The sequence below is a fragment of the Hibiscus syriacus genome, unplaced genomic scaffold, assembly GCF_006381635.1.
Source record: "Hibiscus syriacus cultivar Baekdansim isolate YM2019G1 unplaced genomic scaffold, ASM638163v2 tig00110013_pilon, whole genome shotgun sequence".
In the NCBI taxonomy this organism is placed as follows: domain Eukaryota; kingdom Viridiplantae; phylum Streptophyta; class Magnoliopsida; order Malvales; family Malvaceae; genus Hibiscus; species Hibiscus syriacus.
The window spans coordinates 3512066-3739946 of record NW_024062563.1 but is presented as its reverse complement, the minus strand read 5'-3'; the positions used below and the strand labels follow the sequence as shown (position 1 = coordinate 3739946).

The 227881-nt window shown below is 33.2% G+C and overlaps 13 protein-coding genes, 1 long non-coding RNA gene and 5 pseudogenes across 15 annotated transcripts; 8 read left to right on the top strand and 11 right to left on the bottom strand.

The window, feature by feature from the left end:
• Positions 1–12232: 12232 nt before the first annotated feature.
• LOC120212559 (WD repeat-containing protein 44-like) lies at positions 12233–13907 on the bottom strand. The gene is made up of 6 exons (XM_039210832.1): positions 13729–13907; positions 13487–13644; positions 13330–13381; positions 13137–13216; positions 12956–13049; positions 12233–12819 (listed from the first exon to the last, which is right to left on the bottom strand). Exons 1-6 carry the CDS (start codon positions 13844–13846, stop codon positions 12284–12286), a joined length of 1038 nt encoding a protein of 345 aa, XP_039066763.1. The 5' UTR covers positions 13847–13907; the 3' UTR covers positions 12233–12283.
• Positions 13860–14747, bottom strand: LOC120212605 (uncharacterized WD repeat-containing protein C18H10.05-like). Its single transcript, XM_039210858.1, has 2 exons — positions 14533–14747; positions 13860–14499 (listed from the first exon to the last, which is right to left on the bottom strand). Exons 1-2 carry the CDS (start codon positions 14655–14657, stop codon positions 13860–13862), a joined length of 765 nt encoding a protein of 254 aa, XP_039066789.1. The 5' UTR covers positions 14658–14747.
• Positions 14748–45219: 30472 nt separating this feature from the next.
• On the top strand, positions 45220–47956 carry LOC120212558. Of its 2 annotated transcripts, none has more exons than XR_005524710.1 (5): positions 45220–45394; positions 46072–46137; positions 46241–46630; positions 46777–47387; positions 47468–47956. It is a non-coding gene; the product is annotated as an uncharacterized LOC120212558 (long non-coding RNA). The 2 variants fall into 2 exon arrangements; XR_005524709.1 differs by having other exon boundaries at positions 45222–45394; positions 46069–46137.
• Positions 47957–48588: 632 nt separating this feature from the next.
• LOC120212604 lies at positions 48589–49358 on the top strand (annotated as a pseudogene).
• A 2087-nt stretch (positions 49359–51445) lies between these two features.
• On the bottom strand, positions 51446–51898 carry LOC120212603 (egg cell-secreted protein 1.4-like). The gene has a single exon (XM_039210857.1). It carries the CDS (start codon positions 51896–51898, stop codon positions 51446–51448), a length of 453 nt encoding a protein of 150 aa, XP_039066788.1.
• A 4910-nt stretch (positions 51899–56808) lies between these two features.
• On the top strand, positions 56809–63293 carry LOC120212557 (annotated as a pseudogene).
• An 8066-nt stretch (positions 63294–71359) lies between these two features.
• Positions 71360–79698, top strand: LOC120212602 (annotated as a pseudogene).
• Positions 79699–80101: 403 nt separating this feature from the next.
• Positions 80102–82601, bottom strand: LOC120212556 (exosome complex component RRP4 homolog). The gene is made up of 7 exons (XM_039210830.1): positions 82447–82601; positions 82253–82354; positions 82111–82156; positions 81896–81985; positions 81422–81487; positions 81260–81328; positions 80102–80678 (listed from the first exon to the last, which is right to left on the bottom strand). The coding sequence occupies exons 1-7, from the start codon at positions 82599–82601 to the stop codon at positions 80241–80243; spliced, it is 966 nt and encodes a 321-aa protein (XP_039066761.1). The 3' UTR covers positions 80102–80240.
• An 8293-nt stretch (positions 82602–90894) lies between these two features.
• On the bottom strand, positions 90895–92517 carry LOC120212601 (annotated as a pseudogene).
• A 467-nt stretch (positions 92518–92984) lies between these two features.
• Positions 92985–94591, top strand: LOC120212600 (glucan endo-1,3-beta-glucosidase 8-like). The gene is made up of 2 exons (XM_039210856.1): positions 92985–93345; positions 93418–94591. The coding sequence occupies exons 1-2, from the start codon at positions 93008–93010 to the stop codon at positions 94589–94591; spliced, it is 1512 nt and encodes a 503-aa protein (XP_039066787.1). The 5' UTR covers positions 92985–93007.
• A 3629-nt stretch (positions 94592–98220) lies between these two features.
• On the bottom strand, positions 98221–112365 carry LOC120212599 (annotated as a pseudogene).
• A 1088-nt stretch (positions 112366–113453) lies between these two features.
• On the top strand, positions 113454–114823 carry LOC120212598 (DNA-directed RNA polymerase II subunit 4-like; the record flags this gene model as incomplete). The annotated part of the gene is made up of 4 exons (XM_039210855.1): positions 113454–113617; positions 114229–114306; positions 114606–114639; positions 114734–114823. Coding segments are annotated over 4 exons (351 nt in total), but the record flags the coding sequence as incomplete, so codon positions are not given.
• Positions 114824–134837: 20014 nt separating this feature from the next.
• LOC120212343 (17.5 kDa class I heat shock protein-like) lies at positions 134838–135360 on the top strand. Its single transcript, XM_039210688.1, has one exon. It carries the CDS (start codon positions 134913–134915, stop codon positions 135333–135335), a length of 423 nt encoding a protein of 140 aa, XP_039066619.1. The 5' UTR covers positions 134838–134912; the 3' UTR covers positions 135336–135360.
• Positions 135361–136133: 773 nt separating this feature from the next.
• Positions 136134–136797, bottom strand: LOC120212346. Its single transcript, XM_039210692.1, has one exon. It carries the CDS (start codon positions 136732–136734, stop codon positions 136150–136152), a length of 585 nt encoding a protein of 194 aa, XP_039066623.1. The 5' UTR covers positions 136735–136797; the 3' UTR covers positions 136134–136149.
• Positions 136798–153689: 16892 nt separating this feature from the next.
• LOC120212330 lies at positions 153690–155235 on the bottom strand. Its single transcript, XM_039210680.1, has one exon. It carries the CDS (start codon positions 154889–154891, stop codon positions 153719–153721), a length of 1173 nt encoding a protein of 390 aa, XP_039066611.1. The 5' UTR covers positions 154892–155235; the 3' UTR covers positions 153690–153718.
• Positions 155236–162064: 6829 nt separating this feature from the next.
• LOC120212555 (acyl-coenzyme A oxidase, peroxisomal-like) lies at positions 162065–165151 on the top strand. The gene is made up of 7 exons (XM_039210829.1): positions 162065–162582; positions 162926–163041; positions 163167–164047; positions 164182–164361; positions 164443–164609; positions 164703–164826; positions 164904–165151. The coding sequence occupies exons 1-7, from the start codon at positions 162137–162139 to the stop codon at positions 165060–165062; spliced, it is 2073 nt and encodes a 690-aa protein (XP_039066760.1). The 5' UTR covers positions 162065–162136; the 3' UTR covers positions 165063–165151.
• An 8051-nt stretch (positions 165152–173202) lies between these two features.
• On the bottom strand, positions 173203–177013 carry LOC120212313 (phosphopantothenoylcysteine decarboxylase subunit VHS3-like). The gene is made up of 3 exons (XM_039210670.1): positions 176760–177013; positions 176153–176307; positions 173203–173867 (listed from the first exon to the last, which is right to left on the bottom strand). Exons 2-3 carry the CDS (start codon positions 176249–176251, stop codon positions 173418–173420), a joined length of 549 nt encoding a protein of 182 aa, XP_039066601.1. The 5' UTR covers positions 176252–176307; positions 176760–177013; the 3' UTR covers positions 173203–173417.
• An 18919-nt stretch (positions 177014–195932) lies between these two features.
• On the bottom strand, positions 195933–200396 carry LOC120212554 (alanine--glyoxylate aminotransferase 2 homolog 1, mitochondrial-like). The gene is made up of 9 exons (XM_039210828.1): positions 200051–200396; positions 199726–199956; positions 199167–199337; positions 197839–197982; positions 197565–197744; positions 197197–197422; positions 196784–196897; positions 196438–196524; positions 195933–196148 (listed from the first exon to the last, which is right to left on the bottom strand). Exons 1-9 carry the CDS (start codon positions 200327–200329, stop codon positions 196105–196107), a joined length of 1476 nt encoding a protein of 491 aa, XP_039066759.1. The 5' UTR covers positions 200330–200396; the 3' UTR covers positions 195933–196104.
• Positions 200397–206689: 6293 nt separating this feature from the next.
• LOC120212440 (E3 ubiquitin-protein ligase RKP-like) lies at positions 206690–210364 on the bottom strand. The gene is made up of 6 exons (XM_039210738.1): positions 210164–210364; positions 209928–210059; positions 208199–208398; positions 207366–207570; positions 207060–207232; positions 206690–206804 (listed from the first exon to the last, which is right to left on the bottom strand). The coding sequence occupies exons 1-6, from the start codon at positions 210299–210301 to the stop codon at positions 206690–206692; spliced, it is 963 nt and encodes a 320-aa protein (XP_039066669.1). The 5' UTR covers positions 210302–210364.
• Between the last annotated feature and the right edge of the window lie 17517 nt (positions 210365–227881).

The following is a 227881-nucleotide window of genomic DNA, read 5'->3' as shown; positions in this document are numbered from 1 at the left end:
TCGAAAAATATTTATTCTGTGATGATAATGTTATATAAATTAAATACAAAATGTAATGAAATTAACCCAAATGATTAGCTTAGCTTAATAATTGAGTGTTTTACGTTTAATGAAAGGCATGGGTTCAAATTAACGTTGAGAGCAATAATGATTTTTTTTTCATTTTATCCCCATCTATTTGATTGAATAAAATTATTAAAAAAATACATCTTACAAAGAAAGAAAAGAAAGAGGGATTCTCAAACCTAGAGGTGTTATTTTTTTCGAATTAACCGACCGAACCGAATTAGTTCGGTTAATTCGGTCTGTCACCGAATTAGTTCGGTCGGTTAACGATTAAGAAAATTTTTAGAATTCGATTAACGGTTAATTCGGTTCGAAATCGGTTAATTAACCGAAATTAAATTTTAAATATTATATAAATATGGGCTCATCCCAAACCATTTAAAATTCAATTAATAATTTAAGATCCAATAACTTTTAAACTTAAATCAATATTAATTAATTAAAAATTTTATATAAAATTTTATTTTATAATTATATATTATTTAAATTAATTGTAAACTATTTTTTGAATTAAAAAATATTTAATTTTTATATAAATTAGAAAATTTTAAAAAATTTCGGTTAATTCGAAAATTAACCGAAAATTTATTCGTTTCGGTTAATATTTTCAAAAAAAGTTCGGTTGATTAACGATTAAAGAAAAAAAGTTGATTAATTCAGTTAATGGTAATTCGGTTCGGTCGGCCACCGAATTAACCAAATGAACACCTCAACTCAACCCTAAATGTTATGGAGAGAGTAGGAGGAGCATAATGAGGGAGTCCATAGTTAGAGAAAGAGGGCTTTCAGTTTCATGGGTCACAACATTCTTAGTCATCGAGACATCGAAGGGAGTGTTCTAGTTGCTCCAGAGCATGAATGGTTGCAGGTGTTTGGATCACTTCTTGAGGGATTACCCAGACTCCAACAGTATCACTTCGGCACCATCTCACTGATCAGCCCCAACAATTGATGATGTCATTTTGTATTAGTTCTATCTATCTATATAAATCAGTAATTTTATATTTAAATTATGTTATGACTTTATTCTAGTTTATTTTATTGGAGTAAGATAAAAATATTGTTTGCATGCACGCCTAATAAGAAATTAACAAGGACACCTTACGTTTAGAATAATTTTGGCAGAATGTCAAAAAATGTATTTCTTGGACAAAATAACCACTTTGGTTTTTATCTTTTTAAGAATATTTTAGTTTTAACATTTCATCTTGGAGCAAAAAGACATCTCTGTAGATGAAAATAGTTAGTTAATAAACTATTAACGCTATAAAATAGAGATATTTTTCCCAAAAATGAAACGAGTCTAAAAAATAATATGAGCAAAAGTGACAATCTAGTTAAATGTTAGGGTTGTCTTAATGATAAGTGCTTAATTTAGTTAATATTTTACTTTTAAATTACTCCTTAATCATTGGTTTTTATGGTTTATTTGTTCTTTTTGATTCATTTTCTTTGTAGGACGTCAAATTATGGAAATTACACTAAAAGAAAAGAATTCTGTAGTTTTTTTTTATTTTCGGAATCAAAGTTGGATTAGTGGACATGAATTCGGTTATGAAACATCCGACGATGCGATGATGTTAGCACCTCCTAGAAGATCCAGTCAGCGTTTCTAGAAGCACGAATGAATTGGCAGCACGTTTCTGGAATTCGAATTTGGATTAAACTCAAGTTTTAGGATAATATTTTAAACATTATATTTTATCTTTATTTTAGGTATTTTAGTTTAAATAGATTTTAGTATTTTAATTAAGTTTTAGGATATTATTTTTATATTTTATCTTTGTTTTAGGTATTTTAGTTTAAATAGGTTTTAGTATTTTAATTAGGATTTATAATATTATTTTAAATATTTTTTTTTGTTTTAGGTATTTTAGTTTAAATAGTTTTAAGTGTTTTAATTAGGATTTAAGATGTTTTAGCTTGTTTTTAGGAATTTGAAGGCTATAAATACCCTCTCAGGGTAAGCCTAGAAACATATATCTCTCGTCTGAGAATAAAATCTTCTTTTTCTCTCTAGCTTTCTCTCTATTTTGCGCCTACTTCTTTATTTTCTTTTAGAATTTCATTTTTCAATTATGCTGAGTATGACATTGGTCAGGCTCAACTAATTTTCTTTCAAGACCCGAGAACACACTTAGCAAAATTGTTTGCTAAAGAGGAAACTGAGATCGGAATAAGTTATTGTTGACGTGAATCTTGTAAGCTGGCGTGAATCTTGAAGTAAAAATCTGTTTCGATGATCCGAGGAATTTGAGGTAAAGCTGAAGTCTGGGGTTGCTTTCACAATAAGTTTTCTTTGTCCCAATTTAGTTATTTTATTTATTTATTTATTTAATTTTTATTTCATTATACTTTTTTAAATAATTCAAAACCCCTTTTTATTTATTACTATTACTATTTATTATTTTATTATTTCCCTTTTTATTTATTATTATCTATTTTATTTTCTTAAATCTTTTCAATTTTACCTGGAACTCTATCTCTTCCTAAAATCAAGAAATAATTTTACTAAATCACAAAAACCATAGTCAATGTGGATCGACCCTACTTCTCTATACTACCTTTTCCTGTCTATTTAAGAAGCCCAAATTATTTTGATAGCAAAATGACAGTTATCACTTAAATTAAAAAATAATAGACCAAATACTTTAAGAAAATATAGATTAAAATGACTATTTCATTAAACGTATTTTGACACTATGACATTAATTTTATACCCTGAGACACTAGAAGAGTTAAAATGATTTCTTATCCTAAAATATTAAAGAATATAAGAATCTCTAAAAATAACTAATGAATCATTGATTTCATGTCATATGTTGCGAAACATATAAGTTTATAATTTATATGTATAAGAATAGTATTTTAAGAAATTACCTGAAACTAAGACTTTAATCCTCTTAGTTTGGAAGGTCCAAAATTTGGATGAGATATTTGGAATTTTTAAAGTTTAAGGATCATTTTTTGTCTTTGTAGTGGATTCAATTTATCATCTTTTGTGTCTATGATATTTTTGTATCAATTTAGTCTTCAAAATTATTTAATTCCATCATCCTACCCTACACCCCAACTTAAAACACTAATTCCTAATTCGTAATCCTTAAACCCTAATCCATAACTTAAAACCCCAAACATTAGTAATTATTTTAAGCATTGATGCAATTGAGCAACTTGAAGAGTTAAATTAATGCGAAAATACCATAGGAGTAAAAATGATAAATTAGATTTATTACATGGACAAAAGTAACTCTTAAGTTGGATTTTAATGATTAAAAGCTAATAAAATGACAAAAGATATGGTTTGATAAATGTCTTTTAAAAAAATAATATTTGAGTGTCACCTGTCATGTTATCATCTATTGTTATATGTCATATCAGTATTATAATAGTCAATGATAATTTTTCTTGGTCAATGGTCTATATTATTTTTATAAAAGTATGAGGGTCTCGTGAATCACTAAGTCAATTACTCTCTTTTAAGATGAACAAAACTCTATTTAGTTAAAAAAAATTAATCACAAATTATTTAAACCGAGTTATTTGAGTCAAATCAAATTAGATATTTAGATTTCAAGTTTAAATTTAAAAGTTTGAAAAATATTAATATTAAAATTACTTTTTTTTATCTTTCGCTAAGTAATTTAATAGTTTTAATCTCTAATTTCTTTATTTTTTTTTCAATTCTTCCTCCATTTTAAGTTTATTTTTATCATAATTGATCACAACCAACCATTATGTGATATGCGTGTAACTTTAATTCTTAACAATAAAATTTCAATTTTTTTAATTTAGTCTATCAACTTTGTATTTTATTCAATTTGATCATTGGATTACATTTCTTTGCAAACTCTTTCTTCCCATGAATTTTTTGACTTCAATATACTCTCATCAACACGTTGTCATCAAATCTCTTGTTTTGTAAAATAACATTGTCAATATAAAGCATAGCTTTAGATGTTAATTGATTTATTAAATAATATTATAAATCTTACTTACACATACAAAGGAGACTATAAATGAATATATATATATATATATATATATATATATATATCATTTAAATTAATATAATAATATTATAGATATTATAAGTAAATTTAAACGAACACTAAAAAAAACTATATTCAATTTATCTAATTTTTATAAACCCAACTAAAAAATTGAATAAATAATAAAATAATACCGAATTAATCAGTATATGGAACTGAGCTAATGGCAGCAAGTCCTTCTGCATTGCTTTCTGGGTCTTTAATTTCTTCGCAACTCTTTGTTCAGATTTTTTTTATCAGATTTGTAAAATTTAGCTCAAATTTTATTGAATTTTCTATATCAAGTTTAGGGTTTAAATATTTGAAGATTGTGTTATTAGACTTGGGGCCTTTTTCAATTTTATTATTAGATTTATGGTTTAAATATCAACCTGAAAAAAATTACAAATAAGTTCAATGAAGTCGCTATGAAAACTCCTATACGATAATAAAAAACTGAAAACAACACTTTAAAATCAGTTTAATTAATATTACTATATTAAAAAATAAACAAGAAAGGATTTCTTGCACAATCAATATTTAAATATGATTCTCCAATGAGAAAATAGATTGATAGATTAAATTCTATCAAGGGTATACATTAACTCGAGTGACATTATCTCTACTGAAATAAATTCCATTTTCTCTCAACGACCACATGCAAGAGTTATGGTACTTTCTACATAATTTTTCGCCCCTTTTGGCATCAACAGCGTCGAAACTTTGTCTCTTGCGACCCACCCACCGTGCGTTACAGAAGAGAAGGGTTGTATGAAAAAAGTTTGTCTTAGTGTCCCACGTGTAATCTTGCGTTCACTATTTGTCTTTCACCGATGTTTTTGTTCTTGGACTTACAGCTCAGGAGCAAATTGGACTCATTCGGTGGTGAATTAAGTAAAGGTAAATCGTTTGTGATGTGAATATGAATGTTTATGAATCAATCACTCTTGGTAAATGGAAGATCCACAAATAAAAAACGCAAGCATCAATGGAAGGTCAATGCTTTTAAGATTACCCATGATATGTTGGTATAAGATATGTTTTATTATTACCGTATAAGATATGTTGGTATTTATATTTCAATTTGAATCTTAGATAGTTATTTTTAGGTTAAAATTTTACTTGATAAAGTTTGAGTTTAAATTAGTGAGTGACGGAATTAAAAATCGACAGAATTTATGGGATCAAATTTAACCAGTAATATTAATAAAAAATAATAATAATTTCTTTTTCCATCAATCAATAAGGATCAATCCCGAGGGCAAAGTACATTAGGATTGGTTCAAAAGCATTAATCTTGAAGTATTTTCATATTCCTTGCAATGTAACTAATCTTATTGTTTTATATATAAGTTAAAATAAAATCAAATAAACAACATAAACATTAGATATTAATTAAACTCAAAATAAATTTAAATGCCATCAAAAGAAATAACATATTCTATTCTTATAAGAAAAAAATTCATAAGCAACAATTTCTATTTTACTAATAAAAAAATAAAATTATATTTTTAATGTATAAAATATAAATCTAATCTCAATTATTAGGAAAAAAATCCAAAAATATTATGAAAATTCATTTTAAAAAGTAACATTGAAAATATATCACAAAATTTTAAGATGATATTTGAGTTATTAATAATATTATAAATTTTACTTCCACATACAAATAAAATTATAAAAGAATATATATAGTATATAATTAACAAAAATATTTAAATTAATATCGTAATATTATAAATACTACAATTAAATTAAATATAAAAGTCAAATTAATATATTAAATTTGATATGATTTTAGAAAACTCAACTAAAAAGAAATGAATAGATTCGGCTCGTTCACCATATGTAAAAACAAATGTCTTGGTGTTCCACATATAATCCTGCCCCTTCACCATATGTCTTTCACCGATTCTTTTGTTCTTGGATTTGTAGTTCATGAATAGATTCGGCTAGTTGGATGACAAATTAAGTAAAAGTTGGGTGACAAATTAAGTAAAAGTTGGGTGACAAATTAAGTAAAAAACAAATCATTTGTGATGTGGATATGAAAATTTATGAACCAATCACTCTCTGAAAATGGAAGATACAAAATAGGAATGGCAATGGGGCGGGTTCGGGGTACCCGTCCCCGAACCCGAAATAAATCCCCATCCCCAACCCCGACCCGATCTCCATCGGATTTTTTATCAGGCACCCCGTCGGGGATTTTGTTTTGCCCCGTCTTCGAACCCGACCCAAAATATTATACTCAAACCCGAATCCGAAAATATTATATATATAATTAATATAAAATATATAAAATATTATATATATATATATATATATATATATATATATATATATAATCAGGGTGGGCGGGGATACCTTGCCCCGTCCTCGACCCAAAAAAATCTCCGAAAAAATCCCTGATACCTGACCCGATATCATTCAAAACCGACCCGACCTGAACTTGATCAGATTTCGGGTTTATCTGTCGGGTTCGGGTTATTCTGCCATCCCTAATACACAAGAAAAATGCAAGCATCTATAAAAGGGCAATGCTTTTTTTTTTAAATAGAATACTTTGAATTATAAATAATAACAAAGTATACCACCTCAAGTACCTCGTTAAAAAACCTCCTTAACCCTAAATGAAGAAAAAAGAATGAAACTTGAGGTGAAAAAAATTTCCAACAAGAATAGCTCTTACATCAAATAAAATAAACCCCAAACCACAACCCCACTCAAACAAACACCTATGCATTCGAAGCAACATAAGATATTTATAACAAAATGAACAGCAGATATTGATCGATCAAACACCTCAGCGGTAGAATTAATCCGAACTGCAGCAGAGCTCAAAAACCCAGCCCTGAAAGAAGAAAGAATGACCTCGACAGCAACGGCAATGGGCAACTAGATCATCCCTAGCCCATGATCCCGCACTCTCCTTCGGGACAATGAGGCTTGATTGGCGGCAAATATTGGACTGTCATGCGTCGCCCTGGATAGCAATGAATAGCATACGACCCTAGTCCCATGTTAACAGAATTGACAGCTAAAAACAGAAGCAAACATGTACGAACACTACTCGGCAGCCGACTTTGATCTAGAGAACCTGTTTCAGAAACTACAGTTCCAAAACTCATATTCTTCGGCTTAAAACCTATGAAAAATACCAATTGACATTCAGGATAGCAGTAGGGGACTACAATGCTAACTACCTTCCTCCAGGAAAACTAGAAAACAGAAATCAAAACCAAATATAATGAAGCAGAGACCCATAAAGGATAAACAGACAGCTGCAGCCGACAACAATAAAATTGCCAACCTAATACAATAATCTTGACACCACCACCCTTCGACTAAGCCTCATAATCAACCACCACTAAAAATAATGGACTCCGGACTTCGAACAAAATCTTGAGCATAAGGGATCAGCACCGGCCTAAGTAATTAGCCCAAACCCCGATCTGAATCAAGGCAACATTAAAAATCTGATCAACCGAAAAAGAACATCCATTAAACCTTAATTTGTTTCTGCACAACCATATTCTCCAAATCAGACTAAAGAAACCAAGATACCATAATTCACGGACTTTCCTACTGATATTCTGAGAGAACCAGACCTCTAATAACTCTTTAACATTCATAGGAAAAATAATGTTCAATTTCCACAAACTGCACCATCGCTGCCAGACTTGACATACAACATCACAATGACACAAAACATGGTTGAATCTTAGATAGTTATTTTTAGGTTAAAATTTTACTTAAAATAGTTTTTGTTTAAATCAGTTAACAACAAAATTAAAAATTAACAGGATTTATCGGATCAAATCTAACCAATAATAAAACAGTCATTCCTATTCCCATCGATCAAAAAGGATCGATCATGAGGGAAAAGTACATTAAGATTGATTCAAAAGCATTAATCTTAAAGTATTTTCAAAATCCTTAACTAATCTTATTGTTTTATATATAAGTGAAATTAAGATCAAACAAACAACATAAACATTTGATATTAATTAAACTCAAATCAAATTTATATACCATCAAAAGAAATAACAGATTCTATTATTATAAGAAAAAATTCATAAATAACATCATCCATTTTACTAATAAAACAAATAAAATTAACTTTTTAATGTATAAAATATAAATCTAATCTCAATTTTAGGAGAGAAAACCTTAAATGCTAAGAAAAATCGTTTTAAAAAAACATTGAAAAATTATCACAAAATCCTAGATGATATTTAAGTTATTAATAATATTATAAAATTTACTTCCACATGTAAATTAAATTATAAAAAAATGAATATCATAATATTATAAATATTATAATTAAATTAAACATACACTCTTTTTTTATTAATCTGAAGTAAGTATAACTTAGTATCTAATCAAATATAACTTTCGATCATTTGACATTGAACGCTCACACCCTAACGTTTTTACGCTTGAAGTTAGGATCTCAAAGAATAACAACAATTATTTATCATTGAGCTCACTCGGTTTATACAAATATCCATCAAATAAATATATTAAATTTGATCTAATTTTCGAAAACTAAACTCCGAAGAGTTGAATAAAATTTAAATAATAAAATAATATTCATTAATTAAGGACCTTATTTGACTGCTCATTGTCAATCATGGACCCTCACTTTCCCGCCGGCGAGCTATCGCCAAGACACCAACTACAATCCAATGTCCACGCCCCCTGCAAAGGCTCTCATACAATTAAAATTAAATTATCAGTATTATCATTTAGTTTTAATTTTGTTCAATTTTTATTATTGACTTTGAGAAAGTTATAATTAAGTTATTTATATTATCGATTTATTAAATTTTAGTTACTTATTTATCGATTGTTACATTTTGTTATTAAACCGTTAATTCATGTAAGTTTTGTGATGTAATACGTTAGCAAAAGGATAAAATTTTAATTTGACCCCTAAGTTTTAGATAAAAGATCATTAACCTTAAACTTTATATGAAATATCATTGGCCTTAAATTTTGTATGCAATGTTAATTTGATCTTTGAATTCGACCAAAATTTTAAACTCTCGGTCAGTACCCACCACCTTCATCGTCAGTCACCATCAGTTGTCGCTGACCTTTGAACCCTAATATTTCTAGTCCACTCTTTTTTGACCTTATAAATATGAACATAATCTTCATTTTGTTGAAAAACACTCATACTTAACAAATTTAACCTAAACCCCTTCTATTCCTTTTAAAATTAAATCATCAAAATAAAGTTAGACCAAATTAGCTCACGCAGTTGTCAATGAAACTGGTGTTTTTTCTATCAGATTTCAGCTACAGAGGTGGTTTGGGGTATTCATCTCCTGTTTTTCTTTCTTTGACTCTTCCTACTGAATATGATTATCGAGGCTTCATGAATTCATAGCATTATCATGGGTTTGTTGTATAGAGTTTGATAAATGAAAATTTTATTAACCGTGATCCGAGATGTTTGTTGATAGTTATGTATATTAGGTGCGTCAGAGGACAATATTATGGAACTCTTCTCAAAAGCATATAGGACGGCTCATTCAATTGTTTTTATTGATGACATACATGGTTTTCAGAACCGGATCGGTTAGCGAACCGGTCATGCTACCGGTTCACTGGTTCAACCGGTCGAATCGGTCTGACCGGTCGAAAGAACCGGACGACGTCATAATTATTTAAAAAATTAAATAAAAATACCAAAAATATTTAATAAAAAATAATTTTTTATATTACAAGTCATATTCAAAGCAAGTCATAACATATATAAGTTAAAAACCATAAAATCAAGTGAAACAAAATGATTTAAATTAACTACAACATAATATTTAAGGTAAAACATATTAAATAATAAATATAATTATATAACTATAATTAAAAAATAAATTTGGGGTTAAAAAAATCATAACAAAATGATATTGTTTGGTTTATTTTTTTTAAAAAAACAATCCCACATAGCTAAGAAACATAGAAGAGCATCCCAAAAGTCTAAAGAGTAAAAATATGAGAACAAAACAATCTCACATTGCTAAAAAACATAGAAGCGCATCACAACTAACTTCTATAAATAATAGAGGTAATTTTACATTCAAAATCATGGAGCCTTTTGGTGAGCATTGAGTAAACCATTCTTTCACTTCAATCAAGCTCGAATTTTAGACTTCAATCGAGTTTCTAATTTTTTTTTGAGTTCAAGTTTCAATATTATATTTCGAGTTTGAGTTGAACTTGATAATTTTTAGCTTGTGAGTTTGAGTTGAGTTGAACTTACTTTTAAAGTTTTCAAGTTCGAGTCGAGCTCAGCAATACTCGAGTTCGACTTGGCTCGTTTAACAAATGACGTTATTTGGTTTATTTAAAAAAAAAAACAAAAATCTCGGTTTTTCCAGGTTTTTTCTGGTTTTTTCCCGTTTTTCCGATTTTCAGCCGGTCCGGTTCGAACGGTTCAACGGTTCTGGTCGGTTCACTAATAGCGGTTCAATCGGTTTAGATTGAACCGGACTAAGCAATGGTTCCCGATTGAACCGGCCGGTCCGGTCCAGTTTTCAAAACAGAGATGACATATGTGATGAATCTTATATATTTGTAATACAAAGGATATTAGAAATAAAAATGATTTTTAATTATCAAATAAATACATAAAGTAATATAGAAAATTAGGATCGATCCAGAGAGATTAAAGAAGTTTGATAATACCGTTTCTCCCGGATTGAATCAATTGCAAAAAATAAATGAGGGAATTTTAAAATTAATGAAAACAAACAAATAATAAAAAAAATAATGAGAAAATAAATAAAGTAGAAAAATTCAATAGAGATTATGTAGCTTCAGGTTTTGCTTAGCCTCAATTTCGATCGATCATCAAAATAAAATTTTCCCTTTGTGATATACGTCTGTTACAATCAATATGATCCAACTCCTGCGGCTAACTCTTCTCTCCGGTTAACCGAAATTTCCAAGTCTATATCCGAAATCCAATTCTTGTTGGTCTAGTCACGTTTATCGCCGTTAGATTACTAGATCTAAAATAGCTTTAAGTTCTAGAAAAGCCTGACTCGAGTTATAGCGTCTCACTGAGAATCGAACTCGATCTTGATTCCTCTTAACGAATCGCCACTAAGTTTATTCACAGAAAGTCGAATTACTACTAACTGGTACGACTTCCAAACTTCAAGCAAAACATTATTCAAATCAACATGCACCTTTTGAATTGAATATGTAATTCTTACTATTAGAATTGGATTTCGCAAAAACCTTTGGCTAAGTGAGAGTTTAAAAAACATAAAGAAAATAATGAAAGAAAAAAAAGAAAAAGAAAAATGGAGATAAAAGAAAAACATGACTTCAATAATGAACCAAGAAAAAAATAAATTTCAATATGTTTTTCAAATGTTGAACAAAATAAAAGATAATGATATAATCAAACTAAAATTCTACCGATAGTTTTAAGTAAATAATTAATTCTTAAAAACATAATAATAATAATAATAATAATAAAATAATCAAACTAAAAATCTTAGATTTTAAAGATTTATCACAAAAGATAAAAATAAATATTTTAAGTTTTGTAATTCTGGTTGAATTATGCTTATCTTTTGGATAACCTTGTCTCATGCCAATTCCAAATTAAATATTCAAAATAATTCTGCTTGTCTTCTGAAAAATATTGACTGGACTGGCTAATTTTTGGGCTAATTAATCCGATGAAGCTCTTGTCCAAAATAAACTCAAAACAAAGATAAATCAGTAATATACAGTTGAAAATAAAGAGTAAATAACAAGAAATATATACAATATTAAATTCTCATCAATAAATTTGATATTAAATTATTGTTAAAGTATTTATTTTATATTTTAACAGTAGTTTAGGGATAAAATTACATATTAATATTTTTATTAATGTTGTCACGTCAATTAATTTAACAGAATGACGGTAAAGTGATAATTTTGTTATAAATCGATAGTGTTAGCTACTAATATGTTACTTATGAAAATTCAATGGGAGAGAACAAAAATTTATTCAAACAGACTATTTGTATAGTTTTACCCTGTTAGGTTTTGGGAAAATTTAATTTTTGTATTTTTCACAAAGGAAAATCGTTTGACACCTTCACCGAAATGTGAGTGGTAATAGGTTGAATACCAACCAGGAAAAATTTACAAATAAGTTGAATGAAGTCGACCTCCTATAGAGTAGCAGGCAATCCATAGTTCTGGATCGTCCTGATTGTTCCATTCCGACTGCCTGAAACTATAACGAGCCCCCATGTTTCCGGTAGGGACGTGTGATACTCGCTGTTTTGACGGAGTTGCTGGTGATTATATGCATATAATTCATCTTCCGCAAATGATGTATCCCATAACGGAAGCTTTTCTTCGGGCCATGTTGCAGAGCCCTTGAAGGAGCTGTCAATGGAGAACCAGTTACCAAGAAAGAATCGTTGCGTATCTCTGATTCGAGAAGCACTCTCTATCCGATCCTCTCTTGGATAGCAGTCCAAGTGACTCCGATCCAACCGCTGGCCTAACCAAGGTATTGCAACGGACACATCTTCACAGAAGAAGTGCTCGCAAGACGAAACAGATTTCGTGTGTTTCGATGTTCGGGGGCACATGTCATTGTAGTTCCAGACGTAAACATGACAGTCTTCTCCAACCGAAATTATATGTCTCCCTGTCGACGTGAAAGATGCCGACATCTGACTTCCGGACTTCGGTAATCCTGCACCATTTAAGGAAAATATTTAATCAAATGAACTACCATAGCCTATTCAAAGTGCAGATGGAAGAACAGAGCAAACACAAACTGCAGGAACCATATAAACTGAATTCCGAGTTATCGAATACAGAAAGGTTACCTTTAAATTTACGAACAATATCTACGCCGTCAAGTATTCGGAGTTTGGAATCTTTTGACGCTACCATAACTTTGTGAGGTTCATCCTGGGAGAACTGCAAGATGGAACCAAAATCATAAGTAATGAATGAAAATATTACTGCAAACAACATATACTAGCATCTAGAACTTCAGTGCAAAACCTGAATATTTGTTATCTTGTTGCCCAAAGTTTTCTTTCTGCCGGGAATTTGAACCTCGGCCTCCAAATTAATGTTGTCGCCTATAGCACGGGGGAACACAAAATCGAAAATAATCAGGTCGAATGAAAAGGAAAGGCAAACAACTAAATTAAATCAGAAGAATCAAACTTGGAACATGGAAGAAATATATTACCTGATACCTCATAAAAATGGCAAGTGCCTCTAATGGAACCGACAATAAATTCCTGCTAGAACGAAGGGGAATGGAACGATTTCGGTCGATAAAAGTGATGAAATCGAAAACAACTATTTTAGCAGAAGAATATTGATTCAAGTGTTTAGAACCAAACCTTTCCGTCTGGCCGGTAACATATAGCAGTTATAATGCTGCGTACATCGACCCAGTGAACAACTCTTTTCTCCAACACTCCCCAAATCCTAACTTTTGCATCTATAGAGCCACTAATGAAGTAATTGTTATCGATTGGATTGAACTGGATACAAGTGACTGTTTGCATACAAAGAACATGGTCAGACCATGACAAAACACATTCCAAAGTAACGAAATAGGATCTAGTCATTTCGTAGTTACCATAATTGTTATGATGAAAAACATTTAGACATCGATCGCAGCCAACTTTCCATAGACGAACCGTCTTATCCATGGAAGAAGAAACAAGGAACTGCAACCAAAAAATCGATTCAGGCATATGAAAAACATGTCTAAAACCGAGTTGCTAAGTTTCTGCATTTACTCACATTTGAATTGGACCATGCAACATCTAAAACATCGTTGGAATGGCCATGAAACTCATGAATTGGCGACTCCTTGATCCAAAAAATCTCATCAGGAATAACAACTTGAGTGTGGGCCGACTTTTCTCTGCCGAAACCCATAGATCTACCTAAACCGCGCTCCGCCATCAAAGGTTTACTAAAGGCATCAATAGATGTTACACACCATATTCGGACTACCCCGTCTTCGCCACAGGTAGCCAAATATTGACCGTCGGGGCTAAACTTCATAGTCCATATGTAGCCCCTGTGAGCCTGTATTTCTTGTCCCATATAAAGCTCTGAAAACTCCATGCATCCTTTCTTGTTGGACTGAACCATCATTCTGTTCGTTTTATGCACTTTTAAGCTTGGTTCAATTACGTTAGATGAACGCCTGCCTTCTCCTTTCTGCATGCTTGAAAAGTATTTCCACCATTTCTTGAACTTCTTCGAATTAACTTCACCATTTTCAGATTCATCAAAGTGTTGTTGAGTTTCCATTACCTTCTGTTCTTGCTCTGATTCATCAACCAACAAATTGGCTTCACAACTCATTTCCCTATCGCAGCCAGCAATGGTTTCTTCGTCGTTCCCGATAGGCGAAAATGAAGAATTCGAGACGGCATCACTGCATTCTGTGATCCTCTCCAAACCTTTCATCCTTGAAGACTTGGAAAGATGAACAAGATCAATTCCATGAAGAAATCTTTGGCGTCGTTCCTCAACACTCCGAGGTTCATCCATCCAAATTCCATACTCTAATTTCCCACACTCTGATCCTACTTTGGCTAAAACCGGCCCTCGACAGACAAGATATCCGAAGAATCGAAGAACTCATCAATCTTACCCTCTTCAGATCTCAGCATGACTTGTAACTAAGACCAGCTTTACACATCAAAACCAAGTCTTTCAATACATTCCTCTAAACAATCCCAAGAACACTTCCCTAGAACCCTTTAGATTGCCTTAGAATCAGAGTTTTTACTCAATTGATTATGTAAACCAAAGGGCTTGAAGCCAAACTGGAAATAATCAACTAGTTAAAAACAAAGATCAATGCTTGAATGGTTTCAAAACTTGTACCTTGGGTTCAGTGCACACATCAAAACTCGATTTTTCAGCCTTAAAGAACACTGAAAGCTAAACCTGGAAAAGCTTTTCTTCAAGGGACTCGCTTCGACGAATATGAGAAGAAAGGGAAAAAACCCAGAAATCCAAAACCAAAATGGCTTATAGGGAGAGAGTGTTGTTCGCCATTTGGGACCTCGAGATTTAGAATTTTTGGACACGCACGAGCGACAAGAAGAAGCGGCGCAGCCCGGTAAACGATAGAACCTACACTTGTGCTTTCTGCAATTTCTCTCCTATTTGTGTTGGTAATGATGGTGATGATTATATCTACTGATATCTGTAAAAATCAACAAGTTAGCCAATATTAATGGCGCAACTAAATAGGTGAAAATCGATTAAAATCCCACAAAGATCAAATGACCGGCTTTTCTACATGAAAAAAATATGGAAACTCTAGGAGAATTGGAAATGCAATACTAAAGGTAATTAAACCATTCTTAGTACCCACCCCATCACAGCAAAATTCTGAAGGTGGGAAAGAAAACTGACAATTATGCTTTTTAGTACTGAGAAGAAGAGAAAAAAGTTTTTTTAAATAAAAAGAAAGCTTTTAAATTTAAAGCTGTAGTACAGTTGGTTCTGTTATCTTGATTAATTAGGATGAAAATTTTGAGAGCAGCTCAGCAACAAAAACAATAGTAATAGGCTCAACAACAGCAGCTCAGCTCATTTAAGAGCAAAGGGGTCCCCCCAAAAAAATGGCTAAAATAATAATAACTATATAATTACAGAGTCTAGGGGAGCCTACTACTGAGCTACCAAAGAAACCTCAACTGGTTTAAACAGATTGGCTGGTTTCATTTTCAGCTAACCAAAAAGAACACACTCATAAACCAGATTATGTTTTCTCTTGGGTTTGGTGTTTGAAGCTGATTATGTTTAGTAAATGTTTGACAAAAGTGGCAATTGGCAAACGTGATGAAAGAGTGTAGCTTTGTTTAATCTCTTGTTTATCTGTTTCTGGTTTTTGAGTGGTGGTGCAAAATCCCGGGTTTTGGGGGTTGTTGCTGGAAAATAACGCAAACGAGATAATCATCCAATGAAAAGAAAAAAAGGGGGAACTCAACTCGGATTCTGGGTTTTGAATTTGATGAACTAGTCTCGATAATTTATCTTTGAGAACTAAAACGTCACGGGACCGACATTGTTCATGAACTCCGATAAAAATTACGGCATTGTACGGTGTGACATTGATGAAAATAAATGGGAAGAGAAGAGAGATGATACGGGGGAGGGGCATGAATGAAGATGAGCAGCGGGCCAAAAAGCTGATGCTTTTTTTTTTTTTGCTGAGAAGCTTCCAAAAGCAAGTGTCATTGTCTGGTAATGGCAAATGGGGCTGGGTTGAAACCACACCATTTTCAATATTTCATCTCTCTTTGGTGTTTTCAACCTCGTGATTTTGATTTGGACTTTTGGATTATGTTATTGCCATTGCCACTTTGATAATAAGGGTGCGTTTGGTTCACGGAATGTAAGATTACCAGTGGGAATAAAAGATTACCAGGGAATAAGATTACTGGGAATGTTGTATTTTGTGTTTGGTTGGTTTAGGAGGAATGTAAGATTACCGTGTTTGGTTAAAGGAATAAAAGATTATTGGAATGTATATTTGACCAAATTGTCCTTATTATATATTTGTATAATATTACAAATTGTAAAATATTTATATATTTTCTTTAAAAAATTAAATTCATAATATTTATATAATTTTTTTACAAAATTAAAAATATAAAAAATGTTTAATGAAAGGGTAAAAAAAATTTAACCCCTAAACTTCATATAAAATTTTAATTATAGATTTTTTTTGTAAATCTAAAATAATTTAAGGATAAATTTGTAATTTAACCTTCGTAGAATTTTTATTATTCAATGACAGAAGAATGATATTTTTGAAAAAAAAAATAAAAATTTAAGGGCATTTTAGTCCAAAACGCCGGTAATGTTACAATACCTAAGGGAAGGGAGGTAATGACATTCCCAGTAATATACCCCAAAAAATCTACTATTGGTAATAAAACATTACCGGGAATGAGATTCCCGGCCAACCAAACACCCCCTAAAAGATCATGCTGCCCCGATGAAAAGGGTTTGGATAATAATATAAAGGTGTGTTTGGTTCACGGAATGTAAGATTATCAGTGGGAATAGGATTACTGGAAATGTTGTATTTTGTGTTTTGTTGGTTTAACAGGAATGTAAGATTACCGTGTTTGGTTAAAGGAATAAAAGATTATCGGAATGTATATTTGACCAAATTATCCTTATTATATTTTTATTTTTTAACAAGTTAGAAAATATTTATATATTTTCTTTAAAAAATTTAAATTCATAAAAATTATATATATTCTTTTTTACAAAATTGAAAATATAAAAAAGTTTAATGAAAGGGTAAAATTTTATTTTTAACCCCTGAACTTCATATAAAATTTTAATTATAGATTTTTTTTTGTAAATCTAAAATAGTTTAAGGATAAATTTATAATTTAATCTTTGTAGAATTTTTATTTTTCAATGACATAATAAGGATATTTTTGAAAGAAAAAAAAAATTAAGATCATTTTAGTCCAAAACGTTGGTAATCCAACAATACCTAAGGAAAGGGAGGTAATGACATTCCTGGTAATATACCCAAAAAAATCTACTATTGTTAATAAAACATTACCGAGAATGAGATTCCCGACCAATCAAACATGAGAATTTGGATTCCTTTCCCATGAAAATGTGAATTTCATTCTCATAAGAATCTCACATTCCTTAATTCAAACACTAACGGGAGAAGAAAATGAAGATTTTATTTTCTATTTCTACATCAACATTGGTACAAGAATATACTGTCATACTTCTATCAATCCTGTGATAGCAATCATACAATCTCAAATTAAAAAATTCAAAGAATAATAATAATCTCATAATTATTAACGGGCTTAATTATTAGATTTCTTTATTAACTACTCAGTTATAAGAGGGTTTTTTTTGTCCAAACCACATTCTAGCACTGTCAAATAAATAATCATCTTATCCGTTTTCTCTTTCAATTAATTGCGGTAAAGCTTTAATTTTGAGGACACTACACGAAATGATTTGGCTAACAAATTTTCTCTCCAATAATAGGATGAACAGCAAACATGACCTATTTAGTGACGAATTGTAGGACAAGGGGAGAAAGAAAACAAAGCTATTTTTTTAAATATCAAATGATAGATTTGAACACCCAAGTTTTGCTTGGTTTATCTCTATTTCATTGTCACCTCAAGCTTTGTGCCAGGAGACTTGGAGAGAGAATGAGAATTCCCAAAAGCTAATCGCCAGATTCAAGACACAGAAACAATCATTTTCATGCTATTGACTTCTCTCTTCAAGATTACTTATATTTTCTATAGCATGTTCTTTTTAAATTATTTTTGCGATATAATTATGCCAAATTTATTGTTATTGGAATCATATTTTATGAATTATGAACGCTTAAAAAAAACAAGATATGTATATTATTTTTAATTAACGATAGTCTAATATGTTAATCATTTTTATCAAATTATATATTATCAAGTTAATATGTTTCTGAAAACCTAAAAGTAGGCTGCATTATTCTAAATTATATTCATCTGTATGAGAAAAAAACAAGATATGTTGCTCTAAAATCATGTGGCTTGCCAAATGCCATCGGAAATATAATGACAAACACGAAGTTGCCAAATTTCTGACCAAATGCAATGGGCAACAAACAAAACTCTCAATTATTTTTGGTGTTGCCTCTCACGTCTTTAATGTGTCCTATTTTCTTTGCTTAATAAATAAATATTTTTTGTGGATACAAACATGAATAAATGAAAAACAAATGTTGTAAGACAGAGAGAAGAAGAAACCTTGGACAACAATGGCTTAACTCACGAGTGCAGAGGAGAGAATCCCCGGTATGAAAGTCTTGATGTACGAAAGGAGAGACAACTACTGTGTGTGTGTGTGTGTTTGCCAATCAAAACATATAAATATATATAATCATTTAATTAAGTAATTAAATAATGAAGCCAATACTAGCCACCTAATGTTTGATTAGACCCTAGTTGTTAGGGCCATATCTCCCCCTCGACCTTCTCTCGATTTCCTCTCATTTAAAGCCAAAAGATGCATGCTTTCCATTCTTTTCGTTAGGTAAACTACACTGGTGATATGTATAGTTTTAGATCTGTCTTATTTTAGTCACTAATTTTGAAAAAGTTACGTTATGATCATTTTTTATTTCTATATTTGTTATTTTGGACACTAGACCATTAATTCCATTTAGTATATTGAAATTATATGTTAGTAAAAAGAGAAAATAACCTCAGTGACCAAAAATATCTTATAATAAATGAATTTAACCAACTTTTTTTGGATTTGCCAAAATGACCAACAAATTCGCAATGCGATCTCAAATTCGCAACACGAATTCCAATTTCGCAACTCAGTTTCCAAATTCGCAACGCGATAGTCAAATTCGCAATATAGAAGTCAAATTCGCAACGCGAAAGTCAAATGTTTTTACGCGAAACATAATATTAATTTCGCAACACAAATATAAACAGTATTATCGCAAATCATCTCTAACCTATAACCCGAAAGCACAACTCAGACCCATTTTCATCTCTCACTCTCTACGGTGACATCCGTCCCCATCTCTGACGAAATATGTTCCCATTTCCGACGAAATCCGTCTATCTCCATCTCTCAGAGCAACCCTCACAACCATTCACGGTCAGAAATGGAAAATCAACCACCGAGGGTTAGTTTTTTTAATTATTTTTATTTTGAAAATTTTGTATTATTATTAGATTAACCATTTCACTGAGATTACTAAATTCATTTAGTTGCTGCCAATGCTGATAAACTGTTTAGTCTTTAACCCTGTGAAGTTAATATTTGTCTTTGTTTTGTCTTTTTGTTAAAGTAACCCTAAATTGCAATACCAAATTCGCAACGCGAAAATGAAAATCGCAACGCGAAACTAAAATCGCGTTGCGAATTTAAGTTTCAGAAACTTCTTTTATTCTGCAAATTGAAACTTGAATGAATTGCATTACTTCAACCAAAAAACAAAGACAAATACTAACTTCACAGTGTTGCTAATTTAAGTTTCAAGAATAAACTACTACTCTTTATGTTGTCCTTGAACCTGCACTAAACCTATATGTTGTCTTTTTAAATGTTTATATAAGTGCTTACTTCTGAAATGTTATCTGATGCATTTTGTGAACTATGATGAAATAATGAATTGGGTGAATAACGTGCTAGTTTGAAACATATTTGGCTTTGTTTTCACTGTTTAATATCATGTCTGTTTATAGTGTATAATTTGTAGTTTTTGGTATATCTAACTTGGTATGCTTATTGTTTTTGTAGAAATTTTTTTCGGCTGCATTGACCTTAAGGAATAAATTAAGCCTAGCCACTAAAATTGCGTCAACGCTTACACCTCTACAAAGAAAATTGTTTGAGGATACTTGCTTCGGACCATGGCTGAAAGTGCAACATACGGGTGGAGATGCTATGTTGACACATTTGTTTCTTCAGACCATGACTAACGATCTACCTAAGGGGGTACAACGTGGTGATAAGGAGATATGGTTTCATTTTCCTCCGGCACCGGCGTATACTTGTTTTGGGCGGGAGGAGTTTTGCTTAATCACCGGTCTACGCTTCGGACACGATGATGTAGGTCGGTACACTAGTCATACCGCCCGCCCATCATGGTTATATATGGTTTTTCCTGAGCTTGCAAAGTCGAAGCCGAGTATACACGTCGACGACTTGAAGAGATTACTTGATAAAGATGATTTTACTCGGATTGATGACCTTGATGTTGTCCGAGTATGCCATTTATTACTTTTGCATGCCGACTTTTTAGGTAAAGAGGGCAGACAACCAATCTCCGAGGACCTAATATTATTGGTAGATGACCTAAATGCATGGAACATGTTTCCGTGGGGTTCATATCTATGGAAAGTTACATGGAAGAAGTTGTCGTCTGCCTTTGAGGACCGAAAAAGTTTACGGGACAATGGTTTTAAATACACTTTGACATGCTTTACTTGGGCCTTTAAGGTAAGAATTTCTATATTATAATGTTTCCAAAATTATAATTAATTATTTAACAATTACTAATGTTTGTGTATTATATTGTTTGTAGATTTGGATATTTGAGGCTTTCCCCAGTATACAGACATATGCGATAAAAAGATCAAATGATATTCCTAGGGCTATTACCTGGAAGAGGATCCGCATGTTGGATTGAGAAGAGTTACTCCCATAAACGACGATGAATGACGTAAGTTTACACACAAATAATACCGTATAAACAAGTTATTACTAGTACAAGTTTAACTTTGTTTGAGCTTTTATATTGTTAGGTGACCAACTATCCATTACAGAGGCTGACACCCACAGAGGCTGAGCTTGCCATTGATTGGTGGCAAGCTAGTAAGCAATTTTTTGATGGGACGGATGATGAGCACCCCCACCTCGAGAGCCATCATATGATCGGGCCGATTCTACAGCTTGACACCCGGAGCCATCACCTTATCGAGCCTTTTCTCCACCTCCACCATCACCTATTCCATCACATCATCGAGCCTCTTCTCCACCATCACCTCATGACAGGCGACCGGCAAAGAGGCCACGACATTTATCTCCCTGTTCTCCATCTCCACAGGATGAGTTAGGGGAATTACCTCATGAGGTCGGTGCTTTGCGTCATGAGGTCGGTACTTTACGTGAAGATAATGGTGTATGGCGTGATGAGGTTCGATCTTTACGTGGTGAGGTGGATTTTTTACGCAATGACAATGGTGCGCTACGCGGTAAGGTGTCTACCTTACGTGATGAGGTTACCGCTCTACTCGAGATTGTTTTATTGTTACAGAATGAGGTTAATACTCTATGCAATGAGATAAATTTATTTAATACTATACTAAAAATGCAAATAACTTTTTTTCGGTATTATTTATTTATTTATTTACTGATTTATATATTAATTTATTTTCAGCAGACCGATAAGGTAGATACTTTATGTTGGGTTTTTCTTGCACGACGGGGTTCACGCATCAGACGTCGTGCACGTGCCATTACGTCTCCGTTCACCCCACTAGTGCCAAGACTCTATAAGAATAAACCCGATGCACCTATCATCATTCAAGAGGCGTCTCCTATCGTTCAAGAGGCCCCTCTCATCATCGAAGAAGCCCCCCCATCATTCAAGAGGCCCCTGTCATCGTTCAAGTGGTCCCGCCCGCCGTTCAAGAGCCCGATTCACATGGCGTCATATATCGACATATTGATAAACCCCCTCTCGTGCCCGATATGATGGATGCGAGTTGGCTTTCGTATGTGTTACCGGCCAGTATCATTCCTCAGGAGGAGAGGGAAAAACTACCAGAAATAATTACAGATAATACCCTTTGGGCTAAGACCGCAGTTGATTTTTATCTATATGAGCGGAGCAAGGGGTGTTATTCTGACCTATGCCAAATCGACGATGCATATCATTTGTTTCTTGATCGGTCTTGGTGGTGTATTTTATTAGGGGTTGAAGATAATGGCTATCTCGAAGGGGTGATAAGTCTTATATTCTTCTTATATTGCATTTTGATTAAATTTTTTTAAATTTATTAATAAATTCACTAAAATATGTATTTTTTTATAAAACAACATATTGATGCATGGGTGTCACGTCTTCTAATAATAAGAAAATTGAAGAAAATAAAAAGTACCTGATGGACTATTATGCCGACGTCTTTTCACGTAGCTCACTTGAAGGATCAGAGAGATGCTTCATATAAGTTGGCTAATGGAAAAGCTAAACTTTATCCTACGTGGTGAGAGGTCGATAAGGTTAGTATTTATTTTTTTTGAATATTTTAAAGGTTTTCATAAATTTTATTTGATGTGCGCAATTATTTATGATTACAGGTGTTTATCCATATTTTGGAACGTCGTCATTAGCTTCTTGTAGAGCTTCAGCTCCCATCCCTGAAGACAATGGCATATGATAGCATGTTGAATTACATACCATTGTCTTATTTGAGAGATATTATAACAAAGGGATGGAGCGATCATTTGGCTAAATACTTGAATGCGCTTGATTATTGGACAAATTCTGGAAACAAGAAGCCAAAGAAGTTCAAAATTACAATGATCAGAGACGAGACTGCGCCACAACAAACATAGGGAGCCAGAGGGGATTGTGGTCCTCTCGTATGCTTGTGCTTGGAACGTTTGACGACAGGAAGTATACAATATCTACCTCCCACAGATAGAGATAGAGCTGCAGTAGGCTTGTGGTTTCGGCATTATATGGCCAGATCGATATATGCGAGACGCTGCCTACCTGCATCCGCGTGCTGAAAGTTGTACATAAACAATTGGTAAGTTTGAGCAAGTGTTGTTATATGTACTCTTTAATTGGTTTGAAAATATTTGGTTAAGTACATAGAATTCAGTAATTTGTTGTTTGTTGGTTTTAGATGTATAGAAAGTGTTGTTTGAGCAAATGTTTGGTTTCTGCAGGTTAATCCTAAAGTGGGCTGCGTGAAATGTATTTGTGCATAAACAACAGTCTCGGGTACACTTTTTTTTCTTTGTTTAATTGAATTTTATATTGAAAGTTGATTTGTTGATGAGGAAATAAGATTTGTTTTTTGATTAATTGATTTGTAAAAGATGATTTGTAAAAGTTGATTTGTTTAATTTGATTTGTAAATAAGAATTATTTTTTGCTTGTTTAATTGATTTATAAAAGTTGATTTGTTGTTTCTAAAAAATTCAAGCTCATTATGTTTGAAGGAAAAAAAGACTTGTTGAAGGTACAAATTCGCAACGCGAAAGTCAATTTCGCAACGTAATTTTCGGTTTACGAATTTGACTTTCGCAACGCTTATTCTGCGTTGCGAATTTGACTTTCGCGTTACGAATTTAACTTTCGCATTGATCGCAATATACAACATCAAACACATTCCAAGCTATAAATACAAGCTAAGGACACTTAAAGAAGCAAGAGAAAAACTATCCAAAAAATTAAACACAAGAGAAAATCCCAACATGATAACAACTGAACAGATCATATCAATGTTGTAAATTTTGATTTCCTTTTGCTTGGCACCATATGAGATTTGGATTTTGATTTCCTTTTGCTTGGCACCATATGAGCTTTGGATTTTGATGAGCATCGGAAGCATTTCAGACTTATGATTTGGGTGGTACTCAGAAGTATTTCGGACTTATTATTTTTGTTATTATTACAAGTTGTAGCCCTCAATTATCAGGATTTTTAGTTGACATTTGTTGCATTTCTCGTATACCACCCAGATCATACGCCCGAAACGTTTATGACTCTTTAAAGTTGACCAAAAAATATGATGGTTGGGATTTCTCTCGCGTTTAAAGTTGAAAAAAAACAATGGAAATTAGAAATAATCAATTATAATATGCATATTGGCTTGGGCTAATATTTATAGTGGAGCCGAAATTTATATTGAAATTCAAACTCAAATTGAAATTTAAATTCAAACTCCAATTACATATGAAATGAATTTGAAATGCAGTGTTAAATTGAACATGGATATTGCATAATTGATTCATACTGTTCAAGTAACATGCTTTATGAACCATCAAGCTAAATGACAATATTGATTGAGTTCAAAGCTGAGTTGTGAGTTGATGGGGTTGTCACACTTGTCACATGGTTGGAATAAAGTACTCACATGGAAGAGATAGATTGTTTTGTTATACACAGCCCATCTCATCTGAATGAAAATATACATATAATATAATCAAACCAAAACATACATACACAACAAATTTATACATAACAATGTTCAAATAATGTACCCACAAAAACGAAATTAATCCGATGAAAAAGGGTTATTTCTAACGAATTTCGGAACATTATTTTTCCAAATAATATACCTATAACAATGTTCAAATAATGTACCCACAACAATGTTTAATTGATTTATTGTTTAATTTTAAATCTGTATTATGTTGAAGGTAAAAAGACCTGTTGAAGGTAAATTCGCAACGCGAAAGTCAAATTCGCTACGCGATAGTCAAATTCGCAACGCGAAAGTCAAATTCGGTTTGCGAATTTGACAATCGCGTTGCGAATTTGACTATCGCAACGCTTATTTCGTGTTGCGAATTTGACTTTCGCATTGCGAATTTGACTTTCGTGTTGATCGCAACATACAACATCAAGGTATATATAACATCAAACACATTCCAAGCTATAAATACAAGCTAAGGACACTTGAAGAAGCAAGAGAACAACTATCCAAGCAATCAAACACAAGAGAAAATCCCAACATGATAACAACTGAACAGATCATAGCAATGTTCAAACTCAAGTTACTAATGAATGTCTAACTGAAAATGTATGCATTCACACATAAAATACACATAATACAATGTTTGCATTTAAAAATCACCTAAGTTAATAAGTCCCAAAAGGTGAAGCCGGTTGTGATTGGGATTTTGATTTTGATTGCGATTTTGATTTCCTTTTGCTTGGCACCATATGAGCTTTGGATTTTGATGAGGATCCATTTTTTGGTAGAGGAAAAGATGATTATGATGGCACTGGTGATCCACAGGTCAACCTTGTATGACCACTTTCCTTGCACCGACTACATGTCGATATCCTCTTCTCTTCACCCTTAGACTGTATACGATCGTGATTTTTTGGTCGGCCTGGTAGCCTGCTGTCCATGACTGGTGGCAAAACAGTTTGTAAGTCATCTAGTATGTCCCACTCAGAAAGATGTGGACATGGGTAAATCTCGGCATAAGTCTGTCGATATACTTCTTTAGTGTAGCAATCTATAGCGAATGCGCTTGAATCATCTTGGTTTAGATGAAGAGCAACTTTTATAACACGACCACACGGATAACCAGATGTTTGCCATTTCTTACAACTACGTGTCTTTGCATTTAGATCGACAAGCCCATTTAAGTTATTATCCAATACTTCAAACAAAGTGTTTGAACATGGTTCAACTCTCCAGGACATTGACTTCACAACACGTTTCGTTATCTTTTTTTCAGTCCATGGTGTAACACAATGTTCCAATGTTCTTGTAAATTTAAATAAATAATACTTAGTAAAATATATGATAAGTTACGAATTTAAAGAAATAATACATGTATGGCTTCTTTTCTTGTAGTACCACTGTTGAATAGAGGCTCAAAAAAACTCCATTAACATAGTAATGGGTAATTTCCGGGAATGACGACTTAGAGCGTTGATTGATTCTGCACTATTAGACGTCATGAAACCATATCTTGCTCCAAGTTGATGTACTCTTGACCATTTTTCAAACCCGACATCTTCTAGTGTTTGAGGACATTGAGGCAAAACACGTCTTAAACAATTTATATGTTTATTAAAATCAACTTCCCGATAAGCTTTTACAGCCTTCCAGTATGTCCATTTGTGATTTTTTATACCAACAGACCTTGATTTTAGATTTCTGTACAAATGAACACCACAAAGTCCATGAAAAGCATCTGGGAAACACCTTCTAACAGCGTTGTCAATTGAGTTTTCCCTATCGGATATGATTGTCAGATTGCTAATAGGACCTATGCAATCCCTAAGATGCCCCATAAACCATATCCCTGAATCAGAGGTTTCAGATTTGCCAACCCGTAAGTTATTGGCAGTATCCCATTGTTAGCATCCATGGCTACTGCTAATAAGTTTACTCCAAGGTATTGACCTTTCAAATGTGCTCTGTCAACTATAATAATTGGGCGCATGCAAGTAACAAACAAACGAATCTACAAAATCATATACACAAGAAATATAATCATTTAAATGTGAAATGCATGCAACTAACAAAAAACGAGTCAACAAAATTATAATGATTTACTAACCGCAGCACCAATGGCGATAAACAACAACTCAAAGCGTCCATCTCTATCTGTTTTGATATTCAGCTTTAAATTGTGACAATAAGCCGACAGTTGGGCAAACGATGCTTCTGGAGACCCCCTCAACAATTCCAAGGCATAACATTTGGCTCTCCAAGCTTGAGAATATGAGATACTAATCTTGAACCGAGCATTCATGTCAGTCATAATTTCATGTCCCCGATATACCCTTCCATTCAAAAACATTAACTCAGCCAGAAAACCACCCAACACCTTTTTTTTCCTGTCTATGGTGAGGAAAAACTTGGGTTCTTGAACATGTATGTTTATCAATAAAAGTCCTAACTTGAAACATTTTGCAATCTTTTATCCTCTTTGCAATCATACACCACGTACAGTTTTTGTCAATCATACACCTTGTTTCGAAATGATATTTGCTTGATTTGTTAACTCTTAGTTGATAGCCATCTTCCACACATTTCGTATACAAAGCTATCTTCAAGTCTTCATTTGTATCAAAACAATCATCTTTCTTGATACGAATAACTTTTGTGTAGCAATCAACTGATATCTTTACCAACTCTTCTTCCGATATCTGAAGTAATTCTGGCATATTCCAGTTATACTCCTGTGGCATTTTCTTCTTTTTCCTTTCTTCGGGGACTTCTTCTTCTTCTTCTTCAGGGTTATATGAATTATATAATGGATGTTCAACATGTTCATTCACAGTCGTAACTTTCTCCTCATTATCATCAACAACATCTTCCTCGGCAGCGGCTGTTTCATCATCAAAATTCGGGTATTGACCAATATCAAAATCATTACATACAGGGTCTGTTTCTTCTTCCATCACATCATCAAAATCCGAGTATTGACCAAGATCAAAGTCCGGGTATTGACCAAGATCAAATTTCGAATATTGAGTAGTACTCACAATTTTTTCTGTTGGCTCATAATCGTCTAACTGGTCAATACGAAAACCGGAATTTGGTGCTGAAAGTTGATTGAGATTTGGATTAGGAAAAGGTTGTGGGTTTTGAGATTGTGATTGATATTGTGTTTGGTATTGGAAATATGGTGAAACAAAATTTGCTTGGTGATGAAATTGTGGTGGAACCATTAAATTTTGGGTTGAAGAACTTAGTTGATTACTACCCGCTACTGACCCAACTTCACTACTTCTAGGTTCAACAATATACAATGTAACATCATCTTCTTGCGAAACACTAATGTAAGCAATGAATCGTTCAACATATTCATTGTCGGTTAACAAATAAACTTTACATTTTCTCTGATAAGATAGTCTAAATCCAATTAGAGGCTCTAAATTCAATTTCTTTGCAACATGTAACATTAGAGTTTCATAAGTTAACTTTTTTAATGACAGTTTTAGTTGAAGATTCATGGGTAAAGGCACATATTGTAAAACACCATGAACATTCTCCCATGACCCTCCAAAACACAAATCTATCCAAACATGATCAACATTAGATGATTTCATTCTACAAATTGTAAATTAATTTACTAAACAAACGAGCTATAAACTAGATATCATCACTAACTTAGAGAAAAACATACCTTTATTAAGTTGATAGTTGATATTTTGAGAGAGAAATCATTGAAAAATTATATAGAAATAAAATTATGTAAAAAAAATAGAGATGGGGAAGGATGTCGTTGGATATAGGAACGGATGTCGCCGGAGAGAGTGATAGATGGAGATGAAATGAGTTGTGATTTAGGGATTTAGGTTATGCGTTACTGCTGCTGCGTTGTTATATACCCAAAACATTTATGTTACGAAACTAAAACCTGTTGCGAAATTAAATTCACGTTGCGAATTTGAAATTCAATTGCGAATTTGAAATTCATTTGCGAATTTGACTTTCGCGTTGCGAATTTGGAAAATCGCAATGCGATTTACATATTCGCGTTGCGAAATTGGAAACTGGGTTGCGAAATTGGAATTCGCGTTGCGAATTTGTTGGTCATTTTGGCAAATCCAAAAAAAGTTGGTTAAATTCATATATTATAAGGCATTTTTTGTCACTGAGGTTATTTTCTCTAGTAAAAATGGTTAACTTTTAACTTGCCCCCAAAATTTTAGTCAAAATATGATTTTAACTCTAAACTTGAGATAAAATACTAATCAAACCTCTTAAAATTTAAATAAAATATCAATTTGATATATGAATCCAATCAGAGTACTCGTAATCAACCACCACTCATCACCCACATCGATCACTGTAAGTTGCATGTAATTTACAATTTAAACCTTAAACTCTAAATCTGAAATCCCTAAACCTTCAATCACAAATCATAAACTCTTAAGCATTACACCTTAAACACTAAATCATAACCACAAGCATTAAACACTAAACCTTAAGCCTCAAATATTAAACCTAACCCCTAAACCTCAAACCATAACCTCTAAGCCCTAAGTCTATAAACCTTTAATTTTGAACCCTAAGTAGCAAACCCTAGAGTTTAAACTCTAACCCTCAAACATTTAAATCTTAGACTATACGCCACAAATCCTAAATCCTAAATATTAAACCTAAACTCTTAAACCACAAACCATAAATTATAAATTCAAAATCTTGAACACTAAATCTTAAAACCTCATAATTTAAACCATAAAGCATACACCCTAAGCACTAAATCCTAAAATACCAAACAACAAATTCCAAACAGTAAACCATAAACAACAAACTATATAAACTAAACCTTAAACCATAAATCATATACCTTAAACCCTAAAGCATAATCCTAAACCTTTTAAACCTTGAATTCTAACAATATAAAAACCCAAACCCCATACCCAAAATCCTAAAACCTAAAGTTTAAAACATAAATCATAAACCCAAAGCCCTAAATTCAAATATTAAACCCTAAACTCAAATCGATAAACTATAAACTATAAACTATAAACCATAAATCCATAAACCTCAATGTCATATACCATAAACCCTAAACCCTAAACCCTAAATCAAACTTTAAAACATAAATCATAACCCTAAATCTTAAATCAAACCTTAAAACATAAATCATAACCCTAAACCATAAAACCTAAATCTTAAACCATGAAGTCAAAACTGCAAAATCTAAAATTTGTAATTTTTTCATTTTCAACTTTGCATTTGAGAGCAAATTATAATTTTACCCTTATTAATGTATGGACTCCAATCAATTATGTATTTATATTTTTTTTAGTAAATTAATATTAACATCTTTAAAAAATAATTATTAATTTAATAATTTTAATAATTAATAAAAGTAAATTTATATGGTTTATATTTAAAAATAAATAAATTTTATATTTTAATAATATTTTATTTATAAAATATTATTAATGAGTTATCTTAAAATATTTTTTTATATTTTTATTATAGTTTAAGTGATATATTTTATATATCATAGTATTAATAAATGTAAATATAATTTAAATTTTATATTCTTAATTTACAACATAATGTCTATAATATACATTTTATCTTTTCAAACTCACTTTTTTTACAATAATCTCAAACACTTAAATTTTAAAGTACACTTTTAAAAATTCTTTTCTATTACACTTTTAAAAATTCTTTTCTATTACACTTTTAAAAGTTATTTTTTTTTAAAAAAAAAATCCTACCAAATTGGCCCAAAGGAAAAAAAAAACTAATATATGATGTATAGAAAACGGCATAACCAGAAAGAAGAAAAAGGAAGAAAACGGCAGCTTAGATATTTTTTTATTAAACCTTTTAAATATATGAAAAAAATGGCACGTATTAATTTTTAATGAATAAAATAGGTTTAAGGGTCATCTCTGTCCCTCTAGACCTATTTTATAATTTTCGCCCCTATCGTATTTTCGCATCAATTTAACCTTTAAAGTTGTTTAATTGCATAATTCTATATCTTACCTCTAACTTAGAACCCTAAATTATAAACCCTAATGTAGGGTTTAAGGTTTAAGATTTATAATATAGGGTTTTAGTTAGAGGTGGATATATAATGATGCAATTGAGCAAATTCGATGGCTAAATTGATGTGAAAATACGATAGAGATGAAAATGATAACTTGAGTTTACTATAGGGGGAAAAGTTACCATTTTGTCAATAAAATATATTTAATCATAATAAGTTAGATGTTAGATTATTTCAAAGACTTAAATAGAAGGAAAATATAATTATTCTCAAAATTAATAGATGATTATATTAAATATTTAACATTTATTTTTATTAAAAAAATATTTTAAAAGTTAAAAGAAACAATAAAAGGAAAATATAATTATCATTCGTGGAAGTTATTCTAAAGAATAAACTTTCTTATATGTTTTGAAAGGTCTAATATGTACTTTCAATCCATGTACTCTTCTTATTTTCAAACTTTTGTCCATCTACTTTTAATTTTATGAATTTAATATCCTTAATTGTCTGTTTTAAAAATTGAAGTCCAATCGATAATACTGTTAAACTTATAAATTGAATATATTCTAACAATTGGACTATATATTTTTAAATCAAACCTTTGAATATTAAAATTTAACTTAACCATATTAAAAAATATTGTTATCAACTGGGCGTCAATTTTCAAATCAAATGAGTAAAGGGATTAAACTCATGAAAAAAAAAGTAGAGAGAATAAAATTTATAAGTTCATAGAATACAAGAGTTGGGGGTATAATTAAACCTAACTGAAAATATATATTATGATTATACATATATTAGAATGTAGTTTATTTTATAATATAATTTGAAAATGATTAAAAATGATTTGTATTAATTGATTTTTGTTATTTTTAATCGAAAATAATCAAATAAAAAGGAATATTAAATAAATAAATATGCCAATGCGTAATTAAAAATATTAAATTTATTTTTATTTAAAATTTAATTAATAAATAATCCTCAAATATTAGAAAATTTTCACCAATCCTCAAGAGAGTTGGTGAACGTTTTTCAAACTATAAGAATATATAATTTTTTTATCAAACCAATGATTTTTAAATAAAAATTAGACACCTATGAAATTTCACACATGTCAAGAAAGGATCTCCCGAGTCTAGAAATATTTGAACGACAGCAAAAAGACACAAGGTTTTATATTTGATTGTTTAAATATTAGCTCTCTCCTCCCCTTCTTCAACTAAAGGCTAATTTAGCATTATTTAATATAAGTTGTTGATTTATAAAATATTATATTTTTTAAATACAACGATAATTTAATGATTAAGAATATGCGTGATTTTTTGTTTTAGCCTGCGGTTGAGAGATGTCACTAATCCATTTGATTAAGAAGTTTAATTATGATTAGAAGGAAAGGTGACATCCTCTCGAGATACGAATGTCACTGCCTTAATTACTTGTTAATAATAAATTAAAATATGTAATTAAAGCCAAAGCAGTAGGAGCATGTGATCATATATTTAGCTTACCTAATTTATGATTTTCTTTTAACATTAATGCACAACTGCACCATTGTTTTTTTTTAATGAAAACTCATCTTAATTAGATTATTCTCATACTTGTCAGAGATATAATCAGATTAAAATACTGAAAATAATGACAATACCCCAATTAAAATCTATAGAGTACATCAACTTTTGCCTTCTCTTTTCACTTGTATATCAACTTAATGGGGGATGATCTAAATTAAAAATACTTGTAAGTGAATGAAGTATCATCTAGTGAAAAGCAAGTGAACATTAACGAACATTCAATGTGCAACTTATGGTCCTTTAAGAGCACTTGTTAACAGGGTTAACAAGGCTATCATCAGTGGCGAGTACATGGAGTTCCTCTGAATCAGAAGCTGAAAGGCTGTACCCTTCAATCTCCTCCACCCTTCTCAGCCAAATAACGGCGTTGTTCACGGCCATCCCAAGAAGAACACGAGCACAAAATTCTAAGAAGAAAGTAACTTCAACTTTAGTAAACAGGGTTACGAATTGCTCTATGTCCGGCTTGTTATATGCAACAATGTTTCATTTTCTTAGTTTTTTCAACAACAAAAGGTTGATTTTTGTTTTCTCTCAAAATCAAATATTTCTCTCTCTAAGAAATCCCCAAAATCTTTCAAGGATTTCTCATCGATCGGTCATAACAATCCTTCAAAACCAAACACCCAATCAGAAAGAAAAACAAAAAGGTGAGAACGAAAGAAATGATAGACATGCAACAAAGAGTTTGGTGTTGGGAGAGGTTCTGCAACAAAGAAGGTGAGAAATAGAAAGGTTTTCTCTACCAAACAATCGTTGTTCGTGTTTGGGAGTCCAAAGGGCTCTCCGGCGGTCAACTGTCCAAGTGAGTTTTCCGTCACCTACATTGACGACAATAAACGTTTAGGGATAGTTTTATTATAAATTGATAACATTAGTGATCAATTTATTACGTTTGAAACTTCAATGAAAAAAATGAAAACTTATATAAACATTAGTGATCATTTGTGTAGTTTATCCGAGAAAAATTGAACTTTGATCTTTAAAGATGTAAATATCCCTCTTTATCCCTTTGATTTTTAAGGTTAATTTTAGATTCATTGACTATCGACAAAGACGATTGACGGTCGTTGAAATGATAGATAATCCGATGACTGATCACAATTAACAGTGGTTTAAATAAGGGTTGGTTTAGGTAAAGTGAGAGAAAAAGATAGGAAAAAGAACAGAGAAAAATGAAAAAAATAAGAAAAATGACTTTTATAAGAATCCAAAACAATTTTATTTTGATGATTTTCGTATGGATCCAAGACAGTATCATTTTGGTTTATATTAACATGTCATCACACCATTTGTGATTTAACTATCACATGAAAAAAAAAAAAAAGAATGTAGTGATCAAATTGAAAGTTTTTAAAGTTTAGAAACCAAAAAAAGAGTGAGTTAAAGGTTAAGTGATGGAATTTATAGTTTCGCCATCTTTTTCTTTAAAACATTTGATTTCCTTAAAAAACATTTGATTTCCTTAAAAAAGTGGCATCTTTTACTTCCATGGCCTCACTCTCTCTTATTACCTTGCATCCGATTTGCTTCAATTTCTCTGTGTTTGTCCACCTTTTGCTCATCAAAACAAAACAACTCTAGGACCCTATCAGTATCAGCTCACACCATTGCTCCACATTTCCATAATCTGTTACTCTCTGTGGAGCTACATCATTGTTTGCTTCTGCCATGGTTCAAGAACCACCAAAGTTTTCAGAATCCACCCAAAATCTCAATACACTGGTCATTTCCTAGGGTTCTTGCCTAAACATATCCCCATTCCGGCTTCTGTTCCTTCAAGGAAACATAATGAGCTTGGCTTACAAACTTGGATATCACCATGAAGATCATAAACTGCAAAAATAGGTGATTATGACTTTTCTTTTTCTGGGTTTCATTTTCAATGTTGTTATTGGAAATGAATACAAGTTGATGGCGTTCAAAGGCTCAAAGGAGAAATGGTTGTTTTGGAGTGTGTATCTGATGTAGAAATATAGAAAACTAATAGAATTCAACTTCTGTTTTTCCTTTTTTTTTTCTCTTTCGTTGGTTTATTTTATCACTTACAATATTAAAAGAATTATAGTATCAAAAAATACTTTAATAATTCAAATAATCGTTATTAATTAAATACTAAATCTAATCTCATTGGGAATTTGCATTTGTACTTTTTTTTATTCAAATTAGTAAATATGTGTGTAGGCATAAATATTTGTATGATAAACATAATATACCAATGAATTTCCTCGAGGTATAATGATTAAAAATGTGGATTAACTTAAACAGGAATGTGAAAAAAGCAACAAATTGGTCTAATTATATTATTAAAACAAATGCAAATTAACAGCTTGAAAGCCTCATTATTCAAGCTTCCTTTGGATTCCTCTTCAAATTTTTATTTTATTTCTCAAATAATGAGCCAATCTAGCACACCTGTCTCCAAATAATTTCGCCTTCAATTCAAATATATATATAATTATAAGTTAAATAAATTATATTTTAAAAATATTACTAAAACGACACGATTCAAACTTAAACTATGCAAAGAAATGAATAATGAAGATCTGAAAATGAGACAATTCAAACTTAAATTATGCAAAGAAATCCTCCATTGGGAAATGATTCATTGCCCAAATTGTTAAGATTCATTAATTAAATGGATTATCCTACTATCATCTTTAACTTGAAGATTTGAAACATTAACTTGGTAAAAAGAATCAGTTGTTGAAGTCTATAAATAGAGAATATAAATCCTCCATTAAATATATGAACTTAAGAGCATGAACTCTATAGGAGTTGTTTTTATTTCCTTCTAGTAGGAAGTGTTTGTTGTCTTCAGAAGGAAGGTGTTTGAAAGCAAGCCCTTGTACAAGTCTGTTTAGAAGTGTCTGTCCTTGACACAAAATATCCTAAATGACCGAAATACCTTAAATAATCTAAATTACCTAAATACTCTTTTGTGTGTATACTTATCAAAATACCCCTAAAGTTAAGTGGAATGATTTTGAGGGTCAAAATTTAAGAAAATGATTAAGACAAAGTTAATTGCATCACATATCCTTAAAGTATGACCCTCATTTTAAATTGGTCCCTAAACTTTTAAATGTTCAAATTTCATCCCTAACCAATGATTATCATTCCAAATTAGTAATCAAACTTTCAAACATTTAATTTCATTCCCAAACTGTAACAATCATTCTAAATTAGTCCCCAAACTTTTTTAACATTTTAATTATGTCCCAAACTATACATATATACTAATCACATTCATGGTTAATAAAAATTGTTAGGCCAAGTTATATTATTGTGTTTGAAAAAACAAAACAAAATGTAGGTTAAATTATGGTTGAAACTAATTCCATATTTGGATGAATTTGGGGATGAAATTGGAATATGTAAAAGTTTATGGACCGATTTAGAAAAAGAGTCATAGTTTATGGATAAAATTAAAAATTTCAAAAGTTTAAGAACTAATTTAGAATGAGATTCATAGTTTGGAGATGAAATTGAAATATTCAAAAGTTTATATATCAATTTAAAATGAGGGTCACAGTTTTGGGACATATGATACAATTAACTCATTACGACATCTCTAAAGACTTTTAATGGAACTGAAAACTCTAAGTGATCGATATTAATGAAAATGCTTCGAGTGCTTAAAGCTAGGATGACATAAATGATTAATTTGTCCTCATGTGAAAGAAAAAGAATGATAATTTCTCACAACTTAAATAATTATTCGGAAAATCTGACTAATGATCATAAGTTAATAAAAACAATAATACCCTTAAGCATAATGCTTTAAGAAAGAACGAGTCATGGTTGAAAATAATGTATCGTGACTTGTGGGGGAAAGACTTGTGTCTTATTGTTGAGAGAATGTTTGATTATGCAGTTAAGCAATATTGATTGGCCTTAACGAAAATTGTTGATATGTATGTCCTATGAACTTTTACGTATGTGTGTGATCTTATGTGATTGTAAATTACTCGAATATCCGCTATTAGATAGTCTGATTGTTTAGTAATACTAACAATCATTTCTCATGTTTACGTTTGGTGGAGCAAATGTTTGATTGCTTAGTGCATTCGGGTGTCACCTCTATCAATGATACCTGATTGCTTAATGACAGTGAATATTATTGTCATTGTTTACCTGATTACTATACGACACCAAGTGATGTTATTGTTATTTATATTTTCATTATGAATGATCTGATGTCAGGTGACACCGATTGTTATATTAATTGTTATTTAATGCTATGTGAAACCGGATAACCTGTTAATAATTGTAACGTTCTAAAATATGTATTAGTAGTTCGGGTCAACTCGAGTGAGAGTTTAAATAAACCCATTAGCCTGATATGAAAGTTTAGCCCAAATAAGTATTGGATTGGGTTTGGTTTGAGCCCAATTGTTATGAAAAGGAGTAATTTTTAGTTATAAACAAAACTAGAGGAGCAAAGAAGCAGTTTCACCATTTTTATTTTCAAAAGCTAAAAACCCTTAATTGTTGATGATATCACGTTGTCTCCTCTTTTTTCTTCTTCTCCTTTTTCTTCTTCTCCTTTTTCTTCTTCCTTCTCCCTCACCTCCTCATTCTTCCTCTTTAAGAACCAAGCAAAGGTTAGAACTTGATATTCAACAATTCTTTCCATTGAAGGTAAGAATCGTAACTAACACCTTTAGAGCATCCATATGAGACCACAAGATCAAGTCTCGATCATAGGGTCCAAAAATGGGTTTTGTGGGGGTTTAAGGAATCTAAGTGATTCAATTCTTTTTTCAGAGAGTTAAAGCCTTAGAAAGTGTTCTTGAACCCTTCTAAACATTTAAATCAAGCTAGTAACATTTGTGGTTGATTCTTATATAGTGAGAGAGGTTGGAGAAAGCTCCAAAGCTACATGAAAGGAAAAGCTAACACTTGGTTGAGCTTGGTGTTTTCCAGCAGCTTAGGAATCCCAGGTAATTCACTTTTAACTCAACTCTACCACAATGTAGATCACTAGGTAAGTTTGTTAATTTGCATGAGTCATGAAGCATGTTCATGTAGAATCAATATTTGAGTGTTTTCAACATGTTATAGCTTTATTATGACCCTCATTATCAGACATAACACTCTAATAACTTCTGGAAACTTCAGTAGGACGTTTAGGATTGTTGGAGAGACATTTTTATGCTCAAAACATGGTATTTCTAGGCGCGAGTATCGGCACTGGAAGAACAATATTGATATTGTTCTTCATATGCTAAAAATAATGGGATTTTGAGATAGAAGTATCGATACTCCTTCAATGGGTATCGATAATGTGGGTAGGGTATCAATACTTGCATAGTGCTATCGATATCGGGTTCACTTAGCATATTCTAATAGTCATTTTTGGTATCGATACTCAATAGAGTACTGATACCAAGGTAGAGTATCGATACTTAGGCATTTTTTCAAAACATCGAAGCCAAAATTTGTATCGATGCTCAAGAAAGTATCGATACCACAAACCAAGAGTATCGATACTCTAGTTTTTGTTATCAGCCTTCAATAAGTCAGTAGTATCGATACCTAGATATCAGTATCAATACCCAGAGGTCAGTATCAATACCGAGGGGCTTAGTATCGGTACCCATGAACGGTTTTGGGTAAGAAACCTAAAGGTTTAAGGTATAGATTTGAGAGACCCAAATAACACTAGAACACCATGAAATAAAACTACAAGTGAGATCAGTAATAAACTCAGAACAGTTAGAAACAATAACACCAAGACTCGATGAAGTAAGTTCGTCTGGTGTACTTTTCCGATGCAGTTCCAAATCTCACCCCAGATACCCGAAGGTATTCAGGAAGGCTAAAGGGGTGTGTGAGCTCCAAGATGCAGATCCCTCAGCCACACCATGATGCCTACCTCTACATGATAGATCGATATTCCCATGTCTTTATACATGTGCCACTAGCATGCACATTTAGGGAAAGTAAATTATTAGTCAGGCACTGAGCTCGTAAGCTCAGTGTTCGAAATGTGTTTTTGTGTGTAGGTTCTTAGGAGGCTGACCTAGGAAAGTTATCGTCACCAAATATTCTAGCACAACCGAGGCACTATAGTAGGTCTTGATTTTTATTAGAGGACATGTACTATTGTAGACTCATCTTGTAGTCAGATGTAACACTATTTTGATTTTAAACTCAGTGTATTTATTCTGGAAGATTTAGGAGCTCCCCATATTTTGTAAACTTTGAATTAGTACATTTTTTTATATTTTACTTGGGATGGATTTTATATGATATTTTACCGTTGTTTTAAAATAAAAATTTGGGTTAACCACTCTAGTGGTCTCGTATGACATCACAATCCGCTGATCTTCAGGTCGGACTAGATTGGGATGTCACAATAATGATATGATTATCAGTCAAAGTCCAAGAGATAATGACTAAATTTTGAATGATGACCCTATTATGTAAATTATAAATGAATGTTGGTATGAATACTACCCTTATTGAAAATGATACATGTCTAGACTCATTCGTTTTTATATATATTATCTAGCATGTTTATATTTATAAATTGCATAAAGTATGGTAGAATAAAAGTGTGATATTGCACTTGTAAAGCTCAATATTTAAATATTTTTGTTCGCAAGTTAGTAGATTCAAGTTCATATTGAGAAGCACCGTTATTGAAGGGATTTCAGCACATCCATATATAATATTCGATTAGTTTAGAAGATATGTGTATTCATATAACCCTTATTTGTATTTGGTAGTTCACTTTAATGTTATTTTGATTTATAATATGGTTTACATCATATACGATAGAGTTTCGATTTTGAATAATCATTTTACAATTGTTATCATTTTGATATCAAATTTCAAGTATGTAAATGACTATTGGAAACATGAAAAATTTTAAATTGGTTGATCACTTTAATATCCCAAAGTGACATATTAGGGTCGTATGTATATAGCGGACTAAGTTTGGGATGTTACGTGGATATTACCGTTGATAACAATACAAGAAATCAATCGTTTCTTCAATTTGAGATCAATGGCGATGTAGATCTAGACAATGTTCTTGATATGATGTGATTGTAAACTATTGAAGTTCATTGATGTAACACCCTAATTCAATCCGACCCAAATTTCAAATGATTATAGGGGAGCTCCCAACAATATTCTCTGAAATACATAAGTATAAAAATAGAGTTTACGACTCAAAAATTAAATATTTAGGGTCTAGACAGTACATGCTCTTTACAATATTTGAGACGTGCTCTTATGAAAGCTCGAGCATGGAAGTCCTGAATCCAATGATGAACTCCTTAATTGGAAACTAAGAACCTATACATGGAAACACATTCCATACATTGAGCTCACAAGCTCAATGCCACACAAAATAACCAAACTATACTAAATGCATCCAACATATGAGCATGTTACAAGTAGAGCTATGAACATTTGTATACACTAATGCAACAACCAATTAAGCATCATGGCGTAGCCCAGGGTCACTTAGAATCACAAGACTCACAACCTTATTTACTTAATAAATAACCTTAGGCGAGACCTGTATCATAAAGCATCAGTGTCTCTCTATACCTTGAGCTAGGTCCTGATCACATAGCATCGGTACCTTGCTCAGCTAGTCTATTCCTCTAGACATCCATGTAACTTAACGTTAGCACAACACACAACTAATAGTTTAAAGTGTACAAGCATTGGATTGGATATATCTGTATAATCCTCAACTCAACTATACCAACATCGTACACAAGTAACTCGGGTGTCCTCAATGTTTCTTGAGCATCAAGTAATGCATAAGTCTTATGGAATCTTACCTCATTAAGATCTTATGTTATCACACAATTAAATTAGGTGTTCCACTTGTAAGCTTTTTAGAAGATCTCTCACACCAAACCCCCTTGGTTTCGTCACTCTAACCACAACTAGGTTTATAGCCTGGACAATCATGATGGTACCAATACTCCTCTTTGGGTATCGATACTCCCCTCATTTGGTATCGATACTTCCCTAAGTATCGGTACCAAAAATGCATTTGATGTTTTAGAAATTATCTAAGATTCGATATTCCCCTTCGAGAATCGATACTCCCCCTCTTAGGTATTTATACTCCCTTGAGCACTGATACCAAAATTACTTTCGATTTTCTGATCAAGACCCCGAGTATCGACTAGGCCTCAAGTATCCATACTACTTGAGTAGTATTGATACTCCTTGATGGGGTATTAATACTCTCCTCACAAATCCCTTTGATTTTTTCCTTTACACGGGCCGATTGTATCGTTACTGTTCTTACAGTATTGATACCCTCTACCCAGAAAACTTTGTTTCACTTGTTTAAAAAAACTCCAAATTCATTCCTAAAGTGTACCCAAGGTCCCCGAATAGCGTTTAAAGCTTATTTAGTACTTAAGGAACATGAAAGGTTATTAGTTTATACATGAATAACAACAAATCTCCATTTCCATACTTTAAACCCCCTCAAGTGCACACAAATGGCTCAATCACACATACAAACACCAAAACTACACATGATGATCTACAAATAGTAAATAAAGGTTATAAGTGTGTTACCTTATACCTATAGGTTGATGGAATGACTCAAGGCTCACCCAATCACTTCTTCTCTTTGGGCTTTCACCAACTTATCTCACTAGAATAATCCATAGAAATGAGTTATTAACTCATCTAGAAGCTTGAGAAAGATTAAAACATGATTTCTAAACATTAAGACATGCTAGAATCACTCTAAGGCTCTTAAAACTCAAAACCCCCACTGAACCTCTTCCATGGCTTCTATAACCATTTGTGGAAATGGATGGAGGGCTTAAAATGAAGCACTAAGAGAAGAGATTACCCAACTTACATTCTTGATTTCAGCAAGGAAATATTTTCCTACAAAGTTATCACCTTGCCTTAAGATGAAGAAGAGAAAAGAATGAGTTTTGAAGAGATGAAGAAGACAAGGCTGAAGGGGACATGTTACAACATGTGACATAGCGACATGTTACAACGTGTGACATAATCTCATTTAATGGGATTCAACATTTACAAAACTTTTGGTCCTCCTTACAATAACCCAATTCAAAAATACTCCCCTTTTGCACTATAATGGGCTCAACTCAAGCCCAACCAAACCATACTTGGATAAAGGCTTCTCATAGATTTATTGGGTTTGAAAAATTCTACCTCGGGATAGCCTGAACTCCCAACCCGGAAATTGGGACGTTACAGTTGACCATGGTTCCAATGTCAGGTACTGGCCAATGAGAATCTAAGGACTACCAGAGAAGACCTTGATGTAATATTTCATGTTTCCGCATGCCCATTCTTTAGCTAGTGGTAGAAAAATCATTTTTATGTATATTTTGCTCTTTCTTTTAACTTTTACTCCCACAATTGTCTGAAAATTATAGCAGTGATTATTCTATATATTATGAAAGAAAATAAGTACAACAATTAGAACAATGAATTATTCTAAAACTTAAAATATATTCTCCCACAAGATAACCATGAAGAACATGATCAATTGATTCCATAACATGTCAGAAAATAAACCAAGGAGGCATCTGTGATATTTTTCTGACATCGATGCTGATTTATATTCAATCTATCAAAGAAAAGCCTCGGAATCTTAATTCCACCATTAGGTGTGCGGTAAGGTGCTCAAGTTTAGTAAGCCTTCAGCTCGATCGCCAAATACCTGGATCAAGCGAAAAGCCTTGAAATCCTTTCCAACTTTACATTACTCAGATGACTTGAACTACTGTTACTAAAAAAATAAGGAATAAAATTACTATTTAGTTAAACGTTATTAATCTTTTTATCTTAAAATAAATATTAGGGATTTTTTTTGACATCATACCTTAATAGTAGTTGATCAATTCTTTTTGTCACGTGGAATTTGAGAGTCCAACTTTAAGGAGTAATATACAAGGATCCCATGAACATATAATACACATTCATTTTGGCGATGTACATAGAAGACCAGTGAGCTACCCTAACTGCAAATAACCCCCCTGCATTTCCATCAGCATTCGAAGCTACCCTTCCAAAATTAACCCTGCCCCAGAAATTTATGCTTGATTATGATTTTGATGTGTCCATGCATTTCACATGTTTTCATACATTAGATTCTGCTAAAACCAGAAATACTTCTGACTAAGAGAAAGATCAGACTGAAAAATCATAACTCATACAAGCCACTTACTCTGTCTGTTTAAAACAGTAACAGATTCAAAAATATTTTGAAAATATACACATATGTTAACAACACAAAATTGTTGATTATGACCAACACAAATAAAATTTCAAAACATACACTATCAGTAAAATAGGTAACTAACCAAATTGACCCGTCATTGTCTGAGAATAAATTTTAAACCATTTAAAATTAGATATGAGTATTATATATTCAAAACGAATTTATTTAATTTTTAATTTTTCTATATATTTAAAAATTATATATATATATATATATATATATATATATATTTATATTTGAATGTGTTTAACATAAACTTTAAATATAAAAACTTCAATAAAACAAAGAATCAAAATGATATAGATAAATTTAACAAAAACATATTTTCATTTATATGTCCATAAAAAATAATCCAATAAATTTTAAAGTAGTGGCCCATGATATGGTGTGCCACTAAACAAAAGAAAGTCCCTTTTTTGCCTTTTTTTTTTCTTTCTTTATTTCCTGATATATGTGCAAGAAATATCTCTTGACAAGGTAGCATTGCCATAACAACACACATTAATAATATGTAATAATGTATGTATAGTAGCCAGGCTTGATTGATTATTATATCCTCATTGTCTTCCACAATTTAAAATAAATGAGTTCGGGTATTTTAGGTGCTAACCGACCACCAATTGCTTTTCCAGCTTTCATTGGTAAATGCAAATAGATGTGATTTACTGGTGGGGACATGTTAGCACATGCAAGTTTATGAGGTCTAAAGGGTAACATTATGATCCATTTTTAAGGTCAGATTTTTATGACTATTGTCCAAATTGCATAATCAGGAACTGCAAGATGTACCGAAATCTATAAATAGCATATACAAGAGTTAATCGAGTAATATAGTTCAAATTTAGGGATCTAAATGAATCGAGTTTAAATGATTAAGGTTGTGTTCGTGTTCATTTGTTTTTTAAATGTGTTTATATTCTTCATTTAGTGTTGGTGAATATGTTCAAAAATGGTAAAATTACACATATAGTCCTTAAACTCCTTACATTTCAGAGTTTGAAATCCAACATTTATCATGTATTTAATTTAGTTCCTATTTTCACAAATATTTAAAATATAAAAGAAATAAAAAGAACAGTAGAACCGGATAAACGAGCCAATAAATCAATTAATAAACAGTTTACTTGTGAACATAAACAACTTAAATACCCTATATTTACATTTGTTTGTTTATTAAATGAATATAAAAATTTTGTTTGCACTTATTTATTTAACTTATAAACTAACATTATAAATAGTTCACGAACAAATTTATCAAAAGCTATGCTCGTTTAGCTCCCTACTCAAATTACATGAATTTATAAATAAATTTTTAAGTTCCATTGATTTGATTCGAAAAAATTTACATGCATAATATTTTTGCGATGATCAAGAATGTATAGAAGAGACTACACCAACAAAAATGATAATGCAATAATTGTAGAGAAAACACCTGTGATAGGCACAACATAAAAGTCTCACCATTAGGAAGATGCATAACTTCACATAAATTAATACATTAAAGTAGAAAATCAAGTTTATTTAACGTTTACAAATATCCATTGACATAATTACCAACAACCAGTTGATCTAGTTGGATGAGATATTATGTCCCTTAAGCAGTTTAAGGGTTTGAATTTTGGCGTTTGTAAATGGAGCAAACTGGGTTCTTATGATCACGTTCGCCTCTGTAATACCGATCTGGATTAATCGGTCAATAGATCGGATACCATTGATTAATTCAAAAAATCAATGATTTGAACGTAATCTAAACGCGTTGAAAATAATTAAGAATTCGATAGGTTGAAATTGTATTGGAAATAAAAGTTGAGTTTGAGGTTTCCACGTCTGATTTTTATATCATTAAATCAGTAAAATTATTATTTGGATGGACTAAAAATTACTTAAGCAGATATTTTTAATTAAATGATTTTTTTTATTAATATGAGGGATTATAAAGTTCTATTTATTTAATTTTTTAATTATGACAATATAAATATCATATAGATGCAGTTACTCGAATATAAATTTTTTAAATGAATAATATTTTTTAACTACCGAGAACATTTATAAATTCAAACTTTTGAAAGATAATTGAATAGGAAGAAAATATGACATTCTTAAAAGATTTGTATCAACAATTTTTGGCGTATCGTATGGCTTGAAAATTTAAATTAAATCGCAAATACTTCATCTTTACTAAATTATCATAAAAAGGATAAATAACCTATTAAATTGTATTTTCTTATATTTTAATATTCATTTTTATTTAATTAACGTGTTAATAAGATACTAATTTAACTAAAAATTAAAATTATTTACGAAATTATATACTATTAAAAATAGTAAACTATCCGACATCTGCAAATTCATATATATTTCTAAATATTTATTCACATTTTTCTAACACGTGTTTTCTAGAAAATTCTTTTAAGAATATCTTATTGAATAAAAAGGGAAGGATGTCAGCTGGCAGGCAAAGCCAGGTCAGCTATTTTCTTTACTCGGTGGTTCGAATGATTTCCTGGCTCCCTCCTTTAAATTTCAAATTTCTTTTCAATTTCCCCGAATTTCATTTGCATTTCAAGACCTCCTCGACAATCTCTCTATACAAATACCCCTTTCTTTCCTTTCTCTTATCCTCTAGTCAAAGCTTTCGCCAGCCACGAACAGTGACGAAAGTAGATCAAAGCGTCACCACCGCTTCTTCGCTCTTCCTTATTCGGGTAAATATGTTGTGTGTGCTTTGATTTCACTTCAAATGTTGCCGATTTGTGGATTCTTTTTTATGTTTCGACGGTCATGGAACTGAGATATAGGGTTCTAGAAGTTAATGGACTGTTGTTGAGAGTTGAGACTTAGCTGATCTGCGTTGCTCTCTTCGCGATCTTTACTTTGCTCGATCTGCTTCAATAGGTTCTTCGGTTAATATATAGATCTTGTGAGAAATGAATTTTTCTTTTTTTTCCAGCTTTATTTAAATTTGATCTTCTTTCAACTTGTTCTGATTAATGCATTCATTGTGAATACTTGATGCTTTTCGAAAACTTCTTTTTGAGATTAAGGATAGGCTCTTATCCTGATCTTTATTTACTTGTGCGATTAATTCAAATTGTTTTGTATCGGTTTATAGTGTAGCTTAATTAGATTCTGAAAACCATGCTGAGAATTGACTAAATTGGTTGACCCATTGCGGCAGCAAAGTTTTGGATTTCGAGTAGCTAAGATATTATGTATTTGAAGAAATGAATGTTGACTGAAATGTTTCCTTCTTTCACTAAGAGGAACTAGAACTTAATTCCTCTTACGATTTTAATTTGGTTGCTTAGATTAATTGAGAGGGATATGGAGTTCAGACTGACATGATTTTTATGTACTCATGTTTAGATTCTGTTTGTAGTAGTAAAATATGGCGGATGCTGAGGACATTCAACCCCTCGTCTGTGATAATGGAACTGGAATGGTGAAGGTTAGTTGTTTTTTGGATCTGAGTTATATTCTCCATTGTTATTTATTTGTTATGAAATATGCATTACTTTTTGTGGTTGATCTGACATTGTTTAACCATACAGGCGGGTTTTGCTGGTGATGATGCCCCTAGGCAGTTTTTCCCAGTATTGTTGGTCGACCCCGACATACTGGCGTTATGGTTGGGATGGGTCAGAAGGATGCCTATGTAGGAGATGAGCACAATCCAAAAGAGGTATCCTTACTTTGAAATATCCAATTGAGCATGGTATTGTCAGCAACTGGGATGATATGGAAAAGATCTGGCATCATACATTCTACAATGAGCTCCGTGTTGCTCCCGAGGAGCACCCTGTGCTGCTCACTGAGGCACCTCTCAACCCCAAGGCCAACAGAAAAAGATGACTCAAATTATGTTTGAGACCTTTAATGTACCTGCCATGTATGTTGCCATCCAGGCTGTTCTCTATTGTATGCCAGTGGTCGTACAACAGGTTTGTTAAAATACAGACCACTTGGACTTTTCATATTTTCGCGACCTGTTAGGAAGATGGTAAATTAAGATTGCTTTGGGTATTGTTGGTCGTATAATCATTCCTGATCAAGCTTATAACACTGAATTATCACCCTATTGGAACAGGTATTGTGTTGGATTCTGGTGATGGTGTCTCTCACACTGTACCAATCTATGAAGGTTATGCCCTTCCACATGCCATCCTCCGTCTAGACCTTGCTGGTCGTGATCTCACTGATTCTTTGATGAAGATTCTTACTGAGAGAGGTTACATGTTCACCACCACTGCTGAACGGGAAATTGTCCGTGACATGAAGGAGAAGCTAGCTTATGTTGCCCTGGACTATGAGCAGGAACTGGAGACAGCCAAGAGCAGCTCTTCTGTTGAGAAGAACTATGAGTTGCCTGATGGACAAGTGATTCTATTGGAGCCGAGAGATTCCGTTGTCCAGAAGTCCTCTTCCAGCCATCACTCATTGGGATGAAGCTGCTGGAATCCATGAAACTACCTACAACTCTATTATGAAGTGTGATGTTGATATCAGGAAGGATCTTTACGGTAACATCGTGCTCAGTGGTGGTTCAACCATGTTCCTGGTATTGCAGACCGTATGAGCAAGGAGATCACTGCCCTTGCACCAAGCAGCATGAAGATTAAGGTGGTTGCGCCGCCTGAGAGAAAGTACAGTGTCTGGATCGGAGGATCTATCTTGGCATCTCTCAGCACCTTCCAACAGGTGGAGTATATTTAAAGTATTTTACTCCTTTTTAACGCTCATTGCCCAAGACTGACTTTCTCGCATTACTGTTGCATCAGATTGGATTTCCAAGGGTGAGTACGATGAATCTGGCCCATCCATTGTCCACAGGAAGTGCTTCTAAGTTTTCCAAGTGCTTTTATGGTAAGTTACATTTTCAATTAGTTGCCTTCTTTTGTGTTAAGTGAGAAAGTGTGAAGGATGGTGTACCTTGAGTTTATATTATACAAGTCATCCCTATTCATCATAAGTTATTACGACCTGTGATGCCTGCCGGTGTTACTGTGGAAGATCGCCATCTAGATATGGTGATGGACAGACAATTGATGAGGATAATGACTGTGATGCTGTTTCTTAGTTTTTTTTGTTTAATTTTACTGTTCATTCCCCTCCCCCCAAAATGAGAACATCAATGGGGTGAGTTGTTTGGGTTAGATTAAGAGATTGTTGGGGAAGAACATTAATGTTAATAGCTATTGTACCGAACGAGCAAAATTTAAATTAGTGTCAGTTTGCGGTCATAAAACAGTCATGGGATTTATTTTGGATACCGGGTTTTGGAATATTTCCGTTAAAATGTTTAGGATTTGATTTGAATTGACGCTAGCCCTTGAAATGATCTGATGATTTCCATATTCTATATCTTTAGGATTTAGGTGTCGACGATCAATCACGGTCTGATATGGGAGTGCATTGCTATCATCATTATACGATTTCCACATCATCAAATGAGTAACTACACACTCGTCAAGATAAAATTATGGGCTTGACTCTAGTAAGGATTGATATTCGATTCGAATGTGATGGATTTTAGTCATTATGATTGGGTTTTTTTTAAATGCGTTTTGAAAAATTCTTACTCAGTCCGAAAATAATATAATATAATTAAAGATATTTGATATAGCATCTCTCATTTTATATATATTATCTAATAAATGAATGTCCCTTGTTCCCATATGTAATGGGGTAAGGGGAGGTAAGATAGTAGGCTGTCTCCAACATTAGGTTGAGATCAGTAGGTTGAGATCAGTTTTCGTAGGAGACCTTCAAATTATGAAATGGTCTGAACTAAGCTCTTTGAATAAATCTCTGTACTAAAGGTTATTCTTCTAAAAATAAATTTAAGAGATTTATCATCATTTTAAATTACTTAACAAATTATTATTATGTCACGGTTACCATGCCTTCTTTAAAAGAAGTAAGTTTACAGTGGTACAGTTTTACACCATGGGTTCCCAATGATACTCCTGCAATCATTCATTCAGACTTCAGATCCAAACCCTCTCCACCATCACATAACCCTGGAGATCCCAGCGCCACTCATTTCTCAAACCCCACGGCCTTACCCCCTTCCCCTCCCTCCCTCTCATCTGGCCACCAATGGCGGGACTACGTGCCAACACACCACCCAAACGATCCCCAAAGAAAAACTGCTCTCCAAGCCTTAAACACCATAATCCAACTCCACTTCGAGAAGACCCTCGAAAGAAACGAGCCATCGACCTCCAAAAGAAAGAACTCCACAAGCTTTTCCAGCTCTTCTTCCTCTTCTTAGCCCTCGTCTTCATGGCTCAAGCTCAGTCGAATCGTCTCCAATGCGCCATTGCTGGGCACCCATCACTCTGCTCTCTCTTTCGCATCTTATCTTCTATGTCTCGGTGGCTCAGACTCTGAGGTGTATCAATGGGTTCAAGTACCAGAGACGGTGCCACAAGCTGACGCTGGGGTTGGCTACTGATAAGCTGAGGGGGAAAGATTAGGATCAACAATGGGGAGTTCGTGATGGGTTCGGGGAAGAAGGTGAGTTCCAGATTCATTACCAGGAACCGCCAGAAACTTACTTTGCCAAGTTCAAGAGAAAACTGGGCGCTGCATTTTGGTTTCCTCATCTTGATCTATGCTTTCATGGTTTCTTCTTCGGTTGTGTTGCTTGTTTCTAGGGTTGGGTGAACCATTTCTATTTTCCAGTATTGTTTAATAGGAAGATTTTATAAATTTATGTGTATCTTTGGTTCTCGAGGCTCAATATTAATTAAAAATAGGGGGAAAACTTGAAGAATGGTGGTTCCGATTCCATTGTTGACTGATTTATGCTTTTGATAAAAAGCTTCAATTTTTAATGATGAAGGTAATTTGGGTTTTGTTGGCTTCCTCGCCCAAACAAGACGTTGGAAAAAAAAATTTCTGGTATATAGCTCTCGTCAAATTATTTCCTGAATTAGGATGTTTCCTACTGTCTCCAAATAAATACGTATGATAATTCATGCGATTTTATTTTATTTTTTGTTGAAGACGAATGGTAATCTATGGTCTTCAACTTTGCAGAGCAAAAAAAAAAAGGAGAATTAGATGAAGACGCGAGATAATCTTGGAATCTTCTTCAAATTACTATTTAAAATACTTTAGTCTGTAAAATAATTGTTTGAGTGGACTATATGAAGAATTTTTTTAAACACATTATCTCAGCCATTTGCCCGGGTTTTGTTAGCACCATGCATTCCTTTAGTTTTGGGGTGTTGAACGTTAGAAAAAGGGGATTTACTGAGGACAGAGAGAGGGGAAAGGGGAAGTTTAATTTGTTTTCTTATTAATATAAAATTTATTTGTATAAAAATATTATATAATTTTAATATAATTTCTTATTACAACTTTTGAAGGTCGTTTAATTTGTACACCAGGCGACAAGCGAGAAAATTTTGAATATGAGGGGTATAAATTAACTAATTATGTTGTAGGCACCCATTGAATTGATTTTCTAACGTTTGTTTTCATTTTTAGGGTAAAGTACACAAATGGGGGGGTGTTATTTTACTAAATTGATAAACTATTAAAAGTTATAAAATGGTTTCTAATTATTATTAAAAGTTATAGAATGGTCACTCAATTATTTAAATGTTTCAAATTCGTCTTCTTTGTTAAAAAATTGATGGTAGATTGAGCTAGATGTTAACATGTTAACTAGAATATAATATAAAATTTTATCGCATAATCTCAAACGAATATCATATTTCAATCAGTATGTTAACGTCCAACTTAAACAACCATCAATTTTTAACAAAAAAAAAAGAGTTTGGAGCATTGAATAATCAAGTGATCATTTTATAACTTTTAATAGTCAAAGGACTAAACAAAGCAATGCCATATAATAGAAGGATTATTTTGTAATTTTTTATAGTCTAATGACTCAATAAAGCATCATCCAATAGTCGGGGGATCATTTGTGTATTTTACTCTTTTTTAATAGTGTAAAATGATTACAAAATAATCCAATAAGAATTTTCTGCATGTACAAAAACTCAAACTCAATACTTTATTTTAAGTGATATCAATTTGTAGAATTTTTTTTAACTACTGATAATACACACCTAAATATACGAACACATAATCTTTAAAGAAAATAACACTTTATTAAACATTAATATCACTTGGTTGTTTTTTTTCAAATTCTAAAACAAGGCCTCGCCCCCCATTAGTTCATAAAAAATTTGAACGCGAATGATTTTTCGACTATTTTTAGAGTCGTCAATTATGAAAAACTATAATACTTAAATAATCTTTTAAAGACAGAGTATTCTTTTTTTTTTTTATTCTTTAGTCACTACTGTTAAAAAATAATAAAAAAACTGGGTTTTATTTGCAACAAAGAACACATGCATAACTTCCGGAAAAAGAAATAGAATTCTCTTATCCGAGGCTGGTGTAAACTATTACGAGTTCTTTGTGAGTAATTTCTTGCATCTTTCACCCCCGTTCTCTGTTTTCTTAATAAGATCAATTGGTGTTGGGTTTTGATTCTTAGTTTATTTTGTTATCTGTCTAAATTAGTTGCAGGAATCCAGATTTACAGAGCTGTGTAGGCAGCATGAAGAACATCTTGAGCTCAAATAGCAGCTGAGACATTGTTTTTGTCAATATCCACAATGATGTAAACACGAGAGCTAAGAATTTTTTATATTGCGTAAATAGATCCTAATCATGTATATGATTGAGCAATATTTTAACTTCAGTTCGATGTATTCAAACAAACTTTATTACACTCAAACCGTTGCATCAAGAAAATACGTAAAAACTCGGAACATTCCAAATGCCGATTCTTTAACTGCAGCCACTGGACTAACGGGGGAGGCAGCAAGAGTTGGTGCAGCAGCAGGTCCAGGACAGGATGCATCACAGTAGCCTCTGAGAATGTTTCTTTCCTCGTATGTGAAACCAAGGGATGTGAGCATGGCAGGCCAACAATTACGGGTGACAATCTCGATCGAACGACAACATTGGGAGTCGATATCAGTGTGACCATTAACCAAGAACAGAATAATCTCATCGGTGCACGATTTCAGCTCATTTAGTGCGGTCCAGCACTCGGCAAAGCCTCGATTATCATCGAGTATGTGGCCTGGTTTGCCGGAGCTGGAGAGTTGCCTTGCGGATGTTACACTAGCCAAAACGCAGGAAACAAGGACCATGCGATGAAACGATTCTCTGAATGCCATTATATGTCTTTTTTCAAGTAAATAGTTGAGAAAACGTTGTTTCAAGTAAATAGTTGAATTAGAAAACGTTGAGTGAAGAAAGTGAGACTGTGTGGGAGGTTATTTATAGGAGAAACCACGGAAGACGAGAGGACAAAAACTAAATATGCGATTATTGTCTTAATCAGAGGATTAATTAAGGGAAAGATGATGGTTTCTGTATAAATCAGTAACTGCAAAGCACAAGCCAGGTGAATGAATTTGATAGGACATAAAAATTGAATCCTCCACATTCACTGATTAATTTTGTTTAACCAGTATAAATGTGGTACTAGTGTTTTTTTAATCAATTTGGTACCTATATTTGTGAAACATTACGCATTTGGTACCTATATGGTATCTGTATTATCTTTCCAACCAAATTAGTATATATTTTTATCAAGCATTACATATTTGATACCGTTATTTATTAAATCGATGTCAAATGTCCAAAAATATTATGTGGATTCTATATTACAATTTGTTATAATTTAAAACAAATTAAATAATTTATTATTTATTATTTTTAAGTCCTTTAATATGGATCATTTTGTAAAAATTATAAATTCAAGTGTCAAATGGTAGAATTAAATATTTATTATCCACTTATTGGTTGGTTGGTAACAAGTGGTCTAATTGATCTCGTATCCTTAACGTGAATCAGTTGAAACCGGATTTAATATATATTGTAAAAAATTTTTAGTTCTCCTAAAAATCAATAAGATTTTTTTTCTTTCAATTAACATATACATTATAATCTTCGATTTTATATTAAAAGAATAAAATTTAAGTCAAATACTTCTATTATCAATTTATATTTATTAATCGTTTACATTAATATATTTAACATTCAAACTTTTTCATTCTTATAATATTTCTTTATGCTCCTAATGATGTTATTTAGTGAGGGTATCATCTTGTTCATCATTGTCATTTGAACAATAGTATATATTTTACTTGTAAATAGTTGGAAATATTAAATAGTACGCGGAATCGAAATGTTAGCGTTGATTGAAAAATAAAAATTAAATAACTTAAAAGTAAAATTATAACGATGGATATAATCCTCGAAAACAGATACGTCTCCTAAAGTTAATACAATCTTTTAGAATTTATATACCAAAAAATTGAAGTGAAAATTGATTACGAGGTAAAGATCTCGAGTATTTATTTTGGACGGGTGTAAGGGGATATTTTTGGAGGAGCCATGCAATAAATAATAATCCATTAGAAGGCTCAATTATTACGAACTTTAATTGTAGAGGTATTTATCATTCAGTGCATTCCAGCACTCGGCAAAGCCTCGATTATCGTCGAGCCTTGCCGCTAGTGTGCCGGTGCTGGAGAGTTGCCTTGCGGCTGGCACTAGCCAATAGGCAACAAACAGGACCAAAGATGAACAAAGCACTGAGGGCCATTAGATTTTTCTCAAGTAAGTTGAATAACACAAGATGAATGAAGAAGGTAAGATGGTGGTTTGTTTACAGGAGAAATCGAGGGAGAGAGAAGACTAGATGTGATTAATGTCATTAATAAGATATATGATTTCTTAATCACGGGATTATTAAAGGGAAGATGATGGATCTTTATAAACCAGTAACTGCAACTACTATACTTGCATGAAAACTATGTCAGGTGGATGAATCTGATTGCAAAATATCGAATTTTTAGATTCTCTGATTAATAGTATCGATTAAACTCAACTTCATGCTAAATCCATAATTTATGTTGAAGATGGAATTTCAAATTGATTTTTTTTATTTTAATTTATGATTAAGAATATTTTTATTTGAGTTGTTGCTTAGCTCAATTTTAACGGAAATTTGGCAGTCCAATTTTATATGAATTTTGTAAAATGAATTTTTTGCACTTTTATCATTTTTTTATTCATAAAAATTACAGTATTTAAATAAGTAGTTATCAACAATTAGTTGGTCGTGTATAATAAGATACTAAATCTCTCAAGTAAGATTAGAGATTTGAATCATGACGTTATGAATGAATAAAATTAGATTGAGATGGTTACCTTCATAATAGGTATTTACAATACATGAACTAAATTAACCGATCACTATATTATAAACCAAAGATTATATCAATACTTAGTAGTTGATAGGGGAGTGTTTGCTTGTATCATGGGCTTCGACTGTCAAAGCTCTTACTCGAATTTCTTGATGGTGATAGTTGCCGATCAAGTCATGTGAACTATAGTTCTAAATGATGCGAGTATCAAGGTTTATGTTATTACTTATGGCATTTGATTAACAATCTAATTAAATTGACCTCATGTTATTATCGAGAACAATACTACTAACATCTTTTGTTGTTATTATTCATCACGATGATATTTTCTTGAAAATATTTCATTTATTGAAACACGACGAGACTGTTAAATGATCATTCTCATATTTAAATCTAAATTATTCAATACTTTACCAATATCGTTGCCCACACTCTTTCATTACACCTCCATTAGTCGTTTGACTTTATATTTAATTTACGATAGTCCTAGTTGTATTTCTAATGTTATTTCCAATAATCTCATTTTCATTGAAGCAATATAAATTAATATGATTACAAGAAAATATTACATTTTTTAAATTTTAAATTTGAAATTATTTTAATTAAACCCATTTTAACTCATGAAATTATAGATTACAATAATGATAATATTAAATAAATTAATATTGAATAGATATTCTACTGAATTTTAAATTTTAAGATTATTAAATAAAATATATTGTTTTGATTGTTTGTATAGTTCACCCAAACCCATAAAAGATGAAATTCCCCCAAATCCTATGAATAAAAAAATAGTCCTTTTACCGTACACAGTTAATTTTAAAGGAGGTGGCGTCATGTCTTTACCCAACGCTGTTAATTCAATGAGCTGTCCATCCGCTGTTCCGGATTATACCCATCTCTAATTCGAACACGAAAAATTATCCGTCCAGTTTAGTTGGTGTTCTGTAGAGCATAAACTTTTAATCTCGGTAGATAATTCATAATTATCGGAGATCTTCCACGAAAGTTACTCTCAACCTAACGTTAGAAACAATCTATTATTATATCTCTTCCTTATCTCATTACATATGAAAATTAGGACGAGTAATTTTTTTTTCCTTTTTAATTCGAACACGAGAAAGAGAGATTCTGTGGTTTACAATTCACTTTCCCATCTGCTCAGTCACTATCGCCAGCTGTACAGTCCTTTTATATAAATAAAAAAAACCTGGAAGGTAAGTAAATCTGTGTGGACCCAGTTTAGTTGAATTAGGGAAAAAGAAAGCTTCGTCTACGTGGCACCCCTTCTAATGATTATCAAACATTTATTTTTTTATCATCTACGTGTCATGTGATTAAGAAAGATGATGTTCGTTGGTGAAATTAGAAAGGAGACCCCCCTCCTTCCCTTCCCTTGTAATTCACCCTTCAAATAAGGCGCTCTACAAATTTCCACGTCACTTATTCAAAAAGAAACGCTTTACAAAATAATATCCACCGAGAGTCTATTAGCAGCAGCAGGGTGGGTGAGGCCATGAGTATCACATTACCTACCCTTGTACTGTACACGTATACCCCCTATCTAACATTGATTTCACTTGTACGTCTTTTTTTTCATAACAATTAATTACTTATTCTAATTTTATATCTATTAGATATGAAGATGATTAAGGTCTTCTAAATAATAACTTTTTTAAGGATGACATGTCTCGTTAAAAATTTCTTTTATCCAACATCAAAATGTTAGTCATACATCAATTTATTAGTTTAAATAAATCATAAATCGTTCAATACCTACGAAAAAATAATCATGACAAGTCAAATTAAAAACAATGAAGACAAAGCATAAGAGTCCATTTAACCAAACAATCAACAAGAACAGTGCAAGAACACTAAATTAGAGAAATATAAAAACCATGAAAGGACTTAAAACAATCTTTGACCCGATGAAGATCAATGTCGGTAGATATATACTATTCGCCGCGAAATAGCTTATTAACTAAGACAACACAATCAGATTCAAAATGAAAATTAACTCTAAGGTGAATATTGTAATATTTATTTAATTATCACAATTATTTAATAATAAAAATTGATATTATTACGTACATGATATTTAAATTTGAGATTTCAAAAAGACATCAACAAATCTTTTAGCCTCAAAAATTAATTTAAATATGGGTTTTGATGTTTTAAATAAAATAAAATAATTAATGATTAACATGATTTATGATGTCATTTTTAATACTTTTTAAATATTAATAGCAAACCAAAGAACAGTTAAAAGATGGTAAAGTCAGCCAAAAAAACACCTCAGCCAGCAGTCAGAGTTTGAAACAGCTAAACACTTCCACAGTCAAAAACAACTAACAGTAAAAAGGAATTTCCCAATCCAAATGATTAAACTTTAAACCCCTTTTATGATCTGTAAATAACAATAAAAATAAACTTTATATTTTATGATTATATATATTTTTATATACTAACAAATATTAAATGTAATAGTAAAATACAATATATCTTAAAAAAGTTAATTTAGGTTGAAACTCAAAACCCCAAAGCTGCCACAGAAAGAAAACACCCACAAAGACACAAGAGAGCAGTCTTTTTATTAGTACAGTGAATAAATAAAATTAATATTTTTACAAAAACATTTTCTTTGATTTATTGTGGGAATAAATAAACAAGTTTTCGTTTATTTCCACCACCACCAGCTGCGGTGGGGGCAGCTCCTATCGCACCATCAATTTATGAACCCCACCACCACCACCACCACCACCACCTTTCTTAATGCTAGCCTTTTTCTCTCTGTATTTTTTTTTATTTCTTTATTAGTTTTCATGTTTAATTTTTTAAATCTCTAATTATGTTTTAATACTCTTTTTCCATCTTTATAATTCACTCTCTTAAAGTGCCATTTTAGATTCAGACCAAACGAGGCATGTTACAGAACAGACTTGGCTTGCTTGTCAATCCCAAAACGCGCACTCCTTCTCTCCCTTGTTCTTTCCCCTTTTCCATTTGATTATATATTTTTAGATTAGTATTCTTCCATCAAAGGCTACACTTTTGCATTCCAACGGCGGTTGTGTTTTCATGTGATCATTCGGTGAAGAAAGAGGCCGAGTTTTACTGAGTTGGGCTGTTCTTTTTTTTTTCGTAGTGAGTTATGGACACCGGAGGTCGACTAATTGCTGGTTCTCATAACAGAAATGAGTTTGTTTTGATCAATGCCGATGAAAATTCCAGGGTAAGACACACGGAATCTGAAAAAAAAGCTTTATTAGCTATAGAGGAATATCCGTTTGCTTATTTCTCTATATCTTAAAATTTATAAAAAAAGTTTTTTTTAACATAATCTGGGTGTGTTTTGGTTGGTAATGTGAAAAGCTTGAGATTTTCCGATCTATGTTTCACTAGGAATGTAAGAATTAGGGTTTTGGGAGCTAGATTTACAAAATTTCCCACTTTTCCTCACCATTTTGAGCCAAATCTCTAAATCTTTCGATTTATTTTTGGGTTTTTAGAGGAAGATGAAAACAATGCTTCAGTCCTTTTAGTGTTGTTTGGTCAATAGACATTTCCTTCAAAACGGTCAATATGTGTTGTTTTTAGCTGCATGGTTTGTGATTAGTTGTCGTGGCTAAGATATCTCTTTTGCATTTGGGATTTGTTAACCACTTTTGTTTAGATTCTGGGAATTTGGCACAATATGGAAGAAAGTATAAGATTCTGATTCAGGTGTAATTTTTTATCACGCTAAATTGCTGAATTCTTCTGAAATTTCCAAGTCTTCTGGAAATTGACAAATGGATGATGTGATCTCTGCATTTGTTGGAAATATTGATGTTTTGTTTAGATTCTGGGAATTTGGCACAATATGGAAGAGTATAAGATTCTGATTCAGGTGTAATTTTTTATCACGCTAAATTGCTGAATTCTTCTGAAATTTCCAAGTCTTCTGGAAATTGACAAATGGATGATGTGTGATCTCTGCATTTGTTGGAAATATTGATGTAAATCCATCAATGGAGTAGCTTTATAGCAATTTTAATTTGGTAGCTTTAATTTTTAAGTCATTAAAGCATCATGAAATTCATGACAACAGTTTTACAGTGCTGTGAAAATAGAACTTTCATGGGGATTAAAGTTTTCTATCTTTCTATCTGGATTTGGGGTTGTTATTTTTTTGACTGGGCACTGATGGCACTCTTTATGGTTGTGGTTCTTTTCAGATAAAGTCCGTGAAAGAATTGAGTGGGCAAACATGTCAAATATGTGGGGATGAAATCGAGATTACAGTCGATGGAGAACCCTTTGTTGCCTGCAATGAATGTGCGTTCCCCGTCTGCACACCCTGCTATGTATGAAGAAGAGGGGAAATCAAGCTTGCCCTCAGTGCAAAACCGATACAAACGAATCAAAGGTGATGATTATTACTGCAATTCGTTGTTACATTAGCAGCCAAAATGTATTACAATTGTCCTTTAACTAAACTAGTGATTGAACCGCAGGCAGTCCTAGGGTTGAAGGTGATGAGGAAGAAGATGACATAGATGATCTGGACAATGAGTTTGACTACGATACTTCAGATCCTCAACAAGTTGGTGGGGCAATGCTCGGTGGACGGCTTAACTCTGGCCGTGGTTCTTACTCTAATTCCTCGGGAATTCCGGCACACTTGGAATTGGATTCTTCTCCTCTTAGCTCACAAATCCTCTCTGACCTATGGTGAGGAGGTGAGTAGTCCTCCTCTATTTTGTATGTATTTATAACGAGTTCCTAGTTTCACATGCACTGTTTTTACACTATTTGACAACAATACTTGTGTTCTAACAAAGTATTTATTGTATAAGGGTTTGGATATTTCTGCTGATCATGCTCTCATTGTACCTCCTTTTATTGGCCATGGAAATGGAGTTCATCCAATGCCTTATGCTGATCCATCCGTACCTTGTAAACTCATTATCCTTCGTTTATAACAATTTTTAACTGCTTCTCTATAGTCTTGAACCTTAGTGTTTCTTTTGCTGCAGTGCAACCTAGACCAATGGTTCCTAAAAGATATAGCAGTATACGGGTATGGAAGTGTCGCATGGAAGGATCGGATGGAGGAGTGGGAAAAAGCAGAATGACAAACTTCAGGTAGTTAAGCATGGAGGAGGGAATGATGGTGGAAAGTTTGATGGAGAGGAGTTAGATGATGCTGATTTGCCAATGTAAGAGATTTTTTTGTTATTAGTGTTTATGAAGTATACACATCAATGGATTTTTTAGGGTATTTCTTTTTCAGAATTCTTAATCTTGAGGTCGTGGGATCGAGTCCCACGGAGGGCATTTCATAATTCGGAGGTCTCTTACGGAAGCTGCTCTCAACCTGGTGTTGGGGGTAGCCCTCTTACCCCATACATATGGGAAAAAGGGACAGTTTTTTTCTTTTTCAGAATTCTTCCCAGTGGCAGCTTTTTCTTGCATATGTACAGTATTGGATTAATTTTTTCTCTTTTCAGGATGGATGAAGGCAGGCAACCTCTTTCGAGGAAGCTACCCATTTCTTCAAGCAAGATAAACCCATACAGAATGATTATCATTCTCCGTCTTGTGATTCTTGGTCTATTTTTTCATTATAGACTTCTACATCCAGTCAGCTTATGGCTTGTGGTTGACATCTGTAATATGTGAAATATGGTTTGCTGTTTCGTGGATTCTGGATCAATTCCCAAAATGGTTCCCTATAGAGCGTGAGACATACCTTGATCGATTACTCTGAGGTTGTGGTGTTGCCCGTGGCTTACTATGGTTGATGTTTTACGATATCATTTGACATGAATTCAGATTTCTATTTCAGTCTCAAAATTTCTTAATGCTATTCTGAATGTGATGCCACTTTCCTTGCTAATTTTACCTGCATGTGTACAGGTACGAGAAAGAAGGGAGACCATCATTAGCTAGTGTAGACGTCTTTGTGAGTACAGTGGATCCAATGAGGAACCTCCACTGATCACAGCGAACACTTCTGTCAATCCTTGCGGTTGATTATCCTGTTTGATAAAGTTGCATGCTATGTATCCGATGATGGTGCTGCCATGCTCACATTTGAAGCACTCTCTGAGACGTCTGAATTTGCTAGGAAATGGGTTCCTTTCTGTAAAAAATTCAATATTGAACCCCGTGCTCCAGAGTGGTATTTTCTTTGAAGAGGACTACCTAAAAGACAAAATTCATCCAGCCTTTGTCAGAGAAAGGCGAGCTATGAAGGTGAGAGACTTATTTTCATTCAACACGTCATCTTTTGAGTTCTTTCATATTTTAAGTTATAATTCAGCTTTGGTTTCAAATCAGTCTAAGTTGAATTAAGAAATTACAAACTTTGCATTGAAAGCATGGACTAAATTTATTTGAGTACATTATTTGATTTGCAGAGAGAGTATGAAGAATTTAAGGTTAGGATAAATGGATTGGTTTCGACAGCACAGAAGGTTCCCGAGGATGGCTGGACAATGCAGGATGGAACTCCTGGCCGGGAAACAATGTTTCGTGATCATCCTGGCATGATTCAGGTGAGATTCTGCATTTTATAGTGATTGTGATGCACAAGAATTGAATGATAAGGAGCTTTCACAGAAACACTTTAGGATTTTTTCTGTCCTTGATGAAATCATTTTTTGTTACAGCATCATACAATTTTTTTTCTTGTTTCTAGTGGACATGCATGTGGCCATACGTTAGACTTGTTGTGATGATTTTTGATTGGGAGAATGGGTTTATTTTAGTTCTCATGTGTTTGGTTTCTATATCTTGAGACAATTTGTAGGACTTCGAGCTGTATTCAATTTTTCATTCGAATTGATGTACTAAGTTTCACCTGTAACTAATTTTTTTGACAGGTTTTCCTCGGTCATAATGGTGTTCGGATGTGGAAGGAAATGAATTACCTCGCCTAGTCTACGTATCTCGTGAAAAGAGGCCAGGCTTTGAACACCATAAAAAGGCTGGGGCAATGAATGCTTTGGTGGGGCACAAGTTCTTTGTATTTCTGTTTCAGTTTTTCCATTTAATTTAACAATATGGTTTCAAGCTCATGGACTTCCATTATTTTTATTGAAGATACGAGTATCGGCAGTCCTCTCAAATGCTCCATATCTTCTGAACGTTGACTGTGATCATTATATTAACAATACAAAGCACTTAGAGAAGCCATGTGTTTCATGATGGACCCAACGTCTGGGAAGAAAGTTTGTTACGTGCAGTTTCCTCAAAGATTTGATGGAATTGATAGACATGATAGATACTCGAATAGGAATGTTGTGTTCTTCGATGTAAGTGTTTCATTTTCCCTATAAATTATATGTTTCTTTATTTTGGGTATCTTTCAAAACTTAATATTTTTTGAAAACAGATCAACATGAAAGGGTTAGATGGCATACAAGGACCAATTTATGTTGGGACAGGTTGTGTTTTCCGTAGGCAAGCACTATACGGTTTTGATGCTCCAGTTACCAAGAAACCTCCTGGCAAGACCTGCAATTGTTTGCCGAAATGGTGCTGTTTCTTGTGCTGTTGTTCAAGGAAGAAAAAACCAAACAGCGGAAGGAGAAGCCAAAGAAGTTTAAGCCGAGGGAAGCTTCGAAGCAGATACTGCTCTTGAAAACATTGAAGGGGGAATTATAGGTATGTTTCACTTAAGAGAGGCCAACTGAAAGTTCCTTATTCTATATATGACCTACAATGTACTTTCATTACATTTTTCTAAACTAGAGCCTGTTTTTCTACTATCAGAGTCGAATACTCAGAAGTCACAGACACATCAGAAATGAAAATGGAAAAGAAGTTCGGCCAGTCCCCTGTTTTCGTGGCTTCCACTCTTCTGGAGAATGGCGGGCTTCCTCAGAATGCAAGCCCTGCATCATTACTGAGTGAAGCTATTCAAGTCATAAGCTGTGGTTATGAAGATAAAACTGAATGGGGGAAGGAAGTAAGTGAAACCTTGAAATAAATCCAAGTTCTTAATCTAGGCAAGTTGTAATTTTATTTACATCCGGTAATCCTAAAAATTTCAACTTGCAACAGGTCGGCTGGATATATGGCTCGGACTGAGGATATCCTAACTGGATTCAAGATGCACTGTCATGGTGGCGATCTGTGTATTGCATACCCAAACGCCCCGCTTTCAAGGGTTCCGCTCCTATTAACCTCTCAGATCGTCTACACCAAGTTCTACGTTGGGCTCTCGGATCTGTTGAAATTTTCTTAAGCAACATTGTCCCATTTGGTATGGATATGGGGTGGTTGAAATGGTTGGAACGGTTTTCCTACATAAACTCAGTTGTATATCCGTGGACATCCATTCCCTTACTTGTTTACTGTACCCTTCCGTCGATCTGTCTGCTTACTGGACAGTTTATTGTCCCCGAGGTAAAAATCCCACCTTTTCTTGTTTTATGCTCCACACTAAATTTGGCATTTGGAGAGAAAAATGATTCTATTGATTTATTTTTTGAGTTTTTGATATTGAAAACATGGCTACTGTTTGGAACCTGCTTCACTTTCAGATTAGCAACTACGCCAGTCTTGTATTTATGCTTCTCTTCATATCAATTGCCGTGACCGGTATCCTCGAGATGAAGTGGGGTGGAGTTGGAATTGATGACTGGTGGAGAAATGAGCAGTTCTGGGTAATCGGAGGTGTTTCATCACATCTTTTCCCTCTTTCAGGGTTTACTAAGGTTCTCGCTGGTGTCAGCACAAGCTTCACAGTGACCTCTAAGGCAGATGACGGTGAATTTTCGGAGCTTTATATCGTTAAGTGGACGGCCTTGTGATCCCTCCCACAACCTTATTGATCATAAACATAATCGGTGTCGTGGTTGGGATCTCGGCCATCAATAACGGGTATGATTCATGGGGTCCGCTATTCGGTAGACTATTTTTCGCCTTCTGGGTTATCATCCACCTCACCCGTTCCTCAAAGGCTTGCTTGGAAACAAGACAGGATGCCAACCATCATATTGGTGTGGTCTATTCTGCTGGCCTCAATCTTGACTCTTATGTGGGTTAGAATAAACCCATTTGTCTCGAAAGATGGCCCTGTATTAGAACTTTGCGGTCTGAACTGCGACGACGACAAACAACACGAATAAAGCAGTATCAACAGAGGTCGAGGTCTTGAGTTTATGATCTCTTACAGCAAGCTGAAAATTTGAGGCAAGGGGGGTGTAGATATAGGCTGACATAAATGTTATTTTGTTTTCTACAGAGTTGTTTTTTTCTATTAATTCTTTTATTATATATTCATGGGTTTTAATTTTAAATTGATTTTTATGGGGAATTTGGTGGAGTCCCAACAATTTATTACCAGCTTAAAAATATTCTAATGTTGCGAGTTTGCCCAATGTAAGCTCATGAACTAAAGTTGATGAATATATGTATCCAGTCTTAACAGCTTTCTTTATACATCAAACTGTTCACAACAGGCCTTACTTCACATTCATTTCTATTTCTTTGGTTTCTTTGTTCACATCAATTTTTTATTCTTCTCAAGTTGACGGATTTTTGAGGTTTGTACTATCAACTTTGCTCTGAAATATCCTGCAAATGAAAAGAGACTTTGGAATTAGTTCTGATGCTTAACTCGTACCTTTCGTATTTTCTGTTGAAATATTTTCGAAATATAATATTCAAGTTGTAAGCAGTTTTATATCATTTAAGTAAGGTATGATGCAGAAAATCTCTGTTGGAAGACTCATCTACCAAAGTTAGGTATGTCATGAGTTGGTCGGTCCAGATTGATCGAAGCGAAGGCTTAAAACTGGGGAGGGGGAAAAAGTTGTGAATAATTGGAAACTTGACTAGTGTATTAAAATTGATGCCTCATGATCTTTACTTGTACCACCAACAAATCAGATGTAGTGCACCACAAATTTTAAGGTTTTTATTTCATTTTTATGATTGCTACAACATATGTGGAACATTACTGAAGTTGGTCTCCAACTTTATCAATTTGGAAGAAGCAACCAAACATGTATGCAGAGATAAAAGTGTGAATAGTAATAAATACTTGGAAGTTCTTCCACCCTAGAAATCAAGATAATGTTAGTTAAACTACAATTCACATTTGGAAAAGTTTTAATCCCCAAGTTAGGGTGATTTTAGTGTCCGGAAACCTATTGAATTTGAGGTTGATAAGTTTATTTTATTTACGGGTCTTTGTAGAGAAAAGGTGTATGTATGAGAGCTTGTTCCAAATTAATTATTCTTGTATTCATTGAATTTTTTTCTTACGACATTATATATTAGGATTAAATGACATGCATAAGTTCGATATATTCTTGCTCTTAATAATAATATTAGAAAATGCATGTCCATTAAAATTACTTGAAATTCTTTTCTTAAGGTTAAAAGAAAAACAAGAATGCTTGATTTGATACATAATGATGTAATGTCACATGCATAGTACCCTACATGATAGGAGTATTGGAGAAAATATTTCATTTTGAACAAAAACTAAATCTACTTTAAGGCTTAAACATCGATGGATATGGTGAATTATCAAACAAGATCTTAGTATTTTTGGGTTTAGATGTCTTCTAATAAATCGGCAGATTGTTAACTTTCTAATTAAAGTGTTGCTCTACACACTATATTTAACGCATCAAAATTCAGAATCATGCCAAAACCATAAAGATATTATGACACACCCATGCTTTTATGGTTGGAAATTGCTACCAACACTTAAATTCGACCAAAGCACAAGGCACATCAGGTTCCATAGTGCCAATGATAGAATCAAAGGTGTAAACAATAATTATCATCATCAGCTTACATTTAGATCATTGTGTATGTATGTAGAAACAGAGTTGACAAAATAGACCCCTACCATCCATCCACATTTTAAACTGTAAGGTATGACTCATAATATACCGGTAAAGAGGGCAGGGGATGGAGCGGAGTGAGCGTACATCAACTGTCCTTACAAAGAAAGTCTCGTAGTGGGGGTTACGATTATGTGGGTTGGGGGCGGGGTAGCCCCGCGGTTTGGTACATGGATAATTTTGTAATTATATACCAGAGTTTACTATTATAAATAGAGATGTAATCTAAACCTATGAGACATTGAATAAAATTTCTAGCGCCGCTTAGGCACCGAGGACGTAAGCACATTGCCGAACCTCGTTAAAATTCTTGTATTCTTTCGTTTACTGTTCCAGATTCTTCAACATAAACTAATCCTACAATTGTTTTGAATGCAGCAATTCATACAAATGGGGTTGCTGCAGCAATTCATACAAATGGGGTTGCTGCAGCAATTCATGGACTTTGTTAACTGATGATACGTAATGAATAAAGCCTCTGATATTAGGGTGGAAAACACATTTACCAGCAACCATCTCATGTGCATTGCCCGTTGAGCTTTACCTGCTGCTTCTATGGAATCAATCGTAGATAGACGCAGCCGGCACTGTTTCTGTTCAAAATATGAAAGCGTTGACAAGGAAAACATTTTGCCCAAAATACCACTTGGGATAAGCAAAGCAAATCCTTCTTTACTCAAATAAATTGTAAATTTTCGTTGATCAAAAGAATGAACTGGGAAATCTGTCAAGTTAAAAATGATTAGCCTAAGAAAGCTTTAGAATACAAAATAAGAGTCACTGGTCACTGATTAGCATCTGAAGTCCTACCTTGTATGCAATTATGGTCAAACACCACAAGATATACAACATGGATAATCATCGCACACTTGCAAATGTCGGTCTAAACAGTTTCCTCAAAGTTCAAAGTGCACAAACAGATTACTGGCAGTAAAAACTGAGAGCAACGCCCATCGATGGCCCTATATTTCCAGTCTATAGAACACCTAATTGGTTTAAATTTTGTCCTCAACTTCTGAGATAGGAAACTTGGATGTAATTTGAACAAAGTTTATGGGTTAAATGTTGAAAAATGAAGTTAAAATATCAAAAATTTATTAATGTTAACTAAATAACTATTTTTGTCCTTATTATTTTTAGAGTATTTTGATCATACTATTTTTTAAGATTAAATTATAATATTTAGATAATAGCTATTTATCACTCTATTGTTAACTTTCTAACGGCAACGTTAACCTTCTAACGGAATTGTGATGTGGATTAAATAAATATTTTTTAATCATAAAAAGCATATAAAAAATAAAATACCCTAAATATAAAAAACAAATTTAATTCCCCAAATAAAATATTTTCCAATCCCACGACCGAAGATCACTCTGACGGCCTTCCACGAGGGCTAACCACGCTAGTAACCACCACTTCTCGCTAGTAACCACCACTTCTCGGGATGATAATTATCCCGGCAGCAGACAAAACGACTATGACATTTTCATGGGGATGATAACATTAACTTAACCTTTACCCAAAACCCTTCTTCTCTTCCTCAAACCAAGCTTTACCACTACTCCATTTTCACCCACTACAATTTTCCACTACATTGGGTTTATGTAAAAGTGGAATACTTAAAAAGAAGGTAAACTATTCCAAAGTCACTGATGTTGAGGTTAGTTTCTATTTTCATTGTTAAAGTAAAAAATACAAAATAATCACATTAATTTATAATAAAACAATCATCAATCATTAGCAATTGTCACTCAAATCATGAATGTCCATGTGACATATTTAGATGACTGAATTGATATATTTGGTCAGATTAATTTCTTGTTTATCGTCCCTTTGACTCTCTTTAAAAAATAAATACCTAACTTAAAAACTTATTTTGGAAGAAAGTAGAGATTGACGAGGGAGAGAAAGTAGGAAAAAGGAAAAAAGTGACCCAATGTGTGCACTGTTGATCCAAATCAATGATAATAACTAATCATTATAAATAATTTTAATATCCTAAAATTAGAGTTGATGGTCGAGTTTACGACCGAATCATGGTATAATGTCCTATTTCTAGAAAAAATTTTAAATTAAAATAATTTTAGAATATTATAAAAAATAAATTAATTAAAAAAATTGGATTGAAAGTTTTTTTTTTTAATTAAGTGGGTTTTGGTAAAGTTGGATCTTATAGTGATTTAACTAATAAAATCTTTTAAACTAAAAAGATACTAATAAAATAAAATCTTATAGTGACTTTAACTAATATAATATAATAAGAATATTATATTTAGAGAGATAAGATATTAATTCATACTAAAAGGAAAAAAAATATACTCGTAGAGTTTATAATGATAACGTGGCAAAACTCAAGTAATAATGTAATGAAAAAAAATTCATCAGATATTACTCTCGAAGAATTAATTGTTGCATTCAGCGATTGCTACAGTGATCTTGTTGGTCGTCATGTGTTCTAAACGACCTATTTAATCGTCATGCAGGCCGTACGACCTTGTAGGTCGCCATACAGACGTGCGACCTTGTAGGTCGCCATGCAAGTCGTGCGACCTCGTGCCTGATTATTACGTGAGTTTTTAAAGGTGTTATCCACTTTTGTTGGTTATTATTTATATTCATTTGGGTTAATGTCGTCTAGATCAAGACAATATGTAAATAAGTAGATGTGGCCTCGTAGGACTGTGTCGGTTGTATTATTCTTTTTTTCTTTTTTGTGTTATTCCATAATGGAAATTTTGGATCGCAAGACTTTGCCAGGGAAAACTCACGTAATAATAAATTGAAAAAAAATTCATGTAATAATATTATTAATCTAATAATTTGATATTTAATGATTTAGTATAATTAATAATAATAATTTATTATAAATATTTAATGATTTATATTTGATACTAATGATTACTATGATTAATAGTAATAAATTTATAAGATTTGATAATGATTTGATAATAATGATGTTTTATAATGATTTCTACTAATTTATAATATTTTGATTTTTTAAATACCAAACAAATTATTAATTAATTATTATAAATTTTAAGATTATATTCGATTCAATTTTGCTCCTTACTCAAATGAATTTTTTTACTAAAGATTTGAAATTTAATCGAGTAAAAAACTCAATTTAAACTTAGTACCGATACTGCCATGGAAACAGCCGTACTACTAATGATTTATTATTAATATTTTAATGATTTATATTAATGATTTAGTAATTATTAATAATAATGATTTATTATTAATATTTAATTATTTGATACTAATGATTTAGTAATGATTACTATAATGAAATTATAATAATTTCTAATAATGATTACTAATGGATGTCAGTGGTAATGAAAAATGAATACAATAATGTGGAACAACTTTGCAGTGTGTTTCTTGGGAAAATGCCAGTAACACCAGAGTGTAAAGGGTGGCGTGTGAAGTTGTCATGATTGAAGAATCAATTTCAGCTCTAACGAATTAATACGAAACAAGAAATTATATAGCAACACGAGCATATATATTGCAGTTGATTGGGGGAATTTTGATGTCGGATAAATCCGGTAATCTAGTTCACACTCAGTATCTTCTATTTTAAGAAATTTGTGAATATAGGCGATATAGTTGGGGATCAACGATATTGGCGTTCTTGTATCGTCAGATATGCAAGGCGTCATTAGTCGTGAATAATAATACATCAGAAATCGGTAGATGTCTGATGTTACTACAATCATGGGCTTGGCATAGACTTCCGTTTTTAACACACGTCATATTTTGCTTTGATTGATATACAGATGGAGACATAAAATAGAAGGCATAGGGTTGGTGCACAACAATATTAAGAGTTAGACTGAAGATCGACATTAAGGGCAAAAAGGAGGTATTTATAATATAGTATATTATTATATTAATTTAACTATATTATTTGATTTAAATCAATTTATTGTTATTTAATTTTACAGCTTAATTGAAGACCATACGTAGATGCAGAAATTATGGTGTGTGTATCGCACGATGTTTTTATGGGTGTCAATATTGGTATGCTATTACACCATTGATTAATTTTTCTTTTGTTGAGATCCATTTGCGGATAGAGTGCTGAGGCAATTTGGCTTCCACCAACCTATTCCGCGGAGTCCATGGGATCATGAACACCTTCATCGGATAGATGGTCACCATCAGGTGAATTGGGTTGTGACGCATGACGACCTCCACAATTAGATGGTCGTCGTAAAGAAAAGGTGAGTTGGGTTGAAAGAATGCAAACTACATTAATGCTTGGAACAATAGGACTTCATTCTTGCCAACTCTTGATCTCATTCAAGATGATGACTTTAATTTTGAGACTTCAGCTTACTTTGATTATTATTGTGATAATGGAAAGCCGTTCTTGACAACAATGGTAGAAAGGCGGTAGTTTTTGAAATTTAAAAAAAAATTTGGTAAAGTTGAATACTCTCTACCGAGTGGGACTGAGAGTTCATCTCAACAACCTGAAGCGGAAATAACCCATGTGGATAATAGCGCACTACAACCGTTCGACGATGCGAGATCGTTGCATCATGCATTTGATAATTCTATATCCCGACCTATGTACCATAGTTTGTGCAGCCTCATGCACCCATCTACTTTTCCATGTTTGAGTCGACGTATGACTTTGAAAAAATGACATCTATAATGTCAAATACCAGTATTTTTCAGTCAACGTTTTCAAGTAGGATGAAAGAGCAAACTGGTGGAATGACAGAGCATAGTGGTTAGAATATGTTTACAACACCAGTTGAAATGCCGCCAATGAATGAGAATGATGGGTACCATACTCCTGAGCAACCGCAACGACCACAACGCATTAGACGTCCGCCCCAACATTATCATTCAACAACACCCCGACATCGACAACAATTATAAACTCAATTGCTATTTATTTAGAATTAAAAATTTAAATTAGTATCAAATCATTAAATATTAATAATAAATCATTATTAGTAATCATTATTAGTAATTATTATAATTTCATTATTAGTAATCATTACTAAATCATTAATATCAAATCATTAAATATTAATAATAAATAATTATTAGTAATCATTACTAAATCATACCATTACTAAATCATTAAATATTAATAATAAATCATTATTAGTAATCGTTATTAAATCATTAAATATCAAATAATTAAATATTAATAATAAATCGTTATTAGTATTGGTACTATTTTGAGGTTCTGTTTCCATGGTATCGGTACTGCCTTAGCAATATCGATACTACTTAGTTTAAATTGAGTTTTTTTACTCGATTAAATTTCAAAGCCTTTAGTAAAAAAATTAAATATCAAATCATTAAATATTAATAAAAATGAACTTAAATATTATTAAAAAAACATAAATTTGATTTAATAATTATTAGTTATAAAACATAAATTCAACTTAAATTCGATAATTCAAAATTTTTAATGACGGGTACTAAATGAAACAATTACTAAACTTTAGGTATGATTTTGAAAAGATTAAAAATTTAAGTACTAAAATGAATCAAAACTGATAGTTTATATACTAAATACGTAATTTACCCTAAATACAAATACAAATCAAATTACTAATTTGCATCACATATATTATATTAATAATATATTTATTTATCTAATAAGAGCATAGACAATAATCATCATTTTTTAAAACAAAATTTTAAAATTTAAATTAAATTATTGAATTTTAAGTCGATCAAATTATAATTTCTCTATCAACAATTGATTGATCTAGTGGGATGAAATATTAGATCCCTTAAATAGTATCAAGAGTTTGAGTCTTAGTATTTATGAAAGGAGAAAACTTAATTGAGAGAGTCGTCTCATAATAGATCTATTTAAAATTCGATCCGATATAATCGATTAACACATCAGATAAAATGATTAAAAAAATTACCTATAATTTCTCTAGTTAATCAAGTGGGTCATGCCCCTATTTGCCTCTAGGTTCACGCCTCTTTGAAATCAACTAGCAACAAACATGAGTAATACTTGAATTAAGCCTACAACATGGGTTATTATTAGTTAAAATATTAGAGTTTAATATTTTTAATCCAATAAACACAAAGAATGTTATAAATGGATAATGTGAAAACATTGTAATGCACTAAGCGACTCATTTATACAGTCAAAGATCCAATTCATCATTGTGGGATGGGATCACATGCATGAATAAGGTCACTCGACATACTTGGCGACCTTTATTGTGGGATATGCAACAACGCACACAGGACACTCGAACGGCTTGGCGACCTCCTTAGTCGCCCGGAGCACCTGGAGACCAATGTTCTTCCTAACAAACACCATATCTCAACAATTAATTCTCCAATAACATTATCTTACGATTTTTTCCACACCATTATCTCACGAATTTAGCCATGATAACGTTGTACATCTTATCGTATATTAAGACATGCATACTGAGAAAAAATAATTGTCCCAATATGACAACATATAATAATATCTACAGTATAGACGACAAAGTACTACTATATAAAGTCTTATAAATGACTCCCTAGCTCAAACCATCTCTGATCCGAAACACCCAAAGCCACAATGTCATCCACAGATCAGTTGAAGCTGTCAGCTGCTACTGCTAACTCCACGAACGATGACTCTGAATCACAGACGAAAATGTTAAGTTCCAGTATTGAACGTGGCGGTTGGGTCACCTTCTTCTTTATTTTAGGTTTCTCTCTCTTTCTCTCAATCTCCTTCAGACATGTCTTGAACCATATAATGAAAATATTTTAGGGTTGTGTGTTTCAACGGCAACTTTGACAGGACTGATGATAGTTGGTTGGGGATGGCTGAGGACTTTGATTGTGTATTTGTATTGGGAAATAACCGAGTACGAGTAATTTCTCTATAACCATATTAGTGAGAATGCGAAATAAAAGCGGAAAAATAATACCCGAAATTGATAACGGAGTTCAGCCAATTTTGCTTACATCTCTGGACTGTTGCATATCTTTTACTAAGAGAGAAAATTTACAGGTGTTTACAAAACACTCACTACTCACAATAAAGCTCTCTAGTATTGGGAGAAAGAAAATGATTTTGGGATGGTTTTGAAGCTAAATGAGCTAGGGTATTTATAGTTGAAGCTTAAGGACTTAATCTTGTAAATACCCTAAAGTCTAAGGATTAATTATGATTATCCCATTATTATTTTTCAAAAAACATCTAACAAACTTTGAAAAACTATTTTTAAAAGAAACATTTACCAAACTTTGAAAACCATTTTCAAAAAAACATTTACCAAACTTTGAAAATCATTTTTTCAAAGTTGGTTGCCAAACTTTGAACTTAACTTTTAACAATACTTTCAACAATCTCCCACTTAAAGACTGATTTTAATATGTCTTCACACCTTGATCAATGCAACGACATTTCTGATCCTGTTATTCTAGCATGCCAACTGAAGTTGAACACAACTTCAGTTTGTTAGTGGTCACCATCTTTGTCAACATGTCTGCTGGATTTTGAGCTCCACTAATCTTTTCAAGCTTCAAAATCCCATCTTCCAGAAGAGACCAGATAAAATGATATCTCAATTGTATGTGCTTTGTCCTGTAATGAAAAGACGGATTCTTTGCTAAATGAATAACACTTTGACTGTCACAATACAAGACATTGTTTTCTTGTTTCTTACCTAACTCTTCCAAGAAACTTTGGAGCCAAACCATCTCCTTGATGGCTGCGACATATTCTGCTTCAGTTGTGGAGAGAGCAACTATCTTCTATAGTTGAGAAACCCAACTCACTGTAGTACCTCCCAGAGTATAAACATACTATGTAGTGCTCCTTCTGATGTCAACATTTTCGGCTAAGTCAGAATCTACATAGACTGTCAGTATCATATCTCCACCTTTGAAATAAAGTGATTTGTTTGTGGTACCTTGCAAATATCTGAGGATCCATTTGACTGCTTCCTAGTGTACCTTACCTGGATTATTCATGTACCTGCTAACAACTCCCACTGCATGAGCAATATCTGGTCTGGTACAAACCATGGCATACATCAAACTTCTTACTAAGGCATACGTCACCTTCATCATGTGTGCACGTTATTCCTCCGTCTTTGGTGACTGTTCTTTGGAGAGTCTGAAATGAATGCCTAAAGGTGTACTTACTGGTTTAGCATCTTGCATGTTGAACCTGGAGAGTACTTTGTTGATATACTCAGCCTGTGATAACATCAAAGTCCCCGACTTTGTGTCTCTCTTGATCCTCATCCCAAGAATCAGCTTTGTTGCGCCCAGATCTTTTATTGCAAATTGCTTCGACAATTTTTGCTTCAAGTTTATAATCTCTTGCATGTCTGAACCTGCAACGAGCATGTCATCAACGTACAACAATAAAATAATGAAGCTATTATCGAACCTCTTAATGTAGCAACAATAATCTTCTTGGCATCTGGTAAAACCACTAGTATTCATGAAGTTGTCGAACTTCTTGTACCACTGTCTAGGAGCTTGTTTTAAACCAAACAAGCTCTTCTTCAACCTGTATACCGGGTTTTTCTTGTCTGCCTTTATGAAGTCTTTTGGCTGCATCATATAGATTTCTTCCTCCAAATCACCATGAAGGAAAGTTGTCTTTACATCTAACTGCTCAAGATGTAAATTATCTGCAGCTACAATTTTCAACACCAGTCTTATTGTAGACAATTTTACAACTGGAGAGAAAATTTCATTGTAGTCAATACCTTCTTTTTGCTGAAAGCCTTTGACAACCAATCTTGCTTTGTAGCGTTTGCTCCCATCGTGCTCTTCTTTTATCTTGTAAATCCACTTGTTATGAAGTGCTTTCTTTCCTGGTGGTAATTTAGCTAATTCCCATGTCTGATTTGACATAAGCAAGTCCATCTCATCTTTCATGAAAAACTCCCACTTGACTGAATCCTCTACTTGCATTGCTTCATCATAGCACTCTGGTTCACCATTGTCAGTCAGCAACAAGTAGTGCAAAGAAGGCGAATAACGCTGGGTTGGTTTAGGAATTCTGGAGGAGCGTCCCAGTTCTAGTGTGCGTGGTTCTTCTTGAACTGCTTCAGGATTGATCTGAACATAATTTCTAGAAATCTCCTTAAACTCAGCAAATTCCTTTATTTCAGCTTTGGTATTGGAGCTACTTGATTCTATGGTTGCCTTGTCTTTGTACATCATATTCTCATTGAAAATGACATATTTTCTTCTGATGATCTTCTGATTTTCATAGTCCCAAAATCGGTAACCGAACTCATCACCGCCATAACCAACAAAGGCACATTTTTTGGACTTAGCATCAAGTTTACTTCTTTCAGCAGAGTCTATGTGTACATAAGAAATACAACCAAACACTCTTAAGTGTGAAAGGTTTATTTCTTTATTGCTACAAACTTCCTCTGGTATTCTGCCATCCAAAGGAACTGAGGGCTCACGGTTGATCAGGTAAGCTGCAGTGTTGATAGCTTCAGCCCATAGAAATTTAGGAAATCCGACATGTATCCTCATGCTTTTGGCACGTTCATTCAGAGTTCTGTTAATGCGCTCTGCTACGCCATTCTGTTGTGGTGTCATGGGAACTGTTGTCTCCATCTTGATCCCATTGTTTGCGCATAAATCTCTGAATCTTCTATTTTTGTACTCTCCTCCATTGTCAGACCTCAACCGCTGGACTTTCAAACCAGTCTCATTTTCCACCATGGCCTTCCATTTTCTAAAGGTACCAAAGACTTTTGATTTCTTTTTCAGAAAATAAACCCACACCTTCCTTGTAGAATCATCGATAAATGTGACATAATATAATGAGCCTGCAAGAGATGGAATTGGAGATGGTCCCCATACGTCAGTATGAACCAACTCTAACTTTTCTGCCTTGGATGTCTTGCCAATCTTTTCAAAAATAACTTTATTTTGTTTGCCAAAGATACAATCCTCGCATAGTCCGACATCTATACTCTTTAGATCCGACAGCTTCCCTTTTGACAAAAGTGTCTTCATCCCTTCGCTCATATGGCCAAGCCTTTGGTGCCATATGTTTGATTTTCCATCAGCATCTGCTACTGTAATGATATTCTCTAAATTTGAGGTTACATTGAGAGTACCAGTCTTCTTACCACGAGCAATGACGAGTGCTCCTTTGGTAATCTTCCATTCACAGCCTGAAAAGGTTGTGCTATATCCTTCTCCATCAAGCTGTCCTACAGAAATCAAATTTCTTTTGAGGCTAGGAATATGTCTTACTCCTTTCAGCGTCCAGGTGGTATGATTTGGCAACTTTAATCGGATGTCTCCTTTTCCGACCATCTTCAAGGTTTCATCACCAGCTAGATGAACCTTCCCAAAATCACCACTGACATAGTTCTATATGATTTCTCGGCATGGGGTGGAGTGGAAAGATGCTCCTGAATCCAAGATCCACGATTCAATTGGACTGTTGACGCTTAGAATCATGGCATCACTTGTATCCTCTGTCACGTTGGCAGATTCCTGTGCGCTGATATTTTTCTTCGGTGCTCGACAATCCTTTTTAAAGTGACATTTCTTGCCGCAGTTGTAACATGTAAAATCTTTATTTCCCGTTCTTGATTTTCCCGTTCTGGATTTGGATCTGCCACGATTTGAATTTCTTTCTGAAGTTCTCCCTCTGGACTCCGTGTGCAAGGCTGAGGAGGTTGATGCTTCACCCGATTCTCTCCGTCGAATTTCTTCACTCAATACCAGATCCCGAACATTGTCGAATTTTAATTTGTTGTTTCCCAATGAGCTGCTGATTGCTGTAACAGTAGCATTCCAACTGTCTGGTAGAGAAGATAAGAGAATTAAAGCTTGAACTTCATCATCGAATTCAATTTCCACGGAACTCAACTGGGTTGTGATTGTGTTGAGTTCATTTAGGTGTTGAGCCACCGATGCCCCTTCCGCTATTCGCAAATTGAACAATCGCCTCATCAAATGAACTTTGTTTGAGGCCGATGACTTCTCATACATACTAGAGAGAGTCTTCATAAGACCCGCCGTTGTCTTTTCCTTTGTTATGTTGAAAGCAACATTGCGGGATAACGTCAGTCGGATAACTCCGAGAGCTTGTCTGTCGAGAAGAGCCCAGTCTTCATTCTTCATGACCTCTGGTTGTTTTCCCGAGAGAGGTTGATATAGATTTTTCTGGTACAGAAAATCTTCAATTTGCATTTTCCAAAAGCCAAAGTCCGCACCATCAAACTTTTCAATTTTCACATTCCCTTCGTCTGTAACCATCGCTCCCACTCAAATCTGGCTTCTTTGGATCGTTCTGATAATTTTCGCGAATCACCGTGTATTAGAACACCTCCGTCGATAAATTCGTATCGCCGACAAAATTTTACTATTCACAAAATTCACTATTCACAAAATTTACTATTCACAAAATTCACTATTTATGTGAATAGTAATGAATAGTAACCTCGTAAAAATTGACAAAATTTATAATCAAAAGCTCTAATACCAGTTATTGGAAAATAACTGAGTACGAATAATTTCCCTATAACCAGATTAGTGAGAATGCGAAATAAAAGCAGAAAAATAATACCCGAAATTGATAACGGAGTTTAGGCAATTTTGCTTACGTCTCCGGACTGCTGCAGATCTATTACTAAGAGAGAAAATTTACATGTGTTTATAAAACACTCATTACTTATAAGAAAACTCTCTAGTATTGGGAGAAAGAAAATGATTTTGGGATGATTTTGAAGCTAAATGAGCTAGGGTATTTATAGTTGAAGCTTAAGGACTTAATCTTGTAAATACCCTAAAGTCTAGGGATTAATTATGATTATCCTATTATCATTTTTCAATAAACATCTACTAAACTTTGAAAAACTATTTTTCAAAGAAACATTTATCAAACTTTGAAAACTATTTTCAAAAAATCATTTATCAAACTTTGAAAATCATTGCCAAACTTTGAATTTTAACTTTTAATGATACTTTCAACAATTTGATGGAGGAGCTCAACCTCTAGAGCATTGACGCCACTCAGGTAGCCAATGTGGTCGACGGTTCCATCAATTTTATCTCAATTATTGGAGCTGTCTTGGCGGACTCTTTCCTCGGTTCTTTCCATGTGGTTTCAATCTCTTCACTCTTCTCTTTACTGGTATAATACACACATCCTTCTCTTATTTCCCAGATCAGTAAAAAAGTTCGGATTTTAATGTCCATGTGAACCTTTCCAGGGAATAATTGTTATAACCTTAACATCAACGCTTAGCCATTTGAGACCACACTGTGAAACCGGTTCAAGCTTGTGCCATGGTCCATCGAAGCTCCAATTAGCTGTTGTATATTTTGGTATTACCTTGGCATCAATAGGCCTGGGGGTGGTTCGTTTCATATTAGCAACACTAGGAGCAAATCAATTCGATAATCCACAAGATCAGGCAAGTTTCTTCAACTGGTTTTTCTTTACATTCTATGCAGCATGTGTTGTGAGTTCTATAGGAATCGTCTATGTTGAGGATAATATTAGTTGGGGACTGGGATTTGGAATTTGTGCGGTGTTTAATTTTCTGGGTTTGATAATTTTCTTGGCGGGAAATCGTTTCTACCGCCATGATAAGGCTGGAGGAAGCCCTTACACGAGCTTGGCTCGTGTGATTGTTGCTGCAGTTCGAAAGAGGAAAGTCTTGATTTCGTCTGAAAGCAAGGATTATCACCATGAGATTAATGATGGAGATAATAAATCCATTGATACAATGCCGAAACGGAGCTTCGGGTATCAATACATATATACTGCCTCATTATCGTTAATCGCAATGAATACAAATATAAATTGCAGTCGTCAACTCAACGTTTCTTATGTTCTTTCTTCTCGTGATGACAAGTCTGAATGCTTCTCAGAAGTTTGTCTCTGAATCCTTTTACGACATTTCGTTTTAATAAAAATTATTGGAAATTTTATTTTACGTTTCTTTTTAATTAAACCTGACACATTTTATGTTTATAATTTTTTAAAAATTTTATTTTAAAAATACTTAAAATTACCTTTTAAAAATATTTAATTTTTAAAATCTTTGATTTTTTTCCAGTCGTCACCGGCCACCACCGCCATCGAACAATCACCCACTTGTCGTTAGACCACCATTGTTGGTCATCCTCTTGGCATTAATCCCCTAAAACTTTAAATTTAAATCCCTAAATATTCCTATATTTCAAACACTCAAACCACTAATTATAATCCCTTCTTGTCACCTGGCACCACCCGCATTGTCAGACACTCACCCGTTGAGTTAGACCACCATTATTGGTCGTCGAATCAATCCTTAAACGTAAATCTTTAAATCTCCCTATATTCAAAATACTCAAACCACTAATCCTAATACCTTGCCGTCGCTCACCATCATTATTGTCAAACATTCATCCGTTCATTGTTAGATCACTAATGTGGACCATTTTTTTTATCTTCACCTCAATTCCTAAATTTCTAAATTTTCTTAAATCCTCAATATTTAATTTTTGAATTTCTAATCCTTTCTTATCATTGGTCGCCGTTACTATCATCGAACCTCAATTCACTTTTTATCAAATTTCACAGTTGATCAACATTTTGTCGTTACCAAAATTTCCTAAATCTTTAAACTTAATTAAAAAAAAGTAAGGTTTTAGAAAATTTGGAGTGTTTTGTGTAAAATAAGAAAATTTAGGATTTTTCAAAAAAGAATAAAAAAATTTAAAAATTACACCATTAATTAACTAATTTCCATCTTATTTTTAAACGATTATCAACAATTAACACTTTTTTTTTATTAAATTAAAGTGATTATAAAGTAGTAAATACTCTAAATACTCTCAATAATTTGACAATGAACGCTCATCCACATATGTTATAATCGTTGGTGTTCAAACCCAAAACTTTTAGAAATAACAATCATTCCTTTAACCACTAACACTTAAAATAGTAACAAAGGAAACATTGCGCATCTATGTTGACATTTAAAATTAACAAATGATATAGTTTGATCAATTATTATTGTTATTATCATTATTTGAATAGTTTGATAATTTATTTCTTAATTGTGTAATAGAATTATTTGCTTACCGAAAAAAAAACATTAATTGCATGTAGGTTCTTGAACCATGGCGCTATGAAAACAGAAGGAGACGTTAATCCAGATGGATCGATAGCCAAGCCATGGAGATTATGCTCTGTTCAACAGGTTGAAGACTTGAAAACTCTCATCAGAATTTTCCCATTATGGGCGAGCACTGTATTTTTAGCTATCCCTATTGCAATTCAGAACAACATGACAGTTCTCCAAGCTTTGGCAATGGATCGTCACCTCGGCTCCGATTTCAAGATCCCCGTCGGTTCAATTACCATCGTAGTTTTAATTTCCTCGGCCACCTTCGTCGCCCTGTTGGACCGGTTCCTTTACCCCAATTGGAAGAACCTGACCGGCCGATCATTAACACCCATACAAAAGATCGGAACTGGCCACGTTTTCAACATCCTAAGCATGGCAATCTCCGCCGTGATGGAGTCGAAGAGGCTGAAAACAGCCCACGAAAACCACCTCCAAGGCCAGCAGGGAGGAACCGCCGCCGTGGTGCCAATGCTTGCCTTATGGCTGTTTCCGCAACTCATCGGAGTTGGCATCGGAGAAGCTTTTCATTTCCCGGGGAACGTTTCGTTGTACTATCAAGAATTCCCGGTTTCCATGAAAAGCATGGCGACTTCCATGATTTCCATTGTCATCCGCGTCGCTTTCTACGTCAGCGCGACGATGGTTGATCTGACAAGGAGCGTCACCGGATGATATAAACGAGGGAAGATTAGACAATGTTTACTGGACTTTCGTGGTGTTGGGGTTACTTAATTTTGGTTATTTCTTACTTTGTGCCAAGTATTACAGGTATCAAAATCTTCAATAATAAGGGTTTATTGAATATAAAAGTATGATTTTGAATAAAATTATATAATATGATTATAGAATTAAGATTACAAAAATATTATATAAATTTTGTCAAAATTTATAAAATGTAACATGCGTCACATTTCAAATAGTTATCGGATTTTTAAATGTATATAACAAAATTGATCTTAAAATAATAATAGAAGAAACATACACACCAACTTTGATAAAGAAAAGAATTTTAGACATTTTAAATAAACAAAAAATATAGACAAATCACTTATTTTTCAATTAAGTCTTTTGAGTATTTAAACTGATTTTATTTTCAGATAACGTGATTTTTAACCACAATTAATCACCTTCAAAAACAATGGCCCAAGTATATAAACCTCTAAAATGCATGGTAATTTTGCAATCTCAGGTGAAAACCATTAAAATTCCATAGAAAATTATAATGATTCTAAACGGGAACAATTTCACACCAGGCTCATCATTTCCCTTACATTAGAACAGATTAGCGATATTACCTTGAACAAGAACTGTTTCCAACCAAATATCACATCATCTTCTCCGCTTTCCCATCAAGCTTCTACGCTCGGCTTCCCTTTCAGCAACCAGAACATGAAACTCTGATCCTATCATGTCATGTATATCGATTTTCAGTGAGCTGCTCAACTCAACGGTCTCCATGATCAAATCTGCATCCATACTGAAGCCTAAAGTAGACAATACACGGACAGCATTCGCAATTCTGCATATGTTCTGCCGCATCTCTAGAGGGGTATGAGTTTGGTTTTTTTCTTCAAGAACCATGGATTGTTCAGAACTATTTGCTTGATCCACTACCATACCGTCTCTGGTTTCAACATGTTCACCAACCCATATGAATCCATTGCGCCCAAGTATCAAGTCAATTCCAAACTGTTCAAGGTGATGGAAATGCGATTTGCTTTTCTTCACTAGGTAAGGATCAATTATGAGCAATTGGCCCTTCTCAAGCTGTACGTGTGAATTACAACAGGAACAGCTTTAATATCATAGAAATGCAGGGCAATTGAGTATTGTATTAAAAAAACCGATTAAAGAAACAAAATTTATGGCAAGGCTTATGAAATGCAAAGATTGCATCTGTATGAAAGGATTCACAGATATACAACCACCTTTTATTATGTCTTGAGACCTTATTTCGCAAAAAAAAAAAATAATAAGTTCCTAATAACCTAAATACTTCTCCCCTTTTTTTACAGCATGCCTCATGGAATTATCCCACCCAATTTCATGACCAAGTTCAAGCATTTGGATACATTGCACCATAAAGATTTGCCTTGCAGAACTATAATCATTGGAGTAAGAAAGTTACAACTTCGCTGAATATAAAGAGGGAAAGAAAAAGGAGGACAATTAAATCACTACTCCTTCAATATATTCCGATTCATATTTTTTCATTTACTGTGACATAAAAGAGCTTATAATCTCATTCTTTTGTCATATATAGCTTGTTTTGGAGACAAAGACGCAAAATTTTTATAAAAAGCAAGACCAAAGCAGAAGGAATAAACAGAGACTTCCTAAGTTGATACCTTTCCATACTTTTGACTTCTTGCTTGGAGTTGTAAGCTGCCATCATGCTGGAAATTACGAACCTCAGCCTGAGAGTGAAAGAATGTTTATCATTTTATTCTATCTGTAGTCACCTACAAACTTTATAAACAATAAACAAACTAGTTGACCGCTGGACTTACACAGACAACATCATTCTCTTCAAAGATACCGCGCATGTTTAGTTCATCCAAAGCAGTTCGCCGCCTCTAACAAAAAGAATCAATAGTGAAATTTAAAACAATAACAATTGTAACCAGTGGAAGCAAAATCTTATAACAGAACTCCGGGTTAGTCAGCATATCACATAAAAAAGCAGCCATCATTAACATTTCCCCTCTCACAGGACACAGGGTTAACATATAACTGTTGGACTCTGTGGCATATGTCAGTCATGAGAGCCAACCTATGAATGTTCTGAAACATCAAAAAAATGATGGAAGGCCGACTAAAACAGTTATGCTAATCTAGGGATATATAAGGATTACTGAACACTTAATTAAGCATCCATTTCAGCACAGATTCTCACTGCTTTCAACTGAATAGTTTAAGAGATCCATCCAAGTCTTAGTTTTGCTTCGAAGGGTAGTACAAGTTACCATCGGCATACAAGTTACCTGAATGCCATCAGGCATGTTCATCGAGGAAAGCATTAAAATGGCATCTTGGCTGAAATTGATTTCCAATCTCCACCTCTTTTGAGCAACCTAAAAAACCCAAAAGAAAGCTACACAAATTTTATAAAACTGCCAAATTGATTAAGTTTGTTTCCAAGGTATGTGTGCGTATCTGGAAATGGTGAAAGTATTTTTCTTCCATTTTAAGACATTACCTCAACTACACGTCCCACTACAATATCCCCAACCTCTGGCTTGTACCTAAAAGATTTAACATTTAAAATTAATCAAATTCCCCATAAAGAAAAAAAGAGAGAAAACTGCATTTGGATTGAAGAGTAAGTTTTTTTAGAATACCTAGCGCGTAAGCCGCGAACATAGACCAGTTTGTTGATGCGCTCCACCACGCCACACACAGTTGCCACCAATTCGCCATTGAGGTCCGTTGTTCCATGTCCCCTTCAAAAATTTCAGAAAAAAAAGAGAGTTAAATCTATTTGTATATAAAATCAAGATACAGCTTAACTGAGTAGTTTTGGGTGTTGGGGTACTTCAGAAAAGCGTCTTCGTAGTTGACGGGAATCGTATCGGCGACGGTAACGGAAGCGTCTGAATTGGCCTTCGAAGAGAGAGACTGGAGCTTTTCGAATGCTCTTTGAAGTCGTATTCGTTGCGTTTGGCTCAACGGAAGCTGTAATCCTCTCATTTTTTGACCTGCAAATCACCAAAAGCTTGGTTTTGGAGTTTCCGAAACTCTGGCGGTAAAACATAAGAACCCTAGACTGCATTAAGTATTGGGTAAACTACACATTTAGTACCTAAACTATTAGTTTTGATCTATTTTAATGCAGAAACTTTCGATTTATTTAAAACCATGCATACCGTTTAGTTTCATTCCATTTTAGTACCAGCCACTAAAACTTAACGCCTTTAGTACTCAAACTATTAGTTTTCATCCGTTTTAATACCTAAACTTTCAAAAAAATTAAACAAAAATTAACGTTAGATTTTGAATGGATACTAAAATGAAACAAAAACTAAAGTTTTTAACAACAGGTTCTAAAATGAAACAAAAATTAAACTTTAGATATATTTTTTTTAAAAAATTAAATGTTTAGGTACCAAAATGGACCAAAACTAATAGTTTAGGTATTAAAATGTAATTTATCCTTAAGTATTTTTTTCTTGGGTAAACCACATAAACGGTCATTTAAGTATGAGCAAATTTCTTTTTTAGTATTGAGGTTTCAAAAATAATGGTTTAGTCACTGAAGTTTTAAAATAATGGTTTGGTTACTAAAGTTATCATTTTATACAAACCGATCACTCGATCATTAACCTCATTACTAGGTAGCAGACCGTTGATGTGACATGTTGAGTTGATTGACCTGGCATTGCTTGATTATGCCACATAGTAGCTTGATTGATGTTTAGGTCCTATATGAAAAAAACACCATTGAATCTTACATAAACTCTAGTTTAAAAAAAAGATAAAGTAAACAAGTGGTTTCCTAATTATAGAATGATGTTGAGTTGAGTCTTTAAACTATTAAAAGTTATAAAATGATTACTTAATTATAGATCATTGCTTTGTTGAGTCCCTGACTATTAAAAGTTATAAAATGGTAATTTAATTATTCATATATTCCAAACTCATCATTTTCTGTTAAAAGTTGTCGACAGTCTGAGCTGAACGTTAAACTATTGACTGTGATATGATAAAATTTAATCCTAAAATCTCAAACGACTGTCATATTTCAGTTAACTGTTAACGTTCAGCTAAGACTATCATCAATATTTTAATGAAAAGTGATGAGTTTGGAACATATGAATAGCCGGGTGACCATTTTATAATTTTTAATAGTCGAGAGGCTTAATAAAATAATATTCTATAATCGGAAATCATTTTATAAATTTTAATAGTGAGTATTCAACAAAGCAACACCCTATAGTTGAATAACCATTTATATATTTTGCCAAAAAAATATATATATTAATACTCCATAATAAGTGCTACATTTACATACTACATACTACATGCTACATTCTATTTTATTAGTTTAAAATACTAACATAATATACTAAATCCTACATAGTTAAGCATATAATAATAATAATCCAATACAATACTAAATTTTCAAAAACAAATCTTTAACAAAAATAATAATCACCACAGTATTTCTTAAAAGATATATAAAGGAAATACCAAATTATACTGTGTAAAACTCTTTTAGTTTTACATCTTTTTAAGATCATTAGATGAGAGAAATTAAAGGTTGAGATTAACACTAGAAAATGAGAGTGTATTCATTGAAAAAAAAAAGGAGTTAATCTTAGATATGACAAATTTGACTTGAACCTTATTACCCGAACCAATTTACCCAATCCAATACTCGATATTAACCCGAATATGATGATCAAATTTGATCCAAAACTCGAATCATACCCGACCCAAACCATACCCGATCCAAAATTTAACTGACCCAATATGGACTCATATCCAATCTGACCCGAATCGAAAACAATGTGAACTAAAATTAATTCGAACCGAAAGCAAACTAAACAGAAAATAACCCAAACCAAAATAACCCGAACTGAATTTAACACGAATCGAAAAGCAACCTGAACCAAATTTATTTCGATCCAAAATTAATCTGAATCGAAAGCAATTTGAACTGAAAATCTATATATACTTGATTAGACTTATAATCAAATTAAGTCTAAACGGTAAGATTAACAAAAGAATACATTTTTTTACAAGAACATATCAATAATTCTACGTATACTTGATTAGACTTATAACCAATTCAGTCCAAATTGACATGATCTAAATGTTGACCCAAATCGAAAATCAATCGATCTGATATTAACATGACTCGAAATCTAATCGATCATTTATTAACCCGACTAAAAAATCAATCGATCCGAAAAAAACCGATCTGATAGTCACCCGACCTAAAAGTTGACCCACATGAAAATTGACTTAACTCGCTACCCAACCCAACCCAACCCAATTTACCATACATCCGAATTAAATTTGAACCAGACCCGATTCGACCTGAATAAAATTAAATCGAATATAATCTAAACTCGAAATGACCCGACCTAAAATGACTCAACCCAAACCCGATTCGAATGACATGATTGCCACATCGAGCTAATTTCAGTCTTTGATTTCCCTCAATCCAACAATCCTAAAAAAAGGTGCAAAACTCATAAGAATTTTACACAATGCAAGTGTAACATCCCAAATTATGGGTTAGTGACCAAATTGTAAAGTTTCAGAATTTGATGACTAAAGTAGAAGAATGAAATAGTTCAATGATTATTGGATATATATGATGAAGGTTATTTAGTAATTCTAAAGGAAATAAAGGGTAAAATGGTCATTTGATCATTTAAGGAATTAAAAATGGAATTATATATACGTGGAAAGGGAGAGAATTCTCCAGAGTTCTCTTCTCCTTTCTTCTTCTTCTTCACGTGGAAGCCAAGAGCCAAAGGTAAGTTTCTTTGTTTATAAATGAATTGTTGATTTTAAGGTTGGGTTTTGATTATTAGATGATAACTAAGCTTAAGGAAAGCTTAAATCATCTTAAAAACAAAGGATGGTAGAATTAGGAGAGATTAAAGATTTTGAGTTTTTGAATGAAATCTTGAAATAAAGTTGATAAGTTGAATTTTAAGTTGAATTTGACTTGTCAATAGTTAAATTAAGAGATTTGGAGTAATAGAATTGGATTTGAAACATATTGCAGAATTGATGTAATTATTGAATTACATATGGAAGATAGGATTTTGAGGTTTAAGATGAAATAAATGAATATAGATTGGTTTAAGTATGTGTACTAGAGTTAAGAATGAAAAAATGGATGATATATAGAGTGTTTGAGAGGAAATGAAGTAATTTTCATGCTGAAAAATGATTTCTGGGTTAGGGGGAATCGGTACCCATTCAAAGGGGTACTGATACCCTCTCAAACGACAGAATTCCAGAATGTCAAGGGGGAACCGATACCCCCACAGGAGGGAACCGATTCCCCCTAAAGGAAAATTGTAAATATTGGTTTAATAAGTTCGTTTAAGTTTCTAGTATCAAATTATAAGGTATATGTATCTAATAATTGTCTTAAAATGTATAATTATATAGATTCAGAGCCTAAACGAGTTCCGGAATCATTGACAAGTAATATCGATAAAAAGGGAAGATAAGAGATTGGAATGGACTAGTGAGGCCAGGTGAGTGCAATTTCATTGTACTTATGTTATCGAATAAGCATTGGCTTGTAATGAGCCAGTGACGGAGTTACTATAGTAATAAGTAACTCTTAAAATGTTATTTGATTTGTGAATTTTATGTATGCATGAGTATATGTGACATGATTTATATGATTCATATGATATGTGATACTGAACTACATGAATATATGAGAATATTATATCAACTGTGTGATATGTTGGACATGTTATTTTATGTGATACGTGTTTACATGATCACAAGACATGAGTTATATGAAAGAGAAAGTATATTTGATATGTGAAAGTGAATCCTATGTTTATATGAATATGAACTCATATGAGAATGGATATGAACTACGTGATTACATGTATATGTGAAGGAAACCATGATCTTATATGAATATATGATATGGTTACATGAATATGTAAAAGGATATAAAAGATAATGCCCATGTTATGTGTCATGAGAGCTAGGGGTATAGTTGGCATGCCAAGAGTCGAGGGTCTATGTGGTCCTTCGGGACATATATGTATTCTTTAGAATATGTGTGAAGTCTGGTGAGACACATACTTGATCTTTGGCATATGTATATGATTCTTAAGGAATGATATGTGGTCCTTCGGGACATATATGTATTCTTTGGAACATGTGTGAAGTCTGGTGAGACACATACTTGATCCCTAGTATATGTATATGATTCTTAAGGAATGATATGTGGTCCTTATGGACATTATTATATGGCACTACGGTGCAATTCTACGCGGCACTCCGGTGCAATTCTACGCGGCACTCCGGTGCAATTATATATGGCACTTCGGTGCAATTATATGAGCTGTGGTGACAGCATTAGTGCACAACCTCTATGTACTCGCATATCTTTAGTTCTCACATGAGTATCATGGGCTATTAAATAAATAATATTAATAAAATGATATGATAATATGTTTGTTTCCTTGTGGAATTTCATGGGTGATATTGATTGTACAAATGGTAACTTATAAGATCATATGATGAAAGGAATCAATGATAGTGATAAAATAAGAAAGAAATGAAGATGATAATATAATTGCTTGGGTGTACGTGTTTTATGATAGTATATATATATATAGTGTACACGACATGATATGTATATGTGCAATTGGTTATGGTATATGTTATATGATATGGACATAAGAGATCATAGGAACATGAGATAAGAGATATGAATGATAATGACATATATGTATGCATATATTTGTTACATGTAAAAGTATGAGTGGTATGAAATGATAGTAATAATTGTTTAGGTATGATTATTAGTTACCGTTTACCTTATATGTTTATATGCCTCACTAAGTCTTTGACTTAGCGTGTAAGTGATTTACACGTAGGTTTCTAGAAGAGTAAAGAGCAATGTGGAGCAAGACAGGTCAGTTCTTCTTACTAAAGGTCAGATCAGAAAAGATGTAAATAATATGTATTTTAGTATATAAAGTTCTAGTTGGCATGTTTTCAAAAGAATCTATTGTTTAAGCTATGAACCGTTTTATAAATGTTTCGAATAGTTATATGTAAATATTAAGTGAAAGATACATGTTCTGATTGGTTTTGTAATAATGAAAATGTCTTTTATGTAAATTAGTCATTTATATGTTATAAAAGTTTTAAATTACTCACTATTTTATACAAGTACATGTTTTTAAAGGTCAATGTGACACCTCGGATTCGTATCCGGGTTGGATACGGGTTGGGGTGTTACAACAAGTTTTACACAATGCTATAGAATTCTAAATTTAATAACAGTCTACAGTTTGTCAAAATCCATAATTGTAATGGTTATTTATAATTTTTAACAGTTTGACTATATGAAATTGTTTAATCTTAACGGTTCATATTAATTAATTTGTAAACTATAATGATTATACCAATTAATTGATATAAGTCAATCTAAATATTCTTAATCACTGTACGAATCAACTTATCTTTGTAGTTAAAGAATCGATGTTGTTCCTAGAAGTCACGGGTTCGAGCACTAGTAACTGTAACAAGGTGATTGAGTGTTTATTGTGAAATGGTTTTAGGGTATTTACTAAAACAAATATTATTTTGTAATCACCTTAACTTAATAAAAAAATCTTTTAACCATTATTATGCACTACAATTAATAACCTGGTTTATCTTCATCTTCCTCTACTCTTACATTCTGGTGAAGTGATGCCATAATTGTTCAGAAACAAAATATGAATTAGCCCCCATTTGTTAGTTAGCTGAGGAACTTCAGATTAATGGGAACAAAGTATTTTTTTCTGCAATTATAATCTACTTTTAAAGCTGTATCGACTGCAATCATTTCATTTCATTGCTGATTTAGCTTTTCACATTCAGGTTAAAAGCCTTGCTTGCCACCCCAAAGGTCCAGCCACGATTTGCTCTTGCCATAGGGAAAAAGTATCCCACCATGAAACCACGTTTGCGTGTTTAAATAGACCCTACTAAATCAGTAAGTCAAATTGCCATCCTTATATAGTAAATCTTTTCCATTTGATCACGCATTACGAGTGGCCAATTTTCCTAATTCAGTTTTAAGCTGGTTTATATTTTTGAAGCTAAAGAGCTTACTACTTTAAGAGGGTGCAACTGTACCTTGCCATAGAAAAATTATTTATTAATCTCTCTTACTTTCAAGATTCTCATTTTTACTTTTGGATGCATATAAGGCCTATGATTTGCAATATGTGGAATATTTTTGGAGAGAGCTAATATCAAAGGCATGACAGTTGTGATAGGAGAGTTCATGCATTAACTTGCACTGTTTGCTTAGTTGAACCATTTATCCTTGTCTGAAATGTTCAACTGGTTTCCTTAGTTGAAGTCCCGTAACCAACTAGGACAGAAGACAAAGTTTTGTTGCCTGATTCGTCGATCCATTCTCGTCTTTTGGTTTCTTCCTACCGTGTGGATTATAACATTTTATATTTCCGAAGGAAGAAGTTGAGTAATTTTTTTATGGTATTGTAATGTAATGGCAGGTACATGAAAAGGAATTTCTGCTCAAGGACCTGGTGGTAGAAGGTTTACTAGGAAACGACCGAAGATTAGGTGAAATTTGTTCAAAGAGAGTGTATAGAGTACTCATGGCGCAGAGTGGAAGCATCAAAACTGATGACATTGAGGATGGTGCTGATTGCTTCGCACATTAATGGATAACTTTTATTGTTTGCTTTCTTCTCTCATATAATCCATCAACTTATATATCAATATTTTGTTTTCATATATAATCTTCAAATATTAGGGTCCGTTCCGTTTGATTCTAGAAAATCTATTTTTTTATTAACTAAAAAATCTTTGTTGGAGAAAAGAATTACATAAATAAACCCAAACTGATTTATGGGTTAAAAGCTATTGGTGTGTTTTTGTCATTCATATTTTTGATTAATTTTATTTTGATCACTTATCGGTAAATTTTTACGTAAAAAAATGATATTGTATCTTTCAATTGGTATGATAACATGTTTAGTTTTTAGTTCTTACATATTTTTTTTCTTCATTTTAGTCCTAATTTTAAATAACCCTATCAATTTGATCTCAGTTCTAATAAAACTTGAAATATATGATTATAAAAATTTAAAAAATAAACATACAAAAAATAAACTTTAGGATTCATTTGTTGTGCTCACAGAACTATCACAGTTCAAGTACGTAGAATGACAGAAGTTGAAATTAAACGTAATGAAAGTAAAATTAATAAAACTCACCATAGTAAACGTTGTCTTTACAAACTTATTTTTAAGAGTAAAGAAAGTGTTTATCTTTTTATTGAGATACTTCAGCGATCCATCCCACATTCTCTATTTTATAGAGACAAATACTGGCACCAAAAATCCTTATGGAATAAGAAATATTGACTAAATAAGCTTAATCATCAAATAATCTTCAAGGTAGAATTACAACAGAATATAATTTAATTTCTAATTAAATTTTGAGTCAATATATGATATTTTTTTAAGTGCTATGTTATGATTATTTTTACTTTAGTGTTTGTTTTATAATTTATGTTCACGATTTATAACAATTTTTTTTGTTCGGCAATGCAAATTTATTTATTAAAAGAGAAAATCGAATGAAATTACGATTTATAACAATTACCTACTGAACATGATAAATAACAAGACATCATTTTAGGAGTTTTAATAAGACAAATAATCACTTTAAGAGTTTTGATAAGAAAAAAAAATTATATAGATCGATGCAATTCAGAACGAGATCTATTGTCTGCCTTAATTAAATTTTTGTTTCCACTAAAAAATCAACTAATTTTATTAACTGTTAGTTAATTAATTTTCACTTCGAATATTCAATGTATAAAAACATTAATGAATTTTGGTTTCATTCGTTTGTTTTTGGTGTTGTACATAGTTTTATTAGAAGTTATTGTATATAGTTTATGTCCGGGATATTATTATTCTCCTTAATGATTATATATGGAGTGTTCTGTTAGCTTCTTGCCAGCTAGTTGTTTAAACGTTTTTCTTTTTGGTTGTTCTTAATAAAATGTTGTACTGAGCTAAAGAGATGTGAGAAAGAAAAGTTGCATTTTCATTGTTTCAAAAAAGGGTTACACTTATGCAAACCAAACAGTGAAAATGGCAACAAAAAATAGAAAAACAAGCGAGGGAGAATGATAGAGAGGGGGAGAGGTGGATGGAGAAGTAGAATCTGCAGAGGGTGAGTCAGATGGAGATGAAGATGAAGAGTGGGATTTTGAAGATGTTGATGGAGGTTAACGCGCCAGACTGGAAGTGGAAGTGGGAGTAGCCTGGAAACTTTTAATCATGATGGGGAGCTTACGAGTCCCATTGGATGGATCTTGTTTCACAATCTTAGCCAACCCTTGGAAATCACATGATGCTTTACTTTGATTCGACATTTGGTAGTACATGTTGAACGCAACCGAATCATTCGTTTTGATTCCCATGCCTGAACATGAAGCTCCGGCCACCAAAGTGGTGCAATCGGTATTATTGCAGGCCCATGCAACCTTTACATTCAGATCTTTCTGGTCGGAAGCATCCTCGTAATACACACACCACTGCTTTTCCATGTAGGGCACATTTTTCCCGCCAACAAGCGACTTGTTCTGTCCTTTTCGCCTAAAGATCCATTGGATAGTTAGGCTGTCCATCAAAGCTGAAAATTCCCCAGTGCCTCTCAAACATTCCTGGAACAACACTCTTTAGATCTTCATCCAACAAAGAAAACATGTACACATCGGGATACTTCTTTGGACGAAGTGGAGTTCCATCGTTTTTCGCCATTTTCTTCAACAGCCCATCGTAGAATCTCTTGGCATTTTCGTGGTGGCGTAAACATTACCATCGGTCGGCCATCCAACTTCTCCGACGATGATCGGAATGTCTGGGAATTTGGCTACTTTGAGTGCCGCAACAAGAGTGTCGATATTGGCATCAAGAACACTACGATACTTAACGCCATGGTCATCCATTGAAGACGAGTCATCGTTATCGAAGAATGCATAGTTTTCGAGGAATCCAGGGTTTTGGTAAAGATTAAGAAAAGGATAGGACGTTGAAAGCCGCTCCATTTTCATCGAGAAAGGAACATATGTCGCCCATGATATCAGCTATGTCAGGTCGGAATATTCTGTCGGATGGTTTGTAAGTAGGTGTTGTGTAAACGTCGCCATTAAGCGGCAATAAAACTTTGACATCTTTTCCATATGTGTGATCAAATGGAAAAGATTTACTACATAAGGAGGGAAATTTGACTTACTGATTTAGTAGGGTCCATGTAAACACGCAAACGTGATTTCATGGTGGGATACTTTTTCCCTAGGGCAAGAGCAAATCGTGGCTGGACCTTTGGGGTGACAAGCAAGGCTTTTAACCTGAATGTGAAAAGCTAAATCAGCAATGAAATGATTGCAGTCGATATAGCTTTAAAAGTAGATTATAATTGCAGAAAAAAATCCTCAAGGTTTACTATTAGGAGATCCTCAAGGTTTTGAGTTCCCTTCATGTGAGGTTTGTGGACCTAAGTATGGAGAGGAATGTTGAAGACAGATAGAAGCTTGTTTCATATGTACTGCATAACAGTTTTAGACGGAGGACTAAGACCTCCCAAATTCATGAGCCTACTTTTTTTTTTTCTGATATGAGGCCGTAGTTGTGGTGATATAGTTGGTGGAATCCAACATGAAAACATTTGAGGCATTATAATAAGAGTAGACAAAATCATCCATCAAAATAAAAAGACTAATGAAATGAAAAAAATAACAGAACTCAAATTATAGGAAAAGAAAAATAGAAATAAAGAAAAGAAAAACCCAATGGTCCACTGCTAAAACCAAAGTTGGTGCATCAAATACACTAAGAGCCCTTCTCATTTCTCATCAATTGACTAGAATCCAGAATTACTGTATTTCAAGATGAATGAAAATCAAAATTATTATATATTTTATCTTAAAATATGTGTAAAATGGATGTAAACTTGTTGACAACTATAAGTACAAAGCATTTTCCTTTATTTTGTACTCTACAGTACCTTCACTGTTAACATTTCAACCTAAAACTCTCTATTTTAGTTCATATTTCCAAATAAAACTATAAATAGAAATCACTGAAGCTAATAACGACATCAACAGAGTTCTTTGTGGGACAACTTCCAACTAAAAATATCACACAAATAATGCGGATCTCATCTCTAGTTTCTCGTACAGCCAAGAATTGTACTATAAGTCTATATGCAATCACCCTTATAAATCTCAAGTTTTTTCCTTTTCAAATGAAATAGAGACAAATCTAAAATAAAAATAAAAAAACAAAGAATACCCATAGTTTTTTTTTCTCAAACCTTCCTTTGAAATAGCACTCAAAATGGTTCCAGCTAAGGTCTTTCTATGGGCATATGTATTACTTTTTGTACCTGGTAGCATTGTAGCACAAGACCTTGGTGTGAATTGGGGAGTCATTGCATCACATCCTTTGGACCCTAAGATTGTTGTTCAAATGATAAAAGATAATGGCATCAAAAAGGTTAAGATTTTCCACGCTGAACCACAAGTTCTAGATGCCCTGGCCGGAACTGATCTCGAGGTCATGGTGGGGATTCCTAATGAATCTTTGAAAAGCCTTTCTGAGAAATACAGTGTCGCCCAGGCTTGGGTTAAAGCAAATATCACAGCCCATATGGGTAAAAAGCGTGTGAATTTCAAGTAAGTTCACCTTCAATTTTGATCCATTAACTTCTACTTAGTTCTTTTTAAATGTTTTCAAACGTTTTATAGGTACGTGGCAGTAGGAAATGAACCATTTCTGAGAGCCTACAATAGTTCGTACAACAACGTAACACTCCCAGCTATGAAAAACATTCTGAAAGCATTAAAAGAAGCTGGTCATGGAAAAGATATCAAAGTATCAACACCTCTTAACGGTGATGTTTACTACACAACTAGTTACAGACCATCCGATGGAATATTCCGACCTGACATAGCGGATATCATGGGCCAAATATGTCAATTTCTCGATCAAAACGATTCTCCTTTCATTGTCAACATCTATCCTTTCTATAATATTTACTTATACCCCGGATTCCCCGAAAACTACGCATTCTTCGGTAGCGATGACTCAAGTGCTGTAGATGACCACGGTACAAAATATCACAGTGTTCTTGACGGTAATATCGACACTCTTGTCTCCGCACTAAAAGTAGCCAAATTTCCAGATATACCGATCATTGTCGGCGAAGTTGGATGGCCGACCGACGGTAATATCTACGCCACCACGAAAAATGCCAAGAGATTCTACGATGGGCTGTTGAAGAAAATGGCGAAAAAGGAGGGAACTCCACTTCGTCCAAAGACGTATCCCGATGTTTACATGTTTGCTTTGTTAGATGAAAATCAAAAGAGTATTGATCCAGGGATGTTTGAGAGGCACTGGGGAGTTTTTACCTTCGATGGACAACCTAAGTATCCGATGGATCTTTCGGGCAAAGGACAGAACAAGTCGCTTGTTGGTGGGAAAAATGTGCAGTACCTGGAAAAGCAGTGGTGTGTGTATAACAAGGATGCTCCAAACCAAAAGGATTTGAATGTAAAGGTTCAATGGGCTTGTAATAATACGGATTGCACCACTTTGGTGCCTGGAGCTTCATGTTCAGGCATGGGTATTGAAATGAACGCCTCGGTTGCCTTCAACATGTACTACCAAATTGCAAATCAAGTTAAAGAAATATGTGATTTCGGAGGTTTAGCCAAGATTGTGAAGCAAGATCCATCTAATGGCACTTGTAAGTTCCCCATCATGATTAAAACTTCCCAAACTACATCCAATTCCACTTTGGCGCCTGCTCCATCAAATTCTTCCAATCCTCACTCTTCTTCCTCTCCCTCTACCTCTCATTCTTCCCTACTTATTTTTCAATTTTTTGTGGGCATTTTCACTCTTTGGTTTGCATAAATGTGACTCTTTGAAATAATGAAAATGCAAAATTCTTTTCTTTAGTTGAAATATTTTATTAAGAACCAAAAAAATGTTTATATAACTGGTAAAAAGTTAGTAAGATCACCCATATTTAAATCTTGGATTATTGAAAATAACGGTAATGATTTAAAAACTTGAACTATAAAATTAATATGAATCTATATGAATATGATATGAAACAGACCCAACAATCATTAGTGCACACATATAAATATGGTGTGGATTATCAACCACAATCAATTATGAAATCAAAATTTTGTGTGTGAACCTGAAAATGATGTGAACAAATTAAACTTTGCATAATGTAACATGAATCTATTGGCCTATTTTTCTTTTTGAGACCTTTACATGTGTAGGACATTCCTTTTGATTTAGTATACTTGTTTTAAACTTTAGGGTAAATTACACCTATGATACTTAATTATGACGAGATTTTATTTTGATTACTGATCTTTCATTTTCTTTAACCAGGCCACTTAATTATTTAAACATTGATAATCAAGTCACTCGTCGTTAATATTTGACGGAAAAGATGATGTGATAGTTAAAAAATTGACAATCAAGTCACTTAATTATGACAAGATTTTGTTTTGATTACTAATCTTTCATTTTTTTCAATCAGACCACTTAATTATTTAAACATTGACAATCTAGTCACTCGTCATTAACATTTGACGTAGAATATGACATGATAGTTAAAAAATTAATATATTTATATTTAGTCATCATTACTTATACATTCAATCAATTTAATCTTAATTTTTTATTGAATTTAATAAAGTTAATTCTCCAATTAAGGAAACATTTTATAATATCCTAATCCACTACGACCCGAAGATCGATGGATTATTATGCTACACGAGACCACTAAGCTGGTTAACCCAAATATTTTTCTTTTTAAAAGAATGAAATAAATTAAAACATCCATTGAAAATCATCAATGCAATTTAAAAGTATAATGTCAGCGTTTACAATTACAGGAGCCCCCAAAATATACATCCAACCATTTTAAAAGAGTAATTCAAAATACAACATGACTCGAATACAAGATAGTCATATACAGTACATGCCCTTTAAAAATATACTTAAGACGTACTTAAAAGATGATGCTGGTCTGGAATGCAGACTGCACGATAAGCTCCTCAAATACTCCTCCTAAGAACTTGCGCACGGAAATAAATTTCAAACGCTAAGCTCAGAAGCTCAGTGCCACACTAATAACCAAACTATACTATATGCTTCCATTATATGATCACACTTGCTAACGTAAATATTTGCATACGAAAATTCAAATCTAAACATACATACAAAGATGAGCATCATGTTGTGGTCAAATGGTTTCGCTACATCTCAAAGACACACACCCCTCTAACCTACCTAGGGTGAGATCCAAAATTTCTACATCGGGAAGTTAACCCAACCAACCTACTCCATATGAGTACTTGGGGCATCTACGCCCGGTCGATAAAGAAATGCCTTGTGCACTAATTAGGACTTGTCCGGACATTATACCACATAAGCTTTTACCTAGCTACTAGAGTAGCTCAGGTGTTCCATTTGTTTCCCGAGCACCATATGAGGCTAGTTTTATGATTCCTTAAATTATATCATTTCTAGATGTAATTATAGTCGTAATAATGTTCTCAATTGGAGTCTTATTTATGAAGCTTGAATGGCCTTAAATTCCCGAATTATCCTACTTAAGATGAAAATGATTTCTTACTCTACTCAAGACGAGGGTATCGATATCGGCCTTACAATATCGATACTGATATCTAGGGTATCGATATCGATTTATGAGTTTCGATACCGAAAATAGATTCGATGTTTGAAAAAATAGCTGATTATTAATACCCTTATTTAGGAATTGATACCCTCACCATAGTATTGATACTCCCTTGAGTATCGGTGCCAAAATAGGTTATTGGATTCCTAAATTTAAAAAGGGTATCGATACTACCTTGTGAGTATCGAAACCTGACTCCACTACAACATATTTGATTATTTGTGGCATCTGAAATATTGTCACTGAAACATACATTTATGTCACTATTTGTATTTTGTGACATAAAAATTGACGCCATGACGAACGTCACCCTAGGTGTGTCACTAAATGTCAAATTTGACGATGTATAAGATTTCGTCACGTATTATTAAACATATAATGATGTTAATGGATAATGTCACATTATAATTTGCATTCAATGACAATTAATAATGTCACCAAATAATATACATTTTCGTCATTGATAAACCATATCGTCACCAATCACTCAATAATTTCTTTGTATACATGACGAAAGAAAAAGTTATCACAATATTAGTGACGCAATACATGGTCAACTATTAGTAGTATAAATGACGTTTATACATAACGTCACTTTATAATTGATACTCAATGACAACTAGTTACATCATTAAATTATATAAAATTGTGTTATTAATAATTCACATCATCACGAATAATAAATTAAAATCAATCTATATGTGACGAAATAGATATTGTCACATTTTCAGTGAAGTAATACGTTACCTAATAGTATTATGAATGAAAGTTATACATAACATCATTTTATAACTAATATTGCATGACAGATAGTTACGTCACTAAATTATATAATATTTTTATTAATAATTTATATCATCACGAATACTACAATAAAATCAACCTATATGTTACGAAAAAGATATTGTCAAATTTTTAATAACATAATATAATGTTATATAATAGTATTTTGAATGATGATTATGCATAACGTAACCTTATACATTTTTTTCTAATATAGTCACAAAATAAAGATTGTCACCATAATATGACAATATATATTAAAATGCAGATACTTATATTAATCTAAAGAAAAAATAACATAGTTTACTTATTGTAAAATAATAAAATTTATATGAATATTTCACTAGAAAACATAATAATGTCACTTTTATAAATATAAAAACACTTAAATGTTCAAAGAAAATAAAAATAATATGACCATAATATGACTTGTGGAATAACTTTTTGCGAGAATCTCAATCAAAATCTTGTGTCAACTGCGAGTCTGTTGATGATGAGTTTGTGGTATCATTTGAAGCTACAAAAATAATTAGCACGTTAATTGTCATAGTTAAAATTATATAATTATTTTATTTATTTAAAATATTGTTTACCTGAAAAATTGAAATAAGGGCACAAGAATTCCGATAGCTAACAAAGCAGATCTCATAATCTCCATTTGAGTTTGACGAAACCATCTCAACTATATAAAATATTCAATTATGTAAAAATGCAACTACTTTAGGTAAGAACAAAGAGACCCTAAAACTAAAACCATAACAAATACAACTATGTAAAAATGCTAAAGTAAAGATTAAAATAAAAATGACGAAACCATCTAAACTATAAAAAAATTCAATTATATTTAACAGTAAAATAAAATGTTAAAAAAATATACCAATTACCTGGATATTGAAATTGATGAACCGCTTCTAGTACTATAATCTGGTGCAAAATAAAAAAAATCTGTAACATGATATTATTGAGAAACAAGAAGACATACTATATAACAGTAAAGTGAAAAGAAAAATGGATAGCAAACCTCAAATAGCATTGATTATAGGGCCTGTAAAGTCCATTTTTCTTTACAATAAAAGCTAATAACATAAGCTTTTAAAGGGCGAACAATATCATCAGAGGCAGCAGAGCATGAGAAATATGGTGGATCCTTTCCACGAGATATTTTAAAGAACCTTTGATTAAGAGCCTGTAGAAACATGGACTCTACAAGTATGTCCCTATACATTCATCAATCGAAATACAAGTTATAGCAATTATAATGTAAACTAAGGAGAGTGGAAAAAAATATAAATAAAAGGGGTATGAGATTGTAGGTTATTAACTATCAGAACATAACTAGACAAAATTTAACCACCATTACTATTATCAAAGGATAAAAACATGAAACTAATGAAATACATCATATAGAGATGTCAAAATCATATGTATGAGATAGTTGTGAAGTGGGAATAGAAAAGCAATGATGATAAAGTTGGTAATTTTACTTTATTTTGAGAACCCAAAGTTCTTAAACTTCTCACCAGCAAAAATAATGTACTATACCTTCACAGCATGTTATCTGGTGATGTAACTTTCCGATTACAGCAGTTTGGTGTTGTATTCATGGAAAACTGTAAGAATATAACATTTTCATCAGATATTTAAATGTTCTTTCCATCTTTATGTTATACTGTAAGAAACATAACATTTTCATCAGAGATTTAAATGGTTCTTTCCAATTTCTGAACATGTTCTTATATTACTCACTATGATTATACATGGATATATACTTATATATGTGTGTGTGGAATCGAGCACTTTATCCAGTCATAATTTGCAGAAAGGAATTCAGCCACAGTGGATTTATGCCTTGTCAAAAGCTCATGCACATATGTTTTTGTGTGTCACTCAAGAGTTCATGCTTATGTTTTTTTTTTCGCACAAACTAAAGCACACAAAAGAAAAAGAAGAAAATTGTACTCAACTTTAAAAGTGGCTTGAACATCTGATGTTATGTCAAAATTTGGATTATGTAGATACTGAAAGAACTTCTTCATATGGTCTGATTCCAAGACATACCTGTAAAATCAACCCACCAAAATCATCAATTTTAAGCTTATTTTCCCCCAATAAACTGAGGGAATTATGAGCACTATAATTATATATGCAACTAAGCAGCCATGGGTTCAAATTCTATAGTCTGTGCTATTTTGTCTGGTCCCAATTGTGAGTGTCGGACATTGTTCGATCCTTTTAATTCTTAGCAGATAATGGATTATGAAAGAATTGGCAGTAAATCCGTATCGAAGATCATAATTAATCGTGCTAATTGATATGTTTGATCTTCGCCACAACAAATTCTGCTCAAGTTTTTGATATAACATTTCAGTTTAATTACTAAAAGTAACCATTTGGTGAAGCATTTTGTCAAACACTTTGAAAACAAATCACACATTAACCATTTTTTATGTTCTTACCTAGCAACATTCTGATGGCGGATGCACTCCCTTAAGATTGAACTATAAGTCCATGCAATATCACCGTCTTCATAACTGATTTCCACACAAGCACGACCGGTTAGAACCCGAAATTCGATTCGATTTATTCATACAATCATTATGTTTTTTCATGTATTTTGATGCTGAATATAAATGAAAAACAAAAATTTCAAGAGAAAAAAAAAATCTTACCCAGGTAACATAGTATCCATGATATCCAAGTTATTTCCCAGATACTTGGAAGCAGTTACTTTCGAATTCACCTTTTGTCTTTGTAGATTCGCAATCACATGGGTAACATTTTGACGGGCCTGCAAATCGAATGAAGATCCTCCACTCGATAAATCAAAAGAACTAAAGAAAAGTGATTCATATTCAACAGTTCTTACAGATCTGAATGCTTACCCCAGAACGAAGAATCGGATAACGGAAATCAGCCAAAAAAAATAAAACCTTCTCTACTCGTTTCTTTTCGCGGGTCTCGGTGTTACTGAGGACGAAAAGAAGAAGCTCATTCAGGTACTGCACCATCTCGACCGGTGTCCGAGGTTTGGTTTTGAACAACCCCTTTATTTTTTCCTGAACCCTCAATCCCTTTATCCCTCTAACAACTAAGTGTTATTATCTCAGATTGCTTTGCTTTTCAAGGCAGTGGATGATGTACGGTTGTTAGGGTTTCATGAGAAGAGGATGGTTCGATATCGAAGATGATGCCAATGAAATAAAAAAGGGTTTAAGGGGGTGGGATTTAAAAATAGTAAATTTGCGGCATTTGGAAATACAAACGCCACTAAAATGTCATATAAAAAGAGAGAGATAGCAAGTGACAAATATTGATTTTTTTCATGCTAAAACTATTTTTTTTACCAATAATAAAACGTCATTTTAATGTCTTATAAAATATGACGAATTAAATTGTCACGAATAAAATTTATTTGTGACAAATGTGCAACGTCACTAATTGAAATCAAATCGTCATTATAATAAATTATCACTAATACAATTTTTTCATTAGAGACGATTTTACAATGTCATTATTTTATCTAATTGTCATTAAAAGGTTTCCCACTAAAAAAATTGTTGGGAAGATTTTGGCGCCAAGCATATAGTGACGAAAATCAATGACCATTTTTGAAATTGTCATAAAAAATATACCATTAATCAATAAATACGACGAAAAGAAAAAAGTCACATTATAATATATTTTGTGACGTTATACACAATGTCATATAGAAATATCGTCACAAATTGACAAATTTGTTGTAGTGCTCGCAGTATCGATACTCTATAGATGAATATCGATACTCACCCTTCCAAAACTCCCTTATAACAAGCTAAATGATGAACATTATCGATATTATTCTTTTAGTAGATATACTCGAATCCATAAATGTCATGTTTTGGGCACGAAAATACTACCCAATCCCACTCATATAAGTCTTATGTAAGTTATTAAGGGTTATAAAGAGTCATTTTCATGCTTACAAACTAGGATTTACCATAAACATGCTTATACGCTTCATATCTAATGCAAGCTAAGCATGGGCACTAAATGACCCACAAATGATATAGGGAGGTTAGAAATATGTTACCTTAGTCTCCAAGCTGAAGAAAAATGTCTCTAATCACCCAAGATCTAATTTCTCTTTTCCCTTGGCTTTGGAACCTTCTCCAACTTCTCTCACTAGCATAACATGGGAAGATGAGTTACTAACTTGTTTATGAGACTAAAATGAGGCTAAAAACACTTTTCTTAACTCAAATCTACCAAAAAAGAGTTGGGAAATCCTTAGTTTCATAAACCCCACTAAACCCCTATCTATGGTAATTATGGCCAAACTATGAGATTGAGAGCTTAAATGAAAGCTTGAGGTGAGGGGATTTTGATTCTCACCTTAGAATTTCCAAATTGAGCTTGGAGGATTATCAAGTTTCTACCTTTGGTGGCTTTCTTGAAGAAAGAATATGGAGAATAAGATAGGGAACAAGAATGATGAAAATGGGGTGAATATGGGGAGTGGGTAAAACATAAACATCATCATTTTGGTTGAAAAAATGTATAATGTCTCTTTTAGTCCTCTAACTTCCCCTTAGATATTAAAATGGTCCTTATTTCCACTATTTGGGCCTAACATAAGCCCACTTTCATTCTTAAATTGGTCCAAGTAATTCTATAAGTTTATTGGACTCATTTTATTGTCATTGGATTAACTCGAAGCTACTAACCCAGAATTTGAGGCGTTACACATTTTCCCAACATGCAAACTCTTAAAAACTTTAGGAGTCAATGCATCAACTGTTGAAATAGCATACACCAAGATAGACATGGGACACAATGCAAAGTATTCAAGATGTTAGGGAAAAAATATTTTTGAAAACTTTGAGACATATTTACGATGGATAAAGGTGGAGATTTGAATAATAAAATCATGATTTTATATTCTATTCCATGAGACATTTACAATGTGTGAACATTTCTTAACATCTTTGTCCATTAGATTTATGTCTACATATAAGTAGATAATTTTGTTCTTTAAGTTTAATTTTGTATTTATTTTATTCTATTCGATTCAATAAAAATATAAGTTTCTTCTTTTATTATTTTTTACTGTTTTGTAAAAAAACTTATAAAAGCTATAATAAGAAAAAAAATGTAGCTACACTTTAACCTTAGCATGAAAACTACTTATCACAGTTACTGCATCAAAAATCATAGTTGGTCAAAAAGAAAATTTACTTATAGAGCAAATAATTTTGAAGGAAACAATTTGCATTACTAATAATAATAAATATTAATAAGTAATCAAGATAAAGAACAACTCATTTTAGAATATGGTGCTTTAATTATAGTGAGTCAGTGACTTCTATCTCAGTTTCAGTATTTGGCCTCAAAGTAGTGATCCTCTAGCAGTCGTCTTTAACTTGAATATTCACTACAGCAAAAGTGGCTTATTGCGGCATTTTTTTTACTTATAGCGGCATTTTTAAGCGCCACTAAAAACACCTGCGGCGTAAAAACAAATGCCGCTAAAAGCGCCGCTAAAAATAGCGCTGCTAAAGTTTGCAGCGTTTTTCAACAAAAAAATGCCGCAATAGGTTACAACATATAGCGGCGATTGTTCAACAAACGCCGCAAAAGGTCTTGATATTTAGTGGCGTTTGGCATAAAAACGCCGCAATAGGTGTTGATATTTAACGGCATTTGGCAGACAAACGCCGCAATAGTCATTGATGTTTAGCGACGTTTTCTTCACAAACGCCGCAATAGATGTTTATTTTTACCGGCGTTTTCCTACAAACGTCGCAGAATATGTCTTGAGATTTTGCGGCGTTTTTATCACAAACGCCGCTAAATGTATGGTATATTGTAGCATTTTTTGTTACAAACGCCGCTAAATAACACAGAATTTAACAGTTCTAAAAATTATACTTAATACCCCAAATCTATTTTTTCAACCTGTTCCATTATCCAACAAACAAAACCCGAATAACATCAAATCCAATATAATAAATAAAAGTTTTCATTAACGTAATATAAGTTAAGTTAAACACGGTTCAGTAACATTAACATAATGCTCATAACATAAATGGGGCTACGATGGTGGATTCTGAGGTTGTGTTTTTTGTATCATCAGCATCATATCATTGAGTCGTTTTTCAAATTCTTTACATCTCTGCTGATATATTACTTCTCTCTGTTCTGCCGCTGACTCTCTCTGTGCTGCCGCTGCTTCTCTCTCTGCTTCTGCTGCTGCTCTAGCTGCTTCCGCTGCTGCTCTCTCTGTTTCCCTTGCTTCATTTTCCGCTTTCAAGTTAGCCATTTGTTGATCCATCTCAGCCAACTTTTCTTTTAAACGACCAACTTCTAATTGGGAAAATCGAGACTGTGATGACATGTACTGTGATGAACTGGATCCAAAATATTTGGTGGGAGTAACGAATGATCCTTGACAGCGCACTCGACCATATCTTTCAGGACCCAAAACGTCATTAATAGCTTGGTTTTCAATGTCATCATCATTAACAATACATTGACTCGAAGCAGTAGCATGATACTCTGCCCTTTTCTCCCTCAATTTTTCCTAATAATAAAGTGAATAATTAATTAAAATAAAAAATGTCTTGGTACAAATATAAATAAAGTCAGGTAAATTTAAAACATCTATCCAATAAACGTATCATAATTTCTGCAGCGTCAGCAGTCATAGGAGTGTCATCCTTCTTCGTATGTGTCATGTCGAAGAGTTGGATTCGACCAATTTTAGAACCGGATGTATTTTCCTACAATGTACCATAATGTAATTACTATGAGTTAGTATGTACATGGAATACAAAAAAACTATTTCAATAATCTATAATACCTCCTCATGAGCTATACAAGCAAAGCTCTTCGATCCAGCCGTGTGCGTAAACTTTTGTTGTTGCCTGCTAGCAACACCAACATGCTCTCGGTCCTACAATGTCAAACAACCACTTATAATGATGATTTAAATTTTGTTACAAGTATTTATGAAAAATACATCGTACATGTCCTTTTTGAGAACTCCAAAATCTGACTGCATCTTCCCATTGGTACCTGAGCATTCCTGGTGGGACTGTTTGCAACTTCTCTTCAAGGCTGAGATCATTCTTGAAGTATTTCTTCTTTAAGGAGCTCTTGTGGTCCCTCCATCTCTTCCCTAACGCTTGCTTCACATAATCGTCAGAGACCTCTAAAACAAATTTCTCCTATATAGCAAATAAGTGTGCACCGTAAGTATAAATTAGTATTGAATTTATATAGAGTATCTATTATAATGACATTATTACCTTAACAAAATCCAACGCTTTATTTTTGTTACTATTAGGCATTTTGCGCCATGACTCATAATTGATCGGTAACAGATTCACATTACGTCCAACTATGCCTAAGTAACCTGCTAGAAGACGTGATTCTGGGTCAATAGGTTGACCGGCATCGTTTCTTGAAACTTTGACACGATGCCCAGGAGAAGTTGGTATAATTCCTTTAAAGTTGTACGTCCTCGAGTCTTGCGCATTCCAGTATTTTTAACTATATAAGAAATTATTAAATGTCAGTTTTGAAAATGAACAAAGTAGTAAATAAAGTTTCGAAGATTACCTTGAATTTCTACTTCTTCAACAGTTTCAGGAACTTCGGAAGACTCAGGTGCATTCGTTTCCTCGTTATTTCTTTCTTCATGGTCTTCAGAAGCTCGAACAACCCGCAAATCAGATATTTTTCTCCTCGGCATTATATCTGTAATAAACAAACATGAGTAATAAAAAATGATTTAATTAATGAATACATTGAAAGATAACATGTTAAGGGTTATAACATTATAAATAAATAAATGAAGATATAAAATCGTACAACAGTCTTATGTAATGTCAGTTGTCATAAATATCTTCATCAACGTCCTCCCGAACCCATTGAAATTGTGTTGTATTACTGATAGTTTCATCTAAGTTTTGTGGTAGTAGAGGTAAACACTCTGATCTTGTTTCAATGTCATCTCTACTTCCATCCCCAATGTCTATCAAGTCTCTGGGAGTATTTCGAAGCACAACATACCAACCGTCATCCATTGGATCGTAACAATAAAATACTTGTTTCACTTGAGAGGAAAATACATATGGTTCATCCATCAAACGTTGACCCGTGTGAATTAATCGAGAGAAATTCACCATTGAAAACCCGAATTTATCTCTTTTTATACATCTGTTTACATCAACCCAGTCACACCGAAACAACACAACCTTTCGTTTTCCATAATAATCTAACTCAATAATATCCGTAAGATTTCTATAATAATCGACCTCTCCATCCTGTGAATTATTGTCCCTTACAGTAGCATAACTTGTAGTTGATGAAGTAACTACGACTCCACAATTTTGTGTCCTCCTTAATCTTTCACGAGATTTCGTGTGAAGCCTGAACCCATTAATGAGGAAGGCATTATATCTTTTAACTATTCTATTCGGACCTTGAGAAAGCCATTTAACTTCTTCACTAACTTCTCTCCCACTCCAAACCTATTACACATGAATGGTGAATTAATTTGCATTGATGTCGATATAAAAAGCAAGACATATATTATTTATAAGTGTTTCGTAAGATTTAGTTGCTTATCGTCTGGCCTAACTATTCATGAAAAGTTTCTGTGAATAACTTATGTAGCTCTCGCTGATTTAATCTTCGGGAGCGTGCTCGAGATCTCAATACTTCTTTAAACTCACTATAAAGAATATTATGTCATTAAAAATTGATAAATATAAAAGATAAAGAGATTTCATTAGGATTGGGTCCGAAAGACTTACGTGCGAAAGTGATCTATTGAATCGTGATGGAAAAGAACATATCTGTGTGCTTGTACCCAAGACGTGTCATCTAAATGTGCAATTTCAACTTTCCCTAATGGTTGACCATAACTTCCAAACAAATAATGTTGAGTTAAGTCATCAGTACCTAACTCATCATTTCGATTTGGTCTATTCCATCTTGTTTCAACATGTTCCAAATATCTAGAGCAAAATGTCATACATTCCTCTGCCAAATACCCTTCAGCAATTGATCCTTCTGGATAACGCTTATTACGACAATAAGACTTCAACTTGCCCCAGAACCTATACAGAAAACAACATACTACGTAAATACATTTTATTCAAATATATAATCAGTAGTAATTTGAAACGTGTAATTCAATTAACACCTCTCTATAGGGTACATCCATTGATAGAAAACGGGACCACCAACTCTTGCTTCGTAAGGAAGATGAATTAACAGATGCACCATAATTGTGAAGAATGAAGGCGAAAATATCTTCTCCAAGTTGCATAAAGTCAAGGAAACTCGATCTTGTAGTTTATCAAGTTCTTCAACCATTAGAACTTTCCCACATATGGCTTTCATTATATTAGAAAGTTCAATGATACAAGACGTCACCTTACTCGACATGCAACCGCGAACAGCTACTGGTAGTAAATCTTGCATTAATATGTGATAATCATGAGACTTTAAACCATAAAGTCTTCGATCTTTAACACTAACACATCGAGAAATGTTTGATGCATACCCATCTGGGACCTTTATATCCTTCAACACCGTGCAAAACACTTCTTTTTCTTTCTTCGAAAGAGAAAAAATAGAAAGCGGCAAGAAATTTCTTCCATTCGGACGTAATTGCGGATGAAGATCATGTCGAATTCCCATGTCCACTAAGTCAAGTCGACTCTTAAGATTATCTTTAGATTTTCTGCCATCATTCAGAATGGTCCCGATAATATTCTCACAGACATTCTTCTCAATATGCATTACATCAAGATTATGTCTCAAAATATGCTTTTTCCAATAAGGCAATTCGAAGAATATACTCCTCTTTTTCCACAAGTCTACCTCATTTGGATCATCCTCTTCATCAGACTCATCATCAGTTTGTTCGTCAACTTCAAGCTCTTCATTGACCTGTTTTGCCTTTTTCTTTGATCGTGTACTAGTTGGTTGATTCATCTTTCCATAAGTAAAATTGATATTTTTCAACATTCTGAATATTTCAGAGCCAGTTGTTTGGTCAGGAGCATTTCGAAACTCTTCATCACCATCAAACATATTCTTTTGACATCTAAATCTACGATTATCAGGTAACCACCGACGATGTCTCATATAAGAGAACTTTTTTCCATTAACCAACCACTTTGAACATGTTTGTGCAGCACAACAAGGACAAGCATAACGACCTTTGGTACTCCAACCAGATAAATTTGCATACGCAGGAAAATCATTAATTGTCCATAATAAAGTAGCGCGTAAATTAAAGTTCTCCTTCGTCAACACATCGTACGTTTCGACCCCTTCCCATAACTGTTTTAACTCTGCAATTAGCGGCTGCATGTAAATATCAATATCATTTCCGGGGCCTTTCTCGTCGGGGATTATCATGGATAAGATGAAAGATGATTGTTTCATGCAAATCCAGGGAGGCAAATTGTATGGAACAAGTACAACATGCCAAGTACTATACGAAGTACTCATGAGTTTGAATGGATTAAACCCATCAGTTGCAAGACCGAGCCTGACATTTCGAGGATCTCTCGGAAAACTTGGATACTTGTTGTCAAATGACTTCCAAGCTAAAGAATCTGCAGGATGCCGTAATAATCCATCATCGGTTCTGCCATCATGATGCCACCTCATAGACTCAGCAATCTTGGAGGACATAAACAATCTTTGTAGCCTAGGTATGAGAGAAAAAATATCGCAGAATCTTGATCGGTTTCTTTCTTGATCGTGCTTGAGCTTCATCCTCAGTAACATTTTCTGCCTCTCTAGTCATCCATCGAGATTTTCCGCATACATGACAAGACTCCTTATTTTTTCGATCACCCAATATAACATACAATCATTCGGACAACTATGAATTTTGTCATATCCAATACCCAAATCTTTGATCATTTTCTTCATATCTTTGCATGATTGAGGGATTTTTGCAAAAGCAAACACTTCTCCTAGTAACTCCAACAATTGCGTAAAGGAGTTACCAGTCCACCCTCCCAGGCATTTTAAGTGGAAAAGACGAATGCAGAAATAAAGCTTTGAAAACTTTGATCCCTCATAAAGTTGTTCATTCATTTCATTCAGCAACTTGTAAAACTTTGCCGCTTCTCCATTTGGCTCTTCATCACATCCACTTCTTCCAATCTCAGTGAAATCATTAACATCATCCTGACAATAATTTTCTGTATCATACGACTGATGATTGTGCATATTAAATGCATCTCGTAACATCCCTTCCATGTCATCTTCTCTAAAAGTTGGATGGGGAGAAGGAGCACGATAAGTCGAGTAACTCGTGGAAGCAGATCTATCTGATACAATCTCTCCATGAAAGATCCATTTTTTATACCCCCGAACAAATCCAAAAATTACTAGATGCTCGTACACAACTTCACGAATGTGCCAATTAATGTTCACACAATTCTTACAAGGGCAAAGAATCATATTTTCTTGGCTTGCATTCAGAAAAGTTAAATTTAGAAAGTTTTCGACTCAATTTCGATATTCGACGCTTACCCTTGAGAAATCCATCCAACTCTTATCCATTTTGTATTTCTGGAGTTTCAATTTCAAATGTTATTTGCTAATAATATAGATAAAATTAGAACCTAAACAGAAGCATTAAATTATCATATTTAGTGCATAATAATATTTGCATAGTATAAAACTAATCACTCGTAAATTATACAACTTTTAAATTGATAAAATTGTATGGGAGCAAATGTATCTCAGTTAATTTATAAAAATTATAACGAGAATTATATATAACTGCATACTATAGAATTAAATACTTACACATGTTTCATCGAAATGTAGCATTTACATCTAAACAGACTCATGTTTCATTGTTACAGAGAGAGGCATTAAGAACTTAGAACGAAATATAAACCCTTCCCACAACCGTGTTAAGATCTATAAAACTTTTTACTTACATTTTGAGCAAACAAAGCTTATCATGCAACCAAAAAATCTTTGTTAACAACAATGCAACAATAAAATAATTAGACTTTCCAGTTTTCCATGAAACATTAGCTTATTAGCAGCAAAATCCGAAAAGAAGGATGTGTTATGTAGGAGGGTGGGTGAACAATCTATAATTTTGCATTCGTTAGTCATATTAAGTTTATACAATGGTCCCTTAATAAGCTGGAAATTAAAGATAATGAACATAGTAAAAACCCTAATACATATGGCAAAATACTATGTATTTATTTGCATTAATTTCGATACATAAGCTGAAAATTAAAAACCACCGAGTTTTGCAGGAGGAAATTCAAGATACAAAAGCAAAATTCACTAATCACCAAGTTTACCACATCATTTACAGTATTCTGTTCGAAATGAGTGACATGATAACCTAACTTGTGGTAACAACGCAAAGCCCTTCCGTAGCAAACCTTTGGAACCCTTAACCTTGTGGTTCAAAAGACCCTACAAAAATTCAATTTAGTGATCCAATCGAACTGAAGTCACGGTAAAGCTGAAATACCTCAAGATTGCTTTCAATTCAACAATCTCCAAATTTTAAGCAGAAACTGTCTAGCATCAATAATCACAATGTTATGTATGATTAAATGACACTTGATGAAAACACATAAATTCATCTAAATCCTAAAACCCTGAATTATTCCCAACATAGTCATAATAAAAAAAATCCAAATAATACCAGCTCAATAGTTTCAGATATGACCCAATTTTGCATAATTCAACAAGTGAATAACACACCTTATCTCGTATCAAGCCCCCAGAAAGCTCTAATTCCTAAAACTCAAATGACATTTCAATGAAACCCTAACCTAGGGGTTAAAAGTTTTAATTTTTTTATCAGAAAGAAACGCTAAAGTTATCAACATGTTGACTCAAACAAAACCCAGGAAAAAAAAACTTATCCATGATACACCAACGCTCTCTCCTAAAATAAGAAAAAAGGGCCACTTAGCAGCTTGTTTGAAAACTCTTTTTAATGTTGTTGGCAAGAAGAGAAACTCGATTGAAACTACATCACACGAATCGTTTGAGATTAGGTAATGATTGTACATACCTTGTTTCAAAGCTGAGATTGAGATGGTCGGAAATTTGTGACTAGAAATTGACGACAACAGCTTGATGCGCCGCGACGTTGATGATTGGTGGTGCAACAATGGTGCACCGATTTGTCAAGTATGCACTGCTAATTCGAGGAAGAAGATTTGGGGATAAAACAAATAAGGGATTCGGGCTGCAGAATTGGGGATATCTAATAAATTAAAGGATAATTGCGGCGTTTATATTAAAAATGCCACAAAGGAACTATTCTATTACGGCGTTTATTACGAAAATGCCACTAAGGGACACACTATTGCGGCGTTTATGTCAAAAACGCCACTAAAGTACAACTTTTTAGGGGCATTTGGTAACAAACGCCACTAAATTCAAAGTATTTTACGGCGTTTGCTTAAAACACGCCGTTATAAATGACAATATACAACTCTATTGCCACTACAATATTACTATTTAGCGGCGTTTTTGGATACAAACGCCGCTAATTACCTTTTATTTAGATAATATTAGTTTATTTTACATATTTCATTTCTAATGTACATCAACTAAATTGACTAATATATGTATAAACATTATATGGAGAGCTATTGTTGTTCCAGAGAAGAAGCTTTGAGGGAAGAAGAGTTTAATTGATTTTAGGGTTTGGGTAGGAGAAAAAGAGGACTATATATTTAACATTTTGCGGCGTTTATACAAAAAAACGCCACTATTGATTACACTATTGTGGCGTTTGTTAAAAAACGTCACTATTGATTAAAACTATTGTGGCGTTTATCTAAAAACGCTACTAATGATTAACACTATTACGGTGTTTGTGGTATAAACGCCGCTACTTTACCGATATATTGCGGCGGTTTTTAACAAACGCCGCAATAAACCACACTATTGCGGCGTTTTTTGTAAAAACGCCACTAAAGTATCAATTTGTAGCGCTACGATTGTAAACGCTGCTATATGTTTAACTTTTGTGGCGTTTTCTCTCCAAACGCCGCTAAAAACGCCGCTACATATCAGTTTTGCTGTAGTGACTTTTGGCGATTTTCAGAATTGAAATTTTCTTTGCAATTCGTGATAATGTTGTTTAATCTTATCTTCTATATTGTGATGCCTGCCTCTTTTTATATTTGTTCCATCTTTCCATAGCTGATTATAGATGACAAAACCCGAACCATTCTGTTCCTCCATTTATCTTATGTCATTGTACGCTCGTTGCTTAAGCATTTTCAAGTATCTGAATTTCTTGTGGTGCAAGGCATTGTCAATCGGCCTTTTCATGCATAATATTTCCAATGATTCTCCTACCAATGCTTCAAAAAAAAAAAAAAAAAAGCCTAGCTGGTTTTGAAATTTGATTGAAAATGGATGTGAAAGCATTTATTTCAAAGGATTAACAAGGTTCACCCATAAACCTAAACTACAGAAAAACAGTACATCAAGATGAGAATGAATGCATATTAAAAAGATGAAAATTTTATAACAAAAAAGCCAATAACTCTACTGATAGGGTTTATGGGATTTGTTTAAAGTTCATCACGAGATTCTTTTTTATCTGAGACATCCCCCTCAACCTTCTCAGCTGTCTTCTGCACGGTTTCTTCTGCTGCAGGTTTCGCCGTCTTCTCAACAGTTTCTGCTGCAGGTTTCGCTATTTCTCCAACATTTCCTTTACTAGTTTCAACCCTTTTCTTCATTGTTTCTTCACTGTCAAAGACGGAGAACAAACAAAACATGTCAATCATTTACCAACGTTCATCATGTTATTAAATTACGGCCTCATAGTATCGTTTTCCAATGTCACTGTGACCACAAACTGCATAGGTAACATAAAATCATAGTTTACAAAAAAAAAAAATCAAATCATGGAATCGTACTCTGGCTTGGGTGAAGTGAACTGCAATCGGAAATCATGAATGATTGTTTTGATTTTTTCCACGGAATTTTTATGGGCATTCTTCAACAAAGAAAGGGTGTTGGATACAATCTTGAAGGGAGATGGTTTGTCATCATTAGTGGTCTTCTGCTGCTGCTCACTTTGACTGATTACGGGTAGGATTTGATGCGAAAGAATGAGAAGAAACAAGAATGTGAAGCATCTTCTCGAGATGTTCATTGCTTAAATTTGAAAAGAAAGAAAGTAAATAAATAAATAAATAAATAAAAGCAAGTGTTGGGCATTTGACCTTAGCTTTGTAGTTTGTAGTAGGTGGTTTCGAGTTTGTTCACGTCCTACTAATTAAAGGAAAGGAGGTGTTTTCGCCTTGCTTCTCTGCCTCGTATGAACATTTCAAAATGTATATTTATATAATATATTTTACTATTCCGAATTATAATAGAATATAAAAAAATAATTATTATGTATTTTATAATTAAAATATATCTAAATATTAATTATTTTTTTATTAAAATAGTAATTCAGGTAATGCAAGGAAGGTCAAATACATTAGCACTTGTAAATTCCATTTGTCGTTTGATTCAAAAGAATTGAGAGATTTAAATTTGCAAAATTTCCCCCCAAGTAAAATCAAGTTGTGGACCCTTCGGTTAAATTCTATCAATATTTAAAAAAATCAAGGATAAATTAAATGTTTAGTATCTCAGCTATGACTTTTGTTTTGTTTTGGTCACCCAACTATTTTTTTAAATCATACCTAACGTTTACTTTTAATTTTATTTTGACCACTCACTGTTAAAAAATTAACAATGATGCTAACTTATCATCATAAGATAATTTTCTGTCATCATTAGAAAGAAATAAAAATATATCACATCAGTAATTTTGTTAATTTTTTAATAGTGACTAAAATAAATCAAAACGTACCATTAGGTGATTTTGAAAAAAATAAATAATTGGGTGACCAAAACAGACTAAAAGTGGTAATTATGGTATTAAACTTGTAGTTTACGCAAAAATCAGTAATCAATCAGAGCCAAGACTAGGAAATATTACATATAAATAGATGAAAGATTGAAATTCATAAAACGAAATTTAGGTTTCTGCCCCCTCGCCAACCTCTCTCCTCGAAATCAAGCAGGTAAGAAGCCATGAAAATCCATACAATTAATTTGTTTGATCATCACTTTTTATGATTTTATAGTATTGATTTTTTTCAGGAAAAAAACCCTAACTTTTTCAATCATGTCCGGTGAAGAGGAAGAGAACGCTGCCGCCGCCCCTTCTCCGTTTTTCTCAATACATAACCGAGTAAAATTATTAAAACCCACAATATTATTGTTTCTCTTTTGTTATGGACAGAATTTTTGAAGGCCAAGTGTTTGATGAATTGTGAAGTTGCTTTAATTCTTGAGCATAAGTATGAGCAGCTTCAGCAAATGTCTGATGATCCCACGAATCATGTTTCCCAGTGAGTTCCATCAGCAACTTGTCAATTGGGTTATTTTGTCTTCTTTTCCCTCCTTGTTTAATTATATCCATGTATTTGACTTACTAGGGTTTCTGTTTAATTTTGATGACATGATTTAGAAATGTAGCCGCTTTTAAAAATAAATTTCCAACATGGGGAAAACTTTGTTCCATGGAAATAGAATTAATGTATGTCTTGTTTTTATAACCTTGTTTCCCGAATTTCCGATTTTGTTGTATCAACTTTCTAGCCTGAGGGGTTTGTTTGGTGTGTATGATAGGATCGATTAGTTCAATTGGATATACCGTGTATATGATTGCGTAATCCTATAAGGGGGAGAGTGAAGGATAAATCATAGGCTTATGCTGAATAAAGAGATGGCACCTTCGTTATGCATAAGCCAAAACAAAAGAAGAAAAAGAGCAATCTACTTATTAGTGTTATCCTATCCTATTGTATTAAGCCCTTAGTTCCGTGCATCAAATTGGAACCTGGCTGTATCATGTGGATTCTCTGATGGGATATGGTGTTTAGAAAAATTAGCATGCCTTTATTGCAGTTTTTCTCTCACACTTGATGAAGTGAATGATCATCTTTTGTCTTTGTTTCAGAGTATTTGAGAAGTCACTGCAGTATGTAAAGCGATTTAGCCGTTATAAAAATCCAGATGCTGTTAGACAAATTCGAGAGTATCCTCTAAATTGCCAGAATTGCTAAATAGACTTTATTTAAGCATATGTGCATGTTTATAAACTGCTCTGGAGTTAAGCTATTTAGGTGCTCCTCTTCTCCTATCAGTTGCTTAGTTGCAGGACATCTTGACTCGTTATCAATACTTTTCTACAATCTGATAAAAGTAGATGGTGTTTTTTTTATCTTCAACTAATATTACCTCTCATGACATTGTTGATAATGCTTGCACTTGGTCTGTTGCTTTTCATATGATATGTAACATGCTTCTCTATTGTGAACCTTAACTGACATTCAGAATTCTGAGTAGATATCAGTTAGCTGAATTCGAGGTAAGGATCTATATTTGGAAAGCAGTAAGTTTAGAATTATGATGTTAATGACAATGTAGAAAAGTTCTTCATATTGTGCTCTATACTTATGCAGCTTTGCGTTCTTGGCAACCTGTGTCCTGAGACTGTCGAGGAAGCGATTGCAATGGTGCCTTTCATCAAGGTATGAAATGCTAAGCACGCTCTGTATTTAATTTTACAACTTTTGTTCCCATTTTTCTTTCTCATTGTTTTAGTAGTAATTGTTTGTTCATCCTTCTTCACTTGCATTCATGTTGAGAAATTCTTTGGCGATTCTCTCTGCCTACCCTTGTATACAACAAAACATGAGACTAATTGGATGCTGTTTAGATAATACTGTTCATCCTTTTCACATGCATTGTCTAGTATGTGCATAGAGGGATTTTGATGTTCCAATGGTCCCGTGCTCTCTCTCTCTCTCTCTCTCTCTCTAGACCATGAAAACAAGGGCAATGACTCATCAGATGCTATCCCACCTTTTGGGGCCAATTTGATTTCTAGAATTGATATGATCTCTTACTGATTTTAGCTAGAATTTACGAATAATTAAGATTAAATTGTTAATTTTTCTCAAACTTCTAGCAACAAATTGTCTTGGAAATGCAGACTAAAGGGCGTGCCCATGATAGTTTAGAGTAATAGAAAGGATAAAAGAAGAAGAAATTAGAATGGAGAGATTACAGAAAGGAGATACTTCATTCATTACTTGAGAAATCAATTCTTCTTAGCCATTGTTTTATTTAGTTACAGGGCTATAATGGTAATTTAAAATATGCCAGCTGTTAGTACTCCATAACAGCTCTACCTAACTCATATTCTCTTCTCTCCTCAGGTTCTGGGCCATCGAACTTGGGCTCATTCCTCTCTTGCTGGACTGCAACTCGGATGGTCCACTCCCTCTTGACTCCCACGTTTAATCTGCTCCACATCAGAAGGTAAATATCTCATTCCTTCTTCTTTTACTTTAATCCCTAAATCCCCAATTTCAAATCCCTCTCTTCCCTCGATCCCCAATTCTCCTTCATCAAACCCTAACCCTTGACCTCCTCTTCCTTCAATTCCTTCGTCATTTCCACGCTCTTCTCCTCCTACTGTAACAATACCCGCCGCTGGAATCGATCCTTGACCCCAAGGATCAAAGCCTGGAAATTGCCCTCGCAAAACAGTATACTCTTCCCATGTATCATTGGTCTCATCAAGGTTCGTCCATCGCACCAACAACTGTGTAACAAGTTTGTTTTGTCTGTTGATAATCCTTCTGCCCATCACCTTATAAGGTTCTATTGTCATCTGTCCTTCTTCGTCCATTGTAGGAGGAGTCGTTGAAGAGACTGCTGAGGGCCCGATGTGTTTTTTTAACAGACTTACATGAAAGACTGGATGTAGACGTGATGATTCAGGTAAGTCTAATCTATATGCAACTTCCCCAATTTTTTCAATAATTTTATAAGGGCCATAAAATTTCGCTGCTAGCTTTAAATTTTTTCGCAGGGCCAAGGAAGTCTGTCGATATGGTTGCAGCTTCAGGTAAATTGCATCTCTGACTGTAAAAACCCTTTCTGTTCTGTTCTTATCTGCTCTTTGTTTCATCCTGTTGCTAGCATTCTCCAATTGTAGCTTTACTAACTGTCTAATGTCCTCTCTGCTTTTCATTAAATCATGAACTGTCTATACATGAGAGTCTGTCTGCCAAACCATAGTAGGAGGCTTGTAACCATACAATGCCTGAAAAGGTGTAAGTTTCAGGGCAGTGTGGTAGGTAGTATTATACCACCACTCTGCATGAGGAAACCACTTAGCCCATTGCTTAGGTTGAAAAAAACATAAACCCCTTAAATATTGCTCCAAACATTGATTTACCCTTTCTGTCTGACCATCAGTCTCAGGATGGTAAGCTGTGCTGAACATTGTAGTAGTTCCAAGCTGCTTCATTAGTTCTCTCCAAAAGAGACTAGTGAATGTTTTATCTCTATCTGAAATAGCTAATTTAGGTTGACCATGTAACTTGTAAACATTATCAAGATAGAGTTTAGCCACCTCCACCACAGTATAAGGATGAGACAATGCCATAAAATGATTGTATTTTGTGAACTTATCCACCACAACCAATATACAATTCTTTCTCAAAGAAGTAGGTAAGCCATCAATAAAATCCATAGTAACCACCTCCCAAGCTTGTTGAGGAATAGGAAGGGGTTGTAGCAGTCCTGGTTTAGATATATGCTCAACCTTAGTTTGCTGACAAACTGTACATCCTCTTATATAGTTGACCACCATTGCTTTCAGCCTAGGCCAATAAAAATAGGATCTAATCCTCTGATATGTAGCTTGAGTCCCAGAATGCCCTCCATGAGGAGAATCATGTAGAACTTGAAGAATTTGGAGTCTAAGAGACCCATTAGATCCAATGTAAACTCTGCCTCTGAATCTTAGTATCCCTTTTGAATATGTCCAATTAGGAGCAGGAGTAGGTGTTACAGATAATAATCTGATCCAATCAGCAGCCAATCTGTCATCCTTATAGCTAGTTTCAACTTCATGTACCCAGCTAGGAATAAGCAAAGTAGTTCCCATGGCCAAACAGTTACCAGTATCTTCCCATTGCCTTGACAAAGCATCTGCTACAGTATTAGATTTACCCCTTCTATATTGAATAGTATAGTCCAATCCCAGTAATTTAGTCAACCCTTCTTTTGAATTGTAGTGGTCAATTTCTGCTCCAATAAGTAATGCCTCCACTTAGAAACTGCTAATAAAATAGCAAGATACTCCCTTTCATAGATAGAGAGGGCACCATGTCTAAGACTTAAGGCCTTACTGAGATAAGCAATAGGTCTGCCCTCTTGAGATAACACAACACCAATTCCTCCTGAGCTAGCATCTGTTTCCAAACAAAAACTTTTGCTGAAATCAGGTAAAGCCAAAACTGGAGCTACACACATAGCCTGTTTTAACAATTCAAAAGCAGTCAAAGCTACAGTATTCCACTGAAAATTATCCTTAGTAAGCAGTTGAGTTAAAGGCTTACTAATGGATCCATAGTCTTTAATAAAACTCCTGTAATAACCAGTTAAACCCAAAAATCCACGCAAAGACTTCAAAGATTTAGGAAGAGGCCAATTCTTCATAGCTTCTATCTTACTAGGATCTGTTGCTACTCCTGCTGCAGAAATAATATGTCCCAAGTACTCCACTTGGGTCTGTCTAAAAAAACACTTGGACATTTTTGCAAATAGTTGATTGACCCTCAAAATCTCCAAAACTAATTGCAAATGAGTAATATGTTCTGCCATAGAATTACTGTAGACCAATATATCATCAAAGAACACCAAAACAAATTTTCTAAGAAATGATTTAAACAAATCATTCATTAGTGCTTGAAATGTAGCAGGAGCATTAGTAAGACCAAATGGCATTACCTTGAATTCATAATGCCCTTGATGAGTTCTGAATGCTGTTTTGTAAATATCCTCTTCTTTAATTCTGATTTTCCAATATCCTGACCTTAAGTCAATCTTGGAAAAATAAACTGCTCCATATAATACATCTAATAAGTCCTCCACCACAGGAATAGGAAACTTGTCCTTTACTGTCAGCTTGTTTAATTGTCTGTAATCAACACAAAACCTCCAAGTCCCAACTTTTTTCTTTATTAATAGGCATGGAGAAGCAAATGGACTCTTGCTAGGTTGAATAATGGAAGATGATAACATTGTAGAAATCTGTCTTTCAACTTCAGTCTTCTGGGTATGAGGAAATCTGTAGGGCCTCAAATTAACAGGACTAGAACTAGGTTTGAGGGAAATAGCATGATCATGAGTCCTTGTAGGAGGTAATCCTTTAGGTTCATCAAAAACAGAGCTATACCTCTTTATAAGAGGTTTGAGAGCTGCAGGAACTGATTTAGGAGTTTCAGTCATACTCAACAAAACCACATGCCCCAAAATAGCTGCCTCAGATGCTGTCATTTTTAATAAAGTAGCACCTGAAATCTGCTGTAACAGCAGTGAAGGTTGTTGTCCCTGTATAACAATATTTTCACCTTGATGCTGAAAACTCATTGTCAGTTGATTGAAGTCCATCAAAATTGGACTATATACCCTCATCCAATCAACCCCTAAAACCATATCACTACCTCCCAATTTAAGGAGTCTAAAGTCGTGTATAAAAGAGTGCCCTTGCATCTGCCACTCCACCTTGTTGCATCTAGCTGAACTATAGAGCTGTTGGCCATTAGCTACTGTAATAGCTAAAGGATAGGGAGTTAGAACCTGAAATCCAGCATCAGCCCATTCTGGTGTCAAAAAGCTATGTGTACTTCCACTGTCAATCAAAATATTCAAAGGTCTGCCTTGTATTGTTCCTTGAATCCTCAAAGTATTATGACTAATACACCCCGTAATAGCATTCATAGATATCTCTAAGTTTTCCTCTTCTTGTAATAACTGCTGGTCTGAATCAATAGGAACTGATTCTGTAGGAATAGGATTGTCCTCTTCAATCATCATATTGAGGTTTCTTGTTTTACATTGATGGTCTGGCTGAAATTTATCTCCACACTTAAAACAAAGGTTGTTTTGTCTTTTGTACTCAATGAGAGTCTGTTTAGTATTAGAATTTGGGGAGGATTTAATAGGTAGTGGAACTGAATTTGGCTTGGAAGTATGAATGGGGTTTGGGTAGTGTTGCAACCGTCTTTCGGTTGGGCCCCGGAATTGGGCTTCGACTTGAAAATGTGGATTGATTGGGTTAGGAGTCGCCACCGATTATTTATTTAAGAATAAATAGGTTAACCGGATACCTTATTTCTTACATGATCTGCGTCTTACCAGAAATATGTCGGGCTCGGGAGTCGGTTACGGTCAAGGAAGGATTAGCACCCTTGAACTGCCCTTTCGGTACTACGTAATTTCCAGTTGTCTTTAAGTACGAAAGTCGAAAGTTTAAATGTAAAGGTAAAATTACAATCCAAACTGCTTACCTTTGATTTATGTGAAATCATCCTTAAAAAGGTCATGTAATGTGTTAGATAAAATGGAAATAAATAATGAAGAAAGTACAAAAATGAATGGAATAAAGGAAGTAATATATAATAAAGAAAAGAAATGTATAAAAAAAAGGTTGGGAAAAAAGAATATAATAAATGTGTGTAGAATATATATATATATATATATAAAATATGTAATAAAGTAAAAATAATAAAAATATATACATATAAAATATTAGATAAAAAAAATAAATAATAATAAAATAAATATATACATACTAACTAAATAAATAAAAGTAAGGAAAAAAAAAGTGTAATATAATAAAAGCATATACGTACATACTTATGAAATATAATAGTGATGTATATATATACATATACATTTAAACTAAAATATTGAAAGAAGTGACAATAATAACAAATAATGAAAAATTAAGAATGATAAATGATAAAAATATATGGTTGACTATATATAATAATAAGTGCACTATTTAAATGAAAATAAGAGGGGGAAAACGTGAAGGGACCAAATTGAACGGAAAATTGAATTAGGGATTGATTTAGAAGAAATTAGGAGTGAAATAAAAGCTTAGGAAGAAAGAGGGACTGAAACGGGTATTAACCCTCTTTTGAAAGGATACACGCGGATCCATTGCATGGAGCAGAACGGGCCATGTATTTAAGTTAAAATTATTTTAACAATTCTCATTCTCCCTTTTCAAAAGCCGAGACCCTCCCCCTTTCTAAATTCTCTGGGCCATTCTTCCAAGTGAAGAACACAGGCCCCGTTTTCCAGAAAACACCGCCTCGCGCCGCCTCGTCGTCGCCGTTGAACGGTGACGGCCGCCGTTCATCGGCGGCAAAATTTATATTTTTTTTGTTTTTCGAAAGCTTTTCAAATTTCTTTTTCACCAATCGAATCTGTTTTTCAAAAATCAACCCGGAGGAGCGTAGATCTAAAAATATTTCGAAAAAGGGGCCTCACTTCGTTCATCAACCAAAAACGTTTCTTTTGAGTTTTATTCGAACCACAACAATGAAGGAGATACGCATACAAGGTAAAAAAAAACGACAAACAAGGTAAGGAAACACTACCTCTTTATTTCCTTTCAAACTGATTGCAATAGCTTCGAGTACTTCTATATTTCTCTGGTATTTCCGTAGGACTTTCGTGTGTTTTTTTTTCTTTTTTTCCCCCCTTTACAAATGGATTACATGTCTTATTTATAGCCTAGAATCTAAGTGTTTGACCCCTATTAGAACTCTAATTCCAATGTTTGTTGGCTTGTTATCTTCATGAAATCCTTGCGCCGGAGGAATCGGAGTTGTGGAGGATGTGAGACGGGTGGCCGTGAAACTCGGAAAGGGAGGCGAGGGAGCTTGTGGCGCAGAACAGAACACTGCCAGGGTTAGGGTTCCTCACGGCTGTTGAACTGGGCTTGGTTCACTTGTTGGGTTGCATGTTCAGGCCTGTAAATGTAAAAAAAAAAACGAAATTAATAATATTATATATATATAATATAAACATTATAAGGACGCAAATCATGTGTTTACAGGTAGGGTGGGCTTTTAAAGGAAGGTCTCAACCTTCTACTTTCAAACTCCACAGACAACTCATAGAGCTTAGCTTGCTTGCATGCCTCAGATAAATTTTTAGGATCTAAAGCTTTTACTCTATGTTTGATGTCATCTCTAAGCCCACATATAAAAAGTGACACAAAAAAATCCTCACTCAAGGTAGGATTTTGTAATAACATGTATGGTTGTAACTCCTCAAACCTTTCTTGATAGTCTTCAACAGATCCCTTCTGAGTAAGCTTAGTAAATTCCTCCACAATGTCAGAAAAAAACCTATCACTGAATCTATGGCACAAATCAGCTTCAAACTCATGCCAAGTTACATGATGCTTCTGCATAATATAGCCATCAAACCAAATTTCTGCTTTTCCTGTAAGATACATAGTAGCCACTTCTACCCTTTGATCTACAGAAACATTGCATAAAGAAAAATACTTGAGACACTTATGCAGCCACCCTCTAGGATTAACCCCCTCAAAAAATGGCAACTCTATTTTGGGTCTATGCCACATAGTCCCTGAACTGTTAAATGAACCCCCTGCTCCCCTGTTTTCAGTTTCCAATCCCAACATAACAAGTCTATTATTATTGTTTTCACCCATTTGATTCTCAGGTCTAGGACTGTTCTTAGGGGCTAAACAAGCATCAGGTTTGTCCCTCAAAATTCCAGGTTCATCAGTTTTATAAGAGAATCTGGATTTATCCTTAACTACAGTCACCAAAACAGGATTTTTTCCCCATCTTTAGAATTATTAGGAGTGTATACCTGATCCCCTGCAGATTGCTCTTGTTCACCATTTCTGCCGGTTAAGATCTTCAGGATATCTTCCACATAACCGTGATTCGTGGCCATTCTTGCCTCCAATGCAGTGATCCTGTTTTCCTGATTCTCCCACTATTTAGGTGGATTAGTCTCATTTTGACCTTGTTTCACCAAAGCAGCAAGGTCTGCAATCTGTTTCTGAATCCCAGCTAAATCTGATTCTGCCATCGATTGGTTCTTCTTTGGCATGCCCTAAAAAATTTTGCCAGAATTGTAGCTCTGATTACCAATTGTTATAGTTTAGAGTAATAGAAAGGATAAAAGAAGAAGAAATTAGAATGGAGAGATTACAGAAAGGAGATACTTCATTCATTACTTGAGAAATCAATTCTTCTTAGCCATTGTTTTATTTAGTTACAGGGCTATAATGGTAATTTAAAATATGCCAACTGTTAGTACTCCATAACAGCTCTAACTAACTCATATTCTCTTCTCTCCTCAGGTTCTGGGCCATCGAACTTGGGCTCATTCCTCTCTTGCTGGACTGCAACTCGTATGGTCCACTCCCTCTTGACTCCCACGTTTAATTTGCTCCACATCAGAAGGTAAATAACTCATTCCTTCTTCTTTTACTTTAATCCCTAAATCCCCAATTTCAAATCCCTCTCTTCCCTCGATCCCCAATTCTCCTTCATCAAACCCTAACCCTTGACCTCCTCTTCCTTCAATTCCTTCGTCATTTCCACGCTCTTCTCCTCCTACTGTAACATGACGATGCCATCGAGAGAATGTTAAATGACCTGTCCCTTATCAAGAAGTTTGAATAGTGGTAACTGAAGTCCTGGATATATATGACACTGAAGCAATTAATAGAATGTTAAATGGCGCTGCCTCTTGTAAAAAACTCTGTTGGGACCATTACATTTTTATCTACTGTACCCATGATTGACCTAATATTCTGAACTTTGTCTAATGGTTTATGTTCTGCTATTTTCTCATCAAGGCATTGCGAATCTGCATGTGTGGATAAAGGGATGCATCCTGGCTAGTTTTATTGATTTTATACTCATCTTTTAATGATATTTTTTTAGGGTTACTAGTTGACATAATGTAATTATTCATCAAATGCAGCAATTGCATCTATTATTATTATCATTAAAAAGGCAGTGTAAAGGCTTAGCCTAATATAGCTGATCTGAAATTATTTACCAGTGTAATCTTGTTCAAGTGTAAGTTCAACTGTTTCAGCTTAGCGTTCTTGAAGACAATACGACATTCTCGAGCACCCAGCTCTTTTCCATTATGTCGTTTACTAAATAAATCTATTGGTTTGCTTAAAGAAGCTTTGGTTTTTTATTACATAATAATTCCACCACCCCCAGAGTAGAGATGGCAAACGGGTACAGTTTCGTGGATTCCGCATCGCACTCGCTCCAATTGGGGCGGGGATGAGTATAATTTTAGCGGGTAGTGGGCGGGTGTGAATTTAGAAAGTGATACCCGTCACGGGTAGTGGGCGGGTAATGGGTTTGAGACATTACCTGCCTCGCATCCGCTTGCCCCGCATCCTCCCGCCCGCCCACTTTCTATTATATATGTAGGTAGTAGTGAATTTAAATTGGAGCGCTATCAATTGGAGAAAATAAAGATTGATGATTGTAATACTGGAGTATCAAATGTCATAAATATTGCCTGAAATTTTAGAATGTTGTGCCAAAGAACAAAAACATTATGTGTTTGTCATTTATGTTTCTAAACTTTAATTATGTTTTTTATTATGATATTTTATGTACTTTAAGATCTATATTAACACTTAACTCAGATAATCCTTGAATTATTTTATTATGTTTCTTAGTGGACATGTTTTTTTATGTTTGTTGCTTATATATAACTTAAGTTTGCTTTCAGGCGGGTCTAGACGGGTACGTCACTAGTGGGTAGTGGGTGTAGGGATGAATTTGAGAATGTACCCGCGTGGGCGGGTGTGAATTTAAAAATTTGTACCCATCATGAGTGGTGGACGGGTGGTAGATTGAAAAATATTATGTGAGTATGGAGATGGGGAAGGATATCCGCATCCGACCCGCCCTTTTGTTATCCCTACCCCAGAGACATCTTTCTGCAGCAGAAACGAAACCCCAGTCACAAATAATCAATGTCTGATGAAGGTACAAGAAATAAATAATAAAAATTTTACTCCGACGAATCCTTATGGCACCGCCAGAGGGTCAGCAAAAAGCCCAACAACAATGTGTATATATATAAATCCATAAACCTTTCTTCTTTTATATTTGTTCACGGGTCCAACGATTAGTTAGATCCATGAATTGATTTTACTCGAGCGTGAGATTAGAGCACAGACTAAAATCTTTTCAATGCCATATCTAGTTAAATTCGAACCCGACCCATCTACAAATTTAGCTCACAAATATTTTTAAACCTTTTTTAAATGTGCTAAAGGCGAGCTGAAATTAGATTTTCACTCCCTTAAATTGTCCATCTATTCTTTTCTTTCATCTAAAAGTTTATATAGTCATGTTAAAATTTTGATTTTGTCCCTTTGTTTTCTATAATTAATCATATTTTGTCCTTCATTTTCTATGATTAATTATACTTTATCCCCTCATTTTTATGGTTAATTGTACTTTGCCCCCTTGAGTTGTAGCCCTGGTCCCGTTCTTGGTTCTCATCTTATATCTTTTCCTGAAGTTTAGAAATTTAAGAGAAAAATGAGTTAGCTTTTTGAAAATCCTTAGTTAGGATTGTAAATGAGATGAGATAGCATGACTTACTCGAAATTGATTAAGTTAAAGTTTGGTCAATACTTGAATTGAATGGATTACAAGCCGAAATGAGTTACTTGATATCCTATTCGAAAGCTCGTGAGAAACTCAAAAATATTTTTTTTTAAATTTAATTTTTTTAAATTAAATTATAATATTTATATGTTATTTAAAAAATACAATGTAAGACTTTCATGTATTAAATGTTTAGGTTCGAGCTCGAATTTAAGCTTCAACCGAGTTAAAATCTGATAACATTTTGAGTTCAAGTTTTAGAGTTCAAGTTGAGCTTCAATTTTTATTTTGAGTTGATTTTAAAAATTTTAAGCTCACTAGCTTTTAAGTCGAATCAAATTTCACTTTTTTGTTTCAGTTCGAGTCATGATTGATAATTTTAAACTCATGAATTTTTTAATCAAATTGAATTAAATTCATTTAAAATTTTTAAATCGAATACTTAAACTCAACTCAACTCATTTACAGCTCTATCCTTAGTCTTCAATGTTTTAGAATTGCACAGAAATAAGATTTTGGTATGTTCTTCCCTTCCGGATAACATCATAACACAACATGCTTGTTGTGGGGCTACATGACTTGGTCATTGCCAGATTGGCCAACTGCCATTCAGACCCCTCCCTCTCACATGCATGGATGCGTTTGCCTTTACACTTAAAATCCATCCCTTTTCTCCCTACTTTTTTTCTATTTATATAACCCCATGAAGCAATATAGTTTTTTCAATCATTCTTACTAAAATCCCACACTCCGAGTAAATACTAGTAGTTTTAAAGGAGACATGGCAATGGGTGTGGAGCTTGAAGATGATCTGTTTTTTTGCAGATTTAAGCAAGCAAATCTCTTTGCTCACCATGGACGATGATCACGATGGCCCTCTTATCAGATATCCTTCAGTTTCTTTCCAGGTTTGTTCTTTATATGCTTTTCATTTTCAGAAAATCACATCATTTTCTATTAAAACAAGTGTTTTGGTCTTCAAAATATTTCAGGGTTTAACCGGTGCAAATCACCCAAAAGCACATTCTCCATTTATGCACGAACAAATGTTTAGAAGAGAAAGCAAAGGAACTGGAGTTTTTATCCCGAAATCATCACAACAGCCAAGAAGGAAGCATGGGGGAGGAAGATACAGGTCTTCATTGAGCTCCAAGTCCAACAGGCACCTTCATCAAACTACAGCAATGGCTTCTCAACCATCTTTGATCAATAACTTTTTTAAAGGCTGAAGGATCACGTGTACTATCTATATGAATCGTATAAATTTACTATAAGGATTTTATGTTTGTACATTAAGTAATTGGGCCTCCCAAATCTTGGAAATGAATTGTGATATGGGATTGATATCATATTGAATCTTAGATGGATGGGTATAATTAGAGACAGAGTCAGAAAATCCTCTTCATATTCATTGTGCCAAAATCTTTCCAGTTTTCATGTTCCAAAACTGACAACCCCACGTGCCACATGATCTCCCATTTTCTTTGATTGGGAATATGTGTTTACGAGAAGGAATTACAAAATCATTCTAGATTTTATATGTTTATTTTATATTATATTATATTATATTATACTTATATATAATAGACTGTGAAACTGTCCAATCTGAATTACTGACGGATATTTTTATTATATGCAGATAGTGATAAATTTAGAAATAAATTTTAGATATAAATCAATAACATAAAATTTTATATGGAATGAGCAAAAACAATTTAAAATATATAAACTCAAATGATAATAATAATAATAATAATAATAATCATTTAAAAATTATGGGATGGATTTAGGGTAATATTTGTTTAAAAGATTTTAGTCATTTGACAGTAAACATTCGTATTTCTGAATACGCGATATTTGATCTCGAGACCTCAAAGAATAACAACAAAATTTTTAATCACTTAGATCGTTTGGCTCGCGTGATAATTTTAAATAGAGTTAATTTTTGAACATTTCAATTTCATCCCAAACTATACATATATACTAATCACATCCCTTGTTAATAATATACTTTTTTAATGTTTTGAGATGATTACAATATATTATTTGTTCATAATCTTTATTAACCATTGACAATGTACTCACTTTAGAGATGTAACTACATGAACCCTAAATCTCATGAGAAATAATCACTAGAATCATTCAATAAGTTATCTTTTAAATAATATAACTATTAAATTTAACGTATCAAGTTCAATTGTTTAAAATTTATATATTATTATGTGCAGATACGTGGTCGGTCTCTACATTATTAATAGATATAAACAATTAATGTATTCATATTAAATTATTTTAATAAATATGAGATGAATATAAAATAATAATTATTTAAAATTTTAACATTTAGATAATGAACATTTATACCCTTTTATATGCTATATATGCGGTACTTTAAATCGATGACCTCAAATAATAATAATAAATTCCTTAACCAAAATTGTTTTTTTGTTTATAATATTAAAAATGATTATAAATTGTAATTAGGAATTGACATGTGAATCTCTCCATATAAGGATGTCATTGGTCCAGCCAGGCAGTATATTCACTTTGAGGACTAATCATCTTAAAAGGAGACATGAAATAACTGGCAAAATCGTTTTTACTTTCCCGAAGAAGAAAACTTAATAGATAAGTTTTAGGGTAAATTACGCATTTAGTATATAACCTATCAGTTTTGATCTTTTTTAATATTTAAATTTTTAAATTTTTTAAAACTATGTCATTATAGTATCCGTCGTTAAAATTTTACGCGTTTAGTATCTAAACTATCAATTTTGATATGTTTTAGTACCTAAACTTTCAATTTCTTCATAACTTAACAAATACTAAAGTTTTTAACAATATAGTACTAAAATGAAATAAAAATAAAACTTTAAATATGATTTTAAAAAAAATTAAAATTTAAGTATTAAAATGAACCAAAACTGATAATTTAAATAATACAAATGTGATTTACCTTAAATTTTATTAAACAACTAAATGTAGGAAGAAAATAAATATGACAAATAACGTTCTCTAATAAATTAAATAATTTATATCATTAAAAACAAATAATGCTATAAAGAATAATAAATAGAAATGAAATATAAGTTTATGAGCTAAATATATAATTATTATTGGCAGTAACATCAACTTTACTATTGGTTATCGACGGTTAATAATTTTTTTTAATTTTTATATCATATATTTATATTTTTAGTTTTTAATAATTTCATTTTTATGATACACTTTCGTCTCCCTTTGATATAATTTTAGTCTTCTTTATTTGTTCTTTGGTCATTCTCTTCATTTAATTTTTTTCATATTTGAATGTGACGTCGCCTCGACTGGACAATATAGTGTTTATTTATTCTCATGTTGATCTTCTCTATTTTAGATCTCAGATTATATTTGGATACACAATTTGTATTCAAATATAATTTTCTCAGGACACCCAATTTTGATTTGCAATTGTCGGTGGTCTTTTAGTAATTTGACCTCCTATTGAGGTTCATTTATCGATGTAGTTATATATGCTCGTATTTATATTTTTTTAAGTTTTTGGATGAATTTTTAATATTTTCCTTGTATTATCTCAAATGATTAGTTTCTTGTGTTAACGACTATAAAAAATATTTTTATTTTATGTTATGATGGTAAACCTCCATTATAATGGTAGATATTATCTCTTTTTAAATAAAACTAATTACTTTTATTTTTATAAAAAAATTAAACATACAAATTTTTTAGAATAATTTGAGATTATTAAGATTATATATGTCTATAATTTAATCATTGATAATACACGTACCTTTTAAACGTAACTTTTGGAATTTAAATTTTTTTAAGAAAAATACCACTATTTAAACGCTAAAACCATTCTATAGATTCAAGTTAAATATATAATTGAGTCTTAAAAGGTTTTGAATAATCGATATTAATCTGTTAAAAGTATGTTGCAACTTGTTTAATGCTGCGTTTACGCATAACTAATTTTTAACAACCGAAACACAATACTTAACACACCTAATCCAAAACCGACAGTTGGTGGCCGTCGTAATTGTTCAATGGAATCTTTAATTGTAATATTTAGAAATTGGAATAATCGTTAGAGACCATCTCAATTCACGTTGCAACAAAGATTTTTCATTTATGATGATCGATATTTATATATTTATCGACTAAAACAGATTAAATAATGTAAAAGTGAGTGATTTTTTCAATTAAATTTATTTCCCTTAAACGTCATGATTGAAATCTCTAATTTTATTTATTGAATCTAGTGACAAGATTCTATATAAACATAAAAATAATAATTGAAAAAATACAACATAATGACATTACGTCATAAATATATGAAATGTAAAATTTATATAATATTAATATTAATATATCAAATTCTATATAAACATAAAAGATTAGTATGTTATTATTTATGATACTCTAAAAACTACATAGTGATATAAAAAACAAATTTTTACTAATATGAGTTAACATAAAAATCAATAATCATGATTCTTTTCGGGATATAAATTAGGAAAAAAATGGAGTAGATGTTAAAAGGCAATCACCAAACTAGGGGTGTCAATCAGGTGGGAAAAAACCGAAAATCGTGGGGATCTGAACTTACAGGGATAGGGAATAACTAAAATCTTCATCCACATGAATGAGGATAGGAGAAGTTTTATTCCCAAAGCTCAAATGGGAATGGGAATGGGAAATGAAATGAGGATGGGGAATAACTAAAATCTTCACCGTACCCATGTGAATAATCGTGGAGATCCTCAAAAAATATCCGCAGGGATCCCTGATATTTTACAAAATTTTAAAAATATATTTATAATTATTTATCTATATACCCTTAATATATATTTTAATAAAAAATTATATATGATAAGACTATAAGATTACATGTTGTTATTATTACATCTTAAAGGAAATAATTGAAGTTTAGATCTTTTCTCATTTAATATACGTTGATTTGTTGAGATTGAAAATGATTAAGATTGTACAAATATATTGGGTGTTAGATAGATATTGACGTTTGAAACTTTCATATTATAGATAAAGATCAATTTGAGACAATCTGATATATCTTACAAGTTTTAGGTGTTGCATTTATTTAAAAAATGTTTGTTTATTTTTTGAGGATGAGATTAACCGAAACCTGCAAGGATCCGTAAGGATGAGTATAGGGACAAAAAAATCCCCAAAACATATAATGGGGATATTGGTAGTATTGATTGCAAAATCACACCATTAGCATTGACTGGAAAATTAAAAAAAATTGATCAACTGAAATATTGTCGTGGTATAATCACTACCTTAAAAACGAATTTGCCCCAATGTGTGTAACACTCCAATAGGTTGATCATTCCCTGAGGTTAACACAGTCGCTCCGAATACCGTACACCCGAAACCGGAGTGATTACTGGTGGTACTGCGAATTAGAAGCTTAGAAAGCATTGAGAGAGATTTTTTTTTGGGTGAGTTGGTGAATTGAGAAGCTGGAATAGCCTCTTTATTTTGTAGGCTTCATGTCATGGGAAAAATGGTCCATCGTAAATAAGATATAATTCTGATTTAATTTCTACATTAAAATTCTATCTTAAACTCTTGCAACCTCATAAATGAATATGGCCTCAAATCAGTTGAGGTTCAGTAACTCTAAGCCTTTTGTAACTCCAGATAATTATCTCTGTAACTCTTGTAATTACTGAGTAACTAGTACAATAAATAGATTTGAACACAGCTAAAAATAATCCAAATTCATCCAACATTTCACTGACAGACCATTGTAGTCTATAAATATCAGACTGAAAATTCTTTCACAATTTTATTTGTTCTTTTAGAGAAAAATACTTATGAATTTTCTCTAAAAAGATAATAAACGCGATGACATGTCGAAGACACGTATTGGCATGAGCCACGAGACTCGACCACGAGACGAGACGAACGGATGAACGGCGGTAACGGCGGTGCGTGAGAAACCCTCTTGTTCTCTATCACTCAATACAAAAGTAGAGAATGTAAACCTTAAATACCTAATCCCAATGTATTTCTCACTCAATGTGGGATTGAGCATTACCAACATGTATGGAGTAGAATCTAATTTCTTATGAGGTACTCTATTTAAAATATGATTTGCCAATAGAATATCTTCCCCCCCACATGTTTTCAGATAACCCAGAACTTATCAACAATGAGTTCATCATCTCTTTTAAAGTTCTATTTTTCCTTTTGGCTATACCGTTTTGTTGAGGAAAATAAGGGGCGAAGTTTCGTGAATTATTTCATTCTTCTCACACACATCTTTTAAGAAATTTGATTTGTATTCACCACCTCTATCAGATCTAAGTCGTTTGATTATCCTATCTGACTGATTCTCAACTTCCTCCTTATAAATAAGGAAGAAGTTTTTAGCATCGTCTTTAGTTCTAAGGAGATAAACCTTTGTGTATCTCGAGTAATCATCTACAAAGGTCATATAATAGTGTATTCTTCCTTTACCTTCAGTGTTTTTAAAGTTTGCTAGATCATAATGAACAAGTTCTAAAAATTCAATCTTTCTCTTTGAAACAGTCTTAAAGTGAGATTCATCATGCTTGACTTCTACACAAATTTCACATTTGTTAAAGCTAGTTAAGTCTAGTTTAGGCAGAACATTCATTTTCATCAATTTCTTTAAAGCATAATGTTAACGTGTCCTAATCTAGCATATCACATTTCAACAGATTCAACGATATAAGTAGAAGTGGTAGCTTTATTCTCATTAAGTTGAGTTTCTATGACATGAAAAGAGCTTTTGGAGACAGAAATCTAGACAACAATGGATGTTGCATGGAGACAAAATTATAAAATTCTTCTATGCCTGCACGATGCAAAGACGAAGAACAAACTATCTGCAGGCTCTCAAAACACAAGATAGGAATTGGTGCTCAGATCATGAGCAACTTAAAACTATGGCTGTCAACTTTTTAAAGAACTATTCTCTAGTTCAGGACAAAACGGATATGGATATGAAGTTCGAGGATCTTTTCCCCCATCACAACAGAGATCAAAGACTATTTAAATCGACCAATTACCGAGGCTGAAATCAAACAAGTCATTTTCAACATGGCACTGCTAAAGGCCCCCAGTCTCAATGGGTTTAATGCCTTATTTTACCAAAAAAACTAACCGACGGTCGGTGAAAATGTCTGTCGATTCATTAAGGCGATCTTTGAAGGAGGTAATATTGAGGAATCACTAAACCGAACATTACTTGTGCTCATCCCAAAAATTAAAGGACCGAAATTAATCACTCAATTCAAACCGATAAGCCTCTGTTCAGTACTCTACAAGACTGTAACAAAACTGATCGCAAATCGCCTTGAGCCGTACCTCCCGCTTTGGGTCTCTTAGAACCAAACTAGCTTTGTGCCTAGACGCTCAATTACGAAAAACATAATAATTTCACAAGTCATGCATTCCATGCGAGCCAAGAAAGGAAAAGAAGGATACATCTCTCATCCGTTTCGACACAAATTTTTTGGAATGAATCTACTTCGGCTTCCTTTCAATCGATGAGGAATCCGACAAGGAGACCTTTTTCTCTATACGTCTTCGTATTATGTATGGAGAGAACTTGCACAAGCAATTAGCAAAAGCGTGGACAAACAGGATTGGGATCCAATTCGACTGGCTAGAAAATGACCAAAAATCTCACATCTTTTTTTCGTAGATGACATGATGTCCTTCGCAAAAAGCATCGAGCAAACAAATCAAGACCAATTTATAGTGCATAAAATACGGGACAGACTTATTGGATGGGCGACAAAAAATTTATCGCTTGCAGGTCAAATCACACTAGCCAAATGGGTACTTTCTTCCATACCATGTTATTTCATGCAATCAACACAATTACCGAAAGGAACTTGCTTGGAAATCGAGAAGATTATTCGGGGATTTGTTTGGAGCAAAATAGAAAAGAGACAAGAAATTAGTTTGGTGAACTGGAATGTGCTATGTGAACCTACTCCGAAAGGCGGCCTTGGATTTAATCACATGGAAAAGCAAAATATAAATGGAGGTGACTCGCTCCCGTTAATATAATCCGGAAGAATTGCTTGCGGTTATGGAAAGGGGTGAGTATGGTTTGGAGCGACGTAAAGTCAAGCCTAGTCTGGACGGTGGGTGATGGAGACTTCTGGAGAGACCCATGGCTAAGCGATGTTGGTCCTTTAAAAAATCATCTGCTAAACCAGCAAGACGGCTCAAACTTACCAATGGTAAGTGTGACAGAAATGGTAGATGAACAAGGTAAATGGAGATGGCCAATCATCTACGAGACACTACCCTTACAAATAATCCATAGATTAACGGCTACGATGACCCCGAAACAAGTACAGCAGATGGATACCCCAGGATGGAAATGGCAACCAAATCGAAAGTTCACTGTTTGTTATGCATATCAGATTCGGACAGAGAATAACTCAGGACCGATTGGAGAAGATATGGCAAACTATATCCAAATATCGAGGACTACAAAAAATAAAGATTTCTTTATGGCTACTCGAAAACGAAAAACTACTAACAGCGAACATGTAAGACGCCGTATGGACACACAAGTGAGATGTAGAATTTGTGGAGAGATGGAGGAAACAATTGATCATCTTTTTAGAACTTGTCTGTCTGCATTGGAAGCCTGGAAGAGACTTGTTCGACAGGAGAAGTTGTCTGAATTCTTAACCTTGGATATAAAGAAGTGAATTTTAACCAACCTACTGCAACCAAGCTATTTTGCAATTGATGAAAAGGAATGGGATCTAATGTTCGGTTCACTGTTTTGGACCCTATGGAAACATCGAAATTTATATGTTTTTTGACCCAGAGAAAATGGGGAGACAATCAGTGTTAGAACAAAGCAAACAACTCCAAATGGAGGGAATCCGAGCCATGGAATCAACGGCTAGAGCAAGAAGTATGGGATGGGTCGAGGCACAAACGATGAATCGATGGAAGGCCCCAATGGAGGGATGGACAAATAAACATCGATGGCGCAAGAGACAAACGAGACGGATACAAGGCATACTCACCTTCTCATAGATTCGGAGGGAAGCCAATAAAGTAGCAGATTGCATAATAAAGTTGACTTTGAAGAAAATGAATGGGCGACGCCTCCACAAGCAGTTCTAACAATCTTGTGAGAGGATGGAATTAATAATACTAGTAGTTAGTTAGTTCATCGTAGTCTCAGCCTTTTGTTTTTACCAAAAAAAAAATTAATAAATGAGTTTATAAATAAGTGGATAAACGATTTATAAATGAGTCGATACATGAATTTATTCGTGAACATAAATAAATCAAATAAACATAAATTTATTTTTATATATTTGATAAATGAAAATAAAAAATTTCAATTTAATTCATATCTTCACTAATGTTACACGAATAGTTGATCAAACGAATCCTTTATTTATTTACACCCTTATACAAAGCTTTGCAAAATATGATCATAATCATAACCAACGAAGATTTGGTCAGAAAATTAATCGGAAGGCATATGAGAGGTGTAGAGTGGGCTTAACCTCAGTTAAAGGTTGAAACTGGCAAGCCCACACAGATTCTAGAAAGTCCCAAACAAGAGGAAATGTCAATCATGAACATTGGTAGGGATGGCAATGGGTCGGGTCGGGTCGGGTTTTTGGGTCATCCGATCCGATCCGAAAAGAAAGGGTCCTCCACTCGTGCCCCGATCCGATCGATCCGAATATATGATTTAGAAATTCGACCTGAAATAATAAAAAAAATATATTTGTATTCAATAAAAACAGTGACTTAATTAAAAAAATTATATATAGAGGGGTATTATTATAATTATCCTTAAATATATAAGATAAAATTATATATATCTTTCGGATAGGGTCGGGTTGGATTTTTTCCACCATAAATCCGACCCGACCCGAACAGTATATTAAAAAACTTGACTCGATTCCGATTTTTTTAAAAAAAAATCCGACCCGATCGGGTCGGGTTCGGGTTAAGTTGCCATCCTTAAACATTGGACATTTCTAGTGCATAAAACTTTACTCTTCCCTGATGTTTCTTCCTGAAAATCACTACAATTCCGCATTCTCCTTTTGCTCCCAATTAACCCACCGGAACAATGTCAATTGTCCCTACCAATGGCCAACAAGGCAGGGTCAGTGATCCATTCTCTCTAGACTTATGGGATCCAGTCGATGTTTTAAACCCATTCTCCCATGGATTCCCTTTCCCTTCATTTCTTTCCTCTGAAATTTTCCCATATCTTGGGACTCAACTCAACTGTGTAGAAACCCCAAGTGCCCATGTCTACAAAGCCTACCTTCCGGGCGTTAGCAGAGATGAAGTCATAGTTTTCATTGACGATGATAGGATGCTTCAGATAAGCACCGAGAATGGCAACTTCATGAGCCGGTTCAAGCTGCCTGAGAATGCCAGGACGGATGAGATTCAGGGTTTCACGGACAACGGGATGCTCGTTGTCACGATCGGGAAAGATGTTGCACAGAGGCCAAATGTTAGGGACGTTGAAATCACTGAATGATGTTTTTACTCTCTTGTTTGTTGTGTTGTTGTACTGCGTGTCGAAAGCTTGCAGATGTTTACGTGGTTTCTTGTACTATAACTGTGCTTCGGTAGTAATAAAAGTGCTTTTACTTTGTGGGTGCTCTATGTTTCAGAATTTAGGAACATTGTCAAAGCAGAGACGCATTCAAAGGATTTGGATGTAAGGAGATGCAATGCCAGGATGAACACAAGGTTGCGGTTTTAAGGAAGTAATCGGCTATGAATGCCAAAACCCACCGCTTTTCATTTCGTAGAACCAGACACGAATGCCAAAATCCTATATTTGGTAGTTAATTTTGTTACCATTAATCTTGAATTTGTTGCCGTCGGTCACTACCTTTCTTGTATCTTTTGAAAAAAAAAATGAAACGAAGAAAACCTAGTCTCTTTGCGGTCTATCCGCTGGCGTTCTTATTTTGGGTTTTTCTGGAAACTTTTTAAATAAATTAGTTAGGACCTCAAACATTCTAAAAGAATCAATTAAACTCTTATGATACATCATATTCGTATGTTACTCAGTATATCAACGTCATAGCAGTCATCTACGATTTTCTCTGGCTAAAGGATCACAGTAATTAATTTTCTAAGTTTAAAGGCTTAATTGGATATAAAATTTCAAGGAGTGAATTATCTTTTCTTTTTCGAGCCTCGCGAGTCATTAAGCCAAAAATTTATAATTTTTTCAAAGCCTTGAAGAAATTGACTTAATCTCTTGACAACAATATAATAACAAACAAATATAAATCAAAAAGAAAAATAATATTAAAATCCCTAGTGCTCTGGCCACCATTTTAAAATAGTCCTTCCATGGCAGCAGCAAGTGCAAATATTTCGTAATCTGCAGCACAGTTGCAGCCTCCGTCAATGCCTTGGCACCCACACCCTTCCCAATGGTTCTTCAACCTTTGTTTTCTCTCCTTCCGCATCTCCATTTTCATTGATAAACGTATTGAAGGAGGCTTGAGGCCAGTTTCAAGAACCCCATCATTCATCGAAGCCATGGCAAGCCAATATTCATCAATCTCCATGTTTGGTGATTCAAAAACGGCTTTCAATGGCATTTCAGCTCTGCTCAAAACCACAGATTTCCCCAGTTTCTTCTTCCTCCGGAGCTCGAAAACTACGGTCTGTTGCTTCAGGTACTTGAGTGATTCTTCAGATGCCGAGCATTCCAAAGAGAATGACTCGTTCCAGATGATCATTTGGGATGACTTAGTGCAGATTTGCCTGGTGTTTAGTTGAATCCTCTTGTTGTTTCCTGCAGGAAGATAGTATCTGATAAAAATGTTGCCATGGGACTTCAGCTCTATGTTTTTAGCTTCCAAGATTCTCACTTCACAACCAAGAGATGAAACGTAATGATCTGATACTCCCATTGAAGACAAAGGGAAATTCGTAATATTTGATTGCAGAAAGGGAGAGCTTCTGTATAATTTTGGGGTTTTTGGCTGTGTTCATATGGGACTGGAAGGTTGAATATTTATAGGGGTAAAGATAAGTGGAATGATGACTGATATTATCCACACGAGATCAGCTCAAATATACTGACTGGTAAAAGCAGAATAGTGGAAGAAAGTGAATCAGCCACCAAAATGTATTAGTATTGGTTTATAGTTTTAAGGGTTTCTTTATGTGGGATTCGAAAGATCGGCAGAGATCGTGTATGATATACATTTGGAATAGAATAAAAGCCGGTACTAATCATGAATGGCTGGACAATCTTAATCTCGCACTTGCAAAAGTTTAAAATACTGTTCCACTAGTAAGATTATAATCTAAAAGCTGGATTTGAGTTCTAGAAAAGTTGATTCTTTATATCTACCTTTTTTCAACCATTGGAACATGCTATCAGGGGATTGGCAGCCTTCACTTGAATCAAACCTCCATTCCCGATGAAAGGAGACACTTTGCCAGCGATTAGAAACCACCTGCGATTTTATACTAAAAGTTAATACTACCCAGTTTAAAAATTATATTTAAATTTTACGAATGTCAAATTATAAAATTTTAAGAGATGTGAATTTAAATCGTCGTTCTAAAATACAAAAAAAATATTTAAATTATATTAAAATTTAATTTTTTTAGAAAGCACGATTGTATCCTAATATCCTCTCGATCCACTACTGTTAATATCTTTCGATACTCTTTCTGGTCAAGATCATAAAATCCTTGGTGTGGAGAATCTCAATCTAGATCTTGGTCAATATGTTATTCAACTTTTTTAATGTTGCAATTAGGTAACAAATATTTTTTTTATCTCATTTGTTATTCAATTTTTATTGTTTTGTTGTAATTAGGTACCCAGGCTTTCTTTTTTGAGTAATTAGCTACTTAATATTTTTAAAATTACACATGTTCAATTATACTTATAAATTTAACCTCGTTTAATTAAAGAAATATATTTGTTATAAATTGAAAAACTAGATGTTAAAATCCTGAATATAGACACGTGTATTTAAAAAAAGAATAGGTATCATATTGCACATAAATGTCAAAGTTAAGTACTTAATTACACCAAAATAATTTTGATACCATAATACACCTAAATGTGAAAATTAGACACCAAAATGTATACCTTTTCTTTTATAAATTATAGTGTGACTTAATTTTACCAATTTAGAGTGATCATGGCACCTGCCAGCCCCCTCTAAATTGCCAATATGTGTGTCTATGTTAGAACTTTAGATATGGACTAACATATAACATATAATAACAATAATAAGGTGTTATTGTTTACTATCATAAAAGAAGGTTAGCCCAAGTTAAGAATAATCTAAGTTGGTTAAGGTAAATTATAATTTAGTAATTAAATATAATATTTTTTAAATATTTACGATAACTGAATAATTAGTTTTGAATTAATGATAGATTCATTAGAAAGTATTGTTAATGTACAAAAAAAAAAAGAAAAATGTTGAGGTTATTTCATAATCTTTAAAAGACAAATATCATATCATAACGTAATGAAGAAATTAACGACGAAATGACAAAAATAAGAGGAAATTAAAATTTTAATAAGAAAATGATATTTTTTTAAAAACCATAGTAGTCACAATAGGATTAAAAAGAAAAGTGAGCGGTGAATTTTGTAATTTACCCAAACTAAATTAGAAAATTAGTATGTCCAACTAAAAGCAATGAGCAGTAAGTATAAAATCTAATGAATAGGAGATACTTTTAACATGTTATGTATGACCCATCACTTCTTAATTTAATATTTTTAACTTGTGGAGTGAAATAGGTAGTTTTCTCTCGGAGAACATTCAAGTCGGATTCTTCTGCAGTGCTCAGGGAGCAGATCTTTGCATGACTAAGCCAAGTCCTGTACAAAGAAAAAAAGGGCTAACTTACTTTCAAGTCGAAGATGAAAGAACTAATATCACAAATGCGTATTAATACCTTAATCGCTCCAGGGAAGTACATTCTTCGGACCAGGCATGTCAAGATTGTGGAACTCTTTCACTTTAGATGTTATAAGGAAATATATTTTAGGTTCTCGGATATCAGCTGTAGAAAACATCTGGTAAATCAAGAAGATACTGTTAAGTGGAAGGGGAAAGATAAGAAATAAGATAAAAGCCTTGGCTTGAAGCCTGAAACAAAACCACTTAAAATCCATTATTTTTTTTTTGAAGGAACAAAAAAATGTTTATTATAAAATATAGAAACATCAGATGTTATTGGCTGGTTGAGGGAAGACCTCGCCCAGCAGCACAATACATGTAACGAGAAAAGGGTAGTTACATAGTTGAACAAATTGTAAATTATGGAAGTTAAGAGTCTGTTTCGTAAAACCTAAAAAAGCACGACCAAATTCATAATTTACCCATTTTACCATAAAAAATTCATTCAAACCTAAAATGGGTCAAATATTCTGTTCGTAGATCAAACATATGGAAGGAGCGACGACCTGCAGTATAAAAGTCATCTCCTAATGGCTTTGACTCCTCCATTGCCAATTGATTTAGTTAGCGACATTAATATATATGATTTGTTTAGTTTTTCTAATAAAATAAAATCAAACAAGAATATAATTTTAATCTTTTAAGTAACCGAGACAGAATAATATATATATATATATATATAAATATTATAAAACAATTCTTAACAGTAATTTATAATTAATTTTAATTGTTTAGTCTTCAATAATTTAATTAAAATAAAATCAAACGAGAAGATTTAAAAAACGATGGGATGATACTATTTTATTTTATTAGTGTCTTAAAATATAGGCTTACAAGATGATTAAATATAAATTAAGGTATAATAATAAAGGAAAAATTTAATATATGATTGAGTAATTATTTTAACTACTATTTTTTTTAGAGTATTTTAAATTTCTAACGTTTTATTTTGAAGTAAAATAATAGTGATGGGGCGAAAATCTTTAATTGACTAACAATCAATGTTTGTTATTGATGTGATAAATTCTATGAGTTCAAAGTGATAACCTAATATATATATTACGTGTTAAAAGTGATAATATGATATAGATAACATATTTAAAGTAATAACATAGTACATAACACATAATTAATTTAGATACATGAAAATTATTATGTCAACGACAATATTAATTATTAATCGGTGAACAAATTTCATTCATTTAGGTGATATTTTACCCTCTAAATATATAAAAGTAATTTTATATATTAAATAAGTTGGTATTATTTATATATTGATAATTCAATATTTATGGGAATCCGAATAACCTAAAACAGCACCGACGAACAGGGTAAAACCGCGTTAAGACTAAACTCTGTACCTTTCATTCTTGGCTTTGGCAGCATGTGAGTGGCTGGCCTGGCCACATCTTCTTCCAATTCTCCATTAAATTCTTCACTGCATTGATTTCATACAAGTAATCAATGCACGCATTGTATAACACTCTACGTTCTTTCCATCCATCCCACTCCTCTTTAGTTTCATACAATTAATGGCTCCACCAATGTACTTGTGTTCTTTTAAGCAACTTGTGTTTCATCTTGTTTTGTTTTTGTTGATTTCTATGTTTCTTTGTGCCTCCATTGAATGCCATGAGCTTCAACCCAACCGGTTTGGTCCTAAACGAAGGTTGCCAGAGGTTGAAGAATAAGAAGCCACGAAAAAACAAACCGAACTTATTAAATCAACCTTGTCCGGTGCCATTAACAACCATAGGAAGCTTTCTAAACCCTTCAATTCAAAAGCCTCAAACTCCTCCAAGAACAAAACAAATACCTCAAAAACACTGACCGACAAAACGCTCAATCACCATGAATCCGATTTAATGTCCGAGTTCCGAGATTTCCCAACCAAGTTCCGGAAAACCCTTATCAGACCTTGAAAAAATTTCGACAAACTCAAAAGCTTACATTACCAAGTACAACAAACTATTCACGAAGCAATTCAAACCATACGTAGGCAACAAGCATGCCCCTACGGTCGCCGCTGCAATCTCATGCGCTTCCATTGTAATCATTTTAGTCTTAGTTTCCCTCTTTTTTAGTCACATAAAATCCTACTTTTCTCTCCAAAAGATGATCGTTATCATCCAAGTTTACCTCTGGATTTACTTTTCCATCCTTTGCCTCACTTCCCTCGTTACTGGACTCGAGCCATTGAAGTTCTTCTACGTCACTTGGCCCTCCACCTACGTCGCTCTGCAGGCGTTTCAGACACTTGGATATGTGGTTTATTTGTTGATCCTTTTGATGCATGTGGTTCTTGTTTTCTCGACCGAGTCTGGGTTAGGTTCTAGGACGTTGACCTTGGGCCAGACCTTGGTCGGCTACGCCGCTGGGTTGCATTTTTACGTGGCGGTATTGCATAAGGTGATTTTGCATCAAGCGCCCAAGACTAGTTGGAAGGTGAACGGGATGTACGCCACGTGTTTCCTTTTGGTTTGTCTGTGTGGTAGAGATGATAGGAGGAAGAAGGTGGTGGAGAGGGAAAGAAAAATTAATTAATTAATTATATTCTCCCAATAACAAAACAAAAATGTTATCACAATGAGATTGACAAAGAATTTTCTCAAGGTCTCTCCCTCTTGTTAATTATCAAATTCCCCCTTTTTTGTATTTTAAGAAAGGAAAATGTATAATTGGTATTAATAAAATAAATAATTAAAGCTTCTTTAATTATATTCATTAATCATTACTACTCTTTTTATAACGAGAGCTCTTAAAAGCAGCTCTTTAAGGTGGTTAATATAACAGTAAATAAAATTGAGGTGAGAGAGGCTCGAACCTTCGACCTCAAGATACCTCAGAAGCTATAAGACCTACAGAGTACAGACAAAACATCTTATTTCCCTTTCATTCTGATTAGTAAGAGAGCAAAGCCACCTTCGGAACGAAATGCTTCATTTCATCCAAAAAAGTGCAAATAATTTCTACAACACTCAAAACATCTAAGAAAATTTTAGATTATTGCTGAAGTAAAAAAATACATGCTAAAAATGAAATCATGAAATGAATGAATTGCACAAGAACTCATTCACAAGTGACCCTGCTTAAAATCTTTGATTCCGAATGCTAAAAGAATAAACATATCAACATATCACATATTCGCCCCCCATGAATTAAACAACCTTTAAATGAAGAATGTAATATGAATCATGGTCGAGTACAATGCATGAGTTCATAGATTAAGAAGAAGAAAAATTATTGAATTGATAGACTTCTTCAGGGGTTATCAGTGGAGTAATTCACCCACTAGCCATGCTGAGGACTGACTAATAAAAAGTTAGATGGATTTTTCTTTGGCATAAGGAGTGAATAGCTATTTTTTTATTAAATTTAGGGTGATTATAAGATAGTATTTGTTTATAATCTTTCTTAATCATTTACAATATTGAGAGCCGAAAATGGATTATTAGATATATTGATGTAAGATATATGGGGTGAAACTATACAAGCTTCACGGTTTCTTCTAGTCCTAGATTCCTTTCTTTGTTCTACAATCTCTTGAAATCCAGCTTCATTGGTTGCGAAGATATGAACAAAAACTGGAAATCAGCACGTGTAAGTACTTTAAATACAAGAACCAAAAAAGGGGAAAATGAAATATTTAAAGAAATAGAATTGTTGATATGTACGTAACACTCTTGGCGGCATCAACGATCACGTTCGATCATTTCTGATCTTTGAGCTGAAGTTATTTAATCGATCTTTTCTGATATTTGAGCTAAATTTATTCAATTGATCATTTGAGTTAAGATAAGGGATTTAGATAAAATGAAGCTCATATTCAGATTTAAATATTCAAAATAATATGATCTGTAGTGTTTAGAGTTTAATGATCATTGACGATGATAGATCAGACGAACTGTGGTTAGAATTTGAATTGGTGCTCACTAGATTCAAAAATTAATTAAAAATCAAATCAATATATAGTTAAAGAGATAAATGATTGATTGATTAAAATATGGTTAGTTCAAATATTAATAAAATAAATTAAAATTTAATGACTAAAATAAAAAAATAAGTTGAATGATGAAAGTTTTGGTTTACTTATTGTATTTGACCTATGAATAAAATGTGTATTATCCTAATTATGATATAATTATTTAAGTAAAAAATATATGAATAAAAATCACTTTTATCTCATTTTAATTAAAAGAACATAGGAAAAGAAATTATCGTAGTTTAAACAAACAAGAGTACAATATATATATATATATATATATATATATGTGTGTGTGTGTGTGTATGTATGTATACATATATATATCATAAACAATAGTAAAGAAATACGTGCTAGGGAATATGATATTATACGACAGCTTGCCATCCTTGTTGCAGAATTTAGGTACTTTGAAATGAAAACTTAGCTTGTACTGATGCATGTGGGAATGGAGGGAAATGGTGGCAACCTTTGCTTGATGAAGATCCCAAAAGTTGTGTATCTGAAACTCAATGCCTCAAATTTGTGGGGATTTTTAAAAGAGGCAACGATAGATGCCTTTGTTTTGCCCCTTTCAAGGCCGATAAATACTGATGAATTTAAAAATATTTTCTAGAATAAATGCGTACATATATTAAAAATAGAAACTTTTATATAAAATCGATATAAATAAAATTTTAAAAAAAAGACACAATTAATATATAAAAGAAAATAGATTTTAAGATGTGTATGAATCCACCCTCAACAATCTTTGATGAAATTGTTACAAAAATATTTGAGAGGAATAATGTGAGATAATAGCGTTTCGCTCCACTAAAAATGATTTTGAACAATGCACCAATATTGACTCAGTTAGAACCTAAAAATTCATATGTTATTTAATGATACATCATTAAATATGTAGAACGTGTTCTTATGTAAGAAGAGAAGGTAACCATTTATGTATTTAGACAACTTAAGTAGCATGGACATAACTATTATACCCATGGTTTGAACTTGCTACACTAATATTTACCTTGAAGATTTAGGGACATCATATGTGTTCTTGTGTAAGAAGAGAAGAGAATCATTTATTTTATCCAATAAGAATAAATAATTAATATAAATGAATTTTATTGATTAATAATACCAATACCAAAATTATTTTGATATACACAATTATTTTACGTGTCATATTGACTTTATTTTTACATTTTAAAATTTAAACTACAATCATATAATTATAATTTATGCTATTGAATATAATATAAATAATTAAATATAATTATACTCTATCGATAAAATACATATAAAATTTTAAAATTTATTACTTTCTATACATATAATTATTTTAAATATTTTAAATAATTAAATTTTATAAAATGCATATTTCAAAACTACTTTACATAAGGTTTTTAAAATATATTTTTTCATATTTTTATCAATAATAAATTTTAAATAATAAAGAGTTAAAGTTAAAAAAATGACCCAAAAAAATCAATAATGAACAGATTTAGTGGGACATGAGATTATAATTTTACCAGCATGTAATCATTAAATATGAACTATATTTCCATAAGATTATTTTACAATGTTCAACAACATTTTAATTTTGAATTCATCAAATGATCTTAGTGGTAAAGGGAGTGTTACTTTTTTTAGAGGTTTCGAATTCGAAAAGTTCCATCTACAGGTAGTGGCGGATGTATGTACCTAGAACTCATGGTGGCCAATGCCTACCGTGAAATCTGAATTTTTTAATGTTAGTTGTTTATTTTATTGAAGTTGCCTACCTTGAAATTTTATTTGTATCCATCCGTATGGAAAAAAAATCTTATTAATACATATGTGTCTACCCTAAAATATATTTCTCGATATATCACTATCTACAAGGTATATGCATTATCAAGGACTAAAAAGTATTTTGAATATATATTATTTTATAATTACTACAACTATTAAAAAACATCTTAACTTTTAAATCGTTGGTAATTTAATTAAGGCAAAAAGGCATCCAGGGTCCTCGAACTTTAAAAAAACAATTTGGTCCTCATCTTTTTTTCCGATCAATGTGGCCCTCTAACTTTGAAAAAAAATATCTCAACGTGACCCTTTGACAAACAGATTCCGTCGTTGACTAACGAAACCATTATTTTCGGCTGATGTGGCCTGATTGTTTTAAAACTGAGTTGATTGGACGCTGAGCCGGAAAACAACTTTAAAAACATTGGAAACCTTAAGCTTATTGGGCACGCTATTCCTCGTACATTGAAGGAAAACTGAGAAATAAAAAAACCTCTTCATCTCCAAACCAAAACTGAATCGTTATTCTTTGAATCAAACAGAAGAAAATCATATTCTTTTACAAAAATTGATTCTTAATTTTTTTATTCAAAAATTGAATCGTCCATTTGTAAAAGATTTTCATCTCTGAAAAAAATCAGCATCCCTTGAATCAAAACTTAAACCCAGAAAACCTTGATTCAAACCCAGAAAACCTTGATTCAAACCCATAATGAAAACCAACATTGCTTCCTTTTTCAATCAAGTGGGCCTGTAAACGAACCGAACGCACACGAACGGAGGTATGCTCATGTTCTTTCATTTAATAAATAAATGAACACGAACATAAACGAACAATTTTTTTGTTCATGTTCGTTTATTAAAGAATATAACTTGTTCATGTTCGTTCATTTAAAAAATAAACGAACATAAACGTTGGAGACCCTACCTTCCATGGTTCTTTCATGAAAAATAGTCGACAACGCAAATCAACCAAATCTACAGTGATAAATAGCATAAGAGTTGATTAGCAGTGATGAAATGTTTGAAGATATCAAATATTTCGATCGATCTTTTAAAGATATTAAATGCTTCACACGACTTTAATTTAATGCTATAACATTTATCTTAGTGGTCCATGATTACATATGAACAATCATTTTTCACTACGTTATTCTAATAAATTTGCTGGCTAAAAGTTTTGTGACATAAATGTAAGACTTTAGTGAGGTTTGTTAATAATGGTCCTTTCCGTTGGCAGAGTAGAAAATTTAACAGCATGAAGATTTCGAAAGGTACAAATTGGACTACAAGGCAATAACATAGATCTGAAATCCCTTCGATGCTACATATTGTAACTGATATTATTGCTAAACCACCATTCAAAATTTTAACATACCTAAAGTCTACTCACAACTAAAGGTTACAAAAGAACTATGAAAACAAAAGTTCATTGTCAAAATTAGGTTAATTATGGAGTTGATTATCATAATATCAAATTAATTAATATTTTTAAGATACTTACAAATTGGTCACCAAAATTGATTTAAGAAGATTGGGTTAAACATAAATGAATGAACATAAACGAACATAACCGAACAAACATAAACGAACATAACTGAACGTTCACGAACGTAAATGAACGAACGAGACCTATGTTCATGTTCGTTCATTTAATTAAACGAACACAAAATCTTGTTCATGTTCGTTCATTTAATAAATAAACGCACATAAACGAACTTCCCGCTGCACGATTCATGAACGGTTTGCTGAACGTTCAGTTCATTTACAAGCCTACAATCGAGACAACTCATATTCGAATCATGGATGAATATTTCGTTGGATAAGAAACCTAGAATGGAGACACATTATAGAGGAACATTGCAGTAGAAATCGATAAGAATCTTTATTTACTTCAAGTGTTTGTTTCGAGAAATAATTTTCTACCTTTTTGAATTGTTTTGTTTAACTTTCTCTTTTGTTTTTGATCTCACATGTAAATGTTGTTGGAAGAAATCAATTTTTTTACCTTTTTGAACTATTTTGTTTAACTTTCTCTTTTGTTTTTATTCTCACAGGTAAACGTTGTTGGAAGGAAAAGAACAACGAAGGGGTGAGATTTTTTTCGACTTTTATTGGTTTACCATATTGTTGAAAGGATTTTGGTTGACTTAGTTGATTTTTATGTAATATTTATTTGGTTTTATTGGTTGACTTGGTTTGTTTTTCTACTCTTTTATTATTATTATTATTATTATTATTATTATTATTATTATTATTATTATTATTATTATTATTATTATTATTATACATTCTGGATTATGTTTGCCCTAATATTTTTTTTATGTTTGACTTAGTTATTTTTATGTTGTGCTTTGGGATTCTGTGTGATAGCATATGAGGATATAATATGATTTGTGATTATATATAATATATATTCTGGTTCACATGCTTTGGGATCCTGTATAGTTTTGTTTGTTAGAAGATATATTTGTTTTAAAGTTTTTCTTTGGCTGATGTGCTAATGTTAGTTTTTTGTTTCCTGTTGATGTAATACTATGGCTGGTGATATTTATGTACTACAATATTTTCATGGTGGTAGATTTAAGACAAGTTTGAAGTTTGAATATGTAAATGGATCCATTGAAAAATTTCAAGTTGATCCAGATATGTTATGCTTGTGGGATTTATTAGGGAATGCATAACTTTTAGGATATGGACCGCATAAATTTATGTACTATGGGTACCTAATGTGAAGTTTTACTGTGATAACTTGGTGTTGATTCATAATAATGATACAGTTAGGCAGGTGATGGATTTATTGCTCAAGAATGGTACTATAGATATCTACGTTGACCACAAAATTGTTGAAGATACAATTGTTGAGGGTGTTAATAAGGTTGTTGAGGACGAGCCTACTAATGTAAATGAGCCTACTGCTATATTTGAGTTGGAGACAAAAGGAGTGTGTGGGTCTTCTAAAATTAGGGCTAATGCTTCTACTGTTTTTAAAGATTATGATGGCGAGTGTACTGTCGAGACTGTTAAAACAGGGGTTAAAAACGATGAAAATGATGAAGATTGTTTCATACATAATATAGAGTTAACATTTGATGTGGATGATGAAGTTATAACCGTCATAAATAAATTGAAAAGTTGCCAAAAAGGGAAAATAAACAAGTTAAAGTCAATGAAGATAGTGGAGATGATTTTGTTGATGAAGATATAGTTAACTAAATGACTGAGAAGCTTGAGGGTAATGACAGTGTGTACTTGGACTCTTCTGACCTAAGGGAATATGGTGATAGTGATGAGTCTTTAGAGATTTGTGGGGCATATTATGGGACTCGAACAATAAGACCTAGATATGATCCAAATTGAGGCATCCCAAAATAGGAACTTGACATGAGATTTGAAGATTATCATCAATTTAAAGAAGTTGTGAAGAAGTATTTTATAGCAAAAAGTGTGAATTTGAGGTTCTTGAAGAATAAAAGTAAGAGAACAATGGTATGTTGTAAGGGCGACTGTCCTTGGTAAATATTTTCTAGTCATGACAGTCGATTTGATTGTTATGTTATGAAGACATATCATCAAATGCATAAGTGTTATAGAAGTAATAAGCATACAATGTTATCTTGTAAGATGTTGCAGTAGAAATTCAGAGATAGGATATTGGTGGAACCAAAATTGAATATATCGATATTGAAGGAAATGTGCAAAATATAACTTGGTACTTATGCAACTTATAATATGTGTCAAAGAGCTAGATCTGTCATTTTGAAATAGATGCATGGTTCTTATGTAGAAGAGTTTGCTAGTATTTGGGGGTATGCTGCCGAGTTGCTATATTCTAATCATGGAAGTACAATTATAATTCAATTGGTAGAGATGCTTTAGGATTGACAATATTCTATAAGATGTATGTTTGTTTACATGCACTGAAGTAGGGGTGGAAAAAAGGTTGAAGGCCTTTTATCGGCGTTAATGGATGTTTTTTGAAATCAATGACAAAGGGAATACTATTAATGGTTGTTGGTAGAGATGGAAATAACCAAATGTTTTTAGTTGCATGAGCAGTCGTTGAAAGTGAAGGCAAAGAATCACGGTGATGGTTTTTGCAGAAAATATGCAAAATGTTATAGTTTATTATGTTCCTTATTATTGTCAAATTATGTTTTTTATTGACTACTAATGTATTTTTGTACTATTTTGCAGGGTCTTATATTAGTCCTAAGGGAATCATTCCCCGATGTTGAGCACATGATATATGTAAGGCATATCTATACATCTTGGCATGAGAAATGAAAATGGATAAACAGAAAAGTCCAATTCTAAAACACAGTCAGAGTAATTATTGTAGAAGACTTTGATGAACAATTGAAAAAATTAGAAGCTTTGGAGCATGGGTCTTCAAATGACCTATTAGAGACCTCGGTGGAGCATTGGTCAAAGGTTTACTTTAAAGGGACTTGCAAATGTGATGTGGTGGACAATAACATAGCCGAAGCTTTTAATGGAATGATAGTGGAAGCAAGATGCAAGCCTATCATCAACATGCTTGAGAATATTAGGGTCATGGTAATGACTAAGATGGACATTAAAAGAACTTGGGCAGAAAAGTGGAAAACCAACATCTCACCAAGAGCTCTTGAGAAGTTGGAAAGGAACATGGACATTTCAACTCAATGTAGGCTTATTTGGAACAGTGATGGAGGGTTTGAGGTTATACATTTGGATAACCAATACGTGGTTGATTTAAAGAAGTTAAAATGCACTTGTAGGGAATGGAAACTCAATGGGATTCCATGTTGTCATGCCATATGTATGTATCAAGAGTCCAAACCACTTGAAGATTATGTTTCTGAATAGTATAGTAAGGAGAAGTATATGGCAAGTTACAAACATATCATACAACCCGTGATAGGAAAAAAAACTCTAGCCCAAAGATCTTATTCCAATTAACCTTCCCATTGTAAAGGTCCAACCTGGGCCAAGAAAAAAAATAAGAAAATATAAAGATGAGCCCACAAAATTAACATTTGAAAAGTACTCAAGATTCGGATTAAAAATGAGATGTGGTCATTGTAAAACATTGGGCCATAACAAGCAAAGTTGTCCACAAAAAATAACCAATGATGTTTCAGGTCAGGTAAACATGTTATTTAATTTTTACTCGAAATTATGGTTAGATTTTGTAGCCGCTAACTTTATGGAATTACATGTGAATACAAATGCAGCCAAATCGAAGAAGTCAACCACATCGAAGAAATCAACCACATCAAGTTCTACTAATGAGAATAGTGCTAGGCCTAAGGAAAAGATAGATTGGTATTGGTATTTATACCAATGTGAACACTAGTGAATAAATACTTAATATGAGTATTTCATATGTTTTTCTTCTTCTGTCAATTTGAATTTTTTTATATTGAATAATTGTTTGAAATATTTAGTATAATTCTGCAGTTGGTTAATTATTTGTCTGAAATTGTTGAAATTATCTTGTCAAATTGTCTGAAATATTTGGTATAATTCTATAGTTTGAAATGAGGTAAATATTGGTATAATTCTAAAATTGTGGAAATTAACTTGTTGCAATATGTGAACATATCTATCAAATTGCAGTTGGTTAATTATTTGGGAGAAATTGTGGAAATTCAGTTGTTGAGATCTGTCAACATATATGTTAAATTTATTTGCAGCTTGGTTTATCAAGTGAAAGGTTCTAACTGCCCCTACTAGTGCCCAAAAAAGATTGGAGCTCCTAATTTGTAATTTCAGCATACATGGCGGGGTCCTGGATTGAATTGGAAAGTGAAGAAGGCTTTTACTACTAGGCAAGTTGAGCAAGAACATCCGGATGCCTCTCGAAAGCATCCTGAAATTCAAATGACATAATGAATTTGTTGGTATTAACTTTTTCTTTTTTGGTATGTTTTGTATGAAACAAGCTGGTCTTTTATTTTGTATAAAACAAGGTACTCTTTTTTTGTATGTAACAAGTTGGTTGATAAAACTCATATGTTTGTCAAAACAAATAATGTCTATTGAAATTGACTTTGAGGTGTGTTGTGAACTTTTACTAGATATATATATTGACAAGGCCAATATTTTTTAATTGCAATTGTAACATTTTTCTCATTTCACTTTTAAATTAACTGCAACCTATATTAGAATAATTCAAAATATTTTAATAACAGTAAACTGCAAATACAAGTAGTCATAATTTTTAATCCATTCTATTACTAAATTAAACATCAGCCAACAAACTAAAAATCACTAAACAAAAAACAATAAACCTCAATGGATTAATGTTAACCCATAAACCTAAAATCTTAAACATTTAACCCATACACACCTATACTACCACTACAGAAAGTATCCAAAAAATATCATCCCAATATGATACCAATTTCTCTTACCCCTAAATTTATGACCATGATTTACTTCAGCATGCAATTGCTTTTGGATTGAATTCATCTGAAACTTCAATTCTTGAACTGAGAAATGATCATTAGATTGTATCAATTTTTTAACTGATCATTTTCTTTTCGCAGCTCGTAAATCAGGAATTTTGCTCTTTCGGATATTTCTTTATCACACCATTTAAAGAACGTACAATCTGCACTATTGAAATTAGGGCAACTAAAAAAACTTCTACATGTATTTTTCCTTTTTCAAGTTGTCCACATAGGGCACTGCAATCCACATTTACAATACACAACATTTCCATCATATTCTCACAAAAAAGACGAATGAACATTAATTTCAAGACTACTTTCAGTTGACGAGCTAGTCGAATTAGCCATAGTGTTTATAACACTACTGAAAATATTTTAAATATTTCGAGAAATGAAAAAAATAAACATTTACAGTTTTCAATTCGATTTGAGAGGAAAACATTGAAGGTCAAATAGATTCGAGAAAAGAAAACAAAAAAGTTTCATTCAAGAAAAGAAAAAAAGATGAGAGGAGAATCGATTCAAGATTTCGAGATGAAAGAGTGTTTTAACATTGAAGGTCCAATAGATTAGAGATGAACAACTTACATTATGATGTCGAACGGATGAAGATGGAGAAGAAAGCAAGTTGTTGCTCTTCAAAACCACAATAAGGTGAGATGAATTTTGGGAAAGTAGAGAGGAAAACATGAATTTAGGGTTTTTAAACACAAAAAAACGTGTGTAATTCTTTTTTTAAAGATTTTTTTTCCAACTTAGCTCAGTTTTAAAACAATAAGCGTCCAGTCAACACTAAACGGGTGAATTGGGCAAGTTAACGTACCACATCAGCTGAAAATAATGGTTTCGTTGGTCAACGACGGAATCCGTTGGTCAAACGGCTACATTAAGATATTTTTCAGATTTGGAGGGTCACATTGATCGAAGAAAATGATGAGGGCTATATTGATTTTTTTTTAAGTTCGAGGACTTGATGTGCCTTTTTGTCTTTAATTATCAATTGATGACAACAAAATCGATCACATCTTTCAAAAGGACTTGAAAAAATTAAAACCAAACACCCGTTTCTCATCCTTCAAAATTTAAACCATTAGTGTGGAAGTTTGTAGAATTATATTAAAAAGATTACCCACTTTTGAGATATAACTCCGGCTCATGCAATCATGTTTTCCCCACACTTTGTGACCATCATAAACAGTTTTCCCATTTACTTGCATCTTTGAATTGCATGTCTAACCCCTTGGCGAGAAACTGTCTTTCTACATTATATATTTTTCTTTTAGTTATTTAAAATCGTCAAATATGCTAAATTATCATAAATATATTATATTGCCAGTTTTCTTTAAATAGGGTATACTATCCTATTATAAAATCGTAAATAAATCTCTGTTGACAACCTAACAAAAGTAAAAAAATAGTTTAACATCAAAATATATCTATATATTTTAATTTATCGTTTTAAATTTTTATATTAACATATTTAAAGTATAAATTATTGTTATAAGTTGTAACTAAAAATAATAATATAATAATGGATAAATCTTAATTCAATGGCAGCGTTAAAGTTATGGAATTCTTGATGTTTTATGTTCAATCACATTATACAAGAATTTTTAATATAAGTTTCATTTTATAGATTTAATTTTAATTTTAATTTTATCTAGTTCGATTATATTTTATAATAATTATTTGATCATATATTATACAATTATAATTATAAATATTACTTAAAAATATTATTTAAAAAACAGTATAATATACTAACGAAGCACAAACTCAAAGAGGAAGGACAAATTTGATGTGGATTTAAAACTAATGTTGCGGCGGCTAACGATTCCCCAAATCTCGCCGCTAGTTACTCCTCCTAGCCATTATATAAATTAATTTTTAAAGAAATATGAACATTATTTCAAAATATTATCTCTTTTTTTTATTAATCTAGGGATTATAAACCATAGTGAATATTTTAAATATTTAAAATTATTTAAAAATAAACGTGTAAATATATATAATAATTATCTCTTTAATTATTAAAATAATTTGATTTATATTTTTTAATTATTTTTATATTTAATTACATATTCGTATAAATAAAGCAGGTCATCAGATTTCTGTTACCGTTAAATGTTAGAACAAATATAATAGGATTTAATTTGTCTTCCTTCTTGTTTCAGATAACTAAAGTTCACATAAGCTGAAACCAAAAGGTTTTCATACAGACAAAGAGCACAGATTTTCATGGTTTCATTATTCGATTTACATTCACATTCACATTCAGATTCTTACAATACCCATTAATTTTAAACTCCAAATTATATATAAAATCCACTTACATTTAGTATAAAATTAAAAAAATTATATTTTTAGAATCGTTAGATAAATTTTATTCAGACTAAATTTTTTCAGCAATTAAATAAGAAATGTCATATTAATCGGTGTATGTTGAAAACGATAAAACAATGAGAAAACTAATATGAAATCGAGAGAGAATTAATTACATATCCATATAATCAAATTAAAAGGAGAGGGTTTAACCTAAAAGATCAGAAAGGAAGACAAAATAGGGTTGAACTTTTAAACTATTTCATGGTTAATATGGGAATAATTATAAACAAGAAAGATTCCATCCCTTTCGTGCATCATTGTGAAAAATATTCACCATCATTTCCTTGATATCTTTTGTTCAAATTTTCTCAGTTTTGAAAACCTTTTTTTTTTTTAAATTTTCTTTGATGAAATTATTTAGATACTCCTAATCTGATGAACATATCCATGATTCCACCATACCTTCACTTCTTGAAGCCACGTGTTCCGGCCCTTTATCCCCGTGAAAATCCGACGGAGACGACGACAAGTTTCTCACTTTCCCGTTCATGGAACGTAGGAGACTCTGATCATGTTCCTGTGAAGATACCGTGCTGTGAAGCTCGGCGAGGCTGGTATTGGCATGGCCTTGGCTCAAACCCAACTCGGACGGAACATCCAAGGACTCGTTTGAACCGGAAAGTGGGTATTTTGGAGGGGTTTGAAGGAGAGATTGAAAGTTAAGAATCTGGTTTTGCATGTTGATGTTGAGTAGATTCTGAGTCTGCTTGAAATGGCCGAACTCGGACGGTAGTTGGTAGTTAATGGAAGTTGAACTAGAACTAGGGTTGTTGTTGCTGCTGTTGGTGTTAGTTCTAGAAATAGAAGCTATAGCGTCAGCCATTGATGAGATAAGAAGAGGTGGAGGACTGAGTTTTTGAACAAATGGTCGTAAAAGATAATGAGGAGCTGTTAATGGGTCGAAATGGGTTAGATCGAGCCTGGCTCTTTCAAAAGGCGAGGAGGTGAAGGGTGGCTCGGGCATCCCGGTGAACTCTTGAACCATGGCTCGGAAATTGGTGGTATCTGTGGTCATAACAGTTGTTGGTGCACGCCTAGAAGCTCTGTTTCTCTTCTTCCGATTACGCATCGTCCTGCTCTGGTTGTTTAGTTGGCTATTTGTAACGGAAACCGGGTATTGGATCGAACTTTCTGGTCCTTGGGGGACTTGCAACAATGGAAAACTGGCTCTACTTTGTGATTGTTGGTTGGTGAACAGCTGTTGAGTCGTTGGTGCCGCCGATGAGGCAGCCATGAACCCACTAAGATCGGTGTAATTTGGCTCAGATCTTAGATTTTTGGACCAAATCGTATCGAGATTAAGGACCGATCTTGATAAAGGGTGATGATCTAAGTATGATAAAGGGTCGAACATAGTCGACGAAGAGTTGCTCTGGGGTTGCTTTAGCACCGGCAGCGGCGGCGGTTGGTTACCCAAAGGATTATGTCCTATATGGCTCAATGGACTATGATTTAAAAAAGTTGAGATTGACTCGACGTGTGAATCATACTCTTCGCTGCCACCATTTGAAGATTGCAAACCACTATTATCGGAACCCATGGGAAGAAAAAAAAAAGAACAAAGATGGCTTCGGACAAGAGATTTTTAGCTTACTTTAGCATACTTGAAGACTCATTTTAGAAGGAAACAAAGACAACACAGAACACAAATCTAAAGCGTGAGGTTATAATAATAGTACGATCGAAAGAGAAAAAAGAGAGGAAGATCTTCTGGAATCATCAAAAAGTACCCCTAAATATGCCGTCTTTAAAGCTCTAATCTGCAAAACTAAGACACTGGTTTGCTTGCTTGCTTTGTCTTTGAACAAAAGAGTATAAAAGCTCAGGGATCATCAATGGCTAAAGAAATGGAAAATCAAAGTTCAATATTCTTTTTTGTAATTTTTTCTGTGAGACTAAAGGGGAATTAAAGAGTTGTTTGGTTCGGCTAATCTGCTGCTTGTAGATCTGAGATGTGGTTTTAATTTTTTTAGCTTTATATTTAAAAGAAATAAAAATTACATTTTTTTGTTCCACTTATTACTTCTTTTTAGTAAAATATTTATTTTATTTTTATATTGTGTATAGAATTCTTTTAAATATGTTTTGAAAAAATATAATAATTTTATCAATATTATTTTCTAAATTTAGCAATATATTAAAATAATAACCAGTTAAATTATAAATCAAAAAATATTAAACAATCATCTAAATCAAGAAAAAGTTCTGCAAAGGGCAACCCAAAATAATGTAGACTTTCTCTTTTTGTTGGAGATTCATGTTAAAGTTGAAAAATCAGTGGAATTATTAAAGACTAAATTTGCGAACTGGAATGTTTGTTCTAACTATGAATTTGCTTCAAATGGGAGGATTTGGATTCTTTCGAGAAAAAAAAAGGTTTGGATATTTCTATATGTCATGTTTCAGCCCAGTGTGTCAAAGGCTCTTATCATTGTGTTCCTCTTATCAGTACATCAATTTATGGCAGCAATGATGATATTATTAGAAGATAGCTCTGGCAGCAGCTACGAGACCTGTAAACTAATTTTGGCCCATTCCCTTGGATCCTAGGAGGGGACTACAATGTTATCTTGCATTCACATGAAAACTCATACTATGAGCTTATGGGTCCAATCACTACTTCTAACATGAAAGAATTCCAAGATGTCACTCAAGACTTACAACTTCAAGATCATCCTTCCTTTGGTCCTTCCTTTACATGAAGCAACAAATAGAAAGACTCTTTCCTTGCAAGGAAACTTGACATGGTGCTAATCAACCCCATGTGGGTAAATTCTTTTCAAAACTCTTTTGTGGAATTCCTTGCGCCTGGCACCTCAGATCATTGTATGGCTCTGGTTTAACCAAACAAAGAGGTTCAAGCTAATCGACCTAAGCCTTTCAATTTTTTTTAATTTCTGGACTCTTCATCCTAATTTCTTAAATGAAGTTAGGCAGTCATGGCAATCGGCTAATCAGGGAAACCCTATGAAGGTCATTTTTCTAAAGCTAAAGCGCCTAAAAGCCTGCCTTAAGAGCTTAAACAAAGAATGTTACAGTGATATTTCAACTCGGCAAAAGAAAAATGAGTTGGAACAACAACAACTTTTAACTTTAAGAGGAGAAGACACTATTGAAAAAGAGCTGACTTTACAAAATGAGTTAATATCTATCGAAGAAGCAGAGGTCATGTTCTTAAAACAAAAGGCTAAAGTGCAGTGGTTAAAAGAGGATGACAAATGCTCAAAAATTTTCCATTCTGTTATTGATGTTAAAAACAAAAGGGACACTATTAGGGTTCTTGCTAATGATCAAGGAAGAAAGCTTGAGTCCTTTGATGAAATGGCCTCTGAAGTGATTGATTTTTTTCTCAAGATTGTTAGGTACTACTGATTCTAGGGTAAAAGACTATGATCCTTGTCTTCTGAAAGAACTGCTACAAATTAACTTGCCTTTGGAAGCTTTTTCTGACCTAGTTAAGGAAGTAACTAGAGAGGACATACATGATGCCATCTTCAATCAATTTAATGAAAAAGCTCCTGGTCCAGACGGTTTCACTCCTTATTTTTTCAAAAAATCTTGGCATGTGGTTGGAGATGATGTGGTGGATGCTATTAAATATTTCTTTCAAGATACTTCTATTCTGCCAGTTTTCAATTATACTACCATTGCATTGGTTCCTAAGGTACCTAATCCCAGCAAGGTTAAAGACTTTTAGCCAATTTTCTGTTGCTCAGTGGTGTACAAGACAATTACAATGATCCTAGTCAAAAGGTTGACAAATATGCTCTCATGGATAATAACTCTTAACCAGTCAACTTTTATAAAAGGAATGAGTATTGTAGACAACACCCTCCTTGCTCAGGAACTGGTGAAAGGTTATGGAAGGAAGTCCATTTCTCCCAGGTGTGCCTTGAAAATTGATCTCCAAAAGGCTTTTGACTCTCTTCACTGGGGTTTCATTTCTGTTATCCTTAAGGCTTTAGAGCTTTCAAGTAATTTCATTAGTTGGATTGAAGCATGTTTTTCAAAAACTAAATACCCAATTTCTTTCAATGGAAGTTTGATTTGCTACTTCAAGGGTGCAAGGAGAATAAGACAAGATGACCCTCTTTCTCCTATCTTATTTGTTCTTGCAATGAATGTGCTTTCAATAATCCTTAATATAGTTGTTGCAAGAGGTATGTTCGGTTACCACCCTAAATGTAAGAAGATCGATCTTACTCACAATTCATTTGCGGATGACCTACTTATCTTTTGTAAAGGAAATATCAAATATGTTGATGGAGTCATTAGTGTCTTGGATCAATTCTATGAAATGTCTAGTCTAAAACTAAATGCTGCCAAATGTGAATTTTATGCTGTTGGAATCGCATTTAAAAATCTTGAGACTATTAAAAAATACACGGGGTTCAAACATGGTTGCTTGCCTGTGATATACTTATGGGTTCCTTTATTAACAAGGAAACTCACTGAAAAAGACTGTATGGTTCTAATCGATAAGATTAAGTCAATGCTTCACCATTGGTCAAGAAAGCACTTGAGCTATGCAGGCAGACTCGAACTTGTTAGAGTTTTCCTTTTCAGTGTTGCTAACTACTGGTGCAGGCAATTAATTCTGCCACAGTCTATTATTAACATTATTGAGCAACTTTGCTCTCGATTTTTCTGGAAATGTACTGATAAGGCCGCCACTGGAGCTAGAGTTAGCTAGGAGAATATTTGCCAACCGAAATATGAAAGAAAGCTAAGATTAAAGGATATTAAAACATGGAACAAAACGTGTATGATGCAACTCATTAGAAACATCTTTGCGGGTGAGGGTTCACTGTGGGTAGCTTGGATCAAAAGCTACATGATTAAGGATAATGACTTTTGGCTCGTGGAAGAAGGAGCAAATTTAAGCTGGTGCATCAGGAGATTATTTAAACTAAGGGTAGTGGCTCTTCCAGTTTTATCTTCAGGAGTTAAGAAGATAAAAGAAATTTGGGAAGAGTAAGGGGTAAAGGGAGACAAAGTTCCACAGCACAAATTGATATGGTTTTCCCTCCACACCCCCAAACTTAGCATGATTACTTGGATGACACTTCTGGATAGAATCCCAAGTAGGGAGAGGCTTCAATGTATGCGAATCGTTACTGATGGATTATGTATAATCTGAAATGAAGTTCTGGAGACTAGGGTCCATCTATTCATTGAATGCTCTTTGGTTATTTCCTTATGGAAGGCTATTCTGAATCTCACCGGCTTGAGCAGACCACCTTTGTCATGGGTTAACATGTTAACTTAGGCCTGCGGTGCTTGAAAAGGTAAGTCCCTCCTAACTACTATCTTGAAGCTTGCTTGGCGTGCACTTATTTATTCCCTGTGGGAGGAAATAAATAGAAGACAGTTCCGAGAAAGTTCAAGAAATGTTGATGAGATCCTGAATTCTATTAAGGAGATTGTAGATATTCAATTAAGAGGAAATAATATAAATAGATTAGATAGTGTTAACATTAATATTTGTAATCATTGAGGTATAGATTAACCATTTTCTTGTTGTAAGTAGGTTATCCTTTTGTTTATTGGATGGAATTGAACTCTGCCTCTTTGGATAATAAAATTAAATTATCAAAAAAAAAAAATAAACATGTTTACAATATTTGTAATGAAACTACATTATTCAATATATAAATAATGCATTAATAAAATTATAAACACTCCTATCATGTTTGACGTCATCTAATTGAATGACGCTAACTCAATTAAGTATCCACGTAAATTTTAATAGAAAATTATTTTAAAATATTAAAATTAATGATAACAAATTTTATTTGCATTAAAAACATAATTTATTTTATAATCTTGAAAAAAAATCACGCACATTTTAACCATTCACGTAGTGATTAGGGATGGCCGTATGACCCGAATCCGATGGGGAAATCTAAAACCTGGTCAAGTTCGGATCGGGTTGAATGATATCAGGTCGGGTATCGGGAATTTTTTTCGGAGATTTTTTCGGGTCGAGTTCGGGTTCGGGGCAAGGTATCCCCGACCCGCCCCGATTATATATATATATATATAATATTTTATATTTTTTATATTAATTATATATATAATATTTTATATATTTTATATTAATTATATATAAAATATTTTCGGGGTCGGGTTCAGGGACGGGACAAAAAAAATCCCCGACGGGGCGCCCTGATAAATATCCGTCAAGGATCGGGTCGGGGTCAGGGACGGGGATTTATTTTAGGTTCGAGGACGGGGCAGCAAAATCCTCCTCGAACTCGACCCGTTGCCATTCCTAGTAGTGACTAGTTAGTTTCTCATAATCGAATATATATATAAAGCATAATGCATTAAATATAAGTTATTTTTCAAAATCCATACAAATACTTTTTTTTAAAAAAATTCTTTTATGTATTGTTTAAAAATTTATTACGCTAAATGGTTAGGTAACATAGATTTAATGATAGGGGGAAAGTAAGTATAGTGTTTCCACCTATTTCTTTACTTTTTTATTTGGTATAACCAACAAAAAAAATAAAACTTAAAAAAATTAAAAGTTTCTTAGCCACAGTTTTTGACTAGGTCATGGATGAAAATTCAAAGGAAAATAAATAAATAAGAGTTAACATTTGATTTATGGAAATATAATGTTTTATGTATTATTAATACATCGATAAAACATCATTAAGAATCTATTTAAATAATTCATATTTTTATTATTATTATTTAAGTCAATGATGATTTAGGTAAAAGAATTGTTGGTATTCCTGAATACTTAGGTTCGAGCATCATAGATACCAGAGATGTGAACGTTCAATGTCAAAAAATAAAAAATTATCTTTGAACAAATATTACATTGTATTTATTCGTATTAAGCCAAAAATAAAACCCCTTTTCACTTGGAGAGGTTGGCTCACCTTGTGAAAATGTCGATGAACCTATTATTTAAAAAGATACTTTTTTTTGGTAGTTAAATTTAATTTAACTTTGCATAAACAAAGCAATGAGAATGATTGTTTACATATTTTTGCAAAGAATATTAGGGTTGTGAAATGAGAACCATTCTTTAAAGAACGTGAAATTAATTTTATTATCTCCTCTTGACCTTATTCACAAACAACTCCATTATAAATTAAAGTTTCCGAAATAAATAATGTGGTTGGATCGGACTAAAGATCCCTCTAAATAATTTTATTTTAAAGTATAAAGATTATAAAAATATGTGGTTTTGAGAGTAGGGTGGAGTTAGGATTTTTATAATACGGTATTATAATTTTAAATTATAGTATCTAAATAAAGTGATATAAATTAATGCATATATTAAAAATCGATAAATTAATGTTAAATATACATACTATGGGTGTTCATTTTTTTATTTTAATCGAATTTATTGATCGAGTTGAATTAATTCGGTTAAAACGGCCGGTCATTGGATTAGTTCAATCGGGGAAATAGTTAATTATTTTCAATATTTAACTGTTAATTCAGTTCGAAATCTTTTAATTAACTGAATTAATCAAATTAGCCAAAATTATTAAATATTATATATATTAAATACATATAATCTGTTAAGAATTAAAATCCAACTATTTTTTAATCATACTAGATCCATTAAATTATCAATACCTAATTAAATTTTGACCTAAATAAAAAAAAATTATATTAAATTTAAATTAATATAAATAAGAAATATATTAAAAATTTTGATTAATTTGGTCATTGGTCGAATTAATTGAACTTTATTCAATTCGATTCGGTTAATGGTTAAAAAATTCAATTAATTCGATTAATAAAAATTTGGTTCGATCGTTGACTGAATAAAACGAATGTACACCCTTAATATATACGGTATCTATTTTTAAAAAAAAGGAATATCATTCTCTTAATTTTATATTATATATACATAATTCATATATAAAAAAGAAAATTGAAAAAAAAATTAGGGTGTCAATTGAAATAATACTTTTATGAAATGCATGCTTTAAAAAATTATAGTAAAAATCTAAATTAGCATATAATAAAAATATAAAAACAAATAAATGGAAATAATATATAAAATAATAAAAATATTGAAAACAATATAAAAAATAACTAGTAAATTATTATCATTATTAATTTGAAAAATAGCTACTAAATTAGTACTAACGCAAATAGGTAAAGAAGTTGGCTAATAAACACATTAGAGGAGCTCAATGGATGAGCCCAACAGCATTTGGACTGATTTTGTTTGATGCTGGTCCGAGTTTTGGAACAGACCAGATCAATCCAAACAGAGGCATTACAAGAACCAACATCAAATGCAATGCTTTCTCATTTGCACCTCAAATGCATACTCATAATCATCCAATGGCCAACTTCACGTTTCAAAATTAAAAAAATTGTAGGCATCCACCTTTAAACTAATGATAACCTGATGTTTAAATAACAAAGTCTCGAATCAGATCACACTTTTACGTAAAAGGACATGCGGCTCGTTGGGACCACCTTTAAATACGCCTAGTCGACCAGAGACAATGAATGAGCCTAACCAACCCCTACTCCGCCCGAAAGCTTTTTATCTATTCTCTGTGTATAAAGATAAGCATGAACATTCAAATCCCCCACTCAGTCTCAAAACCCGCCACGTCATCACTTATCCACTCCCTCCAAGTTCCCGCGACAACGTAACGACTTTCCTTGTGGCCATTGGCCAGTTATTAAATGTCACGTCACCCTGATTTTTATGTTTAAATTACCCAGTCCCCTCCGTTTCTCCAAGTAAACAATACAAACCGCCACTGCCCAAAATCCCTTCTTTTTTAAGAAAATGGATCCAAATCAGGCCGTCGAGGATGAAACGCATCCATCCATCACCGCCGTGAACCGCCGTATCCAGCAGCTGTCCCTTCACCTGACTCCGCTCGCTCCCCTCCAACCGTCACCCCAGCTCCACATGCTCACATGCGCCAAGGCAGCCAATAAACTCGAGGTTGACAAAGCCTCAATCCAGAGCTACATGAGAGGAAAAAACAGAGAAATACAGGAGAAAATCGTTGAGTTTTTCGAGTCAAGGCCCGATTTGCAAACCCCTGTTGGGATTTCGATGGATGAACACAGGGAGCTCTGCATGAGACAGCTTGTTGCGTTAGTTAGAATAGCAAAGATCAGGCCTTTTAGATACGTCGTTGACGATCCCGCCAAGTATTTCGCCATTACTGAAGCTGTTGGGAGTGTTGATGTATCTCTTGGGATCAAACTCGGCGTCCAGTTTAGGTATTTCTTACTTGCGTTTGAACCCCCTTTTGGGATTAAAGGTTCTATCTTGGCTGCTAATCAAGTTTTTTCAAAATCTGGGATGGATTTTAAGTTTCAGAATTTAAACCTTTTTGGGAGTGGTGATATACACCTCTTGGGATCAATTTTGGTGTCCATTTAAGTAATTTTAAGCTATTTTGGCATCCAAGATTCAATCTTGGTGGCTTGTTTTGGTTGAATTTTTGAAATATGGTTTTATGGATGGCAAAGAACATGATGTTAGCCTTTGAACGATGCATAATACTAATTTATTAGTTTTGATTTAATGGTGAGTTGACTTTGAATACTGAAAATTATGCAGTCTTTGGGGAGGTTCAGTGCTGAACTTAGGAACCAAGAAGCACAGGGATAAGTATTTTGAGGGAATCGACGATGTGGATTATCCTGGTTGTTTCGCCATGACAGAACTACATCATGGTAAGTTCTCTGTTTCGATGACTGTTTTCGACTGCCTATTTATTTTAATTTTCGACGGTTATCCTGGTTGTTTCACCTAATTTTGTCTAGAAAACTTGACAGTAAATTTTTTGTGCATTTTAAAGGTTCAAATGTTCAAGGCCTTCAAACGACGGCAACATTTGATCCAATTACAGATGAATTCATCATTGACACACCAAATGATGGGGCTATCAAATGGTGGATTGGCAATGCTGCCGTTCACGGTAAGTTTGCGACAGTCTTCGCTAAGCTCATATTACCGACACATGACTCTACAAAAGTTTCCGACATGGGAGTCCATGCCTTCATTGTCCCGATAAGGAATTTAAAAACTCACCAGACGCTTCCTGGAATCGAAATCCAAGATTGCGGCCACAAAATTGGCTTGAATGGGGTTGATAATGGAGCTCTTCGATTCTGTTCGGTTCGAATCCCCAGAGATAATCTTCTTAATAGATTCGGTGATGTTTCTGGAAATGGAAAATACACAAGTAGCCTCCCTACTATAAACAAACGTTTTGCTGCTATGCTGGGTGAACTTGTAGGTGGGAGGGTTGGCCTTGCATATTCTTCAGTTGGTTTCCTCAAGATTTCAGTCACTATTGCGGTTCGATACTCGTTACTACGCCAGCAATTCGGTCCTCCGAAACAGCCTGAAGTCAGCATCCTCGATTATCAATCGCAGCAGCACAAGCTTATGCCGATGCTGGCTTCAGCGTATGCATTTCATTTCGCTGCTCAGAATTTGGTGGAGAAATATTCAGAGATGAAGCAAAAGCACGATGAACAACTTGTTGCCGACGTCCATGCACTTTCTGCAGGCCTGAAGTCCTACGTAACATCATATACGGCAAAGTCATTGAGTACCTGCAGGGAAGCCTGCGGAGGCCACGGATATGCCGCTGTCAATCGGTTCGGCAGCTTGAGGAATGATCATGACATTTTCCAGACGTTTGAAGGAGACAACACAGTACTTCTGCAACAGGTTTCGGACAAATCCCGTTAATAACAACCTTGCTTGAAAACTTGCAATGATCTTTTTTCCAGTTTTCCTTCATTCAATCCAACTTCGAATTTTCTTTTCAATTCAAACTTCATGAGGCTTTTTACTGTGATTAGGTAGCTGCGGATCTATTGAAGCAATACAAAGACAAGTTCCAAGGCGGTAAGCTTTCGGTCACATGGAACTACTTGAGAGAATCTATGAATACATACTTGTCGCAGCCGAACCCTATAATTGCTCGATGGGAAAACACCGATCACTTACGAGACCCTAAATTCCAGTTGGATGCCTTCAGGGTAAGTGTTATATCAGCTATTGTACTTTGAGTTTAGCCGGTGTAAACCGTAAACTAAGATTCATACGATATCGGTATTCAGTACCGAACCTCGAGACTGCTTCAAAGTGCAGCAGCACGGCTCCAGAAGCACTCGAAAACTCTTGGCAGCTTTGGTGCTTGGAACAGATGCCTGAATCACCTTATAACGCTTGCCGAGTCTCACATTGAATCTGTCATTCTCGCAAGGTTTATTGAAGCTGTACAGAAGTACTTCCTAAACTCTGAACTGAATTTATTCCGTTTATTTTCTACTTGTGCATTCTTTCTGAGTTTGTAACTGAGCTTGAATTTAACTTCCAGGTGTCCTGATGCAAGTAGTCAAGCTGCTCTAAAACTTGTATGCGATCTTTATGCTCTCGATCGGATCTGGAACGACATAGGAACTTACCGTAACGTCGATTATGTTGCTCCTAACAAAGCTAAGGTATATGGTTTTAACCAGAAATATAGAGCACATGTCCTGTGTACTTGTGTAACTCTTTTTGTTTCTCCTCCATGCAGGCAATCCACAAGCTTACAGAATACCTGTGTTTCCAAGTGAGAAACATTGCAGGGGAACTTATCGACGCATTTGATATTCCGGCATCGGTTACAAGAGCCCCGATCGCGATGCAGTCGGAAGCATACTCTCAGTACACGCATCATGTTGGGTTCCAATGACTAGAAAATGCCAAAAGAAAATGCAATGTTGATGTAAACTGTGAGTAGCATACGCAAATAAATTGAAAGAAAGAGTGCTGGTTTCCATAGCTGATTCGATTTGGGGTAATCTCCATTTTAAATACTTAAATTTAATCTTTAATGTTTAAACAAATCACGAATCTTTCATTCAATCAATTCATATCATTACACTTCAGTTATTAATAAATTACAATCCAAAAAAATATTAACAAATAAAATTATTTATACAAACATTATCATTTATTTTAACAAATAAAATTATTTATATATATATATATATATATATATATTAATCATATAAATTTTTTGTACGGGATGAGCACAAACAAAATTTTAAGGTGGGACATAATCAATAAAATAGATAATTATTAGAAGAAAATTCGAAATCGGACACAATCAATAAAATGTTAATGGTGAAAGTACATAATAGGTCCCTCTATTATAGGGACTTGTTAAAAATAGTACTATCTCTTATTAAATGAATCAACTTAATTCATGTGCTAGTAAATCAAATAAGATCAAATCTTTTATAGGGTTAACATTTATTGTTTCTAAAATATCAATTACTATTAAATGAGTTAATATTGTTAAAGATTTCAAAGTTTTGCAAATGAAAATTTTGTTTGGAGTGGATTTTTATGTGAAAAAAAAGATTGTCTTTTTAAACAGAAAATGTTAACTTTATAAAATTGGATTCTTTTTACTGTTACAAGAATTAAATTGATTCATTTAATAGTAGAATAATTTGAATCAATATTTATAATAGAGTAGCTAGATTGGTTAATCTAGAAATAAAAGAATTAATTTATCCAGTTCTTATAATAAAAGGACCCAACAAGTACTTTCACCTATTTTTGTTTCTTTTGATAAAATGAATACTTTGGCTCAGTTTTTTTTTAACAATAACTCAGTTGTTTATTATAAGAGTAATTCGAGATATTAAATTTGCTTATTTATTAAATATTTATTTTTGAAAAAGATTATACGTGAAATGAATTTTATATTTGAAATATAAAAAATATTCAAATTTTCTGTTCATACAAATAAAGCAAAATTAAATAATAAATATAATTATCCGAGTCAAAATTGTTGAAAAGGTCGGAAAGAACATATTCTGTGTTGCGAAATACTTTTGAAAATGGTATCTTTCAGTGTCATCAATATTGTCCACTGCATTTGCCTGCCTTTTTCAGTTCTTCCCCTCCAAATATAGTGCTGCAAACCTTCCAATCATTTGTTTTTTTTTTCATATAATTCGTGAATTACATAAATAGATATATGCTACTTTAATCTAGAAATGGCTCTCTAATTTTCTCCACTAATGTCATAGGCCAGTGATCTATCATCCCTTTCATTTTGCCATCTATAAATCTCTGTCTCAGTATGCTTATAGACTAAAAGCTAATCTGTTCAACTCCTGAAAAATACAGAGGCTTTTTTGGGTTACCTCAAACACTTCAAACAAAAGGCCAATGGCTTCCCCACTGAACGAAACCACAACAGTTGAAGAAGAAATGGCAGACCCTGCGAGACATGACTGTGTGGAAAGGGTCCAGTGGGTGCTCAACACCCCAAAACCATCGGGGCTTATCCAAGAGCTCATCGGCACAGCCGTTTCCTGGAGGAACAATGTCCCATTCCTCAACATGCAGTCCGGGTTCAAAGATGGACTCTTTTCCATGTTGAAAGCAACGTTCCCCATCCTTTCTTGGTGCCAAAGCTACAAAGCAAATCAATTCAAGCACGATTTTTTTGCTGGTCATGTCTTGCAAGGGGTCTTAATCGACAATGGATCCGCTCTGAACGTGATGCCTCCTGTTACTCTACAAAGACTACCTGTGAAGGCTTATCACAATGTCATTAGGGCATTTGATGGAACCCAAAAGGATGTGAGGGAAAAATGGAGGTGTCATTATTAATAGGGCCCACAGTCTATAATGTTAAATTTGTGGTGATAGATATTCATCCAACTTACAATTGTCTGGGAAGACCATGGATCCATTTAGCAGGGGCAATCCCTTCATCTCTACATCAGAAATTGAAGTTTGTTATTGATGGATAACTGGTTAGTCTGGGTGTCGAGCAAAAAATCATCACGTTAGTGACAACTGATGCCTCGTACGTAGAGATTAATGAAAAGGCTTTGGAATGCACTTTTCGAGCATTAGAGTTCGTCAATGCAACCTTTATTGCATAAGGGAGTAAAATGTTACGTCCCAAGCTATTTGATTTCCCTAAGATGACAGTGCGACAGACTTTGAGAAGAGGAGCAAAGGTAGGAAGGAGATTTAGCAAACGATTACAAGGAATGTTACGCCCCATTGCTGTTAAAATAAAAAGAGATTTCTTTGGGCAAGGATTTAAACCCAATTTTCAATAGCGAAACAAAGAGATGAAGAATAGGAGTGAAGTCAGAAAAGCTCATTTAAGAGGAGAATACTTTCCAATAGAGCGTGTATCTATTCTCTATTTGAAAAACACTTTCAAGTCTGGAGGAGTGGAAAATGTGGAACTGCAACTGGTTAATGCTATCCGAGAAGGTAAGCAAATGAAGGACCAAGCTATGTTTGATGAATCCATGGAGGGATTAATCATCAACATGATCACTGAGAACAACAAGGGTAGAAAGTATATGGATGGAATCCACCCTTTCCTCTCGGGTGAAAAGCTCACGTACTAGACTACAATAGACCTCCTTGTAGTTTTTAGGACTAATTCTGAGTAATACCCAGAAACAAGCCTTATGCTTTTGCCTACGAGCAGTAAGAGATAGTTTGTAAGGGCAACTATGTTAGAACTACTTAACTTTGAATAAAAGATGTTTTTATTTTCTCAAATGGCAATCATTTTACATTATTCCTTCTTTACATTCATTCTATCTCTACACAAGTATATATTTGATTCAAATATTGGTTCGTAGATGTCACGATGTTAATAGCATGAATATTCTTGAACTCAATCATGTGATAAATCTCGAGCGGCCTATGTGTATGAAAGAGGTCAATGAGTGCGAAGATGAGGAGGAATGTGATGTTCCTGTCGAGTTACTAAGGTTGGTGGAAAAGGAAGACAAGCAAATTTTGCCTCATATAGAAGAAATTGAGATTGTGAATTTAGGGACAAAGAAACAAAAAAGGACTGTAAAGATTCGCACTACTCTATCTGCAGGAATTACATAAAAGTTGATATATTTGATCCAGGAGTTCAAGGATATCTTTGCATGGTCTTATCAAGACATGCCATGGTTGAGTACATATATAGTAATACACAAGCTTCCTATCAGGCCTGAATGTAAGCCAGTTCAATAAAAACTCAGAAGGATAAGGCCAGAAATATTACTAAAGAACAAATAAGTAACAAAACAGATTGATGCAGGATTCCTTCAAGTAACCAAATGCCCAGAATGGGTGGCTAATATAGTCCCCATGCCAAAGGAAGATGGAAAAGGTTTGCGTGTGTGTGGACTATCGAGACCTCAATAAAGCCAACCCAAAAGATAATTTCCCTTTGCCTCATATAGACACTTTGGTAGATAACACTGCAAGACATTCATGGTTTTCTTTCATGGATAGTTTCTCAGGGTATAACCAAATAAAAATGAGTCTTGAAGATATGGAAAAATAACATTTGTGACCATGTGGGGCACTTTTTGTTATAAAGTAATGTTGTTTGTATTGAAAAATGCTGGAGCAACTTACCAGAGGACTATGATGACTCTTTTCCATGATATGATGCATAAAGAAATTGAAGTCTATGTGGATGACATGATTGCTAAATCCTGAACTAAGTAAGAGCACATTCAAAATTTACAAAAGCTCTTTCAAAGAATGAGAAAGTATCAGCTGAAGCTTAATCTAGATAAATGTACTTTTGGGGTAATATCATGAAAGCTCTTAGGATTCATAGTAAGCCAAAGGGGAATCGAGATTGACCCAAATAAAGTGAAAGCAATTCAAGATCTTCCCCCACCTTGGACACAAAAATAAGTTCGAGGGTTCCTTGGGAGGTTAAATTACATATCTCGATTCATCTCTCAATTAACTGACAAGTGTGATCCAGTATTTAAATTGCTCAGAAAGAACAACCCTGAATGTTAGAATGATAAATGCCAAGAAACATTGGAAATCATTAAAAAGTATTTATCTAATGCCCTGATCCTTGTAGCACCAGTACCAAATAAATTATTAATTCTCTATTTAACGATCTTCGAGAATTCCATGGGATGTGTGTTGGGGCAACATGATGAATCTGGAAGGAAAGAAAGATCTATTTATTACCTGAGCAAGAAATTCACTGATTGTGAAAGTCGATACCCGCCAATTCAAAAGTTGTGTTTTACACTAGTATGGGCTACCAAAAGGCTCAGGTAATACATGTTATACCACACGACTTGGTTAATATCCAGGCTCGATCTATTAAAATTTTTTATGGAATCACCAGCTTTAACTGGGAGGTTGGCTAGGTGGAAAATGTTTTTATCTAAGTTTGACATTGTATATGTCAGTCAAAACTAATAAAAAATAGCGCCATAGCAGACTTTCTCGCAAGTCGGGCCTCAGATGATTATGAAGCCTTGAACTATAATTTTTCAGATGAGGTTGTGATGTGTATCTCAACTAAAGAGGGGAATGTGTCAGATGATAAATCTTAGAAGTTTTATTTTGATGGAGCTTCAAATGCTTTGGGGAAAGAAATCGATGCAATATTGATTTCTCCATAATATGTCTACTATCCTTTCACAAGTAGGCTAGAGTTATTTTGCACCAGTAATATGGCATAGTACAAAGCTTGCGTCATGGGATTAAAAACAGCCATGGAAAGAAGAATCAAAACACTTAAAGTCTATGGAGATTCCTCGTTAGTAGTATACCAACTACAAGGAGAATGGGAGACAAAAGATTCAAAATTAATTGAATATAAAAAATTGATCCTCAATTTAATAAAATAATTTAAAGAAATCACGTTCAATTACCTTCCTCGTGAGGACATCAAATGGATGACATTTTGGCTACGTTAATTGTAATGTTTAAAGAAAACAAGAAGGCTAATATGGCGTCAATCAGAATGCAAGTGCTTGAGACTCCAACACATTGTTATAAAATAGAAGATAAAGCAGATGGTCATCCACGGTACCATGACATTCTGTAGTATATCAAGTTCCAGGAATACTCTTCATGTGCATCCGAGATTGACAAAAGGACAATCCAAATAATGGCAGAAGGATATATCTTGGATGGAGAAATTCTATATAGAAGGGGCAGTAATCAAGTTCTGTTGAGGTGTGTGACTGCCAAAGAAGTAAAAAGTATCTTAGAAGAAGTGCATGGTGGAATATGTGGAACATATGCAAATGATCTCTCTATGTCAATGAAGATTATGAGATATGGGTTCTATTGGACCACGATGCAGAAAAATTGCATTGATTATGTGAGAAGATGCTATAAATATCAAATATATGCAGACAAAATTCATGCACCTCCATTACCTTTGCGTGTGATGACTGCACTATAGTCGTTTTCTATGTGGGGCATGGATGTTATTGGGGCAATCACACCGAAAGCCTCAAATGGAAATTGTTTCATCCTAGTGGCCATAAATTACTTCACTAAGTGGGTAAAACCTATTTTTTACTCAAGTCTCACGAGGTCTATAGTTTGTAAGTTCATAAAAAAGAAGATAATTTTTTGATATGGGTTGCTAGAGAGAATCATCTCAGATAATGCTACTAATCTAAACAAAAAGATGATGGATAAGCTTTGTGCACAGTTCAAGATAAAACACGCCAACTCGGCAACGTACTATCCAAAGATAAATGGGGCAGTGAAAGCATCAAACAAGAACATTAAGAAGATTGTCACAAAGACCACTGAAACTTATAGAGATTGACATGAGAAATTGACCTTCACCCTATATGCCTATCGGACTTTGGTAACGACATCTACAGGAGCAACGCCTTTCTCTTTAGTTTATGGAATAGAAGCAGTCTTACCTATTGAATTTGAAATTCCATTACTTTGAATTCTGTGAGAAGTAGATCTAGATGAAGCTGAATGGGCTCAAGCACGGTTTGATCAATTGAATCTTATCGAAGAGAAGAGATTGAAAGTCATCTGCCATAGACAGATGTATCAAAATAGGATGATGCGAGCTAATGATATGAATTGTAACATCCTCAATACCGGGTTAGTGACTAAATTGTAAAACTTTAGAATTTAGTGATTAAAGTAGATAAATTGAATAGTTTAGGGACTTATATGAAAATTTTATGTAGGGTTGAATTGTAAAGAATGATGGATAAAAAGGGCAAAATGGTCATTTTATCTAGAAATGAATTAAAAATGAGATATGGAGGAGATATACATACATGTGGAGATAAGTAAAAAGGGAAAATGAAGATTTCTCCAGAAATTTCTCTTCTTCTTCTTCTTCAACCGTGAGCTATTATAGCAAAGGTGAGTTTCATTATAAGTTGATTAGTTGTTGAATTTAAGTTTGGTTTATGATCCTTTGATGATACTTAAGTTTAAGGAAAACTTAAGTTATCTTAAAATCAAAAGATGAAGGAGATATGAGGGATTAAAGATAAGGGGTTTCTAAATAAAATCTTAGAAAAGAGTTGATAAATAGAATTTGAAACTAAAATTGACTTGTCCTCAACTTAATTAAGAAGTATGAAGTGTTAGAATTGAAATTAGAACACGTTGGAAAATTGGTTAGATTCTTAATTTCAATACATAGGATAAGATTTTGAAGATAATGATGTGTTGGATGAATAGAAATTGGTTTATTGTTCTATTTGTTTATTGTTTATTTATTTTATATTTTTCAGTCACTGCTAATGTCTTATTTTGCAACAATCTATTTCCTAACAAGAGTCATGTGAGCTTTGACATTTGAAATACACCGCTGAAACTTTTAGAAAATTTTAGTTAGAACCTTCAAATTTGTTAGAGTTTCTTATGAAATTTTAAATTTCTGGATAATTTTAATTTAATCCTTAAAATTATTATAAATCTTCATTAACTCTTCTAGAATTTTGAAATTCTCAGTTAAACTCTTACATAAATTTTTTTAATTCTTTTAAAAAAAGTTTAAAAAATTATCCAATATCATTGAGAGAATCATTCTCCTCATCCATTGGAGAGACAAGTTGTAACATGATGTTAAAGATGATCATGAGAGATTAATCGTTCTTTAAACTTTTATATCCTTAAAATTTTATAAATTCTTTCTTCTTAAAATTTAATAAGTTCACCCCTAATATAATATTGGGCATCTGTCCTTTATCACAAGTCAGTCTGTGATCTTTGCCTCCATGATCATACCGGTTTAATATCCGATCCCGACGTTAAAGACTATTGTTTCCGGAAGAGCATCGACTTCAAATGTGGTGCCCTTTTCTTTTTTCCTACGGGGCTTCGGTAAAGTGAACCCAGTCAGTCGAAGAATGAGAGAAACCATTGATATTGAGAACAATTTGATATCAAGATTACAGCCTCCCTGAAAAAATTCAAATGCGGATCTTGGGCTTCGTCAAACTTTATACCCGACCGCGATGATGATGTTGGAGACTCCGCAATGAATCTCTTCTTTAATCTGCCATTGGAGTTGATAAAAAAGTCTCAGCAACCATGCCGATTTACCGGTTTCTTCTGCTTTTGTGTTCGATAATAAAGATATGTAGGGATTTTTTAAAAAAAGATTCAACTCCAATGGCATCAACAGGCAAGAAATCCTACGAATCAGATCGCCGTGTCAGGTTTTCTACGGTCAGAAACTCCGATGAATCATTGTTCAGTCGAACTTGAATTATTGAAAAAGTCCAAGTAATTATTATTTAATGTTCGATTGGAATAGCTTTTGAACTTTATAGAGTTGTTTTGTTTCTGTTTTTAAGCAGTGTTTAATTCTAGTTTCCTTCGAAAATTTAAAGATTAATTATTGATAACATACACACTCTACAAAGACAAGCACAGCTACTTAAATTTAGTACCTCAATACATAACATCACTCCTAATGCAAGAAAAGAGGATTTTAGGTGTTGAAACAAGAACTAGTTATCTTAATCTCAATATAATATAGTGATGATATTTGTAAAATCGTGTTAGCAAGACTATCATATCTGTATTACCTTTTATAAAAAGTAACGGCTGACATCATACAAATTGTTTTCAACTGAATCTTCTGCCGCTCCTAAAATAGTTCCGACGGTACTCTAATTATGCAAAGGAAATGAAAGTGATAAACGGCCTCCTTCATGCCTAAATAAAAAGATCATAATGTTGGATGAACAAGTTTACCTAAAATGGAGGCTTCAACTTTTCTACTAACAATTTACTTCTTCCTTTTCTTAGGTGGCTGAAGAGCTTCCTCGTCTTCATCTTCTTCTCCCTCTTCCTCATCTTCGTTTTCCACTCCGACATCCTCTTCACCTCCATCATCATCGTCATCATCGTCATCGTCATCCTCATCGTCATCTCCATCCTCTGGGTCGTCACCATCTTCTTCATCATCATTGTCTCCATCTTCTCCATTCTGTTCTGCCCCACCTGCGCCACCTCCCGGTCCCTTCTTCGGGTTGTTCTTGTTACTGTTACCGTTGTTGCCATATTCCCCGCCTTCCGAGGACAGCTCCTCTTCACCATCTCCAAACTCGTCGCCCCTATTGTCGCTGTCATTGTTATCATCATCATCTTCCCCGTCAGCATCCTTCGGCTCAGGCGGGTTTTGCGATTGGTCGCTCTCAATTCCGGGTTTGTTAGCCAACATCAATGAAAAGGAGTTCTGAAACCAATCCAAAAGAAATAATTTGTATTCACAGCACGGTTTAACCAGAAGCTACACTATCAATTATAACTATGAAAAACATGTTAACCAATAAAACAAATAGTACATAAAAGCATAGCTAAGTGTCTTAGTTACAAAATAATTATCACTTAAGATTAATGAAAACCTGTGCTTTGATTTATAAGTGCATACTCTGCTTTTTTTTACAAAATAATTAGCATAGCTGAGGGTAAATTACGTAATTAAATATGAACTTTCTTCTCACTCCTATTTTGGTAATTGTATTTTAAAAATTCTCAATTTAATAACTAAATTTTTTAACGAAAATTTAGTTATTAAATTAAAATTTTTTAAAGTACAATTACCAAACTAAGAGTGATAAGAAAGTTCAGTTATTAATTATGTAATTTACCCTAATTTTATTCAAAATGTATATTACCGTTTTAACCTTAGCACAATAAGGCTCGTTTGGCGTGGCTTTTTAAACGCACTTTTAGATAAAATGTTTATTTTAACAGCAAAATCAATGCCAACTGAATACAATATAAAATAAAAAATACGGTAGAAACAGTGGTTTCAAACCAACCGCAAAAACTAGAATTTGTAGCTTTTTCATTTTTAACTTTGATTTTGAGAACAAATTATAATTTTGCCCTTAATACATGGATTTCACTCAATCATGTATTTATATTTTATTTTAATTATTTAATATTAACCTCCTTAAAAAAATTTATTACTTAATAATTTATTTTAATTATTTAAAAGTAAATAAAATTCATGGTTTATACATTGAAATATTAATAAATATTTTAAATCCACATGTTAAAAAGTATTGATAATATATTTTTTAATAAAACATTTCACTTATAAAAATATTATAAATGAGTTATCTTAAAATATTTTTATATTTTTATTATAATTTAAGTGATATCTTTTATATATCATAATATTAATAAGTGTAAATATAATTTAAATTTTATATTTTTAATTTATAACATAATATCTATAATGGATATTTTATGTTTTCAAACTCACTTTTTAACAATAATATTAAATAGTTAAATTTTAATTATACTCTTAAAAATCATTTTTAAAAATTCCTTTTTACCCTACTTTTAAAAATCACTTTTCAAAAACCTCAAGGAGAGAAAACGTAAATTGATTTTCTAACTTTAAAGTTGTTGCGATATTTTTCATACAATATATAATTAAAATATCAAATGAAAAACAAATATATAAAATTCAGAAATATTAAACAAGAAGTCCTTGTAGGGGCATAGTGGATAGAGGGTTACCTCCCATCCCACGTTTTGGGCCCAATAATCAAATGTAAAATATATATTAATAAAAAATGTGACGTGTACCTATGAATTGACAAGGATAGTATCCTAGGAATATTCGGTTCCATAACAAGGAAATTTGACTGTTCGTATTTTAGAAAATAAGACAATTTTGACAAAGACTATAGCGACAGATATTTTCTTTAAACTTGACGTTTTTGCTGTTTTACATTCATTATTTATAAAAATTTCAAAAACTTTGATTGAAGTAATTTTAAATATATTTTATAAATCTTAATGAAACAAAGTATTTAACGTATTACGAATCAAAATAAAAAAAGTATTTTAAAAGTGAACCGAAATAATTTAATTGAAGTTTCACATGCGACGAACCCAACAACTACGGGTAATGTTCTCTATTTCCCATCTAAAAGCGAAAGCTAGCAAAATAAAAGATAAAAAATTAATTCTGTATATAAAAGGATCCATGTAAAGAAAAATAATTAAAATATGTTTTTTTAAAAAGATAATATAATTCATTCATTTTTATTTTATCAAAAATAAAATCGGGTTATATCCTATTAAAATGAGATCCCAAAATCATCTGACGTCACAAAATCACGGTCCCCAACCACAACGGCGCATCTTAGCAGGAATCTAATGCGAAAAACAAAAGATAAAAGCAAATCCTTATGTGGTGGTGGTGGTGGAATCAGATACTTATAGCAAGAAAAAGAACGGAAAATATATTTTTAAAAATATATATATTTGATATTTGCTTAAAAATAGATCGTCAGTTTTTTAAAATATAAAATATATATTTAGTAAAGAGAATTAGGGGTTCCTAAACATTAAAACCCTACAACGGCTCATTTTAGCTGTGATACTAAGGGAAAAAAAGACAACCCGTAGCAAAAAAAAAAGCATAAAATTATAGCGCATGGTCTCTGACCATGGCAGGCGATAAAAATAAATTAATAAATAAAAGCAAAGCTAAGTTACCAGAGCTAAAAGGTGGGTTTTGGCAAGAGCCGAAAAGAGCATGTTAGCTAGAGTTTCACCGGCGCATGTTAGCGCGACGTGACTAACCGTAACCTCCATTGAACTGAGGTCAACTTCTCAGTTTCACTACAGCCAACGATAAATCTAAAAGCAGCCTGCACAAAAAATGAATCTCCACCTTTAGTTCTAAGCTGAAGCTATATCAGCCGTTTGATCTATCACTTCATTCCTACAGATATAGTAGGGCCTAGCAATAAAACATAACGAAATTTTAAAATATTATGATTTTTTAAAATAAATAAATATTTCTCTTATAACGAAAAAGAATCAGAACAAAAAATAACGGAAACTATACGAAAAACGAAATTTTTTTATAAGAAAAAAAATCCAACAAATTCGAACCAAAAAGAAAAGAAGAAAAAAAAACAGAACAAAGAACCTTCAATTACGAGCCAGACTCGTCCCGGCGGAAAGTTGATTTTCGTAAAAAATAAGCTTTTTTAAAAAGCTTTTTTTTAAAAAAAGCCAAACTAAAATTAATTAAAGATTAGAGAGATTCAAAACTTTCTGAAATTCGAAAAGAGAAGACACGAGTAAAGAGACGTACCGAGAAACGGAAATCAGGTGGGTGAAAGAGTAGATCTGAGGATTTGCGGAGCTAAAAGCAAAGGAAGAGAGCAAAAGGATAAGCGTAGGTGGGAAGCGAAAGTAGATCTGAAGATTTGCAGCACTAAAAGCAAAGGAAACAAACGAAAGGATAAGCTTTCATTCTGGACCGTCGGATATTGATCAAGGAGACATGGAGAGGGAAGCAAAGATATAGCAGGGGCAAAAGGGAAGAAGAGAAAGAGAGAGAACTGCCCGTCATTTTTCCCAGTTCGGAATCGGGCAGCCTACTCATCGACTCATCGTGCAGAAAGAACGCTGAGTTCGGGCTGCCCGTAAATGAAAATAAGTCTAACGATTAAATTATTTTCATTTTCATTTTTGGATGCTATTTAATTAATTATGTTTTAATATTTTTTGGCGTTTTTGTTTGAACTCTCTTTACGTGTCGTTTACTTCTCTCGGTCTAAGGTTAGTTGAAACTTAATCAATTAATTAGTAATTATTATATATTGCGATGAAATCTTACTCGTTATCATTCTATTATTTTTGTTTATTTAATCTTTCTATTTTTATTCTATTATCATATTTATCCTTAAGTTTTCCTATTTTTATAAATAATGTGACATAATAAAACATTGTAAAATATTATAAATATAAAAATAAATAAAACTGAAAAAAGAATATCATAAAGTTCTATAAAAAGAAAAAAATTAAATTATTTTTTTATAATTATATTTTAAAAAAATATAATTATTCTTAATTTTTTTAAATAAAAACTTAAACTTGAAAAAAAAAGTAATTTCTAAAGAAGAATATGATATATTTTAACAACTTTATATCAATTTATTTTATAGATTTTAAATAAAATATAATTATAATATTAAGAGAAAAAAATTCAACAAAATATCAATTAGATGGGTGAATATTATATAAATACAATAAGTTTAATCTTATACAAATTTAATTAACAAATTCATTAGAATTCATTATTTCAAATGATAATTTTTATAATATCATTCAAGTATGTCTCGAGTTTAAATTCCTACTTAAAATTTTACAGCGGACTGTATATTTTTGATACGGTAACTTGAATTGTATATATACCGGTGCTTGTGTAATGTTGAAATTAGGGCAGATTATATAAGTTATTTTTTTATCTCTTAGCTTTATCATTTATATACTTCACTCTTTCTTAGCTAAGCTCTTTCTAACCTCATCAAATTTTATTAGAAACAATACAATAATCACTTAAATGAAGGTAAATATATTATTATATGTATGATATTAATTTTAAATAGAAATTTGCTTGAGTGACAAATATTTTAGAAAGTTGAAACTTAATTTGAGTAACAATTCGATTGTACAAAAAATCTTTCAGAGGTATTTGGAGGACGTGGCAATTGTAGAGATAACTCAGAAGTTATAAAATAATACGAATCAAATTTGTTGAGGTTTGTATAAAAAAATCTCTTTAAGACAATATCCTCTTTAAGACGTTTATTTCCCTAGATACAACAATAACTATTAATTGGTAGTAACATCACTTCAATAAAATAAATCAAAATTAATCTTGTATCTTTCTATCATTGAAAGAAACTACTAAATTTTTAGAAGAAAATTTTTAAACTTGTCTAAAAAATTACAAATTGTGTTGACAATTTATTTATTTAAATAAAAGAGAAAAATTCAAATGACAATAGATAAAAGGATTAAATGAAAATAATGAATATAATGATGAGGTGAACAATTACAGAAATTAACAGATATGTTGTGGACACCTTTTTCACAATATAAAATAGTATCGAATTTTATGAAATGATGAATGTTTTCGAAATTGATTCAATTTCAAAAAAAAAAATTAGAGTTTCATTGATTTTTGGGTTAGGTAAATTGAATATCTAAATATGTCATTTAAAACAATTTTAAGAAAATCATTTTAAAAGACAAAATGAGTCTGCATTAACCAAAGATTCTTTTTTTAAGGCTCGGGAGTCGATTATATGTGGGGAATGATTAGCATTACACATCGTCTAAAAATTGGTACATGATCGCTTACATGTTGTTGTAACAGTGACATTTGTAGATTCTGGTCGAAATTTAAAATAAAATATTTTTATTAAAAACCAATCAATTTATTTTGAGTTATTTGTTAAAACCTCCTATTAAATACGAGCCGAATATAAATAAAATAAAATAAACAACATTATTTAAACAAAATGATGATTTTATTTTTATTATTTTTATTTTTATCAAAACATTCTCGATTATTTTCAAGTTTGCTTTTTGTTGGTATTATATAGATATTAAGGGATTATGCTCCCCATTTTTATTATTTTTCTTCTTTTTTGACCTTTTTGTAATTAAAAATAAATATAAATAAATGGAAAATTTGGTGATTATATATATATATATATATATATATTATTTTCAAACTTAATTGATGTCTTGTAATACCAAATTGATAAAATAAATAAATAAAAATCAACATTCATTATATTTACATTTAAGTTTGAATAAAAAATAAATTTTCAAAATTTGAAAAAGAAAATTGAGTGAGGTGAAATCAATCCAAATTATGAATACCTTGTTGAAGACTCATTGACATGAACTAAATTCTACTTTTATGATCTTTTTGAAAGATGAATTGATTCTTGCTCATTTTTAAAGTGAGTGCAGTCTCGTATTATCATTTTATTCGTGGGATACCTAAATGATAAAAAATTTAAATTTATTATGGCATTTGTACCGAGAAATCACCATTAGACTCAATAATAACCTGTTAGGCATTATCTCCCTTAATATTATAGATCTAGCACCATTTCTGACACAGTGGCAATAAAGAGTGGATTGACGACCACACCTTCACAGGGTTCTGTCCGAGCTGGCGTCACCCATGCTTTCGCTGAACATCTGCCATGTACGGAGGGCGTATATTATGAACGTTTAATTATTGGGTACTCTATTATTACTCGATCTTGAAAACTCAGCTTTTTAACGATCCACCTCCCCTATAAATAACCCCCTAAATGCAAACATCACCACACCAAAATTACTTGCTTATTCTCACTTCTATCAATTCCTTCTATCAAGCTAAACAGATTTTGTTATTGTTTTTATAAGGTAAAACTATTTTTTTATTATATTATATTATTTTATATTTAATTATTTGAACAAATTTTATTGTACTAATTATTTTGTATTATTTTTTGCGGTTGTAAAATTGGAAGGCGATATCATACCTCGAGACATTTTGCCTATACTGTAATAATATGAAATTGTGTTATGTAAATTATTGTGATTTTTTTGATTAGTTTATATTTTAATTCATATATCATTTATTTAATTAGTCATATTTCAGCTATTGTTTTTTTTTTTGAAAATATAAGAATCTCCATCTTTCAAACTCTCAAAATGACGCGTATTTCAGCTATTGTTTACTATGATGGAGAAATTCGGGAAGATGAAACTGATGTTATCTTCACATCAAATCATTCTGTCAGAATATCCTTAGAGAAACATCACTCTTGAGGAGTTGATCACTCAAATTTCAATGAAGGTTTATGTTGAAAGTAATAAAAATTTGTTCTTACTTCAGAACAGATTTCCAACCGCAGTATTTCTGTTAACTTATACAATGTTCAAACTCTCCAACGATGACGATGTTGCTATGATGATTGATTCTCAGAATTAATATTCAGACGCCGATTCACAAATGTATGCGATATTTTTGAAGTGTATGCGGTTCGTGGTATGTCACTATGCTCCCACTATAGGTTGACTCAACAAACTGATCGAGTTGACATCCCAACTCAAGTAATGTGTAATGATTTTAACTCGTTAATGAGAAATTCACATCATGGTGTCATCCCATCAAGTTCAATGGGGAGACATTCATCAGAAACTTGTTACTATATGTACCAAGGTGGCTCCACAAATAATCTGTATGGTAACATTACTTCCAGTTCAGGGGAAGGCATTCATCTGCCAATTTCTTTGACTTGAATATATAAATGCCCTCGACGCAACAATCTGTGTATACCCATTTAACATGATGCCTTCGAGTTCCAGGGGAGACATTCAACTACGAGTTTCTTTGACCTCAATTTCAAGATGCATTCAAGTTCAAGGGGAAGGCATTCAACTACCAGCTTGTTCGACCTAAATATCGACATCATAGAAGAACCCTCATCTCCACCAGAAGAACCTCTTCGTGAGCCAGGTGCGGATGATGCTGAGACTGGACTATTCATTCAACCATAATCACCGCAGTTCAACATGGACTCCGATGATGATGATGTAGATGAAGTTCTCACAAATATGGTACACACCGAACCTCCAGCACACATGTATGAAGCTGACTATGGTACAATGTACGGGCCAGAATTTGCGGATATGCCTAATGTGGGTGACTACATATTTAATTCATTATTCAATAATGGTGAGTTATATAAAAGAATGGAGTTTACATCCAAAGAAGAAACGATGATGGCAATTAAGAATTACAACATTGCAATTATGTTCAATCCAGAGTCGACCGTTCCACCACCGAAAAGTATGTCTGCCACTGTGTTTAATGTGATAACGGATGTAACTGAATGGTTCTGTATCGAAGAGGAAAAGGAAAAACAATATATGGGAACTAATAGTATACAATGGTCCTCACACATGTTTTATTGAAGGGATCAACCAGGATCATCCCAACTTGGACTCCGATATTATCTGCCAAGTCATCATGCTCATAGTCAAAGCAAGCTCCCATGTAATTATTGCGGTGTTTATTTCAGTTATATAGTCGCAATATGGGTACACCGTCTCATACAGAAAAGCATGGAAGGCAAAGCAGAATACCATTAAAAACTTCACAACGAGTGAGATGCATCTTACAATGAACTACCAAGTTGGTTTAGGATAGGGTGCAGATTGATCCTGGGATAATTGTCGGCTTCGAAACTTGCCATGCAAACCAAAATGATCGAGTGCTTCGTGATCGATGTTAATTATATCGATTTTTTTGGACTTACCCACAGTGCTTTAATAATGTGAAATACTGCAAGCTCGTGGTCCAAATTAATGAGACATTCTTGTATGGAAAATGCAAACAAGTTTTACTATTGGTAGTTATCCAAGATGGTAATAGCAACATTCTTCCAGTTGCTTTTACCCTTGTTGAAGGAGAATATATAGATTCTTGGGTTTTTTTTCCTCAGAAACTTATGCTTCCTTGTTGTCACGAGGGAAAAATTTATGTCATTTCAGATTGGGTAGCTAGGATCAAAACATCAATGGATTCCTTAGGCCCAATATGGCAACCACCCTATGTCCAACATCGGTACTGTATCCCACATTGTTGCTAACTATCATGGAAAGTTCAAGAATAATGATGAGCACTAACTACTTGTGCACATGGGTATGTCAAAATGCCTAATTTTATTTCTCAATCATTTTCATTTTTTATGGAAACTTAACAGTAAGTTCTACATTTGACGCTCAGGTTACGAACTATTACCTGATATATTTAAGTCAATGCTTCAAGATTTGCGAGGAAAGAATGAGCAAGTATATAATTACATCAGCCCCATCAACAAAGAAATGTGGACAAATGCATATGATAGTGGATATCAATATGGATACATGACGACCAACTTGGTTGAGATTATCAATTCGACCTTAAAGGGGGCACACCATTTACCAGTAATGACTTTGGTTAAAACAACGTATTTTCATTTTGAAGCGCTTTTTGCTAAGCTTGGGGGAGAAGCTCAAACTTGGATGCAAAACGGTCATGTCTATCACCCAATATTAGTTGTAGATGTTGAAAACATTTTTGTATTTCGATATAACAAATTAGTTTAAATGAATTTTAAGATTTTACAAATGATTTTCTAAATATATTCGATTCAATTAATCGAATATCAAATTATTACTCCAAGTCTTTTAAGATCAATTTCAAAACCTTACTAAATGTGTAAAATTATGTTTTATACTTAATAAATTTTTTAAAACAATTTTCACAAAGTATTTTGAATCAAAATCAAGCCTAAAATCAATTTTTCAGAGTGATGCACTGATGCACCAATCCATGCATCTATGCACCATGAATTAAATTGAACATCGAATGCATTTCATGCATCGATGCACTTACCATGCAGCGATGCACTAAGGATTTTATGAAAACATCGAATGCATTTGATGCATCGATGCACCAGCCATGCATCGATGCACTCTGGCTATTTTGAAACATCGAATACACTTGATGCATCGATGCACTCTTAGTGTACCGATGCACTAAGGGTCCAACGGTCAAAATATTTGAATTTTACACTGATGCACCGATGCACCATGGGTATGCATCGATGCACTGACGCTCCCAACTGTTTTAATTAATTGTTTTCACACTTAAACGGCTCTATTGACTCCACTAATCATCCCCAACGTTCAGAAGTAATTCAAGGTGTATTTAAACAAGCTTAGAAGCCATTGATCAATAATAAGAAACATCAAGCAACTAGAATCAAGAGAAAATCAAAGAGAAAGCATCAAACCTCAAGTTTGAGCATTTCAAGCCTATTTTTCATTCAATATTCATTTTGCTTTCAAGAACACTTATTGTGCTCAATTGTATTTATTCTTGAGTGTTCTTTCTTTGTTCTAGAATTGTGCAAACATATTTGCCTTGTGAGGTTTTTCTTGTATGTTTGCAAATTTGTAATCTTCTTTTTGAGAAAAGAGTGTTATCAAGAATTGGGGTATATTCTTGAGGGAGTTGTAAGGTTATCTCTTTGGCCTCAAAAGAAAGAACAAATTAGTGAATTTGTTGGAAAATCCTTAGTGTGGATATCTAAGGTAGTGGACGTAGACTTTGTTGAGAAAGTCGAACCACTGTAAATCGATGTGCAATTACTTTCAATTTTCTGCAAAAGATTCCACCAAAATTTTAATTGCCAATTCACCCCCTCTTGGCTGATTCCATCGATCGATTAACTCAACAATTGGTATCAGAGCCTCACTCATTTGAAGGTTTAATCACCTCTTGAGTCGATTCGGGAAGAGTTACATCGATTATCAAGTCATCAATGGCCTCCGCTTCAAATTCCAACTCCGGTCTCGATTCGATGTCCGTCAACAAGCCTATTTTCTTCAATGGAGCAAACTATGCCTATTAGAAAAATATGATGATGTACTTCATTCAAGCAAGTGACATGGGAGCATGGAATGCCGTAGAAGAAGGATACATCAAGTCTCTCACTCATCCGAGATTGTGGAGTGAAGGAGAGACAAGAATGTTCCAGCTCAACTCCAAAGCCATCCATATCATATTTTATGCTCTTGGACCAGATGAATACGGAAGAGTTTCATCTTGTACAACCACCAAAGAAATATGGGACAAACTTCAAGTCACTCATGAAGGTACCGATGAGGTAAATAAATCCAAAATTAGTATTCTAACGCATAGCTATGAAAATTTCAAGATGAAACCAAATGAAGATATCAAAGCTATGATGGATAGATTTTCAACGATTGTCAATGGTCTCAAATCATATGGAGAGATCATTTCAAATGAAAAGCTTGTAAGGAAGTTAGTCTACTCTCTTCCAAAATCATGGCAATCAAAGAAGACGGCAATCATCGAGTCTAAGGACCTAACGTCCTTAACTCTTGAAGAGTTAATCGGTTCCCTTCTCACTCACGAAATGATGCTTGAAGATGAATTAGACCTCGATAAAATTGACGAGACACCAAAGGAGAAAGAGAAAAAGAAAAACATTGGAGTTGCTCTCAAATCCACAAAAGATAAGAGTGATTCGAATGACGATGATGATGACGAGGAAATTGCATTATTTACCAAACGATTCAGAAAGTTGATGATGCCCAATCGAGGTAGAAAATTCAAACGCAATGAAGGCTTCAAAACTGAATCGAATGAGGAAGACCCGATCATTTGCTATGAATGCAAAAAGCCAGGGCATGTAAATTTGATTGCCCATAATTGAAGAAAAATGGTCAATCCAAAAAGAAGCACAAGGATCATGTAGCTAAATGGAGTGATGAAGAAGGTTCCGATGAAGAGGAACAAGAAGTTGCAAACTTGTGCTTAATGGTTATCGGGGAAGATTCTAAGGTAACCTCTAACTCATTTGATTCAGATGAATTATCTTATGATGCGTTATTAGGGGATTATAATGATTTGCCTTCGGATTATAAGACTCTATACAAAAATGATATTTCAAAATTGAAAAACGAAAATAGTCTTTTATCCAAGACCAACAATAAGCTTGAAAGTAGATAAAAGAATTGCAAATCAAAATTATTGATTTTGAAAAGAAAAATACTGATTTGCATAATTTACTTTCAAAAGTTCATGATGATCATCAAAAGAAGATTGATGATCTTAAAACTTCTTTTAATAAGGTTGGTATAAAATTTTTTGAAAAATGTGAGAATTCAAAATCCAACTTTGTTAAGAAAAGTTTTAGAAACTACAATCATCGAAGTCCTCAAAGAACTTCAAATGGTAAAATCATTAGAAGTATATGGGTTCCTAAAGAACTCATTACTACTAAAGATAAAAATGTCCTTCATAAATGGATACCTAAGGGGACAAGGATTTTATAAACTAATGAATATGGACCTAAAAGAATTTAGGTACCAAAAATTAGAAATTAATCTATGTTTGTAGGAAAATAAGCATTGCTACAAGGCACGGGAAATAAATCCAAATTCATGGTACCTTGATAGTGGATGCTCGAGACACATGACTGAAGACAAAGCCGGTTCATAGAGCTTAACGTCAAAAATGAAGGAGAAGTGACTTTTGGTGATAATTCAAAAGGTCACATTGAAGGTATTGGTACTATAGGTAATACATCTTCCATACAAATTAAAAATGTGTTATATGTGAATGGATTAAAGCATAATCTTTTGAGTATTAGTCAATTATGCGATAAGGGATTCAATGTCATGTTTGAAATTAATGGTTGTAAAGTCATTGACATTGCATCTAATCGGGTTATGCTTGTTGGTCATAGAATAGGAAACATATACATGGTGCATTTAGACTCTATTGATATGACTAATTTGTGCCTAGTTGCTAAGGATGAACATGATAGTTGGTTATGGCATAGGAGACTAGGACATGCTAGTATGAGTGTTTTGCAACGGCTAATTCAAGGAGACTTAGTAAGAGGGTTGCCTAAGCTTAAATTTGATTATGATAAAATCTGTGATGCTTGTGCTAAAGGAAAACAAAAGCGAATTTCTTTTAAATCCATTAATGATGTATCAACTAGTAGAGTATTACAATTGATCCAAATAGATCTTTTTGGGCCAACTAGGACTACTAGTTTAGGTGGAAAACAATATGCATTTGTCTTAGTAGATGACTATTCTAGATATACTTGGGTTCTATTCTTAAGTACTAAAGATGAAGCATTAGAAAGTTTCATCACATTTTCAAAAGTAATACAAAACGAAAAAGGTTACTCTATCACTAGTGTTAGAAGTGATCATGGTACTGAATTTGAAAATCTTGGATTTAATGAGTTTTGTAATTCTAATGGTATTAGCCATAATTTTTTAGTACCTAGAACCCCTCAACAAAATGGAGTTGTTGAGAGGAAAAATCGAACTTTAGAAGAAATGGCTAGAACCATGCTTTGTGAAAATAATTTGCCAAAATATTTTTAGGCGGAAGCCACAAATACCGCTTGTTATGTTGTAAATCGAGTAATGATTAGGCCAATTTTAAAGAAAAATCCATATGAAATTTTCAAAAATAAAAAGCTTAACATTAGCTATTTTCATCCTTTTGGATGTAAATGTTTTGTTTTAAACAACGGTAAAGAAAACCTTGGCAAATTTGATGCTAAAAGTGATGAAGGAATTTTCTAGGTTATTCCTTAAATTCTAAAGCTTATCGAGTATTTAATAAAAGAACTTTAGTTTTAGAAGAGTCTATATATGTTTTTTCGATGATAATCCCCTTCCGAGGAAGGATTCTTGTGTTAATGATGATGTAGGTATTGTACAAGCAAATAACGTTAGACATGACGTTGGAAAAACATCAAAGGAAGAGACGAAAGATGGGAAAACTCATGATCCTCTCGAGAATCCAACCATTGAAGAAAGGGAAGTATCTTACCCAAGAGAGTACAACTATGTCAAGGATGGTGAAATTATAGGTGATCCATCCAAAGGGGTAACTACTCGATCTTCTCTTAGAAATATTTGTAATTATGTTGCATTTATTTCATGCATAGAGCCTAAGAACATTAAAGAAGCATTAAAAGATGAACATTGGATTATGGCTATGCAAGAAGAATTAAATCAATTTGAGAGAAGTAAAGTATGGACATTAGTTGAAAGGCCTAGTAATAAATCTACTATAGGTACTAGATGGGTATTTAGGAATAAGCTTGATGAAAGTGGTAATATAGTGAGAAACAAGGCTAGACTTGTTGCTCAAGGGTATACTCAAGAAGAAGGCATAGACTATGATGAAACATACGCTCCCGTAGCTAGGATGGAAGCAATTAGAATGTTATTAGCATTTTCATGTTTTCATGAATTTAAATTATATCAAATGGATGTTAAAAGTGTATTTTTAAATGGTTTTATAAAAGAAGAAGTGTATGTGGAACAACCTCCAGGTTTTGAAGATTCAAAATTTCCGAAATATGTTCTTAAATTGACAAAATCACTTTATGGTTTAAAACAAGCTCCTAGAGCTTGGTATGAAAGATTGTCAAATTTTTTATTGAAAAAGGTTTTTCAAAAGGAAAGGTTGATACTACATTGTTTTTAAAGCATAAAGGTAAAGATTTATTAGTAGTTCAAATTTATGTTGATGATAATATTTGGTTCTACTAATGATGTTCTTTGCCAAGAATTTTCTAAGCTAATGCAAAGTGAATTCGAGATGAGCATGATGGGGGAGCTCTCATTTTTCTTAGGACTCCAAATCAAGCAAAGAAATGATGGTATCTTTATCAATCAAGCTAAATACGTCAAAGATATGCTCAAGAAGTTTGGGCTGGAAAATGGGAAACCTTACGACACTCCAATGAGCTCATCAACAAAGCTTGACTTAGATGAAGAAGGTAAATGTGTGGATATTAAATTATATAGGTCAATGATTGGTTCTTTGCTCTATCTAACTGCAAGTAGACCAGACATTATGTTTAGTGTTTGCTTATGTGCTAGATTTCAATCATGTCCTAAAGAATCACATTTACTAGCTGTCAAGAGGATCTTTAGATACCTTAAGGACACTCCTTGTATAGGACTTTGGTATCCTAGAGACTCTAGCTTTAGCTTGCATGCCTTCTCAGATGTGGATTATGGAGGATGCAAATTAGATAGGAAAAGCACATTCGGTACTTGTCAATTCCTTGGAAATATGTTGATTTCATGGTTTTTAAAGAAACAAAATTGTGTTGCATTATCTACCACTGAAGCTGAATACATTTCAGCTGATAGTTGTTGTGCACAAGTTTTATGGATGAAACAATAACTTTTTGACTATGGAATTGAAGTGGGTACTATTCCTATCAAGTGTAACAATACTAGCGCTATCTGTCTCACCAAAAATCCCATCCAACACTCTAGAACTAAGCATATTGAAATTAGACATCACTTCATTAGAGACCATGTCGCTAAGGAAGATGTTGTTCTAGAATTTGTTGATACTTTGCACCAATTAGCGGATATTTTTACAAAACCTTTAAATAAGGAAAGATTTTGGACACTTAGGAGAGAACTAGGTTTAACTGATCTATCTTCACTTAGTGTTTAAAAGAATTTTAGCACTTTTCAGAATAAATGAAAAATGCTTATAATGATACTTTTTAATTACATTCATTGTTATTAGTTATGGGGAGTTTATGCTATTTGGTGAAAATTAATTTTATGTTCAAATATTGTTTAAAGATTAATTTGATTGATTGAACATGATTAATTTTCAATATATGAGTTGCCAATACCACTAGAGCTAATTAATTTAGCATTTTGAGTGTTTAAAACGGATTTATGACAATTTTGTGCTTAATGCATCGATACACTTAACAGTGCACCGATGCATCCCTTTGAATGTGCTTCGATACATCAGCTGATGCACCAATGCATGCCCTTGAATGTGCATCGATGCACAAGAGCCATGCATCGATGCATCCGTTGGGTTTTAGGGTTTTAAAGGTTTATTTTTCTCATTTCTCTCAAACCCTAAAAACTATTATCTCTAGCTATTCGTCCCTCTCACTCTAAAAATCTCCATTCTTTCTCAAAATTAACGATTTTTCATTAGAATCTTCAAGCTTTTCAACTTTCAAACCTGCTTCAATCATTAAATCGTGCAAAACTACTCCTCATCCCTCTCAATCCGAATTTTCAAGGTATTTTTCTAAAAACCTCTATTTTACAAATTTTTGATTTTAGAACTAGTTTTAATTAGTTCTAGAATGTACATTATATCGGGAATTAATTGATTGTTGATTATAAACAAGTTTTAACAACCAATTTCATCAAAAACACACAATTTTTCAAAATTGATTTGAATTTCGAAATTAAAAAAAATCGAAAATCAGAAATATTTTTGATTTAATTGTTTTTGTCATAAAAACTATATTATAATCAAATGTTGTTTTCAAATAGTCTTTCAAAACATGCCCATTAGGATATGGTTTAGAGAATCTTGAATTATTAAGGACTCATTTGAGTTTTGGGATTGATTGTGCATACATGTGTTTCAAATTGCATGTGATATTCCTTATTCCGATTTCATATAATCATGTCAAACCCTAAATGACCTAGGTCATCTTCGAGTCAGTCTAACCAAAACCGTCCTCTCGTTCCTCAACCTCCTAATCCCGTTCCTCCTCCACCTTCATCTCTTTTAGGATCTTATTTTAACATGCCTGAGCGTCGTAGAGACGAATTGTACTCTAGGTACAGAAACTCTTTCCAAACTTATAGAATCCGTGAAGAGTGTATTCCTTCATTTCAAGCCATGGTTGACATTAATTTCGAATACATTTCGATTCTTAAAGCTTGGAAGTTTGATAAATTGTTTAAACTTAAACCTATCATCTATCAATAATTGGTCCGCATTTTCTATTCCAATACGGTGTATATTCAAAATGAAACTCAATGTGGAACTATAGCCATTAGATCCTATCTTTTAGTCCAATATATTAATATTGACCCCGAGACTATAATTTTCCGTTTTGGGTTAGATGATAGTGGCGTATATAATGAGAGTGAAAATGTGGAATATCCCTATGTTCCTAACTCAAGTGTTAGTACTCTACGATCTCATCATGATCGTTTTCTCCATTTGATGATCTCTTGGTGGTTTAGACCATCCGGAGGTAGGTACTCCACACTTCGTGCTAGGGATTTATGGTGGATGTATTGTATTAAAAATAAAATCAAAATAAATCTGCCCCACATTATATTCAGTTAACTAGTGGACATCATAAACATTATCCCATCCAAACATGTCGAAACCTTAGTTTATGGTTGTCTTCTAAGTAATCTCTTTATCAAACTGGGTCTAGATGTCTCTCTTGACAATCCTATGCCCCTTCAAAACCCTATCAATATCACATCCTTGAAGAAATCAGATTGGAAATTGGATGAGGTAACTGGTTTATGGGCTTTTAAACCCGGTAAACAAACTACGAAAGCTAGTTCCTCACGAGCTGCTCCTAGCTCTTCTCGTGCTCATCCTCCTCCTCCGGATCCGGCTTCTGACGATTATCCTGAATTTCAACAACTTATGCAAGACATCGATGATCACGTACCCGATGACGAGCCTGCACCGGATCCAGCTCCACAAGAAGATCAAATGCCTCCATATTTTCGTTCATTTTTGGAGACATTTGATTTACGATATGCGTCCATGGATTCGCGCTTCACATTCATTGAGTCCCAGCTCTCTACCTTGGGAGCTCGACAACAAGATATGAATGATCGTTTGGATGCACTCACGCTTGAGATGAGAGCTCGTTACCCTCCTCCTCCTCCCGATCCTTCTATGGATGAATAGACTTATTTTGCTTTGATTATTTTTAGGTTGAACTTGAATTTATATTGTTAAACCATTTTGGATTGTCTTTCTTTGATTGTTGGATGACTTTTTGATGGATATTTGAACTTTTATTTCATATATATATTTTGGTTTGTTTCAATATATGCATCATTTACCTTTTAGTTGAAATATGACCAATTTACCATTTCACATTTTATTATGAATATTGATTATGAAACTAATGGTTAATCTCTCTTTTGATTGTGATCTTAGCAGCTTAAGCTACATATATATATATATCAATTGGCTATGTTTTTCAAAACCTTGTATAAATCGATTCTAAGTCTTTTTGATTTAACAAAAAAGGGGAGAAATGTTATGTTTTAAGGGAGAAGTGTTATAGTAAGGGAGAGTAATTTTTCAAAATTGATTTCAAATTTTAGAAAATCTTAAATTAACACAAATGTTTTGTTATATCAAAAAGGGGGAGATTGTTGAAAACATTTTTGTATTTCGATATAACAAATTAGTTTAAATGAATTTTAAGATTTTACAAATAATTTTCTAAATATATTCGATTCAATTAATCGAATATCAAATTATTACTCCAAGTCTATTAAGATCAATTTCAAAACCTTACTAAATGTGTAAAATTGTGTTTTATACTTAATATATTTTTTAAAACAATTTTCACAAAGTATTTTGAATCAAAATCAAGCCTAAAATCAATTTTTCAGAGTGATGCACTGATGCACCAATCCATGCATCGATGCACCATGAATTAAATTGAACATCGAATGCATTTCATGCATCGATGCACTTACCATGCACCGATGCACTAAGGATTTTATGAAAACATCGAATGCATTTGATGCACTCTGGCTATTTTGAAACATCGAATGCACTTGATGCATCGATGCACTCTTAGTGCACCGATGCACTAAGGGTCCAACGGTCAAAATATTTGAATTTTACACTGATGCACCGATGCACCATGGGTATGCATCGATGCACTGACGCTCCCAACTGTTTTAATTAATTGTTTTCACACTTAAACGACTCTATTGACTCCACTAATCATCCTCAACGTTCAGAAGTGATTCAAGGTGTATTTAAACAAGCTTAGAAGTCATTGATCAATAATAAGAAACATCAAGCAACTAGAATCAAGAGAGAATCAAAGAGAAAGCATCAAACCTCAAGTTTGAGCATTTCAAGCCTATTTTTCATTCAATATTCATTTTTCTTTCAAGAACACTTATTGTGCTCAATTTTATTTATTATTGAGTGTTCTTTCTTTGTTCTAGAATTGTGCAAACATATTTTCCTTGTGAGGTTTTTCTTGTAAGTTTGCAAATTTGTAATCTTCCCTTTGAGAAAAGAGTGTTCTCAAGAATTGGGGTATATTCTTGAGGGAGTTGTAAGGTTATCTCTTTGGCCTCAAAAGAAAGAAAAAATTAGTGAATTTGTTGGAAAATCCTTAGTGTGGATAGCTAAGGTAGTGGACGTAGACTTTGTTGAGAAAGTCGAACCATTGTAAATCGTTGTGCAATTACTTTCAATTTTTTGCAAAAGCTTCCACCAAACTTTTAATTGCCAATTCACCCCCTCTTGGCTGATTCCATCGATCGATTAACTCAACAGTAGATCTACAAAAAAAATTGATGCATAAAATGAAATGTCTATAACAATCCTCTCTAGACCCAAGAATTACTTCGTGTCACAGAGATGTCACGACCTCTTCAAGGGATTCAAGCTAACTCGTTTAGAGTTAATATATGAGACAAGTGGTGTGACTGTGGGGTTTTTTCAAGCTCTGAAGTATTCATGCTCCCATGTCATAGCAACTTGTTCTCATACCCATCAAGACTATAACCGTTTTGTGGATCTCGTATACCGATTTTCAGAAGTATTTAAGGTATATGAATTTGAGTTCCCTCATAGGTAATGAGAAAAATCCTAAGGAGGTTCAAAATTGACTTTCGATTGTGCCAGATCCGTCCTTATTAAGGAAGCTCAGTCATCCAAAATTCACTCGAATTCATTGTGATATGGATATTCGGGAGACATCTAGTGAAAACAAAAGATGTAAGCATTATAGAAACTTAGTACACAATAGGAAAAAAATGTTCATCTCTTTTATAATCAAGTAATTGTTGATGTTGTGATAATGTAATTGTTGTTTATGAAACTAAATTTGTGTTATTTATTTTTTATTTACTTTCAATTAATGTCATTTGAGCATCATCGAGTAACGGGCTACTCAAGTGAAAATTAAATAAAAATATTACAAACTAAATACAAGAAAACAATACAATTCAAACAATTAAATAATAAAAACATTAACAAACAAAATAAATAAAAAGTTCATAATTAAATGGAACTTTACAATTGCTGGTAAACAAAGAAAATTAAATAAAAACATTACAACCTAAACAACTCCATCGATGTCTGCGTCTTGAATGTGTTCCGTAAGGCGGTGGTTGTATGTGTCGATGAGGATTTCTTTGTATAACTTGTTCTTCCTCCTCACTCTCATCATCATCATCATCAGGAGCATCTATATTTTGTTGATGAGAGACAGATAACGATGTAGCACCTCTATAGAATAAGGACCCTGGAGGTGTATGGTTGACTATCCCACTGATAATAGAAAACTGTAAAAATTACGAACACCGACATTGATGAGTGCGAAAACTGAGCCGGAGGTCTCTGTGTATGTGGTGAACCTTCACCCGCTAAATAAGCAGTATATGAACCTAACGCTGGATCTACAAGCATGGAAGTATAATATGATATGGAAGCGATAGCGTCTTACCCGGATGCAGTGGCATCTAAAATAGATGCGGTGCTGTCTGAAACGATTGTATAATGTACATCAATGTAGACGATGGCTGTTGTGATAGTTTTGGTGCTGCAGCTGAGGACGAGCCAGAAGCGCATACTCTCCGTCCAAGAGCAATACCACGCCCAAGACTAGAGAAGAATGAGACATCCGCTGATAGCATTATTCAATAATCAGTTGCTCGACACATTTCCCTATACATAAATACCAAAACTGTGGAGCCCCAATTGAGTGCGTCGACAATGTGAAAATTTGTGAGGTGACACAACCACATACAATGAACTTGGTTGCGTGATTTGTCAGGCATCAGGATCCCTCTTATGAGTTGTAATATGCAAGCCCGTGCATACATTTTAAATTGTTCCTCGAAGGCGTCACGACTCAAATGTTGAAAAGTTGTATCCAACCAATTTAACGGTATTCGACCACCATTGAAATTTGGCGGGACATCTCTAAGATAATCCTCGCACAAGGAATTCCAATCACCATCTGCCACCCCAGAAATCACATCCCCATCTACTAGAAGCCCCAAATATATAGAAACATCCTCAAGCGTAATAGTACTCTCTCTACACTGTAGATGGTATGTGTGTGTCTCTAGTCTCAACCTCTCAACCAGTGCAAAAATAAGGTTGGGTTCAAGGTTACAGTACCTTTCATATTTCGCTACGTAACTGAATCTAGCCTTGGCTAAATACGACAAGACACGACTAGGTATCTCTAACTTAATGTTATGAATGAATGGATATAATATACGCTCTCTCTCCTAATTTAATAAATAGTATACATATTAAAATATAAACTAATAATAAAAAATAAAATAAATAAAATATTCACAATAAATAAAATAACAACACAATTTAAAATTGTTACTGTATCGGCAAAATACGTCGAGATATGATTCTCATCTAAACGTAGCAACCCGCCTTCCATTTTATAACTGCAAAAAGTAATAAAAAAATTAGTACAATAAAATTTCATAAATTATTAAACTATTAAATAATTATAATATAATAAAAATATTTTACCTTCTTAATAGAAAGATTGATAATAAGAAGAATGAGAGAATTTGAGATATAAGTGTGGTTTAAGGGTTGTGTTGAGTGAGTATTTATAGGGAGAGGGGGAAGGGGGCGGGTGGTAATCAATGTAGGAGACAGATGGTTTGAAAAGGTGTGGATCATGTCATACGTTCAATGAAGGTGTTGATGGTCATCCGGGCCTTTCCTTATGTGGCGCCAGCTATGACAAAATCCCGCGAAGGCGCGACTGACGATCCGCGCTTTATTGCCACCGTGTCAGAAAGGGTGCTAGATCGGTAATATTAAGGGAGAGGGTGCCTGATAGGTAATTATTGGGTCTAAGGGTGATTTTTCAGTACAAACGCCATTTATTACGTAATCTCGTTAAAAGAAAAATAAAGAAACAAAATTGGTTAAATTGAAGCTTGAACACATGAATTAGTAGATGATTTAGACTTTAGAGCGTCATTACCAGTACACTAATTCTTATATTTACTAAATTTACTACAACATTTCATATATATCAAATATTATTGTTAGAATCCTAGAGATTAAAAAAAAAAGTAAAAGTGGCCAAATGAGGATACACACCAATATTAATTGGGTCTAAAAATATATAAATCGCTAAAATAAATTTAACAAATCATTTATAATAGAATACATTTCATATAAAATATAAACTATAGTTAAAACAAAATTTAAACTAAAAAAGAGTTAAATATTTGCATATTTTTTTAAATCAAATTTATTATTATTTCCCATTTCTTTTATATGTGTAATCATTGAGAAAATAATTATGGAAAATAAATTTAGTTTAAAAATAAAAAACATTAAATTCATTTTTTTAAAATTTAGATTAATTGTAAATTAAATTTTATATGGAATGTATTCAAATATAAATTATTTATTAAATTTATTTTAATAGTTTATATATTTTCATACTCCAATTAATCTAGGTTTGTATTAACCAATTTTGTTTCCTTATTTTTCTTAAAATTGATTAAAATAGAACATATATATTTAGTTGTAAAACTAATCGAAGTTATTTTGTTTTTGGCAGATTGCTTTTCTAGAGCTGTAATTTTGTTTGCTGTATTTTTAAGTCGGTTATGATTTAAATTCACGAGCAATTCCATTGCTTCGTTTATGGAATAACATTGGGCGTTGAATGTTGATTTACAAGCAACTATTTTGCTCGCACATCGAACTCGAACCCAAACCCATACATCTCTAACTACAGTGACTAGATCATCGAAAAAGAACGAGAATCAAATCCAAATGCACAGAAATATACTTCACAACATTAAAAAGATAATTATGCTGGAACTTATTGATCCTTTGACACATCCAAATGCAAAGAGAATGCATTTTAATTATTAGTATTATTTTTAAACAGAAGATCACGCTTTAACTTATATGCCTAAGGATCGAGAAGTTACATAACCATTTTTGCTCACAACTTCGACATTGCATAATCCAAAGCATCAACCAGAAAATCTGCACAAATACAAAACATGTAACTGAAAATGTGGTTCACTTTTTATTGGGTAAATGAGATTAATTGATCCTAATTGGACAAAGCTCAAGTAATTCGATTTGTCCTAAACAGAGCTGAGGCTTTAAAAGTGTAAAATGGTTTAGCTTTGCATCTCAAATTTCAAGTCAAGCTTGAACTCGGCTCGGTTTGACTATAACCCTATTGGAAACCTATTTGTTGAGTGTCGTCCCTACTGGAAAACTTTTTGTTGAGTTTGGCAATAAAATCAATAGAGAAAGAGAGACTTACCGGCATCATCTTTGCTGAAACACATTGGCGGCTTTATTCTGAAAACATTTCCGTGTAGTCCACCTTTCCCGAGTAAAACTCCGAGTTCTTCAGTTAGAAAAGAGAACAGTTAGCATAAATTTCTAAACGTTGAAGCAAGAGAAAGCCTATACGTTTATTATCTTATAGGCTCAAACAGGTTGATGCAATCATCTTATACATCCCTATGTCCCTCCCCTGTGGCAACGTGGGATTGTAAAAATGAAAAGAGAGGGATATGATTTCTCTAGATGTTAGTTCAGAAGATAAAGTAATACAAAATGCCTTTATTTTCTAATTTTCTATTTGAGAATTTATTCCTTAATACCTCTCATTTTCTCAAACAGGATGGCAGTTTCTGCCTTGGCCGGTGTCTTCTCCTTCCTTTCAGTAACGAGTTCTATGCCCACCATTAATCCCCTGCCTCTGACATCACCGATGACTGAAAAGGGAGGAATTAGTTAAAAAAAATGTGAACTCGGTTTACTTGATAGAACTAACTTGACATTGGAAAAGAACACGAACAAATATAAACTCAAGTTAGAACTTTGTATTCCAAAAACTTTGTTAAACCACAAAGGACCATTTTAATGCAATTCCTTTTGTCTAAGAACTGAAATTTTTTCTGTTCAATGTAATTTAAAATTGCAAAATAATGGTTGGTGAAATTGGCAATAATACTGTATTTAGAAACAATGCAAAGCAAAGGGGATTTAAAGTGCTAAATTGTAGAATAATTACTCTCATGTTTTTCCTGTAAAGATCTCAAGCGTCCAATCAAGTGAGAACCAACATCAGCACAATGTGCTTGACGCTTCTCCTTGTCTATCACCCTGAGCACTGCAAGTCCACCAGCAGAACATACAGGATTTCCACCAAAAGTGTTAAACTGAATTTTTTGAGCCATCACACTCGCTATTTCTGGTGTTGTCACCACTGCCCCTAACGGTAATCCATTGCCAATACCCTGGCAAACATGACATGTTATGTAACAGGATGCAACCATCTCTAAAAGCAATAACAGAATATAGCTAGCTAAACCAAATGAGCATTTAAGTTTCAATGTTCAGAAAATTTAGTATAAGCAACAAAGTTTAATGACTAAAGACCTTTGCCATGGTAACTATGTCGGGAATGACACCTTGAGTCTCAAAACCCCAATAATGGCTTCCCGTGCGACCAAATCCTGTTTGTACTTCATCTGCAATGCAGACACCACCAGCCTTGCATATAATGTCATAAACCTGTTTCAAATATCCTGGGGCTAGTTCAACTGCTCCTCCAACTCCCTAATGTTAATAAAAATTTGAAATTTTCAGGACAAGTTTTATTGTGAAAAAAAAGAAGGAAGAAACACTTAAAGGAGACGATTATCAATTTAACCTGAATGGTTTCTGCTATAAACCCAGCAACTTTTCCTGAAGTACCAAACTCGATGTGATCTTGTACTTCTTTGGCATAACGAGTAGCATCAGAGCCAAAGACTCCACGAAAAGGATCTGGATTCATGACATGATGGATTTCACCCTGTCACATGCCATTTACAACATTTGAAAATCAGCATTTTAGTTTGAATGATTATATTGCTTAAATCAAGTTTGAACTTCAGAAATGAAACACGATCTAGCCCTAGTTGAACTTCAAACCTTAGATTCCAAATCAAGCACAAATTTCCTATAATTTGAGTTCGTTTGATCCAGTTACAACACCTCTACCTACTACTGGGCATGAGAATTTGGCCTTCCTAACATTGCAAAACTACACCAATTTCCATCGTTCCAAATTTTTTCGATGTCATCGACAAAAAATGACATCCTTGTTATACATAATCCAAGTAATAGTTAATTCAAAACAAATCATCAAAGAACTAGTGCATAGTCGTAAAGGGAATTTATATTGATTGCACAACTAAAATTGTTAAGATAAAGTCTGAGATACAAGCTCCAGGCTTGGAAACTAAGGCAAGTGCATTGTTGATGAAAAGTACAGGATAAATAAATGGAAAAGGCTATATACACTCATCTAATACACACAGTTGACAAATTCATTTAGTACATGCATTACAATGTTTTCTATTATAGACCCAAAACAATTTTAATACTTTTCGCTTCCCTTAGAATAAAGAAATAGATATATGTGAGAGCATCATTTTAGAGCAATATTTTAGTGCATGTAGTACTACCTAATAATAAAAACAATTACTCCACTCCCATGGGATAAGATTGTGAGCTGGATACCCATCAATAAACGTTGCTTCACTCTTTCCTATAAACATTAAAATATTGTGTTTTCCTTTTTCAAAAAAATACATTGTATACAATAATAAAAAGGAGCAATTTCGAGTGATAGAAAAATTTGCTCCCTAATCATAATTGCATCAAACATATCATGTGATGAAAAATATAACATCTAAGTTTTGCATGCATCAAATATGAGATAAGATTAAATCATCTAATTCTATCCACATTCTTATCTTATACTATCCTCTACAACTGCATATCAAATACATAGTTCACCATCATATTGAGCTAACAAGCAATTAGAAAAGAGGAACATATAAGTTATTCAATTATTTGAATGACAGCGTATCACTTCAAGCTAAAAAAAATAAGTTTAATGTCAATGGCTGCTAAGACAACTTAAACTTGAATTTGTGATACAATGCCAAGAAATGTATATAAGAAATACTACAACATGATAAGTATCCGAACCTCTGGTATTGGGTACTTCCATGTGTTTAGCGCAGTGAGTCCAATAGTATTAGAACTTCCACCGTGGTATGCATTTCTCAAGGAAATCATACCAAGACTACCAGTGTATAGCCTGGCCATCAGCATGGCTAACTCATTCGCCTCACTCCCAGAATTCACGAAATATACAACCTGAAAAGAAGGTTTATAAAACAATTCATCCCGAGACATAATTTAGTAATCAATTAGCCAAGCCTTTCTTTTCCAGTTATCTCCCCCATGAATACCAATAGCCAAACATTCTAGATTTTTTTACAATGATAAACAATTTTATTAATAACAGCAGTTGATTTGGTATATTGCTTCACTTAAAACTACGAAAAAAATCCGTAATCTTTCTTTTACTGAAAAATTATGAATTTGTTATAATTGCCTCTTTTCGTTTTTCCTTTAATCCAAAATTTTCTTTAAACAAACGAGGCAGAAATATTAAGAATCTAATAGTGCTTCACCAGAATAGAAAATAAAATAAAAAATAAAAATTGAAAACGAAAATTCAGCGAAGGAACAAGAAATTAACCTTGAGATTTCCAGGCATTTTGGAAGCTAAAGCCTCAGCAAAATCAGCAATCGCGTGATGGAGATAAATTGTGGTAGCATGCTGGAGAATTTTACTTTGCTCTACTATTGCATTCAGAATCTCCGGATGGCAATGACCACACGACACCGTTACGATTCCAGCAAATGCATCCAAATATCTCCTGCCGCTTTCATCATACAGATATTGCATTTTTCCTTCAACAATATTCAACTGAACACATTAAAAAAATCAATTACTGATGTACAAAACAGGAAAAAGAAACTATATGCACTGAAAAGTATAAAGAAAATAAAAAATAATGGACCGGCTTTTGGTAGTAGTAGAAGAGAGATGGGCCTAAGAACTTCTTCCGCTTCGCAAGGATTTCATCGGCCGATGGTCCGTTGTACGGTTTCGGATGGTAATCAAACGGTGGAAGCTGAGGTAGGACATTGTCGGACGCTGTACCGGCGGCGGCAGCAGAAGAAGAAGTGACCTTGGAGAAGGAAGAGCAGGTAGAACGTATACGGTTACAATTGAAGTTGAATCTGGCTTTGGCTTCTTCTAAGGTTCTTTTCAAGATTCTTCTCTGTAGCATCGCCATATCTCTTACCCAACAATTACCACTGATTCTTTCACTATCAAGAGAAAAGGGAAAGGAAGGTACTTATGAACTGTGTAGTGTTTGTTTAATTGATTAGCAAAAGAATTCAGTGGCGTCACGGCGTTACGTTTGGAGTGAAAGACAAAAAATAAGAAGGAAAGTGAAAAGGAAATGAAATTATATACCAACTTTAGGATTGTTATTTACGGAAATTGTTAAAAAATTATGAAAAAATAACTTAATTAATATTTTATTTTAAATAATTTTATTTTAAATAATATTTTATTTTATTTTACATAATTTAATTTAAATTACTTTTTACATAATTAATTATATAGATGATCATTTATGTTCGTGTTATGTTCACTTTTATTCATTGATTTTAAAAAGAGAAAATAACCTCAGTGACCGAAAATGCCTTATAATATACGATTTTAACTAACTTTTTTTGGATTTGCGAAAATGACCAACAAATTCGTAACGCGAACTCCAATTTCGTAACCCAGTTTCCAAATTCGCAACGCGAATATGTAAATCGCAACGCGAATCTGTAAATCGCAACACAGAAGTCAAATTCGCAACACAAAAGTCAAATTCGCAACGCGATAGTCAAATTCGCAACACTGAATTTCAAATTCGCAACTGAATTTCAAATTCGCAACTCGATTTTTAAATTCGCAACACAAATTTAATTTCGCAACAAGTTTTAGTTTCGCAACACAAATGTTTTGGGTATATAACTACGCAGCAGCAGCAACTCGTAACCTAAATCGCAACTCATTTCATCTCCATCTATCACTCTCTCCGGCGACATCCGTTTCTATATCCAACGACATCCTTCTCCATCTCTAATTTTTTTTTACATAATTTTATTTCTATATAATTTTTCAATGATTTCTCTCCCAAATTATCAACTATTAACTTAATAAAGATATGTTTTTCTCTAAGTTAGTGATGATATGTAGTTTATAGCTCGTTTGTTTAGTAAATTAATTTACAATTTGTAGAATGAAATCATCTAATGTTGACCATGTTTGGATAGATTTGTGTTTTGGAGGGTCATGAGAGAATGTTCATGGTGTTTTACAATATGTGTCTTTACCCATGAATCTTCAACTAAAACTGTCATTAAAAAAGTTAACTTATGAAACTCTAATGTTACGTGTTGCAAAGAAATTGAATTTAGAGCCTCTAAGTCGATTTAGGCTATCTTATTAGAGAAAATGTAAAGTTTATTTGTTAACCGACAATGAAGATGCTGAAAGATTCATTGCTTACATTAGTGTTTCGCAAGAAGATGATGTTACATTGTATGTTGTTGAACCTAGAAGTAGTGAAGTTGAGTCAGTAGCGGGTAGTAATCAACTAAGTTCTTTAACCCCAGTTTATGGTGCTCACAATGTACAATGTTGTTATCAATCTCAAAATTTAATGGTTCCACCACAATTTCATCACCAAGAAAATTTTGTTTCACCACATTTCCAATACCAAACACAATATCAAAACCCACAACCTTTTCCTAATCCAAATCCCAATCAACTTTCAACACCAAATTCCGATTTTTGTATTGACCAGTTAGACGATTATGAGCCAACAGAAAAAATTGTGAGTACTAGTCAGTATTCGAAATTTGATCTTGGTCAATACCCGGACTTTGATCTTGGTCAATACTCGGATTTTGATGACGTTTCAGAAGAAGAAATAGACCCTACATGTAATGATTTTGATATTGGTCAATACTCGTATTGACCAGTTGCGATTTTCATTTTCGTGTTGCAAATTTAAGTTTCAAAATCTATTCTTATTCTGCAAATTGAAACTTGAATGAATTGCATTACTTCAACCAAAAAACAAAGACAAATACTAACTTCACAGGGTTAAAGACTAAACATTTTAACAATATTGGCAGCAACCGAATGAATTTACTAAGCAATCTCAGTGAAATGGTTAATCTATATATATTGAAATTACCTGCAAATTTATCATCAATATAAGAAAAATCTAATAATAATACAAAAATTTCAAAATAAAAATAAGAGATTAAAAAAACTAACCATCGGTGGTTGATTTTTCATTTCTGACCGTGAATGGTTGTGAGGGATGCTCTAAGAGATGGAGATAGACGGATTTCGTCGGAGATGGGGACGGATGTCGCCGTAGAGAGTGAGAGATGGAGATGAGACTGAGTTGTGATTTAGGGTTTTAGGTAATGATTTGCGATAATACTGTTTACATTTGTGTTGCAAAATTAATATTGTGTTTCAAATTTGAAAATTAAATAAAATTCGCGTTGTGAAAATAAACGCGCTTTGCGAATTTGACTATCGCGTTGCGAATTTGACTATTGCGTTGCGAATTTGACTTCTGTATTGCGATTTACAAATTCGCGTTCCGATTTACATATTCGCGTTGCGAATTTGACTTTTGTATTGCGAATTTGACTTATGTGTTGCAATTTACAGATTCGCGTTGTGAATTTGGAAAATCGCAACGCGAATTTAGAAAATCGCAATGCAATTTACATATTCGCGTTGCGAATTTGGAAACTGGGTGCGAAATTGGAGTTCGCATTGCGAATTTGTTGGTCATTTTCGTAAATTCAAAAAAAGTTGATTAAAATCGTATATTGTAAGACATTTTCGGTCACTGAAGTTATTTTCTCTTTTAAAAAATATAAGATATAATCATTTTCATTTTTGTTTAGCTAATATATAGTCACATTCGTTTTTATTTAATTAAGACGTGATCATCAACGGGTTAACTGTTGTTAACAATAAATAAAATATGTGATGTGATAATTGGTATAATCTCACATTTAGTCCATATTATTTACATATTCTCTCAATTCAATCATACTTTTAAATAAATTTTAATTTTTCATAAATTAAATTAATGATGCTCAACATTACTTATCGTTAGTTGTGCTTAGTGATGCTTGTCGAACTTGAGGTACTTATTATTAGTGGTACTCAACGAATGCTCGTCGAGCCTGAATGACTTATCCAATTATTTATTATCAAATAAATAATTTTTGTTTTTAAATAAAAAAAATTGTTTATCCTCTAAAGAAGATAGTTAAAATTATCGGTTGATATATTTTTTTCTCTTAATGGATTCAATACTCATTAGAAAGTAAGATTCTCATTCCGCTCTCTTTATATAGAAATTATTATAGAAACAAAAAAATATTTTTATTTATACTATGAATAATTTATAAGTCATTTATTTTCTATATTTCTAAAATATAAAATAATTAAAATATTTTATGAATAATTTATAATTTAATAATAAATATTAAGGACGACACAAAATTTTATGTCGGGAATAAATTTTATATTTAGTAATTTATATTATAAGTTTAAGATATAAAATTAAAAATTTTTAGGAAGAATGAAAATAAATTAATAATAAAAAATTATAAAAATAATTAAATTATATAATATTTTAAAATTTCTATAGAATCTACTTCCGCCCTCTATCCATACATAAATATTATACATGTTGTGTTTAATTATTTTCATCATTTAACTTTTTATAATTTTTCTTAAAAAAAAACTTAAACATAAATTTCAAGAAAATAGAAATCGATTTATTAAGATAAAAACAAATTGTTTTAAAAACATTTTATATTATAAAAAAAATTACTTCGCTCCTTTTCAATTTTGAAGAGAAGTTAACCTACTCTTATAGAGTGTTTTTAAGATAGAAATATTGAATGAAAATGACATATTAAAAGTAACTTTTTCTTACAAAAAAATTATAATTAAGAAAACATAATAAGCCATTAAATAATAAATCAGAATCGATTAAATTTCAAATAACAATTAATGATAAAATTATTTGAATAAATGCTTCTATTTGCAATTGATACGTATCAATTAAAACTCTATCCATATTTGATGTTTATCTAAAAATTGTAAGGGTAAAGTACAAATTGTCACCTAATTATGGGGTATTGTTATATTAAGTCCATTGACCATTAAACGTTATAAAATGATTTTTTGATTATAAAATGTTATTTTATTAAGTCCCTTGACTCTTAAAAGTTATAAATGGTCATTCAATTATTTATTATGTTCTAACTCGTCAGTTTCCTTTGAAAAATTGATAGCATTTTGAGCTGAACGTTAATAATTAGATGACCACTTTATAACTTTTAATAATAAAAAACTTAATAAAGTATTATCTTATAGTATGGACCATCTGTGTACTTTACCCAAATTGTAATATGTAAATCCGGGAATTAAATTCAAATGACGTGGGATAGAGTAGATTCCGACGTATTAAAGAATTGAAATTAGACAATTGGATGGGAGCTGGCAACCATTAATAAAGGCTGGAGAACACAAATTACAAATTTCTGTGAATATTCTGTGGGGTTCCCCGCCCACATACCATTGCAGATAATATTAAATATTTCCCCCTTCAATTTAGTTAGGTTGTGCGCCTACTCTCAAGTATAATTTACTTGTATTTTGCTTCTTCTAATGCATGTATATTAACTAATTTAAAAGAACTAATTAAATATATATATATATATATATATATATATATATATATATATTAATTTGGATAAATATAAGACAGATAACTCTCAACTATTTGATATTGAATGTTCACACTCCTAATTTTCTTAGTGCTCAAACTCAAATTTTCAAAAAATAAAAATAATTCATTTACCAAAATTATTTAATTTGTGATATGAATAAATATTCATATATATATTTATGAGATTTGGATAATTAATATGAGATTTGATATTTGGGCCAAATAATTTGGTCAGATTATTGGGTCACAGCGAAAACATGTTTTGTGAAACGACCATCGAAAACATCTACTTTTGTTACGGACTCAAAATAAAGTAGCCTAATGATGCATGAAGAAACTGCAGCCAATTGACATCACATAAACCTTGTAGCTGTTTAATATTTTCTTTACGAATTCGTGTGTTGAAAGATGGAATTTGACCTCCGTATAAAAATAAAATCACTCCTTATCCTCGTTGGAGACCACACTACAATGGCTCATGACTGTAAGAGAATTTCAAATTGGAATTCAAAATCATCTCATAACAAACCACGACTCATAAGAATGCTTATGACCTTATTTCGATTAGTATTGCACATAAAAATGTCACCGTCCATTGGAGACAATCAATTTGCCCCTAATATCTTCTTTTAATTAATTTTGCTGTCATCGCGATACTCTTCGTCATTGCAATTGAAAATATAAAAGATAAACGTGAAAATTATAAATTTTATCGTAATTTTTCTCTTAAATAACCTCCTAAATAATCGAAGAACACAATGTCTACCCGGCAATCGAAATATCATGCTACTTCATTGCACCAATCACACATCGATATATGTACAATCCCCAACCATTTAAAAACAATCATGATGGTTCTCTAGAGACTACTCTTTTAATACTAGACATACATGCACACATAAGTCTTAGGTCATACCATTTTATGATGTTTTCGTGACACAAATTGACAAATGTTATACATTCTCTAGATCTTTACTTCAAGACACATTTTGTATATCAAGACAAGACCTCTAGATAATTTCTCTGTGGTTAAAGCCTCGAAATAATATCTCTGAATATATAATCTTAAGTGTTTTGCATCTCTTGGTAAGTCATGACCTCTTAATACAATCTTTGACGGAAGCACGTGAATTTTTTTATGGGTAAAATTACTAACAACCAACAATATATACTGGACATACTAACCTACGAGTAACCATCATAAAATTATTTTACCTTTCACTAACACTAAAGTCACTGTAAAATTTCTTAACCAAAACCGATTAAAAGATTCAAAACCATCATCTTCCCTTCTTCACTTCTTCCACTTTTTCCTTATTAAAACAAAGAATATGAACACCAACCACCATCATATAATTACCAAATTAAAAAGGATAGATTGTCTATTATCGTCAAAACCTTTTTTCCATCAATAATATTATATATATTATGATGAAATCAAATCAGAAGTTCTTTTTTTCGAATCGATCTCATGATTTAGAGATAACTGGAAGTGGCATAGATAACATTATAACCTTAGCACATCGAGAAGGCCTAAATCATATCGAGATAGTTCCAAAGATAAAGAAAATGTAAACTTCCTCGTGGATAAGGGTATGAGCCCTAACATGAATGAAACTTCAACATCAGTTTATCAGAAACGAACTTAACATATATACATACATTCTTACAGATGCTATTTAATACTCTCATGCTATTTGGGATCGTTGAATATCCTCAGACAAAAAATAGCACTCATTTCTTTATATTATTTCCTTTCCATTTACATCTCACATTTACAGAATAATACCCTCAACTTACAAAATTCGTAATTTACCCATTTCCCTGGTAAATAAGAAACTGCAGCCTGAGGTTAAACAAGGGGATTGCAGATGCTGGAATTTGAACCCAAACTTGCTTCTTAAGGGTATACATAAGGATATCGATCCTTAACAACAACAAAAGCATGTGGGGACTAATATGAACAAGAAAAGAAAAAGGAAACCCTGATTTTTTTTCACTTTCTCTTCCTTTCTCCCCCATTTTCTTTTAACAATTTAAGATTCATAGTTACATTTCAACTGTATTTTCTACGATTCTGACTACTTCCGAGACACTGGCATTGCAAAAGAAACATCGTTGGCAATTTAGAAGATGTCTAGTTATGCACACATAGCAAGACCTATGGGAACACGGTACGAACTGTGCATCAGCTTTGGAGGCGTAACAGATGCAGCACATGCCATCGTCGGCATTGGTTTCTCCACATTCAAGCTCCCCGATCTTCTTTGAATCACTATGGCTGATGAGGAGAGTCAATAAATTCTCTAGCGAACAGAGTTTAGGCATGTAGGCTTCTCCCCTGAAATATGTAGCCTGCAAAATGGTGTAAAGGAATCAAGACTATGAATCGAAACCTTGAGATGAAAAAAATTTTTTTCCTGGCTCGTTAATGGAGAAAAAGAAAGAAAGAAGAACTATTGGAGATATTTGAGCTAACAATACTAACCCAATTGTACTCTAACATGTACAGCAAACCATAATGCATAGTTTTGGGGCAATCCATGTTTGCAAACACATCCACAATATTATTCCGTTCCTTGAATTCAGTGTCCATACTAGCATCCAACAAATTCACAATGATCCCTACTAAAGGGGCTAATATCATGCCTCTGTTTACTTTCTCTAAAGATTGACCGTGCTGTCTAAGTGACCTGTAATTAAAAATGCTGATAACATGAGTAAAAAGAACAAAAGCAGGTATTTTTAAGTACAATGCTTTTCACATACTAATTAACAAGTCATACTGTTATATTTAGTTCAACTAATTACAAAGCAAGGTTGTAAGAATAGTCGGTTCAAACATCTGAGGGAAAAAATCCAAAATGTGAAACTTTCAACGAGTCCACTATCATATTTAAGCGAGGAAAAAAAACGCCGGCTAAATATAAACCTATGCTGCTCCGACTAGTTTTCTTGAAGAACCTGTATCCAACACCTGTGTCCGACATTTTCGAATATGGGTATAGGAACATGATCCCCGAAAGACTTTAAATACAAGGAAAAACTTGTGTTGGGGGGTGCGGTTACACTGAAGATACCAAAACCTAGTTCCCAAGTCCAAGTAACATAGCACAAAAGAAAAATGAAATACAAGAACCAAAAATAGAGTTCATCAAACGACTAGCATGCAACTTCTTAAAAGGCAATCAAGTAACATATTGACTCTCCTTATATGACAGATTAGATCATTAACGTGGAAAGTTATTGGGATATTGGACATTATAATTTAAAAAGAAAAATGATAGACATAAAAAATAGATCAGCCAGGTAACAACTTACAAGTAAAAATATTCAGCATCTGCTGCTGAAGTTACGTAGTTCAGAATGAAGACAATCAACTCAGTCAGTCTTCGAAGGTTTGTATCAGGCCCTGAGAGGAATGCTTGAGGGATCACATGGGTACAAAACTCCAATACCCTTGCAAGATTACACGAGAGATCAAATATGACACAACATTTCCTCTGATGAAACTCCAATACCTGCAAAAGCAGGTGTAGAACATCAAATATAGATCCTAAGGAAGATGAGTTCAAATGAAATGAAAAAGCTGCGGCTACCTCACATATGGAATTTACATTGCATACTGACAAAATGTTATAACCATCAACTTAAATGGCATATGTATAAATAATAATTTTTCCTGTGATGAAAGCAGTATAACTTCAATTCTATGACAAAGTAGAGGGAGATCATTATTAGACATATTCCGAGGAGCTGCAATTGTGAGGCTGTTACTTTAGCTAAACAGGGGATTGGATGATGAATGAAGGTTGCTTTAGAGGTTTTGCAGTCGGGTTGGTGGTCTATTGAGGTTGTTGGGGCTGAGTCAGTTTTGGTGTTGTTTAAGGGAGTTCTGGTCGCATTGGGGTTTTGCTTTCTACGTTCTGTAATTTTTTAGGTTTGTTATTTTGTCTTATGGCTGTATTTTATGTATTTTGTCTTTGATGAATAAAATCCTAAGGCACTCTTTTCCACCTTCTGCTGATTAAGGAGCTTTCCTAAAAGATCCATTAATCAAGAAGGGGGTTTTTAATGAGGCCTGAAATTCTTATAAAAAAAAAATGACAAAGTAATGCAAGTCATTTACAATCTTGCAGATGCTAGGTAGAAAATATATAAATAAGGTCAAACAGTTAGATAAACATTAGCAGGCTATAAACAAAACTTCAAACTGGAACCCACCAAAACTTCAAACTGGAACCCACCATAGATGACTTTTTAACCTAAATGTTATTCGGCCATCTTTGAACCATCAGAGTTCATAATGACCAGCATTTCTAGCAATTCAAAAAAGAAACATTTCTCTTTTCTATTTGAAATATTTGCTAGATGATTCGTCTAAAATAAAGTTCTTTGCCTGCCCCAGTCATTGTTATCTCAGATCTTTTATCTAAAGTGAAAGTGATCCTCAATATCACCATAAATTCTCTCCAAATTCATCTGCACACCGTACATCTCAAGCCATCCATTAAATACAAAGAAAAAAATCCAAGCTACGTTTTCAAGTAGAACTAAACTACCACCGATCCTGTTAGGTTGCTTTATAAATTTAGAGGATGAAGAAGGCATGTTTATAAATTCACCTTTTTGTCATGTATTTGGATTTGAGAGACCATGACATACTAGGCAACAAGAAAAGACAGCGATAAATATTACAATCTCTGGATCCCATACATTTACCATACAAAACTTATTCCAATCTGGAAAAGGTAGTAGCCTTTAATAACAGCAATTCAGTTTCATGGTTAGGAACTACGCATCATAAGCCTTTTTCCCAGGAACATTAGTGTAACCATTTTCTTTTTTCTTTTTTATCCTTGTTGCCTACTTAATGAATGTTGTAGAAAAATGGTCAACAATGCATATACAAGTCTGGAAAGATGCAAGTCCACTAAACTAGGATCCAAGTTGGTGATAAAAAATAGTCTATATGCAAAACATAAATACACAAATTCAAAAAGACTTAAGTAACAAAAGAAAATTTGTTTGAATGAAAGCATAATCATACCTGGTATTTTTCTTGCATTCCCCGAATGGAAACTGAGAATTCAGTCATTGTCCAGCTGAGAGTGTTAAATAGACGATTGAGAAAAGCTGAGAACAACTCTTCATCAGATATGCAAGCTTCACGCAGCAGTCTCTATAAAAATATAGGGGGGCCATAGGGAAAAGTTAGAAAGAGAAGTGATTTCAGATGAAAAGATGGATAAGAAGCACTAGTAATGAATGGTTCACACTATTCACCTGAAAAATAACCGAGGATGATGAAGATTCTCCGTGCTTTGAAGAACCAAACCCATAACCTTTGCAGAGACGTAAAAGAATGTTTGTAACCGGAATCCAAGATCGGTTATCAAATGCTGACAATAATGCCTTTGGCATTCTCTGTTTGGCCAGTTCATTGTTCTCAAAAGCTGCCAAACACTCTCTGTACTGCACTAAACTGACTGAATGTCACCTGATAAAAATAGAAAGAAAAAAAGAACTCAGATAACAACTCAAAGAAGAAAATATATAAAGTCTTTTCTTTGAGCTTATGCTACAGATTTCAAAAACAATAAGGCTACATGCTTCATGGAACTCCAAATACAATGCTATTGAACAGAACAAATCAATTTCATAACAACCACAAACAACAAACATAATAGAAACTGATTATTACAGTTCAAAATGCATATTATGCCACATATTCTAAATATTTAATAAACCATGTTCATACTGGGAAAACGAAGTTGTTAATCATATAAAAATTTATCCTAGTAATCCAACTTCAAACACAACCATATATGAGAAATAAGGTACATTTCCACTCAAGTGCCCATACTAACAGGCAATACAGAAGTATCCATTTCCATGTTGCAAGATAAGTGTCGATTGCTGAAATGAAGAAATGGAAATTAGCAGGAAGTGAATCATTAAGGGGTTAATAGCTTAGCACTATTATTGATCTCTATCCAGGGAATATTTTAACAGTCTTAAAAACCTGGAGTCAGTAAATAATTGCAGACCAGCCAAAGAAAGTCCTAACAAGCAAAATACATATTACACTTAATGACCTATTCCTTTGTGCAGCACAATGGACACATGAAATAAGATCAGATGAAGATTCAGAAGATCACACTTTTCCTTTGCGATGTTTATTTTTTTTATAAGAGTTATAGGCCTTGTTAAAAACCCCCCTTCATGATTAATGGAGCTTAGAGAAGCTTCTTAATCAGCAAAAGGAGGAAAAGAGTGCCTTAGAATTTTATTAATAACAAGAAAGATACATAAACAATTACAACACCCACCAGGTTCCCTTTGCGATGTTTATGACACTTTCATCTACATGAACTAACTTTTTCTTTATAGAATAGTATAAGAATGATGCAACTTAAACTAAAATGGTAAAATCCAGCAAAAGACTGATCGAAACGAACTCTCATGAGAACATATAGTTGATAACTAGGTGAAGAACAAAATTCAGAACTCCAAATTATGGCAAACAACGATATCAATCAATTGGCAGAACGTACAAATGAAGTAAGCCCTTGCTTGATATTGCAGGCGAGACAAATGGAGGATCACTCTTACGCAAGACATGAAAGCAGTCAACCTGAAACAATAACCAGAAAAATTACTACTAATCAAGTAATAGAAGTGGAAAATAGACAAAGTACACCACATAATAATTTGTAATGCCTACATTCCAATTCAAACATACTGAATATCTTGTATTAGCAGATTATAGAACATTACGCGCATGAGTGAAAAAAAAAACTTAAAAAGGTGTTTTGAAAATAAAGATTTAAAAAAAGTGTGTAGTTTCTTTAAGTGAGATTTTAAAAATGGTAGCTTTTTAGAAGTAAATAAGTAATTCTTTGAAAATAAAATATCCCATTTAGTTCCTTTAATTTAATTTTTTTTTTGTACTTTCACCAACTCAATGTAGATATTTTATATGCAGTATTAGATATATAGAAACTGATTGGAATAAACTTATCATTCTTCAATATTTTACCACAAACTTCTATTTAATAGTAATATATGTGGAAGCACGGAGAGAGAGTAGACACTCAATAAGCCTCAATTAAAACTAAAACAATATGAGTGAGAAAGATAGAGAGAGACAGAGAGTGCTTTAGGTAGTTCATCCTCCGGTGAGGAATGGACTGTTTTTGTTGACAATCTTAGTAAGAGAGTTACTAGAAGTGAATTAAGAGAGATTTTCAACCATTATGGACGAATTGTGAGGGTCTTTATTCCATGTTTTATGTCAAACCGAATATTAAATAATCCACGTTTGCTTTTGTGCAATATGCGATGGAGGAATGTTGCAGAAGAGCATAACAGAATGTCAATGGAACGCTGATTGATGGGAAGAGAGTCTCAGTGGGGGTTGCTAAGTATAAGAAGGACAGGAAAAAAGAAGCAGAGGAGAAAGATTGCAGTTTGGGGGAAACAAGTCGGAGAGGTCAATGGTAGGCAACAGGATGTTCTGGAGAAACCGTGGAATCTGAGAGATGGCAGAACGTATAAGGAGGTTTTGAATGTGGATAACAGTAGGAGATTGGATCAAGATCTAAAGGAAAAAAGGGGAGGTCAGAAGGAAACAATGGAGTAAGGAATGTATGGGATATGCACATTCCATCAGAAGATTCATGCTAGGTGAAAAACTCTTTAACAGGGGTTATCAAAGATCCCTTACAGCCTCATTTGGTGATAAAAGCATTGGCAAAGGAGGGATTCCAGGTCAAAATAGTAAGGTGGGGATACGTTAGGAACGTCACTATTATTATGTTCAATACAAATGAAGAGTTTCAAAAGGCATGGTCGAGCTGTCGAGAGAAGCTTAACTGTTGGTTTGATTGGGTAGCTCCATTGTTAAATGAAGATGGAGTTCCTTTGGCTTATTGCTTGGTCGAGTTGGTTGGTTTACCTCTTCTTAGATGGAGTGAACCTTTTCTGGAGAAGCTCGGAGGAAAGTGGGGAAAGGTTGTTAATATCCCCGGGGAAACAAGAAATAGAGAGGACCTCTCTTCGGCTAAAATGTTGCTAAGGGTTGCAAGTCCATTTGATGTACTCGAATCCATTACAGTGGGATCATATGGTAGATCCTTTAAAGTTAAAGTTAATGTGGGTCTGTCTTGTAATGCAAGTTCTGATACGAATGGAGACGAGTTGCAGAACTATTCAAATGATGGTTACAGTGTTGATTTTTCAAAGCAGGACGACGGAGGAGATGCAGGGAAGGAAGAAGACAATCGGGGAAACTCAGATGAGGGAGTTTGGTCAAAGTTGGGCACGTGGGTACACAAAAGTCAAGAAAGTGGGAAGATGGAGGAAAGTGGGGAACATTCTTTGGAAAATTATTCTCACACGCAACTCAATAATAAAGGGGTGGAAGACAAATTTGAATTAAGTCCTAATAGGGATTATGCGGGTCTTGGGCTACGAGAGGTAATGGACCAGGGTAGTTTAGCCCAATCTGATTCTAATTGGGAGTCTTATTCCCCAATTACTAAATTAATTCCTACTGGGCCTGCTGTAAAATTGAAATGTGATGGGACAAAATTTCTACCTAAGGTACAGTCTCTTTCCGAATCAAATGAAGAAGATAGTTGCATCTTAATAAAGGAGAATAATGAGGGAGTACACGCAGTTGAGTTAAGTGTTCTTGGTAAGCAAGTAGAAGGTAAACTGGTAAAGGAGGAAACCATTGTATTCAATTACAAAAGTGATAAAAGGTGGAAACTGGGATTTCCTGTTTCTAAATGTTTGACTATAAAAGTGCACTTGATGGAATGAGGGTAGAACACGTTATGCTAGAGTGTACAGAAGAACAAGAAATAGAAGAATTTGGTTGTGTTCGAGTATGGAAGAAGAAGTCATTTGTTCAGAGGAATTCTGAATCAAAAACAGAATATGTCTGAGCTTAGAATTAATCACCAACTACCTCCGAAAATTAGTGGATGTGATCAGGACAAGGAAATTATATGTTCTGTCAATTTTCAGGGTACAACTATTGTTCCCCTAAATCGCAGCGAATGTTCAGAAAGTGTGGCAGCAGTTCCTTCTAACAATCCAGGGTCAAGGAGAGAACATAGAAGAAAGAAAAGGGGCATAATCACTGAAGCCATGGACTTGGTGAATATTTATACTGCTTCTTCATTCACATTTTTGAAGTTGGTGGAGAAAGCATTGGCTACATGGCAAGTCTGTCAAATGTTAGGTATTTCTTTCAAAGAAGGGAATGAGGCTTTTATTGAAAAAATTCTAATGCTTGAGAAACATTCAGAGGTAGTAAGGGAGGCTTGATTGTTGGTCTGTATTTGCTGTTTTCAGTATTGGTATTTTGCTGTTTGGGGGTAGATTATTTATATGCATAAACTAAGTATTTTATCATGGAACATAAGGGGACTTGGGAGAAAGGAAAAATATGTAGCAGTCGCAAGGAAAGTAAAGAAGTTAAACCGGTTTTTCTTTTCATTCAAGAATCTAAATTGGAACAAGTCCATGTGTCGATTACTAGGAGGATAGGGGGTAATTTGCTAAAGGGAGTGTTGGTGTCTCCAGCTCAAGGTTCATCGGGGGGTTGATTACTCTGTGGAATGAAAGTGTGGTTCAAGTCATACGCCAGCATGTTCACACTAGGTTCCTGGCCTTAGTGGGGAAAGTGATGAATGGTCAAACGGAGTATGTATTTATTAATGTTTACGGGCCCTCTATCGAATCTGAAAAGGAAGAATTTTTTGGGGAGTTGCTGTAATATGTATTGGCTCACAATTTGCCAGAGGAACTTTCACATGATGTAACAATAGAGAATCTTCAACATGGGTCAGACTAGATCGGTTCCTAATTTGTGCCAGATTTCTTAACAGTTTTCCTCATGTTGCACAATGTATGCTACCGAAATCAATTTCAGACCACAATCTCGTTTTATTGGAGGATATTTCTATTAATTGGGGACCTAAACCTTTTAGGTTATTTAATTTTCTTTTAGAAGAACAAGGATTTGATGAGTTGGTTGAAGAATCACTGGCAGTGGAGAAAATGAAGAAAAGTAGAGGGGGAATTTTCAGGTGTTACAGGCTGCCAAAAATAAAATCAAAAACTGGTCTGGAAGCAGTCATAGAGGGCTGGCATATACCATATCACCGCTGGAATTTAAAATTAATGATTTGGACTTAAAATCACAAGGTGGAAGTTTGTCTTCAGGGGAGTGGGATCAGCTGATTGAATTTAAAAAAGAGTTATGGAGGCTGCTGAGAATCGAGGACAGGATCTGGTTTCAGAAGTCCAGAACTATATGGATTAAAAATGGAGATAGAAATATAAGGTTTTTTCACCTTAATGCTTTGAAGAGAAACAGGATTAATACCATTCATTCATTGAAGTCTGAAGGGGGAGTAATTTCAGATCCAAAACAGATAAAAGCAAGTGTGTTCAACTTTTTCAAGAATGCTTATAATGCTAAATCAACTTTGGAAGTTGCAGGCTTTAATTTTGATTTTAAGCAACTTACAGTAGTTCAAAGGGATTATCTTGAAGAAGAATTTTCAGAGCAAGAAGTTTGGCAAGCAATTGCTTCCTCGGAAAGTTCTAAAGCTTCTGGCCCTGATGGTTTTACCATGGGCTTTTACAAGAAATACTGGATGAATTTGAAGGAGCAGATCATGGAGTTTTTCCTATCAAAAAAATTTTGAAGGAGCAAATCATAGAGTTTTTTTCAGATTTCTATAAAGGAAAGGAGTGGGTTCATGGGATGAATCATGCATTTATTACCTTGATTCCTAAGAAAGGTAATCCAGAGAGAATTGAAGACTATAGGCCTATTAGTTTTGTGGGCAGCTTATATAAGATTCTTTCAAAAGTTCTTTCAAACACTTTCATCATGTTTTAATGATATTGTAAGCCCAACTCAGTTTGCTTTTATTCCGGGGAGGCAATTGTTGGATTGCGCATGTTTAGCTAACGAAGGCATTGACTTTTGGAGGAAACAAGGGCTTAGAGGAGTTGTTTTTTAAAGTCGATTTCAGCAGAGCATATGACACAGTGGACTGGCATATTCTAAGGCTAATGAAAGACATGGGCTTTGGTGATAGGTGGTGTTCTTAGATTTCACAGTGTATTTCCACTGCTTCGATTTCAGTTTTAGTTAATGGGTCGCCTACAGAGGAGTTTCCAATTGCTAAAGGATTGAGACAAGGATATAGTCTTTCTCCTCTTCTGTTTAATGTGGTTGGTGAATTACTACATATGATGTTAACGAAAGCTGTGGAATCTGGCCTATTTCAAGGGTATTCGATTGGCAAGAACCAAAACAACTTCACTTTGTCTCATCTTCAGTTTGCATATGACTTGATTATTTTTTGTGGAGCATCCATTACTCGGATTAAAAATGTTAGAAGAGTTTTGAGGATTTTTAGCTTAATAACGGGGCTTCATCTTAATTTAGCGAAAAGTAAACTTTTTGGCATTAATGTGGAGGATAATATCCTGGAGGGTTGGGCTTCAACTATTGGATGTTCTATTGGTTCTTTTCCGTCTGTATATTTAGGCCTGCCGTTAGGGGGCAAAAAGAAATTTTGAGAAATTATGGGAGCCGGTTATTAACAATTTCAAAAAGAAATTAGAGGGATGGAAAGCTGCCTCTTTGTCAATGGCAACTAGATTGTGCTTATTAAGTCAGTATTGTCATCATTACCTGTCTTCTATCTATCTTTATTCAAGATGACATCTAGTATATGTCAGAAATTAAATTCTTTGATGGCGGTATTTTTATGGGGTGGAGGGGTTGAGAAGAAGAAAATGCATTGGGTTAGTTGGCAGAAGATTTGCAAACCATTGAGTTGTGGAGGTATGGAGTTGCTGACTTGAAATCTACTAATCGGGCTTTGTTGGGAAAGTGGGTGTGGAAGTTTGCTAATGAGAAAAATTCCATGTGGAAGAGTTTCATATGTAGCAAACACGATGTTAGTTGTAATTCCATGGATATTTCCAAGGTCTTATCCCACAAGGACTCTTGGATTTGGAGGGGAATTGTTAATAACTTCATTAAAGATGATTTTATTGGAGGTTGCCTTAGGGCCTATGCGAAATTACATGTAGGGAATGGCAAATCTATTTCCTTTTGGAGTGATAAGTGGCTTGGGGAGTTTCCCTTGAAATTGTTGTTCCCTAGAATTTTTGCCCATTCTTCAAATAAATTGGGTCATGTAGCTGATTTTGGGAGGTTTGAATCGACTGGATGGGAATGGAAATTATGACTAGGAGGAATCTTTGTGATTGGGAGGTGGAGCAGTTGGTAGAGTTACTGGATAGGCTGAAAGACATTAAATTTCTTGAGCCATTGGAGGATTGTTTATTGTGGGATGGTTCGGATAAGGTGCTGTTTTCGGTTAAAGCATGTAGGAAAGCTATTTCTTCTTTTCACGATGATACTTTTCAGTGGAACAAATGTGTATGGCTGGGTTTAGTTCCTCCTAGAGTGGAGACTTTCCTGTGACAATTGTCCCATCAAAAAGTTGTTGTGAGAGTGGAATTGTTGAGAAGGGGGTTCATATAGGGGAGAACATTCTCTGCCCTTTATGTAATCATTGGGATGAATTAGTTTAGCAACTATTTATTTATTGTCATGTTTCTTGGGAATTGTGGACTAAACTTATAGGGTACTGGGGTATTCGATTAGCTCTACCGCCTGACCCTCCCAAATTGCTCAGTTCGTGGGCGGATTTGAGGCCAAATTCTTCTATATGGAAGTTTATTCCAGGGGTAGTCTTTTGGTCAATTTGGAAGATAAGGAACGAGATCATCTTCGAAAAAGGAAAGTTGGATAGAATCTCATTGTTTTTGACTGTTCGTTTCAGATTAGCCAAATGGTTTATAGCAAAGTATCCCCTTATCTCAATTCAGGTTGATTCTTTAATTGGTGATCCCTCTTTGGCTGATAATTTTATTGCGTCTAAAGATTTGTTCAGTATTGTGTTATGCTGGAGTCCTCCTCCAATGAACTTTTTTAAGATGAATGTGGATGGGGCTGTTAGTAGTGTTGGGATGTTGGCTGGAATAGGGGTATTCTCAGGGATTGGAATCGGGTTACAATTATTTCATTTTCAGAGAATGTCGGTCCTGCTACTCCCATTCTAGCAGAACTGAAAGCTATAAAAAAGGCATTGACATCTTTGTTTCTTCAGAATGGGTTTCAAAGCGTAGGCTCATTATCGAAAGTGATTCAAAGCTAGTAGTGGATTGGATCAAAGATAAAGTTTCAATTCCTGTTTTTCTGTCAAATTTTGTTAAGGAAATTGTGTCTATTGTTTCTGCAAAACAGGTTATTGTCAGGTGGATTCCTAGGTGTTGTAATTGTGAGGCTGACAAACTAGCAAAGGAGGGAATTGGGTGATTGTACTCGTTGTTTGGTTGGTGCGTTTGTCTTAGAGGGAAGGTGTTACAGGAGCGTTCTATGTCTTATGTATTTGTAGGAGTGTTCTTAAGTCTTATGTAATTGCTTTATCTTTAATAAATTGATGTACTCTTTTCCTCCTTCTGCTAGTTGGTTCTTGCCTTAGGGTAGAGGACTACTAGGAGGGAGGTTTTTAATGAGGCATCCTATTCCTATAAAAAAATATATATATGTGGAAGCACTTATATTGCTGGAATCCACGGACATTGATTTCTCACAAAACAACTCTTCGGTTGAGTTGCATTTTGTAGCTTCATCAAGAAGCTTGCCAATTACAAATGAAATTAAGTTATTTATTGCAGGGATTCAGTTATAAACTGTGATTACTTATCAGTAATATATAATTCCAAAGGAAGTAAACATTGACCTTGTGTTCATATTTCATAATTCAACAGATTTTAAAAATCAAAGAAAGAACAATTTCTTTTATGTGCAATGCAACAAACACAATTTATGACAAGTCCAGTGTTTAAAAAGGCACAACTGAGGCACACCTAGGCGCTAAGGCGAGGCAAGGCGATTTTAATGAAGCACAGCAAGGTGCGCCTAAGGCGCAGAAAGGCGCCGCCTTTTAAAAAAATATTCTTTTTGTCTCTTTTTTATTTATTTTTATTATGTTTTACGTACTAACTTATATCAACAACACCAAAAAGTAAAAATGAAATGTCAGTGAAGAAGAGTAAAACATGGTGGGGTGATTAGAAAAGAGAGTTTCATGGGAGAAGTGCGAAAATTTGGCGTGAAATACAGATAAAGAGGAGTGCTTTACCTTATATAATTACTGTTTGTCTTGAAGATTGAAAAAGAGAGAAACAAAAGGGGTGAATAGAGGCCATTTTTGGTGTTTAAAATGACAACTGACTGAGCAGACAAAATGAGAGAGAGGCATGCATGCACGAATTGAGAATCAGGGGAGGAAAAGATAGGTTTCAATGAGTTTTGTTGCATAGTGATGGGTTCTTGAGCAGCAGTTTAGCACATGGCGAAATTTGAATCCATGAGAAAGAAAAGCTTGGAAACACAATTTAGAAATACGAAAAAGGAGGGTTAGGGTGAATTTGGAGAAGTGGGGTTTAGGGTGTAGGTGGTGTTAACAAGGAGGAAGGCACATTTGTTGAGAGGTGTGAGGTGGAGGGACAAGAAGGAGACAAGTAAGAAGTTGATGCCAACTCATTATTAGACTTATTTATTGTTTCAGTTTCTTTTATGGACTTGTGGACCAAGGAAGGGGGGTTTTCTTGGGTTCTCAAGGTTCAATGATGGATGGAACAAAAGTGATGTTTAACACATAAAATGCTGATAATGATTACTCTTTGGTGTTTATATTGTATGAACTGTTCTTTTTGTTTGATTATACAACTGGAAAAAAACTTGTATATCTTTTATTTTCAAAAGGTGTGTCTCACTTCAAAAAGGCGCGTGCCTTGCGCCTTGGCTATAAATCTCCTATCGCCTTAGTGTGCCTTGCACACTTTTTTAACATTGGACAAGTCTAACTACTTTAGATAATATGATTATGGCTTTATCTTGATTTAAGTTGAAAAAAAATGAATATAACATAGTTAAAGGAGGACCAGATTTACCAGAGCTTCAAGGTAAAATTCAGGGATGTAAATAAACACTGAATCCAGTTTGCTAAGAACCAATAGCAATAGCACAACCCACATACATGTGGCATACATTCCTCTCTGCTTCCATCGAGAGAAAAATGACACACGGTACCTGTACAGAAAAACAAAAGAGCCAACAATAAATATATACAGGGGAAATAACTAAAGATAAAATTTCCTTAAATCTAAGATTCCGATACTGTATAATAGAATATTAGTAATTTGTTTAATATCATAAGTGAAATATATACGCAATCATGTTACTGTGTATAAGAAACATGTACAATAACCTATTGTTATTGCAAATAAACCACATCATTCAATCATGTTTGAACATTACAACTATATTCGTATAAAATTAAAAACAATTCTTCAACAACTGAATACAACTATTATATGTAATGTTCAATCATGTACTTCTTACGTTGTAGGGATTCAGTCCCTAAACCCTCAAAAGAAAGCTTATCTTACCAATTCGTAGCTTACCATTTGGACCCTGAAAGGTTATTTTATTGGCTATGCAGTCAGCATGATTATGAGCTTCCTTTATCATTTTGCATTCAGTCAGACTGTAGAGATTTGAAATTTGTAATCAATTAAAAGATCTTAAACACTTGAATCCAATTACCATTTCAAGAACAATTACATGAATACATTGATACTTACTGGTCGCTTTCGATTTTCTTCAATGTTGATACGTTGGGGCTCCATTTGAAGGTCATCATCGTCAAAGTGGAAGAGTTCTATACCTTTAATGTGCGTTTGGTTTACGGAATATAAGATTACCAGTGGGAATAAAAGATTAACAGGGAATAGGATTACTGGGAATGTTGTATTTTGTGTTTGGTTGGTTTAGCAGGAATGTAAGATTACCGTGTTTGGTTAAAGAAATAAAAGATTATTGGAATGTATATTTGACCAAATTGTCTTTATTATATATTTGTATAATATTAAAAATTGTAAAATATTTATATATTTTCTTTAAAAAATTAAATTCATAATATTTATATAATTTTTTTACAAAATTAAAAATATAAAAAAATGTTTAATGAAATGGTAAAAAAATTTTAACCCTTGAACTTCATATAAAATTTTAATTATAGATTTTTTTTTGTAAATCTAAAATAATTTAAGGATAAATTTGTAATTTAACCTTCGTAGAATTTTTATTATTCAATGACAGAAGAAGGATATTTTTGAAAAAAATAAAAATTTAAGGGCATTTTAGTCCAAAACGTCGGTAATGTTACAATACCTAAGGGAAGGGAGGTAATGACATTCCCAGTAATATACCCCAAAAAATCTACTATTGGTAATAAAACATTACCGGGAATGAGATTCCCGGCCAACCAAACATGGGAATGTGGGATTCCCATCCCATGGGAATCTCACAATCCTTGAACCAAACACCCCCTTAGGGTTTTTTTATTTGGGTTTTGTATATATAAGAAAAAAATATGCGTAATTTTAAAAAGTATCGACACTAATTTAAAAAGTGTCGATACATTATGTATACCTATTTTCTCATAAAACCAGTAAATTTAAACCGGTTACATTGTAAAGTGACCTATTACATTATAATTACAGGTTTCGATGTTTTTAGGATCGACATTTTTTCTAAATGTATCGACACTTTTTCGTGAACTTGTTTGGAAAATTTATTATGGACATAAAGTGTCGATACATTATGTATACCTTTTTTTTAATAACCGGTATATTTAGACCGGTTACATTGTTATGTTAACTATTACATTATAATTACGTGTTTCGATGTTTTTGGGATCGACGCTTGTTATAAAAGTATCGACACTTTTTCGTGAACTTGTTTGGAAAATTTATTATGGACATAAAGTGTTGACACAAATGTATAAAGTATCGATACATTATGTATACCTTTTTTTTAATAACCGGTATATTTAGACCGGTTACATTGTTATGTTACCTATTACATTATAATTATGTGTTTCGATGTTTTTGGGATCGACACTTGTTATAAATGTATCGACACTTTTTCGTGAACTTGTTTGGAAAATTTATTATGGACATAAAGTGTCGACACAAATGTATAAAGTATCGATACATTATGTATACCTTTCTTTTTTAATAACCAGTATATTTAGACCGGTTACATTGTTATGTTACCTATTACATTATAATTATGTGTTTCGATGTTTTTGGGATCGACACTTGTTATAAATGTATCGACACTTTTTCGTGAACTTGTTTGGAAAATTTATTATGGACATAAAGTGTCGACACAAATGTATAAAGTATCGATACATTATGTATACGTTTCTTTTTTAATAACCGATATATTTAGACCGATATATTTAGACCGGTTACATTGTTATGTTACCTATTACATTATAATTATGTGTTTCGATGTTTTTGGGATCGACACTTGTTATAAATGTATTGACACTTTTTTCGTGCACTTGGTTTGGAAATACATTTTGGACAACATGTATCGACACAAATTAATAAAGTGTCGATACATATTGTAGACCTATTTTCTCATAAAACTGGTAAATTTAAACTGGTTACATTGTAAAGTGACCTATTACATTATAGTTACGGGTTTCGATGTTTTTGGGATCGACACTTGATATAAATGTATCGACACTTATTTGTGAACTTGTTTTGGTTGGAAAATACATTATGGACACAAAGTATCGACATAAATGTATAAAGTGTCGATACTTTATGTATATCTCTTTTCTCATAAATCGGTATATTTAGACCGGTTACATTGTTATTTTACCTATTACATTATAATTATGGGTCTCGATGTTTTTGGGATCGATACTTTTTATAAATGTATCGACACTTTGTTCGTGCACTTGGTTTGGAAATACATTATGGACAACATGTATCGACACGAATGAATAAAGCAAATTCATTATGCACATTATAATTAGTGTTGATATTTCAACAATCCTCAAATGTATCGGTGTACAAAGAAGCAAATATGGATATAAAAGCCCGACCAATCAACCAACAACGATTTGGAGATCAAATGTCATTATATATTCGGAGCAATCAACCTAAATGAAACATTAGGGAAATCCCGACTATCATAATTTTGAGTAACAAGCAGGCAGACTGGATAGGCGAAGAATGCCTTCCGAATATTATCCATTTCTTCCAGCTCATGAAGATAGGAGAACCGTAAACCGATACCGTCTGAGAGAAACATAGATGATGTAGAAGCAGCTGCATATTTAAAATATCGAAGGCGATCCATTTGGTTCTCAAACATTTAAAGCATCGGAAGCATTTCGGACTTATGATTTGGGTGGTACACGATAAATGCAACAAAACGCATCCAAAAAATCTCAAGAATTAAACGCTATATCTTTTAACAATAATGTTAAATAATGGAAGGTAAACACGTAAATCATAAGTACCGATATAATTAACAATGTAAACGGATAAAAGTTCGTCGGTATAATGAAAATAGTCGTAAATGACAAGTTAAGACGCTTATCATGTACGCCTATTATCATTACACCGGTAGAATTTTACCGTTTACATTGTTAATCTAGCTAGTATCGATAGTTTATACACGTATACCCTTCAATTATTTGTATTATTATTACAAGTTGTAGCCCTCAATTATCGGGATTTTTTATTGCCCTTTGTTGCATTTCCCGTATACCATTACGTCCGAAACGTTTCCGACGCTTTAACTATTTGAGAACCAAATGCATCGCCATTGAGATTTTAAATATGCAGCTACTTCTACATCAAGTATGTTTCGCTAAGACGGTTTTGCTTCTACATCAAGTATGTTTCGCTAAGACTGTATAAGTCACATGTTATAATGTAATATTCATATTAAAAGACACAGTTATTGTGTTATATGATTTAGTTTTTTTGAATGGAATGAAAATATACACACAATATAATTAAACCATAACATACATACACAACAAATTTCTGGATAACAATGTTCAAATAATGTACCTACAATGAAATTAATCCGATGGAAAAGGGTTATCGCTAACGAAGTCCAAAACATTAGGCGCCTTCAACAAATTTTCCAATTACTCGCGTATGTTACTACCTTTTTCTGAGGACATATATAAATAATTTTAATAATCAAACTAATCAGGTGCAATTTTACTAACAAGAAACTAAATGAGCATAATCAAGAATAAATTTGTGTCATACTTAGAGCATCGTCGTCCGAATGGGAAGCAACGTCGAAAGAATGTGGACATATGTAATTGTTTATCTAATAAAAACATAAATTGTTAATCAATCATTCTATGAACAACTGTTTAACTGGAAAAATATGGCATAACTGTAACTTACCGGATTATGAATCATTTTTTGCGGTGAATCATCGACCAACAGTGTATTTAGGACGTTAAAATCAGTAAACTCATTCCAAACATCATTGAGATCTTTATAGTATGTAAACTTATCTGCTGATTTGCACTTTCTTTGATCCTGTTTACAAACAGTCAAACATAAATATGTAGGAACTTAGACAAATTAAAGTTAGCAAAGTGTAATGACAATCATCTTACCCAAACGAATAGAAAGTGGTCAGAGAACGAACATAGTTTATCAAGTACACGGTCCATGTTATACCTGAGATTATAATCAAGTTTGAATGTTAACTATTGAAAACATTTTGATATTTCGATATAACAAATTAAGTTAAATGAATTTTAAGATTTTCCAAATAATTTTCTAAGTATATTCGATATAACTATTCGAATATCAAAACATTACTCCAAATCTTTCAAAAATCATTTTTAAATCCTTACTCAAGTGTAAAATTAAGTTTTAATCTTAAAACAATTTCAAAATAATTTTACAAAGTATTTCGAACCATTTCAAAGCCAAAAATTCCAGATTGCTCATAGGGAACCGATTCCCCCCCAAGGGGGTACCGATTCCCCCCTGAATGATTTGGCTCCGAGAATTCCAATATGCTCGGAGGGAACCGATTCCCCCCAGGGAGTACCGATTTCCCCCCTTGTATAACGGTCGAAATATTTGAATTTTACACTTAGGGAACCGATTCCCCATAGGGGGTACCGATTCCCCCCACGCTCCAAGCTGTTTTATTAAATGTTTTCACACTAAAACAACTATATGATCTTCACTAATCATCCCCAACGTTCAAAAGTGATTCAAGGTGTATTTAAACAAGTTCTGAATCCTTTGATCAAGAATAAATCATAGAAAAACAAGAGTGAATGCATCAAACACCAAGTTTGTGCAAATCAAGCCAATTTTCCTTTCAATATTCATTTTGCTTTCAAAGAACACCATTTGTGCTCATTTGTAATTATTTGTGAGTGTTATTTTCTTATTCTAGAATTGTGCAAACATCTTACCTTGTGAGGTTTTCCTTGTAAGTTTGCAAATTTGTAATCTTCTCTTTGGGAAAGAGTGTTCTCAAGAATTGAGGTATATTCTTGAGGGTGTTGTAAGGTTATCTCTTTGGCCTCAAAAGAAAGAACAAATTAGTGAATTTGTTGGAAAATCCTTAGTGTGGATAGCTAAGGTAGTGGACGTAGACTTTGATTGAGAAAGTCGAACCACTCTAAATCGTTGTGCAATTACTTTTCAATTTTCTGCAAAAGCTTCCACCAAATTTTTAATTGCCAATTCACCCCCCTCTTGGCCAATTCCGTCAATCGATTAACTCAACAATTGGCATCATAGCCTAACTCATTTGAAGTTTTAATCGCCTCTTGAGTCGATTCGGGAAGAGTTATATCGATAATCAAAGTCATCAATGGCCTCCGCTTCAAACTTCGACTCCGGTCTCGATTCGATGCCCGTCAACAAGCCTCATTTCTTTAATGGAGCTAACTATGCCTATTGGAAGAATAAAATGATGTACTTCATTCAAGAAAGTGACATGGGAGCATAGAATGTCGTAGTAGAATGATACATCAAGCCTCTCACTCATCCAAGATTGTGGAGTGAAGGAGAGACAAAAATGTTTCAGCTCAACTCCAAAGCCATCCATATCATTTTTTGTGCTCTTGGACCAGATGAATAAGGAAGAGTTTCATCGTGTACAACCGCCAAAGAAATATGGGACAAACTTCAAGTCACTCATGAAGGTACCGATGAGGTAAAGAAATCTAAAATTAGTATTCTAACACATAGCTATGAAAATTTCAGGATGAATTCAAATGAAGATATCAAAGCTATGACGGATAGATTCTCAACGATTGTCAATGGTCTCAATTCATATGGAGAGATCATTTCAAATAAAAAGCTTGTGAGAAAGTTAGTCTACTCCCTCCCAAAATCGTGGCAATCAAAGAAGACGACAATCATCGAGTCTAAGGACTTAACGTCCTTAACTCTTGAAGAGCTAATTGGGTCACTCACCACTCATGAAATGATACTTGAAGATGAGGTGGACCTTGATAAGATTGAAGAGACACCAAAGGAGAAGGAGAAGGAGAAGAAGAAAAACATTGAAGTTGCTCTCAAATCCACAAAAGATGAGAGTGATTCGGATGAAGATGACGATGACAAGGAAATGACATTGTTTGCCAAACGGTTCAGAAAAATGATGAGACCTTACCGAGGAAGAAAATTCAAACGAATTGAAGGCCTCAAAAATGAACCAAAAGAGAATGACCCAATCATTTGCTATGAATGCAAAAAACCGGGGCATGTCAAATATGATTGCCCACAATTGAAGAGAAAGGGTCAATCAAAGAATAAGCACAAGGCTCATGTGGCTACATGGAACGACGAAGAAGGTTCCAACGAAGAGGAACAAGAAGTAGCAAACTTGTGCTTGATGGCATTCGGGGAAGATTCTAAGGTAACCTCTAACTCATCTGATTTTGATGATTTATCCTATGATGAGTTATTAGAGGAATATAATGGGTTGGCTTCGGATTATGAGAAATTGTTTATAAAATATAAAAATGATGTTTTAAAATTGAAAAATGAAAATAAGCTCATATCCAAAACCAACAACGATCTTGAAAGTAAGATCAAAGATTTGCAAATCAAACTAGAAGAGTTTGAAAAGAAAAATTTAGATTTGCAAAATTTACTTTCAAAGGTCAATGATGATCATCAAAAGACAATTGATGATCTTAAAACTTCTTTTGATAAAGTTGGAACAAAACATTTTGAATGTGGAGAAAATTCTAAATCCAACTTTGTTAGAAAAAGTTTTAAAAACTACAATCATAGAGATCCCCAAAGAACCTCTAATGGAAAAATCGTTAGAAGTATATGGGTTCCTAAAGAGCTCATTACTACTAAAGATAAGGATATCCTACACAAATGGATACCTAAGGGGACTAGAATTTTGGAAACTAATGAATATGGACCCAAAAGAATTTGGGTACAAAAAAATAGAAATTAATCTATGTTTGTAGGAAAAGGAGCATTGCTACAAGGCACGAGAAACAAATTCAAACTCATGGTACCTTGATAGTGGATGCTCAAGACACATGATCGGAGACAAAAGCCAGTTCATTAAGCTTAACGCCAAAAATGGAGGAGAAGTGACTTTTGGTGATGATTCAAAAGGTCACATTAAAGGTATTGGTACTATTGGTAATACCTCTTCCATACAAATTAAGAATGTTTTATATGTGAATGAATTAAAGCATAATCTATTAAGTATTAGTCAATTTTGTGATAAGGGATTCAATGTCATGTTTGATATTAATGGTTGTAAAGTCATTGACATTGCATCTAATCAGATTATGCTTGTTGGTCATAGAATAGGAAACATATACATGGTGCATTTAGATTCTATTGATATGGCTAATTTGTGCCTAGTTGCTAAGGATGAACATGATAGTTGGTTATGGCATATGAGACTAGGACATGCTAGTATGAGTGTTTTACAACGGCTAATTCAAGGTGATTTAGTTCGAGGGTTGCCTAAGCTTAAATTTG

Coding starts and splice junctions, on each gene's coding strand:
- LOC120212559 (XM_039210832.1), bottom strand. CDS start 13,846: ATGCCTGAATCGATTTTTTGGTTGCAGTTCCTTGTTTCTTCTTCCATG. Junction 13,645..13,728: donor TTTTCATCATAACAATTATG/GTAACTACGAAA, acceptor GTATGCAAACAG/TCACTTGTATCCAGTTCAAT. Junction 13,382..13,486: donor GTTACCGGCCAGACGGAAAG/GTTTGGTTCTAA, acceptor TCGTTCTAGCAG/GAATTTATTGTCGGTTCCAT.
- LOC120212605 (XM_039210858.1), bottom strand. CDS start 14,657: ATGGATGAACCTCGGAGTGTTGAGGAACGACGCCAAAGATTTCTTCAT. Junction 14,500..14,532: donor ACAGAATGCAGTGATGCCGT/CTCGAATTCTTC, acceptor TATCGGGAACGA/CGAAGAAACCATTGCTGGCT.
- LOC120212603 (XM_039210857.1), bottom strand. CDS start 51,898: ATGGCATTCAGAGAATCGTTTCATCGCATGGTCCTTGTTTCCTGCGTT.
- LOC120212556 (XM_039210830.1), bottom strand. CDS start 82,601: ATGAGAGGATTACAGCTTCCGTTGAGCCAAACGCAACGAATACGACTT. Junction 82,157..82,252: donor GTTCGCGGCTTACGCGCTAG/GTATTCTAAAAA, acceptor TAAATCTTTTAG/GTACAAGCCAGAGGTTGGGG. Junction 81,986..82,110: donor TAGTGGGACGTGTAGTTGAG/GTAATGTCTTAA, acceptor TGGGTTTTTTAG/GTTGCTCAAAAGAGGTGGAG.
- LOC120212600 (XM_039210856.1), top strand. CDS start 93,008: ATGGTTCCAGCTAAGGTCTTTCTATGGGCATATGTATTACTTTTTGTA. Junction 93,346..93,417: donor AAAAAGCGTGTGAATTTCAA/GTAAGTTCACCT, acceptor AACGTTTTATAG/GTACGTGGCAGTAGGAAATG.
- LOC120212343 (XM_039210688.1), top strand. CDS start 134,913: ATGTCAATTGTCCCTACCAATGGCCAACAAGGCAGGGTCAGTGATCCA.
- LOC120212346 (XM_039210692.1), bottom strand. CDS start 136,734: ATGGGAGTATCAGATCATTACGTTTCATCTCTTGGTTGTGAAGTGAGA.
- LOC120212330 (XM_039210680.1), bottom strand. CDS start 154,891: ATGGGTTCCGATAATAGTGGTTTGCAATCTTCAAATGGTGGCAGCGAA.
- LOC120212555 (XM_039210829.1), top strand. CDS start 162,137: ATGGATCCAAATCAGGCCGTCGAGGATGAAACGCATCCATCCATCACC. Junction 162,583..162,925: donor AAACTCGGCGTCCAGTTTAG/GTATTTCTTACT, acceptor AAAATTATGCAG/TCTTTGGGGAGGTTCAGTGC. Junction 164,362..164,442: donor TCCAGTTGGATGCCTTCAGG/GTAAGTGTTATA, acceptor ATCGGTATTCAG/TACCGAACCTCGAGACTGCT.
- LOC120212313 (XM_039210670.1), bottom strand. CDS start 176,251: ATGGAGGTTACGGTTAGTCACGTCGCGCTAACATGCGCCGGTGAAACT. Junction 173,868..176,152: donor AAACCCACCTTTTAGCTCTG/GTAACTTAGCTT, acceptor GATTGGTTTCAG/AACTCCTTTTCATTGATGTT.
- LOC120212554 (XM_039210828.1), bottom strand. CDS start 200,329: ATGGCGATGCTACAGAGAAGAATCTTGAAAAGAACCTTAGAAGAAGCC. Junction 199,957..200,050: donor TCTACTACTACCAAAAGCCG/GTCCATTATTTT, acceptor TAATGTGTTCAG/TTGAATATTGTTGAAGGAAA. Junction 197,983..199,166: donor GGAAGTACCCAATACCAGAG/GTTCGGATACTT, acceptor GGCATGTGACAG/GGTGAAATCCATCATGTCAT.
- LOC120212440 (XM_039210738.1), bottom strand. CDS start 210,301: ATGCCAAAGGCATTATTGTCAGCATTTGATAACCGATCTTGGATTCCG. Junction 208,399..209,927: donor GAATGCAAGAAAAATACCAG/GTATGATTATGC, acceptor CTGCTTTTGCAG/GTATTGGAGTTTCATCAGAG. Junction 206,805..207,059: donor GCCTCCAAAGCTGATGCACA/GTTCGTACCGTG, acceptor GTTGTTGTTAAG/GATCGATATCCTTATGTATA.